This window comes from Hyla sarda, chromosome 10 (assembly GCF_029499605.1).
Source record: "Hyla sarda isolate aHylSar1 chromosome 10, aHylSar1.hap1, whole genome shotgun sequence".
Lineage (NCBI taxonomy): Eukaryota > Metazoa > Chordata > Amphibia > Anura > Hylidae > Hyla > Hyla sarda.
The window spans coordinates 54,090,633-54,378,990 of NC_079198.1; the positions used below are offsets into that span (position 1 = coordinate 54,090,633).

Genomic DNA, 288,358 nt, shown 5'->3' on the forward strand with positions numbered 1-288,358 from the left:
CAGGGGACCATAGAAGAGCAGCCTCCACATCTATACATTATACAAGAGGATCGCAAGGGAGCCCTGCGATCTGTCAATTAGTACAGGTAACTACTACTCCCATCATGGAAGAGTGTGTTCCATGCTGGGAGTAGTAGTACTACCTAAAAAATGTTTTAAAAAAAAGTGAAAAACACGCACACACTACATTTTCATTATGGTCGGCTACATTTTTAGTGCTTTACCCGCTCACATAAATTGATCCCTGTTTAAAAATGAATAAACATTTCATAATAAAAAAGATACATTTTGTTAGATACAATTTTTTCCATCAACACTGTATCTTTTTTATTATGATTTTTTTATGATACCCTGCGAAATTTTAATAAAAAAGGTATCTCATTAATTTATTAGGATCGCTAAAGTCCAAAAAAACTAAAAAGATTTACCGAATGTACCCGAATACCGAATGTATCCGAAAAAAACAACCCGAATACCCGAATACCGAATGTATCCGAAAAAAACTACCCGAATACCCGAATACCGAATGTATCCGAAAAAAACAACCCGAATACCCGAATACCGAATGTATCCGAAAAATCTAAACCGAAAATATTGCCGAACCGAAATTTTTTTCCAAAACGAAAAAACGAAACGAATTTAAACGGAAATTTTTCTAGTGCACAAGTCTAATGAGTAATATTGCCCATTGTGGTAATGTAGAAACAATCTTAGTTTTAAAGGGGTACTCTGCCCCTAGACATCTTATCCCCTATCCAAAGGATTTCTCCTGCAGCCGCCCCCCCTGTTATCAGCTGCACAGAGCGTCCGTCACGCCCCCTCTCATAGGCTTGCATTGATTGGGTGGGATGTGATGTCACAAGGGTGCGGGGCCGTGATGTCACGATCCTCTGGCCCCTGTATCGTGAGTCATTAGGCACGCAACAAACTTTGCTCCGTGCAGCTGATGACAGGGGAGGGGCTGCAGGAGAGATTGCGGAGGTCCCCAGCGGCGGGACCCCCCATGATCAGACATTTTATCCCCTATCCTTTGGCTAGAGGATAAGATGTCTAGGGGTGGAGTACTTTTGGATATTTTTAAAAATGAAATTTAGTAACATCTAATGATGACATATGTAGCATTGTGTTATCTGAGACAGTATGATGTCAATATGATGCTAGATACACCCATCAGCAAAGTATCCCCTTAACCTCATACTTTCCTTGTCCTCCTGCCTAGTTAAGCTTTGTGAGAGTTTTATTCATCTTATCTGACCTCAGGAAGAGAGGGAGGGTTTGGAATTGTTAAAACAAAGGAAACTGGACTTCAGACAGACAGCCTTTCCAGGGTTAGGATTGAAGGGAAGAGAAACTCCTGTTGAAACAGCTACAGGAACCGAAAGGAGTAGAATTTAACCAGAATATTGGTCATTATTTAGACTTTTAACTTCATTCTTTAGTTCCACTACTTTCCATAGTCTTTATTTTTTTTTTGTGTACGTTACTTGGAGTCTTTTTTTAATTTCTGTTTATTTTCAAAATGAATACCTGAATAGATTTGTATGAAATGTTTATCCCAGTGAATGGGGATACTTGTAAATGTAAGCCATGCATTCTGAAAGCAGGAATAAGATAAATAGTATTTGCTGAAGTGACATTCTGAATTGAGGAGGGAAGCGCAGCAACAGAGCAGTCTGAAAAGCATTTCTGACAACATATCACTGGTAAATATATTTGATATTCCCATCATCATTCCTCTTCATACCCTATACCTCTTTCTGATGCAACTATTTAGGTTTCGTGTATTGCTAATACAGTTGTGAAAATATTGCTATTTTGCTGTCTCACTATTCACCTGTTATTCCATGAACCTGTATAACATATTTGATTGCATTCTTGCTTACTAAAAAAAAAAAAAAAAAAAAACATAGTCTTTACCGTTTTTGCTCAATAATATTGTAAACAGCTTTCACATCAGTTAATAGGATGCTATATCTTTAGCTTGTACAATTATATTAGGTGGGGTTTACTTAAATTCTTAGTCACTCTTTCCTTCCTGTTATTTGAAACAGGTATGGCTACTGTGTTTTCACTGAATCTATAATACATTTTTTTTCAATAGTTTAATACAAATTAAAAGAGCTTTCGAAAGATTATGGTGTTTTATTAAAAGTTTTGTCAGCCGTATACTGATTTACAGCGTAGTCGAAGAGAGAGAAGGGAGAACAACAATGAACTGTATGAAGTATATTTGCTAATTATTCGTCACTTTAAAATGCTACAGAATTCTACTGTGGTACTTTTAGTTGCCCCTGGGTACAGTTTAGGTTGTACATTTATACTAAATAAATATATATTTTCACATATTTAATCTTTGTGTCATTTGTGGAATGTGTAAGTGTCATTTAAAATGAATTATTGTACTTCTTTCTTTACTATATTTTTATTTGTAATTATGTTTGCAAGCAGGTAATTCAAAGTATTCATTGACAATTTGAATTACTAATGAAATTAAAAATTTATTATTTGCAAAAAACTAAAAAATCTCCATAATATTGACATAAAAATTAGCATATGGGTGTACTTTAATAGATTAAGTACATACTTACATTTATATAACGTGAGCATCTTTACATTATATAGTACATAACACTGAATATTTAATACAAAACAACATCTTTCTGATATTTTCACCTGAGAAGTAAGAATAATATGGCATTTAACAGGTTATATGGGCTGAAATGTTACTGTAAGTTTTTAAGCATATCAGGGTTTTTCTTTAGAGCCATAGGAAACTTAATTGTTTTTTCTCTCTGCAGTTCTGAAAAGGTTATACAATGTTTCATGAAGAGAAGAAGGAAGGAAGTCCCAGATTCGGGAAACTCCATTTTCCTGTGGGCCTCTGGATTAATTCTCCAAAGAAACACTTTGCAAAGCTAGGAAGACGGTGGCCTAGTGTTGGCTCTATCAAGTAAGAATTCCCATCACTTCCTCTTTAATATGTTTTAAACTTTTCTTTTTCTAAGATCTCTGAACAAAATGGAGATTTCACGAGCATTAAAAGTCCTAAAAAGTATTTATTTATTTTATTTGTTTTCCTCAGTCAAACCTTCTATCTATCTATCTATCTATCTATCTATCTGGTATCGTAGTTTAACATTCAAACTGAACACATTTTTCCTTCTACTAGTTGTGCCACTTCTCTCCCAAAGACTGTTTTATACAATGTTTAGGACTAACTTTTGTACTGAAAATCTTAAAAATGATATAGTATATATACTATTATACTATATATGTTCTATTTTGTAGTAAGTCTAGATGAATTCTACCTTTAGAGGTCGCTTTCCCATGTAGCAGCACTGTGATTGTGAGATCCTCTCAATTTCCTTACATCCTGTAACATAGTCATATGATAGATAATGAAATGGAAGAATGGAATGACAGGAAGTTGAAGAGGTGGAGACGTTGTACTGGATCATTTCCGCAAGGCCTTGAAGTTAGAAACACTGGAGTAGGCTGGAAAGCTTTATGCCAAGTTCATTTTGTCGAGCACACCCTCTCAAAGTTTCACAATTGCTTTGATTAGTTAAGTCAGCTGTAAAGGCTTATTTTATTTAGCTTCCTTTGTACATACATTTTTGAAAGCTTCATTGCAATTATGCTTGAATAGGAATCTGGCATCTGGCACCTGATGTTTGCATTGACAGAGACTTTGTCTGCATTGCTGTTATTCTTACAATAATGTTTGTAAAATCAGTGTTTATCAGCTGCAGTGGGCACAGAGTACAATGGTCCTCTCAAAATAGTGCTTGTGCTCTGTAGACTTCTATATTTATGACCATTTGACTTTCCTTTCCACCTGACACTGACTGACATAATTTGGCCCGTGCACATGTTTCTAAGGTGAAGTGGAATTATGATGATCATTATGGTCTTTAATTGTAGGAGGTGTGCCTTAAAGGGGTATTCCAGGCCAAACCTTTTTTTTTATATATCAACTGGCTCCGGAAAGTTAAACAGATTTGTAAATTACTTCTATTAAAAAATCTTAAAGGGGTACTCCGGTGCTTACACATCTTATCCCATATCCAAAGGATAGGGGATAAGATGCCTGATCGCGGGCGTCCCGCAGCTGGGGACGCCCGCGATCATGCACGCGGCACCCCATTTGTCATCAGCGCCCGGAGCGTGTTCGCTCCGGGTCTGATTACGCTCGACGGCAGAGCCGGCGGCGTGTGACGTCACGCCCCCGCCCCCGTGTGACGTCACACTCCGCCCCTCCCGTAAGCTTGCATTGAGGGGCGGAGCGTGACGTCACGCTGGGGCGGGGGTGTGACGTCAAACGTCGCCAGCTCTGCGGTCGAGCGTAATCACGTGATTACAAACGGGGTGCCACGTGCATGATCGCGGGCGTCTCCAGCTGCGGGACTCCCGCGATCAGGCATCTTATTCCCTATTCTTTGGATAGGGGATAAGATGTGTAAGCACCGGAGTACCCCTTTAATCCTTCCAGTAGTTATTAGCTACTGAAGTTGAGTTGATGTTTTCTGTCTAACTGCTCTCTGATGACTCACGTCCCGGGAGCTGTGCAGTTCCTATGGGGATATTCTCCCATCATGCACAGCTCCTGGGACGTGACATCATCATTGAGCAGTTAGACAGAAAACTTCAGACGCTAATAACTATTGGAAGGATTAAGATTTTTTATTAGAAGTAATTTACAAATCTGTTTAACTTTCCGGACCCAGTTGATATATATAAAAAAAGGTTTTGGAAGCCTGGAATACCCCTTTAACTTGACAGACGCTGCTCTTGCAAATATTATAATCAAGGGGAGTGAATGTACTCCAAGCTTGATGGCTGCCAGTAATGTGTACAGCTGCACAGTTCTTAGTGGTTCTCATTAAAGGCACTTTATGCTTAGTGGTTGAATCACCAAAGTGCACAGTTGTAATTTAATATTTGCTGGCGGACTGTACTGTTGAGATCATTACTCACAAACCCAGTCTTTAGCCCCTACACCAGTGATCTCCAAACTGTTGCAAAACTACAACTCCCGACACTGCTGGACAGACAACAGTTACAGTTTGAGGACCACTGCTCTACACCATGGGCATACTCTCCCCAGTCTTAGTCTCTTGCGAGTGTTGTGACTACAAAGTCATTAATGGGCAGGCCCAGTTCCAGGATGCAACACTATGCAAATTTGCACTCAATCAGTGCTAATCACATAAAAGTCTCTGATGTCTCAGATACTAGGAGTCCTCTGGCCTCGCTATCTCTGTGGCTTTTTTTGCATTGTCCAATCACTCCACTGACAAATTAGGAGATTGACTCCAGGCTTCCTTAGCCATGGCTTTACTCATATTGGATTCCACTGAAACAGTTGCAGTATTTCACACAGGCCAAGAAGTGCTCACTGTCTCTTTTAGCTTTCAGCACTGTCCTTATCTTACAGTGCTTAGAAAACTCATGGAACTGCATCTTTTACTTAGAAAAAAATCTCCACTCCCAAACAAAGTTCCACCACACTCAAGTCGCCATAAATTGGGTGTTATCCTCCATGCAGTCCAGATAATTCTGTCCTTCCACATGACATTTTGGAATTGTGAGAATTAGAGATTAAAGGGGCAGAGACTCCAGAAACATCACACAGCAGGATAGTATTCCCTGAAGTCCATGGTTGTTGAAACCTAGCCGTTTATCTTATATTTTTAAATATATTTGTTATGCAGCAGGATTGAAAAGAAATAAGTGAGAAGTTTGATCAAAACTAGACACTGTGAGTAATCTATTTCATCTAGGCCCAGAATAGACTGCTCCATCACCATACTGACAAACCACACTGTAACCTCAACAAACAATACAACACCAAAACAACAGCATAAAGACACAATGGCCCTCATTTAGTCAGAGCGGAGTGTAGGTTTCTTTGTGGGTTTTAATTCCCTACAATTTATTTCCCACGGTATTTACTAAGGTTTCCCTACATTTTCCACTTTCCCTACACTTTGCTTTTTTACACATGCTCTGATCTGTAGAGTTTTCCTGAGCTGAAATCCACCACATTTTCTGTGGAAACCTTAGTAAATATGTTGGGTTTTTGTAAAAATGTCGGGAACACGCCCCTTTTCAGAGACCATGCCCCCTTTTCCTGCTGGTCACGCCCCCTTTCCGGGTTTTCTTAGCAAAATGGAGAGTTATTCGGGTTTTTTCAATTCTGGCACAAAATCTGGCGCAGACAGAATTTCTGGCGCAATGCAACAGAATCTGGTGCACAAACCAACAAAACATGTCGGGTTTGCAATAGTAAATGAGGGCCAATATGCCTTATAAATTTACTGTCAAACAGACTATAAAGGAAAAGCAGCAGAAAAAAACAGTAAGATAGCAGTAATCACTGTAAAATATAATATATCATTTGTCATAAGGTTTGTAGTCTATTAAGGAAAGTGAGGGAGGACAAAATGAAAGCTATGGTACAGGTTATATTTCACTCTTCTTACACTGTATAGGGATGCAAAATTTTAGAATGATTTTACATCTGCATTGCTGGACTAATAAAGCTATTCCAAACTACTGTACAGTATAGGGGGAAAGCTATCACTCAGTGGCAGTAGAATGTGGGAAACATGTCACTCATGAATATGAATAGAGGGAGTTTGTGGTGCTGCAGCTAATAAACAGTAATTTGATGACATAAATAGATGTTTTATAGCAAGCCCAGTGGACATATACACAGTAGCCTGGCCCAGACCATATTCACTAGTATGGGAGAGTTTTCTAGGCATGTGACCAGTGCAGAGGTCGTTCTACAGGAAGGGGAGGCTTAGCTGTAAACGCACAGCTATTGTAAATGGTGTCTTATCTGTTCTTGTGTCACCTTTTTCTTTAATTCTGTTTTTGATGATAAGTAGGACAGCGCTGGTAAGTGGACTGTGCAGAACAAGAGGTGCCTAATTAACCTCTTAAGGACTCAGGGCGTATCTGTACGCCCTGAGCCCGGTCCCGGTGTGAAAAACGGGGTCACCCCGTGACCCCGCATCACACCAGGTCAGTCCTGGCTGCTAACGATAGCCAGGACCCTGGGCTAACAGCGTGCGGCACCGATCGTTGTGCCGCACACTGTTAACCCTTCAGACGCGGCGATCAAATTTGACCGCCGCATTTGAAAACTAAAGTAAACGCTTCCCGGCAGCTCAGTCGGGCTGATCGGAACATCACGATAAAATCGCGAGGTTCCGATCAGTTGGGACGCAGGTGGAGGTCTCCTTACCTGACTTCGCGGCGTCCGATCGTCGATTGATTGCTCCAAGCCTGAGCTACAGGCTTGAGCAATCATGCCCTTATCTGACTGATCCGTGCAAAGCTATATCTTTGCAGGGATCAGCATAGGAGATCAGTGTGTGCAGTGTTATAGGTCCCTATGGGAGATATAGCACTGCATAAAAAAAGTGAAAAAAAAAAAAGTTAACAAAGGTCACTTAACCCCTTCCCTAATAAAAGTTTGAATCACCCCCCTTTTTCCCTAAAAAAAACAGTGTAAATAAAAATAAAAATTAACATATGTGGTATCGCCGCATGCGTAAATGTCCGATCTATTAAATTATATAATTAATTAAATTGCACGGTCAATGGCGTACGCGCAAAAAATTTCCAAAGTCCACAATAGCGTATTTTTGGTCACTTTTTATATCATAAAAAAAGGAATAAAAAGCGATCAAAAAGTCCGATCAATACAAAAATGGTACCAATAAAAACTTCAGAATACGGCGCAAAAAATTAGTCCTCATACCAGCCCATATATGGAAAAATATAAAAGTTACAGGGGTCAGAAAATAACAATTTTAAACGTATACATTTTCCTGCATGTAGTTTTTTTCAGAAGTACGACAAAATCAAACCGATATAAGTAGGATATCATTTTAACCGTATGGACCTACAGAATAAAGATAAGGTGTCATTTTGACCAAAAAATGCACTGCGTAGAAACGGAAGCCCCCAAAAGTTACAAAATGAAATTTTTTCTTCAATTTTGTCCCACAATGATTTTTTTTCCGTTTCGCCGTTGATGTTATGGTAAAATGACTAATGTCACTGCAAAGTAGAATAGGTGGCGCAAAAATTAAGCTATCATATGGATTTTTAGGTGCAAAATTGAAAGCGTTATGGTTTTTAGAAGGTGATGAGGAAAAAATTTTAATGCAAAAATGGAAAAACGCTGAGTCCTTAAGGGGTTAATATTAGGCCAAGTAATTGGGCCAAATGAAAACTGCAAGATTTCAAGTTATTTTGGAATGTAGATAGTAAAATGGAAAGTAAGAAAAAACATTATCAGAAATTCTTTAAAAATATGTTTAACCCCTTAAGGACCAGGTCAATTTTATTTTTTTAGGGAGGAAATTTAAATGAAAACCACAATTTTGCACATTTTGGAGGGTTTCATTTTCACACGGTACACTTTACAGTAAAAATGACATGTGTTCTTTATTCTGTGGGTCAAAACGATTAAAATGATACCCATAACTAGATACTTTTATATTTTTTGTACCACTTAAAAAAAATCTAAGACTTTTTGTACAAAATCAGTCATCTAAAATGGCCCTATTTTGACCACCTATAAAGTTTTCATTTTTCCGTATATAGTGTGGTATGGGGGCTAATGTTTTGCGCCGTCATCTGTTTTTTTTTTATCAATACCCCATTTGCATATATAAAACTTATAGATTATTTTTTATTAATTTTTGGGGGGCTAAAATGTGATAAAAAAGCATTTTTGGACTTTTTTTTTTTTTACGTTAACGACGTTCACTGTACGGGATCAGTAACATTATATTTTGATAGTTCGGACATTTACACACGCGGCAATGCCAAATATGTTTATAAAAAAAAAATACGCTTTTTGGGGGTAAAATGGGAAAAACTGCCAATTTTCATTTTTATTGGGGGAGAGGATTTTTCATTTTTTTAAAACTTTTTTTTAATACTTTTTATGTCCCCATAGGGGACTATCTATAGCAATCATTTAATTGCTAAAACTGTTCAGTGCTATGCATGGGCATAGCACTGATCAGTATTATCCGTGATCTTCTGCTCTGATCTGCTCGATCTCAGACAAGAGCAGGAGACACCGGGAGACGGACAGAGGCAGGTGAGGGGACCTTCGTCCGCCCTTACAGTCGACAGGATCGCTGCGGCAGCGCTGCAGGCGATCCCAACTTCTATTTTAACATGCGCATTGTACTGATCATGACATCTGAGGGGTTAATGGTGGACATCCGCGTGATCGTGGATGACGCGAGCTGTGTATGACGTGAGCACCGCTCCGAAGTGCACGGTCATACACAGGGCGTAAATGTATGTCCTGGTGCACTAAGTACCGCCACACCAGGACGTACATTTACATCCGTGGTCATTAAGGGGTTAATATAAAAGCATTATAAACAATAGATAATTTATATGAGACTTAGTCTCCTTAAAGGGGTTGTGCGCTGCCCTGCAGTTTGGAGCTCCGCTCACAGCGTCCGGAAGTTCATTACTCCGGATGCTGTGTGCGGGCTTCCGTGTTCGACCCCGTGTTCGCCCCCTCTACGAAAGTCTATGGGAAGGGGGTGTGACAGCGGTCGCGCCCCCTTCCCATAGACTTTCGTTGAGGGGGCGGGCGAGACGTCACGAGGCGGCGGGCGAGACATCACGAAGGGGAAGGGCGTGACGTCACGCCCGGCGGCTGCGAACACGGAATCCCGCACACAGCGTTCGGAGTAATGAACTTCCGGACGCTGTCAGAGGAGCTCCGAACTGCAGGGCAGCGCACAACCCCTTTAAGGGTCTTTTAGGAAATATATTTTTGAGCCTTACTTCCATCCTAGTTTTCAAGTTTTTCTGTTCACACTTTTTCAGCCTCTTTTGTTTTTGACTCTTCTTTTAAGCTACTTATGGCTCAAAAACTGTGTGTGAACATAGCCTAATGATGAAAGAATAATTTTACAATCCCAAAAGTAAAATGAAAATATTTGAACTATTAGTGCTTTGTTTTGACCAATCCTAGACAGTTTTACACTATATATTATGAAGCTGATGGTGAGGTGTCCTTGAGAATTTGGCTAGAATTATTGTTTCAGTTGAAATGTCTTTTCTCAGCTGGTCCTTCATAAACACAGATATGTTCAAGCAGTCTTTAATAGGATAGCTACTACCAGTGTCTGCAATACCACACCAGGTGTGGAGACAAGGAAATTCCAAAGCTCAGTAAAAACTTCTAAAGAATCTTCTAAACAAATGGCTGAGTAGAAAAGTATTCCCAATTAGCTGATGTAGGTCTCAGTAAACATAGTGGTGCAAAATGCAAAGTATTTAATCAAGTATTTACAAGATGTCCCAGTAAGCTCAAGCACCAAGCTGAAGAAGTTCATGCTGTTTGCAGATTAATTCTAAAAAACTTTACCAATCAGGACTGAGGAATATGTCTTAACCCGTCCAGGACACAGGGCGTACAGGAACGTCCTGGCATCCTGGTAGTTAACCCCTTAAAGTGTACCCGTCAAATCCACCAACATTTTTTTTTTTTAAATATATCACTCAGTACCTAATCCTGACCATGTACATCAAATTTTTGTGTCTAGCACCTTTATTTTTTTTATTACACTTTTAAATTTAGCTCACCAGTCTGGATTCCTCTCAAAGGGAGGGCGTGTGGCCTCACTGTGCAGGTCTCCGCCCCCTCCCTCAGTATGCTGTCTGCTCACATCTCCCCTAGCATTAGCAAAACTACCTCCTCCAGCTGTTAGCCCTGCACTCACAGCTGTCAATCAAGGAGGTGTGTCAATGAGGAAACACACCTCCAAGGAGGTGCATCCATAGGTGATGACTCATGGACACAGCAGGACTAGTATGTGTCCAAGCATTCAGGGGGGGGGCAGTTGTTTGACTGGCTTTTTCAGTATGAAATACCGAAAATTTTCTAATGAAAGCAGTTGAAAAACCTATTGGTTGTGCATGCTTTACAACATATCAAAAGTTTTGTATCTGACAGTGCCCATGTAAGGACCAAGCCCATTGTGGCCTTAAGGACACAGCCAATTTTATTTTTGTATTTTCGTTTTTTCCTCCTTGCTTCTAAAAATCATAACTCTAAGTCAATCACACTTCTGTGAAATCACACTGTCCACTCAGGAAACAACACTGATTGACAATCAATTTCATATGCTGTTGTGCAAATGGAACAGACAACAGGTGGAAATTATAGGCAATTAGCAAGACACCCCTAATAAAGGAGTGGTTCTGCAGGTGGTGACCACAGACCATTTCTCAGTTCCTATTTTTCCTGGCTGCTGTTTTGGTCACTTTTGAATACTGGCAGTGCTTTCACTCTAGTGGTAGCATGAGACGCAGTCTACAACCCACACAAGTGGCTCAAGTAGTGCAGCTCATCCAGGATAGCACATCAATGCAAGCTGTGGCAAGAAGGTTTGCTGTATCTGTCACCGTAGTGCCCAGAGCATGGAGACACTACCAGGAGACGTGGAGGAGGCTGTAGGAGGGCAACAATCCAGCAGCAGGACTGCTACCTCTGCCTTTGTGCAAGAAGGAGCACTGCCAGAGCCCTACAAAATTACCTCAAGCAGGCCACAGATGTTCATGTATCCACTCAAACGGTCAGAAAAAGACTCCATGGGGGTGGTATGAGGGCCCGACATCCACAGGTGGGGGTTGTGCTTACAGCCCAACACCATGTAGGATGTTTGGCATTTGCCAGAGAACACCAAGATTGGCAAATTCCCCACTGGTGCCCTGTGCTCTTCACAGATGAAAGCAGGTTCACACTGAGCACATGTGACAGAGTCTGGAGATTCCGAGGAGAACGTTCTGCTGCCTGCAACATCCTCTAGCATGACTGGTTTGGCGGTGGCTCAGTAATGGTGTGGGGTGGCATTTCTTTTGGGGGTCGCACAGCCCTCCATGTGCTTGCCAGAGGTAGCCTGACTGCCATTAGGTACCGAGATCCTCAGACCCCTTGTGAGACCACATGCTGGTGCTGTTGGCCCTGATTTCCTCCTAATGCAAGACAATGCTAGACCACATGTGGCTGGAGTGTGTCAGAAGTTCCCGCAAGAGGAAGGCATTAATGCTATGGACTGGCCCACCCGTTCCCCAGAGCTGAATCCGATTGAGCACAGCTGGGACATCATGTCTCGCTCTATTTACCAATGCCACCATACATTTTATGGTAAAATGAGTGATGTAGTTACAAAGGACAACAAAAAACACTCATCTGGGAACACTAAGATAACACATCCTAGATCTGAATGAATGAACTAATCGTATAAAATACTTTCGTCTTTACATAGTTGAATGTGCTGACAACAAAATCGCACCACAGACTGTTCAGGAGCATGCCCAGGCATTGTAGGGAGGTCATGCGGGCACGTGGAGGCCACACACACTACTGAGCCTCATTTTGACTTGTATTAAGGACATTACATCAAAGTTGGATCAGCCTGTAGTGTGGTTTTCCACTTTGATTTTCTAGTGTGACTCCATATCCAGACCTCCATGGGTTGATAAATTTGATTTCTATTGATAATTTTTGTGTGATTTTGTTGTCAGCACATTCAACTATGTTAAGACAAAAGTATTTTATATGATTAGTTCTTTCATTCAGATCTAGTGTTCCCAGATGAGTAGGAGGGCTCGATTTTTGCGCGATAAGTTGTCCTTTGTAATTACATCACTCATTTTACCATAAAATATATGGTGCAGCCAAAAAAATACTATTTGTGTGGGGAAAATGAAAAGAAAACTGCAATTAAGCAAATTTTTGAAGGTTTCGTGCTGTACAATGTATGGTACAAATAACATGTTTTCTTTATTCCGTGGGTCAATACAATTAAAATGATACCCATGATTTCATATTTTTCTATTATTGCACTGCTTTAAAAAAACTCAAACTTTCTAACCAAATTAGTACGTTTAAAATCTCTCTATTTTGATGACCTATAACTTTTTCATTTTTCCGTATAAACGGCAGTATGACGATTAATTTTTTGTGGTGTGATCTGTACTTTTTATTGATACCACATTTGCATATATGAAACTTTTAAATATTTTTATTACATTTTTGGGGAATTTGAGGCAACAAAAAAGTAGCAATTTTTGAAAAAAAATTTACGTTTGCGCCATTCACCATATGGGATCAATAACATTATATTTTGATAGTTGGGACATTTACAGATGCGGCGATACCAAATATGTTTTTAAAATTTTTTTTTACACTTTTTGGGGGTAAAATGGGAAAAAGGGCAGATTTACATTTTTATTGGGATGGGGATTTTTCAAATTTTATAACTTTTTTTTTTTTTTTAATCTTTTTTGTCCCCATAGGGGACTATATATAGGAATCATTTGATTGCTAATACTGTTCAGTGCTATGCATAGGGCATAGCACTGATCAGTGTTATCAGTGATCTTCTGCTCTGTTCTGCTCGATCTCAGACAAGAGCAGAAGAGCCCAAGAAACAGACAGAGGTAGGTGAGGGGACCTCTGTCCGTCACTATGGATGATCGGATCCCTGCGGCACTATTGCAGATGCCGTGATCTGTATTAATCACATGTGATGGGTTAATGCCGAACATCAGCGCGATCGCTGATGTCCACCATTACCGGCGGGTCCCCGACTGCTGATAGCAGCTTGGACCTGCTGTGCATGGCGCAAGCACCACTCCGGTCATGTACAGGATATAAATGTACATCCTGGTGCGTGAAGTAACACCGCTCCAGTGTCGGAGATGGATTAATGTGCGGCCTTAATCTGTGAGTGACTACCACTGTACTAATTTCCGACGTAAGAAAATTCACACCATGCCAGGTTGGTATGGGTCCTCTCCTCGGTTCCCCAGGGAGTTCTGTTTATTGCAGAAAGTAAATTTGGTTTTTACAAACGGAGAAAAAAGGGGAGGGTGAAAGGTAAAATTATGCATTGTTCTATATGCTGATTGGTCATTTGAGCATGGCGTAGCATAAATCATTATCTCGCAAGTCCTCTTAGCTTAAAATTTCAGCATCTTTCCACAAAGTCCAATGTTTGTACGTCTTGTATCCATAGTCTCCATCTCAAGGCTCTAGTCTTAATTACAGGCAAAGCGATAAGATGAAATGTTCTGCATTTAACATTCTGATGTATCTGGGTTAAAGGGTAAGGGAACAGATATTTTTCCAGCAGCAATGGCATTTTAATATTAATATATATATTAGTCATTAGAAACATAAGAGTCATCCCCATCACCAGGACGTACATTTATGTCCTGTGTCATTAAGGGGCTAAGGATCCAGGGTGTACCTGTACGTTTTGGTCCCGTTAACAGGGTTTAAACCGTTCTCACAAGCAGAGAACGGGTTAAACCTGGTGGGTCCCGGTTGCTACGGGCAGCCAGGACCCATGGGTAATACCGGGCACCACCAATCAGGCTGATGCCCTGCATTAACCCTTTAGATGCCGCAATCAAAGATGATTGTAGCATCTAAAATATGGGGTTAATGGTGCTGGTAGCTCAGCGGAACTGATCGGGACATCCACGACGAAATAGAGGGTCCTGATCTGCTGAGTGAATGGCGGGAGGGTCCTCATCTGCCTTTTTCTCGTCTGATCGGCGATCAGCTGCTCCAAGCCTGCTATGCAGGCTAGAGCAGCAGAGCGCCGATAACACTGATCAGTGCTATGCTATGGCATAGCATTGATCAGTGATTGCAATAAAAAAATTGCTTGGTATAACCCCCTATGGGGGCTAAAAAAAATATAAAGTGTAAAAAGAAAAATGAATAAAAGTGAATTAACCCCTTGCCTAATAAAAGTTAAAATCACCCCCCTTTTCCCATTTTTTTACTAAAATAATGTAATAAAAAATTTAAATAATCATATGTGGTACCACCATATGCATAAATGTCCAAACTATTAAAATATATGGTTAGCTAAACCGCATGGTCAATGGCGTACACGTAAAAAAATACCAAAGTCCAAAATTTTACATTTTTGGACACTTCATATATAAAAAATACTAATAAAAAGCGATAAATAAATAAAAATGGTACCGATAAAAACTACAGACCACGGGGCAAAAAAAATTAGCCCTCAAATAGCCTCGTATGCGGAAAAATGAAAAAGTTATAGGGGTCAGAAGACAACAATTTTAAACACACAAATTTTGGTGCATGTAGTTATAATTCTTTTAAAGTATTAAAATAAAATAAAACCTACATGAATTGTGAATTCTTGTGACCGTATGGACCTACAGAATAAAGATAAAGTGGCATTTTTAGCGAAAATTGCACTGTGTTGAAACGGAAGCCCCCAAAACTTACAAAATGGTGTTTTTCCCCCCTCAATTTCACCCCACAAATATATTTTTTGGGGGTTTTGCAGTAGATTTTGTTATTGAATGATTGATGTCATTATATGGGTCTGTAGATGCAAAATTGAAAGCTTTATATTTTGTAGACGGGGAGGAGGAAAAAACAAAGTGCAAAAATTAAAATTGGCTGGGTCCTTAACCCCTTAAGGACCGGGGGTTTTTCCGTTTTTGCATTTTCGTTTTTTGCTCCTTGCCTTTAAAAAATCATAACTCTTTCAATTTTGCACCTAAAAATTTATATGATGGCTTATTTTTTGCGCCACCAATTCTACTTTGTAATGACATCACTCATTTTGCCCAAAAATCTACGGTGAAACGGAAAAAAAATCATTGTGCGACAAAATTGAAAAAAAAAAACACGCCGTTTTGTAACTTTTGGGGGCTTCCGTTTCTACGTAGTACATTTTTCGGTAAACATGACACCTTATCTTTATTCTGTAGGTCCATACGATTAAAATGATACCCTACTTATATAGGTTTGATTTTGTCGGACTTCTGGAAAAAATCATAACTACAAGCAGGAAAATTAATACGTTTAAAATTATCATCTTCTGACCCCTATAACTTTTTTATTTTTCCGAGTATGGGGCGGTATGAGGGCTCATTTTTTGCGCCGTGATCTGAAGTTTTTAACGGTACCATTTTTGCATTGATAGGACTTATTTATTCATATTTAAATGATATAAAAAGTGACCAAAAATGCACTATTTTGGACTTTGGAATTTTTTTGTGCGCACGCCATTGACCGAGCGGTTTAATTAATGATATATTTTTATAATTAGGACATTTCCGCACTCGGTGATACCATATATCTTTATTTTTATTTTTATTTACACTGTGTTTTTTTTTTTTTTTATTGGAAAAGGGGGGTGATTCAAATTTTTAATAGGGGAGGAGTTAAACTTTATTCACTTTTTTTTTCCACTTTTTTTTTTTGCAGTGTTATAGGTCCCATAGGGACCTATAACACTGCACACACTGATCTTCATCATTGATCACTGGTTTCTCATAGGAAACCAGTGATCAACGATTCTGCCGCATGACTGCTCATGCCTGGATCTCAGGCACTGAGCAGTCATTCGGCGATCGGACAGCGTTCGGGATGCCGCGATTAGCCGCGGCTATCCCGAACAGCACGACTGAGCTAGCCGGCTACTTTCGGTTTCGCTTTTAACCGTGCGGCTCAGCTCTGAGCGCGCAGCTAAAGGGCTAATCACGATCGGCGCTGCGCGCTATTAGAGGCGGGTCCCGGCTTCACTATGACGCCGGGCCCGCCGTCATATGACGCGGGGTTACTGTGTAACCCCGCGTTATATTAGGAGAGCAGGACCAAGGGCGTACCTGTACGCCCTTGGTCCTTAACCCCTTAAGGACGCAGGACGTAAATGTACGTCCTGGTGAGGTGGTACTTAACGCACCAGGACGTACATTTACGTCCTAAGCATAACCGCGGGCATCGGAGCGATGCCCGTGTCATGCGCAGCTGATCCCGGCTGCTGATCGCAGCCAGGGACCCGCCGGCAATGGCCGACGCCCGCGATCTCGCGGGCGTCCGCCATTAACCCCTCAGGTGCCGGGATCAATACAGATCCCGGCATCTGCGGCAGTTCGCGATTAAAATGAACGATCGGATCGCCCGCAGCGCTGCTGCGGGGATCCGATCATTCATAACGCCGCACGGAGGTCCCCTCTCCTTCCTCCGTGCGGCTCCCGGCGTCTCCTGCTCTGGTCTGTGATCGAGCAGACCAGAGCAGAAGATGACCGAAAACACTGATCTGTTCTATGTCCTATACATAGAACAGATCAGTATTAGCAATCATGGTATTGCTATGAATAGTCCCCTATGGGGACTATTCAAGTGTAAAAAAAAATGTAAAAAAATGTAAAAGTAAAAGTAAAAAAAAAGTGAAAAATCCCCTCCCCCAATAAAAAAGTAAAACGTCCGTTTTTTCCTATTTTACCCCCAAAAAGCGTAAAAAACATTTTTTATAGACATATTTGGTATCGCCGCGTGCGTAAATGTCCGAACTATTAAAATAAAATGTTAATGATCCCGTACGGTGAACGGCGTGAACGAAAAAAAATTAAAAAAGTCCAAAATTCCTACTTTTTTAATTCATTTTATTAAAAAAAAATTATAAAAAATGTATTAAAAGTTTTTTATATACAAATGTGGTATCAAAAAAAAGTAAAGATCATGGCGCAAAAAATGAGCCCCCATACCGCCGCTTATACGGAAAAATAAAAAAGTTATAGGTCATCAAAATAAAGGGATTATAAACGTACTAATTTGGTTAAAAAGTTTGTGATTTTTTTTAAGCGCAACAATAATATAAAAGTATATAATAATGGGTATCATTTTAATCGTATTGACCCTCAGAATAAAGAACACACGTCATTTTTACCATAAATTGTACGGCGTGAAAACAAAACCTTCCAAAATTAGCAAAATTGCGTTTTTCGTTTTAATTTCCCCACAAAAATAGTGTTTTTTGGTTGCGCCATACATTTTATGATATAATGAGTGATGTCATTACAAAGGACAACTGGTCGCGCAAAAAACAAGCCCTCATACTAGTCTGTGGATGAAAATATAAAAGAGTTATGATTTTTAGAAGGCGAGGAGGAAAAAATGAAAACGTAAAAATTAAATTGTCTGAGTCCTTAAGGCCAAAATGGGCTGAGTCCTTAAGGGGTTAAGGGGTTAGAGGGGTACTCCGGTGGAAAACTTTTTTTCTTTTAAATCAACTGGTGACAGAAAGTTAAACAGATGTGCAAATTACTTCTATTAAAAAATCTTAATCCTTCCAGTACTTATTAGATGCTGAAAACTACAGAGGAAATTCTATTCTTTTTGGAACACAGTGCTCTCTGCTGACATCTCTGTCCATTTTAGGAACTGTCCAGAGCAGCATATGTTTGCTATGGGGATTTTCTCCTACTCTGGACAGTTCTTAAAATGGACAGAGATGTCAGCAGAGAACACTTTGCTTGTCATTCAGCAGAGAGCTCTGTGTTCCAAAAAGAAAATAATTTCCTCTGTAGTATTCAGTAGCTAATAAGTACATGAATAATTAAGATTTTTGAATAGAAGTAATTTACAAATCTGTTTAACTTTATGGCACCAGTTGATTTAACAAAAAAAAAAAGTTTTCCACCGGAGTATCCCTTTAAGGTCAAAATGGGCTTAGTCCATTAGAGGTTGTCCAAGATTAGAAGTAAATGTGGCTGAACTGCAATACCAAAACAAACACATGAACAATTTTGTCACAGTTTTTAGTAATTCTGAACAATCCCTGAAATATGACAAAGGAGAAATTGAATAATGGCAGACGGATCCAAATGCAATCACATGCTGTCAGTATACATTTAGATTTATCTGGAAAAATTCCTACAAAAGCAGCACATATCTGTGAAATGATTGACAATTACCATAGATTGTAATGTCATGCATGGCTTCTTACTACTGTTGCATTATTATGCGTTGCGAGGTTTACCTGAGTGATCAATATATCTTTCCATTTTCTCTTGTACTTAACAGGTCAACCTCCTCAGACACAGCAATGTGTAGCAGTCGTGGTAATGAGCCAGTGGAGTTACGTCAACCAACAAAAAATAAAAACAATCGGCACAAACGTCTATCTAACATCTTTCACCGTGGTACAATACTTGTGACCGGCAGTATTAGTGCTGGTAGTGCCGCAGGGCGTTGGGCTAGTGAGAAGAAATTATCAGAGATTATTGATTCAGTGCCAGAAGATCTGGTCGAACTTTCCAGCCAGAAGAATTTGCCTGGTATTCTCAAAATATTTGGAGATGACATTTCATCTGGCACCAACTACAAAAGTGTTTTGGCGACCCCACGGTCCATGGCACGGGAACTAGTAAAAGAGGCTCTGGAAAGATATGCTGTGGCTGATTCAGATGCAGAAGCCTTTGTTCTTTGCGATGTGGTTGGGCGTTTTGTAGGGCATGAGGGTGAATGGAAGATGGAGTACCTGCGCATTGTTGGGGACCATGAACGACCTCTTGTCCTGCAAGAAATGTGGAAGCCTAAGGCTGGGTTTTCTCGACGATTTGAAATCAGAAGAAAGCAAGAGGTAGAGAAGATGACTACAGCAGAAGATATTGAGACTGCAGGTGGGCATGGTGTGTAAAACATATTTTATTCATATTTGAAATGTAAATATTATTGTTTATCTCTTGAAAGAAAAAACTGAAAAGAACCGATGTGCATCTGAGTGCAATTATCCTTTTGTAAAATGTGATGTGAAATGTGGAAAGAGGTTTGCTCACCTATTGGTGTTGTACTTTGAGGACAACACCATTGAAGACTTGATACAACTGACTGTGGTCCAAAGGAGGAGTGCAGCCAGCACCGGTCCCTTTTCTCAGCTGGCAGAGGATGGTCTTGCGAAATAGTAGATCAGGGAGAAGAATTCTCCCAAAAGAAAAGGTGTCTCTGGTAGCGCTCTCCTTCGGAAGGTCAACGTCTGGATTGGGGCAATTAACTGACCAAAACGGACTTAAAAAATAAAATTATTTTATTCAGAGCATGCAAATAAATTCACGTGTTTTGAAGGGCGGGACCCCCTCTTCTTCAGGCTTTCTGATTGGAAGTTAGAGATGACGTGCATTATATATCCGGCAAGCCTGCGAAAAACACGTTTAAATGTTACATAATACATGACATAAAATCTATACAAAACAAAGTCCTAAAAGAATCATAACAATGGAAAAAACAATAACAAATGGTTTTTCCATTGTTATGATTCTTTTATGACTTTGTATTGTATAGATTTTATGTCGTGTATTATGTAACATTTAAACGTGTTTTTCGCAGGCTTGCCGGATATATAATGCATGTCATCTCTAACTTCCAAGTATTTTGGAGAAAACATCTATTGAACAAAGAGCAAAAAATAAAACTCCTATACCATAAAACGTAACATAATTCTTAGAATCAAACTGCATGATTTGGTAACAAAATGGCAACAAAAGGTAAATTATAAGCAAATACTAGGGGTATCTAGCAATATAAATTCGGTTAGAACAGACATGGTGCACATCTACAATCTTGTATAATGATCTGATTGCTTCTCAGCATAATATCAAAAACGAACAGGTTGTTAGTATACATTTTTGATCAAAAAGTACAAGCCCACTCGCCACGTCAAGGCCACCTATTTAGAGTGGGTCCCTAACGTCCCTAGCATAAAATGGCGTAGCACTGGGCGGCGACCACCACCGCCGCGACACCAGTGCCCACGGGGGGAACAACCCACTGGCAGAGCGGCCCCAATGCCACTCAAACCAGTCTATGGGTCGCACCTCCCCACAGACACGGTGCCACGGCAGCAACGGACGCCGCACAGCACCACACCAGTGTGAACAATGTGTAACAGCACACTTACCATGCTCTCCCAGTCAGACTGGGAGGCTGCTAGGAACGAAATGGCCCTTGTGTAGCTAACTACTACTTATATAGGGTTGGGATGAGGGGGTGGGGAAGAGTGCAGACACATGTTAAAAAAAAAAAAAATTGTAGTATTTAGCTACACATTGGCCTTTTCTTTCCTGGCAGCCTCCCAGTTTGACTGAAAGAGCATGGTAAGTGTGCTATAACATCCTGTTCACACTGGTGTGGTGCTGTGTGGCGTCCGTTGCTGCCGTGGCGCCGTGTCTGCGGTGAGGTGCGACCCAGTCCCGTTGGGGCCTCTCTGCCAGTGGGTCGTTCCCCCTGTGGGCACTGGTGTCGCGGCGGTGGTGGTCGCCACCAAGTGCTATGCCATTTTATGCTAGGGACGTTAGGGACCCACTCTAAATAGGGGGCCTTGAAGTGGCGAGTGGGCTTTGTACTTTTTGATCAAAACGTATATACTAACAACCTGTTAGTTTTTGAAATTATGCTGAGAAGCAATTGGATCATTGTGCAAGATTGTAGATGTGCACCATGTCTGTTTTCTACTTGAGTACACATTGTATATAGCAATATATCTGACAAGAAAATATACACTCACACAGCTACTTGTTTCTTAGCATAATTTCATTGCACAGGTCTAGGTGAGACTGCTGGTAGCTTTGTATGATCATTAACATCCATATACTATCTTGGGCTCTTGATCCAGGGTATTACAAATGGACCATGTAGATGGTCACCAAAACCCTGTGTCTCACTTATTTTAAAGTGCAACAGATATAAATTTTATTAGAAAAGACACACAAATAAAAACACAGTGCACTAATATCCCTAGTTGTACCATTTGGCAAGGTGTATTCACACCAACCTAAGGTTGGTTACAGATAAATATTGTAGCTACGTATTATTCAGCGACCATCTAGGTCAGTAGTCTTCAACCTGCGGACCTCCAGATGTTGCAAAACTACAACTCCCAGCATGCCCGGACAGCCAACGGCTGTAGTTTTGCAACATCTGGAGGTCCGCAGGTTGGAGCCCACTGATCTAAGTGGTCCATACGTAATTCTAGAAGAAGCCAAAGGTATTGCAAAAACATGGATCTTCGTATGCACACTTGCCTGATGAAGTGCCCGCTACGGGCAGGAAACGCGTTGCTTTTATGTGCTTTAAATAAATAATTAATATGGACTTGAGGACCTATTCTACCTAATTTATTGCCGTTTATGCACCAGTGAAGATCCATGTTTTTGCAATACCTTTGGCTTCTGCTGTTTGGACCAGTGAGCTAGGATTGACCGGAGGATCTTGGCTGTTAACGGACCTTCCTTGATTAATACGCTGTACGGTGTTGTGCCCTTATTGCAACACCTTTTGGTAAGTGTGACCTTTATTGCACTTACCCATCATCATAACGTAGCACACTAGGGGCACGTGTGCCTTTTTTCCTTTTTGTCTTTACATTTGTAATTCTAGTGAATTTACCCTCCAATCATTTGTCTCCTTTTGGATATCTTGTTCCAGGTTGTAGTAAAAGCTTCCGTTAGAAATTCCAAGTAATGTAATGGGAGCATTAAAATATAAAAAATGTATATCAAACGATCAGCTGATTGTATAGGACTTGTCGATTGTATTGTTCACCTAAACTATTTAAAGGGGTATTCCGGGCAAAAACATCTTATCCCCTATCAAAAGGATAGGGGATAAGATGTCTGATCGCGGGGGGGGGGGGGGGGGGGGGCGCCGCTGGGACCCCCCGCAATCTCCCTGCAGCAGCCCGCATTCTATGCGTAGCTGCATCTGCAGTTTCGGAAACCGCCGGGCTTCCGAGACGGGGACGTGATGTCACGCTACGCCCCCTCCATTCATGTCTATGGGAGGGGGCGTTGCGGCCGTTACGCCCCCTCCCATAGAAATGCATGGAGGGGGCGTGACGTCACGTCCCCGTCTCGGAAACCCGGCGGCTTCCGAAACTTCAGACGCGGCCCCCCCGCGATCAGACATCTTATCCCATATCCTTTCGATAGGGGATAAGATGTTTTTGCCCAGAATATCCCTTTAATACTAAGAATACACTTATGAGTTTGTGCCACTAAGCTGGGAACCATGCCAGCAGTTGCACGCCGGCCAGATGGGGATGGGGGGGGGCCCTCGTTTGTGACATAGATTAGGGTTCCCGAGGTGAGATCCGCATCAATCTGACCTGAATACTTCTTTTTTTAAAGTGTTCACTTTGGGACAGTAAATTTAGTATTTTGTGTTCTACTGTATATATGAACATGGGGGAAGACATCTTGCCTGAGCTGCATTTAGAGATATGCTTTACAGCAGCCACACAGACCAAATAACCTGTTGTCTGGAGATAACTTTCATGGCACAGTTTTCAGATAATTGTCAGATAATAGCCTCTCACTGTTAAAATCAACCATTTGAGATGGTCTTTATTTTAATGTTTTCTATGAGCATAACCCCATAAGGACATACAGTGAGTAACTTTGCACCTAGTGCTGAACATTTCGGCACGGCTATGAATCATAGCAGGGGAGTTCTGGCTCTTATCAACAGCCAGGGACTCACCGGTAATGGCACATTGGTGATCATGCTGATGTCAACCATTAACCCTATAGATGCAGTGATCTATGCTGAATGCATCTGTAGTGTCGTGAATATGGAGATGCTGGTGGGTTTGGGAGAACTCATTAGACCCCTGTAGTATAATCACAGAGGGGTCGAATGAGCGCAAATTGCCACCGGATGTCTCTTATGAGCCCGCCCCTGGCATGCAGGGTGGCTGATCATCATATGCAGCCTGCCGAGCCAAGCTGTACAAGGAGATCTATGAAAGTACTGACCTGTACATAGCAATCTAATGATTGCACATAATAGTCCCCTATGGAGATGTAAAAGGGGGAAATAAATATTACAAAATGTTTATAAAAATGAATCCCGCATGGTGAATGGCGCAAACATAAAAAAATACTAAGTTACCAGAATTTCTGGGTTTTGGTCACATCATATGTCAGAAAAAAGATTATAAAATAGGTAAAAATGGTTCATCAAAACAAAAAATGGTACCAATAAAAACTTCAAGTCACAGCGTAAAAAATAAGTTACAGTTATAAGGGTAAACTCAGGACAATTTTTAACAAACTTATTTTGTCAAAAAAAGTTGACTGTTTTTAAAAGTAGCACAACAATAGACAAGCATGTAAACATGGGAGAGGAGAGAAAATTTAAAAGCAAAAATGAAACCTTGCTGTGTTCTCAAGGCCAAAATGGACTGTGGTTAAAGGCTATGGACACCTTTGCACTGATTTCTTTTTATTGTTGATTTGTTTCTTGAATGCAAAATGAAGCAACTTTCTAAGGCTGTGTTCACAATTAGCACTATTGTTGCTAATTACTGCTCAATGTTACCACTATTTACTGCTATTTTCCAGTAAGAGTGTGCTAATCGCAATAAGATTGTACAATTTTACCACTGTTTTGGAAAATGGCTGTAAAATTGCAACAGTAATTGGCTACTTATCAGAGAAACATTAGATAAGCCTCACACACCTCCCACGGCTTTCTAAGTGTTATAATTAAAGCGGGAGGTTATAGAACAGATCAGATATTGGACAGAGAAAGGAACAAGGAGAAAAGGCTGGTTAGAGAGGGGAGAGCAGATAAAAGATTTGCTTAAAAAAAAAAAAAAACATATAGGCTGTATACAAATATATAGAGAAAATACATCTCATACATCACATTGATTTTCGCACCATAATAAGTACAAAGCAAGCATTAACATTTTTAAAGGTGTCCATATCCTTTAACAGTAAAGTGGTCAAACACTTAATAATTATATGTAATATATATATATATATATATATATATATATATGTGATTAGTGTTTGTTTTAATTGTTTTGGGCACAATACCAGTTTTAATAAAGAGAATATGTATGTAAACATGGCACTGAACTAAGCTTTCTAAACTTGTCCTCAAAAATATCCAGAAGTAGCTATTATCAGGGTGTCAACATTTTTTAAAGTGTGTCTATGCTGTATTTCTATAAATCTCCAATGCAATTGTCACATGATTTACACAAGGAAATGTGGGATCTTCATCCCTTTCTATGGTGTTGCAACAAGGTCAACCATTGTCCGCAAACATCCTTCTAGCAATCATTTCCTAATTCTACACTTTACACTATCAATGGAAGCAGTTTTAGTCTAAGAACTGTTTATTAGGAGCTACTTAGATTGGTTTTTAGTGATGAGCGGCATAGGCCATATTCGAATTCGCGATATTTTGCGAATATATGGACGAATATTTGTCATATATTCGCGAAATTTGCATATTCGTTATATTCGTTTTTTTCGCATATGCGAAAACAGATTCGCATATTCGCGAATATTGAGCCCTCCCTTCTTTAAATGGGCACTCTCATTAAAATAAATTTTTGCTATTGCACTCCTTACACAGGAAGTGCCGCCTGGAGTGCTGAGGGGGGGGGGGGGTCCAACCAACAGCATATGGCAGTTATGTGTGAGAGGAGCTATGATTGGATGAGGCTGGACATCCCCCCCCCCCAATCAGCACTCCAGGCGGCACTTCCTGTGTTTGGACTTTGGTCCAAAGTCTGTGTATGAGTTGGGAGGAAATGTGCTCTTGAGCTTTTTTAAGCGCAAATAAAACATAGAAAACTTAATTTTTTTTTAAACAAAGTATATTAGAAATATTTTTCATTTACCATAAGGAGTGCAATAGCAAAAATTAGTTTCAATGAGAGTTACCCTTTAATGGTATAGAGAGAGGGAGGAAGGCGCCTCATGTGCGGGATCAGTAGATCTTGTTGGTGGGGGTAGGGAACAGTAATTCCCAAGCCGCTTACCAAAGTTGGTTGTGCGCCCACACACAACAAGGTAACGTGCAGAAGAAGTAAAGAAGAAGGTCCACTGCAGCCCTCCTGGGTAAGAGTAAAATCAAAACCGAAAGACCAGGGAGTCAGGAGTTTGTCTGGCGCAGAGAGGAACCATCAGGCAGCCAAGTAAAATCAATGGATTTATTAGATGCAACGCGTTTCGCTGCGCATGCGCAGCTTCATCAGGCATGACAAGAGAAGGCTGGTAACAGATATATATATACCTCCAGGAATTAACCATTAGAGTACTTTTTGAAAGAGTTGTTACATAAAATTACAAATCCACATATGAATGTGACAATGTATGAAAAATATATAAATAGATATAAATAAATATAAATAGACAGACAAAAGTCACAAAAATAATAATAAAACAATAATGTAAAAGCACAATGGAATCATATAAACATACATATATATATAATATAATTATCGCATGTGGTGTGAATATACCACCACAAGCGACTCAAGCAATCACACCGCCTAATCACCGGTGCGGCATTCAACAACGCAAGTTGGATATTATTTTAATATATATAATATAAAAGAATAAGGACCTATAAGGTGCTATGTATGTTAGTTCAAAAGAGTAAAAAATTGATTTGTATATCACTGCATTATTAAATAAATAAATAATATTTAATAATGCAGTGATATACAAATCAATTTTTTACTCTTTTGAACTAATATACATAGCACCTTATAGGTCCTCATTCTTTTATATTATATATATTAAAATAATATCCAACTTGCGTTGTTGAATGCCGCATCGGTGATTAGGCGGTGTGATTGCTTGAGTCGCTTGTGGTGGTATATTCACACCACATGCGATAATTATATTATATATATATATATGTATGTTTATATGATTCCATTGTGCTTTTACATCATTGTTTCATTATTATTTTTGTGACTTTTGTCTGTCTATTTATATTTATTTATATCTATTTATATATTTTTCATACATTGTCACATTCATATGTGGATTTGTAATTTTATGTAACAACTCTTTCAAAAAGTACTCTAATGGTTAATTCCTGGAGGTATATATATCTGTTACCAGCCTTCTCTTGTCATGCCTGATGAAGCTGCGCATGCGCAGCGAAACGCGTTGCATCTAATAAATCCATTGATTTTACTTGGCTGCCTGATGGTTCCTCTCTGCGCCAGACAAACTCCTGACTCCCTGGTCTTTCGTTTTTGATTTTAATGGTATAGGGAACTGTGACTACTGCATTTACTCGCCCATTACATTTTTACGCCCATTAAAACCAATAGGCCCATTGTGGTCTATGGAGATCTTACAGCATTTAAAACAGTAAGCTAAGCAGGACTGTCTTGGCACCACAGTGGATGGGAGACCACCACGGATTTGAGTCCCGGGGTGGGCCAGAGTTTTACAGTGTTGTGGTTTAACTTTACTTTCCTGGAAACGCTGCTGAGTTGCCCATAGCAACCAATCAGATCGCTCCTTTCACTTTTCACAATGCCTCTGCAAAATGAAAGAAGCTATCTGATTGGTTGCTATGGCAGTTTCTGAGTTGCCAATAGCAATCAGATTGCTTCCTTCATGTTTCAGAGGCCTTTTCAAAAATGAAGGAAGCAATCTGATTGGTTGCTATGGGCAACTGCACAACTCTTCCTCTACACTGGTTTTGATGAATCTTCCCCATAGAGGGAGATTTATCAAAACCTGTCCAGAGGAAAAGTTTCTGAGTTGCCCATAGCAACCAATCAGATCGCTTCTTTCATTTTTAGAGGCCTTTTCAAAAATGAAGCAATCTGATTGGTTGCTATGGGCAACTGCACAACTCTTCCTCTACACTGGTGTTCTGCATATGCGCATATTCATGAATATTGAGTCCTCCCTTTTTAATGGTATAAGGAACTGTTACTAGTGCATTAACTCTGTGATTTTCTGCCCATAGAAACCAATAGACCCATTGTGGTCTATGGGGATCTCACGGCATGTAAAACAGTAAGTTAAGTAGGACCGTCTCGGCAGCACAGTGGATGGGAAACCACCATGGGTTCGAGTCCTGGGGTGGGACAGAGTTTTACAGTGTTGTGGTTTAACTTTACTTTCCTGCAAAAGTTGCCCATAGCAACCAATTAGATTGCTTCTTTCATTTTTCACAAGGCCTCTGCAAAATTAAAGAAGCGATCTGATTGGTTGCTATGGGCAACTCAGAAACTTTTCCTCTGGACAGGTTTTGATAAATCTCCCTCTATGGGGGAGATTCATCAAAACCAGTGTAGAGGAAGAGTTGTGCAGTTGCTCATAGCAACCAATCAGATTGCTTCTTTCATTTTTGAAAAGGCCTCTGAAAAATGAAGGAAGCAATCTGGTTGCTATGGGCAACTCAGAAACTTCCAGGAAAAGCTGCTGAGTTGCCCATAGCAACCAATCAGATCGCTTCTTTCATTTTGCAGAGGCCTTGTGAAAAATGAAAGAATGGATCTCATTGGTTGCTATGGGCAATTCAGCAGCTTTTCCAGGAAAGTAAAGTTAAACCACAACACTGTAAAACTCTGTCCCACCCCGGGACTCGAACCCATGCTGGTCTCCCATCCACTGTGCTGCCAAGACAGTCCTGTTATACATGCCGTGAGATGCCCATAGACCACAATGGGCCTATTGGTTTCAATGAGCAAAAAAATCACAGAGTAAATGCACTAGTCACAGTTCCTTATACCATTAAATAAGGGAGGACTCAATATTCGCGAATATGTGCATATATTTTCACATATGCGAAAAAAATACGAACATTCGTAATTACGAATATATAGTGCTATATTCACGAATTCGCGAATATGTGATATTCTCAAATAAAATTCGAATTGCGAATATTCGCGAGCAACACTATTGGTTTTCCATAATTTTACTGCACGGTTAGGCTTCTTTCACACTATGAAGTTCACCCATTATTAAACGTCTGTTTTCTGTGTTAAAAACAGACATTTAATAACGGATGAAATAACGGGTCCTAACGGCTGTATGGCCGAATACCTCTACAGACTACAGACTCCCACAGCCGGGACTACTACTACTCCCATCATGGACCAGACTTGTTTCCGTGATGGGAGTAGTAATTCCTTGGCTGCAGGAGTCTGCAGACAGCTGGGGAGGCTACATTAGTGTTTGTAATACTACCCCCATCATGGAACAGAGTCTGTTCCATGATGGGGGTTGTAGTACAGGGGCTGGGGGATTGATCGCACCGGGTTTCACTTCTGAGACCCGATGCGATCTGAAGTTATTAAGCAGGGGAGCGGGCGGCAAGCTCTGCAACCCTGTGATGTATGATGGGTTTTAACTTTCATTTTTGAATCCCCCGCGGGGAGCCCTGAATGGTCGGTACTGAGGAGCCATTCAGGGCACTCAGAGGCAGATTTAAAAATTAACATTGTGAGTAGCAGGGGCCATATGTATATTAAAAGCGCTGTGGGGTCAAGATCTATAGCGCTGCAGGGGGGCTGGCAGACATATAGCTTACATATCTAGCCCGCCAGCAGCGTATTAGATATGACCCCGCCGGCGCATTAATAAATATATACCCCCGGCCGGCGCATTAAATATATACCCCCCGCAGCGCATTAAATATATACCCCCCGCAGCGCATATATAATGTAGCCTCGCAGCGCTTCTATATACCTATGCCACTGCATCGCTATATGTGAAAAGCATTCTAGCAGCATTGGCCGCCCGATGCTTCCGATAGAAATACTTTTCATACATAGCGCTGCAGCGGTATATGTATATAGAATCGCTGTGGGGGGCAGATAATACTATATGTCTGCCCCCCCAGTGCTTCTATAGCTGCGCTATTAATGAAAAGTATTTCTATTAGCATTGTATAGTGCCGGCAGCCGTCTCCTGACACTATGCGCTCCTTATATAAATACTTTTCATTCATAGCGCAGTGCCGGCATATGTATATAGAAACGCTGTGGGGGGGGGGGGGGGGGGGGCAGATAACGCTATATGTCTGCACCCCTGCAGCGCTATGAATGAAAAGTATTTCTATAAGGAGCACATAGTGCCAAGAGACGGCTGCCGGCACTATGCGCTGCTAATAGAAATACTTTTCATTAATAGCGCTGCAGGGATATATGTATATAGAAGCGCTGGGGGGGCAGACATATAGCGCTATCTGCTCCCCCCCCCACAGCGCTACTATATACATATGCCGCCGCAGCGCTATGTATGAAAAGTATTTCTATCAGCAGCATCGGGCTGCCAATGCTGCTGCTAGAATGCTTTTCATATATGGCGCTGCAGTGGCATAGGTATATAGAAGCGCTGCGCTGCGAGGGTACATGCGCTGCGGGGGGTATATGTTTAATGCGCTGGCAGGGGGTATATATTTAATGCGCCAGCGGGTGGGTATATATTTATTAATGCGCCAGCGGGGGTCATATCTAATGCGCTGCTGGGGGGCTAGATATATAGGCTGTATGTCTGCCCCCCCTGCAGCGCTATATATCTTGCCCCCCACAGCGCTTTTAATATACATATGGTCCCTGCTAGTCACAATGTTCATTTTTAAATCTTCCTCTGAGAGCCCTTAATGGCTCCTCAGTACCGGCCATTTAGGGCTCCCCGTGGGGGATTTAAAAATTAAAGTTAAAACACATGATACATCGCAGGGTTGCTGAGCTTGCCGCCCGCTCCCCTGCTTAATAACTTCAGATCGCATCGGGTCTCAGAAGTGAAACCCGGTGCGATCAATCCTTCAGCCCCTGTACTACAACCCCCACCATGGAATAGACTCTGTTCCATGATGGGGGTAGTAGTACAAACACTATTGTAGCCTCCCCAGCTGTTTGCAGACTCCAGCAACCAGGGAATTACTACTCCCATCATGGAAACAAGTCTGTTCCATGATGAGAGTAGAAGTAGTCCCTCAGCACTGCAGGAGTCTGCTGATGTCACCTTTTCTGAGCATGCCCAGTAAAAATAACGTCAGTTATAATAACGGGCATTAACAGGTGTATTTACTTACCTCCGTTGGCCATAGACTTCAATGTTAAAAATAACGTCAGTTAATTTACCCGTTTTTTGTTACGGGCGAAAAATTTGTGCATGTCACGTTATTTCTCCCGTCACAACAAATGTTCATTATTCATGACAGGCTATAACGGGTGATAACGGGTAAACAAAAAAAAAAAACATTGACTTCAATGGGGTTGTTTAACAGGCGTTAATAATAATTTTTCAAATGAACTTCATAGTGTGAAAGCAGCCTAAGATGAGCTTGTGGTCCTAGATGAGGAGTGCACTGCAGTGTTCTACTATGTCAGAGCAGGAAAATATGTAAAAGCTGTAGGTGACATAAGGTATATCCTTCTTCATAGATTAACTCTAAGGTTGTGTACTGGTGGATTGCCCAGCTCTCCCTTCTTGTGCACAATAGGAAACCAAAGAAAATTGCAATGATCCAGCACGTTTGCAGTAAAACTTTTTTCATATTCATAAGCTTTTTTCATATTCCAGCAGACAACACAGGTAACAAGTGAAGGTGGTGATGTCTAGGGATGAGCAAATCGAATCTGATGAATCCGAATTCATTACGAATTTCAGGAATCCCTGAAATTTCCCTGAATCACATGCAGCCTATCAGCAGCCAGTCACCCCTGTGATGTCACAGTCCTATATAATAGGCAGCCATATTGTGGCCAGTCACTTGAGCCTTTCATTGCAGAGAGATAGATTGGGACAGACAGCACTGTGTGTTGCCCAGAAAAGCATTTTTACAGCAGCGATTCACCTCCCAGTCACTACAGCATTCTATGACAGAGAGTGACAGAGAGCAATGTGTTGCACAGAACAGCAGCAATTCAGCTCAAGCACAAATCCTGCCAAAAGCACTGATAGGGAAAGGAGTGAGATTGAGATAGAGAGAGAGAGTACAATCTTGGCTGTGTGCTGCAGCACTGGTGTGTACTGCTGGTGGTGTTCACAAATACTTTTTTCAGCATATTAGAGCGCATTGTCTTCCCCTCATGAGTGCATACCACATACATACATCTAAGTGGTGTACTATTTTGTTCCTGGTAAAATCTTAAGGGCCTAGATACTGCGAAAGGCCAGGCAAAAGTGCACACCTGCTGGTGTTGTAGACAAATACTTTTTTAAGCGTAGTGGAGCGTGTTGTACTCCCCTTATAAGCACACTAAGTATGTCAGGCAGAGAAGTGCCAGGATGTGCATAAAGGAGTGGCAGAGGCCTAAATTCATCAGGCAGAGGTCGCAGCAGACTGGGGCAAGTGGCAGCAAGAGTCACAGCGAGAGGCCTGAACTCCCGGTATCAGCCAGCAGTCATGTCTCGACCAGCAACCCTTCTGCCATCATCGCTTGATTAAAACGATCACCCACTTCATCACAAGTGACATCTGACACCCCCAGCCAACAGTTGGTGGGTTCCTCAGACACAACCCTCAGTTGCATCTGTCCTATGCTGTTCCCTCCCCCACAGAAGCAAATTATGCTGTGGGTTCAACTCCACTATTTAGTGAGGACGATCTAGAGGACAGTCAGCAGCTACTGCCCAGTCAAGAAGTGGAGGAGACATCTTCCGCTTTCTCTGCTAGGCGGGCCAGTAGTGTTGAGGAAAGTGGTGTGAGAGGTGGTTTTGCAAGCGTTCAGGCTCCTGAAGCAGACACTGTTGAGGAACCTGAGGAGGACATCAGTGACCTACAGACACAAATCGATGTTGATGAAGCTGATCGTACTTGAGAGCTGGATACAGAAGGGGCTTCATCATCATCAGGAGAAGAGGGTTGCAGGTTGCCTGTGAGGAAGCAGTCGAGCCAGCAAGGTGGTAGCATGGTTGACAGTCAGCATGATGGCAGAAGTGGAAAGTCTGGAGCTGAATGTGCCCGGAGTAGACCACCTGCTTTGCGGCAGCCTACTTTCCCAGGAGTTAGTGAAACAGGGGTTCCTGGATTCGACGGCAGTAGCAGTCAATCAGTGCGGACTGTTGGTGGGAAAATCAGCTACTCGGCGGTGTGGCAGTTTTTCATCAAGCATCCGGAGGAGGTTAACATAGCCACATGCAAGATGTGGCGGCAGAAGGTGAAGCGTGGCCAGGGTCCCAATGTTGGCACCACGCCCCTGCGTCAACATATGCCAACATAAAGCGGCCTGGGAGAACTGTGGCTCCAATGTGGTGTTCCAGCCTGATGCATCACCCAGTGGCACGCCGCTCCGTTTCAGCCAGCCAAGGCTCCACCACCTCAGCCGAAGGAAGCTGTGTGCCATACCCATCTTCTGTCGCTCCAGATGCTCCTGCTCGTCCTACTTCGAGTCAGTCATTCCGCCAGCAATCCATCCGCGAAGCCATGTCCAAGAGACAACAATATGCGCCCAATCATCCAACAGTGCAGAAGCTCAATGTGTTCCTGTCCAAGTTACTGGTGCTGCAGTACCTCCCTTTTCAAGTGGTGGACTCTGCACCTTTCAGAGAATTGATGGCTTGTGCTGAGCCAAGGTGGAGAGTCCCATTTCTTTGATAAGAAGGCTGTACCAGCCCTGCACAATTTTGTGGAACAGAAGGTGGGCCAGTCCTTGAGCCTGTCTGTGTGTACCAAAGTGCACGGCAACACCGACGTGTTGAGCTGTAACTACGGTCAGGGACAACACATATAGGTACAACACATGTCCTTTACGGTGAATGTGGTTCCTGCACAGCCACAACAGCACTTGGACAGGTCATGCTGCTTCCGTCTTCACGTTCTCAGGACGTTGGTCCTGTGACAGTGTGTGTCTCCAGTGCCCCTCCAGCATACCATTTGTGCAGGGCACGGTGGTGTCATGCTGTTCTTCACATGGTTTGCCTTGGCGAATGGAGTCACACAGGGGAGGAACTGCTAAAAGTAATTCATCAAGAAATCGTATCATGGCTTACTCCACGAAAACTGGAAATGGGAACCATGGTGACAGACAACGCGAAGAACATCCCTTCTGTGCTGCGACAAGGAAGGCTGAGCCATGCGCCCTGCATGCCACCGGTATTCAATCTAGTTGTCAGGCGGTTCCTGAAGTGTTTCCCCCCCCCCATCTGCAAGACATCCTAACAATGGGAAGGAAACTTTGCATGGACATCAACCACTCGTACACCGCAAAGTACACCCTCCTTGAGTTGCAGCGTCAGAATGGAATCTCCCAACATAGTCTGATTTACGACGTTTCCACACGTTGGAATTCCACCCTCCATATGTTGGACCGACCATACTAACAGAGAAAAGCCATCACGATTTCTTGATGATCCAAGCGGATAGGGAGACTCCCCTGTGCAACTTCAATGTCAACCAGTGGCAGCTCATACGTGACACCTCTCATTTGCTAAGGCCCTTTGAGGAAGCCACATTATTAGTCATTCGCCAGGATTACGGGATGAACAACGTCATTCCACTTCTTCATCTAATACAACACGTGTTGGAAACAATGGCTGGTCAGGGCACTGGAGACATGGCGCCTACATCTTATGGCCACATGAGCTCTGTGGGGGCTGAACTGGAAGAGGAGGAGGAGGGGGAGGCGCACAATGGAGCACAGTTTAGGTTTCAGTATGCAGTGGAGATGGAGGCAGGGAGTCCCTCTGAGTCACTTGCACAAATGGCACGATACATGGTCACTTGCTTGCGTAGTGACCGCAAAATTGTCACTATTCGGCAGCGGGATGACTTCTGGCTCTCCACCTTACTGGACCCTTGCTAATGGCACAAAATGGGGGCCTTTTTTACACCCACTGAGAGGGAGGACAAACTGACCTACTACTGAGACATCCTATGTAGACAGTTGGCCTATCTGCACCATCGTCCATCCTCTCTCAGGTCTGACTCGGGGGACCCTCTGCATTCACCTTCCATTGCCATGGCTGCTTGAGAGGGGTGGGGAGGCCGGAGCAGTACCAGCTCCATCAGCAGCAGCCTGAGTCTACAGTCGCTGATGAGTAGCTTTCTTCACCCGCATAGTGAAGCAACTCAACAGCAGCAGGTAGACCTGGAGCAGGACCTTAACCAGCAGGTGATGGCATACCTTGACATGACCATGCCAACACACCTTGAAGATCTGCTGGACTTCTGGGCAGCCAAACTTGATTTGTGGCTCCAACTAACAGAGTTTTCCCTGGAAAAGCTGTCCTGCTCGGCCAGTAGTGTGCCATCAGAACGGGTGTTTAGTGCAACGGGGGCCATAGTAACCCCAAGGAGAACTTGTCTGTCCGCAAAGAATGTGGAGAAACTGACCTTTGTGAAGATGAATCAGGCATGGATCAGCCAGGATTTCCACCCACCAATGCCTGATGCATCAGAGTAGATTGACCATGGTGCCACACCAACACTTCACAAATATGAATAGTGCCAAACAGATTTAAGGCACCGCTCCCCAGTTATAAACATTCTTTCGCATCAGACCTTTTTTCACCGGGTCCCTTTCAGGACTCCTAATGCTGCTTTTGTCACCTTCAGGCTGTCTCATTCTGCCACCATATGTTCTCCTCATGATGCCGCCGACTCCAGCTTGTGCCATTCAGCCACTATATGTTCTCCTCATGCTGCTGCCACCTCCACGCTGTGTCATTCAGCCACTATATGGTCTCCTCATGCAGTCACCACCTCCACACTGTATCATTCAGCCACTGTACGTTCTCCTCATGCTGCTTCCAACTCCAGATTGAGGCATTCAGCCACTTTATGGTCTCCTTATGCTGCTGGAACATTACATAAAAAATGTTATGGTAGCAATAGCTACCATAAATCTTTAATTTAAATTTGAAAATTAATCTTTTAATCTTAGGGATTGTGATGCCCTATGGGTCTCCTCATGCTGCTTCCAACTCCAGATTGTGTCATTCAGCCACTATATGGTCTCCTCTTGCTGCCGCCAATTCCAGGCTGTGTCATTCTGCCAGATTATGGTCTCCTCGTGCTGCTGCCACCTCTAGGCTCTGTCATTGTGCTGCCATGTGACTCCTTGTTAGATTGGGTTTTGTGTAATACAGTATTAGGTCAAAGTAAACGCCGGGACATTCAACTCTGGGATTCTAATATAAATCTTAAATTTAAATGTAAAAAAATTGATGTAATCTTTTTAAAACTAAGGCCCTGTGGTTGTCGACGTCATATTATCTGTGGAATTATCACAAGAATCCAATGAAACAGCTTGGAACGATAACAGTGAACCATAACTGATTAAATGAAACATTCGCAGTTTCACAGTCAGGGGGGCGAAGAGAGGCAGGGGCTGGAACAGGTGGTATCTCGCCTGGAGGAGGACCACCAGCTCGATGCTCATCAGAATGGGTAGTCAAAAAATGTAAATAAATTCAAATTAAACAAAATAAAAATTACATAGTGATTCTAATAGCGATGCCTGTAATCTGTATGTCATACTGAATAACAGTATTCTTTCACTAACACAGCACACTCCCTATGTGTGTTAAGACAAGGCAAAGTGTTCTACACTCCTATTGAGCCTCTCTGTAGGCCAGAAATAGCAGTTTTTAACAGCGATTCGCACAAATAAATTCAGACTGAAACAATTTTTTTTACGGAAAATTCAGCGAATCGTCCGAATCGGATTTTTCAGAAATTCGCTCATCTCTAGTCACCCCCTTCACTTGTTACCTGTGTTGTCTGCTGGAATTTTAATAAAGCTTAGTTTTACTGCAAACGTGCTGGATCATCTGGATTTTTGTTGGATTCATAAAGTCTAAGGTGCCACGCAATGTGCCTGCCATCATGTAAATCACACAGCCATTGGGGCACCAATGAAAACGCATTTACTCAGGTGATAAATACTTTACCAGTTGGCAGTCTGATAGGAAAATATCAGTTTGACGTATGCAAGGGCAGAAGTACTGCCATATCAGTTATTGGAGCTGCTATGTGGCCCAGTATATAAATCATAGTGCTGTACTCAAATGCTTGAAGTGTCATGACTCATTTCTACATTTGAGTTATAGTTACAAGTTACACATGTAACCCAAGTATTAACCCCTCTTAGACTGAACTGTTTGAGGAAGGTTAAATTGGTAATACCATTATTTGTTAACTACAGTGAAACCTCTCTAAAAGACAATTTTTTAAGGAAAACCAGCCCTTAATCAGACCAGATTTTCTTTGTTAGATTTTCAATTCCTCATTTTATATGCATTATTTGAGAAGACCACCCCCCTAGAAGACCATCTAACTTAAAAATATTATTTTCTTTTATGGTTAGACACAATAAACTGCAATTACTGAAATAAAATAAATGAATTAAGAGAAACACCTACCCCTAACCCTTGTCAGTTGTACTGTTTTTGCATTTTTGTGTTGGATCTTGTATATATTTATAAGTATTAATAGGCTAAAGCACAGTTTTTAAATATGTTTAAAACTCTTCAGCTCCTCCTTATCTTTTTGATGAGACCTTAAAGTGGTATTCCGGCTTTATACATCTTATCCCCTATCCAAAGGATAGAGATTAAGATGTATGATCGCATAGGTCCTGCCGCTGGGGACCCCAGCGATCTCGGTGCAGCCCCCAGCATTCTGTTTCGGGTGCTGCCTCTGAGACGGGGACGTGATGTCATGGCCACGTCCCCTAGTTACATCACTCTACGCCCCCTCCATGTCTATGATCGCAGGGCCGTGACGTCACGTCCCCGTCTCTGAGCCAGTGCTCTGCACAGATCATACATCTTATCCTCTATCCTTTTGGATTGGGGATAAGATTTTTAAAGCCGGGATACCCCTTTAAAAGGGATTTATAAAGAACAATGTATCTGTATCACCGGTTTTAGCGCTTATTTAGCTGGCTGTAGCATTTACTGTCTGGTGATAAATATTACTGATTAATATAATTATGAATTGTAAGCTGTTCACTGATAAAAATAGGATATACTGTATATAATGCTGAGTTCTCTCATAAGGACCTCTGGAGGGGAAATAAATGCAGAGCAAAAAGAATATATCAGACCTCAAGGGAATTTAGATAATTGGTAAGAATATGCCGCTAAATAAGTTTCATTGTAGACAGAGTTATAGCAATCTGTACCCTTGGGAGTTAATCAATAAATGTGTAATATTGGAGAGATAAATGTAATGATGATTAACACCTAGACAAGTGATCTTTACTTTATCTTACTGTAGTGCAGAAGAAAATAAATATAAAGGTGGAATATAAAATCAATATATAACAAATTAAATAGGAAATGTATTTAATAAAATAAACTACAAAAAAGTATAGAGCTAAAATAGCATATTATTCAGACCAATTAATTATTTAAGTGACAGACCACAGGGTTAGAACTCAAAATTGTCAATCATCAATTTTATATCAATAAAGATTGCAAATTTTTTTTTCAGCAAAAAAAAACAAAAAAAAAAACTTTCAATTAGAATGGAAATATTGATATTGGCACTTCCTTAAAAAAAATATAAAAAATGTGTGTGTATGTGTATACAGTATACATAAATAATCTCACACTATTTATGTATACTGTATACACACACACATTTTTTTATTTGTGTGTGTTATCAAACTGAAATAGAAACATTAAAAATATATCTTAATGATTTTGTATTATCCTTGTTGCAGACATAATTTGTAACAGTACATAAATGAGTTATTGTAATGGAGGAGGATTCCACTCCATTGGAAAAGAAAAAGTCTTGTATAGATAAGCATAAAATCTGCTTACTTAAAGGGGTATGGCGATGAAAAATTATTTTTTTCAACTGGCTCCAGAGAGTTAAACAGATTTGTAAATTACTTCTATTAGAAAATCTTAATCCTACTAGTACTTATCAGCTGCTGAAGTTGAGTTGTTCTTTTCTCTCTTACAACAGTGCTCTCTGCTGACACCTCTGTCTGTCTCAGGAACTGTCCAGAGTAAAAGCAAATCCCCTTAGCAAACCTCTCCTGCTCTAGACAGTAAAAAAAGAACAACTCAACTTCAGTAGGTCATAAGTACTGGTAGGATTAAGATTTTTTTTTATAGAAGTAATTTACAAATCTATTTAACTTTCTGGAGCCAGTTGATATGAAAAAAAAATAGCTTTTCACCGGAATACCCCTTTAAACTTTGTTATGTATATACTCTTGGGTCGGCAAACTTGTGGAGAGAATGTGGTACTGTGTACCTCTCACCCGACCATAGCTGAAGTGGGATACCTCGTCGAACTGCTATACAGTGTATAACTTTACATTTGCCAACACTGCCAACAATCTATTGCCTTCAGCAGGTAATTAGTAACAGGTTTAACCCCCAGAGGACCCATGATGTAAATCTATGCCATAGTGCCCTAGGACTTGGCAAAGCATGATGTACATATACACCATAAACCTGTGCTCGCCTCATACACGGCAGGTCCTGGACCAGCCCAACCTGGAGGAAACGAGTAGAAGTTGATGCAGAAAAAACCCTTTAGTTAGATTGCGCTGCCAGTTTCCAGAGTGGAAGAGAGGCGTCAGACCAAGTAGTTCTTTGTAAACCAAAACTAGACCAATTTATTAGTTTCCAGGATACAGGATAACAGATTTTGGAGGTCACCGCCTCCTTCTTCAGATCAGTGACAACAACATGGCATCAGAACATGGTATAAATACAGTCAAGTAAATACCCGTGGATCCTCCTCTGACTCAGATATGCTATGGTACAGGCCACTTTTGTCGCACTTATTACAACTTTAACCCGGATATGCTATACCCCTAACCACCTTTGTAAATATCTTTCTTTGATTGCATTATGAGTTTTTGTAACCTTTATGCAATATGCACACTGTATTACCATTTACTGTTCCTTTTTATGTTCATACACCTGTTTTTTGCATGTGAAAATCTGACCCCTCCTTTGAATCTTTTGGCACCTTATTTGACTGTATTTATACCATGTACTGATGCCATGTTGTTATCACTGATCTGAAGAAGGAGGCGGTGACCTCCAAAATGTGTTATCCTGTATAGCTTTGCTTGAAACTAATAAATCAGTCCAGTTTTGGTTTGCAAATAAACTGGCAGCGCAATCTAACTAAAGGGTTTTTTCTGCATCCACTTCTAATAAGTCAAGATGGTGGCAGGGGCTCTACTTACAGTTGTTTTGGTGATCGTCTTGTATGGTCTGCCGTCTGGCAGATTATACAATTAGATTGCTGATTGTACAGATCAGTGCTATGCCAATGCAATCAAAAGATTACTTAAAAATAGTCCCCTGTGGGTACATAAAAATGTAAAAAAAAAAACAACTGTTAAATCCAATGGCTGACATTGATGGAATATCCTAGCATCATACCTTCAGTGCTTTAAGTATGAAACTCCATAATTTTTTCCCCATTTTTATAGGGCTGTATACTACAGATTCCTAAACACCCTCTAGTAAAATATTCCCCGAACTCTTCTAAATACCAATCAATCCCTGCTATATCCTACTGTATAACTACTTCACCCAGCTAATGTTAACTTAGGTTTAGAATTCTCAGTCCCAGAGACAGATTATCCTGTCCAGCTGCCTAATAATAGAAACTTATTTAACCAGTGCCTGGCTGGTTGCTGTACTGCTGTGCTTTTTCTGACTAGATCAATTACACTGGGAACATTTAAACAGCACAATGTAAATCCAAGTCAATCACACTTCTATAAAATCACACTGTCCACACAGGAAGCAACACTGATTGACAATCAATTTCACATGCTGTTGTGCAAATGGAACAGACAACAGGTGGCAATTATAGGCAATTAGTAAGACAAGACACCCCAATAAAGGAGTGGTTCTGCAGGTGGTGACCACATACCACTTCTCAGTTCCTATGCTTCCTGACTGATGTTTTGGTCACTTTTGAAAGCTGGCGATGTTTTCACTCCAGTGGTAGCATGAAACGGAGTCTACCACCCACACAAGGGGCTCAGGTAGTGCAGCTCATCCAGGATAGCACATCAATGCGAGCTGTGGCAAGAAGGTTTGCTGTGTCTTTCAGCATAGTGTCCAGAACATGGAGGCGCTACCAGGAGACAGGCCAGTACATCAGGAGACGTGGAGGAGGCTGTAGGAGGGCAACAACCAAGCAGAAGGACCGGTACCTCCGCCTTTGTGCAAGCAGGAGCACTGTCAATGCCCTGCAAAATGACCTCCAGCAGGCCACAATTGTGCATGTGTCCACTCAAACGGTCAGAAACAGACTCCACGAGGGTGGTATGAGGGCCCGACATCCACAGGTGGGGGTTGTGCTTACAGCCCAACATCGTGCAGGATATTTGGCATTTGCCAGAGAACACCAAGATTGGCAAATTCGCCACCGGCACCCTGTGCTCTTCACAGATGAAAGCAGGCTCACACTGAGCACATGTGACAGACATGACAGAGTCTGGAGACACCGTGGAGAACATTTTGCTGCCTGTAACATCCTCCAGCACGACCAGTTTGGTGGTGGGTCAGTAATGGTGTGGGGTGGCATTTCTTTGGGGGGGCTGCACAGCCCTCCATGTGCTTGCCAGAAGTAGCCTGACTGCCATTAAGTACTGAGATGAGATCCTCAGACCTCTTGTGAGACCATATGCTGGTCCGGTTGGCCCTGGGTTCCTCCTAATGCAAGACAATGCTAGACCTCATGTGGCTGGAGTGTGTCAGCAGTTCCTGCAAGAGGAAGGTCCAGGAGTTGGCAGATGCTTTAGTCCAGGTCTGGAAGGACATCTCTCAGTAGACTATCTGCAACCTCATCAGGAGCATGCCCAGGCGTTGTAGGGAGGTCGTACAAGCACGTGGAGGCTACACACACTACTGAGCTTCATTTTGACTTGTTTCACGGACATTACATCAAAGTTGGATCAGCCTGTAGTGTGGTTTTCCATTTTGATTTTGAGTATGACTCCATATCCAGACCTCCATGGATTGATAAATTTAATTTCCATTTATAATTTTTGTGTGATTTTGTTGTCAGCACATTCAACTATGTAAAGATAAAGGTATTTCATACGATTAGTTAATTCAGATCTAGAATGTGTTATCTTAGTGTCCCCTCTATTTTTTTGAGCAGTGTACTATCTTTGTTGTTAGAATGCATATGCTGCTGTGGCATTGTTACCCTTGTATGTGTACAAAAATCTTAGGTGTCAAGGAAGTGTTGTCGATTTTCCTTCCTTTACCCTTCTCTGCCCTGTATGATTGCTATGAATTCAAGCATATATACATCAATCATGTAGGACAGGGAGGGGTGGGGTAGGGAGGAATAGTGCATGCTGGAGCTCAAAACTATCCTCTATGACACTTGAGCTTGGAAGGAAAATATGATTTGAAAACCTTCTAACCAGCATTCATCCAAAAGATAGGTATAATTTGTTTTATCAGCTATCTGCGCATGTCTGCAGCTCTGAGCATGATATACAGCTGACAGATTCCCTTTAAAGCCTACGTGTAAATACAAGCCATGGGCTTACAACTGCCAAAGTGCCTCCTTTAACAGCACAATTAGCATTGACCCTATTAAGGTCAGTATTCAAGCACATCGAATATTGTGTCATGGGTGAATAGCACTATTTAGCTCTGCATTGTCTGATACTGTTTATATTGCTATGATTTTTTTTTTTTTGTATTATATGTTAAATGCACTCAATAGTACCCCAGTAATTTGACTTTGAGTTCAGTTCCCACACTTTTTCTGTTCTTAGATACTATGGGGGAAATTGACTAGATTTGTTTAAGAAGGTACTAAGTCTGGTAACGTCTAAGATATTTGGCTCAAATAGTTTTTAACAACTTGGGGACGCAGCACGTACAGGTATGCCTCTGTTTCTGAGTCCTTAACCTCTTAAGGACTGACCGACCACCGGCAACCAGGAAGAGGATTGTGGCGAAGGGCGTAGCAGTTTACCGGTGGCACCAGGGGAACGGCGGCAGGTATGTATCCCTTTATTTATTTTACGGCCGGCAGTCTGAAACACAATTTTTACATCCCGGAGTACTCCTTTAAGGTTTTAAGTAAACTCTGCTTACAAATAAAAGCAATGTGCAGTGCATGGGGGAGGTTGAAGTGCCAGCTAGCTTGGTGTAGTAGTCCCTTGGGGGTAGATGGTGATGTTGAGTTGCAGGGTTGTATAACTAACTTAAAATACAGGAAGGATAACTCCAAGCACTTGTGTAACGTGGAAACTACAGGAAACCTTACCAAACCTTTTGTGCAGGTTTAATTATAACAGTCTTTTCAGTGTGGAATGTTAAATCTTTTAAGCAGATGAGTGAGTAGTTGGTCTCTGTCCCTTCAAATTTTGCATTTACAGCATCAAAACTGGAGAATCTCTGTCGTACTTGTTGGACTGTTACTAGTGTAAGTGCAGTTACAGACAGGATACAGTTTAATTAATTTAAACTCCACTGTGGAATGCCTTGATAGGTTGGCTTACTGAGGTGCACATACAGTTATGATACCTATGCACAGGACATTCTGAAACATTTTAAGCCATATAACACTAAGTGATGTATGCCAGTTTTCTGGCTTACAAAAGTCACACAGTTTTAAATAAGCCTCATTTGAAAAATAATGTTGAATATTTGCAGTTTTATTGTTTCTTGTGGCCAGGGTAGAAAATACCTGGACACAGACTTTAGTAGGAACTTTGTGTAAATGCTTGACGAAGAACAATACAATACATTTTTGGTGGCACTATCTATTAGCAGTTGGATATTAAATGTCTGTTTTAGAAGGCAGCATCAAGGTATCAGTACCAAGTATGCCTATGCATAAGTTGATATAGCTATAAGCAGATATGCCATTCAGAAGAATTTCTCACACAGCTTGTTTCATGCTCCTGAATGGCATATCTGATATTCACACTTCACAAGTCATATAAAAGTCCCTGTTAGGCTAGGTTTCCACACAGGTTTTTTCCTGGCGTTTTTGAGCCAAAGCCAGAAGTATTTTCAAAAGGTGTGGGAAATATAAATAATAGGACTTATACTTCTCCTTCCTTTTTGATTAACTTCTGACTTTGGCTCAAAAACTGCAGTGGCAGTATAAAAAAAAAAACGCCAGGAAAAAACCTGTGTGGATACCTAGCCTAATGGCAGCGAGGCTAGTAATGGTGGCCATGTGGTTGCAATATTAGCAAGCAGATAAGCCATTGAGAAGTCTAGGAAAGCTTTGTCTAATCATTATGTAAAATTGGTGTTTTTGGCTCCTTTTCCTCAGGACACGTGGACAGGAGGTCATCTTTTATATTAAAAATTAAATGAAAATGCTGTGCACACAATAACAGAGAAATAACATAAGGAATTTAATGAAGTGAAAATGAATGCAACTTCAGTGCTCACTAGGGGCCCTAGGGGCCCAAATGATATCCATCTAGTACAATGAATTGCAAATGGACATAAATGAGGCACCAAACAGAGGAAATTAATGGCATATGGGCACTAAAGAGGCATTTGATCCTTTGCCTATTTACAATTAATTTCCCTCGTCATATGCCTAGGTGCCCCTAAAAGTTTGAAGATACTTTTACACTAATTCATAAAATCTTTTTACAGGAATCAATGCTCAGGCTCGAAAACTACAAAAAAGTCGATCTCGTGCAGCTTCTGGTGGAAATGCCCCACTAAGAGAGAGAGAAGAAAGCATTTCTCTTCGTCGCAGTATAAGTGATATCAACTTAAACACCAAGAAACGTAGAGAGAGAAAAAGCATAAAGAGTATGGTGGCAAATGATGCAGACCCGAGTCAAGATGGGGGACTAAATCAAAAAGATGGCAACATGCAAAACTCAACAGAACGCAATAGCAGTGTAGATGGTCCTGAGGATTCTGCTGATCAGAATGACTTGGATTTTGAACGCCTCTCTCAGTGTCTAATTCAGCCACCTTCAGAACATCCATACTTCCTCCTTTTGCAAGGTTACAACAAAGACGTGGTAATTACTTATTATTACTATAATCCTGATTGTTATTGTGGTGCATAATATATTACATGTACTGTATATGTGACCTATGATTTTTACTTCATGAATTCATTGCAGGGAATATATAGAGCCTAATTTTTCAAAACTGTCTGAAAACTGCTCTCAGTATAGCTTTTGGTTGCTAGATGTTACTGTCCTTAAATAACAAAACTTAAAGGGGAGTTTTTTAAAAGGAGTTTTTTTTAATTTTTTTATTATACATCTTGGCCCACTTAAAAGTCTATAAATAAAACAAACCTTTAATTACCTTCATGGCTCCAGTGGTGCCTCGGGTGTTCCGCTCCGTTCACAAGCTGCGCTCCTCCTTCCACCCCAGGCAATGTGACACTCTGGGCCCTGACATCACTTCAGGCCCAGGCGTCACGATTTCTGAGCAAAAGCTAGCGCAGCTGGAGACAGGAGCAGGGCACCAGAGGCACAGTTGGAGCCCTGGAGGTGAGTAAACCTTTTTTCTTATAGACTTTTAAGTGGGGAAAGTTGTAAAACAAAAAAAAACTAAAACGTATTATACAGTCAGGGGATGTGAATGTTTTACAGGGGCATGTATGCCTAATACACACCTTCTGACTGTATAATCCCACCCATCACCTATTACTAAAATTAAGTTCACGCCCATCTGTTGATTCCGTATACTGTCATACAACCTATGAACCCTCATATTTTGTGAATGGGAAGAAGTATCTAGAAACTGTAAAAAGGTGTGTTATCAAGGCACTGTATACTATTTAATGATATTGCAATCTATTCTTTGGGGTTGATCACAAGTCCTCTTTACAGTAAGATTGTCTTTGTTGCTCTTAGCTAGGGTTAATACTGCCCATGTAATGTTGCATGATGCTACAAAACTGAGCTTCAGGCTTCTTATTGTAGGTGCCAAAAGCCAGGTGACGTACAGCACTGTGGCTCAGCCGGTTCTAGCAAATAAATATCAGCAGGAATTTGTGGTCAGGGCTGGAATTGGGATAAAAAACAGCCCAAAAAAGAAATGCATAGCAGCCCCACAGCATTGCGTCATTGAGCAAGTGGCATTTATCTTGCCAGGCTTCCATTGGAGGATTCTATGGCGTTTTATGTCACACGAGATGAATAGACAGCTGCAGCACAGTGCAAAGAAAGCCTGGCCTCAGCCTGCTCAGCAATTCTTTTATAGAAGGCTGGCAAATCAAATGCAAGGCTTCTACTCATACTGAACCTTAACATTGCTAAGACAATTTTTCTGTGTATGAATATATACTGCCATACAGTTACTAACAAAATCCGGCATACTGAGAACAATTTTACCAATAATACTTGTACAAAAAAAAAAACCAAAATTGTCTGCATATCTAGACAAAAATGAAATATGTGCTTAGAGGCACACTGCTAATTTTGTGTGTTACCAATAAGGGACAAGGGACAAATAATATTGCCACGCCTCGACCACTACCATTAACACTGACTAATGACTGATTACTACCACCATACTGTTATATGAACACACTGCTATGTAAAATCCCATCTGTATTGCTTCACACAGTAATAGCGCTCACATTGTTGCCCCATATAATTTCAGGCCTGTCTGTTCTTTCAGACAGCAGTTAGGGCCCTTCTGTGCTCCATATAGTACTTTATTTCCCTCTGTGGACACATATAGAAGTTATGTCCGATTATGACCCCATATAGTAGCTAGGCACCCTCTGTAACCTATATGGTGGATAGGGCCCTTCTGTAGTAGGCTATAGAAGGCTGTATAACATATATAGTATATAGGCTGTAGTAGTCTCTGTAGTATTAGACCCCCATGTGACACGTTCAGACCCCCCCCCCCCCAGCCCCAGGAATCAATGGTAGGGGGCGGGTGTGCGCTTGTCAGCCAATGGAGCTGTCTTAGTTCAGCACTGGAAAGTGCTGAGTCATGTAACACATTCTATGGAAAAACACAAAATATGGCACTCCTGCAGCAAGATCAGATCACGACAAGCAGTGCTCTCCGGGGACCTCGCTCTATTTGCCGGCTGTCGGGTGGTGAGTGGTGAGTGGTGCAGCGCACCAACTGTCTCATAGGTTTATGTATGCTTAACTTACCTATCTGATTACATCATAGACTGTATCCAACGAGTGACTATATATATATATATATATATATATATATATATATATATATATATATATACACATTTTTATGCAGGCAGTCTTTCAGTGGACTTACTGATTTTAATCATCTTTTTACCCTCATCATTTATTGCTAATTCATATGTCTGTATCTCATCTGTGGCAAGGGCCCTGCTATAGACGTGACTTTCAATTAATAGTTTAATAAGTATTTTAAGTAAAACTAGCCACATCAGTTATTTTTTATTTTAGTAGTACATTTAGCAGTATATGCATACTTAGAGGGCTGTATCCAGTCGTGTAAAATTCTCTGTCAGTTTTTGTCTCAGTTTTGTTAAATCTTGCCCAGTTTTCACATAAATATGCTTAAACCTTTATGTCACAAATGAGGAGATGTATTGTGCTGTCCTACAATGCATTCACACCACGCTGTATGTATACGACAACCATGTAGGGTTTTATTATAAAACCATATTGAACTGTATTTGGTGCTGCATCCATAACCAGCACTGAAAAACCATGCTGAAAAAGTCTGTTTTGTATGGTTCACCACATTTTAGTCAATTTTTTTGAAGAAAAAAAAAACTGGTTCCTTAGGTTTTGTATACTGTTTTAAACATTTATATTTACCATATACAATTTTTAAAATAGTATTGTAGTCAATAATAACTGTATAAAAACATATGTGTTTGTATGGTTTTATGTGGTTTTAGCTCATATGGTTTTAAAACGATGGTGTGAATGTATCCTTAAGTAGGATTCTCTTTGTTGCCTATAGCAACCAATCAGAGCTCAGCTTTTATTTTACCAGAGCAATATGAGAAATGAAAGCTGAGCTGTGATTGGTTGTCATGGGCAATTCAGACAGTTTTAATAAATCTGGGCCATTAAAGTCAGCATTTATGTTGACAATAAAAAATATTTTAGAATATATATAATTCAATGTAAAAGTTTTTGCTGTGATAATAAACTTTAAACCTAGAATATAACATTTCTATATTTTTTATTTAACAGCCATTTCAGGTTCTTATACCTGGTAACCTGATTGCAGGACAGGAAGTCGTTGTACATTGTAGTATTTCCTCCTAATAATGAACAAAACATAATTTTTTTTTTATTGAAGAAACAATGCCATTCTTGTCTGTGGGCTGTGTCTTAAATTGCTGCTCAGCCCCATAAACCTGAAATGGATGACCATACCCAGCAGATTGTTTGGGGAAAAATCAGCAGACCATTTTTCTCTTTAAAGGGGTATTCAGCCCTGGATATTTTATCTCCTATTGAAAGGATAGGGAATAAGTTGTCTGATCGCAGGGGTCCGGCTGCTGGGCCTCCTTGCGTTCTCTGCCCCAGCACCCTGTAATCCCCATGCACAGAGCAAACTCTGCTCCATGACGGATCACGAGCGACCACAGCCGACACTCCCCCCCCCCTCCATAAACATTAATGGAGGGGGCGTAACGACCACCTCTACCTGCAGAACATAAATGTTCAGAATCCCGGGGTGTCGGGCCAGAGATCGTCGGACCCCCAGCAATCAGACATCCTATTTTTTGAATTCATTGGTCCATAAAAAAAAAGTTAAAAAATAAGTAATTTATAAAATGCTTAATAATTTGCTTAATGCAAATAAATGTCTTAGAAGTGATTTTTGTTTTATGTGATAGGACTTCATTATATATGTGATGACCAGGAAGAAGCATCTTTTTGGAAGATCAGAAAGAACCTTAAGAGACAAAGGTCCTTATGTTGATACCTTTCTGTCTGCTCCGGATATACTTCCTCGCCACTGTTGTGTATGGCGCTTGGATTCTTCTACTCAAAAGAATATAGTCCGTGTAAGGCCTTATCGAGGTGCGCTTGTTACGCACAATGGAGGAGTCCTCCAAAGAGAAGCTGAACTGCATACTGGCGATTTGTTAGGGCTTGGAGAGCACTTTCTGTTCATGTTCAAGGACCCTAGAGTTGCCCAGACGCGCCCTGCCTGGCTTCCACAATCCTGGTCAACCTCTGGGTTAAGTGGGGCATTTTCATGCCAGATGTGTGGCAGATCACTTCAGGAGCGTCAAGAGGCTGTTCAGGCCTACATAGAAAGCAGAGATTTAATTCTACAATACCGTTCTCAAGAAGAAGATGCTGTGTTGAAGGAAATTATTGAAAAGTCTGGTAACTCGAAAAATGAATTTAAGCTGGCTCCTGCATACCTTTTTAGTCTTTGCATTGAACATTCCACTCGAGCTTTGGACCCTGGACACTTTCCTAAACTAGTAATGAAGATTGCCACTATGATAAAGGAAGTTGTTTGGGTAAGACAATTCATTTACTACATACAGTATATTAGCTTTTTGTTTTCAATGCTCCACAGTATAAATATAAAAAAAAAGGTTGAGATATATTAGAAATCTGTTGCTTTTCATTGTTATACCGTACCTTCTTTTTTGATATTTTTATGAGTTCCTTAAGAAGTTAGGTAACCATAAAACTGAAAATGTAATCTTCACAAACTGTTGAAGGTTTTCTGGTCCACTTATACTGGGGATGCATATTAAGACAACTTTATACCAGTAGTTTGCATTATTTGAGCGGATTCTTTTTATAATTAAACTTGTGACAATTAAAGGTGAATGTTAATCCCTTAAGGACACAGCCCATTTTGGCCTTGAGGACACAGCCACAATACCAAATATGTTTACTATTTTATTGTTTTACTTTTTTGTAAAACGGGAAAAGAGGGTCATTAAATTTTTATTGGAGGAGTGGCTTATTCACAATTATTAAAACTTTTTGCAATTTTGTGTCACTTTTTTTAAAAGTCCCATGGGAAATATTAATCCCTCGGGGATGAAGCCCATTTTGACCTTAAAGGGGTACTCCGGGGCCAAGACATCTTATCCCCTATCCAAAGGATAGGGGATAAGATGTCTGATCGCTGGGGTCCTGCCGCTGGGGACCCCCGTGATCTTTCACGCAGCACCCTGTTACCATCAGCTCCCGGAACATGTTCACTCCGGGTCTGATGACTGCCAATCACGGGGCCGGAGTATTGTGGCAGTCATCAGACTCGGAGCGAACATGTTCCGGAAGCTGATGGTAACAGGGCGCTGCGTGAAAGATCACAGGGGTCCCCAGCGGTGGGCCCCCCCGCGATCAGGCATCTTATCCCCTGTCCTTTATTGTTTTTTCATGACATATTCTACTTTATGTTAGTGGTACATTTTCATCGTTACTTGCATGAAAAATTGTAAAATTTTGCATTTTTCTAAGTTTGAAACTCTCTGCTTGTAAGGAAAATGGACATACCAAATAAATTATATATTGGTTTACATATACAATATGTCTACTTTATGTTGGCATCATGAAGTTGACATGTTTTTACTTTTTGAAGACATTAGAGGGCTTCAAAGTATAGCAGCAGTTTTCCAAATTTTCATGAAAAATTTTAAATCTGAATTTTTCAGGGACCAATTAAGTTTGAAGTGGATTTGAGAGGCCTTTCTGTGAGAAATACCCCCTAAGTACCCCATTATAGAAACTACAACCCTCAACGTATTCAAAATGGCATTTAAAAAGTTTGTTAACACTTTAGGTGTTTCACAGGAATAGCAGTAAAGTGGAGGAAAAAAATCAAAATCTTCATTTTTACACTAACGTTCTAATGTTCTTGTAGCCCCATTTTTATTTTATTTTACAAGGGTTATGAGGAGAAAAAGCCCACCAAATTTGTAACCCAATTTCTCTCGAGTCTGAAAATACCTCATATGTTGACGTAAAGTGCTCTGCGAGCTCCCAACATGGCTCAAGAGGGAAAGAGCAACTGTGGATTTTTGAAGAACGAATTTTGCTGCCATAGTTTTTGGGAGGCATGTTGCATTTAGGAAGCCCACATGGTGCCAGAACAGCAGAAAAACCTCCACATGGCACATTTTTGCTAAAGTGGGACGTGAAAATGAAAATTTTTATTTTTTAACACTAAAATGCAGGTGTTACCCTAAACTTTTCATTTTCACAAGGTGTAATAGGAGAATTGCCTTCCAAAATTTGTAACCTCCTTTCGAGTAAGGAATATGTGGACATAAAGTGGTCTGCGGTCTTCCAAAATGGCTCAAGAGGGAAAGAGCTACTGTGGGCTTTTGGAGAGTGAATTTTGCTGAAATGGTTTCTGGGGGGCATGTCACATTTATGAAGCCCCCATGGTGCCAGAACAGCAAAAAAAAAAAAAAAACACATGGTACACTATTTGGGAAACTACACCCCTCAAGGAACGTAACAAGGGGTACAGTGAGCCTTACTACCCGACAGGTGATTGACAAAATTTAGTTAAAATGGACATGAAAATAAAAAAAAATGTATTGTTTTCACAAATTTTTAATTTTCACAAGAGGTAATAGGAGAAAAAGACCCACAAATTTTGTAACTCCATTTCTTCTGATTTTGGAAATACCCCATATCTGGACGTAAAGTGCTCTGCGAGCGTACTACAGGGCTCAGAGGAGAGGGAACGCCATTGAGCTTTCGGAGAGAGAATTACCGTATTTATCGGGGTATACCACGCACCGGCCTATAACAAGCACCCTCATTTTACCAATGATATTTGGGTAAAAAAAGTTTTTTACCCAAATATCCATGGTAAAATGAGGGTGCGTGTGTGCGCGTGTATACCCCGATAAATCCCCAGGAAAGGCAGGGGGAGAGAGGCCGTCGCTGCCCGCTTCTCTCCCCCTGCCTTTCCTGGGGTCTAGAGCCCTGCTGCCGGCCCTTTTCTGCCCCTGGCTATCGGCGCCGCTGCCCGTTCTGTCCCCCTGACTATCGGTACTAAGCGGCGCCGACAGCCAGGGGGAGAGAAGGGGCAGCGGCACCCATTGCCGGCGCCGCTGCCCCGTTGCCTCCCCCCATCCCCGGTGGCATAATTACCTGAGTCGGGTCCGCGCTGCTACAGGCCTCCGGCGTGCGTCCCCTGCGTCGTTGCTATGCACGGTGCACTGACGTCATGCGCCGCGCCGTGCAGCGCATAGCAACCACGAAGGGAACGCACGCCGGAGGCCTGCAGCAGCGCAGACCCGACTCAGGTAATTATGCCACCGGGGATGGGGGGAGGCAACGGGGCAGCAGCACCGGCAATGGGTGCCGCTGCCCCTTCTCTCCCTCTGGCTATCGGCGTCGGCAGTGGGGCGCCGGTACCGATAGTCAGGGGGACAGAACGGGCAGCGGCGCCGATAGCCAGGGGGTGAGAAGGGCCAGCAGCAGGGCTCTAGACCCCAGGGAAGGCAGGGGGAGAGAAGCGGGCAGCGACGGCCTCTCTCCCCCTGCCTTTCCTGGGGCGGTATCGGTGTATAACACGCACATAGACAAAAATTTTTGCCTAAAAAGTGCGTGTTATACGCCGATAAATACGGTAGGTTGGAATGGAAGTCGAGGGCCTTGTGCAATTACAAAGCCCCCATGCTGCCAGAACAGTTGATCCCCCCCACATGTGACCCCATTTTGGAAACTACACTCCTCACGGAATGTAATAAGGAGTGCAGTGAGCATTTATACCCCACATGGGTTTGACGAATCTTTAGAACAGTGGGCTGTGCAAATGAAAAATTGAATTTTTCATTTTTACGGATGACTGTTCCAAAAATCTGTCAGGCGCCTGTGGGGTGTAAATGCTCACTGCACCCTTTGTTACATTCCGTGAGGGGTGTTGTTTCCAAAATGGGGTCACATGTGGGGGGGGGGGGTTACTGTTCTGGCAGCATGGGGGCTTTGTAAATGCACATAGCCTTCAATTCCAGCCAAATTCTCTCTCCAAAAAGCTAATTTTGCTCCTTCTCTTCTGAGCCTTGTAGCGCGCCTGCAGAGAACTTTACATCCACATATATGGTATTTCTTTACTCAAAGGAAATGGTGTTTTTACATCTATTACCCCTTGTGAAAATGATAAATATGGGGTAACACCAGCATTTCCAGCAAAATTGTTAAGACTCACTGTACCCCTTGTTACATTCCTTGAGGGGTATAGTTTCCAAAATGGGGTCACATGTGGGTGTTTCTTTTTTACTGTTATGTCAGAACCATCAGCCACCCCTGAGCAAATCACCAATTTAAGCCTCAAATGTACATGGGGCGCTCTCACTCCTGAGCCCTGTTGTGCACCCTCAGAGCAATTTACGTCCACATATGGGGTATTTCCATACTGACAGAAATTACTGGTGTAGCCCCTAACTTTTCCTTTTCATAAGGGACAAAAGGAGAAAAGGCCGCCTAAAATTTGTAACACAATTTCTTCCGAGTAGGGAAATACCCCATATGTGGCCCTAAACTGTTGCCTTGAAATACGACAGGGATTTGGAGTGAGAGAGCGCAATGCGCATTTGAGGCCTAAATTAGTGATTTGCATAGGGGCAGACGTGAATGCAAGCATTACACTTGCCTCCTCCACCACAAATACCCTATGGCAGCGTTTCCCAAACAGGGTGCTTCCAGCTGTTGCAAAACTCCCAGCATGCCAGGACAGTCAATGGCTCTCCAGCAATGCCTGAAGTTGTTGTTTTGCAACAGCTGGAGGATCCGTTTTTGAAACACTGCCGTACAAGACGTTTAACATTTTTTATTGGGGCAAGGGGGTAATTGTGTAAGGGTGTGTGTATATGTAGTGTTTTACTCTTAATTTAGTGTAGTGTAGTATCTTTAAGGTACATTCACATGGGCGGGGGTTGACAACGAATTTCCCGCTGTGAGTTTGAGCTGGGGTGGAAAATTTACCACAGCTCAAACTTGCAGCAGGAAACTCACTATAAATCCCAGCCCATGTGAATGTACCCTGTATCCTGAGGGGGAGGGGGGGGGGGAATTGAGCAAACCTCCAGCTGTTGCAAAACTACAACTCCCAGCATGCACAGTCTGTCAGTGCATGATGAGACTTGTAGTAATGCAACAGCTGGAGGCACACAACTACAACTCCCAGCATGCCCATACAGCCATTGTAGTTTTGTAAGATCTGGAGGGTCACAGTTTTGAGACCACCGCACAGTGATCTCCAAACTGTGGCCCTCCAGATGTTGCAAAACTACAACTCTCAGCATGCCCAGACAGCAAACAGTAGTTATGCTAGTCTTGGACAGCACCGATCACCCTTATTTTCCGGGTCACTGGGTCATCGGAAACCTAGAGTTGCTGCAAATCGCCGGTCTTGACTGACCGGCGATTTGCGGCAATCGCCGACCTGGGCGATTTAATGGAATGCCTGCTGAATGATTTCAGCAGGCATCCCGTTCCAATCACCGCCTGGTCAGTGGCGGTGATCGGAAATATGTCATTAAGTACAGGGACGCAAAGGCATACCTGTACACTCTCCGTCCCCAACAGCAATCTTTTGATTACTAATGCTAAGCAGTGCTATGCATAGGCATAGCACTGTTCAATGTTATCTGTGATCTACTTCTCTGGTCTGTTAGAAGGCAGACCAGAGGGAAAGATTGCATGAGCCATCCGGGAGCAGGGTTGCCAGGCTCAGGTGGCCGTCTTCACTTATTGGACCCCACAATCCCACTGCGGGAGGTCTGACTGAGTACCCCTGAGCCCCACAGATACTTCATATGTCGTGATTAATACTGATCACGGCATCTGAAGGGTTAATGGTGGACATCAGTGGGATTGCTGATGTCCACTGTTATCAATGAAGTCCTGGCTGTACATGCCTTATGACCTTTAAGGGTTAATAATCTTTAGTCCATGTTTACACAATGTATTTTAGCCCCTATTTTTGGCAGTGAAACAGTTTTTGAGTCCTATTGTACTCACTAGTAAAATGGCTGCCAGTAAACACAAACAATGTTACAGCTATAAGTCTTACAGCCAAAAACAAAATTATACTCTTATATACTATTTTCGGAATATTACAGTCAGAAAACATCCCTTTTTTAATTTTGCATGAAAAAATGACTGGATCTACCTCTACCGATCTTTTATAGCCTTTTTTTTATCATGAAAACCAGGCAATTTATTTTAGCAGAAAAGAACAGATGTAAACATTGTTTGAACATTGCTTTAGAAGTTTATTCTAATATGATATATATTACTCAAAGAAACCCAACAGTTTTGAATCAGGGTTCATGTTTTCTTTTTAGTCGTGAACCTGGCTTATATTCATAGGAATTCTTTAACCAGGTTCATACGTTGGTGGCAGGGCGGGACTGGGACCCAAACCCGGGCATTTTACAATAAGAAGCCCATTTTAGCCGTGGGTGTGGCTATGTGGAGGCAGGGCCACAAATGGGAGAGGCCAGATGTTAATTATAGTTGGGTATAATAGGGAACAATTTTTTTTTTTTATAAATAAATAAATACACACACACACACACACACACTATACAGGCTATGATCACACAGTGTATTTTAAGCATATTTCATTTTAAAAAATGGATACGCAAAATTGCAGAAAGATTGTGCCCCAAAAGGTAGTCAGTAGGTAATGTCCCCAGTAGGTAGTGCTCCCGCAGGTAGATAATACCCCCAGTAGGTAGTATGTAGGCCCCAAGATAGGTAATGTTCCAGTAGCTAGTGCACCTCCAGGTAGTCAATGCCCCTAGTAGGTAGTGCCCCAAAGTAGGTAATGTCCATAATAAGTAGTGCCCTCAGTAGGTAGTGCCCCAAGGTATGTAATGCCAATAATAGGTCATTCCCCCAGGTAGGTAATGCCCCCAGTAGGCAGTTTCTCTAGGCAGAATGTGCCCTCAGTAGGTAGTGTCCCTAGGTAGATAATGCCCCCAGTAGGTACTTTACCTAGGTAGGTAATGCTCCTAGTAGATAGTGCCTACACCTGGCAGCCCCTGTGCTGGCTTTAAAGTACCCGCAGCCCATCCTGCAGTCTAAGTGAATAGAGGTTTGGGGCTAGACTTGGGGTTAGGGGCTGGCAGATGACCCCTTTTCTGCTGTTTAAAGGAGAACTGTCAGCAAAGTCACCCCCATTAAGCAGTGGTACTTGCTGGTAGTGCGGGTGACACTGATTAAAATGGTGCTAACATTCCGGATCCGTCACCTCGTTCTACCGTTATATTCCGTTTTGTGATTATGGTAATGAGGACCAAGTGGCATGGGCGGGGTTAAAAGCTTGCCTTCGAGCACTGTGACATGGGCCGGGCTAATGAATATTCATTCCCTCCCTCCGCTTCTCCCCCCTCCTCTCCGCTTTCCAAACACGTTTTCTGCACATGTGCCGCTTCCTGGGCTGTAATAAAGCTGCGCTGAGGCTGCTTCCGGGTGTACCCAGGAAGCGGCACATGTGTAGAAGATGTGTTTGGAAAGCAGAGAGGAGGGGGAAAAAGGGGAGGGAGGGAATGAATATTCATTAGCCCGGTCGATATCACAGTGCCCGAAGGCAAGCTTCTAACCCTGCCCATGCTCCTTGGTCCTTATTACCATAATCACAAAACAGAATATAACATCGGAATGAGGCGACAGATGCGGGCAAGGTTAGCACCATTTTAATCAGCGTCACCCGCACTACCAGCCAGTACCACTGGTTACTGCAGATGACTTTGCTGACAGTTTTCCTTTAAGTATGCTAAGGGTAAATAAAAAAAATAAAAAAAGTGGTCCCCCTCTCAGACAATTCCCTGAATATAAGATAGATAGATATGAGATAGATTGATAGATACGAGATAGATTGATAGATATGAGATAGATAGATAGAGCATGCCTCCAGCTGTTGCAAAATTACAACTTCCAGCATGCCCACGCAGCCAAATGCAAGCTGGGAGTTGTAGTTATGAAACAGCTGGAGGCACTCCTGTTAGAAAACACTGAGATAGATAGATAGCCAGACAGATGGAAAGTAGAGAGATACATATAGAAAGTTACTTACTGAACATGGCATCTGCTGTGGCCAGGGGAAGGCTTCCTTTTCCCAGGCAGCTCAGGGTCTGTGGTGGACTGCACACAGGGGTTCATGAGGGGGGAGGAGCATTGCTCTCACTTGCTCTTTTCCTCCCAGAGAGTCAGTGCGGCACCTGCACTAATTGAAAAGGGCCTGAAAGGGGAAACTGTAAGTAAAGACTGGCAGCAGCAGTCACTGCTAATTCCTGGTCTTTTTGAAGCTCTCCACAAGTTGTCTTTGGCTCTTGGACAACTCTTCTGATTATTCTTTCCTCTGTCAGAAATCTTGCAAGGATTAAGGCAAATTTATGGTGAAATGATTGTCTTTCAACTTCCATATTATAGCTACAACAGTGCTCACTGGAACATTCAGAAGCTTAGAAATGTGCATGTAACCAACGCCATTGTTATTGTCAGGGACCAACCAGGGGACAGGGAGAGTGAGCCTTAAACTGACCCTAAAAATGCTCTCCCTGCCTACTTGCCCATCCACCCTAAACGGTGGATCGACAACTGGGCGCCGGTCCCTCCCTGAACTAAAGTACAGGGGCCTAATAAAAACACATACTAATAAATAGTCAGTCACAACTCAGAAACATCACAGGAAAATAGAACTCTATATTAAAGTTCAGAGGACACAGATAAGAGTTAGTACAGAGGACACAATATCAGTGGACATTAACAGAGGACTCTGTGGTCGTGAACAGAGGACACTATAGATAAGCGGTCTTGAAAAGAACTCCAAAGATCTGAATAAGGAACTAATAAACATATAGATTTCAAAACACCAGACAGGAAAACGGATAAGGCTGAACATACTCCAGAACAAAACAGGTATAAGCTTAATCCCCTAGAAAAACCTCAGGTAGACAAAGGAATAACAATACCCTCTGAGTCCCCACAGACCGGTAAATGGGATCTATCGCTAAACAGGAATTAACGCAGTCCCACTTAAAACCTCCAGCAGACACGGAGCCCTTATGGACAGGTAACAGGAATGCCTAAATACACAGGATATAATTATAGGACACTGTTCACACTGAACACAAGACGGGAATAGCTATCCCTCCAAACACCTCCAGTAGACAAGGAGTCCCCATGGAGCAGTAACAGGGATCTAACAAAGGACACTGTTCACACTGGACACACATACTGGACACTCCACTCCACTAATAAAGTAGCCATTAATAATAAATCCAAATAGACTACTGGCCAGCGACACACTCCACAGTTTGGTCAGAAGCTTACCCAGTAGGAAAACAGAAATATAAAACAAAAAACTTCATATAAACAGATACAAGAGAAAACACAGTGTGATCAGACACATAGCAAAAAGAACATACAATCCTAAAACCAACTAAACAAACACAGCTTAAAATCTACTAAGAGCATGCCACATAGCATTGGCTAAAACTAATAAATACAAAGTGCACGCTAAAACAGAAATAGTAGATTAAAAGCTCAAACAAAGAGTGTTTCACCAAGAGCTCCATGCAGCATGTCCAGCATCTTAGCAAGTCAGGATATAATGAAGTATCACCAGCCCTGAGGCTAGGCTTAGCTGATCCTTATCTAGACACACCCTATGAGCAATTTATAGCGAGCCAGAGACATGAACTATTCCCTGGCCAGGGAACATAAAACTGTTCACACACAAGCAATCCAATAGCTGAGTGTGAACACAGACCAAGGCAGATAAAACAGTTATGTTTTGCAACAATTAGGTTGCCATGATCTTGAGACAGCTCTTTGCTTTTACCCATCATGAGATGTAGAGTTAAGGGAACTTTAAATTAAATTGGCTCGTATCGAACCTCGCAGCTCGGCCGTTGAATACTTTAGTCTGCATAAATTAGTTCAGCTTTCCAACTGCTCTGGTTCCCTGAAAAAGGTGGATACAGTCCTAGGACACCTAAGACTGTCATCTCAAAATTTTCTAGGCAACCGGAGACCTTGGAAAGCTGACATTATTTATGCAGACGAAAGTAATCAACAGCCGTGCTGTGAGGTACATTATCATCCAATTTAATGTAAGTTCGCTCAACTCTAATGAGATGTGTCTTGTGCGACACCTTGTAGGCCTTTTGTAAGCCATCAGTTAGGACTGAACCAGCTGATATTAGTTTTTACACGTAATTTAATGGCTTATTTGTTTTGGTTTTTGTATATATGGATTACTTAGGTTGTTAACAACACCCAGTAAATATTTCATGTCATGGAAATATATTTAGTGAGAAAAATGATAGTTTGTAACTGATGTTTATGTATGTATGCTATATGTATATGATTTTTTTTAAATCTTAGGACAGATTTATGTATATCCCAGGCATGTTTACATTCACTTGCTATGGATTAACCTACCACATCTGCTGGATTGTTGTTCCAAGCATTTATTACTCTTTGATTAAATATTTTCTGACATTGCATATGATCTTCCCCCAAGTTACCTCATATTGTGCTTTTTCTTCTTGTGTTTAGTTGCTTATTAATTAATTGAGGGAATCTACAAAAAGCTAACTCTATAAGAACCCTTCCATAATTGAAATGGGAGAGGTTTTATATGGAACTGGTGAACAAGTGGCAAACTGTATGACAGTAAGATTATGTTTATACTCAACAAATTTGTTGCAAAAATACCTTTAATATCTAAAAGTTATCAGGCAATTAAAATGTTGTATATATATATGGCCAGGCTGTCTAATAAAATAAAATTTAAAAAAGCCTATACTTACTTCTCTCGCCTCCCTTTAGCATCAGTATCAGGGTGCTTGGTCTCGGCTGACATTGCTGCTTCACCAATCACTGGCTGAAGTCCCGCCTTAGTGATTTTGTGGAACGATTTAACATAGCATCTGCAGCTCCAGGATGCAAAGTATCAGCAGAGTTCAGCAGAGACAGGGTGCCCTGATATCAGATGCTACAGGGGAGTGAGAGAGGCAAGTATAGGTATTTTTTTTTTCTTATTACACAGCCTGGGCATATATATATATATATATATATATATATATATATATATATACAGCAACAGGAGAATACAGCAGCACACTGCTAGCACAAAGATATAGATAAAACATGAGTATATAGATAGAACATGAAAAGCTATACAGCTGTAATGCAATAAATGAAAATATGAAATTATGAGGTACTTAGCTTGCAAATTTGGCGGCCAAATAGCTTGGACCGTCCCACCATGGTAAGGTGACCTCATTCTGGGACGGACCCTACACTAGGAATATGCCTCTGTGTGGACAGCTCAGCAGGCATTGCAAGATCAGAAACATCCAAGGCACCTTATATACACCTAATAGAGGTGGGTGGCGTGCAAGAGCTGCCAAATTTGCAAGCTATGTACTTCATTTCATATTTTCATTTATTGCATTACAGCTGTATAGCTTTTCATGTTCTATCTATAAACTCATGTATACTCATGTTTTATCTATATCTTTGTGCTAGCAGTGTGCTGCTGTATTCTCCTGTTGCTGTATATTTAGCCCAGCAGCCTGCACCTGTAAGCCAGGTCTTTATAATAGTTTGGAATCAATAGTGCTGGCCAACTTATTCTTTGGATATATATATATATATATATATATATATATATATATATATATATATATATATATTTCTACTGAGGTGATATGGCCTGCAAATGCAAACAACCATAAAAATGGCTTAAAGGTAATCTATCAGCAAGATTTCCTGCTATAACACTGCATAGCTGTTTGGGTATAAAAGCAAACTGTACATTTCCTGGAGCTGATGGTGGTTGCCAAACATAAAAAAAATCCCCTTTTTTTTATTTCTCAGGATGTGTGCAGGATGAGGCACTTAAGCAGGTCAGCCGTGCCTGCTGAGAAATAAAAAGAAGATTTAATATATTTGGAAACCACCAACAGCACCAGAAAAGGGGCAGTTTGCTTTTATACCCTAACACAGAGATCACACTGATGCTAGCCATTAACCCTTCAGATGCCGTAATCACAGCAACCAAAGCATAAAGGGGACTTTTTCACACTCATCCGACCACCTGTGGCATAATCGCGGAGATCTGAAGAGTCAACATGGTGGCCGGATGTCCTCTCAACTGCCTTCTGTCTCAGCTGTGTTCCGACAAACCAGAGAAGTAGATCACAGATCGTACTGATCAATGCTATGCCAATGCATAGCTTTTGAACAGTATTATTACTATAAATAGTCCCTTCTGGGACATAAAAATGTAAAGTTTGTAAATGTATACGTATATATATATATATATATATATATATATATATATCTATATATATATATGCCTTCCCCCCAAAAAAATGAATTGAATTTAAAATTAAAATCCCACTTTTCATTTTCTTTTTTTTTTACATAAAAAAAAAACAAGGCAAAAATATTTGGCATCACTGCATGCATATATGTTTAGACCATTGAAATGTAATGTCTAAAATCCCATACAGTGAACAGCATAAATGTAAAAAAGGCAAAAATTGCTGCTTTTTAGTCACATCACATCAAAGAATTTTTTTTATATAAATAAAGAACAAAAAGGAATATGTATATGCAAAAGTAGTACCTATTAAACCTATGGATCACAAGCCCTTATACAACCCTGTATAAAGAAAAAATGAGAAAGTTCTAGTGGTCAGAATAGGTCAATTTAAAGCATACTTATTTTGTTTCAGATTTCTTTTAACCCGTTCAAGATGCAGGGCATATGGGTATGCACTTGCATCTTGGTAGTTAAGGATGCAGGGTGTATTTGAATGCCCTGGTCCCGTTACCGTTGTTTGAAGCACGCTCAAGTGGTGGGTCCTGACTGCTATGAGGACCCAGGGTTAATGCCAAACATCAGCGATCAGGCTGATGCCTGGCATTAACCCTTTAGATGCCACGATAAGTTGATTGCGGTATCTGAAATAGTGAGCTGAACTGTTCTGGACCATCGCGGTGAAATCGCAATGTCCCAGTCAGCTAAGAGGACGGCAGGAGGACCAAAAAACAAGCTCTTATATGGGTCTGTAGGTGCAAAAGTGTTATGATTTTTAGAAGGGGAGGAGGAAAAAATAAAAGTGCAAAAAAGAAAATTGGCCTTGTCCTTAACCCATTAAGCACTCAGCGTTTTTCAGTTTTTGCATTTTCGTTTTTTCCTCTTTACCTTTTAAAAATAATAACCCTTTCAGTTCAGCAGGCATCGCGGCATATCGCCCAGGGGGCTCATTATGATGGCCGCAGATCGCTGGACAATTCAACCCAGCGATCTGCGGCGGATTCCGGGTCAATCGGGTCTCCAATCGTAATTACAGTCTCTGACGGCCCCGAACAGCCATAGCCAGCAGGGGTGAGGTGGCACTGGTTTACCGGCCGACCAATCAGGGCACCTGCTGCGGGTGTCACTCCCACAACCCGCTCCGTCCCTCTTCCGTGAGCGGATGCGGAAAGTTGACCCCGGCAGCTGGGGACCCCAATCCCCAGCGTCCCTGTTGGGATCGGGGCCCCAGGAGCCACGGCGGCGGTGAGGGACTGACCTGAAGCGGCAGCTTGCAGCAGTAGGAGGTGAGGGAGAGCCTCCTGCTGTTGCTTAGCAACAGCTCCCAGCATGCAAAAAGGGCATGCTGGGAGCTGTAGTTATGCAACAGCAGGAGGCAGACCACCACAACTCCCAGCATTCCCTTATGGGCATGCTGGGACTTATAGTTTTGCAACAGCTGGAGGCACATTTATTTCCAATGGAAAAGTGTACCTTCAGCTGTTGTATAACTACAACTCCCAGCTTGCACAAACAACAGAAGTGCATGCTGGGAGTTGTAGTGGTGCATCTGCTGGTTGCATAACTACAACTCCCAGCATGCCCGTTGGCTGTCGGTGACTGCTGAGAGTTGTAGTTTTGCAACAGCTGAAGGCACACTGGTTGTGAAACTTTTTTTTTACCTAACTCAGTGTTTCACGACCTGTGTGCCTCCAGCTGTTGCAAACTACAACTCCCAGCATGCACCGTGCATGCTGGGAGTTGTAGTTTTGCAATAGCTGGAGGCACACTGGTTGTGAAACACTGAGTTAGGTCACAAACACATAACCAGTGTGTCTACAGCTGTTGCAAAACTAAAACTCTCAGCACGTACAGTCTGTCATCACATGCTGGGAGTTGTAGTTTTGCAACAGTTGGATGCCCCCCCAATGTGAACGTACAGGGTACACTCACATGGGCGCAGGTTTACAGTAAGTATCCTGCTGCAAGTTTGAGCTGCGGCAAATTTTCTGCCGCAGCTCAAACTGCCAGCGAGAAGCTACTGTGAACCCCTTCCCGTGCGACTGTACCCTAAAAACACTACACTACACTAACACAAAATAAAATAAAAAGTAAAAAACACTACATATGCACATACCCCTACACAGCCCCCCTCCCCTCCCCAATAAAAATGAAAAATGTCTGGTAAGCCACTGTTTCCAAAACGGAGCCTCCAGCTGTTGCAAAACAACTACTCCCAGTATTACCAGACAGCCACTGACTGTCCAGGCATGCTGGGAGTTTTACAACAGCTGGAGGCACCCTGTTTGGGAATCACTGGCGTAGAATACCCCTATGTCCACCCCTATGCAAGTCCCTAATTTAGGCCCCAAATGCGCATGGCGCTCTCACTTTGGAGCCCTGTCGTATTTCAAGGCAACAGTTTAGGGCCAAATATGGGATATCGCCGTACTCGGGAGAAATTGTATTACAAATTTTGGGGGGTATTTTCTGCTATTACCCTTTTTAAAAATGTAAAATTTTTGGGAAAACAAGCATTTTAGGTAAAAAAATATATATTTTTTTTACATATGCAAAAGTCGTGAAACACCTGTGGGGTATAAAGGTTCACATTACCCCTTGTTCCGTTCCCCGAGGGGTCTAGTTTCCAAAATGGTATGCCATGTGTGTTTTTTTTTGCTGTTCTGTCACCATAGGGGCTTCCTAAATGTGGCATGCCCCCAGAGCAAAATTTGCTTTCAAAAAGCCAAATGTGACTCCTTCTCTTCTGAGACCTGTAGTGCGCCAGCAGAGCACTTTTCACCCCCATATGGGGTGTTTTCTGAATCGGGAGAAATTGGGCTTGAAATTTTGGGGGGTATTTTCTGATATTACCCTTTTTAAAAATGTAAAACTTTTGGGAAACCAAGCAATTTAGAAAATAAAAAAGTCGTGAATCACCTGTGGGGTATTAAGGATCACTTTACCCCTTGTTATGTTCCCCGAGGGGTCTAGTTTCCAAAATGGTATGCCATGTGTTTTTGTTTTGCTCTTCTGGCACCATAGGGGCTTCCTAAAGGTGACATGCCCCCCAAAAACCATTTGTCGCTCCTTCTCTTCTGAGCCCTCTACTGCGCCCGCCGAACACTTTACAAATTGGGTTTCAAATAGAAGTAAAAATTTTCTCCTTTTTACCCCTTGCAAAAATTCAAAAATTGGGTTTACAAGAACATGCAAGTGTAAAAAATAAAAAAATGAATTTTCTCCTTCACTTTGCTGCTATTCCTGTGAAACAACTAAAGGGTTAAAACGCTGATTGAATGTCATTTTGAATACTTTGGGGGTGCAGTTTTTATAATGGGGTCATTTGTGGGGTATTTCTAATATGAAGACCCTTCAAATCCACTTCAAAACTGAACTGGTCACTGAAAAATAGTGAGTTTGAAAATTTTGTGAAAAATGTGAAAATTGCTGCTGAATTTTGAAGCCCTCTGGTGTCTTCCAAAAGTAAAAACTCATAAATTTTATGATGCAAACATAAAGTAGACATATTGTATATGTGAATAATTTTTTTTATTTTGAATATCCATTTTCCTTACAAGCAGAGAGCTTCAAAGTTAGCAAAATGCAAAATTTTCAATTTTTTCATCAAATTTTGGGATTTTTCAAGTTACTGCAAGTTACCACAAACATTTACCACTATGTTAAAGTAGAATATGTCGCGAAAAAACAATCTTGGAATCGGAATGATAACTAAAAGCATCCCAGAGTTATTAATGTTTAAAGTGACAGTGGTCAGAATTGCAAAAAATGGCCGAGTCATTAAAGGGATACTCCGCCCCATGACATAACGATGCTCCGGCCCCTGTACTGCCCGTCATTACGCACAGAGCGAACTCGCTCTGTGCTGTAATGATAGCACGGTGCCGCAGCGGGGATCCCGGGGCTCCCCAGCAGCGGGACCGCAGCGATCTGACATCTCATCCCCTATCCTTTGGATATGGGATAAGATGTCTAGGGGCAGAGTACCCCTTTAAGGTGAAAAAGGGCTAAGTCCTTAAGGGGTTAAAAATGTCCTCTTCTGACCCTTATAACTTCTTAATTTTTCTGCATATGGGGATGTATGGGGCTAATTTTTGCACTGTGATCTGAAGTTTTTATTGGTACCATTTTTGTTTTGCTCGGACTTTTTGATCACTTTTCATAAATTTTTTAATGGAATAAAAAGTGACCAAAAATACGCTATTTTGGACTTTGGAATTTTTTTTATGTTTACGGCATTGACCATGTGGTTTAATTAATTATATACTTTTAGAGTTTGGACATTTACGCACGTGGTGATACCACATATGTTTATATTTATTTTTATTTACATAGTTTTTTTTTTATGGGAAAAGGGAGGTTATTCTGCCTTTTATTAGGGAAGGGGTTAAATCACATTTATTAACACTTTTTTTCCACTTTTTTTTTGCAATGTTATAGCCCCCATAGGGGACTATAAAATTGCACACACTAACTTCTTACACTGATCACTGCCATGCTAATGCATGGCAGTGATCAGTGTAAGAAATCAGTGTGGCATTGATCAGTGTTATCGCTGCTCGACTGCTCCTGCCTGGATCTCAGGCACGGAGCAGTCATTCAGCGATCGGACACGCAGGAGGCAAGGTAGGGATCCCCCTGATGTCCTGCAAGCTGTTGGGGATGCCGCGATTTCAAAGCAGCAGTCCTGAACAGCCCGACTGAGCTGCCTGGACTTCAGATGCGGCAGTCAACTTTGATCGCCATGTCTGAAGGGTTAATACCGGGCATCACCACGACCGTTGATGGCCGCCAGGACCGACCCGATATGGCGCGAGGTCACCGCGTGACTCCACGTTATATCGCGAGAGCCGGCGCAGGGCGTAAATATACGTCCTGTGTTGTTAAGAAGTTAAAGGGGTACTCAGCCCCTAGACATCTTATCCCTTATCCAAATGAAGTTCCTGCCACTGGGAACCCCCACGATCTCTCCTGCAGCACCCTGTTTCATCTGCTGCACGGAGCAAACTTCGCTCGGTGCCTGACGACGGGCAATACAGGGGCCGGAATACTGTGATATCATGGCCCCGCCCCTCATTACAAGTCAGTGGGAGGGGCCCATCACGCCCACTCCTATAGACTTGTATTGAGGGGGCGGGGCATGACATCACGAGGGGGCTGGGCCCTCGGATAGGGGATAAAATGTCTAGGGGCAGAGTACCCCTAGAAAATGAAAGATGTCATTACAAAGTACAATTGGTCATGCAAGAAACAGGCTCCATATGGGTCTGAAGATGGAAAATCAAAAGGGTTATGGCGCTTAGAAGACAAGGAGGAAAAACAAAAATGAAAAAAGGAAGCCAAAATGGACTGTGTCCCTAAGGCTATGTTCACACCATGGAATGCGGAATTCCACACGGATTCCCACTAATTTCAATGGGATTCTACTGCGCTGTTCACATACCAGAATTTGGTGCAGAAATTCTAACTCCGCGGCTGCATGGAAATGCATTGCCGTCTGTGAGACGGTGCATTTCCGAGCAGTCCTAGTGCCAGAGGTTTTCCGTGTGAACATAGCCTATGGGGTTGAAGAACTACTTTTTTTGATGTTCCTTCCCATATATAATTTATTTTGGAGAAGCTGCAGTTTTCAATGCAGTTTATAGAAACAAAGCTGGTGGTGAATTACAAAGTAATGGGACATAAAAAAGAAAGGGCTTCTACTTCTCGTTTTATCCACTTCTGGCTTCAGCTCAAAAACTGTATCAAAAATTGCAGTGGGGTTTTCCACAGAATGCTGTTGTAAAAATACTGCAAAACAATGAACATGGATAATGTTTTATAGGCACTGCAGTACATTGTAGAGTTTAGCTTTCTTGTACATTGCATTTGTTTTTCTCAAAATTGCACTGAATTAAAGGTGGATTTTATGCATTTTACAGGAAAAGATTAAAGAGATTGGAGACAAACAACCAGAAAAGTAAGTTACTTACCTATTTTGTTGGACGAACAAGAATTGATTAAGAAAAGGACATTTTTAAGAACCTTTTATTAAAAATGCATGCTTATTTTATTAGGGCTCACAATTTCAGCCGTAATTTTGTCTGCCATTTTTCATCATTACTGGTTTGTTGACAATTATGACAAAAAACTAAACGGCTGAAAATGTGATTATAAATAAAATATGCCGGCATTTTTTTTGTGTGAACCCGACCTTATGCTGGCATATTAATGAAAAAACTCTGCTCATCCATAATTATTTATACATTAAGAAACAGTCAATATTACATTGCGAGAATGCTGGACTACTTTTCTTACTTAAAGGGATATTCCTGGCCAAAACTTTTTTTTTATATATCAACTGGCTCCGGAAAGTTAAACAGATTTGTAAATTACTTCTATTAAAAAATCTTAATCCTTCCGATAGTTATTAGCTTCTGAAGTTGAGTTGTTGTTTTCTGTCTAACTGCTCTCTGATGACTCACGTCTCGGGAGCTGTGCAGTTCCTATGGGGAAATTTTCTTATCATGCACAGCTCTCAGGACGTGACATCATCATTGAGCAGTTAGACAGAAAACTTCAGAAGCTAATAACTATTGGAAGGATTAAGATTTTTCAATAGAAGTAATTTACAAATCTGTTTAACTTTCCGGAGCCAGTTGATATATATAAAAAAAGGTTTTGCCTAGAATACCCCTTTAATATTAGGCGGGGATCACATACTTAAAGGGGTTATCCAGGAAAAAACTTTTTTTTATATATATATCAACTGGCTCCAGAAAGTTAAATAGATTTGTAAATTACTTTTATTAAGAAATCTTAATGCTTTCAGAACTTATGAGCTGCTGAAGTTGAGTTGTTCTTTGCTGTCTAAGTGCTTTCTGATGACATCTGTCTCGGGAAGTGTCCAGAGTAGAAGTAAATCCCCATAGCAAACCTCTTCTACTCTGTGCAGTCCCCGAGACAAGCAGAGATGTCCGCAGAGAGCACTGTGGCAGACAGAAAAGAACAACTCAACTTCAGCAGCTGATAATTATTGGAAGGATTAAGATTTTTTAATAGAAGTAATTGACAAATCTGCTTAACTTTCTCGAGCCAGTTGATATATATATATATAAAAAAAAAAGTTTTTTCCTGGAATACCCCTTTAATATTAGGCCGTGATCATTAAATGTATCTTTATGACTCCATGCATGAGTTAAAATGCATAGGCGTACATTTAATTTGCTACTGTATAGAAAAGTGTAGCTGCGCATTCCTGTACAGAGAAATACACAATATATACTGTATACTGTGCTGTTAAATAGTTGTCAATAGGTGCTACTATATACAGGTGTCAAGTCCTGGGAAAAAGAGCGTGGGAAAATTTCTGCTCAAGGGCTGGCTAGTTCCCATGTGTCTCTGTAGGGCCTGCGTCCTGGCTATATACCTTTGTACCTGTACACCTATATATCTACAAAATCGAATAATAAGCTGACACATTTTCAAGTGTAAATGGGCAAAAGCCTTTCCTGACACCAAAAACAACCAAACAGGATTATTTACCCATTAGAAAAATGTGTGCAGCTCACAACCAGGTATTCGAGGTTATTGTGGTTAAAGGATTGATCCCCACCAATCCAAATGGGTAAAAACTAAAACAAAGATTAACCACACCTCAAGAATACTACCCTAGGGTACACAGTGAATAATTGTTTGAGACATAAAGTTTTGAAAAAAATGCAGATTTTATTAGAACAATAAAAACCTAAATGGTTAAAAATATCAGAGCAATGTCAATGTTATCTTAAACTGTCATTGGGCCCTAATGACAGATTTAGAAAATATGAATATATATATAGCAACCACCTAATATAGAATAATCTATAGATGTTAAAAACAAATGCAATTTTTCAACAGCATATAATGATCCGGAGTGATGAATGAAAAAGGGCTGAATGATGAATTAAAAAGGGCTGATAGTCCGGCACTTGTAATGGAAAAGGCAAAGTCACTTGATGGACTGATGTATAGGTGTATAAAAAGCTGCCCACAGATGTTAAACAAATGCAAAGTTCAACCTCACCCTGGCTGCTGGTCCCGTACTGCGACGGGCCGATAGTTGAAATTCTTGTGTTGGCTGCAGCAATCCCGGCGTGAGAGCCTAGATGGATATGGGCTCCGGCAGGAGACTCTCTCGGGAGCGGTCTGTGGTATCGGCAAATACCTGGATGTGTATCGGACCTTCGCTGGAGAGATCGTGGCTGGGTTCTGGTATTGCAGGCAGCAGGTTGGTAATGCGCTCAGTGGGAGAGGATGTTTGATGAATGCAGCAAGTGGTGCACAAGGTTCTGGGCCGGCTTCAGTCTAGGTGGTGCGTGCGAATTGTGCTCTGTTCAGATTAGATATCAGCCTAGACGCGTTTCAGGGTGCTAAAAATGACCCCTTCCTCTATAGATTATTCTATATTAGGTGGTTCCTATATATATATTCATATTTTCTAAATCTGTTATTAGGGCCCAATGACCGTTTAAGATAACATTGACATTGCTCTGACATTTTTAACCATTTAGGTTTTTATTGTTTTAATAAAATCTGCATTTTTTTCTCAAACAATTATTCACTGTGTACCCTAGGGTAGTATTCTTGAGGTGTGGTTAATCTTTGTTTTAGGATTATTTACCCACTTGATAGCAATCTAATACAGCTAACATGTTATACCATGTTATAAGAAACACATCAATCTGTTCTTGAAATCAAATTATTGGATGAACCATCACAAGATTAAACAGCAGAGAATTCAATAGTCTTGTAATGAAAATTAAAATACATTTTTTGTAAGATAAAATGTTTATTGAACTTTTTTTTAATCTTGTTTTCTTTTATTTATCTTGTTTACTCACTTTTCTATATTTTAAAGGATGGAAGGTGGAAAACAAATGTTTTAAAATCAACTAAATCAAGAAAGTTGAACAGATTTGTAAATTACTTCTATTTAAAAATCTTTAGCCTTCCAGTACTTATCAGCTGCTGTATACTACAGAAAAAGTTGTGTATTTTTTTTCAGTCTGACCACAGTGCTCTCTGCTGACACCTCTGTCCATATCAGGAATTGTCCAGAGCATGAGAAATTCTCCATAGCAAACCTATCCTGCTCTGAAGAGTTCCTCACGTGGACAGAGGTGTCAGCAGAGAGCAAAGAACTACACAACTTCCTCTGGGGCATACAGAATCTGATAAGTACTGGAAGGGTTAAGATTTTTTAAATAGAAGTAATTTACAAATCGGAGTACCCCTTTTATCTCATTTTTGTGTGTGTTTTAGAATATGACCTAGTTTGGTACTCAAAGGGAACAGATAATCCGAAAACTATTCTATTCTGTGTGTGTGATAAGGAGGGTGCTGCTGGATAGTGATCTGTACAGCATTACAGTGAAATAAAGAAAGGGAAGACAATAGGAGCTCTGCCTCCCCTACCCTGAAGAATGACCTTTGCACAGGTCACAGAGCATACTTAGAAATTTGTCCCACACAAACAATAGGATCTGGAGGTGTTCATTGGCCAGCATTTATCATTTTCTGTCTATGACAATAATTTTTTTGCACCTTTTATTTTCATGGGCTTTTCCCGTCATTGCACCTAATTTATCAAAAAGGCGCATGCGAAATGATGTATTTAGCCAAATCATGATTTCCTCCCAAAACTCTACCTCACACTTTTCTGGTAGACACCTGTGTGAGAGAGCGGCAAGCACTGTTCAGTCACAGTGAATTTGATGGTATCTTCACAAGGAGTGCAGTAATGGTGTCTCACACAGGGCCAGAGAGAAACGAGCTAACGCCTTCTACCCCGTCTCGTCCAGTTACAGAGATACTGTGGGGACTATTTCATGCACCTAATGCAATGACAAAATAGGGTGATTGCCCATGCTGACCAGTTTAAAGCTCCTGCATAGCAAACACCTGGTGAGTTGATGGAGATCCATTTCAGTAATTTTTTTGGCGGGAGAAAATCCCTAGACTGACATTATGGCAGTGCTTTGTCAGTTTGGTTAATGAGGAGCGAAAACTCTTATTGGTCTGTGAGTGAAGCATAGGTATAGGCTGGCATGCTTATGCTTCCATATAGTATGTTGGTTATATAAAAAAGAGAGGAGACACAAGAAAAAACCGAAGCGCAGCCTGTGCCGCTACCCAAGGAGAAGACAAGATCAGTTAGTGACAGCGGATTGCTCACCTTATGGTATAGCGCTCAGAGCACAACACCGATAGTTGCTTACAGGGATAAGTTTCTGCTCAGGAGTCGCCTGCATCTGCCTGTAGCCAGGATCCTGGAACAGTGTAGAGTTGAAAGCTTGTGCAGGATCCCCTTAGCAAAAGGGAAAAAACAATGCTTGCTTGTTGGCACTCACTGATGTAAAGGGAAGTCTTACAAATAACCGATTCAAACAGAAAAGAATAAAGGATACCGGCTTTATTTGCCAATGGGACAACGCGTTTGAAGGTGACTGCTCACCTCTTCGTCAGGTTGCCCCTGACCTAGGGTGAGAGATGTCATGAGCATACAATGATAAAATACAATTATACAGTGTTAAACATAGAAAATTTAATTGATATACAATGTATGTATGGGCACATATAAATACTCCCTAATTGCAGTGTGAAAGAGCAGAAATGCAGTAATAATTATGTGCATGCAGAAGTGTAAGCGGGTGGCTGCTCCCCAAAGCACTCCGTGTCTGTATGAAGCTGCGTTCTCTGGTCCTAGCGCTGGACAGGATGTGCAGGAAGCCGGCTTGTCATAGCGAGGTCTGCAGGCTTCACGGAGCTCAGGACACGCTGCACAATTGTACTACTGCATGCTATTGGATAGAGAGGCAGATGGTAATGGAAAAGAGGGTTTATTTAGTCAGTAGTGGCCGCAGGGATGCAGGGAAATACTGGGAATATACCGGTTATGACTTAATCCAATCATGACTCACTTTATGCAATCATTATATTGTAGTGAAGGATTATATATTTTGGTGATATTCATTATCCCAAACCCTGCCATTACTACCACTTTTCCAAGATCCACAAAAAACACCCATTCACCTGGACATCCAAATATCTCCTGAATAAACAGCAGTACTTGCAATATGTCACAGTATTTGGATCTACACCCAGTTCCAAATTATTATGCAAATTCTATTTAACTGTCACAAACATTAAAAGTGAAAAACTTTCTTTTTTAAATCAACTGGTGCCAGAAAGTTAAACAGATTTGTAAATTAAATGAATTGTTTGCAAGAGCAAGTATGACACCCAGCACTGCTGTATCCTATTAGCCAACTATAGTATACGGGATAGGTATGCTGCGGTGACCTCGGAGTGGACAATACCTGCTGCGTGGAGGTGCAGACCACTAGGTGAAAGTAACTTGTATCAGCTAGTTGAATGAAGTAGAAAGAAGTCGCACTCACCAACCAGGAGCAGTATACAAAGTCTTGTCCTTTATTCACACCGACAGAGTGGAACAATAAAACACGGTCACTCACGTGGGGAGCGAGAGCAGCCGGTCTCAGGATGCGGGGGCACACCACCAGAGGCAACTAGTTTCGCGTCACGGCTTGACGCTTCTTCCGGCCAATAGGGTGTACGCCTACCTGCACAGGTGGGTAAGTATTTATACAGCTTAAAACAGAGGGGGGGGCATGGTGACCGTAACACATTACTATAGTGTGTAAAAAGAAAACCACATACCATTTTAAAATCATGACATAGCATGAACAATACTTAAAACAAAACCACCTAACAGAGGTAACCGATTCACAGAAAAGCTGACAGATCTTGTTTGTCATTCATCCCCGTCGGTCCCATGGCTTTTAGCCTAATAATCCAGGAGGAAGGCATGTTTATCTATGCCGACGGGGACGTTCTCTATTCTCTTGAGTCCGGCAAATTTGAGCCCCTCGCTCACACCGCCATGACATTCATTCATATGAGCGATGAAGCGAGGGGACCCCTTACCCCATGGAAGAGAGTAGAGGTGCTCTCTCACACGTGCATTCAATTTTCGCTTAGTTTTGCCAACATAGTACCTTCTGCATGGGCATATCAAGCAATACACTATGTGAGTTGATTGGCAGGTGATCAACTGGTTAAAAAAACACATTGACACCTCCAACGGAAAAGTTCCTTTTTGACAGGTTAAATTTGCAGAATTTGCAATTCCTGCAAGGGAAGTTTCCCTTAGGTGTCATTTTGTTCAACCAGTGATCTCCTCCATCTTGAGACTTTTTTTTGTGTTTTTTGATTACATCTCCTATGGTGGTGGATTTTCTGAATGTAATGATAGGCTTTTCCTTTGCTTCCTCCTCTAATTCTTCATCATTATCAAAATGGAACCAGTTATCAAAAATACTTTTCTTTATCAAATGATTAATAGGTGAGTTTGCAAAGGAAATGACAACGCGTTTATTATTTTTATGAAGCTTGTTAATTTTCCCCTTGTTTTTTGGGGCCAATAGTTCTTCCCTATCTCTCATTTCTGCTTTTTTGTATGCCCGTTCAATGGTCTCTAGGGGATAACCCCTTTCTATTAGTCTTTCATTTAAATCTTCTGCCTGTTTTCTGAAGGTATCGTTGTTGCTGTTAACTCTTTTTATTCTAAGAAATTGGCTGCAGGGAGGTACAGTGGGACGTAAAATGATAAAATAGGTTATGTTCCCAGAATGATGACCCAGAGCATGGCCAAAACAAAAAATATGCCCACCTCAAACCCTATGCTCTGAATCATCATCCTGGGAATGTGATGTGTGTGGCCGTCGCTAACCTGTTGCTTCAAATGCGCTCCCCGCTCAGGTGGAGAGAGAGCACTGCGCATTTGAGGCAACATAAAAAAGTCCCTGATGATAGTGACTTATGACCCATTTTTGGAAAAAATACCCCCAGAGGTCATTATCAGTTTTTTTTTTTTTCAATTTTTTTGGGGCAATTTAGTGGTTTAGGGGGTTAAAACTTGGAATGTACTCTGGACTTTGTATATTTGGGATCAAATTATGGGAAATTGAAATGATTAGGGAAAATTCAGTATTGCATGGAAGTGTGATACTCCCTGAAGCAGTTTTTAATGCAGAGGCCCGGATGATCGGTGTCCTTCCGTATCCCCCTCCTGTGACACACGCTGCATTTTTTCTAGGATCGTCCCTTCTTTCCTGTGTGGGGGACTTCACCTGAAAAGTTCTGGCCTGGGACGATCCTGGCACCTTTAACTTCAGTTCCTTGGGAAGTCCGGCCTGCTTTTTCCCGGTTGCCAAAGATCAGGGCCCTTAGGACTTCTTTTTGGATCTGGAGGAATGTCACTGTGTTGCCAGCATACTGGTACTGTACAAAAGAGTTGTACATGGCAACCTGTACCAAGTAAACCGCAACTTTTTTGTACCATATCCGTATTTTACGCATGGTAATGTATGGCTTGAGGGCTTGATCAGAGAGATCAACTCCCCCCATATACTAAGTGTAACGCAGAATACAATCAGGCTTGAGGACCGTTGTTGTGGTACCTTGCACAAGGACAGGTAAGCTGCCGTTACCATGAATTGTGGTCAGCATAAGGACATCCCTCTTATCCTTATACCTGACCAGCAACAGGTTTTCATGGGTAAGGGTACAGGACTTACCCTTGGGCATAGGTGTCTGCAGAAAATTTAGAGGGAGGCCTTTCTGGTTCTTCCGCATGGTCCCACAAGTGGATGTGGATCTGGCAAAAAGGGATGTGAACACAGGGATGCTGGTACAAAAGTTGTCCATGTACACATGGTTACCCTTATCCAGCAATGGGTGCTCAAGGTTCTAAACGAGTTTCCCGCCAATACCCAGAGTGGGGGGAAATTCTGGGGGTTCAAAACGGGAATCCCGTCCCTCATGTACTCTGAACTTATAAGTGTACCTGGAGGTAAGGAGAAACGGAAATGACGGCTCACCTCCGCTGAACACCACCACCTGAGCCCGGATTAGCCGGCAGAGCTCCTGGTCCATGTAGAAATATAGGAAGAAAGTAAATATAATAAGGATAAAGTACCTGTTGCACTTTATCCTGCACTGGAAATTCTTCTTCCTATGTACCTGGAGGTACTCTCACAAAGTTTGTAGAGTTTCACGCCATACCACGCCCGCTTCGAGGGAATATACTGGCAGAAGATTAGACTCCCCTTAAAATTAATAAGAGACTCATCTACCGAGAGCTCCCTGAGCTGTACGTAGGCCTCCAAAAATTTGGCCCCAAAATGATCTACGACTGGCCTCACTTTGTAAATACGGTCATAGGTGGGATCACTTCGGGGGGGGGGGGGGGACGCCACATTATCAGTATAATGTAGGCATTTCCGAATTTCATCGCACTGCTTCCGTGTCATGGCCATACTGTAAAGCGGGGTCTGATAGAGGACGTCCCAGCTCCAGTACTGCCTGACACTTGGTTTTTAAACCAGGCCCATGTGCAGCACGAGGCCCCAAAATGTCCTCATTTTGTCTGCATTAACAGCGTACCATTCACTGGACCTAGCCACAAATGAATCAGGGTGGTGGGCGATGAACTGTTTGGCATACAGATTTGTCTGCTCCACCATTAAATTGACAAAGTCGTCACTGAAATAATAACTAAAATAGTCTATTTCAGTGTATCCGGCAATCCGGATTCCTGAGTTGCCAACAAACTCAGGAATCTGTGGCTGATAACCCTCTGGGGGTCTCCAGACAGTTTCACCGGAAGGGAGCTCCGGTAAAATTGTCTGGGGGGGTTGGACTCCTACCACAAGCGGCATGGACGTGTGTGTGGGGGGGGGGGGGGGGGGGGCGGGGAAGTGTGTAATGTATGTTTTTGGTGTAACTCATGTATAACGGTGTGATTATAAATCACACACCGTTATAAAAAGAAAAAAAAAAACGCTGGGGCCCAAAAAATAAAAAAAAAAGTGAGGGGGGCAGAATGCAGCGCCCTGAAACCCTTCGCGCTGCAAATAATGCGGTGGACCCTTGAGGACCAATTTTTTTTTTTTACTTTTATTTTTTTTTCAACCTCCTACCTGTCCCTGCATACAAACTTACCCTGCGCTATACAGCACTTCTTCAGCCCTTAGGGGCACAGATCTCAGCAGAGGGGGGGGGGGGGGGGTCCCTGGCTCTTTCTCTCAGCTCTGCCCCAGACTGAACTTGGTGGGCTAGCAGAGCAAGGGGACATTAACCCCTCCTCTGCCGGCTGCTATCGTTCGACCAATAGCAGTGCTTCTGGGGGGGGATCGCCCTACAGGAGGTGATTGGCGGTGAATAATACACCGCTGATCACCATCTAACTCTGGGTCATCAGGTCACACGGCCGGAATCACCGCATATCACCGGTGTGAATTCACCGGCGATCTGTGGGATCGCCGACATGGGGGGTATCAGGACCCCCTGGGCATTGTCACGGGATGCCTGCTGAATGATTTACATCTAGAGACACATCACTTCTGGCTGCCTACTCTATCAAGAAAGGTAGATCTATATAATTTTAATTTTTTTTTAGCCTACTAGGTGCCACACTATTTCTAAGGGTGCGTTTTCTCCTAAAGGTTAAACCCGATTTTGGAGGTAGAGATTGGCTAAGATAGGGGTCCTGCAATAAAATATGCCAATGTCTGTTAACCCCTTAAGGACGCAGGACGTAAATGTACGTCCTGGTGCGGTGGTACTTAACGCACCAGGACGTACATTTACGTCCTGTGCATAACCGCGGGCATCGGAGCGATGCCCGTGTCATGCGCAGCTGATCGCAGCCAGGGACCCGCCGGCAATGGCCGACGCCCGCGATCTCGCGGGCGTCCGCCATTAACCCCTCAGGTGCCGGGATCAATACAGATCCTGGCATCTGCGGCAGTGCGCGATTTAAATGAATGATCGGATCGCCCGCAGTGCTGCTGCGGGGATCCGATCATTCATAACTCCGCACGGAGGTCCCCTCTCCTGCCTCCGTCCGGCTCCCGGCGTCTCCTGCTCTGGTCTGTGATCGAGCAGACCAGAGCAGAAGATAGCCGATAACACTGATCTGTTCTATGTCCTATACATAGAACAGATCAGTATTAGCAATCATGGTATTCCAATGGGGACTATTCAAGTGTAAAAAAAACTGTAAAAAAAAAGTAAAAGTAAAAAAAACGTGAAAAATCCCCTCCCCCAATAAAAAAGTAAAACGTCAGTTTTTTCCTATTTTACCCCCAAAAAGCGTAAAAAATAAATTTTATAGACATATTTGGTATCGCCGCATGCGTAAATGTCCGAACTTTTAAAATAAAATGTTAATGATCCCGTACGGTGAACGGCGTGAACGAAAAAATTTTAAAAAAGTCCAAAATTGCTACTTTTTTAATACATTTTATAAAAAAAAAATTATAAAAAATGTATTAAAAGTTTTGTATATGCAAATGTGGTATTAAAAAAATTACAGATCATGGCGCAAAAAATGAGCCCCCATACTGCCGCTTATACGGAAAAATAAAAAAGTTAGAGGTCATCAAAATAAAGGGATTATAAACGTACTAATTTGGTTAAAAAGTTTGTGATTTTTTTTAAGCGCAACAATAATAGAAAAGTATGTAATAATGGGTATCATTTTAATCGTATTGACCCTCAGAATAAAGAGAACACATCATTTTTACCATAAATGGTACGGCGTGAAAACGAAACCTTCCAAAATTAGCAAAATTGCGTTTTTCGTTTTAATTTCCCCACAAAAATAGTGTTTTTTGGTTGCGCCATACATTTTATGATATAATGAGTGATGTCATTACAAAGGACAACTGGTCTTGCAAAAAACAAGCCCTCATACTAGTCTGTGGATGAAAATATAAAAGAGTTATGATTTTTAGAAAGCGAGGAGGAAAAAATGAAAACGTAAAAATTAAATTGTCTGAGTCCTTAAGGCCAAAATGGGCTGAGTCCTTAAGGGGTTAAGGATCTTTCTAATGACCTTATTTTCCCTACAGAAGTTGGTAATGAAGTCAATCGACCACTCAGTGTCAGACTAAGTCGCTGGAGATAGGGTATTTTTTATCTTATTGGTATGCTTGCGAGGTAGTGGACAATCTTGTAGGAGAAATCAATAAATTTTTAGGGTAGTTTTTGGCACGAAATCTGGCTTTCAGGATATTACTTTGTTCCTGGAAGTCAGTCGTAGAGGTGCAGATGCGCCTACAGCGTTTAAATTTACCAAAAGGTATGTTAGTGATCCATTTCTTATAATGTGCACTCGTGAATTCTAGATAGCTGTTATCAACTGCTTTAAAATATGTTTTGACTTACACTTTGTCTGAATTGTCAAACTACTACATCTAAAAACTCTGCATAATTGTTAAAAACTGATTGTGTAAAATTAAATGGGCACTGTCACCAACTTAATTTTTTGATATGTTGTAGTACTTATGTACTACAACATATCTCTAATCTACTTTTATTATTTTTTTTTTCATTAAAAGGTTTTAAAAGGTTTAATTTACATTTAAAAACCGGCCACTGAAAAAGAACTGATTTTGGAGTGGCAATCAGTCCTTTTTCAGTTAGGCTGCACTCGCTCCCTGATTGTAAATCAGACAGGCGGGAGCGAGTGCATTGGCTCCCCAGCCACTGGCTGGGAGGCCACTCCTCCCGCACATCGCCGCCGCCGCCTCGTTGCCGCCGCTGTCCCTGCAAGCCTGCTGCCGGACTCTGCAGTAACTGCAAGTGTAATGAGGGAACGGGGTATGTGGCTAGCAAAAAAAATAATAGGATGGTGGGAGCTACCCTTTAAGACCCCAATCGTTATTATTAAGAGATGTTAAAAATGCACTCAGTTCCAGAGGACTCCCACTCCAGACAAAGAAAATATCATCAATAAAACGTTTGTAAAAGCGACAGTGTCTAAAAAGGGGATGGGGCTATACAATCAGTTTCTCGAAGAGGCCCACAAATAAATTAGCAAAGCTAGGTGCCACCTTTGACCCCATCGCTGTACCCATGTGCTGAGAATATATTTGCCGCTGAAATTCAAATTAGTTATGTGTAAGTATAAACCTTAAACCTTTTATAAAAGGATCTTCTTTTGATCTTTATGAACCTTAGGAAGAAAGTAAAAGAGAGGTAGGGCTGGTTCAGTTAACATTATATAATCCCTTTCTGCTTTTTCAAGTACACCATTTGCATATCCATCAGATACTAGAGTATTCAGTTCCTCCTTATATTTGTCAGTAGGATTGAATGTTAAGGGTACATAATACACGCTGTCCGATAATAATCTTGGAGCCTCCTAAACATAATTGTCATAGTCCAGAATCACAATTCCGCCCCCTTTGTCTGAGGGACGGATTACGATGTTGGTGTTCTTAGAAAGTTTTTTTAGAGCAATATTTTTCTTTATGGACATATTAGAGGTGTAGGATGATTTGGCTTTGGTCATATTCTCTATGTCTGTAGCTACCAGTGATGAAAATGTTTCTGTGACGTTACCTTTAGACTGGATAGGAAGGAAGGAGGATCTGGGGCGTAAATTGGTATGGATAGGCGGTGGATCTAAAGTTTCAAAATGGGTATCATCATCATGTGCCCCTCCTCCACTATTAGTGTCTTTAATGGCAAAGAACCATTTAATAGTTAGTTTACTAACATACTTATTGAGATCCATGAATATCAAAACTGTCCGCCTTGGATGTGGGGCAGAATGAAAGCCCCCTCTCAAGAACGTTTTTCTCAAGACATATGTCATCCAAGACATATGTGGACAGGTTGAATACCTTGACCGTATTTATACCCTCTTTAGATTGTTTAACTTTTTCCTTTCTTTCTCTATGTCTCCCTCCTCTACATCCTTGTTTTCTCAGCTTTTTCGTTTCCCCCCTAGAGGATGAGAAATGTGGATCATCTCCAGAGGTGGAATGTCTAGAGATATTGGGGGTGGGTTGTTTACATTCGGGGATAACACTAAAAAAAGCAGTGAAGTTATGAGTGTGTAGACTGTCTGATAGAAGGTCTTCAGTATCCGATGTGGGGGTAATGTGAATTGATAGCTCAATATTTGTGGAATCTGTATTGGGTGTGAAGAAGAGTTGTTGTTATGGTAAACGTCTATCCACCGTAGGAGTAATGTGGTGTACAGTTACAATAGAGTCATCAGAAAATGCTACGCAGTTGTTGGTAAAGCGGGAGGTTTTTCTTGTTAGTGGCATTCTGGGTAACTAAATCTAGAATGTCCTGTGGTATATCAGAGTTCACAGAAGAATGGTTGGGTAATGACTTGTGTACACAGCTATGGTTATGTACAGTGGCATTCAGTAACTTGGTGGTGGTTGGGTGGATAGTGTGGGCAGAATGATCATGATTATTGATTTTTTTTCTGACTGGGTGACTAAAATAATAGATGGCAGAATGATTATTGATTTTTTTGACTGGGTGACTAAAATAATAGATGGCGGAGGGGCAGTAGACATCCCATATCTAGATTTTAGTAAGGCTTTTGACACTGTCCCACATAGAAGACTTATCAATAAACTACAGCCATTGAGCTTAGACTCCCATATTGTTGAGTGGATTAGACAGTGGCTGAATGACAGACAACAGAGGCTTGTAGTCAATGGAGTATATTCAGAGCAAGGTCTCTACACCAGCACAGACGGGGGTTCTTTACTGTAAGAGCAGGAATTCTCTCCCGGAGATGGTGGTCATGGTGAACTCTGTAAAAGAATTTAAAAGGGGTCTGGATGCATTTTTGGAGAATAATAACATCACTGGTTATGTATGTTAGATTTATAGGGGCAGAACGTTGATCCAGGGATTTATTCTGACTGCCATATTTGGAGTCGGGAAGGAATTTTTACTTCTATTATGAGGGATTTTTGCCTTCCTCTGATCAACTCTGTAGGGACTCATTAGGGTTATAGGTTGAACTTGATGGACTCTGGTCTTTTTTCAACCTTGTGAACTATGTTACTATGTTACTAGGTCTTGTTACCAGTGGGGTACCTCAGGGATCTGTACTGGGACCAATATTGTTTAATATCTTCATTAGTGATATCGCAAAAGGTCTCGATGGTAAGGTGTGTTTTTTTTTGCTGATGACACAAAGATATGTAACAGGGTTGATGTTCCTGGAGAGATATGCTAAATGGAAAATAATTTAGGAAAACTAGAAGAATGGTCAGAACTCTGGCAACTGAAATTTAATGTGGACAAGTGAGAGATAATGCACCTGGGGCGTAAAAAATCCTTGGGCAGAGTATTTTGACACAGTTCAGTATCTGAGGAAAGGGATTTAGGAGTAATTATTTCAGAATACTTAAAGGTAGAAAGACAATGTAATAGAGCAGCAGGAAACGCTAGCAGAATGCTTGGATGTATAGGGAGAGGTATAAGCAATAGAAAAAAAGAAGTGCTTATGCCGCTGTACAGAACACTGGTGAGACCTCACTTGGAGTATTGTGCGCAGTACTGGAGGCCATATCTCCAAAAGGATATAGATACTCTAGAGAGAGTTCAGAGAAGAGCTATTAAACTAGAAAATGGATTGCAGGATAAAACTTACCAGGAAAGGTTTAAGGACCTTAACATGTATAGCTTGGAAGAAAGAAGAGACAGAGGGGATATGATAGAGACTTTTAAATACATAATGGGAATCAACATGGTAAAGGAGGAGAGCATATTTAAAAGAAGAAACACTTCCACAAGAGGACTTAGTTTTAAATTAGAGGGGCAAAGGTTTAAAAGTAATACCAGGAAGTATTATTTTACTGAGAAAGTAGTGGATGCATGGAATAGCCTTCCTTCAGAAGTGGTCGCTGCAAATACAGTGAAGGAGTTTAAACATGCATGGGATAAGCATAAGGCTATCCTTCATATAAAATAGGGCCAGGAACTACTGATAGGATTAAGATTATTGGGCAGACTAGATGGGCCAAATGGTTCTTATCTGCTGACACATTCTATGTTTCTATGAGCAAAATTTTTCTCAGTGGTACCATCTAGATTGGAACTGGATATGTGTTTGGTGGTACCAGTGGTATTACGTTTTGATGGTATTGTACTGGATAATTGTGCACTAGTATTGTGGTCACCCTGAACTTGTGTTGGTACATGATGTTTGGTTTTGCAACCTGTAGCTATGATAGGGTGAAGGATGATCGTTATGTTGTTTAGTGTAGTTACCACTTTTCTTATAGTTGTTACGAGCATTATTATTGTTATAATTATTTTTATTTCCATTTTTAAATTGATGTGCACCAGGTTTATATGTATTAGAGTTATCTCTGGTGGAGGATCTTTGTGTGTCGGAATCAGGTGTCTCATGGGCAGATTTCAACCCAATCTTTTATGCATGATATCATTTTCCATCCTGCTCACCTTATCCTTATAATTCTTAAACCATCTCTGATACTCTGGCAAGTGTTCAAACAATTGCAAGGATTGTATACAGGAGTCTATTTTGGACGCCAGGGTATCCACAACTTTGTTGCGTTTTATCAAGAGAAGGTTCAAAAGTTTAAAGGAACAAAAATTCAAAGCATCATCCCAGTTACTACAAAATTCGGAGTCATCATTAAAAGATGGTAGCGGTCTCAATCTTAGACCCCTAGGAATTAATTGTTCCGCAATATATACACCATCCGGAGAAAGTTTTCAAGTTCATAAAAGATACTTTTATATGATTAAAATCTTTTAAACAGTTCCTATGTAAAGTGTTTACAGTCACCTGTGTAATGGTAGGTTTTTCCTTAGAGACCAAGGAGTTGAATAAAGTGGTTCTTCGATCATGAAGAATGTCTCTAAGATCCATTCTCTGAAGTCCAGTGAAGTCTTCTGTAGTCAGGTGTGTAGTCCTTAGGTAAAGTAGAGTCAAGATTCCCAGCTTAACTGTGCTGGCACACTATAAGCAAGTGGCCAGAGATACCGAACCTGTAGAAAAAAGAGAAAAAATGGAGGACAGCGCCTCGTGCCTTACCCAAGACACCAGATGGGTGGAAAGGGGCCCCAATGTACTATTATCTGGAAAGAACGGGAAACAGCGCTCCGTAGTGTATTAAAAGAGGATAATTTTTTTTTAAAAGGCATGTAAACTGCTCACCTGGTAGGGTTGTGTAAGCACATACACAACAATGGTGAGCACATGATAAGGTGTCCGCAACCCTCCGGCACAAAAATATGTATACGAGTAAGCAGCTTCAATGGAGACGCCGGCTCAACGTGGCGCAGGACACAGATCAGCGCCAGCGCCACGTTGAGCCGGCGTCTCCATTGAAGCTGCTTACTCGTATACCAATGTACCATATTGTCTGTATGATGCATAGTTACTCTGAAAACAAAACCCAAACTCTTCAGAAAAACACAGGGACAGTTGTATAGGTAAGTTTGGAATACACTTTAATCGGTTGGCCACTTCACTGTAGAACTTGCAGAAATTGACATGAAGATCATGCTCTTCCTACGAAAAATCATGTAAAAAAAGAACACCTTCACATGGGTAGTGAGCTGGCATCTTGTTATGTGGAAAATAAAACATTTTCATAAGTGCATCCACTGGTTTCGCAAGTACATTTGTAAGACACTAGCCCCCTGATAACATATGTAAAGATTGCCAAATGCGGGGCAAACAGACCCTAGGGAAACAAGAGAACGCATGGCGGCTGGATTCAGCAGCGAGCCTGGATGTAGAAATTTCTCTCACAGGGCATGTTGTTGATTTTCCCCGGACCGAAGCAAAATTTTTTTTTTATTACGTAAATAAGTTACATTACAAAAGAGGAAGAGAAAAAAAATAATAATAAATAAATAAATAACTCCCCTTTAAATACCATTTGACACCTGGCTTATTACTCCCAATGAAGCCAAGTATTGCTGAACCATTTATCCCTTGTTTTAGATTCTCTACTCCTCCAGGATTCATAGCACTTAACCTTATAGACCAAGTTACACCAGGCTTTTTTTTTTTTTTTTTTTACCAGGGGGTCTGGATTGATCCACTTTCTCAATATCATTATTTTTGCCAAAAAAGGAACAAGTTGATTAACCCCTTAAGGACTCAGCCCATTTTGGCCTTAACCCCTTAAGGACCGGGGTTTTTTCCGTTTTTTGCTCCTTGCCTTTAAAAAATCATAACTCTTTCAAATTTATACCTAAAAATCCATATGATGGCTTATTTTTTGTGCCACCAATTCTACTTTGTAATGACATCATTCATTTTGGCCAAAAATCTATGGTGAAGCGGGAAAAAAAATCATTGTGCGACAAAATTGAAAAAAAAAACGCTGTTTTGTAACTTTTGGGGGCTTCCGTTTCTACGTAGTACATTTTTCGGTAAAAATGACACCTGATATGTATTCTGTAGGTCCATACGATTAAAATGATACCCTACTTATATAGGTTTGATTTTGTCGGACTTCTGGAAAAAATCATAACTACATGCAGGAAAATTAATACGTTTAAAATTGTCATCTTCTGACCCCTATAACTTTTTTATTTTTCCGTGTATGGGGCGGTATGAGGGCTAATTTTTTGGGCCGTGATCTGAAGTTTTTAACGGTACCATTTTTGCATTGATAGGACTTATTGATCACTTTTTATTCATTTTTAAATGATATAAAAAGTGACCAAAAATGCACCATTTTGGACTTTGGAATTTTTTTGCGCGCACGCCATTGACCGAGCAGTTTAATTAATGATATATTTTTATAATTCGGACATTTCCGCACGCGGTGATACCACATATGTTTATTTTAATTTTTATTTACAGTGTTTTTTTTTTTATTGGAAAAGGGGGGTTATTCAAACTTTTAATAGGGGAGGAGTTAAATTATCTTTATTCACTTTTTTTTTTCACTTTTTTTTTGCAGTGTTATAGGTCCCATAGGGACCTATAACACTGCACACACTGATCTTCTATGTTGATCACTGGTTTCTCATAAGAAACCAGTGATCAACGATTCTGCCGCATGACTGCTCATGCCTGGATCTCAGGCACTGAGCAGTCATTCGGCGATCAGACAGCGAGGAGGCAGGAAGGGGCCCTCCCGCTGTCCTGTCAGCTGTTCGGGATGCCGCGATTAGCCGCGGCTATCCCGAACAGCTCGACTGAGCTAGTCGGGAACTTTCACTTTTAGCCGCGCGGCTCAGCTCTGAGCGCGCGGCTAAAGGGTTAATAGCGCACAGCGCCGTGATCGGCGCTGCACGCTATTAGAGGCGGGTCCCGGCTTCACTATGAAGCCGGGCCTGCCGTGATATGAAGCGGGGTTACTGTGTAACCCCGCGTTATATCAGAAGAGCAGGACCAAGGACGTACCGGTACGTCCTTGGTCCTTAAGGGGTTAACGTTAACGTTTTCATTTTTTCCTCCTCGCCTTCTAAAAATCATAACTCTTTTATATTTTCATCCACAGACTAGTATGAGGGCTTGATTTTTGTGCGACCAGTTGTCCTTTGTAATGACATCACTCATTATATCATAAAATGTATGGCGCAACCAAAAAACACTATTTTTGTGGGGAAATTAAAACGAAAAACGCAATTTTGCTCATTTTGAAAGCTTTCGTTTTCACGCCGTACAATTTATGGTAAAAATGACGTGTGTTCTTTATTCTGAGGGTCAATACGATTAAAATGATACCCATTATTACATACTTTTATATTATTGTTGCGCTTAAAAAAAATCACAAACTTTTTAACCAAATTAGTACGTTTATAATCCCTTTATTTTGATGACCTCTAACTTTTTTATTTTTCCGTATAAGCGGCGGTATGGGGGCTCATTTTTTGCGCCATGATCTGTACTTTTTTTTGATACCACATTTGCATATGAAAAACTTTTAATTAATTTTTTATAATTTTTTTTTAAATAAAATGCATTACAAAAGTAGGAATTTTGGACTTTTATATTTTTTTTTCGTTCACGCCGTTAACCGTACGGGATCATTAACATTTTATTTTAATAGTTCGGACATTTACACACGCGGCGATGTTTTTGTTCGGACATTTACACACGCGTAAAATGTTTTTTACGCTTTTTGGGGGTAAAATAGGAAAAAACGGACGTTTTACTTTTTTATTGGGGGAGGGGATTTTTCACTTTTTTTTTACTTTTACTTTTACATTTTTTTACATTTTTTTTTACACTTGAATAGTCCCCATAGGGGACTATTCATAGCAATACCATGATTGCTAATACTGATCTGTTCTATGTATAGGACATAGAACAGATCAGTATTATCGGTCATCTCCTGCTCTGGTCTGCTCGATCACAGACCAGAGCAGGAGACGCCGGGAGCCGCACGGAGGAAGGAGAGGGGACCTCCGTGCGGCGTTATGAATGATCGGATCCCCGCAGCAGCGCTGCGGGCGATCCGATCATTCATTCAAATCGCGAACTGCCGCAGATGCCGGGATCTGTATTGATCCCGGCACCTGAGGGGTTAATGGGGGACGCCCGCGAGATCGCGGGCATCGGCCATTGCCGGCGGGTCCCTGGCTGCGATCAGCAGCCGGGATCAGCCGCGCATGACACGGGCATCGCTCCGATGCCCGCGGTTATGCATAGGACGTAAATGTACGTCCTGGTGCGTTAAGTACCACCTCACCAGGACGTACATTTACGTCCTGCGTCCTTAAGGGGTTAATATACCTCCATACTTCTGTTGTCTTCCAATATCACCTAATATTACATTCAACTGGGGAATACAGGCCATAATATCTGACCAAAATGTCTTAATTTTAACACACTCCCACATTAAAGGGGTATTCCAGGAAAAAACTTTTTTTTATATACACTGGCTCCAGAAAGTTAAACAGATTTGTAAATTACGGTACTTCAATTAAAAAATCTTAATCCTTTCAATAATTATCAGCTGCTAAAGTTGAGTTGTTGTTTTCTGTCTGGCAACAGTGCTCTCTGCTGACACCTCTGCTTGTCTCGGGAACTGCACAGAGTAGAAGAGGTTTGCTAAGGGGATTTGCTTCTAAACTGGGCGGTTCCCGAGACACGTGTTATCAGACAGCACTTAGACAGAAAAGAACAACTCTACTTCAGCAGCTCATAAGTACTGAAAGGGTTAAGATTTTTTAATAGAAGTAATTTTCAAATCTGTTTAACTTTCTGGAGCCAGTTGATATATATATATATATATATATATATATATAAATGTTTTTTCCTGGATAATCCCTTTAAGTGTGACAAATTAACATCCCTTTCCCCACAACCTCAGACAACCGGTGCCTTTCTCATACTCCATTTTCTTGAATTGTTTAGGTGTGTAATATAATCTATATAATATCCTTAATTGAGTAAACTGATATTGTTTATTCAACATGCAATATACTGTGTTCCTAAGTATACCTGTCCAAACATCCTCATCTACATTACCTAACTCATGACCCCACGTCCCTTTTACCTTCTCTAAGTGAAATAATAACTTGTATAAGACATTACTTATTCCTTTCTTATCTTCCAGTGCAATATATCAACACGTGTGTCTATCTGAATTTTTCCCCTTTGTGTGTATAACGCTGCTTGTGAGAGTTGAATATAAAACAATTTGTGCTTCTCTAATATACCGAAATCCCTACACATTGCTTCAAAGGATTTAAATTTGTTATTCTCAACTACTTGATGCACACATTCTACACCGTACTTAAGCCAAAAATATTTACCTGTGCCACTTAAAAAGTGCTCTAAATTTAAATTGTCCCATAAATTTGTATAGCAAGTGCTCCCACAAATATTGCACCTATTCTTTACTTCACTTCGAACTTCATGGAACATTTTAACTATTGAGTTATTCATCAACTTCTCCTGAAGCGGTAAACTGGCTTCCACCCATTCCAAAATATTTTACAACTCCCCACCTGTTGTGCCAAAGATTCTTCAAAAAATAACTATAATTACCTAACTTAAAGTTCTGAAGTTTAATTGCCAAAAACTATGTTTTAAAATAGAGTAAACCCCATCCAGTTAAATCATATTATATGTCAAACAAACATGAGCTCTGCCCCACACCAACCTACTCAACATTGCTTCAATAGCACAGAACCATTTATCTGTGATCCATCCATACCAGTGAAGCAGTCATCACATATAACAATTGGGGGAGTACTATCATTTTTCTATCGGCCAACAAAAGAGGGAGGTTCAAGTGACAGGATGGAGTGGAGAGAGTCACCAGCCAGCTGTAAATTTGCAAAAATATTAAACAAATTCATCTGAACAGTGTGGATGAATACTGACTGTTCCATACCTATCAAACCTGATATCACTGAGGTCAGTCTACTGGCCAAAACTTTGGCCAGGGTCTTGGCTTCCGTGTTAATAAAGAAATTGGCCAATACGACTCAACCTCTAATGGATCCTTCTCTTTTTTGGCAATCAAGAATATTGTTGCTTCCGACATAGACTGTGGGAGTTCCCCAGCTATCTGGGCTTCCTTCAAGATCCAATAGAAAATTGGTAACAACACCTCTCCAAACTCGTGATTGATCTGAAAAGGGAGCCCATCCAGTCCAGGAGCTGAGGAGGAACTACATGCCCTAACTGCCCCTTGGATCTCATCTACTGTAATTTCTTTATCCAAGAGCGTCCCAGTTTCCTCAGTGATTCGAGGAAGGTCACAAGACTGCAAAAATGTCTCAATTCCCTCAGTCTCTGGAGTTCCCTCTGAGCCATATAGCCTAGAATAATATTCCACTATAACTTCCTGAATCCTATCGGGGTTGGTAATTATACCTTCGGTTTGAGTTTTAATAGACAGGATTTCCATTTCGCTCGTTGGACTCTAGTCATATTTATTAACAACTTCCCAGGGCATCCCTCTTAACAAATTTAGTTTGACCTGAATTTTTTTTTGTTGGGCTTTATTCGTTATCCAGTTTGCTAAATTCTGTTGATCGGTTTTAAGCTGATTGTAGTTCTCCTCTTTTAGGCCCCTAGAAAGGACCTCCTCTGCCTCCCTTACTGCTTTCCATGCCTCCTCCCCTTTTCATTTAAATTCCCTTTTCAGGCCTTGAATTGATTTGTATAATAGCCCTCTTAGTACCGCCTTCAAAGTGTCCCATACAATCTTATATAAAGCAGAGTCCCGATTAATTTCCAATACCTCCCTCAGCGTATCTATTCTTTCCTGCTTATTTTGCAACAATTTAAGCCAGTGAGGGTTCAGTCTAAAAATCATACCCTGCTCCTGGATCGATCTGCTCACCCCTAATTCAAAAATGAATGGCGTATGATTCGAAATTGATCTTGATTCATATTTAACTGAATTAATAAGTCTAAGGCCAGGATCATTGCATAGACGAAGATAGATTGGGGAAGCTGTGTTATATGTAGATGAACAACAAGGAAAAATTATTTTTTTTAGGGTTAAGAAGCCTCCAAGGGTCGTTCCATCCCAATTCCTTTACCAATTTAGCAAGTGGCGTCTGCCCCCCCTCCCCCGCCTTCCTTCTGTCTTCCATACCAAACTTAATTTGATCAATTACAGGATTCATTGTGCAATTAAAATCACCAAAAATATACAAAGGGAGGTGCTCTCTCTTTTTCAAAAAATTAATCAAGATCTTTAATTGGACGTTAGTTGAAAGGGAGGCCCGCTAATAGCAATTCCAATGTTTCCATAAACATATGCAAGAATACATATTGTGCCCTTTTATTTATCTTATGATCTTCTTATGATCTTAATTGTAATACTTCTATGAATATATAGGGATACACTTGCTGAATATGTAGAGAAAGTACAGGGTGGGCAATTTATATGGATACACCTTAATAAAATGGGAATGGTTGGGGATATTAACTTCCTGTTTGTGCCACATTAGTATATGTGAGGGGGGAAACTTTTCAAGATGGGTGGTGACCATGGCGGCCATTTTGAATTTGGCCATTTTGAATCCAACTTTTGTTTTTTCAATAGGAAGAGGATCATGTGACACATCAAACTTATTGGGAATTTCACAAGAAAAACAATGATGTGCTTGGTTTTAACGTAACTTTATTATATCATGAGTTATTTACAAGTTTCTGACCACTTATAAAATGTGTTCAATGTGCTGCCCATTGTGTTGGATTGTCAATGCAACCCTCTTCTCCCACTCTTTACACACTGATAGCAACACCATAGGAGAAATGCTAGCACAGGCTTCCAGTGTCCGTAGTTTTAAGTGCTGCACATCTCGTATGTTCACAGCATAGACAATTGCCTTCAGATGACCCCCAAAGATAAAAGTCTAAGGGGGTCAGATCGGGAGACCTTGGGGACCATTCAATTGGTCCACGACGACCAGTTGAACACATTTTATAAGTGGTCAGAAACCTGTAAATAACTCATGAAAGAATAAAGTTACGTTAAAACCAAGCACATCATTGTTGTACTTGTGAAATTCCCAATAAGTTTGATGTGTCACATGACCTTCTTCCTATTGAATCAAAATGGCTGCCATGGTCACCATCCATCTTGAAAAGTTTCCCCCCCTCACATATACTAATGTGCCACAAACAGGAAGTTAATATCACCAACCATTCCCATTTTATTAAGGTGTATCCATATAAATGGCCAACCCTGTAGAATGTAATTCAACTTGAGCCCCCACCTCCTTGCAATTCTCCCTTTAGTTTCCTCTGTCACATAAGATTCCAATAGACAGACAATCGCCGGCAGATGCCTTCTAACCCGGTCGAATATAGCGAGCCTCTTCCCCACTTCCGCCAGACCTCTCATGTTCCACAACAAAATCTTAACAGCCATATTCTAGAGAGAGAGAAAAAAAAGTATAAAGGAAAAACCTCATTGGGCATTCCCCTTCCTGCGAATGATCCTCACCTCTCATACCGATCTCTAAAAATGTCATGTAGATAACTCCCCCGTCCCCCCTCCCCTACACACATATACAATATTATAAAAATAGACTAAACAAAATTCTGCTGCATCATTCACAATCCTCCTTGATCCAACCAGTGCTGTGCTTCATTGTAATCCTTAAGAAAGAAAATTATATCTGTGCCTCAAACAATCTTCTCTTCACCGCTTTTAATGCTTGGCTTTAGCAAAGTCTGGATAAAGTGAAATCCTAGTGCCCTGGTATTGAAAAGGGGCAAATTCCTTCGCTTTCCTTAAAATGATATCCCGTTCATGGGAGGAAATTATTTTAATCAACACCGTCTTAGGAGGGCTACCTGGAAGGGTTTTGTTTGCAGGAATTCTGTGAACTCGTTTCAAGGCAAAAAGAGGGGAGAGTATTCCTGGAGCCACAACCTCTTGGAGCCAGCTCACACAGAAGGATTTTGTGGGTATGTTCACACTGAGGAATTGGAAAGGAATTTACACAAGTAATTCCACTTGCTTATTACTCTCCAATTCAGTCAGCAGTGAAAAACCCAATAGATTTTAACTGTATGTCCACTCCTCAGTTCACTGTGACGAATTTCCGCAAGCGGAATTCCGATGCTGAATTCCGTTCCGCATGAAGAATGAAAATGTTCTTTCTTCATGTGGAATCGGCGTCTTTGTCCCATTGAAATCAATGACATTTTTTTTCAGCCTTACACCGTTCCGTGCGGAATTTGCGCGGAAATTCCAGAAAAAAAAAAGGGGGGAAATTCTAATTGGTGCTTGTCGTCCAGCAAAAAAAAACAACTGTTTCTTCCTGTATTCCACGCGAACTCTGCGCGAATTCCGGAATTTTTTTTTTTTTATTCCTCGGCAGAATTTTTAAGCGAGAATTCCTTGCCAATTCCTCAGTGTGAACATACCCTAAATCAGTATTGCCTGCATCTTCAGGGAGGCCAACAATCCTAATGTTGTTTCTGCGTGATCTGTCCTCCATGTCTTTTTACTCTTTATTTTCTGTACCATCGGAAAAGCTTTTTCTATTTCTCTTGTTTTCTCACATATTTTATTAATCTCATCTCTTATTATCATTACTTCAGATGAGAGAGATCTCATTTGGGTATTTAGATCTATAAGAGAATGGTTACAGGCTCTGACCTCTTTAAGGATAGCTTCCATAGTTATATTTTCACCAACAAGCTCCTCCTCCTCACCATTATTATTTAGATCTTGTAGCACCATCACTCTGGATCCGCTATTCATGCCCCTATCTTTAATACTAGGTGATATCTTGTTGTTACTTCTGGTCTTAACCCACGCAGGGGATGTCCTCATGTATTTTAAAATTTTCACTGCTCCAACCATGTCCTTTGGGGATCCCAATCTTCTCGGGCCTGCTTTGGGGGACATTATTCCCCAGTATTCTTAGTCTACTGCTTTATTGGCCCCAACTCTCAAGAACCCTCACTATTGATGTCAGGCAAACAAAAAGAGTATATCAGCACTTGTCCTGGATCTTAGTCTCCCCAAAACAGTAGTTTTGGCTCTTGAGTTGCATATCACAGGGTCTTTTCCTCAGATTAAGGAGTCCTCCAACAAAGCACAAATTCCCAGCTTTACAGCATCACGGGGAGTGAGGCGTTACGTCCGCACGCCTACGCCATGACGTCACCCACCAATTTACAAACCTGCCGGACCAAAGCTCTTAGCGCCTTAAGTAGTGCCTTTTAACAAAAATTGCAGTAAATAAATTCACTACCACTGCATGGTCAGAAGTGAAAAAAGTGTACTTCAACTCAAAAACATCTGGAATGTTTATTTTTTTGCACCTACAAAAGGCGCAAAGAAAGCAGGGTTGCGCCCAAATAGTGCATTTTGTAGACAGAAAAAAGGTGTAAAGAGAATGATAAATGATAAGAGAATGTGTATATGTCCATGGGACTTGCTGTAAATCGTATCAGTAAATGCTGTTATAAACAGCTTAGGCAAGATGGCCGCCACCATAATAATGTACTAAAAATTTAAGATTATAATCAGAAAATAAAAAAAATTACAAAGAAAGACATGTTTCATTATTTGGCTGTAATCCGTTAAAAAAAAAAGTCTAGGTGACTCATTCACTATAACAATGCCTGATTTTTTTTGGGTTTTGTTTATATAGCATTCACCAAATTTATCCCGTGGGTCATTATAATTATAGTGATACCAATTTTTTTAACCTTTTTCTTTTCAATAAGCCCCCAGCTGCCATAGCAACCTATCAGTACCCCGTGCTTCAGCACTGATGTGGTGACGGAAATTTTACTAAAATATATATTTCTAGTTACTAAAATGTATTCACAGAAGTTTGTATTCGTGTATGATATTAACTGGTTATACTTTTTATGTGTGTGTAATAAAAACATTTCGTTTTATTTTTCTAGTCAGCAAGACAAAAATTTAGGGAGTACTTTAGGGATTGAGGAGGTGGCCTTTGATCTTCGACCATTAATGTTGTGGATGGCTAATTCTATGGAGCTTCTCAATTTTGTACAGAGAAAAATCCTAGACATGGAAAAGGAATGGGAGTCAGAAGGTAAGAACTGTTTCATTCAGATTTTTTCTTCAGATACAGTGAAAAATTTTACATATTACAAGTATTTAAAAGTGTTATACTGTACTGTGCCTTTAATGTGTATGTTCAGGCATTGTTATGGCTAAAGCAGGTTGCCTATCTTAAAAACTGAGCACCTTCCAGAAGGGAGCTGGTGCTTAACCTCTTAGCCTATCCTCCTGTTAAAGGAGTATTTCAGCCTTAGACATCCCAAGACGTGGCATGACGCCATGAGGGGGCATGGCGTGATGTCACGTCTCCATCTCGGTAGCAGCGCCCGGCACAGGATGCGGGGAGGTGCACTGAGATTGTGGGGGTCTCAGCAGCAGGTCTCCCGCTATCAGAAATCTTATCCCCTTTCCTTTGGATAGGGGATCACATGTCTAAGGCTTGAACATCCTGTTAAGTTCAGGGTAGTCAGGGGAGCTTAAGCTAAACTTGTGGAAAGGAGACAAATCTGCCAGTCAGCCAGAACAGTTAGGGACCATTCCCGCTGTGAAGTTTTCGAGCGTACAAATTTTGCTCAGAAATGGCATTTGCACACAAGGAACTGTCTGGAAAGGGATTGCCACTTAAAACTTGCATGTTTTGTACCTGGAGAACCTAACTACTGAACCATTGGAGAGAAAATTAAGTTGAGAACTGAGTTGTAACAGCCTGCTCAACAAGCCTGGGTGTAGAACTGTGTTATGATAGGATTTTGTATTTAAAGTGTTCTTCCAATTACTGGCAAGTAAAGAAACAGTGAGTTATTTAATTTGTTTTACTTAAACCCAAGTCTCCTCAACATAACTGTAGTACTTAAAATATCCAGATAATAAGAGAGTCCATCACAGTGTTAGCAGTCTTTAAGGGGGTACTCCAGCCCTAAGACATTTTATCCCCTATTCAAAGGATAGGGGATAAGATGCCTGATCACGGGGGTCCCGCCACTGGGGACCCCTACAATCTTTCATGCAGCACCCCGCTATCATTAGCCTCCGGAGCGAACATCACTCCGGGTCTAATGAATCATGATCACAGGGATGGAGTATCGTGCTGTCACGGCTCCACCCCCGTGTGATGTCATGCTCCACCCCCTCAATGCAAACCCATGGGAGGGGGCATGGTGGCTGTTACAACCCCTCTCATAGGCTTGCATTGGGGAGGCGAATAATGACGTCACACGAAGGCGGAGCTGTGACGTCACAATACTCTGGCCTCGTGATCGTGATTCATCAGACTCAAAGCGATGTTCACTCCGGAGGCTGATGATAGCTGGGTGCTGCATGGAAGATTGTGGGAGTCCCCAGCGGCGGGACCCCTGCAATCAGGCATCTTATCCCCTATCCTTTGGATAGGGCATAAAATGTCTTAGGGCCGGAGTACCTCTTTAAAATGTGCTCCTTTATTCTTCCAACAACATTAACACATGGATCTCACAGATTGGCTGATGCATTTGAGAATTAACTCTTATTGATACAACATCCTACCTTACACTAGCCAGGAGATAAAACACAGAGAATTCCCTGGGGGACCTACTACCTTCATCATCTCTAGTGCAGCTCGCTTGTCACAGTACCAATCCAAGGAGCATGGGAGATCTGTTGGAAAAGACTCCAGCCACCATAAAAACTGTGATCAGACCATCAAAGGGGACTACGACCCCCATGATTCCAGCCAGACGGCCATCTTACTGGGCTTCTATCCCTTATATGTACTTCCCCTGAGTCCTTGAACAGCTGCACAAAGTTGCATGTATGTATGCTTCAGAATTGTTTTTTTTATGGCATAGGGGATACATTTTTCTAAAGCGGGGTATCCATTTAATGTTAAGACGCTTAGACACTTATTGGTCCTAAAATGCATATCATGTTCCATGAATGCAATGTGAATATCATTACACTCGTCTTCATGCTCTACATGAGGATGCTTATCTTGTAGCCAGAGCTCCTGGTAACATGCCTTACATGCCACGGCAGCATAGATACACGCAGGACTCCCACAACCAGCAACCGTGAACTGAGCACAATCAACCTCTGGGAACTATGGGGGGTATTTATCATGCATTTTACTCCGGTTTTTCGGCGGTTCTTTGGCGCATATGTCTTGTGTCTTTGTGTTTTTGCGACTTTGCTTGCAACAATCGTGGTCAGTAAAAAATCATGTTGAACCGTAATGTAGCGTGGCATAGCTACTTTGGCTGCAGTGGACGCAAATTTATTAACTGCGACAATGCTGGTTTGGCGCAACATGATTCACTTTTCCCGCAACTTAGTCGCATCTGGCCGCCATGAAATTACATGTTCAGAAAATTGGCTAAATCTGCCCTCTCCACATAACCCTTAGTTATCTTAAACTGGCAACCCGTAAACCTCTCTAGGTACCCTATTAAGCAAGAGTCAATGACAAAGGTTAGCGTTTTCGCATGACTTACTTTTGGGAAATGTGTAACATATATATATATATATATATATATATATGGACGTTAGGGTAGAACAGTTAAAAGCCCAATTAGTGAGTGACATGTTTAACATCACTAAAATTACATGTTTCAAACCAACAAGCTTCATTAACAAACTAATACCTACTGAAACTCACGATTAAAAGCAGCAGAGAAAGTAGTTTTGAAGCGCGGGAGTTCTGGCGGCCGTTCCTGCCTGGAAAACGCGGTCTAATGTGGTTTTCGGAACTTGCGTCAATGTTATTAACGGACGTGCGACAATTGATAAATTTGGCGCACGTCCGTGAAAAACAACGCGAAAAAAAGAAGGGGAAAAAATGACAAGGCACAGCAACTATTGATAAATACCCCCCTATAAGTGGACCTGAGGAAGGCATTAGGCTATGCCGAAACACACTGTCCCCAACTATACCAATAAAAGTTTTATTGTCCTGTGCTGCTCGAGTCTTCTCTTCAAGACCACAGTTGTGCAGCGCCTCAGCTAACCGGTTTCTTTACCATATTTCGCCTTACACTATTCTCTATCGGTCACCATTACTGGGGTCCGATACCACCAAGAGCGCATCAGCCAACAAAAGCGATCACCTTCACTTACGCCATTTGCTGCAAATTTCAGTGCAGGTATATCACCAGGGTGTGGTGAAGGGTACACACCAGTGGATACACCTCATCAGGGTGCGCCCCCTGTGTTTTTATCCCTTCCTTGAAGCTACAATAAAGGGGGCATTTTATGGGGCGCTGACCATTGGATCATATTTGCTATCTATATTATAAATCAATCCTGAAATCTTCATAATAGTTTTTTTTTCAATGCAATTATTTACTCTTATACATATGCATGGAAAACAGATATGTCATGCTCGACAAAGACCAAACAATATAAAGGGTTGAAACATTGCCAAATTTTGTATATATAGAAAAGGATACAACAAAGAAGATTTGTAAATTTTTTATTTTTTTTATTTTTTATAGAAGAGATTACATTTCCTTTTTAATGTATTTAAGATGCTTAGACATGTTCTGGGTCCTAAAATGGATCATAGATTCAATATTAACATAATGGCAATTTTCTTTATGCCCTACATGAGGATGACTATATAGTTGCCATAGCTGCTGGTAAAATGCCTTATCAAGTGAGCACACAATAACATTGCTCATGCTTTTGGTTAAATGCTGTAAAAATTTTACAGAGATAGAAATATCAAAGGATACTCTGCAATAAAATGTCTTAAAAATTTGAAAAATATGATGTAGCATGGCTATGGCTACATAGTACAGTCATTTGCACACATCTAGGTCATAAACATGGCATGTCACCAGACATATGCATGGTCATACATTATTCTTCTACATCAGTATTCTGCAATATGTATATAACAGGTATTGACAGCTTCTCTGTGAACCTGGTAGCTTGATAATATAGTTCGTCTATGATATCAATAGAGGATGTTCTATTTACATGACTTCCATAAACTTCAGTAGAGAGCTATACACAAATGCAATTAGGTGCACACTTCATATATCAAGCGTCAGATGGGAACACCCTTTAATCCTTTTCAATTAATTAATATTTCAGGTACTTCACAAGATGCCTTGCTATCAAGTGACCTAGAAGCCTGTGAGGAGTCCATGGCACTTCTTGATGAGGTCATTATGTACACATTCCAGCAGTGTGTGTATTACTTAACCAAGGTAAGAAAAAAAGCATAAGAACAAACATGGAATTATATGCAGTTTGGCTGACTTCACATGTAGTATTTTGGTCAGTATTTGTAGCCCAAACCAGGAGTGGGCCAAAAACATAGACAAAGGTGCAAGTCTTTCCAATATAGCTTTTCTCTGTGTCAATTATACTTCTGGGTTTTGCCTAAAAATACTGACCAAAATATTGTGTATATACCCAGCCTTAGGGTATGTCCTCACTAGAGATGAGCGAACTTTTGAAAAATTGGATTCGGCCGATTCGCCAAATTTTTTGAAAAAATTTGGTTCAATCCAAATTTATTTAATGCAAATCTATATTAAAAACGTCTATTTCTGGTCTACAGAAAGCCTCAATATGGGTGTAGAACACTTTGCTGTGTTTTAACACGCATATGGAGTGTGCTGGGGTAGTGAAATAATACTGTCATTCAATATGACATGCAGATTACAGGTATCACTTTTAGAATCACTGCCACAAAGCGGCACAATGACAGGGCCTGGAGGTGGCATCAGTATGAGGAGACCATATAGTGGCTGAATGACACAGCGTGAAGGTGTTGGCAGCATGAGGACACCATATAGTGGCTGAATGACACAGCGTGGAGGTGTTGGCGGCATGAGGACGCCATATAGTGGCTGAATGACACAGCGTGTAGGTGTTGGCAGCATGAAGAGACCATATAGTGGCTGAATGACACAGCGTGGAGGTGTTGGCAGCATGAGGAGACCATATAGTGGCTGAATGACACAGTGTAGAGGTGTTGGCAGCATGAGGAGACAATAAAGTGGCTGAATGACACAGCGCGTAGGTGTTGGCAGCATGAAGAGACCCTATGGTGGCTGAATGACACAGCGTGGAGGTGTTGGCAGCATGAGGACGCCATATAGTGGCTGAATGACACAGCGTGTAGGTGTTGGCAGCATGAAGAGACCATATAGTGGCTGAATGACACAGCGTGGAGGTGTTGGCAGCATGAGGAGACCATATAGTGGCTGAATGACACAGTGTAGATGTGTTGGCAGCATGAGGAGACCATAAAGTGGCTGAATGACACAGCCTGGAGCTGGCAGCAGCATGAGTAGAAGCTAGTGCTACCATAAAAATGCATCAGTAAAACATATATTGCCTGAATGACACAACCTGGAGTTGGCTGAAGGATGAAGAGACCATACAGTGTCTGAAAGGCACAGCCTGGAGTTGGCAACAGCATGAGTAGACACTAGGGCTTCCCAATCCCTAATATAAAAAAATGAATTCTGATATTTAAACTGAAGATTTTGGGTAGCTAGTGCTACCATAACAAAAATGTTATTCCCAGACCCAGCAGTATCAGTAAACCATATATTGCCTGAATGACACAGCCTGGAGTTGGCTGAAGGATGAGGAGACCATACAGTGTCTGAAAGGCACAGCCAGGAGTTTGCAGAAGCATGAGTAGGCACCAGGGTTTCACAATCCCTAAGATTAAAAGATACATTCTGAAATTTAAACTGAAGATTTTGGGTAGCTAGTGCTACCAAAACAACATTTTTATTCCCAGACCAAGGCCCAGCAGAATCAGTAAACCATATATTGCCTGAATGACACATCCTGGAGTTTTCTGAAGCATGAGGAGACCATATAATGTCTGAATGGCACAGCCTGGAGTTGGCAGCAGCATGAGTAGACACTAGAGCTTCACAATCCCTAAGATTAAAAGATGAATTCTGAAATTTGAATGCAAGATTTTGGGCAGCTAGTGCTACCATAACAAAAATGTATTCCAAGACCCAGGTCCATCAGCATCAGTAAACCATATATTGCCTGAATGACACAGCCTGGAGTTGGCTGAAGCATGAGGAGACCATATAGTGTCTGAATGGCACAGCCTGGAGTTGGCAGCAGCATGAAGAGACCATTAAAATTTATGATTTTAAATTAAAATTTAAGATTTAGAAATTGAAATTAAGGATTTTGAAATTGAAATTTCACTACTCTGCCTGACATACTTATTGAGTATATGAGGGGAGTACAAAACACTTCACTTTGCTTAAAACAGTATTTGTCTAGAACAGCAGCAGGTGTGTACTATTTTGTCCTTTCACAGTATATAGACCCTTGACAGATTAACAGGTACAAAATAGTACACTATGTAGATGTAGGTATGTGGTGTGCACTTATGAGGGCAGAAAAATGTGCTACAGTACGCTTGAAAATACTTATTTTTACCTGTGTCCCAGATTCCAAAATTCCTTTATAATCAGAAATTGTCAGAATACCACCTGACATTCAAACTAATAAAATTATACATACGTTCTCTGAAGAAAAGGATCCTTCATTAGATGACAATATGAGCATTGTGTGTTCCAGTGACATTAGCTCATCGGAGGAACAGGAAAACATGATACAACTTAATTCTGCAACTGAAGAACCACAACAAAGAATGAACGACTTAAAGCCTACTGGAACTGAGGAACTTTAAAATGGTAAATCTACCACCTGGGATAGTCAGTCAAATCTAACAGCCGGTGGTCGGTATCCACAGTTGCCTGTTTCTGCTAATCCTTGGCAATATTCCTTTTGTTACTGGTCTGGTATCAACATGGCAATAATGCTGGGAGAATAACTCAAGGATACCCACATGTTTCCTACAATACACAGTCAATATATGGAGACCATATAGTGACTAAATGATTAACTCCCAAGTTTTAGTGTCAAGGCCCTGGCGTGTGGGTACAAAAGGACCAAACCTAACAAGAAGTCACATGTCACATGGCAGCACAATGACAGAACCTGGAGGTGGCATCAGTATGAGGAGACGATATAGTGGCTGAATGACTGCCTGGAGTTTGTGGCAGCATAGGGAGACCATATGGTGTCTGAATGGCACAGCCTGGAGGTGGCTGAAGCATGAAGTTACCATATAGTGGCTGAATGGCACAGCCTGGAGGTGGCATCAGGAGTCCTGAAAGTGACCCTAATGCAAGGAATTTCTGAAACTGGGGACCAGCACCTTAATTATGTTTTGCAGTATCCATGGCAGCACAATGAGAGAGCCTGGCGGTTGTAGTATCAGCATGAGGAGACCATAGAGCAGCACAACGAGAGAGCCTGGAGGTGGCAGCATCAGCATGAGGAGACCATAGAGCAGCACAATTAGAGAGCCTGGAGGTGGCAGCATCAGCATGAGGAGACCATATGGCGGCACAATGACAGAGCCTGGAGGTGGTAGCATTAGCATGAGGAGACCATAGAGCAGCACAATGACAGAGCCTGGAGGCGGCAACAGCAGCATGAGGGCCATGCCAACTGAGTCTGAGGATGAGTCTGAAGAACCCACCGACTGTTGACTGGGGGTGTCAGATGTCACTTGGGATGAAGTGGATGACCGAGTGAACCAATCAATCACGGCTGCTGGGTTGCTGGTCGCGACACTACTGCTAGCTGACATAGGGAGCCCAGACCTCTCACTGCGACAAAATATCATAACCCTTTCAATTTTGCACCAAAAAATTCAGATGAGGGATTATTTTTTGCAACACCAATTCTACTTTGTAATGACATCACTCATTTTACCCAAAAATCTGCGGTGAAATGGAAAAAAAAATCATAATCAATCTCATTTTTGTTTTGATCAGACTTTTTGATTGCTTTTTATTCCTTTTTTTAATGGTATAACAAGTGACCAAAAATACGCTATTTTGGACTTTGGGATATTTTTTGCGTGTACGCCATTGACCGTGCGGTTTAATTAACAATATGTTTTTATAGTTTGGTCATTTACGCACGTGACGATACCACATATGTTTATTTTTATTATGTTTATATATTTTCTATATGTAATTTGGGAAAAGGGGGGTGATTTAAACTTTTAATAAGGAAGGGGTTAATGTGTGTGTTTTTAAAGGAGAACTCCGGTAAGGATGGGAAAAAAACAACTTATCCCCTATCCTAAGCATAGGGGATAAGTGTTAGATCGCGGGGGGTCCGAAAACTGGGGCCCCCCGCGATCTCCTGTACGGGGACCCGGCTCGCTCCTGCTAAATGCAGGAGCCGAGCGTTTTCGACCACAGCCGAAGCTGCGGCCGACACGCCCCCTCCATACACTTTTATGGCAGGGCTGGAGTGCTGCCTTCGGCAATCTCTGGCCCTGACATAGAAGTGAATGGAGGGGGTGTGTCGGCCGCAGCTTCGGCTGTGGTCAAAAACGCTCGGCTCCTGCATTGAGCAGGAGCAAGCCGGGTCCCCGTACAGGAGATCGCAGGGGGCCCCAGTTGTCGGACCCCCCGCGATCTAACACTTATCCCCTATGCTTAGGATAGGGGATAAGTTGTTTTTTCCCACCCATAACAGAGTTCTCCTTTAAACTTTTTTTAAACTCTTTTTTTTTTTTTTTACACTTTTAGTCCCTCTTAGGGAATCATTTGATTCCTCATACAGATCAATGTGGTTGTATAAAACCACATTGATGTGTGTGCTCTGCGCTCGATTGATAAAGCCTGGCCCTAGCAGGCTTTATCATTCTGAGCGCCGGAACCAACACAGGATATGAGGTGAGCCCTCAGGCTACCTTAGCAGTGGATCACCACCCCACACACGCGATTTCGCTGCTTTGACAGCGGCGATCTAAAGGGTTAATAGCTGGCCACGGCGATCGCCACACGTCGGCTATTAACGCCGTTCCCCAGCTACAAGAATCAGCTGAGGGCCGGCCGATATGACGCGGGCTCGGGTAGGGAGCCGGCGCCATACCATCTTAACGGCACATGGAGGAGTATACACGTCCATGGTCGTTAAGGAGTTAAAAAGTACAAAATAGTACACTACTTAGATGTAGGTATGTGTTATGCACTTATGAGGGCAGAAAAATGCGCTACAGTAAACTTAAAAAAAGTATCTGAGTACACCACCAGCCGGTGAGTACTTTTTCCTGGACTTTCACAGTATCTAGGCCCTTGACAGATTAATGAGTTTAAAATAGTACACTATGTAGATATAGGTATCTGTTATGCACTTATGAGGGCAGAAAAATGCACTACCGTACGCCTAAAAACTCAATATTTTTGTAAAACATCAGCCGGTGATTACTTTTGTCTGTCCTTTCACAGTATGTAGGTCCTTGACAGATTAACAGGTACAAAATAGTACACTACTTAGATGTACGTATGCGGTGGTATGCACTAATAACTGCAGAAAAATGCACAACAGTACGCCTAAAAACTCAGTATTTTTGTAAAACACCAGCCGGTGATTACTTTTGTCCGTCCTTTCACAGTATGCAGGCCCTTGGCAGATTACCAAGTAAAAATTAGTACACTACTTAGATGTACATAGGCGGTATGCACTGATGAGGGAAGAAAAATGCGCTACAGTACCCTTAAAAAAAACGTAGTTTTGTAAAACACCGGCAGTACATAACAGTGCTGCAGCCAAAAAAAGCTGTGTACTAAACACAAAATTGCACTCTGTCAAAGACTATTAGGAATGGACTGCAGGGTATTATATCGTCTACAGACTAGTATAAACAGCAGATGATTTTTTGTGGAGCAAAAAAAGGCCGCTTGTTGAAATGTGTGAGGGAACACACAGCTATGTGCCCCTCTCTGTAATACTATGCCGAAGAAAGAGACTGGGAGGTTAATACCTGCAGCTGCAGTAAAAATCCTTTTCAGTGAAAAAAACACTGCTCTCTGTCTACCAGAACGCTTATGTGACTAGGATGTGAAACACTGCTGGAATGAGCTTTTCTGTGTAACACACACACACAGGGATGTCTGGCCTATCTCTTTGCAGTGTCATGAATGAAGTGTCTGGTCGCAATATGGCTGCCCATTATATAGGGCTGTGACTTCACAGGGTTGAATGGCTGCTGATAGGCTGCATCCTGCATGTGATTCAGGGTCATCCCGCCTACTTCCCTTCCCGCCTTGCCTTCCTGCCTTCCCAGCGTTCCTTGCCCCATGTACTGACATGTGGATCCGCCATTTTAGATGCCCTGGAGCCTGGACCGCAGTAAATGGAGTTTAATGAAGCGATAGAATCGCGGCAATATTCGCATTCATTGCGAATCGAATATTTCATGAAATCCGTAACGAATTCGGGTTTGTCAGCTTTTATTGGCTCATCTCTACTCAGTACCTAATCCTTATCATATACATACAATTATGTATGTCTAGCACCTATTTTCTCACAAATACCTTCTTTTCAGTGCTCACTTTTTTTATTATTCTGTGCTCTGGAGGGGGCATGTCCTCTGTCTGCATGACTTAACTTTCTCCCTGAGTTTGCTGTGCTGGGCTTGGTCTTTTCATCCTATCACTGCAGTCTGTTCTGTAACCCCCTCCTCTCTGTTTTCAGGCAGGAGTCTAATAAAACAGGAGTGAGGGAAGAGGAGTACTAGTTCCACCCCCTCACTTACTGGACTTTGCTTATGCTTTGGCTTGGACAAAGATGATGTTGCAGCTGGACAGGATTATGTTCTGGATGGTATAAGGACCCCTAATGGTCTTTTTTATAAGCTAAAATTTCTAAAAAAATAAATAAAAAAAATATATTTTTTTATGAAGTATATTGGAAAGGTTAATGTTTTGCCAAGATGTACAATTTTTGGTTAATTTTACATAAGCTTTTTATGGATTTTTGTACACTCACTGAACTGATTTGCTGAACATTTGTGCATGGAAATTCACATTGCAAATCTGCAGCAGATTACAGCAGTGGCAAAATAAAATGTGATTTTAGAAATCTCGCCTACACACAGCTACATTTTTCCTGAAAAAAAATTCAATTCAATGGGAAAATCCGCAACATAAATTGTCATGCTGCCAATTTTAAAATCCTCATTGCAGGTCCACAACAAAAATCCACACCAAATCACTGTGGATTGTTCTGAGGATTTTCTGTGATTTTTTCTGCAGCAAATCAGTATTTTGCGTGGTTACTTTAATGAACCCAAATATTTTGGCCTAACTGGTGGTTTAGTGACCTGAAGTCACAGCATGATACAGTATATAACCTAGGATGGTATATAGTGCATTTGTGTTAAGCTGGCCTTTATCTGCGAGGAAACCTGGTAAGTGTCATCAGTTGTTCAATTACCATGCAGCACTATATAAAGCATTATAAATCATCAGGGTGCAATGTCTGAATATAAGCTGTTGTTTATGCTGGAGTTCTGATGACTTATTTTCTTCCTACAGACATTATATGCAGCTTTGCCTGCTCTGCTGGAAAGCAATCCCTTCACTGATCCAGGCAGTCTGTCAGATGTGGGCGAGTTGAATAACATGCCTGAAGGCACCCGTGGCACCCTTGCCATTTACCAGGCTACACTAGATTTAACTCGGGAGTGTGAACTACATCCAGATCTTGTGTCTCAGACTTTTGGATATCTATTTTTTTTCTCCAATGCTTCACTTTTTAATACTCTTATGGAAAAAGGTAAAGTTGTGTCATAAATAAAATTAAATACATTTTGCAACCTACATAAAATAAAATAGTAATCCTAAAATTTTTTTTTTTACAAATAATTCAACAACAAAATATGTACCGTATATTGACTTCTAAATTGTTTTGTAAGTTTATGGATTTCTTCACCCCAGGAATTTTGTTTTCATTTAATTTGGCATGTTCGAGTCAGGCCCTTTGTATTTCATGAAACTACAAGTTTATGTTACCTATATGTTTTTTTATTATTATATGATGGAAGCCATAGGCAGACTGGTCTAAAGCTTTGAGTTTATGCTTCTGCACTTGTTTGCAAGATGTACATTTAGATTAGGTGTATACTGTTTTCATTCACACAAAAAAGTACTGTATAGGTTTGTATAAGATTTAAAAAAATTGAACATTAGTGAAAAACACAGAGGGAGATAAAATGTATTCAAACTGCCTAAGAATGTATCAGATTTATAAAACAGGCTTAGGTTGTTTGAAAATCTGGCACATTTTAAGACTGCCTAGTTTAAGTTTGCACTTTCTATTTAATTTGTGCTGCATTTTAGATCCATCCTCTTTTTACAGAAGACACACATTCCCCCAGATTTTTGGAACAGTTAGTTTTATTTATCCACCCCACTATGTAAAAAGAAAATAAATACTGTATATACTTGAGTATAAGCCGACCCGAATATAAGCCGAGGCCCCTAATTTTACCCCAAAAACCCAGGAAAAGTTATTGACTCGACTGTAAGCCTAGGGTGGGAAATACATCATCCCCCCATGTCATCATCCAGACCCCCGTCATCATCCCCCCCTTCATCATTACCGCCTGTCAATCCCTTCATCAGTGATCTTCAATCTGCAAACCTCCAGATGTTGCAAAACTACAACTCCCAGCATGCCCGGACAGCCATCGGCTGTCCGGGCATGCTGGGAGTTGAAGTTTTGAAACCTCTGGAGGTCCGCAGGTTGAAGACCATTGCGGCCTTTATCATCATCCCCTCCCCCCCTTCATCATCACCGCCTGCCAATCCCTTCATCAGTGGTCTTCAACCTGCAGACCTCCAGATGTTGCAAAACTACAACTTCCAGCATGCCCGGACAGCCATCGTCATCATCACCGCCTGTCAATCCCTTCATCAGTGGTCTTCAACCTGCAGACCTCCAGATGTTGCAAAACTACAACTTCCAGCATGCCCGGACAGCCATCGTCATCATCACCGCCTGTCAATCCCTTCATCAGTGGTCTTCAACCTGCAGACCTCCAGATGTTGCAAAACTACAACTTCCAGCATGCCGGACAGCCATCGTCATCATCACCGCCTGTCAATCCCTTCATCAGTGGTCTTCAACCTGCGGACCTCCAGATGTTGCAAAACTACAACTCCCAGCATGCCTGGACAGCCATCGGTTTTGAAACCTCTGGAGGTCCACAGGTTTAAGACCACTGCAGCCTTCGTCATCATCCAGCCCCCCCCCTCCTTTGTTTTGTACTCCCCTCGGCGGGAAGTTAGGGTGAGCTGGTCAGGGCCATCTATGCTGCAGGGACCGTCTGGTGGGGATGGTTATTCGTTGCGGGCTGTCCATTTTCACCGGGGGGGGGGGGGGGGGGGGGGCCTCTTCCCCGCGCTTCGGGCCCGTACTAGTGACATTGCCTTGACGACGACGCACAGGGACATTGCGCATGAACGTCCCTGTGCGTCGTCGTCAAGGCAACGTCACTACTCCGAAGTGTGGAGAAGAGGCCCCCCGGTGAAAATGGACAGCCCGCAACGACTAACCATCCCCACCGGACGGTCCCTGCAGCATAGATGGCCCGGACCAGCTCACCCTAACTTCACGCCGAGGGGAGGTGAGTACAAAACAAAGGGGGGGGGGGGGTCTGGATGATGACGAAGGCTGCAGTGGTCTTCAACCTGCGGACCTCCAGAGGTTTCAAAACTACAACACAAAGCATGCCCGGACAGCCGATGGCTGTCCGAGCTTGCTGGGAGTTGTAGTTTTGCAACATCTGGAGGTCCGCAGGTTGAAGACTACTGATGAAGGGATTGACAGGCGGAGAGTTCACTCGAGTATAAGCCGAGGGGGGCGTTTTCAGCACGAGAAATCGTGCTGAAAAACTCGGCTTATACTCGAGTATAAATGGTATCTTTATTCTGTAGGTCCAAACACTTAAAATGATACCCTACTTTTATAGGTTTGCATTTGTCGTACTGCTGGAAAAAAAACATAACTACATGCAGGAAAATGTATACATTTACACAGGTCATTTTTTGTGCCGTGATCTGAAGTTTTTAGCTGTATCATTTTTGTATTGATAGGACTTTTTAATCGCTTTTTATAAATGTTTTCATGATATAAAAAGTGACCAAAAATACGCCATTTTGGACCTTGGAATTTTCTTGCACGTAAGCCATTGACCATGCAGTTTAATTAACAATATATTTTTATAATTCTGACATTTCTGCACATGGCGATACCACATATGTTCATTTTTATTTACACAATTTTTTTTTTCCTATGGGAAAAGGGGGGTGATTGAAACTTTTATTAGGGAAGGGGGTTAAATGATCTTTAACTTTTTTTCCACTTTTTTTTTTTTTTTGCAGTGTTATAGCTCCCATAGGGTGCTATAACACTGCACACACTGATCTTTTACATTGATCAATGGTTTTTCATAGGAAACCATTGATCTATGATTCTGCCGCTTGACTGCTCATGCCTGGATCTCAGGCACTGAGCAGTCATTTGGTGATCAGACACCAGGAGGCAGGTAAGGGGACCCTCCTCGTGTCCTACAGCTGTTTGGGATGCCGAGATTTCACTGCGGTGGTGCCGGACAGCTACCTGAGCAAGCCGGGGGGTCGTTTAGTTTCACTTTAGATGTGGCAATCAACTTTGAACGCCACATCTAAAGGGTTAATAGCATGCAGCACCGTGATCAGTGCCGCGTACTATTAGCCACGGGTCCCGGCCATTGTTAGAGGCCAGGCCCGACCCGCTATGACACAGGGCCACACAGTGGCCCACGTTATAGAAAGGGAAAGGACCCAGGACGTACAGGTACAACCTTGGTCCTTAACAGGTTAAAGGAAAACTGTCAGCCTTTTCACCCACACTAAACCCAATATACTGGGTTATAGTGTGCAGGAGTCACTAGGATGTGGAGTCACAGACAATGAATATGTACATTAAGCTGGTGAAGCCCTGCCCCTGCACATGATTCACTGAATTTAGCAGAGGATCTTCTGGGGGACATATCTCAGGACCTACTGGACATATTTAAGAAGGTGACCCCTTGTTGGACTCTTGTTCGCCCACACTATAACCCAGTGTATTGGGTTTAGTGTGGGTGAACAGGCTGACAGTTGTTGTTTTAAGGGTTCCTCCTATCTCATAAAGTATTATCTATGTCCGGTAAATGGCTTCTATACAAGAGACCTTCTTACTTATATCACTCTTTTACTCTTGAAGCCTACGTACACAGTTAATTGATGTAATTTGATCCCTGTGTATCCAATCTTTCCCTCCAATGCATACAATTTCCTATATCTATGGAATGCTGCGAAATATGGGAAATGCTTATGCATTTAGTATAATGAGACTATGGGACTTGGATATGTCATCAATATCTTTAAATGGGCAATGGCATTTTGGGCAATACTATTTCTTTGGCTGGGCTAAGCAAGATATACATGCTCACCCGTAAAGTTTTTATTTCCTGCTGCATTCAAGAACTTAATTTTAAAATCTTTACAAGAAAGTGCAGGTGTCCTGAACGTCTCCATGAAATGTTCCCTTCCTTTTGTACATCAGGAGGTTACGCCATTACTTCATGATTGGTGGGGTTAAAGTGCTGGGATCCCATGGATCCTGAGAATAAAGGGGCCACAGTACTGTTTTTAAGTGCTCTGCTCCTTAAGAGCAGGTTAACACAACGGGGCCTCTGGACAGAAAATTTTTGACCAGAGGTTCCTATGGTGGCCAGTTTGTGCTAGGACTGTGCAGAATACATCGGCCCTCATTTACTATTCTAAACCCGACTTGTTTCGTCGGGTTTTTTTGTCACATCTTTGTCTGCGACATGTTGCAGACATCGTGCGCCAGTCTGCGACACGATGCTAAATTTTTTCCCGACGGACCTGATGTGGATTCTCCCAAACCCGAAAAAGGGGCGTAACCCGACATTTCTGAGCTTTCCCACATATTTATAAAGCTTTCCAACCCGAATTTGTTCAATTGTTGTGGATTTTTTCCCGACAACTCAGAGGAGTTGGAAACCAAGCCAAAAAGACGCACATGCGACAAACAGGATGCAACATAATAATAAATACCAGGGGGAAAAAGCTATCTGGTAAGAAAGCAACATAGACTTACAACCCGATTTTCTAAGTAAATGAGGGCCATTGTCTTCCCTATATATGGCAATACATGTCTGAGTGGATTCCCCCAAAGGAATTAACATGTTCAGTCTATGAGATGGAATTTCCATTGCAGAATGTCCTCCATTGGAATTCTGCAATGTGGAGGGAGCACCAGGGTCCAATTACAAACAATGGGTGGCTGCTGCACCGAAATTTCGGAGCAGAATCCAACTCACAAATTCTATCTTGTACCCGGCCTTACTGTTTTTCCTTACTTGGCAGCTTTCTGTAGTGAATGGGGCTGCACTGTAGTACCCTTAACAGAGAAGGGAACAGGGGATCCTCTCTGCAGAGAAACTGTAAAGGGAAAGACGTAGTACATCCTCCATTCCCACAACAGGTGTGTGTGTGTTAGGTCTAAAAGATTGGAACCGCTACTAAATATCAAGTCCTAGGAATCACTTTATTAGATGGATATAACCATTTCAGAGCCATGCTTTTTCTTGTCTTTTTTCTTTTTCTAAACTCTTGTTTTTATTTATAAGGTACACTTAGTCATGTTAACATAGTAGTGATGAAAAAAGACACATTTTTATCAAGATTAACCAAGAGAGCAAGGTGTAAATGAAGGGGAGGGTTATGGGTAACTTAAGAATTTGTTTCCCCTCTGTTGATCCAGAGTAAGGTAAGGAGCCAGTTAGCACTTCTATATCATTATTGTTAGTATTCCTACTATCATTATGATTAGTAACAGAATGCTTGGGTTCAAAATGGTTTTTACAGATCTCCTGTATGAAGCCTGACAAGCTCTATCATTCTGCTTAAAAGAATCTTTGACAAATTCTTTCACTCATCTTGCCTGTTGAAGGAGGGGTTGGTCCTATGACTGCATCCATGCGTTAGCAGTTCCTCTAATTGTCCTGGCAGATTATCTGCAGGAAGTTGTGTGCTTCCTCCTTGCATTGCTCTCACTGCTGGGATCATTTTTTTTCCTTCACAGCAGGAAGCAGAAGGTTGCCTGAACTGAAAAAAGAGAATGACGTCTTTTTATTTTTCCATAACAGCATCTAAGCTTAACTCTTTGCTTGTTCCTATTGGATTGTACACCATTTTAATGTATATATTGTATAAATTGTGTAGGGCCTCTATTAGATTTACATGTATGTATGTACACCAATCAGCCATACAATTAATGCATTACTATCATTAAAATAAACTTTGGCCATGTTGCACAGACATGTCAAAAGTTTAGATCAGTCAGGATCTCATTCCTGAGCCCCCATTTGATCATTAGATATAACCGGGTGAAACACGGTCCTCCTTATTTCAGAAGGGCTTCATAGACTTATCATGTAATCAGTAGGACTGAGCGCCAAGTCAGGGATATCTAACAATCCGAGGAGGGGGTCTCAACATTGAGACCTGGAATGATCAACATTTTTGACATGTCTTTGCAACATGTAAAGTTTATTTAAATGACAGTAATGCCTTAAATGGGAATTGCAATGGTTATCAAGTTACAATTACACTTGTCAATGAGTGGTTATATATATATCAGACAGCAAATAAACAGTCAGTTTTTATGTTGTGTTAGAAGTGGGAAGAATGGGCAACTGTAGGGAATTGATAAACTATTACAGGAGCCAAATTGTAATTTACAGACTGTCAGTGATAATAACCTATTAACCTACCTCATTGTCCACGAGCCTTTCTTACTGCCATGGCATGTAACAGGATGACATGCTATTGCTGACAACCTGTAATCAAAGAGGGGATTGGTGGGGAATAGAAGAAGTGAATGCTGTTATTTTTTTGCAGCCAAGTGCAGACATGGTTTTTACATAGGATGATTATCGGTTGAATGAGTGTTCCTATACTCCTCATTGCAGATTGCTGGCCAGTGAAAAAGGCATCGATCAGCAGACAAACGGGTTAACTGTCTTTTGCCAGCGAATTGCATCTTTTACATGACCAGTAAAAACATCATCATTGGCCACACATTGCCTTGTGTAAACAGGTGATATGCGGCCAACAATGATGATTTTTAATGGCTGCACAACTGATCAAGACTGATGAAAGCTCTGTAAACAACCACCAAGATTGGCACTCATTTACTGATGCATGTCAACCTGTTTACAAAGTCCCATAGTGATCATCTGATCACACTGTGACATCCTTGGCTGCTCCTTACTCTTTGAAGCAGCCAGCGTCTTACAGGACAGGGACAGACAGCGGGACAGACAGCTTATGGCTCTCTATTTCATCAAAGTAAAGCACCACTTGCACAGGGAACTGGGGCATGTAGTACCAAATTCCTGGGACGGGGGTTGCAGCAGAATATAGGCATTTTGGGTGGTTGTCCAGGGCCTATGGTCCCCTAACCACCCACATTCTGATGCAGACACTGCTCTGGGAATCTAGGGCTATGTGGCCCTGTTGCCCAGGCCACTTTTTGTGATAGAGCAGAGAGCTATAGGCTTCCTGCCCTGCCACTCTCCCTTGAAATCTGCTGGTTGCTTCAAACATGAGGTCTACAAAGAGTCAGGAGCAGCCAAAGTCTGTTACTGATCGTGGCTGACAAGAACACCCTTTTAGGGCAATGTTATTCCCTAATCTCAGTTGCCCCTTTCAATAGACAAAAGTGCCCTGCTACATGAAGAGGAACATAGAGTTCAAGGTGTTTAACTTCCAAATTTGCCACATATTAGTCCGAAGGAACACCTGGATGGTATGTTGGAAAACAAGTTTGACCTATGGAGGCCCTGCTCCACCTCTCAATTTGGAGGACTTAAAGAGGTATTCCAGGATTTTATTTCCTTTAGCTGTTGAACCCATGATGCCAAGTTAAAATACTGTGTGATCTGCTTTTATTGCCTCTGAGCGCCACTTTGCTATTGTATAAAACAATAATATATTGCATTGTCTTTTACTATGTTTTGCAGGCAATGGAGAACCATTTTACCAGTGGTCAAAGGCCGTACAGATCCGAACAAACCTTGACCTTGTACTTGATTGGCTTCAAGGTATAGGCCTTGGTGACATAGCTGCTGAATTTTTCAGAAAGTTGTCATCAACTGTGAACCTGCTGTGTATTCCTAAAACCAGTCTTTTAAAGGTATTATAGTCACACACATGTTCTGCTCTTATTGTCTGTGCACAAAACTCTTTTTTTTTGCAAAAAGTAAATCTAATCTATAGCAATTGTTAAAGCAGAACTTGGAACTGCTAGAGTATCCAAAGTGGCTTTGGATACTCCAGCGGTTTCCAGTTCTGCGCATAGAATCCTTCCTTTGGTCGGATCCAGGTTAGAGGCTGCCCTGTTGTAATTTACATTACAATGCACAGATAGATGTTGAGCTCTTAGCCCAACATCACAAGATACGTGCACATTTACTGGTTTATATCCAGCATTGTTGCTTGTGGAAACGGCACCAGGCAGCACCATCTTTCTTCAGTTTTTCTTTTACATATCTACTACAATTGTTATAGCAGGATACATGTGGGTGAACATTTTATAGAAACAACCCCTACAACTGCTACCGGGGTCTTCCACATTTGGTCTCACTCTCTTGGCTACTGTGTGTCCAGTACTTATGCTGGAGTGTCACAGAGAGGAACCATCAAACATCAGACCCTTTAGTCCTGAGTAGCAAAATCTTTTATCATAATAGAAAGCTCAGTTTGGTGATTATCATAGGGTTCCATGTCTTCTAAGTCTGCCATTGAGATATAGGAAGAGATTTATTAAAACCTGTCCAGAGGAAAAGTTGAAGAGTTGCCCATAGCAACCAATCAGATCTCTTCTTTCATTTTTCACAGGTCTTTTAAAAAATGAAAGAAGAAATCTGATTGGTTGCTATGGGCAACTCAGCAACTTTTCCTCTGGACAGGTTTTGATAAATCTCCCCCATAGATTTCACAGCAGCTTCAAATCATTCCAACACCACTAAACATTTTCCTACTATGCCTTAGCCACAAAAAAGTCATTAAGTAGACAAACTGTGACTTTTTAAAATACATAGTGTTTTCTTGGTATTAATTGTATACTATATTAATTGTTTAATATGCTAAGACATTGATGTGTTAACTAAAAATACATTTTGTATCAGATTTCCTGGAGCAGTCTTCGAAATGAATACCCTGTACTTAGCAGTGCTCAGCTCAACCACTTGTTAAGGAACTATCATCTGGGAGTGGGACGCTCACATCCAGCTGCTTGGGACCCCCCAGAGGAGGAAAAGGATGAGATCACAAACAGTGAGTGCAGTCTCAGCTTGCTCTTTTCCCTAACCTCTTAGATTCAATTAATGTTAAGGTTACTGGAAATATTTAATACAAAGTGCATCTTGTAGCCGAGATGCCGAAAAGATGTCATACTTAGTTTCCAGTTTATTTTCATCAGTAAGTTGTTTAAAAAATGGATAAATAAATTGTGAAGGCAATTTGTTGCAAGAGAGTTCTGCCCATTTTGTACCTAACCTAAATTACAAAATAAATAAATCATACTTACTCCGATCTCCCCCCCCCCCCATACCCTTATGTTTTCAGCATGTAGACAACTGGCACATTGTTAAAATGCCCTTCATACACATAGACACCTTCATGCAATTTTGTGTTGAAAAAGTATAAACAAGTAATAGAATATGGCACTCTTGATCAGTGTAGGTGCACAAGTAGGATCCCACTCCTTAAATTTATAAGACAAGAAACTTGGCACTCAAAGGTTGCAGTATAGGTGATTTATTTCATATGCAATCCACAAGGCAAATGGATAACGTTTCGGTCAAATATTGATCTTCATCAGATCAGGGATTGCTGCGGAGATTGAAGACGTCGGCCCAAAGCCGTGGAACTTGATGCTATCAAGTTCCACGGCTTTAGGCCGACGTCTTCAATCTCCGCAGCAATCCCTGATCTGATGAAGGTCAATATTTGACCGAAACGTTATCCATTTACCTTATGGATTGCATATGAAATAAATCACCTATACTGCAACCTTTGAGTGCCAAGTTTCTTGTCTTATGAAAAAGTATAAACATTAATAGTCGTGGATAAATATGTGACACAAGCCGAAAGTTATATGAACCATAACTTCTAAAAACATAAGTTTAGGTAATATATACCAATTAATCTATATGCACAAATCTTCATGAAGCCATCAGAACTGGCAAGACTGAAAAATCGATTTTCTAAGATGAACATTTCTAAAATAAGTATTAACCTATAACTATAAACTATGGGTATTACACACCCTAAAAAGTAAGTGAACCCTTAAACCCTATATATTTCCGGAAAGTAGACAATCTGAGGACTCCAGTTGTCTTGATGGACTTTGACTTCCATCTCTACCTTCACATAACTGTGTGACAAATGGGATTTGTTAAAGGGGTTATCCAGGAATAGAGAAAACGGAATAGATGTCTAACTAACACCATAACGAACACCATGCCTGTCCTCAGGTTGTGTGTGCTATTACAGCCCAGTTACATTAAGGTGAATGGAGCCAAATTGTAATACCACACACAATGTGAAGAGAGGTGTGCTGCTGTTTTTGGAAGAAAAAAATCTTAGTTTTTCTAATCCTGGACAACCCCTTTAAAAATGCATTACAACATAAGTTGTTCCTAAAACTCACAACCAAGCATAGGTTTACACATATGTTAACATAATAGACCAAGGTATACCACAATCATCACGAGCTTCGGCTCTCAAAAAAATAAAATAAGTAAAGACCATGTAATATTTAGGTGTCAGCCACAAGTGTGTTTATGGGAATCTGTCAGCTGCAATACACGTTCCAAGCTGCTGACACAACTTGTCTGTGCTTCAACAACGTAGAAAATGCTTTTATTCTCTGGTGTTAAGCGTCAGAGGCCTTCCCAAGCCTCTGAAGTGCTGAGGTCTGGAACACCTCCTCTTTCACCCTCTCATGCCTGTCCTTGATTGATTGACAGTTAACTGGAGGTTCAGCCATTTCCAAAGCTCACACATGGTACACAATTTTGTATGCATAGTGAATGAACGAGATTTGGAAACAGGGCTTAGTGATTCAAGCGGAGCCCTGACTGTCAATCAAGCAGGGACACAGATGTGAGATGGGAACAAGGAGGTACTTTTCCCTCAGCACCCTCTTTTACACTTTGCTCCCAAAAATAGAAGCACTTTTCTACATTAAACCAGGTACAGAGCTGCAGATCCAGACAGATGGCTGCTAGGGGCATAACATTAACCATACCTTTAACTCCTTAAATGGGCACTGTCAGATTAAAAAACTTTTTATATGTTGTACATCTTGGCAAAACATTAACTTTTCTAATATAATTCATAAGAAAATGTTTTTACTTTATATAGAAATCATGGCTTTGTCCACGCTGAAGCACAGGGATAGACAAAGTCCAGTAAGTGAGGGTGGGCTAGCACTCCTCTGTGCTCTCTCCAGTCTGATAGCACTCCTCTGTGCTCTCTCCTTTCTGATATCACTCCACTGTGCTCTCTCCAGTCTGATAGCACTCCTCTGTGGTCTCTCCTTTCTGATATCACTCCACTGTGCTCTCTCCTGTCTGATAGCACTCCTCTGTGCTCTCTCCTGTCTGATATTACTCCTATGTGCTCTCTCCTGTCTGATAGTACTCCCCTGTGCTCTCTCCTGTCTGATAGCACTCCTCTGTGCTCTCTCCTGTCTGATAGCACTCCTCTGTGCTCTCTCCTGTCTGATAGAACTCCTCTGTGCTCTCTCCTGTCTGATAGAACTCCTTTGTGCTCTCTCCTGTCTGATAGCACTCCTCAGTGCTCTTTCCTGTCTGATAGCACTCCTCTGTGCTCTCTCCTGTCTGATAGCACTCCTCTGTGCTCTCTCCTGTCTGATAGCACTCCTCTGTGCTAGCTTACCGTTACTTACTGGACTTTCTCCATGCCTGTGCTTAAGCTTGGACAAAGCCATGCTTTTGTAATGCATGATTTCTATAAAAAGGAAACATTTTCTTAGGAAGTATATTAGAAAGGTTAATGTTTTACCAAGATGTACAACACATAAAAAGTTTTTGTATTTGACAGTGCCCATTTTAGGACTCAGGAAATTTAAATTTTTGCATTTATATTTTTTTATCTTTTCCTTTTAAAATCCATAATTTTTTTTCTACCTACAAATGAGGGTTTGTTTTTTACGCAACCCTTTGTACTTTGTAATGACACCTTACATTTTAACATAAAATGTACCACAAAACCCAAAAAATATTATTTGGGGATGGAAATTTATAGGAAAACTGCAATTTTGCAACTTTTGGGGGGTTTGGTTTTTACACAGTGCGATTTATGGTAAAAATGACACATTATCTTTATTCTGTCGGTGAATTCATTTAAAACGATACCCAGTTTATATCGTTTTTTCTATTATTGTACTGCTTTAAAAAAAATTTGCAAACATTTCTTAACAAAATTGTGATTCATAAAATCGTCCTTTCCTGAGTCCTGCAACCTTTTTTTTTATTTTTCCGTATACATGGATGTATGAGGGCTCATTTTTTGTGCAGTGATCTTTTGTTTTTATTGGTACCCAGCGGCGTAGCGTGGGTTGTCAGCACCCGGGGCAAGGCAAGTAATTTGCGCCCCCTAACCCGGGAATATTAGCACTCTAGTCTCTTCCACTAGATTAGTTAAAGAAACCCTTATCCCCTAAGCACATGTATTGTTTGTTATGAAAATACTGATAAATAAATTAAAGGTTGCTAGACCCACTGGCTTACATCAACTTATGTTGAGCTGGAGCAGCTACATATGGATCGAAATCTGTCTCGTCACTGTTGAACCAACCAAACTTCAATCCATCTGGTCAGCTCAAAATGCCAGTCTTGACCTGCAGACCGGGAACATCCCAAAGAAACTTCAGTTTTGGAGATGCTCTGCTAGCACTAAACAGCCAGCCCACTGAGCCCAGTACTACTCCAGTCAGTTCTGACTCCTGTCACTCGTGACTCTTACCCTTTTTTTCACCGGTTGTCCCGGACCCGATCACAGCAGTCAGCAGGCTAGGTTTTCTCCTCCAGGTCCTCCTAGGTTTTCCTCCTGCAGCATCTGTCACCACTGGCTCCCTCTCTCCTCTCTGGCCTGTGTCACCTGCCTGCCACCGCTGCCAGCTTCTTCTTGCTGCTGCCTGGGCTGGTGTGGTGTGCTTCTCTCCCGCCCTCAGCGCTGCGCTGGGCGGCCGCTGCACTGTCCCTCCCCCAGATAGTCCCTCGCTCTCTCTTCGCACCCACTGCACCGCACGCCTGGCACCCCCTCCCCCTCCACATTGGGCGGCGACCCGGCGGCTCAGATCGGATTTGCACAGCCAGCACTGCAGAGAGAGTGAGTGAGCCAGGCAGGGGCATAGAGCTGCGAGTGCGAGCGCACCCCCCCAGATGTTGCGCCCGGTGCGGCCGCCCCCCCCTGCACCCCCCACGCTACGCCACAGTTGGAACCATTTTTTATTTTTTTATGGAACTTTTTGATTGCTTTTTATATTTTTTTTCTGATATATGAAGGGATTAAAAATCTGTATTTTTTTTTATGTTTACACCATTTACTTTGCAATATTTAATATAGTTTTATTGACTTTTTTATGTATTTTTTTACTCTTTTTAAGACCCCATATAGAACTTTTATAAGAAATCATTATATTGCATTCACTGTATAATGCTATGCCCATTTTCATTTTGCACAAGTAGCCGACACTCACTGCTCTGAAGCAAGCGCAGCTCCTGCACTCGCTTCAAAGCCTCTTAAAGGGGTAGTCCAGTGGTGAAAAACTTATCCCCTATCCTAAGGATAGGGGATAAGTTTGAGATCGCGGGGGGTCCGACCGCTGGGGCCCCCTGCGATCACTTTGTACGGGGCCCCGGCTCTCCGCCGAGATAGCGGGTGTCGACCCCCGCACGAGGCGGCGGCCGACACGCCCCCTCAATACATCTCTATGGCAGAGGCTCTGCCATAGACTTGTATTGAGGGGGCGTGTCGGCCGCCGCCTCGTGCGGAGGTCGACACGCCCCCTTCCAGCGGGCTGTCGGGGCTCCGTACAGGAGATCGCGGGGGGCCCCAGGGGTCGGACCCCCCACGATCTGCAACTTATCCCCTATCCTTAGGATAGGGGATAAGTTGCTCACCACTGAATCACCACTGGACTACTCCTTTAAGGTGTCAGGGCGTACAGGTACGCCTTGTGTCCTTAAGTACCAGGAGATGAGGGTGTACCTGTACGCTCTGCATCAATGGGTTATTTTTGCTGATCACAGTTTGTAAAGTTATAGAAGTACCGTTTATGTTTAACAGTTGTTGTCTCATGAAGCTAAGTACGGTAGGTTTAAACAGATGTACAGTATTATGTGAAATTAAACATGTTTTACATGTACAATCATTTCAGAAAATATACGGTTTCAGAAATATATACAAATCTCCTGTGTACCTGCTTTGTTTTGATAACCTGCTGTACTTGGTTATGACTTATAATAGTGGGCCAGACATGCTTAGTTCAACTGAAAACTCTTGGCTTGTCTAGGAAGTACTGACTTACTGTAGTCTCTACTGCACATGCAAGCAAGTTGGAACGTATGTGCTTTGCTGCATGGAAACTGCATGGTCACAGTCTAGAGAGGAAACCAGGAAATGATCATGGGAAGAAAATGCAACTTTATTAATAATACACACAACAACCTTCATGCAATTCTAAATAAAATTGAAGAAAAATCTAATTAGCAACAAAAATAAAGTATACTCCTTAAAGGGGTACTTCTCTGGAAAACATTATTTTTAAAATCAACTGGTGCCAGAAAGTTAAACAGATTTGTAAATTACTTCTATTTAAAAATCTTAATCATTCCAGTACTTATCAGCTGCTATATGTTGCACAGGAAGTTCTATCCTTTTTGAATTTCCTTTTTATCTGACCCCAGTGCTCTCTGCTGACACCTGTCCATGTCAGGAACTGTCCCGAGCAGGAGAGGTTTGCTATGGGGATTTGCTCCTACTCTGGACAGTACCTAAAATGGAGAGAGGTGTCAGCAGAGAGCACTGTGCTCAGACAGAAAGGAAATTCAAAAAGAAAAGAACTTCCTCTGGAGCATACGGCAGCTGATAAGTACTGGAGGGATTAAGATTTCTAAATGGAAGTAACTGACAAATTTGTTTAACTTTCTGGTACCAGTTCATTTAAAGAAAAATGTTTTCCAGTGGAGTACCCCTTTAACCTGTTGGGGACGGAGGGCATATGGATACACCCTCACATGCTGGTACTTAAGGATGGAGGGCTTACCTTTACGCCCTCCGCATTTCTGATCACTGCCGCTCGCCGGGCGATGATCGGACCGGGATGACTGCTGATATTGGACTGGGATGACTGCTGATATCTGAATTGATCAGCGATTTGCGGCGATTCCGGGCTGATCGGGTCTCCGATGACTTGATAGCCCGGAAAATAGGGATGATCGGAGCTGTCTGAGACAGCCCCAATCATTCTAAAGGATAGGAGCGAGGTGACAGGAATGCCACCTCCTCCTAACCCTTGCCATTGGTCAGTCAGGACTGACTGACTGACCAATGGCGGGAGGGGGGGGGTTAAAGTTTAGATCCCCTGCACTGCCCACCCATAGTCCAAACAGAGCTGGGGGGGTACTGGAACGGGGCACGGGGGTCTTACCCGGCAGGGGCAGCAGAGGCAGCCTGGTCAGGAGCAGCGGCCGGCATATGAAGAGCTGCGGCAGCGGCGGAAGAGGACACTGCGGGCGACAGTGAGGATCCTTTTTATTGAGTGATCTTCACTGTGGCCTGCTAGAAGTTACAAAACTACAACTCCCAGCATGCCCAGACAGCCTTTGACTGTCTGGGCATACTGGGAGTTGTAGTTTTGCAACATCTGGAGGGGCACAGTTTGGAGACCACTATACAGTGGTTTCCAAACTGTAGACCTCCAGAGGATGCAAAACTACAATTCCCAGCATTCCCAGACAGTCAAGCATGCTGGGCGATGTAGTGCTGCATCTGGCCCTTCAGATGTTGCCAAACTACAACTCCCAGCATGCCAGGATAGTCTGGGCATGCTTGGAGTTTTAGTTTTGCAACATCTGGAAGTCTACAGTTTGGAGACCACCACTCAGCGGTCTCCAAACTGTTCTTCCCCAGTTGTTGCATAACTACAACTCCTAGCATGCCTTTCAGCTGTCAGTGCATGCTGGGAGTTGTAGTTTTGCAACAGCTGTAGGCACACTGGCTGGGAAACACTGAGCTAGAGTCTGTTTCCTAACTCAGTGATTCCAATCCGTGTGCCTCAAGCTGTTGCAAAACAACAACTCCCAGAATGCATTGACAGACCGTACATGCTGGGAGTTGTAGTTTTGCAACACCTGGAGGCACACGGGTTGGAATCACTGAGCTAGAGTCTGTTTCCTAACTCAGTGGTTCCCCACCAGTGTGCCTACAGCTGTTGGAAAACTACAACTCCCAGCATGTACGGTCCGTCAGTGCATTCTGGGAGTTGTAGTTTTGCAACAGTTGAAGGTTAGCCATCCCCCCCCCCCCCCATGTGAATGTACAGGTTACATTCACACGGGCAAGTTTACAGTTGGTTTCCTTCTACAAGTTTGAGCAGCGGAAAATTTTTCGCCGCAGCTCAAACTCCAAGCGGAAAACTCACTGTGAACCCCCGCCTGTGTGAATGTATCCTAAATACACTACACTACACTACACTAACACAAAATAAAAACTAAAACACTACATATACCCTTACACGTCCCCCTCCCAATAAAAATTAAAAACGTCTCATACGGCAGTGTTTCCTTAATGGAGCCTCCAGCTGTTGCAAAACAACAACTCTCAGTATTGCCGGACAGCCATCGACTGTCCTGGCAGGCTGGGAGTTTTGCTGGAGGCACCCTGTTTGGGAAACGCTGCCGTAGGATTTTGGTGGAGACAAGCGCCAATCTGCGTCTGCCCCTATTGCAAATTCCTAATTTAATCCTCAAATGTGCATGGTGCTCTCTCACTTCAGAGCCCTGTTATATTTCAAGGCAACAGTTTAGGGCCAAATATGGTGTATTTCCATACTTGGGAGGAATTGCGTAACAAATTTTGGGGGGCTTTTTCTCCTTTTACCCCTTATGAAAAAGAAAAGTTAGGGGCTACACCAGCATGTTAGTGTAAAAAATGTTTTAAAAATCCACTAACATGCTGGTGCTGCCTCATAATTTTCATATTCACAAGAGGTAAAAGGAGAAAAAGACCCCCAAAATTTGTAGCGCAATTTCTTCCGAGTACGGAAATACCCCATAAGTGGGTGTAAAATGCTCTGCAGGCGCACAGGGCTCAGGGGTGTGAGTGCGCCATGTACATTTGAGGTCTAAATTGGTGATTTGTGCAGAGGTGGCTGATAGTTACAGCAGTTCTGACAAACACACACAAAAAAAAAAAACACATGTGACCCCATTTTGGAAACAACACCCCTCAAGGAAGGTAACAAGGGGTATATTGAGACTTAACACCCCACAGGTCTTTGACGAATTTTCATTAAAGTTGGACGTGAAAATTTAAAATTTGTTTTTGTTTCCTGAAATGCTGATGTTACCCCAAATTTTTCATTTTCACAAGGGGTAATAGGAAAAAAGCCCCCCCAATTTGTAACCCCATTTCTTCTGAGTAAGGAAATACCACATATGTGGATGTTAAGTGCTCTGTAGGTGAACTACAATGCTTAGAAGAGAAGGAGCGCCATTGGGCTTTATGAGAGAGAATTAGGCTGGAATTGAAGGCCATGTGTGTTTACAAAGCCCCCATGGTGGCAGAACAGTGGACCCCCATCCACATGTGACCCCATTTTGGAAACTACACCCCTCACGTAATGTATCAAGGAGTGCAGTGAGCATTTACACCCCACTGGTGTCTGACAAATTTTTTGAACAGTCGTCCGAAAAATTGAAAAATTTAATTTTTCATTTGCACAGACCACTGTTCCAAAGATCTGTCAAATGCCAGTGGGGTGTAAATGCTCATTGCACACCTTATTACATTCTGTGGGGGGTGTAGTTTCCAAAATGGGGTCACATGTGGGGGGTCCACTGTTCTGGCACCATGGGGGGCTTTGTAAACACACATGGCCCCCGACTTCTACTCCAACCAAATTCTCTCACTTAAAGCCCAATGACGCTCCTTCTCTTCTGAGCATTGTAATTCGCTTGCAGAGCACTTTATATCCACATATGAGGTATTTCCATACTCAGATGAGATCGGGTTACACATTTTTGGGGGCTTTTCTCCTATTACCCCTTGTGAAAATGAAAAATTTGGGGTAACACCAGCATTTTAATGAAAAAATATTTTTTTATTTTTGCGTCCCACTTTAACGAAAGTTCGTCAATAACCTGTGGGGTGTTAAGGCTCACTTTACCCCTTGTTACATTTCTTGAGGGGTGCGGTTTCCAAAATAGAGTGCCATTTTTTTTTCCGCTTTTTTACTGTTCTGGCATCATGGGGGCTTTCTAAATGGGACATGCCCCCCAAAAACCATTTCAGCAAAATTCGCTCTCCAAAAGCCCAATGTCGCTCCTTCCCTTCTGAGCCCTCTAGTGCACCCACAGAGCACTTTACATCCACATGAGGTATTTCCTTACCCGAGAGAAATGGAGTTACACATTTTGCAGGGCATTTTCTCTTATTACCCCTTGAGAAAATGAAAAGTTTGGGGTAACACGAGCATTTTAGTGTTAAAAAAATTAATTTGCATTTTCACGTCCCACTTTAACGAAAGTTCGTCAATCACCTGTGGGGTATAAAGACTCACTTTACCCCTTGTTACACTCCTTGAGGGGTGTAGTTTCCAAAATAGGGTGCCTATACCCCCAAAAACCATTTCAGCAAAATTTGCTGAATAAATTTGCAATAAAGTGCATACACATACAAGATAAGTCCTTGACATAGAAAGGGTTAACCTTAAAAAACAGTCTTTTTTCTATTTTGTTCTTCCTTACCTCTGAAAGCCAATTTTTTTTATTTTTCCATTGACAATTTTAATGGCACCAATGGCACCCTTTGTTTTACTATTTGATTTAATGCAGAACAAAACATATATTTATATATTTTTGATGTGGAATAAAAAAACAAAAAACTAAGCAAAAATCACAATGTAACATAACAGGGGTAAAATTTGTATGTACGTCTGTTAAAGGGTATCATGAGTATTAAAGATTATATATATATATATATATATATATATATATATATATATATATAAATAAATAAAAAGTATTAAAGATATCATAAATATCATGAGATTTGACCATGTACAACGCGTTACATATGGAAAAATCTTCTTCACCATCCCCAGAAGATGTTTAGGCCCACAGGGATGGTGAGAATATGAAGTTAGAAAGTCTTCCCCGCTGGCCCTGTAAGTAGTCACCTGTGAGGGAAGCTATACTTACCTAGTCCTGTCTTCTACAGCTGTAATCACGCCCCTCAGTGTGATTGACATCCCAGGCATGGTCCGTGTTATCACTCTGCTCTGTCTGCTTAGGGAGAAGTGCAGTAACAAGGGCTGTCAGTCACACTGAGGGGGCGTGATTACAGCTGGAGAAGACGAGATTAGGTAAGTATAGCTCCTCGCCCTGGGAACTATTTACAGAGCCGGTGGGCAACACTTTCTAATTTCATATCTTCAACATCCCTGCAGGTAGGAACATCTCCCATGAATGGTGAGAAAGAAGATTTTCCCATACAAAACGCATTGCCTTATGTAATATATGGTTATAAAATGTAACTTATTACATTTTGTGAGGGGTGTAGTTTCCAAAATGGGGTCACATGTGGGGGGTCCACTGTTCTGGCACCATGGGGGGCTTTGTAAATGGCCCCTGACTTCCATTCCAAACAAATTCTCTCTCTAAAAGCTCAATGGCACTCCTCCTCTTCTGAGCATTGTAGTGCGCCAATTACCCCTTGTAAAAATGTAAAATTTGGGGAAAAAACTGCATTTTAGTGAAATTTTTTCTTTCCATTTACACATCCAACTATAACAAAAAGTTGTCAAACACCTGTGAGGTGTTAAGGCTCACTGTACCCCTTGTCACGTTCCTTGAGGGGTGTAGTTTCCAAAATAGTATGCCATGTGTTTTTTTTTGTTTTTTGCTGTTCTGGCACCATAGGGGCTTCCTAAATGTGACATGCCCCCCAAAAACCAATTCATCAAAATTTGCTTTCCAAAAGCCAAATGTGACTCCTTCTCTTCTGAGCATTATAGTTCGCCCGCAGAGCATTTTACTTCCTAACATGGGGTATTTCCATACTCAAAAGAGATGGAGTTACAAATTTTCAGGGGCATTTTCTCTTTTTTTTTTTTCATTTACACATCTGACTTTAACGAAAAGACGTCAAACACCTGTGGGGTGTTAAGGCTCACTGGACTCCTTGTTACGTTCCTTGAGCGGTGTAGTTTTCAAAATGGTATGCCATGTGGGTTTTTTTCATGCACCATACGGGCTTCCTAAATGTGACATACCCCCAAAAACCATTTCAGCAAAATTCACTCTCCAAAATCCCATTGTTGCTCCTTCCCTTCTGAGCCCTCTTTTGCGCCCGCCGAACACTTGACATACACATATGAGGTATTTCCTTTCTCGAGAGAAATTGGGTTACAAATTTTGTGGGCTTTTTCTCCTATTACCCCTTGTGAAAATTAAAAATTTGGGGTAACACTAGCATTTTAGTGTTAAAAATAAAATTTTTAATTTTAACGTCCCACTTTAGCAAAAGTTAACAAGAACATGCGAGTGTAAAAATGAAGATTTTGAAAATTTTGTGGAAAATTGCTACTAAACTTTGAAGCCCTCTGATGTATTCCAAAAGTAAAAACATGTCAACTTTATGATGCAAACATAAAGTAGACATATTGTATATGTGAATCAATATATAATTTATTTGGAATGTCTATTTTACTTACAAGCAGAGAGCTCCAAAGTTAGAAAAATGCTAAATTTTAAATTTTTTCATAAAATTTTGGAGTTTTTCACCAAGAAATGATGCAAGTATCAACAAAAATTTACCACTAACATAAAGTAGAATATGTCACGAAAAAACTATTTCGGAATCAGAACTAAAAGTAAAAGCATCCCAAAGTTATTAATGCTTAAAGTGACAGTGGCCAGATGTGCAAAAAACGCTCTGGTCCGTAAGGCCAAAATGGGCCTGGTCCTTAAGGGGTTAATGTTTCAGAGGAAGGGGTCAGAATGACATTATCACCAATCAGATCGCTACTATTCTTATCCTAGGAGAAAATAAATCCCTCCCCCCCCTGACTCATAATCAGATTGACTTCCTGGATCAAAGATATAAAGTCAACAAATATTTTAAACTATTATGCTGGAAATATTGAAAATAAAGCACAACAAAATATAGTTTAGTTTCATTATAGTAGTCTACATTTTATGATATCAAAGAAAATGTAAAGTAAATGTTGACATTGAGCAGTTGCTCTGCATATTATGCCTCCATGTTTTTCCATATTGTATTGAGTGCGATCTTGTTTATTGTAACTACTAGACCCACAAAGAACTTGACACTAAAGCCTTGCTACATATAATGGCATTTAGCATTGCACTGTGATGCTGCTGGAAGCAGAGGTTACTAAAAAGAGTAAGAGAAAGAGTTTCAGTCAGTTTGGAGAATGCAGAGGAGATTTTGGGTGCCAGAAGGGACTGGTGAGTTTGTTCTTACCGTATAAGCCTAAGTGCAGCCACTGTAAGATGCATCATTGGACTTCTGACAGTAGAAAAGAGATGTGGCGAGTATAGGTGTAGCTGTGCAGCAAGGACTGAGTAGAACTACTGTAAGCCAAGTAAATGCCAAGCTCATACAGTCAGGCCTGAAAATAGCTTATGAGCAGGTACAGAGAACCTTTTCAGAAGGGCTTTAACTGAAAATGTGTTAGCCACCTAGTGGTGGAGACCATACTCATTCACATATTCTATACTCATAGAATTATACAACATGCTTGCTGCACATTTGCATCTATGGGTAGTAAGGCATCTGCAAAAGGTGTCTGTGTAGTGGCCATAAAGACCTGCATTAGTGCAGAGTAGCAGCCATTCTAAGTGAGTGGTATACAGGGGCATATGTATAACTGGCAGGACAACATTCATGCTATGAGTCCTATATCTAAGGGGGCTTAGATGGAAGGCTAGAAGTAATGACAGAACAAAAAGGCATAAAACCTCATTGTAACCTCACAATTGTTTGCTGTGTCTGTGATGTATCAATAATTTCTTCACTGCGATACCACCCTGGCGTCACGAATAGCAAGGGTTAACAAGCACGCGGTGTGCGTCCCCTGCGTCATTGCTATGCAATGCGAGACGCAATGACGTCACTCGTCATTGCGCCGCGCCGTGCAGTGCATAGCATGGGACGCACACTGGAGGCCTGAAGCAGCGTGGACCCGACCCCGGCAACAGGTAATTATACAACCGGGGATGGGGGAGGCAACGGGGCAGCGGCACCGGCAATGGGTGCCGCTGCCCCTTCTCTCCCCCTGGCTATCGGCTCCGGCAATGGGGCGCCGGCACCGATAGTCAGGGGGAGAGAACGGGCAGCGGCGCAGATAGCCAGCGGGAAAGAAGCGGCGGCAGCAGGGCTCTAGACCGCAGGAAAGGCAGGGGGAGAGAAGCGGGCAGCGATGGCCTCTCTACCCCTGCCTTTCCTGGGGGTGTATCGGGGTATACACATGCACACACACGCACCCTCATTTTACCAAGGATATTTGGGTAAAAAACTTTTTTTACCCAAATATCCTTGGTAAAATGAGGGTGCGTGTTATAGGCCGGTGCGTGGTATACCCCGATAAATACGGTATGTTTAACTTTGTGGCAACAGTTGATTTAAAAAAATAATAATAATTTCCCCTTTAACTGTATAAAAATTTAGTTATTAAACTGTAATGCAAGTTTTTTTTTTTAGTCTGCACAACCTGCATGGTAGTTTAAAGAACTTCTGAGTAGAACCTACACATTGCAGTTTCTGAAAACATAAGGATATGCTAAATTTTTACCTCCTGCCTATTCTGTAGCTTATTAAATGCTTCCAACAGGAAATAAGAGAGCAACTGGCTCAAGGTCACAAACCATCTGTCCTCTTAGGAAACCATTAAAGTAGCAATCTAAAAGGAGTATATTCCCACTTTTTTTTATGTTTTCCTAACTAGAATATAGAAATTAACATGTATGCTATAGTTATGCTTCAATTTTTTTTAAAATAATTTTTGGACACAAATAGTAAAAATCAGATGCTTTTTAGAAGTAAATGTTGACCCTTTTTACTTTTGAAAACAGGTGGCTTTATTCCCCCAATCCATGTTGCAAGGACAATGTTTGAGTTTCACATTCAAGACCTTTTTCAAGCTGTCTCAATGTGTGACAGGGGGAATAAAGCCCCTTATTTGGGATTTTGAAGTGCCAACTCTCTACTTGGATTCAGTGTAACTATAAGGTGAGAAGTTTAGCTTTGGGATCCAAGCATCCCCCTTGAAGGCACAGTGCTGGTTTTGTTAAGTTATGTATTAACTCTTGCTATATTTTACATCATATATTTGTGTGGTGGAAACTGTTTACATGCACCACATTTATGAAATGGTGCAGGGCATGTGATAAATATGGTGCTGGCCATTTTCTCACTTCAGTACTCCACTTTGTATGGTGCCCTCTCTGAGAATGTTTGTGCAACTTTTTAACCCATGCAACAAAATGTGCAATTTTTTGCTAATGCTTTCCAATGCCAAGTCAGGCCTGGTATAGATATGAGCCTCAGTTATCGCATTTGCACCAAAAAATGCACCAAACTGAAAAGTCTCACATCATAAATTTGTAATCACTGCATGATATCAACTGAAATCACAATTTGCTGTGTTCTTTTTGAAAAACTTTCTAAATGAAAAGTCAGAAAAATCAAAGAACAGCAAGAAAAAGACGGAGTAAAACAACTCATAAATTCCCTCCAAAGTTTGTAAGGTTGAAAAAAAACAGAGTCTATTGAGGTAAACCTAAAACCCTACTGTTTTGAACCAGAGGAAGGCAAAAAAAATAAAAAAAATAAACTACAATATGGCGATCAGAATAAATCCCAGGATCAACATTCTATCCACATAAATATAGTATCCATAACTTGTAATACATTTTTCCAGATAAAAATTCAGGCCCCCTTGAATTTGTTTGAGTCAGACATCACAAAATCATAAGGCAGAGTTTCATAGTTTCACTGCTTTTACAGTAAAGAATCCCCATCTGTGATGATGGTGAAACCTTCTTTCCCCTAGGCGTAGAGGATGCCCTCCTTGTCATGGTTACCTGCCTAGGTATAAACAGATCACTAAAAAGATCTCTGTTCTGTCCATTCATATACTGTATTTATCGGCGTATAACACGCACTTTTTAGGCAAAAATTTTTAGCCTAAAGTCTATGTGCGTGTTAAACGCCGATAAGCCGCTGCAGTTCAATGATTTAAAGCGGGCGCATTAAATCAATGAACTGCAGCGGCTTTGCAGGTGCAAAGACCTGCCGTTACTGCCGGCTTCTCTGCCCCTGCCTGTCCTGGGGTCTAGAGCCCTGCTGCCGGCCCTTCTCTCCCACTGGCTATCGGTGCCGCTGCCCGCTCTCTCCCCCTGGCTATGGGTGCCGCTGCCCGTTCTCTCCCCCCTGGATGTCGGTGCCGCTGCCCCATTGCCGGCGCCGATAACCAGTGGGAGAGAAGTGGCGCCGACAGACAGGGGAGAGAAGGGGCAGCGGCACCCATTGCCGGCGCCGCTGCCCCGTTGCCTCCCCCATCCCCGGTTGTATAATTACCTGTTGCCGGGGTCGGGTCCGCGCTGCTTCAGGCCTCTGGTGTGCGTCCCCTGCGTCGTTGCTATGCGCTGCGAGACGCAATGACGTCACTCATCATTGCGCCGCGCCGTGCAGTGCATAGCAACGACGCAGGGGACGCACACCGGAGGCCTGAAGCAGCGCGGACCCGACCCCGGCAACAGGTAATTATACAACTGGGGTTGGGGGAGGCAGTGGCGCCAGCAATGGGTGCCGTTGCCCCTTCTCTCCCCCGGGCTATCGGCGACGCTGCCCCATTGCCGGTGCTGCTTCTCTCCCCCTGGCTATTGGTGCCGGCAATGGGGCGCCGGCACCGATAGTCAGGGGGAGATAATGGGCAGCGGCGCAGATAGCAAGCGGTAGAGAACGGGCAGTGGCACCGATAGCCAGGGGGCGAGAAGCGGCGGCAGCAGGGCTCTAGACCCCAGGAAAGGCAGGGGGAGAGAAGCGGGCAGTGACGACCTCTCTCCCCCTGCCTTTCCTGGGGGCTTCTGCGGGGTCAGAAACAGTGTATCGGGGTATACGCATGCACACACACGCACCTTCATTTTACCAAGGATATTTGGGTAAAAAACTTTTTGTACCCAAATATCCTTGGTAAAATGAGGGTGCGTGTTATAGGCTGGTGCGTGGTATACCCCGATAAATACGGTATTTAAACATTGTGATCAAATTGCCCCTAAGTTTTTTTTTCTCCAACTTAAACAACCCCAAGCTTGATAACCTGTCTTGGTCCTCTGCATCCTTTCCAAATGAAACATGTCCTTCTTGTGGTGTCCCGGTACCGTTTTGTATACCGTACCTTGTGTGGTGGTCCCCAAAATCAGAGTTATTACATTCCAGTAGCATCCTCCTGGTGGGATAGCCCCTAGTCGCCTCTTTCTTATGCAATTCTGTGATGTTTACATGCATAAATAATTGTATATTTGATTAGCTATATAGTGTCGCAGGACCTTAGGTCACGTGACTCATGTTAATTCTAGTAAGATGTGTTGAAGGACCTTTGGAGGTCTCTTGTGGGGTCACGTGGTTAGACCATAATTCCTTGTAAAGTGAATGACAGATGGTATGGACCAGTGAGCTTAAAGGAGAACTACGGGATTGAAAAATGTATCCCCTATCCTAAGGATAGGGGATAAGTTTCAGATCGCGGGGGGTCCGACCACTGGGGCCCCCTGCGATCTCCCATACGGGGCCCCGGCTCTCTGGTTAGAGAGGGCGTGTTGACCACCGCACGAAGCAGTGGCCGACACGCCCCCTCCATACACTGCTATGGGAGAGCCGGAAATTGCCGAAGGCAGTGCTTCGGCTCTCCCATAGCAGTAAATGGAGGGCGCGTATGAGCCGTCGACTCGTGCGGTGGTCGACACGCGCTCTCTATGCAGAGAGCTGCGGCCCCATATGGGAGATCGTGGGAGGCCCCAGCGGTCGGACCCCCCGCGATCTGAAACTTATCCCCTATCTTTAGGATAGGGGATAACATTTTCAATCCCGTAGTTCTCCTTTAAGGCCAGCCCCTGCCCAATGATCGCTCTCTTGTGATCCTCTCTTGCTCCTGAGCTGCAAAGCAAGCAGCATATCTCTTGGGTGCCGGACAATTAGAGGGAGAGAAGTGATCCGTGGAACTTACAAAGACAAGCTTAGGCCTGAAGCTTGCCAACCTCAGCCTGAATCTAATTGTGAGTTACGATATCAATCCCTGCTAAAGTTAGTGTGGCTGCTGGAGCTAAACTCAATCTCCTAAATCCAGCGGAACAGCACTTATTCCTTTTCTAAGCTCAGAACTCACGAGGTCCCAACCAACTGTCAGGATCATAATAGACTCTTGTACCAAGACTGTTCCTGTTTAATGTTGCATAAAAGCTGCAGTAAAAGTTCCCTGAAAACCTCTGGTTGTGGACAATCATTTATTAAACCTCCCTATCGTTCTTCGGACGGGTGGCGATAGGTCAGGCATATACAGAGGATCCCTCACCCTGGCATCACGAGTGATAAGGGTTAAACAAGCACCCTTTAGTTACCGCACAGCTATACCCCATATACCCTACAACCCCAGGCTACCACATTTTTATATACAGGCACCCAAAAATGGATACAATACTCCATGTGTGGTCTGACCAAAGATTTATACAGAGGCAAAACTATGGCCCAGATTTATCAAACTGTGTGAGAGAAAAAAAGGAGAGATTTTCCCACAGCAGCCAATCACCAGAGTTTGTTGGCTGAGCTGTAATTGGTTGCTGGGGGAAAATCTCACAATTTTTTCTCTCACACAGTTTGATAAATCTGGGCCTGTGTCATGAGCCTCTATGTCCCCTTTACACATCCCATGACTTTGTTGGCCTTGGCCGGAGCTGCCTGGCACTGGCCACTAAAGTTGAGTTTACTGTCCACCTGTACCTCCAGGTCCTTTTCAGTAGTAGTTTTACCTAATGTCGTATTATTTAGCGCATAATTGTACATGTTGTTTTCACAGCCCAAGTGCATAAACTTACATTTATCCACATCAAACTTAATTTGCCACTTGCCACTGTTCTGGGCTGAGTGGCCAGACCCCCACTGACTTCTGAACCTCCTGCCGCCACCAAGGGCTAATCAGTGCACTCACCACTGATTAGGTAAACAGTTTTTTGGGGTGCAGGGCTTTTTGCACTAGAAGTCCTTTTTAAAAAAAACAACATTTATTTTTTATTTTTTTTAGTTTAGTTTCATTTTATATTTTTATGTTTTTGTTCTTAGGGCTGGTTAGATGGTAGGTTAGGAGGGGTTAGGGTTGGAAGTCAAGCAGCACACTACATGCAGCACACAACATGCAGCACATACATTAATAAAGTTTTCCCCACACTAATAAAGTTTTGCCGCTTGGTGGTGCCAGGCACCTCTGGAACTGTGGGCCCCCCTGGATCCCAGGCCAACACTTTCCAGGTGAGGTCCCCCACACTGGAACGAAGGGACGATCCCAGAAAAAATGCAGAGTGTGTCACAGGAGGGCGAATTGGAAGGACCCCTCCACTCAATGTGACACTTGCCCCAATCATCCAGGCCTCTGCATTATAGATTGCTTCCTGGAATATCACACTTCCATGGAGCACTCCATTTTTATAATTTTCCCTCATTTTAATTCCCCAGAATTCTATTACTATGTACCAATCCAGAGTACATTGTAGTCTTAATTTTAAACCCAACCCCCCCCCCCCCACAAAAATAAAGAAAATAAAACTCTTTCCCAATACCCCTGATAATATCTTTTTTTTTCTCCCCCAAAAATGGGTCATGGGTCACAGAGTCAATAGAATTGAGGATTTTCAGTTGCCTCAAATGCACAGCGCTCTCTCCCCACCTGAGTAGTGTGTGCATTTGAGGTAACAGAATAGGGACAGCCACACACATCACATTCCCAGAATGATGATTCGGAGCATAGGGTTTAGGGCAGGCATAATTGTAACTTTTGGCTATACTCTGGGTCATCATTCTGGGAAAATAATTGGCATATCAGTATTAAAATTGCAATTTCCATTTTCCACAAACTACACTTCATCCATTCCTGGAAAATAAATTTAGGAAACACCCGTCTGTTCCAAATCTCCACTTCACCCCTATTCACCTTCCCTAGGGGGTGTACTGTTTGTAATAGGCTCACATGTGAGTGTTCCTTTCTTGTATTTTCCTCTGAATGTATGTAACTGTTAGGTCCTTAAGAAATATCGGCCTCAAATGTGAAGAGTTCTCCCTTATTTCCAGGCGACAATTCGGAGTCACATGTTAGTTGTTCACAGAATGATGAAGCAAAGCATAGGTTGAAAATTTAAATTTTCTAAACCTACCCTTCATCCATTCCTGGAAAAAAAAAAATTGGAAGCACCCGTACGTTCAAAATGTCCTCTTTACCCCCATACCCATTCTTCAGGGGGGTACTTTCTGTAATGGTATCTCATGTGGGTGTTTATTTTTTGTATTTTCCTCTGAATGTATGTAACCATCAGCTACTGATATGCCATAGGCCTCAGATACAAATAGACCTCTATGACTTCTGAGTCTTGTAATTTCTGCCCTTGTAAAAATTTTTAAAATTGAGTAACCCTTGGAATTTTAGTGTAAAAATTAAATGTTTCATTTTACGGCCAACTGTTCAAAAAACCTATGAGGAAGCACTCACTGTACCCCTTGTTACCTTCCTTGAAGGGTGTAGTTTCAATTGTGGTCACTTTCCAGGTTTTTATATTTTTTTATTTTATGTCAGAACCTCAGGCATTCCAGTGCAATCCACCACTTTAGGCCTCAAATCTCATTGGTGCTGTCTGGAGAAATTGGGCTACAAATTTTGTGGAGCTTTTTTTCTATAACTACCATATTTATCGGGGTATACCACGCACCAGCCTATAACAAGCACCCTCATTTTACCAAGGATATTTGGGTAAAAAAAGTTTTTTACCCAAATATCCATGATAAAATGAGGGTGCGTGTGTGCGCGTGTATACCCCGATATACCCCCAGGAAAGGCAGGGGGAGAGAGGCCGTCGCTGCCCGCTTCTCTCCCCCTGCCTTTCCTGGGGCCTAGAGCGCTGCTGTCGGCCCTTCTCACCCCCTGGTTATCGGCGCCGCTGCCCGTTCTGTCCCCCTGACTATCAGTGCCGGCGCCGATAGACAGGGGGAGAGAAGCGGCGCCGACAGCCAGGGGGAGAGAAGGGGCAGCGGCACCCATTGCCGGCGCCGCTGCCCCGTTGCCTCCCCCCATCCCCGGTGGCATAATTACCTGAGTCGGGTCCGCGCTGCTCCAGGCCTCCGTCGTGCGTCCCCAGCGTTGTTGCTATGCACGGCGCGGCTCTCTGACGTCATGCGCCGCGCCGTTCAGCGCATAGCAATGACGCCGGGGACGCACGACGGAGGCCTGGAGCAGCGCGGACCCGACTCAGGTAATTATGCCACCGGGGATGGGGGGAGGCAACGGGGCAGCGGCGCCGGCTATGGGTGCCGCTGCCCCTTCTCTCCCTCTGGCTGTCGGCGCCGCTTCTCTCCCCCTGGCTGTCGGCGCCGCTTCTCTCCCCCTGTCTATCGGCGCCGGCACTGATAGTCAGGGGGACAGAACGGGCAGCGGCGCCGATAACCAGGGGGTGAGAAGGGCCGAAAGCAGCGCTCTAGACCCCAGGAAAGGCAGGGGGAGAGAAGCGGGCAGCGACGGCCTCTCTCCCCCTGCCTTTCCTGGGGGTGTATCGGCATATAACACGCACACAGACTTTAGGCTAAAAATTTTAGCCTAAAAAGTGCGTGTTATACGCCGATAAATACGGTACTTGTGAAACAAAAACAAAAAAACTTGGGGTAATACCAGCAATTCAGTGGTAAAAATAAAATGTTTTACTTTTACGGCCCAATGTTCAAAAATGCTGTGAGATGTAAGTACTCACTGTAACCCTTGGAGGGATGTAGTTTCTAAAATGATGTCACATCTGGGGCGGTTTCTGCGGTTCTTGCACAATGGAAGCTTTGTAAATGCACATGGCCCCCGACTTCAATTCCAACAAACTTCTCTCCAAAAGCCCAATGGCGCACCTTCTATTCTGAACATTGAAGTGTGCCCGCAGAGCACTTTACATTCATAATATTGGGCATTTACTTTCTCAGGCGCAATTGCACTACAAATTTTGGGGTCCTTTTCCCCTATTACCCCTTGTGAAAATGAAACATTTGGGGTACCACTATCATTATAGTGTTTAAAAACACATTTGGCCCACTGTTCATAAAACCTGAGGTGTAACTACTCACTGTAACTCTTGTTACGTTCCTCGAGGGGTGTAGTTTCCAAAATGGTGTCACATGTGCTGTTCTGGCACCATGGGGGCTTTATAAACGCACATGGCCCCCGAATTCAATTCCAGCAGAATTCTCTCTCTAAAAGCCCAATGGCACTTCTTCTGTTCTGAGACCAGCAGTGCTCCAGCAGAGCACTTTACGTCCACATATGGGGATTTTCCTTAAAGGGGTGGAAAACTTTTTTTTTTTTTTTTTTAAATCAACTGGTGCCAGAAAGATGAACAGATATGTAAATTACTTCTATTAAAAAAAATCATAATCCTTCCAGTACCTATTAGCTGCTGAATACTACAGAGGAAATTCTTTTCTTTTTGGAACAAAGAGCTCTCTGCTGACATCACAAGCACAGTGGTCTCTGCTGACATCTCTGTCCATTTTAGGAACTGTCCAGAGAAGCATATGTTTGCTTTGGGGATTTTATCCTACTCTGGACAGTTCTTAAAATGGACAGAGATGTCAGCAGAGAGCACTGTGCTTTTGATTCAGCAGAGAGCTCTGTGTTCCAAAAAGAAAATAATTTCCCCTGTAGTATTCAGCAGCTAATAAGTACTGGAAGGATTAAGATTTTTTAATAGAAGTAATTTACAAATCTAAAACAAAAATTAACCACACCTCAAGAATACTACCCTAGGGTACATAGTGAATAATTGTTTGACACATAAAGTTTTGAAAAAAATGCAGATTTTATTAAAACAGTATTGTGTAAAAAACCTAAATGGTTAAAAGTATCAGAGCAATGTCAAGGTTATCTTAAACTGTCATTGGGCCCTAATGACAGAATTAGAATATATATATATATAGCAACCACCTAATATAGAATATTCTATAGATGTTAAAAATAAATGCAATTTCTCAACGGCATATAATGATCCGGAGTTGACAATTAGTCCGGCAACTGTGATGAACAAAAAAGGGTCTGATAGTGCGGCACTTGTAATGGAAAAGGCAAAGTCACTTCATGGACTGATGTATAGATGTATAGAAAGCTGACCACAGTTGTTAAACAAATGCAAAGTTCAACCTCACCCTGGCTGCTGGTACAGGGCCGATAGTTGAAATTCTTGTGTTGGCTGCAGCAATCTCGGCGTGAGAGCCTAGATGGATAAAGGGCTCCGGCAGGAGACTCTCTCGTGAGCGGTCCGTGGTATCGGCAAATACCTGGATGTGTATCGGACCCTCGCTGGAGAGATCGTGGCTGGGTTCTGGTATTGCAGGCAGCAGGTTGGTAATGCGCTCGGTGGGAGAGGATGTTTGGTGAATGCAGCAAGTGGTGCACAAAGTTCTGAGCCGGCTTCTGTCTAGGTGGTGCGTGCAAATTGTGCTCTGTTCAGATTAGGTATCAGCTTAGACGCATTTCAGGGTGCTAAAAACAACCCCTTCCTCAGTAGGCGAATCATAATAGTCAACTCCGGATCATTATATGCCGTTGAAAAATTGCATTTATTTTTAACATCTATAGAATATTCTATATTAGGTGGTTGCTATATCTATATTTTCTAATTCTGTCATTAAGGCCCAATGACAGTTTAAGATAACATTGACATTGCTCTGATACTTTTAACCATATAGGTTTTTTACACAATACTGTTTTAATAAAATCTGCATTTTTTTCAAAACTTTATGTCTCAAACAATTAATCACTGTGTACCCTAGAGTAGTATTCTTGAGGTGTGGTTAATTTTTGTTTTAGTTTTTACCCATTTAGATTGGTGGGGATCAATCCTTTAACCACAATAACCTCGAATACCTGGTTGTGAGCTGCACACATTTTGCCTGCTGAAATGCTTCAGGATCCCGGCGATGAAGACGGCGGCGGCGGCGACAGGTGAGTGGATCTTCATCCGCGGTCGGGCCCTTTACAGCAATGCACGTCGCCGTAAAGCGACATGCATTGCTGTTTTGGGACCTTGTATACTACAACTCCCAGCATGCCCAGACAGCCCTTGGCGTCTGGGCATGCTGGGAGTTGTAGTTTTGCAACATCTAGAGGTCCACAGTTTGGAGACCACTGTGCCCTTCCAGATGTTGCAAAACTACATATTCTCAGCATGCCCTTACTGTCCAGGCATGCTGGGAGTTGTAGTTCTGTAACATCTGGTCCTTCAGATGTTGCAGAACTACAACTCCCAGCATGCCTGGACAGTTTTGGCATACTGGGAGTTGTAGTTTTGCAACATCTGGAAGGGCACAGATTGGGAACCACTGTATTAATGGTCTGCAAACTGTAGTCCTCCAGATGTTGCAAAACTACAACTCCAAGCATGCTGGGAGTTGTAGTTCGGCAATATCTGGCTCTAAAGATGTTGCCGAACTACTACTTCCAGCATGCCTGAGAATGTTTGGGAGTTGTGGTTTTGCAACAACTGGAGACACACTGGTTGGGAAACATTGTGTGTTTCCTAACTCAGTGTTTCCCAACCCGTGTGCCTCCAGCTTTTGCAAAACTATAACTACCAGCATGCACTGATAGACTGTGCATGCTGGGAGTTGTAGTTTTGCAACAGCTGTAGGTTCCCCCCCTGTGAATGTACAGGGTACATTCACATGGGCAGGGGGCTTACAGTAAGTATCAGGTTGCAAGTTTGCAATGCAGCAAATTTTGCGCGGCAGCTCAAACTCGCAGTGGGAAACTCGCTGTAATCCCCCGCCCGTCTGACTGTACCCTAAAAACACTACACTACACTAACACAAAATAAAATAAAAAGTAAAAAACACTACATATACACATACCCCTACACAGCCCCCCTCCCCTCCCCAATAAAAATGAAAAACGTCTGGTACGCCACTGTTTTCAAAATGGAACCTCCAGCTGTTGCAAAACAACAACTCCCAGTATTGCCGGACAACCGTTGACTGTCCAGGCATGCTGGGAGTTTTGCAACAGCTGGAGGCACCCTGTTTGGGAATCACTGGCATAGAATACCTCTATGCAAATCCCTAATTCAGGCCTCAAATGCACAGGGCGCTCTCACTTCGGAGCCCTGTCGTATTTCAAGGCAACAGTTTAGGGTCACATATGGGGTATCGACGTACTCGGAAGAAATTGCCTAACAAATTTTGGGGGGCTTTTTCTCCTTTCACCCCTTATGAAAAGGTGAAGTTGGGGTCTACACCAGCATGTTAGTGTAAAAAAAATTTTTTTTACACTAACATGCTGGTGTTGCCCTATACTTTTCATTTAGACAAGAGGTAAAAGGGAAAAAAGCCCCCCAAAATTTGTAATGCAATTTCTCCCGACTACAGAGATACCCCATATGTGGGCGCAAAGTGCTCTGGGGGTGCACAACAAGGCCCAGAAGGGAGAGTGCACCATGTACATTTGAGGTGATTTGCACAGGGGTGGCTGATTGTTACAGCGGTTTTGACAAACGCAAAAAAAACAAAACCCCACATGGGACCCCATTTCGGAAACTACACCCCTCACGGAATGTAATGAGGGGTGCAGTGAGAATTTACACCCCACTGGTGTCTGACAGATCTTTGGAACAGTGGCTGTGCAAATTAAAAATTTTGTACAGCCCACTGTTCTAAAGATCTGACAGACACCAGTGGGGGTAAATAATCACTGTACCCCTTGTTACGTTCCTCAACGGGTCTAGTTTCCAAAATGGTATGCCATGTGGGGGTTATTTTGCTGTCCTGGCAAAATGTGAAATTTGGGGGGGAAACACACATTTTAGTGAAATTATTATTATTTTTTTTTTACGTATGCAAAAGTCGTGAAACCCCTGTGGGGTATTAAGGCTCACTTTATTCGTTGTTATGTTCCTCAAGGGGTCTAGTTTCCAAAATGGTATGCCATGTGGGTATTTTTTGCTATCCTGGCACCATAGGGGCTTCCTAAATGCGACATGCCCCCGAGCAAAATTTGCTCTCAAAAAGCCAAATATGACTCCTTCTCTTCTGAGCATTGTAGTTCGCCCATAGTGCACTTCAGGTCAACTTATGGGGTACCTCCATACTCAGAAGAGATGGGGTTACAAATTTTTGGGGGTATTTTCTGCTATTAACCCTTGCATAAATGTGAAATTTGGGGGGAAACACACATTTTAGTGACATTTTATTTTTATTTTTTTACATATGAAAAAGTCGTGAAACACCTGTGGGGTATTAAGGCTCACTTTATTCCTTGTTACCTTCCTCAAGGGGTCTAGTTTCCAAAATGGTATGCCATGTGTTTTTTTTCCTGTTCTGGCACCATAGGGGCTTTCTAAATGCAACGTGCCCCCCAAAAACCATTTCAGAAAAACGTACTCTCCAAGATCCCCTTGTCGCTCCTTCGCTTCTGAGCCCTCTACTGTGCCCGCCGAACAATTTACATAGACATATGAGGTATGTGCTTACTCGAGAGACATTGGGCTACAAATATAAGTATACATTTTCTCCTTTTACCCCTTGTAAAAATTCAAAAATTGGGTCTACAAGAACATGCAAGTGTAAAAAATGAAGATTGTGAATTTTCTCCTTCACTTTGCTGCTATTCCTGTGAAACACCTAAAGGGTTAAAATGCTGACTGAATGTCATTTTGAATACTTTGGGGGCTGTAGTTTTTATAATGGGGTCATTTGTGGGGTATTTCTAATATGAAGACCCTTCAAATCCACTTCAAACCTGAACTGGCCCCTGAAAAATTGTGATTTTGGAAATTTTGTGAAAAATTGGAAAATTGCTTCTGAACTTTGAAGCCCTCTGGTGTCTTCCAAAAGTAAAAACACGTCAATTTTATAATGCAAACATAAAGTGGACATGTTGTATATGTGAAAAAAAAAATGATTTGGAATATCAATTTTCCTTACAAGCAGAGAGCTTCAAAGTTAGAAAAATGCTACATTTTAAATTTTTTCATCAAATTTTGGAATTTTTCACTAAGAAACGATGCAAGTATCGACAAAATTTTACCAATAACATAAAGTAGAATATGTCACGAAAAAACAATCTCGGAATCAGAATGATGGGTAAAAGCATTCCAGAGTTATTAATGTTTAAAGTGACAGTGGTCAGATGTTCAAAAAACGCTCTGGTCCTAAGGTGTAAAATGGCCTGTAAGGGGTTAAAGGGGTACTCCGGTGAAAACCTTTTTTCTTTTAAATCAACTGGTGCCAGAAAGTTTAACATATTTGTAAATTACTTCTATTAAAAAATCTTAATCCTTCCTGTACTTATTAGCTGCTGAATGCTACAGAGGAAATTCCTTTCTTTTTGGAACACTGATGACATCACGAACACAGTGCTCTCTGCTGACATCTCTGTCCATTTTAGCAACCGTGCATAGCAGATGTATGCTAAGGGCAGCATGGTGGCTCGGTGGTTAGCAGTACTGCCTTGCAGTGCTAGGGCCTTACGTTCAAATCCCACTAAAAGGTTTTCACCGGAGTACCCCTTTAATTGGGGAAAAATGGGCTTAAAATTTTGGGGTCGATTTTCTCTTAATACACAATATTAAAATGAAAACTTTGGAGTAACATTATTTTAGTATTAACAATCAAATTTTTCACTTTTATGGCCCACTGTTCAAAAAACCTGTGAGTTGTAAGTACTCACTGTAACCCTTGTAACATTCCCTGAGGGGTTTAGTTTCCAAAATGGTGTCAGATGTGTGGGGTTCCTGCTGTTCTGGCAACATGGGAGGTTTATAAACGCACATGGCCCCCAAATTCAATTCCAGCAGAATTCTCTCTCCAAAAGCCCAATGGCGCTCCTTCTGTTCTGAGACCTGTAGTTCCCCAGCAGTGCACTTTTCGTCCACATTGGGCTTCAAATTTGGGGTCCATTTTCTCCTAACACACCATGTGAAAATGAAAAATTTGGGATAACAACAGCAATTTTTCATTTTCACGTCCAAGTTTAACGAACATCAAACATTTGTGAGGTGTTAAGGCTCACTATACCCCTTGTTACGTTCCTTGAGGGGTGTAGTTTCCCAAATAGTGTGCCGTGTTTTTGTGCCGTGAGACTTGCTAAATGCAACATACCCCCAAAAACCATTTCAGCAAAATTCTCTTTCAAAAGCCAAATTTTGCTCCTTATCTTCTGAGCATTGTAGTGCACCAGCAGAGCACTTTACATCCACATATGGGGTATTTCCATACTCAGAAGAGATGGGGTTTTACATTTTGGGGGGCATTTTCTCCTATTACCACTTGTGAAAAAGAAAAAGTTGGGGTTAACACCAGCATTTTAGTGTTAAAAATCTAATTTTTCATTTTCCTGTCCAACTTCAACACAAGATCGCCAAACACCTGTGAGGTGTTAAGGCTCACTATACCTCTTGTTACGTTCCTTGAGGGGTGTAATCTCCAAAATAGCTGCCATGTGGAGTTATTTTTGCAGTTCTGGCACCATCGGGGCTTCCTAAATGCAACATGGCCCCCAAAAACCATGACAGAAAAATTTGCGCTCCAAAATCCCACAGTTGTTCTTTCCCTCTTGAGCCTGCAGAGCCCTTTACGCCAACATATGAGGTATTTCCATACTCAAGAGAAATTGGGCTACAAAAAAAAGGGCTACAAGAACATGTTTGTGTAAAAAATGCAGATTTTTATTTTTCTACTCTACCTTGCTGCTATTCCTATGAAACACCTAAAGGGTTAACAATGTTTCTGAATGTCATTTTGAAAACTTTCAGGGGTGTAGTTTCTATAATGGGGTCATTTATGTTTTTTTTTTTTTTTTTTTTTTTTTTTTTACAGAAAGGCCCCTCAAATTAACTTCAAACGTAACTGGTCCCTAAAAAATTCAGATTTAGAATTTTTAGTGAAAATTTTGAAAATTGCTGCTATATTTTGAAGCCCTCTAATGTCTTTAAAAAAGCAAAAACATGTCAACTTTATGATGCCAACATAAAGTAGACGTATATGTGAATCAATATATAATTTATTTGAAATGTCCATTTTCCTTACAAGCAGAGAGTTTGAGAAAAATGCTAAATTTTCAAAATTTTCATGAAATTTGGGGACTTTTCACCTAGAAATGATGCAAGTTCTGTCAAAAATTTACCGCTATGTTAAAGTGGAATATGAATAGAATGAAAAGTAAAAGAATCCCAGAGTTATTTATGCATAAAGTGACAGTGGTCAGATTTGCAAAAAAGAGTCCTTAACCCCTTAACAACAATGGACGTAAATGTATATCATGGTGCCGTGATGCTTAACGCACCGTGACGTACCTTTATGCGCTGCCATGACTGCGAGCATCATGCGCTGCAGGTCCCGGCTGCTATCAGCAGCCAGAGACCCCCCGGTAATGGTGGACATCCATGATCGGACGCTGCCGCGGGGATCCGATCATCCAGCATGGCAGCCGGAGGTCCCCTCACCTGGCTCTAGCTGTCTCCCGGGGTCTTCTGCTCTGGTCTGAGATCGAGCAGACCAGAGCAGAAGATCACCGATAATAATGATCAGTGCTATGTCCTAAGCATGGCACTGAACAGTATTAGCAGTCAACTGATTGCTATATATAGTCCCCTATGGGAACTATTAAAGTGTAAAAAAAAAAAAAGTAAAAAAATGTAAAATAAAAAAGTAAAAAAAATGGAAAAATCCCCTCCCCCAATAAAAAAGTTTAATGTCAGTTTTTCCCAATTTACCCCCAAAAAAGCGTTAAAAAAATTACACATATTTGGAATCACTGCATGCGTACAAGTCTGAACAATGAAAATATATTATTAATTATCCCTTATGGTTAGCGGTGTAAACGTAAAAAAAAAATTTTTAAAGTCCAAAATTGCTGTTTTTTTGTAAAAAAAAAGTTAGTTAAAAATTTATAAAAAGTAAAACCTAAGCAAACGTGGTACTGATAAAAACTACATAACTATCATGGCAAAAGAAAAAAAAAAGCTCTCATACCGCCCCATATACGGAAAAATTTTAAAGTTATAGGTGGTCAGAATAGGGCAATTTCAAACATACTAATTTTGTTAAAATGGCTTGAGATTTTTTTAAGCGGTACAATTATAGAAAAGCATATAACATGGGTATCATTTTAATCGTATTGACCCACAAAATAAAGAAAACATGTTATGTTTACCGGAATGTGTACAGCGTGAAAACAAAACCTTCCAAAATTTGCTAAATTGCGGCTTTCTTTTCAATTTTCCCACATAAATAATATTTGTTTGGTTGTGCCGTACATTTTATTCTAAAATACTTGATGTAATTACAAAGTACCATTGGTGACGCAAAAAAGAAAGCCCTCATATGGGTCTGTGGATGGAAATATAAAAGAGTTAGGTGAGGAGGAAAAAAACGAAAATGCAAAAATAAAAATGGTCTAGTCCTTAAGGCCAAAATGGGTCTGGTCCTTAACCCCTTAAGGACCAGGCCAATTTTCACTGTAGTTCCAGAGCGTTTTTTGCACATCTGACCATTGTCACTTCAAGCATTAATAACTCTGGGATGCTTTTACCTTTTATTCTGATTCCGAGATAATTTTTTCGTGACATATTCTCCTTTATGTTAGTGGTAAAATTTTGTCGATACTTGCAAAATTTCTTGGTGAAAAATAAAAAAAAATAGACATTCTGAAAATAGACATTCCAAATAAATTATATTTTGATTCACAAATACAATGGCCCTCATTTACTATTGCAAACCAGACATGTTTTTGTCGGGTTGTGCGCCAGATTCTGTTGCATTGCGCCAGAAATTCTGTCTGCACCAGATTTTGCGCCAGAATTAGCGCCAGAATTGAAAAAACCCTGATTAACTCTCCATTTCGCTAAGAAAAACCGAAAAGGGGGTGTGACCTTGGGGGAAAGGGGGCGTGGTATCCGAAAAGGGGCGTGTTCCCGACATTTTCACAAAAACCCAACATATTTACTAAGGTTTCCACATAAAATGTGGTGGATTTGAGCTGAGGAAAACCCCTCAGATCAGAGCATGTGTAAAAAAGCAAAATGTAGGGAAAAGAGCAAAATGTAGGGAAACGTTAGTAAATACCGTGGAAAATAAATTGTAGGGAATTAAAACCCACGAAGAAACCTACACTCCACTCTTAGTAAATAAGGGCCAATGTCTTACTTACAGAAATTGGTGAAGGCATTCGCAAGATATTCAAAACTCCATATCGTGTGAATTGACACCAACCCACTTATGAGCCTCAGCTCTTTAGTTGCTGGAGTCTAGCCAGGTTATTAGGTTGATCTAATTTGGTCAGTTAACCCCTTGGGGACGGAGCCCATTATAAGGACGGGAAAATTTTTTGCAAATCTGACCTCTATCACTTTAAGCATTAATAACTCTGGGATGCTTTTACCTTTCATTCTGATTCTGAGATTGTTTTTTCGTGACATATTCTCCTTTATGTTAGTGGTAAAATTTTGTCGATACTTGCAACATTTCTTGGTGAAAAATGCAAAAATTGTATGCAAAAATTTTGAATTTTTCTTAATTTGAAGCTCTCTGAAAATAGACATTCCAAATAAATTATATTTTAATTCACAAATACAATGGCCCTCATTTACTATTGCAAAACCAACATGTTTTTGTCAGATTGGATGCCAGATTCTGTAGCATTGCGCCAGAAATTCTGTCTGCGCAAGATTTTGCGCCAGAATTAGCGCCAGAATTGAAAAAACCCTGATTAACTCTCCATTTTGCTAAGAAAACCCAAAAAAGGGGCATGACCGCGGGGGAAAGGGGCCGTGGTCTCCGAAAAGGGGCATGTTCCTGACATTTTCACAAAAACCCAACATATTTACTGAGGTTTCCACATAAAATGTGGTGGATTTGAGCTGAGGAAAACCCTACAGATCAGAGCAGGTGTAAAAAAGAAGCAAAATGTAGGGAAAAGTGCATAATGTAGGGAAACCTTAGTAAATACAGTGGAAATTTTTTTTAGGGAATTAAAACCCACAAAGAAACATACACTCCACTCTTAGTAAATAAGTTTACTTTTGGAAGACATCAGAGGGCTTCAAAGTTCAGCAGCAATTTTCCAATTTTTCACAAAATTTTCAAAATCTGAATTTTTCATGGACCAGTTCAGGTTTGAAGTGGATTTGAAGGGCTTTCTTATTAGAAATACCCCAAAAATGACCACATTATAAAAACTGCACCCCTCAAAGTATTCAAAATGACATTAAGTAAGTGGGGGTGGAGCGGAGGGAGGGGTTAGAATAGTTAATAGGGATAGGCATCATAGGAAAAAAAAACATACACCATTGAAGTGCATGTTGATTAATGCCAGAAGTCTGTCCAATAAAACTGATGAACTGGAGTTGAAAATTTCTGAGGAGGATTATGACATAGGTATGACAGAGACTTGGTTGGACAATAGCTGTGACTGGGCAGTTCAGGAAGGATCGGACAAAACGGAAAGGGGGAGGAGTATGTCTTTATGTAAAGTCCAATTTGAAGGCCGCACTGCTGGAGGATATTTGGGAGGGAAACGATAATGTGGAGTCATTATAGGTAGAAATATATGGAGATAAAAACAAAAAAATTCTTATAGGGGTTTGCTTTAAGCCACCAAACATAATGGAAGAGCCAGAAGATCAATTATTGAGGCAAATAAACAAGGCAGCAAATCAAAATGATGTGATAATAATGGGGGACTTTAACTATCCTGATATAAACTGGGAGACTGAGTCCTGTGAATCTCATAAAGGAAACAGGTTTCTGATTATAACTAAAGACAATTATCTGTCCCAAATGGTGCAGGGCCCTACCAGAGGGGGTTCCTTACTAGACTTAATATTAACCAATGTACCTGACAGAGTAATTAAAGGGGCACTCCGGTGCTTACACATCTTATCCCCGTGACGTCACACGCCGCCGACCCTGCGGTCGCCGGTAATCAGCGTGTTCGCTCCGGGCACTGATTACAAACAGGGTGCCGCGTGCATGATCGCGGGGGTCCCCAGCGGCGGGACTCTCGCGATCAGGCATCTTATCCCCTATCCTTTGGATAGGGGATAAGATGTGTAAGCACCGGAGTACCCCTTTAATGTGCAAGTAGATGGACACCTAGGAAATAGTGATCATAATATAATACATTATAACTTGTCCTTCAATAAGGGAATCTCTCGAGGGGCCACAAAAACAATGAACTTTAGGAAGGCAAAGTTCGATCAACTCAGGGAAGCCCTTAACAATAAAAAATGGGATAATGTCCTCAAAAAGAACAATACTGACACTAAATGGGAGACTTAAAAATATCTTACATTTTCACTGTAAGATGTATATACCTTATGGGAATAAAAGGGTCAGAAATAAAAGAAAACCAATATGGATGAATAAAAATGTTAAGAGGGCAATAAATGACAAAAATAAAGCATTTAAATTACTATAACAGGACAGCAGTGAAGAAGCATTAAAAAGATATAGAGAAAAATGTAAAATATGTAAAAAAAAAAAAGATAAAAGCCGCAAAAATAGAGACAGAAAGACTCATTACCAAAGAGAGTAAAACTAACCCCAAAATGTTCTTTAACTATATAAATAACAAAAAGGTCAAAAACGAAAGTGTTGGCCCTTTAAAAAATGATGAGGAAGAAATTATAAACGGGGATCAGGAAAAAGCAAATATATTAAACAAATTCTTCTCCACTGAGGAAAATGAAATGCCAGGTGAAATACAGTGTGATAAGGTAAACTCCTCAGGACAGGTCACCTGTCTAACCCAGGAAGAAGTACAGTGCCGCCTACAAAAAATCTAAATAGACAAATCACCAGGTCCAGATGGCATTCACCCCCGTGTTCTAAAGGAATTAAGTAATGTAATAGTGTTGAGCGGCATAGGCCATATTCGAATTCGCGACATTTCGCGAATATATGAACGAATATTCGTAATATATTCACTAAATTTGCATATGCGTAATATTCACGTTTTATTTTCACATATGCGATAATTTGCTTACGCGAAAATTTGCATATGCAAAAATTTGCATATACAAAAATTTGCATATGCGCAAATTCGCACATGCGAAAATATGCATATGCAAATTTCCGCATATGAGAAAATCCGCACACCAGTCTCGCACAGTAGTCTTAGAGCCTTCTTTACACCACACAAGCTGGAAGCAGAGAGGGATGATCACTGTGAAAAAAAAACAAAAAAAAAAAAGAATATTCATAATTGCGAATATATAGTGCTATATTCTAGGTGCATAAAATGAGAAGGTTTGGGCTGGGGGAGAATGTGTGCAAGTGGGTAAGTAACTGGCTCAATGATAGGAAACAGAGGGTGATTATTAATGGTACTTATTCTGATTGGGTGACTGTTACTAGTGGGGTACCACAGGGGTCCGTCTTGGGTCCTGTCCTATTTAATATATTCATTAATGACCTTGTAGAGGGGTTGAATAGTAAAGTAGCAATCTATGCAGATGACACTAAACTCTGTAAAGCGGTAAACACTATAGAGGACAGTGCACTGTTACAAATGGATCTGGATAGGTTGGAGGTTTGGGCTGGGAAGTGGCAGATGAGGTTCAACACTGATAAATGTAAGGTAATGCACATGGGGAAGAAAAATCTGGGCTGGGATTATGTATTAAATGGGAGAACACTTGGGACGACTGACATGGAAAAGGACTTAGGAGTCTTAGTTAACAGTAAATTTAGCTGTAGTGACCAGTGTCGGGCAACTGCTGCCAAGGCAAATAAAATCATGGGGTGCATTAATAGGGGCATAGATGCCCACGACAGGGAAATTATTCTACCGCTGTAAAAATCACTAGTCAGACCACACATGGAATACTGTGTACAGTACTGGGCACCAGTGTACAAGAAAGATATAGTGGAGCTGGAGAGGGTTCAAAGACGGGCAACCAGAGTAATACGGGGAATGGGAGGACTACAGTACCCAGAAAGATTATCAGAATTAGGGTTATTAAGTTTAGAAAAAAGAAGGCTTAGGGGAGACCTAATAACTATGTATACATATATCAGGGGGCAGTACAGAGATCTCTCCCATGATCTATTTATACCCAGGACTGTATCAATAACAAGGGGGCATCCCAGCACAGACGGGGGGTTCTTTACTGTAAGAGCAGTGAGACTGTGGAATTCTCTGCCAGAGGAGGTGGTCACGGTGAACTCTGTAATAGAGTTCAAAAAGGGTCTGGATGCATTTTTGGAGAGTAATAACATTACTGGTTATGTATACTAGATTTATAGGGACAGAAGGTTTATCCAGGGATTTATTCTGAGGCCATATTGGAGTCGGGAAGGAATTTTTACCTCTAGTATGAGGGTTTTTTGCCTTCCTCTGGATCAACTCAACTCAATAGGGACTTATCAGGGTTATAGGTTGAACTTGATGGACTCTGGTCTTTTTTCAACCTAATGAACTATGTTACTATGTTACTATGTATTAACTCTTTAGGTGTTTCACAGGAATAGCAGCAAAGTAAAGGAGAAAATTCAAAATCTTCATTTTTTACACTCACATGTTCTTGTAGACCCAGTTTTTGAATTTTTGAAGGGGTAAAAGGAGAATAATCCTTCCAAAATTTGTAACCCAATTTCTCTCGAGTATTCGAATAACTCATATATATATGGCACGTGTTCAGCGGGCGCAGTAGAGGGCTCAGAAGGGAAGGGGTGACAATGGGATTTTGGATAGTGAGTTTTTCTGAAATAGTTTTTTTGGAGGGGCATGTCACATTAAGGAAGCCCCTATGGTGCCAGAACAGCAGAAAAACCCCCACATGGCATGCCATTTTGGAAACTACACGCCTCAAGGCACGTAACAAGGGGTCCAGTGAGCCTTAAAACCCAACAGGTGTTTGATGACTTTTCATTAAAGTCGGATGTGTAAATGAAAAAAAAAATTTTTCACTAAAGTACAGTTTTTTTCCCCAAATTAACCATTTTTATAAAGGGTAATGGGAGAAAATGCCCCCCAAAATGTATAACCCCATCTCTTCTGATTATGGAAATACCCCATGTTAGGACGTAAAATGCTCTGCGGGCGAACTACAATGCTCAGAAGAGGAGGAGTCACATTTGGCTTTTGGAAAGCAAATTTTGCTGAAATGATTTTTGGGGGTATGTCGCATTTAGGTAGCCCCTATGGTGTCAGAACAGCAAAAAACCCATATGGCATACTATTTTGGAAACTTCACCCCACAAGGAATGTAACAAGGGGTACAGGGAGCCTTAACAACTAACAGGTATTTCACAACTTTTTGTTAAATGAAAAAAACTAAAAATTTTCACTAAAATGCAGTTTTTTCCATAAATTTTCCATAATTTTACATAATAGGAGAAAATGACCCCCAAAATTTGTAACCTCATTTCTTCTGAGTATGGAAATACCCCATGTGTGGACGTCAAGTGCTCTGCAGGCGAACTACAATGCTCAGAAGAGGAGGAGCACCATTGAGCTTTTGGAAAGAGAATTTGTTTGGAATGGAAGCCACAAGTGACCCCATTTTGAAATCTACACCCCTCACAGAATTTAATAAGGGGTGCAGTGAGCATTTACACCTTACAGGTGTTTGACAGATCTTTGGAACAGTGGGCTGAGCAAATGAAAAATTAAATTTTTCATTTTGACGGACCACTGTTCCAAACATCTGTCAGACACCTGTGGGGCATAAATGCTCACTGTACCCCTTAATACATTGCATGAGGGGTGTAGTTTTCAAAATGGGTCACATGTGGGGGGGTCCATTGTTCTGGCACTATGGGGGTTTTGTAAACACACGTGGCCTTCAATTCCGGACAAATTTTCTCTTCAAATGCCCAATGGTGCTCCTTCTCTTCTGAGCATTGTAGTTCGCCCACAGAGCACTTTACATCCACATATGGGGTATTTTCTTACTCAGAAAAAATGGGGCTACAGATTTTGAGGGGCTTTTTTCCTATTTTCCCTTGTGAAAATGAAAAATTTAGGGTAACACCAACATTTTAGTGAAAAAATATATTTTTTTTCATTTTCCCATCCAACTTTAACTAAAATTCGTCAAACACCTGTGGGGTGTTAAGGCTCACTATATACCTTGTTACATTCCATGAGGGGTGTAGTTTCCAAAATGAGGTCACATGTGGGTATTTATTTTTTTGCGTTTATGTCAGAACCGCTGTAAAATCAGCCACCCCTGTGCAAATCACCAATTTTGGTCTCAAATGTACATAGTGCGCTCTCACTTCGGAGCCTTGTTGTGCGCCCGCAGAGAATTTAACGCCCACACATGGGGTATTTCCGTACTCAGGAGAAATTGCGTTACAAATTTTGGGGGTCATTTTTTACTTTTACCTCTTGTGAAAATTAAAAGTACGGGGCAACACCAGTATGTTAGTGTAAAATGTTTTATTTTTTTACACTAACAGGCTGGTGTAGACCCCATCTTTTCCTTTCCATAAGGGGTAAAAGGAGAAAGTGCAATTTCTCCCGAGTATGGAAATACCCCTTATGTGGCCCTAAACTGTTACATTAAAATATGACAGGGCTCTGAAGTGAGAGAGCGTCATGCTTATTTGAGGACTAAATTATGGATTGCATAGGGGTGGACATAGGGGTATTCTATGCCAGTGATTCCCAAACAGGGTGCCTCCAGCTGTTGTTAAACTCCCAGCATGCCTGGACAGTCAGTTGCTGTCCGGAAATGCTGAGAGTTGTTGTTTTGCAACAGCTGGAGGCTCTGTTTTGGAAACACTGCCATACAACATGTATTTCATTTTTATTGGGGGGGGGACAGTGTAAGGGGGTGTATTTGTAGTGTTTTGCCCTTTATTATGTGTTACTGTAGTGTAGTGTTTTTAGGGTAAATTCACATGGGCGGAGGTTTACAGTGAGTTTCCCACAAGGAGTTTGCGCTGCGTAGAAAAATTTGCCGCAGCTCATACTTGAAGCAGGAAACTTACTGTAAACCTGCCCGTGTGAATGTACCCTGTACATTCACATGGGGGGCAAACCTGCAGCAGTTTAAAAACTACAGCTCCCAGCATGTACTGACGGACTGTGTATGCTGGGAGTTGTACTTTTGCAACAGCTGGAGGCCCACTGGTTGGAAAACCTTCAGGTTCTGTTACCCAACTCAGTATTTTCAAACCAGTGTGCCTCCAGCTGTTGCAAAACTACAACTTCCAGCATGTACTGATCGCCAAAGGGATCATGATGTAGTTATGCAACAGCTGGAGGTACGCAACTACAACTCCCAGTATGCCGAGACAGCTGTTTGCTGTTTGGGCATGCTGGGATTTGCAGTTTTGCAATATCTGGAGGGCTACAGTTTAGAGACCACTGCACAGTGATCTCCAAACTGTGGCCCTCCAGATGTTGCAAAACTACAAATCTCAGCATGCCAAAACAGCAAACTGCTGTGTGGGCATGCTGGGATTTGTAGTTTTGCAAGATCTAGAGGGCCACAGTTTAGAGATCACTGCACAGTGATCTCCAAACTGTAGCCCTCCAGCTGTTGCAAAACTACAAATCTCAGCATGCCCAAACAGCTGTATAGTGCTCTCAAACTGTAGCCCTCCAGAAGTTGCTAGGCAACTAACCGGCTTCCGTAGGATCCAGGAAGCCAGTCGCACGACATCGCCGTCGGCCGATCAGCCTCGCCCACTTGGGCCCTTCCTCGCCCAAGTGGATCTTCGGCGCCGGTCCTCTGTCAGTTTCCTCATTCTGCCCTGCCTATTGTGGGTGGGCAGAACGGGGAAACTGAAAGTTAAACCCCCGCCCCTGATCTGCTATTGGTCATCGCTTCTATATGACCAATAGCAGGGATAGGAGGCATGGCACCCCTGCCACCTCACTCCCATCCCTTTAGGGGGATCGTGGGTGTCTTGATCGATAACAGCAGTCATCCCGGTTCAGTCCCCGCCTGGCGCACGACAGGGACCAATTTCCCATGGATGAACGTGTACGTCCTTGGTCCTTAACTATCAGGGAGCTTAGACTTACGCGTACGTCGATGGTCCTTAATAGAGATGAGCGAACTTACAGTAAATTCGATTCGTCACGAACTTCTCGGCTCGGCAGTTGATGACTTCCTGCATAAATTAGTTCAGCTTTCAGGTGCTCCCGTGGGCTGGAAAAGGTGGATACAGTCCTAGGAGACTCTTTCCTAGGAATTTATCCACCTTTTCCAGCCCACCGGAGCACCTGAAGGCTGAACTCATTTACACAGGATAAGTCATCAATTGCCGAGCCGAGAAGTTCGTGACGAATCGAATTTATATGACCAATAGCAGGGATAGGAGGCATGGCACCCCTGCCACCTCACTCCCATCCCTTTAGGGGGATCGTGGGTGTCTTGATCGATAACAGCAGTCATCCCGGTTCAGTCCCCGCCTGGCGCACGACAGGGACCAATTTCCCATGGATGAACGTGTACGTCCTTGGTCCTTAACTATCAGGGAGCTTAGACTTACGCGTACGTCGATGGTCCTTAATAGAGATGAGCGAACTTACAGTAAATTCGATTCGTCACGAACTTCTCGGCTCGGCAGTTGATGACTTCCTGCATAAATTAGTTCAGCTTTCAGGTGCTCCCGTGGGCTGGAAAAGGTGGATACAGTCCTAGGAGACTCTTTCCTAGGAATTTATCCACCTTTTCCAGCCCACCGGAGCACCTGAAGGCTGAACTCATTTACACAGGATAAGTCATCAATTGCCGAGCCGAGAAGTTCGTGACGAATCGAATTTACTGTAAGTTCGCTCATCTCTAGTCCTTAACCTCTTAAGGACCCGGGGTTTTTCCGCTTTTGCATTTTCCTTTTTTCCTCCTTACCTTTAAAAAAATCATAACTTTTTCAATTTTGTACCTAAAAATCCATATTATGGCTTATTTTTTGCGCCACCAATTCTACTTTTTAATGAATTCAGTAATTTTACCAGAAAATCTACGGCAAAACAGGAAAAAAAAAAAAACCATTGTGAGACAAAATTGAAAAAAAAAAAAACGCAACTTTGTAACTTTTAGGGGCTTCCGTTTCTACACAGTACATTCTTCGGTAAAAATGACAACTTCTCTTTATTCTATAGGTCCAAACGATTAAAATGATATCCTACTTATATAGGTTTGATTTTGTCGTACTTCTGGAAAAAATCATAACTACATGCAGGAAAATGTATACGTTCAAAATTGTCATTTTCTGACCCCTATAACTTTTTTATTTTTCAGCGTATTGGGTGGTATGAGGGCTAATTTTTGGCGCCATAATCTGAGGTTTTTAGCGGTACCATATTTGCATTGACCGGACTTTTTGATTGCTTTTTATAAATTTTTTCGTGATATAAAAAGTGACCAAAAATACAGCAGATGTCAGCAGAGAGCACTGTGTTCCAAAAATTATTTCCTCTGCAGTATTCAGCAGCTAATAAGTAATGGAAGGATTAATATTTTTTAATAGAGTAATTTGCAAATCTGTTTTAACTTTCTGGCACCAGATGATAAAAAAAAAAAAAAGTTTTCCACCGGAGTATCCCATTTAAGGTGAAAATGGGCTGAGTTCTTACGGGGTTAAATACAGTTTTAATGGATACACAATTTGGGCAGGTAAACAGTAGTTTTACAAACTAAACCACATAACCATCAGCCCCTTCCTGCTCAGTGCCATATTGTTACAGGGCAGTGGGAAGGTACCTAACACTTAGCACTGTACAATAACAGCACTGGCATTTTGAGGGCTGAGATGCTGATCCCATGGAATTGGCAACAGAATTCAACTGTCACATATGGCTTGGCTCCTGCTGCAACTGCCGAGACCAGCGTCGTTATTATTAGGGGAATAAAAATGAGCCTCCTGACTACAGGGTTATTCCAGAATTACAATGAATGATATATATCTAGAACAGTGATTCTTAACCTGGATTCGATCTAACCCCAGGTGTTCGGTGAGTCATTCCCGGGGGTTCGGCGGGGGAGTTCGCACAGGACAGGCAAACCAAGCAATTGCTTGGGGCTTCGAGCTGGCCCAGGGCCCCGAACAGAGCCGGTGTTTGCCCGTCCTGTAGCGATTCCCCCCATCACTATTTACTCCCTGAGGCCCCGCGTTAAGTTTAAAAACGCAGGGCCGCCGGGACATAGCGCACGCCGGGACGTCACTGACGTCCCGTTCGTGCGCCCATGGAAATGAAGGCGCCGAGGACCAGAGGATAGAGAAGGAGGAAGACGCGCGCTGGCCAGCTTGATAAGTGACCAGCAGCACATCATCTTCGGTGCTCCGAGCTTCGGAGCACTGAAGTGGGCAGTACACAGGCATACAGCCTCCAGCCATACACTGTATATGGCTTGAGGCTGTATGTCTGTGGGGGAACACTGCCTACATCAGTGGTCTTCAACCTATGGATCTCCAGATGTTGCAAAACTAAACTCCCAGCATGCCCGGACAGCCGTTGGCTGTCCAGGCATGCTGGGAGTTGAAGTTTTGCAACATCTGGAGGTCCGCAGGTTGAAGACCACTGGCCTACATAATGTGGGGAAAAACTGCCTACCTAATGTGGGGGAACACTGCCTGCCTAACGTAGGGGAACACTGCCTGCCTAATGTGGGGGAACACTGCCTGCCTAATGTGGGGGAACCCTGCCTGCCTAATGTGGGGGAACACTGCCTGCCTAATGTGGGGTAACTGTCTGCCTAATGTGGGGGAACACTACCTGCCTAATGTGGGGGAACACTGCCTGCCTAATGTGGGGGAAGACTGCCTGCCTAATGTGGGGGAACACTGCTTGCCTAATGTGGGGGAACACTGCCTGCCTAATGTGGGGGAACACTGCCTGCCTAATGTGGGGAACATTGCCTGCCTAATGTGGGGGGACTCTGTCTGCCTAATGTGGGGGAACTGTGTGCCTAATGTGGGGGAACTGTGTGCCTAATGTGGGGGAACACTGCCTGCCTAATGTGGGGGAACACTGCCTGCCTAGTGTGGGGGAACACTGCCATTGATGTGAAAATGACATGAGAGTGGCACTTGCCAAGGTAAAGCCGCACATTTCTGAACTGGTCTCTGAAAGACAACAGCAGATGTCACACTGATTTGCAGTAAATATTCATTATGTTTTTGTTTTTGTGTGAAAATAATGTTTTCATGGTTTTGTTCTTTGTTCTTAATGGTTTTGTTCATTTTGTGCACCTATGTATAAATATATACTTAAATATATTTTCAGAAAGAAATTCAGAAAAATTATGGAGCACTCACCCCGATTATTAAACTTCAACAGATCAGATGCGTTTATTTCATGCTTGACATCACACGATACAGTACGGAGCAGGACATACAGGGGCGGACACGAGGCAGGGGCTGACAGACGAGCGGAGGAGCAACAACTGTTTCATGCCATCTCGGCGCTTCCTCTGGCTCCAGAATGACGTCACTACGTTGATTCACGTCTTTTATGCAAGAGGTAGATGTCACTAGTGGTGGTCATACACAGGTGAGTAAAAAATTTTTTTCATTAAAGACAATATTTCACAAAGTGACAAGTGCAAAACATAAGATGTTAAAAACAAGTTTCAGTTCAGCTATTTCATATGAAGACTCCTATTTTGTTCTTATCATTAAAGCCTAGAGGTCCCATAGTGTCCAGACGAATTATCCACCTGACTTCCACCTGCATTAACGCTTTGTGTCTATTGCCTCCTCTATTGGATATATCCACCCGTTCGATGTCGGCGAATTTTATACAGGATGGATCGCCTGCATGTACAAGTCTGATGTGTTGAATCAGTTTTTGTACTCCGGTCCCTGTTTGGACAGAATGAAGGTGTTCTTTAACTCGGACAATCATCTGTCTTTTTGTCTTGCCAACATAGAAAAAGCCGCAAGGGCAAGTAAGGCAGTAAACTACATTAGTGGTTTTGCATGTTATAAACTGTTTTACTCTTACATATTCTCCTCCCAATTTTAGGATATTGTTAGAGATATTAGCTTGGCAAAGAGAGCAGTTTCAACATTTAAAATTACCTATAGGCCGTGAGTCAGTTAACCAATGACTTTTAGGTTTGTGTGTTCTTTTAGTACTGTTAATAAAATTGTGGATTGTTTTATTCCTGCGGTACGTGACAATTGGTGTCTGGGAGAAAATATTCTTTAGATCCTCATCTTGTTCTAATATAAACCAATTCCTTTTTCTTTTGTTTCTAATAATGTATTTCATGGGTGAATTATTGAAAGAGAATGTAAGTCATCATGTGCGGGTGTACAGGCTGTCCAGGAATAGCTTGGTTTCTCAGATAAATTCCCTGAATACATTTCATTTATTGGTGAAGCCCTTCTTTTCGTTCTCAAAAAAAAAAAACTTTTCAATGTGATGGTAACTGGTATGCCCAAACAAACGGTACCACGATGGGTACTCCGGTATCTTGTACCTACGTAAATATCTTCCTATCTGTGTTTGAAAGAAGATTTGTCTTCACTCCCTCCAACTCCTTTATAGGGAAAATTTAAATGTTCCTGCGCTTTGTAGATGATATCTTTGTCATCTGGGACGGGAGTGAGGATGAATTTTCCAGATTTGTATCACATTAAATACAATTAATGACGTAAATATGATTTTTACACATGTCTTTGGCAACCAATCCCTAGATTTTCTTGACGTCAACATTAACATTGTAAATAATAACATCATAACCTCTTCTTATAGAAAATCCATATCTAAAAATGCGTTGCTCCACTTTAAAAGTTCCCATCCAATCCATATTAAAAAAAGCATCCCCTACGGACAATTCGTTAGAATCAAAAGGATTAACAATGACAGGGAAACATTTCTAAAACAAGCACAAGAACTATATATCCGCTTTCTAGAACGGGGGTATCCCCCAACTAAAATTGATAATGCCTTTAGCAAAGTAGAACTTAAAACAAGGGAAGAATTACTACAAAACTACAATAAAAAGAAAAATCTAAACGGACAAGATGAAAGATTTACATTCTCTTTCAATAATTCACCCATGAAATACATTATTAGAAACACCATAAAAAGGAATTGGTTTATATTTGAACAAGATGAGGATCTAAAGAATATGTTCTCCAAGACACCAATTGTCACGTACCGCAGGAATAAAACAATCTGCAATTTTATTAACAGTACTAAAAGAACACACAAACCTAAAAGTCATTGGTTAACTGACTCACGGCCTATAGGTAATTTTAAATGTGGAAACTGCTCTCTTTGCCAAGCTAATATCTCTAACAATATCCTAAAATTGGGCGGAGAATATGTAAGAGTAAAACAGTTTATAACATGCAAAACTGCTAATGTAGTTTACTGCCTTACTTGCCCTTGCGGCTTTTTCTATGTTGGCAAGACAAAAAGACAGATGATTGTCCGAGTTAAAGAACACCTTCATTCTGTCCAAACAGGGACCGGAGTACAAAAACTGATTCAACACATCAGACTTGTACATGCAGGCGATCCATCCTGTATAAAATTCGCCGGCATCAAACGGGTGGATATATCCAATCGAAGAGGCGATAGACACAAAGCGTTAATGCAGGCGGAAGCCAGGTGGATAATTCGCCTGGACGCTATGGGACCTCTAGGCTTTAATGATAAGATGAATTAGGAGTCTTCATATGAAATAGCTGAATTGAAACTTGTTTTTAACATCTTATGTTTTGCACTTGTCACTTTGTGAAATATTGTCTTTAACGAAAATAATTTTTTACTTACCTGTGTATGTCCACCACGAGTGACGTCTACCTCTTGCATAAAAGACGCGATTCAACGTAGTGACGTCAGTCTGGAGCCAGAGGAAGCGCCGAGATGGTGTGAAACAATTGTTGCTCCTCCGTTTGTCTGTCAGCCCCTGCCTCGTGTCCGCCCCTGTATGTCCTGCTCCGTACTGTATTGTGTGATGTCAAGCATGAAATAAACGCATCTGTTAAAGTTTAATAATCGGGGTGAGTGCTCCATAATTTTTCTGACTTTCTTGCCGGAAATTTATTGCTACATGAACTGTACCTGCATTATCTGTGAGCACCCCCTGTACTCTGGACTTTGGTGCCAGTGTACACTTCGTAAGAATATATACTTAAATATATACCGCCTATGTTTTGAATTTGAAAAATGTTTTATTTTTCCAATTAAGAGGGGGTCTGTGAATGCGCATATGAAACTGGTGGAGTTCAGTACCTCCAACAAGGTTAAGAACCACTGATCTAGAATAAATGAACATAATAGATGATACAGTGGGGAAAAAAATAATTTAGTTGGCCACCAATTGTGCAAGTTCTCCCACTATGAGAGACATAATGAGAAAAAAAATCCATAAAATCACATTGTCTGATTTTTAAAGAATTTATTTGCAAATTATGGTGGAAAATAAGTATTTGGTCAATAACAAAAGTTGATCTCAATACTTTGTTATATACCCTTTGTTGGCAATGACAGAGGTCAAATGTTTTCTGTAAGTCTTCACAAGGTTTTCACACACTGTTGCTGGAATTTATGCCCATTCCTTCATGCAAATCTCCTCTAGAGCAGTGATGTTTTGGGGCTGTCTCTGAGAAACACAAAATTTTATCTCCCTCCAAAGGTTTTCTATGGGGTTGAGATCTGGAGACTGGCTAGGCCACTCCAGAACCTTGAAATGCTTCTTACGAATCCACTCCTTCAATGCCCGGTTGGTGTGTTTGGGATCATTGTCATGCTGAAAGACCCAACCACATTTCATCTTCAATGCCCTTGCTGATGGAAGGAGGTTTTCACTCAAAATCATTCTTTCCTTTACACGGATCAGTCGTCCTGGTCCCTTAGCTGAAAAACAGCCCCATAGCATGATGTTTCTACCCACATGCTTCACAGTAGGTATGGTGTTCTTTGGATGCAACTCGGCATTCTTTCTCCTCCAAACACGACAAGTTAAATTTTTACCAAAAAGTTCAACTTTGGTTTTATCTGACTGACCATATAACATTCTCCCAATACTCTTCTGGATCATCCAAATGCTATCTAGCAAACTTCAGACAGGCCCAGACATGCACTGCATGGTTTGAGTCCCTGGCGGCTTAGTGTGTTACTGATGATAGCCTTTGTTACTTTGGTCCCAGCTCTCTGCAGGTCATTCACTAGGTCCCCCCGTGTGGTTTGGTGATTATTTGAGATAACAAGGTTCTGTATTCCATTATTTGCCAGCCAAAGGCTAAGTTTCCAATAGGTTTTTTTTCTGTCAGTTTTTGGAAAAATGCCACTGCAGTTTTTGAGCCAAAGCCAGAAGTGTATTCAAAAGGAATAGGACAGATAAAGTAAGGACTTACACTTCTCCTCCCTTATGGATCCACTCCTGACTTTGGCTCAAAAACTGCAGTGGCAGTTTTCCAAAAACTGCCAGAAAAAATAATAATAAAGTAAAACAATAGGAAACTTAGCCTCATAGAGTTTGAGTGGGGTGACACATACACAGACTGATGTGCACATACACCACTGCTCCTCACGGATTGCTAGATAGATGATAAGTTGTAGTCTTGGTATAACCATTTTAGGTATATTTATTGTGCAAAAGTAGTTACACACTAAACAAAAAAAGTTGTAAATTTATAGAAAACCACATAAACCACTGGCACACTACACCACTACTCCAATAGAACCTAGCCAAAAAGTCAACCTTTTGCTTTGGTTTCTTGCTTTAGACTACTCAGGTGTATGGCTACTTCTGTCTATGTTTTCATTTGGTCCTTCATTTTTCATGACTCAGGTGCAAGTTTCCACCTTTCTATATTCCCTCCCCCCTTTTTTCATATGCACACATTTGTATGCATATTCTGTATGTTTTGTTTTGGTACATACTGTTTTATATACTTTATATGACCTTAAAGAAAACATTATTACCAGAGGCTGTTTGTTCATAGAAATTGGTTTGGCAACACAATTGGGTTTAATAAATAAAAAAGATTGAAGTGAAGAAAGTGAATATATGTCTTAATTTTGAGAAAAAGATTGATGTTACCTGTAAATTGTATTCTAAATAACCAGTTTTTTTCCTTATCAGATATTTTTGAGAGCTTCACCGATCATCCTCCATTGATTCTACCTTGTGACAACTTCCGCATGCAACTCTCCCAACACATACCTAATGACGCCTTTCACAAGCAGTTGTGTCAGCTTAGACGATTTGTTTGGGACCTTGAACAGAAATCACTGCCTGTCAACCAAAGATCTTTATACCGGGTGGAGAACAGCCAGTAGGAAAGTGTAACTAATGTAATGTTCCCAAGGATACAAATCGGAAAATAAAAGTTTCAATATAGGACTTGAATTGTATCCATCTTGATTGAAAAGTATTATATAACCCATTCAGGCAATACATTGTGATGGTGATGACTATATATATTGTGTCATTTACATTTAAGACTGGACAGCATGGATTAAGAACCACATTCTTTTCATTCCATTTTCCAACTATATATATATATATATATATATATATATATATATATATATATATAATGTCAAACAAGACACTTTTTAAAATTACTGAATGCTAGTTCTCTGACATTAATTTATAGCTTTATATATAAATGCTCTTTGCCATAATACAACTACAACCATTTTATATTCTTTTGTACCTGCTCAGAATGGACTGTTTAAGATGTTACTGGATAAATATGTCATATGTATACTCTAGATACAGTAAACTACACTCTAGATACAGTAAACTACCACTTGTCTTGAAATTGTTTTCTGTATAAGTTCAAAAACTATTACTGAAATCTATCTATATATATAAAACTCAACGTGTGTGTGTGTGTGTGTGTATGTATGTATGTATGTGTGTATGTTCCAGCATCACGTCCAAACGGCTAAAGATATTTACATGAAACTTGGCACACATGTTACTTATATGTCAACAACAAACATAGGATAGGTGATTTATCCCTTACTTCCCCCGTTAACTTCCCCCATTTGTGAGGGTTGGTTTTTTTTTTTAAAGTCCCATACAAGTCAACGGGAAATATATGTTACTGCATAACATCCAAACGGCAGGAGATATTTCGATAATAGTTCGTCACATGTTACTTATATGTCCACTTAAAATATAGGATCGTTAATTTAACCCTTAGCTACCCCCATTTGTGAGTGTCAGGGTTTTCGTTTAAAGTCCCATGCAAATCAATGAAAAATGTATGTTCCCACATAACTTCCGTAGGGCTGGATATATTTCAATACCTGGTACACATATTAAAGGTCGGGATAGGAGATCGGGATAGGAGGACGGGATAGGAGGACCGGGATAGGAGGACAGGGATAGGAGGATCGGGATAGGAGGCCGGGATAGGAGGCCGGGATAGGAGGTCGGGATAGGAGGTCGGGATAGTAGGTCGAGATAGGAGGACGGGATAGGAGGACGGTATAGGAGGTCAGGATAGGAGGTCGAGATAGGAGGATGGGATAGGAGGACTGGATAGGAGGTCGGGATATGAGGTCAGGATAGGAGGACGGGATGGGAGGTCGGGATAGGAGGTCGGGATATGAGGACGGGATATGAGGTTGAGATATGATGTCGGGATAGGAGGTCTGGATATGAGGACGGGATATGGGGTTGGGATATGACAACAATATATGAGGACGGGATATAAAGTCAAAAGCTTCCTCCTTTGCTTATTTTCCTCCCCAACAAGGATTAGGAAGGAAAAACCGGGCAACGACGGGTATTCAGCTTGTATATATATAAAACTCAATGTATGTGTGTATGTTCCAGCATCACGTCCAAACGGATGAAGATATTAACATGAAACTTGGCACACGTTACTTATATGTCAACAACAAACAGGATAGGTAATTTACCCTATTTGCCAGGGTCGGGGTTTTTGCTTAACCCCTTAAGAACCAAGCTAATTAAGCCTGTACGTCCCTCAAAGACCAGGCCTATGTTTTCAAATCTGGGATGAATGTCTTTATTTGAGAATAACTCTGGTAATGTTTTGCCAATGAAAACAATTCTGACATTATTTTTTTGCCACAAGTTGTACTACATGAAAATAGTAAAAGTTAATCGATATGATTTGTATTTTTTATTTACAATGCAAGAAACCGTGAAATTTTTGAAAAAAATAAGATTTTTTGTTATTTTGACGTTAATATGTTGCATATATTTATACATAATGTTTATTTTTTTATCAAAAATTATTATTTCATATGTCTACTTTATTTTCTCAACTTTTTTTTATTATTATTCACATTTTAGATGTATTAGAAGCCTAACAAATTTACTTGACATTTTGAAAATTTGAAAAGTACATCTTATTTTTATGTGCTAAGCAAGGTTTGCAGCAAGAAGTAGTAGAACATGGGAACCCCCCCCCCCCCGAATGACACAATTATAAAAACTAGACCGCTCAAGGTACTCCCTAGGGGGTACAGTGAGTATTCTAATACCATAATTTTTTGGCAGGAATTATTACAAAGTCAGTGTTAAAAAATCGAAACTAGCTTTTTTTCACAAATGCATCATTTGTGGGACATATTTTTTGTACATCACTTCTAATATTGAAAGAAATGCACCCTATATTTTATTTAGCTGCTTGTCCCATGTTCGGAAATACCCCCGCTTAGGCCATATATGGTTCCTTGGCCGCATGGTAGGACTCTGAAGGAGAGGAGCGCCATTTGGCTTTCAGGGCAGCACAGTAACCCCATCCCCACAAGTGACCCCATTTATATACTGCACCCTTACAAGTTATTGGCTGGACCAGGGACCTATCTGATTGGTCCTTGGTCGGCTAGCAGTATAACGCGTCTGTCTGTGACAGCTAAGGCTCCTGATGGATATATCTGCCATGTTGTGGGAATAAGCACCCGCTCATGGCTAATATATCCATCACTGCTGCGGCTGGGCTGGCGGGAAATCCACCGCTATGAGTGGACACACAAAGCTACCCAGCCGCAGCAGGAAGCTTATTACCGTGACTGCTGCATAATGTGTAGGATCATATGGTGGGCATCTGCAGCATATTACATGCTGCGGATGTCCGCCAATGCGATCCTACACATTATGCTTTTTTTTTTTTTATTAGATTCATTTAATAAATGTATTTTTAATATTTTTTTTCTTTCTTTTTTTTTTACACTTTTATTACATTTTTATTTATTTTTACACTTTTATTTTATTTATTTTTACACTTTTTAATGCTTTGGAATACTTAGTATTCTAAAGCTGTCACGATGCCGGCTGGCAGGTAGTGGATCCTCTGTGCCAGAGAGGGATTGGCGTGGACCGTGCTAGTGGACCGGTTCTAAGCCACTACTGGTTTTCACCAGAGCCCGCCGCAAAGCGGGATGGTCTTGCTGCGGCGGTAGTGACCAGGTCGTATCCACTAGCAACGGCACACCTCTCTGGCTGCTGAAGATAGGCGCGGTACAAGGGAGTAGGCAGAAGCAAGGTCGGACGTAGCAGAAGGTCGGGGCAGGCAGCAAGGATCGTAGTCAGGGGCAACGGCAAAAGGTCTGGAAACACAGGCAAGGAACACACAAGGAACGCTTTCACTGGCACTAAGGCAACAAGATCCGGCAAGGGAGTGCAAGGGAAAGGAGGTAATATAGGGAAGTGCACAGGTGATTACCCTAATTGGAACCACTGCGCCAATCAGCGGCGCAGTGGCCCTTTAAATCGCAGAGACCCGGCGCGCGCGCGCCCTAGGGAGCGGGGCCGCGCGCGCCGGGACAGAACAGACGGGGAGCGAGTCAGGTAGGGGAGCCGGGGTGCGCATCGCGAGCGGGCGCTACCCGCATCGCGAATCGCATCCCGGCTGGCAGCGGGATTGCAGCGCCCCGGGTCAGAGGACGTGACCGGAGCGCTGCAACGGAGAGAGTGAAGCGAGCGCTCCGGGGAGGAGCGGGGACCCGGAGCGCTCGGCGTAACAGTACCCCCCCCCTTGGGTCTCCCCCTCTTCTTGGAGCCTGAGAACCTGAGGAGCAGACTTTTGTCAAGGATGTTGTCCTCAGGTTCCCAGGATCTCTCTTCAGGACCACAACCCTCCCAGTCTACTAAAAAAAAATTTTTCCCTCTGACCTTTTTGGCAGCCAAAATTTCCTTGACCGAGAAGACGTCCGAGGAGCCGGAAACAGGAGTGGGAGGAACAGATTTGGGAGAAAAACGGTTGAGGATGAGTGGTTTGAGAAGAGAGACGTGAAAGGCATTAGGGATACGAAGAGAAGGAGGAAGAAGAAGTTTATAAGAGACAGGATTAATTTGACACAAAATTTTGAAAGGACCAAGATAGCGTGGTCCCAACTTGTAGCTAGGGACACGGAAGCGGACATATTTAGCGGAGAGCCATACCTTGTCTCCAGGGGAAAAAACGGGGGGAGCTCTTCTTTTCTTATCCGCGAACCTCTTCATGCGTGAAGAAGCCTGTAAGAGAGAATTTTGGGTCTCTCTCCATATAATGGAAAGGTCACGAGAAATTTCATCCACAGCGGGCAGACCAGAGGGCAAGGGGGTAGGGAGGGGGGGAAGAGGGTGACGGCCGTACACCACGAAAAATGGGGATTTGGAGGAAGATTCAGAGACCCTGAAGTTATACGAGAATTCGGCCCATGGAAGGAGATCTGCCCAGTCATCCTGGCGGGAGGAAACAAAATGTCGCAAATAATCACCCAAGATCTGGTTAATTCTTTCTACTTGTCCATTGGACTGGGGATGATATGCAGAGGAAAAATTTAATTTAATCTTGAGTTGTTTACAGAGAGCCCTCCAGAATTTAGACACGAATTGGACACCTCTATCCGAGACAATCTGCGTAGGCAACCCGTGAAGACGAAAAATGTGTACAAAAAATTGTTTAGCCAACTGAGGCGCAGAAGGAAGACCAGGAAGAGGGATGAAATGTGCCATTTTGGAGAATCGATCAACGACCACCCAAATAACAGTGTTGCCACGGGAAGGGGGTAAATCAGTAATAAAATCCATACCAATCAGAGACCAAGGCTGTTCGGGGACAGGCAGAGGATGAAGAAAACCAGCGGGCTTCTGGCGAGGAGTCTTATCCCGGGCACAGATAGTGCAGGCTCGCACAAAGTCCCCAACATCCGTCTCCAGAGTCGGCCACCAATAGAAGCGGGAGATGAGTTGCACAGATTTCTTGATGCCCGCATGACCTGCGAGATGGGAGGAGTGACCCCATTTGAGGATTCCGAGGCGTTGGCGTGGAGAAACAAAGGTCTTCCCTGGAGGAGTCTGCCTGATGGAGGCAGGAGAAGTGGAGATCAGGCAGTCAGGTGGAATGATGTGTTGCGGAGGGAGATCAACTTCTGAGGCATCCGAGGAACGAGAGAGAGCATCGGCCCTAATGTTCTTATCGGCAGGACGAAAGTGAATCTCAAAATTAAATCGGGCAAAGAACAGAGACCACCGGGCCTGGCGAGGATTCAGCCGTTGGGCAGACTGGAGGTAGGAGAGGTTCTTGTGGTCGGTGTAGATAATAACAGGAGAACTTGATCCCTCCAGCAGATGCCTCCATTCCTCAAGTGCTAATTTAATGGCTAGAAGCTCTCGATCCCCGATGGAGTAGTTCCTCTCCGCTGGAGAGAAGGTCCTAGAGAAAAAACCACAAGTGACAGCATGCCCGGAAGAATTTTTTTGTAGAAGAACAGCTCCAGCTCCCACTGAGGAGGCATCAACCTCCAATAGGAAGGGTTTGGAAGGGTCAGGTCTGGAGAGGACGGGAGCCGAAGAAAAGGCAGACTTGAGTCGTTTAAAGGCGTCTTCTGCTTGAGGAGGCCAGGACTTGGGATCAGCACTTTTTTTGGTTAAAGCCACGATAGGAGCCACAATGGTAGAAAAATGTGGAATAAATTGCCTGTAATAATTGGCGAACCCCAAAAAGCGTTGGATAGCACGGAGTCCGGAGGGGCGTGGCCAATCTAAGACGGCAGAGAGTTTGTCTGGATCCATCTGTAGTCCCTGGCCAGAGACCAAATATCCTAGAAAAGGAAGAGATTGGCATTCAAACAGACATTTCTCAATTTTGGCATAGAGTTGGTTGTCACGAAGTCTCTGAAGAACCATACGGACATGCTGGCGGTGTTCTTCTAGATTGGCAGAAAAAATTAGGATATCGTCCAGATATACAACAACACAGGAGTATAACAGATCACGAAAAATTTCATTGACAAAGTCTTGGAAGACGGCAGGGGCGTTGCAGAGTCCAAAGGGCATGACCAGATACTCAAAGTGTCCATCTCTGGTGTTAAATGCCGTTTTCCACTCGTCCCCCTCTCTGATGCGGATGAGGTTATAGGCGCCTCTTAAGTCCAATTTAGTGAAGATGTGGGCACCTTGGAGGCGATCAAAGAGTTCAGAGATGAGGGGTAAGGGGTAGCGGTTCTTAACCGTGATTTTATTAAGACCGCGGTAGTCAATGCAAGGACGTAGGGAGCCATCTTTTTTGGACACAAAGAAAAATCCGGCTCCGGCAGGAGAGGAGGATTTACGGATAAAGCCCTTCTTTAGATTCTCCTGAACGTATTCGGACATGGCAAGAGTCTCTGGGGCAGAGAGAGGATAAATTCTGCCCCGGGGTGGAGTAGTGCCCGGGAGGAGGTCGATAGGGCAATCATAAGGCCTGTGAGGAGGTAGTGTCTCAGCTTGTTTTTTGCAGAAAACATCCGCGAAGTCCATATAGGCCTTAGGGAGACCGGTTACTGGAGGAACCACAGAGTTACGGCAAGGGTTACTGGGAACCGGTTTTAGACAGTTCTTGGAACAAGAGGACCCCCAACTCTTGATCTCCCCAGTGGACCAATCCAGGGTAGGGGAATGAAGTTGAAGCCAGGGAAGTCCAAGGAGAATTTCCGAGGTGCAATTGGGGAGGACCAAAAGTTCAATCCTCTCATGATGAGATCCGATGCTCATAAGAAGGGGCTCCGTGCGGAAACGTATGGTACAGTCCAATCTTTCATTATTTACACAATTGATGTAGAGGGGTCTGGCGAGACTGGTCACCGGGATGTTGAACCTGTTGACGAGAGAGGCCAAAATAAAATTTCCTGCAGATCCAGAGTCCAAGAAGGCCACAGCAGGGAAGGAGAAGGCAGAGGCAGACATCCGCACAGGCACAGTAAGACGTGGAGAAGCAGAGTAGACATCAAGGACTGTCTCACTTTTGTGCGGAGTCAGCGTACGTCTTTCCAGGCGGGGAGGACGGATAGGACAATCCCTCAGGAAGTGTTCGGTACTAGCACAGTACAGGCAGAGGTTCTCCATACGGCGTCGTGTCCTCTCTTGAGGTGTCAGGCGAGACCGGTCGACCTGCATAGCCTCCACGGCGGGAGGCACAGGAACAGATTGCAGGGGACCAGAGGAGAGAGGAGCCGAGGAGACGAAACGCCTCGTGCGAACAGAGTCCATATCTTGGCGGAGTTCCTGGCGCCTTTCAGAAAAACGCATGTCAATGCGAGTGGCTAGGTGAATGAGTTCATGTAGATTAGCAGGGATTTCTCGTGCGGCCAGAACATCTTTAATGTTGCTGGATAGGCCTTTTTTGAAGGTCGCGCAGAGGGCCTCATTATTCCAGGACAATTCTGAAGCAAGTGTACGGAATTGTACGGCATACTCGCCAACGGAAGAATTACCCTGGACCAGGTTCAACAGGGCAGTCTCAGCAGAAGAGGCTCGGGCAGGTTCCTCAAAGACACTTCGGATTTCCGAGAAGAAGGAGTGTACAGAGGCAGTGACGGGGTCATTGCAGTCCCAGAGCGGTGTGGCCCATGACAGGGCTTTTCCGGACAGAAGACTGACTACGAAAGCCACCTTAGACCTTTCAGTGGGAAACAGGTCCGACATCATCTCCAGATGCAGGGAACATTGGGAAAGAAAGCCACGGCAAAACTTAGAGTCCCCATCAAATTTATCCGGCAAGGATAGGCGTAGCCCAGGAGCGGCCACTCGCTGCGGAGGAGGTGCAGGAGCTGGCGGCGGAGATGACTGCTGAAGCTGTGGTAGTAACTGTTGTAGCATAACGGTCAGTTGAGACAGCTGTTGGCCTTGTTGCGCTATCTGTTGTGACTGCTGGGCGACCACCGTGGTGAGGTCAGCGACAACTGGCAGAGGAACTTCAGCGGGATCCATGGCCGGATCTACTGTCACGATGCCGGCTGGCAGGTAGTGGATCCTCTGTGCCAGAGAGGGATTGGCGTGGACCGTGCTAGTGGACCGGTTCTAAGCCACTACTGGTTTTCACCAGAGCCCGCCGCAAAGCGGGATGGTCTTGCTGCGGCGGTAGTGACCAGGTCGTATCCACTAGCAACGGCACACCTCTCTGGCTGCTGAAGATAGGCGCGGTACAAGGGAGTAGGCAGAAGCAAGGTCGGACGTAGCAGAAGGTCGGGGCAGGCAGCAAGGATCGTAGTCAGGGGCAACGGCAGAAGGTCTGGAAACACAGGCAAGGAACACACAAGGAACGCTTTCACTGGCACTAAGGCAACAAGATCCGGCAAGGGAGTGCAAGGGAAGTGAGGTAATATAGGGAAGTGCACAGGTGATTACCCTAATTGGAACCACTGCGCCAATCAGCGGCGCAGTGGCCCTTTAAATCGCAGAGACCCGGCGCGCGCGCGCCCTAGGGAGCGGGGCCGCGCGCGCCGGGACAGAACAGACGGGGAGCGAGTCAGGTAGGGGAGCCGGGGTGCGCATCGCGAGCGGGCGCTACCCGCATCGCGAATCGCATCCCGGCTGGCAGCGGGATCGCAGCGCCCCGGGTCAGAGGACGTGACCGGAGCGCTGCAACGGAGAGAGTGAAGCGAGCGCTCCGGGGAGGAGCGGGGACCCGGAGCGCTCGGCGTAACAAAAGCATTGCAGTTATATGCTGCCTACCAGTTTTCACTAGCAGGCAGCATATCAGGACGTGCACGTCCTGACAGGCAATACCTAGGGCAGACCTGTGGGTCTTTTTAGGACCCCCGGCTGCCCAGGTATGCAGCAGCTCCGGGGTGCTGCAGGAGAGACAGAGGGAGCCCCCTCCCTCTGTCAGAACTCCTTACAGCGCGCGGTCACTTCAGACTGCGGCTGTAAGGGTTAAACTGTCGGGAGTGAAGTGAACTTCACTCCCGGCAGTGCGGCAGGCTCCGGCCAGCCGCGGCCACACACGGCACCCCGCGATCGCGATGCGGGGTGCTGCAGAGGAGACAGAGGGAGCCCCTTCCGACCGCGGCTATAAGGGTTAAAACTGCCGGGACCAAAGTTTACTTTAGTCCCGGCAGTGCAGCAGGATCCCGGCTGTGTGATACAGCCGAGTCCCTGCCGCGATCTCATGGGTGCTGCCCAGTGCAATAATGGACGAGTATAGACGTCCATTTGCGGGAACGGCCACCAAACTGGACGTCTATACTCGTCCATGGTCGTTAACAGGCTAAAGTCCCATACAAGTCTATGGGAAATATATGTTACTACATAACTTCCAAACGGCTGGAGATATTTCGATAATACTTGGTCACATGTTACTTATATGCCCACTTAAAATATAGGATAGTTAATTTAACCCTAAACTACCCCCATTTGTGAGGGTCAGGGTTTTTGTTTAAAGTCCCATGCAAATCAATGGGAAATGTATGTTCCCACATAACTTCCGTACGGCTGGAGATATTTCAATAATACCTGGTACACATATTACTTATATGTCAAATAAAAAGATATGATAGTTAAATTAACCCTTACCTACACCCTTACATAAAAGATGGGTTTTTGTTTCAAGTCCCATGCGAGTATATGGGACTTCCAGTACTTTACTCCACAAGCTCCGGGGGACAGGATATGGGGTCGGGATATGAGGATGGGATATGAGGTCGAGATATGAGGATGGGATATGAGGTTGGGATATGAGGAAGGGATATGAGGTCGGGATAGGAGGATGGGATATGGGGACGGGATATGGGGTCGGGCTATGAGGTCGGGCTATGAGGATGGAATATGAGGTTGGGATAGGAGGACGGGATAGGAGGACGGGATAGGAGGACGGGATAGGAGGATGGGATAGGAGGACAGGATAGGAGGTCAAGATAGGAGGACGGGATAGGAGGACGGGATATGAGGTCGGCATATGAGGACGGGATATGGGGTCGGCTATGAGGTCGGGCTATGAGGACGGGATATGAGGTTGAGATATGAGGACGGGATAGGAAGTTGTGATATGAGGACGGGATAGGAGGACAAGATAGGAGGTTGGGATAGGAGGATGGGATATGAGGTCGAGATATGAGGATGAGATAGGAGGGAGTGATAGGAGGATGGGATAGGAGGTCGGGATAGGAGGACGGGATAGGGGGTTGGGATATGAAGTCGTGAGAGGAGGTCAGGATAGGAGGTTGGGATATGAGGTCAAGATATGAGGACAGGATATGGGGTTGGAATATGACAACAATATATAAGGATGGGATATGAAGTCAAAAGCTTCCTCCTTTGATGATTTTCCTCCCGAACAAGGATTAGGAAGGAAAAACCTGGCAACACTACGTACTCAGCTAGTATATATAAAACTCAATGAGGGAGATTTATCAAAACCTGTGCAGAGGAAAACTTTCCCAGTTGCCCATAGCAACCAATCAGCTTGCTTCTTTCATTTTCATGATGGCCTGTGAAAAATGAAAGAAGCGATCTGACTGGTTGCTATGGGCAACTGGACAACTTTTCCTCTGCACAGGTTTTGATAAATCTCCCCAAATGTATGTATGTATGTATGTTCCAGCATCACGTCCAAACGGCTAAAAATATTAACATGAAACTTGATACACATGTTACTTATATGTCAACAACAAACATAGGATAGGTAACTTAATGCTTACCCACCCCCATTTTCCAGGGTCTGGGTTTTTGTTTAAAGTCCCATACAAGTATATGGGACTTCCAGTACCTTACTCAACAAGCTCCGCTCTACATTTTATATGGGAAATATATGTTGTTGCATAACTTCCAAATGGCTGGAGATATTTCGATATTACTTCGTCACATGTTACTTATATGTCCACTTAAAATATAGGATAGTTAATATAACCGTTAACTTCCCCCATTTGTGAGGGTTGTTTTTTTTTGTTTAAAGTCCCATGCAAATCAATGGGAAATGTATGTTCCCACAATAACTTCCGTATGGCTGTAGATATTTCAATAATACCTGGTATACATATTACTCATATGTCAAATACCTTATCTACACCCTTATATAAAAGATGGGTTTTTGGTTCAAGTCCCATGCAAGTATATGGGACTTCCAGTACCTTACTCAACAAGCTCCTGGTGAATGTGTCAATCCAGCTTGCAAGTCACCCCCCATCTCACAAAGACACGCCCACATTTTAAGCCCCATCCCTTTTATTATCTACCCTTTTTGTGCATCAGTTTTGTTTTGCTTGCAAATCACGCCCAGTCCAACAAAGCCACGTCCCCTTCTATTTTCAGCTTACAATATCTTCATCACAAATCAGTTCTATCTGTAGACAGTATATGAGGATGGGACGAAAGGTTTGGATATGAGGACGGGATGTGAGGATGGGGACTGGATAAGAGGTCGGGATATAAGGACGGGATATGAGGTTGTGATAGGAGGACGGGAAATTAGGTTGAGATAGGAGGTCGGGATATGAGGATGGGATATGAGGCTGAGATATGAGGATGGGATAGGAGGCTGGGATAGGAGGTCGAGATATGAGGATAAGTTATGAGGATGGGATATGAGGTTGGGATAGGAGGTCGACATATGTGTTCAGGATATGAGGACGGGAAATGAGGACAGGATATGAGGTCGGGATATGAGGTTGAGATAGGAGGATGGAATATGAGGTCGCGATATAAGGACGAGATAGAAGGTGTGAGGATTCCTCCTTGGGGATAGCTCCGGAATCGTCTTGGACACTGCCACGGGACACATTTCCTCTCAATAAACCGGCAGACAACAGTTTTAATGCAAGTCTGGCACCTTGCCAGCTTTATTCAGACAGGTTGCAGGAAAAAAATAAACATAAAGCAGGAACAAAATAAAATCCTAGACCATCTGGTCACTAACTACACAGATCAGCATGCCCTGACTAATAACTGGGTATCTACCCTCAGCCAGTTAAACATATGCCTCCTGCAACCTTCTATTCACAGTTCACACCACTCTTTGGGCCACTCACAGCTCGGGCTGTGTGTTCCTCAGCAAGGACCCGTGTCTCTCCCCTACAGCCAGCCTGCTGGCAAAGACTACACTGTTTCTCTCCCTTATAAACACACCTCCCTTCTCTGCTGCCTCATTAACTCCAGGGTGAGCCAAGTAAATACACCCTTTCCTTGCCACAGTATCACAAAATTCAGAATATGAGGTTGAGATATGATGACGGGATATGAGGACAGGATATGAGGTGGAGATTTGAGGAGGGGATATGAAGTCAAAAGCTTCCTCCTTTGTTGATTTTGCTTCCCAACAAGGATTAGGAAGGAAAAACCGGGCAACGCCAGGTACTCAGCTAGTCTATATATATAAAACTCAATGTGTGTATGTATGTGTGTATGTTCCAGCATCATGTCCAAACGGCTAAAGATGTTAACATGAAACTTGGCACACATGTTACTTATATGTCAACAACAAATATAGAATAGGTGATTTAACCCTTACTCACCCCCATTTGTCAGGTTCGGGGTTTATGTTTAAAGTCCCATACAAGTCTATGGGAAATATGTGATACTGCATTACTTCCAAATGGCCAGAGATATTTTGATAATACTTGGTCATATGTTACTTATATGTCCACTTAAAATATAGGATAGTTAATTTAACCCTTAACTACCCCCATTTGTGAGGGTCAGAGTTTTTGTTTAAAGTCCCATGCAAATCAATGGGATCAGCAGAAAGACAGGAAGTGGAAGCTGGTAATCGCGCTGTCGAAATCAGAAGGTAAATCCAGAATATTTTTCATAGATTTCTTAAGGTTATATGTACACGCAACGCATTTCAAAACCAGACAATATTTCAATAATACCTGTGTGAGAAGGTGAAGGACATGGTGGTTGATGGGCGATATGTGTCACCAAGGCTCCTGGCCTTGGTGAAGTAAGAGCCAATATTTATTCAGTGTCTGTGCTGCAATGCAGACTGACACTGTGGCCATAGTATGGCTGGAAGGCCATTCCGGGACGGCTCTTACTGGGAATGGTCAAGTGTAGGGTGGGGGCCATTCCCAACAATCCAGGCCACCTTTTGTTGGCCTTAAAGGCAGCTTGCTTCCCCCGCTGCAGGGGATTTGCATGTTGGAGCTCACTCTGCCAGAAAGGTGAGGTGGAATCTTCCCTGCGTTTGCTCCAAGTTTGGAAGCCTACCTGGAGGCCTGGAAAAGACTTGCTTACTGCCATGCGGCATGGACTTAGGTGTGAACTAACACCTAAGGAACGCAGGTGGACTTTGTTACTTTTTCTTTGAACTGCATCTAAGACTGTTTTTGCTGTTTACCAAGTGTGAATAAAACACTGAACTTTAATTTGAAAAATACTGTTTCCGTGCCTCTATACTGCAACCGCACCTATCTGCAAGAGCGAGTCATCATATTTGATGGAGGATGCGGGCAACACAGTGAGGTCAATGGTTGAATTGCAGTACGCTGTTGCCAAGAACAAAGCCTGGGAGAACACATTGAAGTTGTTGCTAGGGGCCGCTACAAAAAATCAAAATAGACAAATCACCAGGTCCAGATGGCATTCACCCCCGTGTTCTAAAGGAATGAAGTAATGTACTAGACAGACCCCTATTTTTAATAGTCAGGGACTCTATAGTGACAGGGACTGTTCCCTAGGACTGGCGCATGGCAAATGTGGTGCCAATATTTCAGAAGGGGTCAAAAGGTGACTCTGGGAACTATAGACCTGTTAGCTTAACCTCGGTTGTATGTAAATTGTTTGAGGGTTTCCTAAGAGATGCTATTTTGGAATATCTTGATAATAATAAATGTATGACCCCGTATCAGCATGGATTTATGAGGGATCGGTCCTGTCAAAATAACCTGATCAGCTTTTACGAAGAGGTGAGCTCCAGACTGGACATGGGGCAATCGCTGGATGTTGCATATCTGGATATTTCCAAAGCATTTGATACGGTTCCACATAAAAGGTTGGTGTATAAAATAAGAAGGTTTGGGCTGGGGGAGAATGTGTGCAAGTGGGTAAGTAAATGGCTCAATGATAGGAAACAGAGGGTGGTTATTGATGGTACTTATTCTGATTGGGTGACTGTTACTAATGGGGTACCACAGGGGGTCCGTCTTGGGTCCTGTCCTATTTAATATATTCGTTAATGACCTTGCAGAGGGGTTGAATAGTAAAGTAGCAATCTTTGCAGATGACAGTAAACTCTGTAAAGCAGTAAACACTATAGAAGACAGTGAACTGTTACAAATGGATCTGGATAGGTTGGAGGTTTGGGCTGGGAAGTGGCAGATGAGGTTCAACACTGATAAATGTAAAGTAATGCACATGGGGAAGAAAAATCCGGGCTGGGATTAGTTATTAAATGGGAGAACACTTGGGACGACTGACATGGAAAAGGACTTAGGAGTCTTAGTTAACAGTAAATTTAGCTGTAGTGACCAGTGTCGGGCAAGGACAAGGAAATAATTCGACCACTGTACAAATCACTAGTCAGACCACACATGGAATACTGTGTACAGTACTGGGCACCAGTGTACAAGAAAGCTATAGTGGAGCTGGAGAGGGTTCAAAGACGGGCAACCTGAGTAATACGGGGAATAGGAGGACTACAGTACCCAGAAAGATTATCAGAATTAGGGTTAATTAGTTTAACTTAGGCTTAGGGACGACCTAATAACTATTTTTCTAAGTTGTCGACAGCACCGCCACGTCACTGGGTGCTGCCTGGCAACGAGGGACGCCCGGTGTCTAAAGACGCTCCCCTGGATATGACGAGCAATCAGTGGGAGGAGCGCGAGACACCGTTGCACGCCCTGTTTACGAGCGATGCCTGGAGTCTTATGACACGCCCCCGGAAGTGGCGTGTGACGCCGGAGCTCGCACGCGCACAAGCTTGAACTGGATACATATAAATAACCCGGCAGTTCCTGGCATATTAGCCTAGGACACCCGAGGCAGCGCGTCACCACCACTGTGGTGGACGCACGCAGGGAAACCGCCATTGCGGCTCAGTGGGACTTGTATGTGAGTATACACCTGGGGATGGACAACTACCCCCAGGTATACGGCATAGATAGATAGCATCACTCACCGGACCAGGTATGTGCTATATGCCAATACTCACTAGTCCATGGTTCACTTTATGTTGTTTAATACACCGTGTGTGATTTATTTCCTTATGCACTCCTGTATTTAAAGGTGATACCACTTTTTGTTTTCCTTGTGTAATTTTAAACTACTGTTGTTATTTGCCTGGTTAACCCCTGAGGAAGCCACCGATGTGGGAGAAACGGTGATACCAGTGCAAGGAAGTTATTCATATCACCTAGGGACTTCTAGGGTGTAATCCAAGGGGTAGTTCGGGGCAGGGGTCGCTCTTTTTAGGGCGAGTGCCCCGACAGTCCTTGTGGGAGTAGGGGTAGACCTCACCACATCTCCCCATTAGGGTCAACTAGGGACTTCTTACCTGTCCTGGCCTTACTCTCCCTTACAACCCTTATACAGACGTATATCATCTCAATAGTCTGATATTCCCTGTGACACGGCACTATTCCTCAGTGCCCCTTTTTAAGGGTGTCCTTACACTAAGTATAAGTGTTTTGTGTTTTTTTTTGTTTTAAAGTATCCAATAAAAGCTATATTTTATTATTGTGTACCCCTCTGTGATACACAGACCTAATAACTATGTATAAATATATCAGGGGACAGTACAGAGATCTCTCCCATGATCTATATATACCCAGGACTGTATAAATAACAAGGGGGCATCCTCTACGTCTAGAGGAAAGAAGGTTTATACACCAGCACAGACGGGGGTTCTTTACTGTAAGAGTAGTGAGACTGTGGAATTCTCTCCTGGAGGAGGTGGTCATGGTGAACTCTGTAATAGAGTTCAAAAAGGGGCTGGATGCATTTTTGGAGAGTAATAACATTGCTGGTTATGTATACTAGATTTGTAGGGACAGAAGGTTGATCCAGGGATTTATTCTGACTGCCATATTGGAGTCGGGAGGGAATTTTTACCTCTAGTATGAGGGTTTTTTGCCTTCCACTGGATCAACTCAACTCAATAGGGACTTATTAGGGTTATAGGTTGAACTTCATGGGCTCTGGTCTTTTTTCAACCTTATGAACTATGTTACTATGTTACTGTCGACAAGTGACTGTCAGTACGCCGGGTGTGTTTCCCCAGTGAGTCAAGGCAAAGCAGTGCTCCAGTGTCTGCAGTGATTCAGTGTCTGCAGTCTTGCCAAGATGGAGGCTGTCATAAAAGCATTCATGGAGGCCAACTTGCAACAGTGGGAGTACAGCAAGCACCAGCAGGAAACCATCCAGCTGCTGTTACAGCACGTGATGGCGCTACAAACTGTGGTGACAACCCGGGCCACCCCTGATGCCCGGAAAGCCATGTGGACGGCGATCCCCAAGATGACCCCCTCGGATGATGCCGAGACCTACCTGGAGGTCTTTGTGAAAGTGGCCACGAGGGAAAAGTTACCTCGAGATCAGTGGGCTAAGGTCATCACTCCATTCCTGACATCTAGGTCCAGTATTTTGACTTGCCGACAACCAGGATGCTGACTATAACGTCATCAAGGGTGAGATCCTGGCAAGATTGGGGTAAATGTGTGGGTCCTGGCCCAGCGGGTACGTCAGTGGGAATATAAACCGGCTGAGCCTACCAGGCCGCAGTATTACGACCTGTTGCAACGCCTGCAAAAATGGCTGCAGCCGGAGGTATTGAGTCCCACTGCCATGCTGGAATGTCTCCTGGCTGATATGTTCTGGAGGGCTCTGCCTTACTCCCTCCAGAGCTGGATTGGCCAGGTGTCCCCTAGCAACGCACTTGGGATGGTAGACCTGGTAAAAAGGTACGTGGCCATCATGAAACTGCGGGAGGGGGCGGTTAAACCCAGAAGGTCCCCACCCTTGCCCAGGTGGCTGGAAAGCCTTAAAGGTCCCCAGGAGGTGTTCCCCCAAAGGCTCCGCTCCGTTGCTGTGTTGGTGGTGTCAGGAACCGGGACATGTTAGGGCTAATTGTCCCCAGTGGGAAGAACCTATGGACACCAACTATGCACTCTGCCCATCCCTGTATGCCCAGAGACTGTGTGCCACTGGTGTTCCCAGGGCAGGGGACTCTTGTCACCTCTGCCAAGCAAAGGTGGGAGATAGTGTCTTGGTGGCATTAATAGACTGAGGTAGCATCGTGAGGTCCAACCTGGTGCCGCCTACTGAGTATACAGGCGGACAAGCGGGAGTCTTGTGCATACACGGGGTCTTAAAAGACTAACCCACTGGTGACTTTGTCAACAACGACCGACCACTGGACTCATGAGGTGGCCGTTGCCACGAAGTTACCCTATGAACTCATATTTGGGAGAGACTTTCCAGGGTTCGAATCTTTGTGGCCCCAGACAAGAGTTCCCCAGACCTGTGAGGCAGGGGTATCCCCAATAGACTGGCTCTATTCAGGGGAGACCCTGGAACCCTGGGAACCTGAGTCAGAAGCAAGAGCAGTTAGGGTGACCACCACTACAGTGGAAGAGAAGGAGTCATCTCCACTAAATGTAATGTGGGAGATGTGGAGGAGCTGCCGTCAGGTCCAGAGTTGGCAGACCTCAATGTCTCTGGAGAAAATTTCGGTACAGCACAGCATCAGGACCCGACCCTATCTCGGGCCTGGGAAAATGTCCTAATTGTAGAAGGTGCACCACAACAACCGGGGGCAGAGACTGTATACCCCCACTTTGTGGTCCACCAGGGGATGCTGTACTGGGTAAATCAGGTACGGGGGTGAGAGTGTGGAACAATTGGTGGTGCCTAAAGAATATCGGAGGCTCGTGTTAGAGTTAGCCCATCAACATGTTCTAGGGGGGCACATGGGCCAGCAGAAGACGCAGAACTGAATTTTGCACTGTTTTTACTGGCCCAGCGTGTATAAGGAGGTTGAAAAGTATTGTGAATCTTGCCCAACATGCCAAATAATGAGCCCCTAGCCACATTACCGTAGTCCCCTGGTCCCCCTTCCGATTATCGAGGTCCCGTTTGAATGGATCGCTATGGATCTTGTAGGACCGTTGCCAAAATCCGCTAGGGGGCACCAACACATCCTGGTAGTTCTGGACTATGCGACTCGGTATCCCGAGGCGCTACCTCTGCGACATACCTCAGAAAAAACTCATAGTTAAGGAGCTAATGGAGATGATTTCCAGATTGGGGTTACGTAAAGAGGTGTTGACTGATCAGGGCACCCCGTTTATATCAAAGGTAATGAAAGATCTCAGTAAGTTACTGCAGGTAAAACAGCTATGGACCTTTGTGTACCACCTGCAGACAGATGGCCTCATAGAAAGGTTTAATCAAACATTAAAAAAATATGTTAAAGCGGGTGGTGGCTAGAGATGGGAAGAATTGTGATCTTTTGCTGCCCTATGTCATATTAGCAGTGAGAGAAATGACCCAGGCCTCTACTGGGTTCTCGCCCTTTGAACTGCTCTACGGCAGACATCCATGTGGTCTGTTAGACATAGCCAAAGAGGCATGGGAACAACAGCCCACGCCGCACAAAACTGTAGATGAGTATGTCATTCAGTTGCAAGAATGGATGGAAACAGTGTTGCCCTTGGTTAGGGAACATATGGAGGCAGCTCAGCGAGCCCAGAGTAGAATCTATAATCGCCAGGCTAAGGTATGGAATTTTAACCTGGGAGATCAGGTTCGGGTTCTGGCATCAATGGTTGATAGTACGTTTTTCGTTAGGTGGCAAGGTCCCTACGAAGTGATGGAAAAAGTAGGGGAGGTGACGTACAGGGTACACCAGCCCGTTGCGGAGGAGTCCGGAGCAAGTATACCATGTAAACTTGTTGAAACCCTGGAGAGATAGGGAGACTAGTGTGGATAACAGCCCCCGGCCAGGTTTGTTGGTTTGAGGTAGAGTTTCCCATCCCTCAGTCTGGGGCGAGGAAAGCAGTTGATACAGTAAAGAATGCTGACAGCCTTTCCTCTGCACAGACTCAGGAGGCTAGGGAATTCGTCAATAGAAAAACCGATGTGTTGTCAGACCTTCCTGGGCGTACTTATACCATGACATTGTCACTGAACTCCAGGTGAAAAATACGGTTGAAACCATACCAGGTACCCAAGTCATGGAGACCAGCCATTTCAGAGGAAGTGCAACAGATGTTAAAACTGGATGTCATCGAAGAATCGAAAAGTGAGTGGGCCAGTCCGATAGTTTTAATATCCAAACAAGACGGTACTTTACGGTTCTGTAATGATTTCCGGAAACTAAATGAGGTTTCCAAGTTTGACGCATATTCAATGCCCAGAGTTGATGAGCTTATTGAGAAGCTAGGACAAACTCGGTACTTTTCTGTTTTGGACCTCACAAAAGGGTACTGGCAGGTACCCTTGATGGAGGCTGCCAAAGAGAAAACAGCCTTTGTCACACCAGAAGGTTTATTCCAGTACAAGGTGTTGCCCTTTGGTTTACATGGCGCTCCCGCTACGTTTCAAAGGCTAATGGATATTGTACTCCGGCCACATCATCGGTATGCCTCAGCTTATCTGCACGATATCATCATCCACAGTACAGACTGGGAAAGTCACTTTCCAAAAGTACAGGCAGTGGTAGACTCCCTTAGGAAGGCCGGGTTAACCGATAACCCCAAAAAATTTACCATAGGGTTAGAAGAAACCAAATACCTTGGGTATGTCAAGGGGCGTGGAGTTGTCAAACGCCAGGTAAACAAAAAAGAGGCCATCCGGAATTGGCCCGAACTGTCACTACCCAAGAGGTGAAATCGTTTCTAGGAATGGTGGGTTGCTATATGAGGTTCATCTTCCATTTTGCTATGGTGGCTGCGCCCTTAACAGACCTCCTGAAGGGACGCAAGTCCGTAATGGTACGTTGGAACGAACAGGCAGAGCAGGCGTTTTCAGCTTTGAAGTCGGCCCTATGTGGGTCTCCGGTGTTGGTGATATCCGACTTCAAAAGAGAATTGTGGTACAGACCAATGCCTCTGAGGTAGGTCTCGGTGCTGTACTCTCCCAGGAAGTCAACGGGGAAGAGCATTCTTTTGTATTTCTCAGCCGTAAACTGCTTCCGGACAAGACCAGGTATAGTATAGTGGAGAGAGAGTGCCTGACCATTAATTGGGCACTCAAGTCTCTCCGCTATTATCTGTTGGGGAGAAAGTTTTGTCTTGAGACGGATCATTCCCCCCTTAAGTAGATGTGCCAAGCCAAGGACAAACATGCCAGGGTCACCAGGTGGTTTCTGTCATTACAGAATTTTAAGTTTAGGGTTGAACACAGGGCGGGTCGTTTGCTAGGCAATGCCGATGCCCTATCACGAGTACACTGTTGCACAAGTGCTCAACTCCTCAGGCTTGAACAAAGGGGGGGGGGGGGTATGTGAGAAGGTGAAGGGCATGGTGGTTGATGGGCGATATGTGTCACCAAGGTTGCAGACTGACACTGTGGCCGTAGTATGGCTGGAAGGCCAATCCGGGACGGCTCTTACTGGAAATGGTAAAGTGTAGGGTCGGGACCATTTCCCTCATTCCAGGCCGCCTTTTGTTGGCCTTAAAGGCAGCTTGCTTCACCAGCTGCTGGGGATTTGCATGTTGGAGCTTACTCTGCCAAAGTGGTGAGGTAAAATCTTCCCTGCGTTTGCTCCAAGTTTGGAAGCTGGTGAGCAGCCTGCCTGGAGGCCTGGAAAAGACTTGCTTACTGCCGTGCGTCATGGACTCCGGTGTGAACTAACACCTAAGGAACGCAGGTGGATTTTGTTACTTTTTCTTTGAACTGCATCTAAGACTGTTTTTGCTGTTTGCCAAGGGAGAATAAAACACTGAACTTTGATTTGAAAAGTGCTGTTTCCTTTCCTCTATACTGCAACTGCACCTATCTGCAAGAGCGAGTACACCTGGTACACATATTACTTATATGTCAAATAAAAAGATATGATAGTTAAATTAACCCTTACGTACACCCTTATATAAAATATGGGTTTTTGTTTCAAGTCCCATGCAAGTATATGGGACTTCCAGTACCTTACTCCACAAGCTCCGCTCTGCATCTCTTGGTGAATGTGTCAATCCAGCTTGCAAGCCACACCCCATCTCACAAGGACATGCCCACATTTTAAGTCCCACCCATTTTATTATCTTCCTTTTTAGTGCATCGTTCTGGCTTGCAAATCACGCCCTGTCCCATACAGCCACGTCCCCTTCTATTTTCAGCTTACGATTGTTACGCCGAGCGCTCCGGGTCCCTGCTCCCCCCGGAGTGCTCATGGCGTCTCTCTCCCTGCAGCGCCCCGGTCAGACCCGCTGACCGGGAGCGCTGCACTGACATTGCTGGCGGGGATGCGATTCGCATAGCGGGACGCGCCCGCTCGCGAATCGCATCCCAAGTCACTTACCCGTCCCGGTCCCCGGCTGTCATGTGCTTCCGCGCGCGGCTCCGCTCTCTAGGGCGCACGCGCGCCAGCTCTCTGGGACTTAAAGGGCCAGTGCACCAATGATTGGTGCCTGGCCCAATTAGCCTAATTAGCTTCCACCTGCTCCCTGGCTATATCACCTCACTTCCCCTGCACTTCCTTGCCGGATCTTGTTGCCTTTTGCCAGTGAAAGCGTTTAGTGTTGTCCAAGCCTGTGTTACCTGATCTCCTGCTATCCATTTTGACTACGAACCTTGCCGCCTGCCCCGACCTTCTGCTACGTCTGACCTTGCCTCTGCCTAGTCCTTTTGTCCCATGCCTTCTCAGCAGTCAGCGAGGTTGAGCCGTTGCTAGTGGATACGACCTGGTTGCTACCGCCGCAGCAAGACCATCCCGCTTTGCGGCGGGCTCTGGTGAACACCAGTAGCCTCTTAGAACCGGTCCACCGGCACGGTCCACGCCAATCCCTCGCTGACACAGTGGATCCACAACCAGCTAGCCGAATCGTGACAGTAGATCCGGCCATGGATCCCGCTGAGGTGCCGCTGCAAAGTCTCGCTGACCTTACCACGGTGGTCGCTCAGCAATCGCAGCAAATTGCCCAACAAGGACAGCAGCTGTCGCAGTTGACCGCCACGTTACAGCAACTTCTGCCTCTGCTACAGCAGCAACCATCTCCTCCGCCAGCTCCTGCACCTCCTCCGCAGCGAGTGGCCGCTCCTAGCCTCCGCTTGTCCCTGCCGGACAAATTTGATGGGGACTCTAGACTCTGCCGTGAATTTTTGTCTCAATGTTCCCTGCATATGGAGATGTTGTCGGACCTATTTCCTACAGAACGGTCTAAGGTGGCGTTCGTAGTGAGCCTTCTTTCTGGAAAGGCCTTGTCTTGGGCCACACCGCTCTGATACCGCAATGATCCTCAGCCACAGTCCAGTCCTTCTTCGCTGAAGTCCGTAGTGTCTTCGAGGAACCAGCCCGAGCTTCTTCTGCCGAGACTGCCCTGCTGAACCTGGTCCAGGGTAATTCTTCAGTAGGAGAGTACGCCATCCAATTTCGTACTCTCGCTTCCGAATTATCTTGGAATAACGAGGCTCTCTGCGCGACCTTTAAAAAAGGCCTATCCAGTAACATCAAGGATGTGCTGGCCGCACAAGAGATTCCTGCCAACCTGCAAGAACTTATCCATTTGGCCACCCGCATTGACATGCGTTTTTCTGAGAGACACCCGGAGCTCCGCCAGGAAAAAGACCTAGATCTCTGGGCACCTCTCCCACAGTATCCTTTGCAATCTACGCCTGTGCCTCCCGCCGAGGAGGCCATGCAAGTGGATCGGTCTCGTCTGACCCAGGAAGAGAGGAATCGCCGTAGGGAAGAAAATCTTTGTCTGTACTGTGCCAGTACCGAACATTTCTTGGTGGATTGCCCTATTCGTCCTCCACGTCTAGGAAACGCACGCACGCACCCAGCTCACGTGGGTGTGGCGTCTCTTGGTTCGAAGTCTGCTTCTCCACGTCTCACGGTGCCCGTGCGGATTTCTCCTTCTGCCAACTCCTCCCTCTCAGCCGTGGCCTGCTTGGACTCTGGTGCCTCTGGGAATTTTATTCTGGATTCTTTGGTGAATAAGTTCTGCATCCCGGTGACCCGTCTCGTCAAGCCGCTCTACATTTTCGCGGTCAACGGAGTTAGATTGGATTGCACCGTGCGTTACCGCACAAAACCCCTCTTAATGTGCATTGGACCCCATCACGAAATGATTGAATTTTTCGTCCTTCCCAACTGCACCTCCGGAGTCCTCCTCGGTCTGCCATGGCTCCAGTTTCATTCTCCCACCCTTGACTGGACCACCGTGGAGATCAAGAATTGGGGCTCTGCTTGCCACAAATGCCTCTCCTCTCCTCCCAGTCCCGTCAGGCAAGCCTCAGTGCCTCCTCCTACACCTGGTCTCCCCAAGGCTTATCAGGACTGTGCCTTGCCTTCTCTTGGCCCCCGTCCTGGTGACACCCTGCCCTGTGCCAAGCTTCACCCTCTGCCCTCCCTCCCCATTCCCACTCCTGCTGTACTGCCTGCCTTTGAGGAAACCCTACTATCACTCCCGGTGTCCTCGTCCCATGTGAAGCAGTTGCCGGACAAAAAAAGGGGGAGACCTAAGGGGGGGGGGTACTGTTACGCCGAGCGCTCCGGGTCCCTGCTCCCCCCCCAGAGTGCTCACGGCATCTCTCTCCCTGCAGCGCCACGGTCAGACCCGCTGACCGGGAGCGCTGCACTGACATTGCCGGCGGGGATGCGATTCGCATAGCGGGACGCGCCTGCTCGCGAATCGCATCCCAAGTCACTTACCCGTCCCGGTCCCCGGCTGTCATGTGCTGGCGCGCGCGGCTCCGCTCCCTAGGGTGCGCGCGCGCCAGCTCTCTGAGACTTAAAGGGCCAGTGCACCAATGATTGGTGCCTGGCCCAATTAGCCTAATTAGCTTCCACCTGCTCCCTGGCTATATCACCTCACTTCCCCTGCACTTCCTTGCCGGATCTTGTTGCCTTGTGCCAGTGAAAGCGTTTAGTGTTGTCCAAGCCTGTGTTACCTGATCTCCTGTTATCCATTTTGACTACGAACCTTGCCGCCTGCCCCGACCTTCTGCTACGTCTGACCTTGCCTCTGCCTAGTCCTTCTGTCCCACGCCTTCTCAGCAGTCAGCGAGGTTGAGCCGTTGCTAGTGGATACGACCTGGTTGCTACCGCCGCAGCAAGACCATCACGCATTGCGGCGGGCTCTGGTGAACACCAGTAGCCTCTTAGAACCGGTCCACCGGCACGGTCCACGCCAATCCCTCGCTGACACAGTGGATCCACAACCAGCTAGCCGAATCGTGACAACGATATCTTCATCACAAATCAGTCCTACCTGAGGTGATGATATGAGGATGGTAAGAACAGCATATGAGGACGGGATGAGAGGACGGGATATGAGGACGAGATATGAGGATGGGATATGAGGTTGAGATAGGAGAATGGGAAATGAGGTCGAGATAGGAAGTCGGAATATGAGGACGGGATATGTGGATGGGATATGAGGTTGAGATATGAGGATGGAATATGAGGACGAGATAGGAGGATGGGATATGAGGTTGGGATGTGAGGACGGGATATAATGACTGGACATGAGGTTGAGATAGGAGGACAGGATAGGAGGTCAGGATATGAGGAAGGGATAGGAGGTCGGGATAGGAGGTTGGGATATGAGGACGGGATAGGAGGTCGGGATCGGATGACGAGATATGAGGTCGAGATAGGAGGTCGGGATAGGAGGTCAGGATATGAGGTCGAGAAATAAAGACGGGATATGAGGTTGACATATGAGGACAGGATATGAAGTCAAAAGTTTACTCCTTTGTTGATTTTACTCTCCATCAAGGATTAGGAAGGAAAAACTGGGCAACGTCGGGTAAATCATGCCCAGTCCCATAAAGCCATGCTCCCTTCTATTTTCAGCTTACAATATCTTCATCAAAAATCAGTCCCAGCTGAGGAGAGGATATGAGGATGGTAAGAACGGTATATGAGGATGAGATATGAGGACGGGATATGAGGACGGGATATGAGGATGGGATATAAGGATGGTATATGAGGTCGGGATGTGATGACGGGATATGAGGAAGGGATATGAGTTTGAGATAGGAGGATGGGAAATGAGGTTGAGATAGGAAGTCGGGATATGAGGTTGAGATATGAGGACAGGATAGGAGGTCAGGATAAGAGATCGGGATATGAGGACGGGATATGAGGTCAAGATAGGAGAACGGAATAGAAGGTCAGGATATGAGGATGGGATATGAGGTCGGGATAGGAGTACGGGATATAAGGACGAGATAGGAGGTCAGGAAATTTGGTCAAGATGTGATGACGGGATATGAGGACGGGATATGAGGTCGGGATATGAGGACGGGATATGAGGTTGAGATATGGGGTTGGGATATGAAGTCAAAAGCTTCCTCCTTTGTTGATTTTCCTCCCCAACAAGGATTAGGAAGGAAAAACTGGGAAACGCTGGGTACTCAGCTAGTGTTGTTAATAAAAATGTTGATTTTTTTCTTCTAATCTGTGATTTAGGAAACTTTCATTTTCATTGAAAACATTATAACACATTGTTAAGATTCTACCACTATTGCTTTTAACTGATGTTTAAAATATCTAAGTTCAACAGATGTAATGAAGAGATGACCACACATCTGGCCTATCAGATTCTTATAAGAGTTTGGTAAATTATATGCATTACGTATTGGTTATTAGTGTTGAGCGGCATATGCCATATTCGAATTTGTGATATTTCGCGAATATGAGGATGAGTATTCGGCCCATATTCGTGAAATTCGAATATTTGTGCCGTTTTTTTTATTGCAAAATTTCACCATTGCGAAAATGATTACGAAAATATTATTGCGAAATTTCGCTAGTCTGGGAATGCGCGCATCATGCGAGAACGGAGATCATTTCCTGGATCTTTGCCAGGTGCTTTTCGCATCGCGATTTTCTGCTGCCCTGCGAAGATGGTGGGGAGTAACTTTTCAACAAGTGAGGAAAAACTGCTGATTTGTGTAAGTAATTTCACCACTGTAATTTCATTATATTTAACTGCATTTTAGAGTAGTTTAAAAGTTATGATATAAGATCAGATAGCAGTCTTTCTCAAACAGTGTGTCTCCAGCTGTTGCAAAACTACAACTCCCAGCATGCCTGGACAGCTGGAGGCACCCTGTTTGGTAAACGTGTGTTCAGGCACTTTCCATGCTATTTAGCATAATTAACATGTTGGGGACATAGGACGTATGCAAACATCCTGACTTCAGGGCCATCTATATGTTGCAGACCTACAACTTCCAGCATGCCTGGCCATGCTTGGACTTGTAGTTTTGCAACATCTGCAGGGCCACAGTTTTCAGACCTCTATACAGGGGTCTCTAAACTGTGGCCCTCCAGATGCTGCAAAACTACAAATCTCAGCATGCACTGACAGACCATGCCTGCTGGGAGTTGCAGTTTTGCAACAGCTGGAGGTGCACTGGTTGTGAAACACTGAGTTAGGTAACAAACTCTCAGTGTTTTGCAACCATTGTGCCTCCAGCTGTTGCAAAACTACAACTCCCTGCATGCAACTCGCTGCATCCCCCCTCTCCCCCAATGAGAATGTATAGGGTACACTCACATGGGCAGGAGCTTACAGTGTGCTTCTAGCTGAAGCAAATTTTGCGCTGCAGCTCAAACTCTCAGCGGGAAACTACTGTGAACCCCCGCCCGTGTGACTGTACCCTAAAAACACTACACCACACTAAATAAAAAGTAAAAACACTACATATACACATACCCCTACACAGCCCCCCTCCCAGCCAGCTGTTGCAAAACAACTCCCCAGTATTACCGGACAGCCATTGACTGTCCAGGCATGCTGGGAGTTTTGCAACAGTTGGAGGCACCCTGTTTGGGAATCACTGGCGTAGAACACCCCTATGTCCACCCCTATGCAATTCCCCAATCTAGGCCTCAAATACATGGCACTCTCACTTTGGAGCCCTGTAGTATTTCAAATCAACAGTTTAGGGTCACATATGGGGTATCGCCGTACTCGGTAAAATTTGCCTAGGAAAAGGTGAAGTTGGGGTCTACACCAGCATGTTAGTGTAAAAAATTTTTTTTTACACTAACATGCTGGTGTTGCACTATACTTTTCATTTTCACAAGCGGTAAAAGGGAAAAATAACCCCCAAAATTTGTAATGCAATTTCTCCTGAGTCCGGAGATACCCCATATGTGGATGCAAAGTGCTCTTGGGGTGTGGTGTTACATAGGACTGCGGGTCACATCTATACATTATCTGTACTCAGAGAGTTATCACTGTTCTCTGTGGTGTTACATAGGACCGCAGGTCACATCAACTACAATATCTGTACTCATAGAGTTACCACTGTGTTATCTGTGGTGTTACATAGGACTGCAGGTCACATCTACTACATTATCTGTACATAGAGAGTTATCACTGTTATCTGTGGTGTTACATAGGACTGCAGGTTACATCTATACATTATCTGTACTCAGAGAGTTGTCACTGTGTTATCTGTGCTGTTACATAGGACTGCAGATCACATCAACTACATTATCTGTATATCTGTGCTGTTACATAGGACTGCAGGTCACACCAATCACATTATCTGTACTCACAGAGAGTTATCAGTGTATTATCTGTGGTGTTACATAGGACTGCAGGTCACATCTACTACATTATCTGTAGTGATTGAGTTATCACGGTGTTATAGATTGGGGTCCGGAGTTGGCTAAAACTACAAAGGGGCGACAATTCCTAAATTTATTGCAGGATAATTTTATGGGCCAGTTTGTAGAGGACCCAACAAGAAATGATGCCTTGTTGGATCTGATCATTTCCAACAACGCAGAGCTGGTTGGTAATGTAACTGTGCGGGAAAACCTTGGTAATAGCGACCACAATATAGTTACTTTTGACTTAAAATGTAGAAAACAAAGACAGGCGGGGAAGGCAAAAACATATAACTTTAAAAAGGCAAACTTCCCTGGGCTGAGGGCTGCACTACAGGACATAGACTGGGGGGAGGTGTTCTCAAATACTGATACAGAAGGTAAATGAGACATCTTTAAATCAACTCTAAATAACTATACAGCTAAATATATACCAAAGGGGAACAAATATAAACAATTAAAACTAAATCCTACATGGCTGACAAATGATGTTAAAAGAGCAATAAACAACAAAAAAATAGCTTTCAAAAAATTCAAATCTGATGGGTCAGCTATAACATTTAAACAGTACAAAGAGCTTAATAAAATCTGTAAAAATGTAATAAAAACAGCAAAAATTCTAAATGAGAGACAGGTGGCCAAAGAAAGCAAAACTAATCCTAAATATTTTTTTAGATATATAAATGCAAAAAAACCAAGGACAGAGCATGTAGGACCCCTTAATAATGATAATGGGGAGGTTGTCACGGGCGATCAAGAGAAGGCGGAGCTACTGAATGGGTTCTTTAGTTCTGGATACACTATGGAAGAAGGAGCTGACATTGGCCAGGTCAGTGCTGGTAACACATCATGTAATGTACTGAACTGGCTTAATGTAGAGATGATACAAGGTAGGTTAAGTAAAGTAAATGTAAGCAAATCTCCAGGGCCAGATGGATTGCACCCAAGAGTTCTTAGAGAGGTAAGTTCAGAAATATCTGTACCCCTGTTCATGATATTTAGAGATTCACTGTTGTCTGGTATTGTGCCAAGGGACTGGCGCAAGGCGAATATGGTGCCAATCTTCAAAAAGGGCTCTAGGTCTTCCCCAGGAAACTATAGACCGGTAAGTTTAACGTGCATTGTGGGTAAATTGTTTGAAGGACTTATACGGGATTACATACAGGAATACATAGGGGATAATAGTATTATAAGTGATAGCCAGCATGGGTTTACTAAGGATAGAAGTTGTCAAACCAATCTAATTTGCATTTATGAAGAGGTGAGTAGAAGCCTTGACAGAGGAATGGCTGTGGATATAGTGTTTCTGGATTTTGCTAAAGCATTTGATACTGTCCCTCATAGACGTCTGACAGGTAAGTTAAGGTATTTGGGTTTGGAAATTTTAGTTTGTAACTGGATTGAACACTGGCTCATGGATCGTACCCAGAGAGTGGTGGTCAATGATTCGTACTCTGATTGGTCCCCGGTTATTAGTGGTGTACCCCAAGGTTCAGTACTGGGCCCGCTGTTGTTTAATTTATTTATCAATGATATAGAGGATGGTATTAACAGCTCTGTTTCTATCTATCTTTGCAGATGACACCAAGCTTTGTAGCACGGTACAGTCTATAGAGGATGTGTATAGGTTACAAGATAACTTGGATAGACTAAGTGTCTGGGCATCCACTTGGCAAATGAGGTTCAATGTGGATAAATGTAAAGTTATGCATCTGGGTACTAATAACCTGCATGTGTCGTATGTCTTAGGGGGGATTAAACTGGCAGAGTCACTGGTAGAGTAGGATCTGGGTGTACTTGTAGATCACAGACTACAGAATAGCATGCAATGTCAGGCTGCTGCTTCCAAAGCCGGCAGGATATTGTCATGTATAAAAAGAGGCATGTACTCGAGGGACAGGGACATAATACTCCCCCTTTATAAAACATTGGAAAAGTTATAGGGGTCAGAATAGGACAATTTTAAACGTATACATTTTCCTGCATGTAGTTATGATTTTTTTCAGAAGTACCGTATTTATCGGCGTATAACACGCATTTTTTAGGCAAAAATGTTTAGCCTAAAGTCTATCTGCGTGTTATAAGCCGATAAGCCGCTGCAGTTCAATGATTTAAAGCGGGCGTTTTAAATCAATGAACTGCAGCGGCTTTTGCAGGTCCAGAGACCTGCCGTCATTGCCGGCTTCTCTGCCCCTGCCTATCCTGGGGTCCAGAGACTGCCGGCGCCGCTGCCCCATTGCCTACCCGTCCCCGGTTTTTCTGACCCCGCAGAAGCCCCCAGGAAAGGCAGGGGGAGAGAGGCCGTCGCTGCCCGCTTCTCTCCCCCTGCCTTTCCTGGGGTCTAGAGCCCTGCTGCCGCCGCTTCTCTCCTCCTAGATATCGGCGCCGCTGCCCCATTGCCTCCCCCCATCCCCGGTTTTATAATTACCTGTTGCCGGGGTTGGGTCCGCGCTGCTTCTGGCTTCGGTGTCGGTCTCCTGTGTCGTTGCTATGCGCTGCGAGGCGCAATGACGAGTGACGTCGCATTGAAGACGTTACTCGTCATTGCGCCTTGCAGCGCATAGCAACGACGCAGGAGACCAGCACCGTAGCCAGAAGCAGCGCGGACCCGACCCTGGCAACAGATAATTATAAAATCGGGGATGGGGGGAGGCAATAGGGCAGCGGCGCCAGCAATGGGGCAGCGGCACCGATATCCAGGGGGAGAGAAGTGGCGGCAGCAGGGCTCTAGACCCAGGAAAGGCAGGGGGAGAGAAGCGGGCAGCGACGGCCTCTCTCCCCCTGCCTTTCCTGGGGGCTTCTACGGGGGCAGAAACAGTGTATCGGGGTATACACATGCACACACACGCACCCTCATTTTACCAAGGACATCTGGGTAAAAACTATCCAAATATCCTTGGTAAAATGAGGGTGCGTGTTATAGGCCAGTGCGTGGTATACCCCGATAAATACGGTAATACAAAATCAAACCTATATGAGTAGGATATCATTTTAACCATATGGACCTACAGAATAAAGATAAGGTATAATTTTTACCGAAAAATGTACTGTCTAGAAACGGAAGCCCCTAAAAGTTACTAAAGGGCGTTTTATCTTTCATTTTGTCACACAATTATTTTTTTTTCATTTTTTTTTATGTTTCGCCTTAGATTTTGGGGGAAAATGACTGATGTGATTACAGAGTAGAATTGGTGGTGCAAAAAATAAGCCATCATATGGATTTTTAGGTGCAAAATTTTAAGTGTTATTATTTTTTGAAGGTGATGAGGAAAAATAAAAATGTGAACCGTGTGTGTAGACTAAGTGGGGGAGGAGATGGTAAAAGATTTAGCCTAAAATACCCAAAAGCAAAGTTATTGTTAGGATTCGGCAGGCTGGATGTGGATCCTCTGTGTCAGCGAGGGATTGGCGTGGACCGTGTCGGTGGACCGGTTCTAGGTTGCTACTGGTATTCACCAGAGCCCGCTGCAAAGCGGGATGGTCTTGCTGCGGCGGTAGCAACCAGGTCGTATCCACTGGCAACGGCTCAACTTCGCTGACTGCTGAGAAGGCGTGGGACAGAAGGACTAGACAGAGGCAAGGTCAGACGTAGCAGAAGGTCGGGGCAGGCGGCAAGGTTCATAGTCAATGGAGATAGCAAGAGGTCAGGAACACAGTTATGGCAAACACAGTAAACGCTTTCTCAAGGCACAATGGCAACAAGATCCGGCAAGGAAGGGAAGGGGAAGTGAGGTTATATGGAAGTGGAGCAGGTGGAAGCTAATTAGCCTGATTGGGCCAGGCACCAATCATTGGTGCACTGGCCCTTTAAATCTTAGAGAGCTGGAGCGTGCGCGCCCTATGGAGCGGAGCCGCGCGCGCCAGGACGTGACAGCCGGGGACCGAGACAGGTGAGTGACTTGGGATGCGATTCGCGAACAGACGCGTACCGCTATGCGAATCGCATCCCCGCCGGCAATGTCAGTGCAGCGCTCCCGGTCAGCGACCTGGAGCGCTAGGCGTAACAGTACCCCCCCCCCTTAGGTCTCCCCCTCTTTTTGTCCGGTTGTCGCTTCCCATGGGACGAGGACATTGGGAGCGATTGTAGAGTCTCCTACTGGGGGACAGTGGGTATACTCATCAACGACAGGCAGTTCAGAAGGAGTGGGAATAGGGAGGGGGGGCAGAGGGTGAAGCTTGGCACGGGGCAGAGTGTTACCAGGACGGGGGCTATGAGGAGGCACGGCATAGTCCTGATAGGCCTTGGGGAGACCAGGTATTGGACTAGACACTGAGGTTTGACTGACGGGACTGGGAGCAGACGTGAGGCATTTTTTGTGGCAAGAAGCACCTCAGCTCTTGATCTCCCCGGTGGTCCAGTCAAGGGTAGGAGAGTGGCGTTGGAGCCATGGCAGACCGAAGAGGATTTCAGAGGTGCAGTTGGGCAAAACAAAAAGTTCAATTTTTTCGTGATGCAGTCCAATGCTCATGAGCAGGGGTTCTGTGCTGTAACGCATAGTGCAGTCCAATTTTACTCCGTTGACCGAGGAAATGTAGAGCGGCTTGACGAGACGGGTCACAGGGATGTTGAACTTATTAACAAAAGAGGCCAAAATGAAATTTCCCGCAGAACCAGAGTCCAAGAAGGCCATAGCTGAGAAGGAAGAGTTGGCAGAAGGAGAAATCCGCACGGGCACAGTGAGACGTGGAGAAGCAGACTTCATACCAAGAGACGCCACACCCACGTGTGCTGGGTGCGTGCGTGCGTTTCCCAGACGTGGAGGACGAATAGGGCAATCCACTAGGAAATGTTCGGTGCTAGCGCAGTACAGACATAAATTTTTATCCCTGCGGCGAGTCCTCTCTTCATGGGTCAGGCGATACCGATCCACTTGCATAGCCTCTTTGGCGGGAGGCACAGGGGTAGTTTGCAAAGGATATTGGGACAGAGGTGCCCAGAGATCAAGGTCTTTTTCCTGGCGGAGCTCCTGGTGTCTTTCAGAAAAACGCATGTCAATGCGGGTGGCCAAATGGATAAGTTCATGCAGGTTGGCAGGAATTTCTCGTGCGGCCAGCACATCTGTTACGCCTAGCGCTCCGGGTCCCCGCTCCTCCCCGGAGCGCTCACGGCGTCTTTTTCCCTGCAGCTCCCCGGTCAGTCCCGCTGACCGGGAACGCTGCTCTGTCACGGCCGTTGGGGATGCGATTCGCACTGCGGGACGCGCCCGCTCGCGAATCGCATCCCAGGTCACTTACCCGTTCCCGTCTCCTGCGGTCATGTGCTGGCGCGCGCGGCTCCGCTCTCTAGGGCGCGCGCGCGCCAGCTCCCTGAGACTTAAAGGGCCAGTGCACCAATGATTGGTGCCTGGCCCAATTAGCTTAATTGGTTCCCACCTGTTCCCTGGCTATATCTAGTCTCCTCCCTTGCACTCCCTTGCCGGATCTTGTTGCCCTTGTGCCTAGTGAAAGCGTTTTGTGTGTCTAAAGCCTGTGTACCAGAACTTCTGCTATCCACCCTGACTACGAACCTTGCCGCCTGCCCCCGACCTTCTGCTACGTCCGACCTTGCTTCTGTCTACTCCCTTGTACCGCGCCTGTCATCAGCAGTCAGAGAGGTGAGCCGTTGCTAGTGGATACGACCTGGTCACTACCGCCGCAGCAAGACCATCCCGCTTTGCGGCGGGCTCTGGTGAAAACCTGTAGTGGCTTAGAACCGGTCCACTAGCGCGGTCCTCCAATCCCTCTCTGGCACAGAGGATCCACTACCTGCCAGCCGGCATCGTGACAGTAGATCCGGCCATGGATCCCGCTGAGGTCCCTCTGCCTTATATCTCGGATATCACCACGGTGATCGCCCAGCAATCCCGACAGATCGCCCATCTAACCCACCAGCTGTCGGAAATGTCCACCATTGTGCGCCAACTTCAGTCGCAACTTCAGCAGCAATCATCTCCTCCGCCAGCTCCTGCACCCCCTCCGCAGCGAGTGGCCACTCCTAGCCTCCGCCTGTCCTTGCCGGACAAATTTAATGGGGACTCTAAGTTTTGCCGTGGCTTTCTTTCGCAATGTTCCCTGCACATGGAGATGATGTCGGACCAGTTTCCTACTGAAAGGTCTAAGGTGGCTTTCGTAGTCAGCCTTCTGTCTGGAAAAGCCCTGTCATGGGCCACACCGCTCTGGGACCGCAATGACCCCGTCACTGCCTCTGTACACTCCTTCTTCTCGGAAATTCGAAGTGTCTTTGAGGAACCTGCCCGAGCCTCTTCTGCTGAGACTGCCCTGCTGAACCTGGTCCAGGGTAATTCCTCCGTTGGCGAGTACGCCATACAATTCCGTACCCTTGCTTCTGAACTTTCCTGGAATAATGAGGCCCTCTGCGCGACCTTTAAAAAAGGCCTATCCAGCAACATTAAAGATGTTCTGGCCGCACGAGAGACTCCTGCTAACCTGCATGAACTCATTCATCTAGCCACTCGCATTGACATGCGTTTTTCTGAGAGGCATCAAGAGCTCCGCCAGGAAAAAGACTTAGATTTCTGGACACCTCTCCCACAGTCTCCATTGCAATCTGCGCCTAGGCCTCCCGCCGAGGAGGCCATGCAAGTGGATCGGTCTCGCCTGACCCTGGAAGAGAGGAATCGCCGTAAGGAAGAGAATCTTTGTCTGTACTGTGCCAGTACCGAGCATTTCTTGGTGGATTGCCCTATCCGTCCTCCACGCCTGGGAAACGCACGCACGCACCCAGCTCACGTGGGTGTGGCGTCTCTTGGTTCCAAGTCTGCTCCTCCACGTCTCGCAGTACCCGTGCGGATTTCTACTTCTACCTCTCAGCCGTGGCCTGCCTGGACTCTGGTGCCTCTGGGAATTTTGTTCGGGAGTCCTTAGTGAATAAATTCCGCATTCCGGTGACCCGTCTTGTCAAGCCACTCCACATTTCCGCGGTCAACGGAGCCAGGTTGGATTGCACCGTGCGTTTCCGCACGCAGCCCCTCCTAATGTGCATCGGACCTCATCAGGAGAAAATCGAATTTTTGGTCCTTCCCAATTGCACTTCCGAAATTCTCCTTGGACTACCCTGGCTTCTACACCATTCCCCAACCCTGGACTGGTCCACTGGGGAGATCAAGAGTTGGGGTCCCTCTTGTTCCAAGGACTGCCTTCAACCGGTTCCCAGTAATCCCTGCCGTGACCCTGTGGTTCCTCCTGTATCCGCTCCTCCTAAGGTCATTAAGGACTCTGCCTGCCACAGGAAATGCCTCTCCCCCCTCCCAGTCCCATCAGGCAAGCCTCTGTGTCCCCTCATGGCTCCCGTCCTTGTGTCTTCCTGCCCCGTGCCAAGCTTCACCCTCTACCCTCCCTCCCCATTCCTACTCCTGCTGTACTGCCTGCCATTGAGGAAACCATCCATTCCTTCCCGGTGTCCTCATCCCAGGGGAGGCAGCCACCGGACAAAAAAAAGGGGAGACCTAAGGGGGGGGGTACTGTTACGCCTAGCGCTCCGGGTCCCCGCTCCTCCCCGGAGCGCTCACGGCGTCTTTTTCCCTGCAGCTCCCCGGTCAGTCCCGCTGACCGGGAGCGCTGCTCTGTCACGGCCGTTGGGGATGCGATTCGCACTGCGGGACGCGCCCGCTCGCGAATCGCATCCCAGGTCACTTACCCGTTCCCGTCTCCTGCGGTCATGTGCTGGCGCGCGCGGCTCCGCTCTCTAGGGCGCGCGCGCGCCAGCTCCCTGAGACTTAAAGGGCCAGTGCACCAATGATTGGTGCCTGGCCCAATTAGCTTAATTGGTTCCCACCTGTTCCCTGGCTATATCTAGTCTCCTCCCTTGCACTCCCTTGCCGGATCTTGTTGCCCTTGTGCCTAGTGAAAGCGTTTTGTGTGTCTAAAGCCTGTGTACCAGAACTTCTGCTATCCACCCTGACTACGAACCTTGCCGCCTGCCCCCGACCTTCTGCTACGTCCGACCTTGCTTCTGTCTACTCCCTTGTACCGCGCCTGTCATCAGCAGTCAGAGAGGTGAGCCGTTGCTAGTGGATACGACCTGGTCACTACCGCCGCAGCAAGACCATCCCGCTTTGCGGCGGGCTCTGGTGAAAACCTGTAGTGGCTTAGAACCGGTCCACTAGCGCGGTCCTCCAATCCCTCTCTGGCACAGAGGATCCACTACCTGCCAGCCGGCATCGTGACAACATCCTTAACGTTACTGGATAGGCCTTTTTAAAAGGTCGCGCAGAGGACCTCGTTGTTCCAAGATAATTAAGAGGCGAGGGTATGAAATTGGATGGCGTATTCGCCTACAGAAGAATTTCCCTGGACCAGGATCAGCAAGGCAGTTTCGGCAGAAGAAGCTCAGGCTGGTTCCTCGAAGACACTACGAACCTCAGCGAAGAAGGACTGTACAGTGGCAGTGACAGGATCATTGCGGTCCCAGAGCGGTGTGGCCCATGACAGGGCCTTCCCAGACAGGAGACTAACCGCGAAAGCCACCTTCGACCGTTCTGTAGGAAATTGGTCCGACACCCTCTCCAAATGTAGGGAACATTGAGACAGGAAACCACGGCAGAGTCTAGAGTCCCCATCATATTTGTCCGGCAGGGACAAGCGGAGGTTAGGAGCGGCCACTCGCTGCGGAGGAGGGCAGGAGCTGGTGGAGGAGATGGTTGCTGCTGTAGCTGTGACTGAAGTTGCTGAAGCATGGCGGTCAACTGCAACAGCTGGTGACCTTGTTGGGCGATCTGTCGGAATTGCTGGGTGACCACCGAGGATATGTCAGCGAGACTTGGCAGCGGCACCTAAGCGGGATCCATGGCCGGATCTACTGTTAGGATTCGGCAGGCTGGATGTGGATCCTCTGTGTCAGCGAGGGATTGGCGTGGACCGTGTCAGTGGACTGGTTCAAGGTTGCTACTGGTATTCACCAGAGCCCGCCGCAAAGCGGGATGGTCTTGCTGCGGCGGTAGCAACCAGGTCGTATGCATCGGCTCAACCTCGCTGACTGCTGAGAAGGCGTGGGACAGAAGGACTAGACAGAGGCAAGGTCAAACGTAGCAGAAGGTCGGGGCAGGCGGCAAGGTTCGTAGTCAATGGAGATAGCAAGAGGTCAGGAACACAGTTATGGCAAACACAGTAAACGCTTTCTCAAGGCACAATGGCAACAAGATCCGGCAAGGAAGGGAAGGGGAAGTGAGGTTATATGGAAGTGGAGCAGGTGGAAGCTAATTAGCCTGATTGGGCCAGGCACCAATCATTGGTGCACTGGCCCTTTAAATCTTAGAGAGCTGGCCCTAAGGAGCGGAGCCGCGCGCGCCAGGACGTGACAGCCGGGGACCGAGACAGGTGAGTGACTTGGGATGCGATTCGCGAGCGGGCGCGTCCCGCTATGTGAATCGCATCCCCGCCGGCAATGTCAGTGCAGCGCTCCCGGTCAGCGGGTCCGACCGGGGCGCTGCAGAGAGAGGAACGCCGCGAGCGCTCTGGGGAGGAGCAGGGACCCGGAGCGCTCGGCGTAACAGTTATGCAGAGTTATAAAAATACATTTATTTGCAAACATTTGAACATTTTAAATATCCCCTCCCCCATTTCCTCTACACATAGGGTTCACCTATTTACAGTCCTTGAGAACCAGAACTATTTTATTTGTCATTTTAAGCTTTTTTGCACATTTGGATGTAACCATTAGGGGTGTACATTGCACTAGAATTCTCGGACGAGTACACCGAAAAACTTTGTAAACTTTGTAAAAAATGCCCTCTTTACCCCTATACCCATTCCTTGGGGGTTGCTTTCTTTAATGGTGTCACATGTGGGTGTTTAATTTTTGTATCTTCCTCTGAATGTATGTAACCGTCAGCTACTGATCTGCCATAGGCCTCAAATGTAAACAGACCTCTATGACTTCTGAACCTTTTTGTGCGCCCGCCCAGCACGTTACCCCATATGTGGATGTTGGGGATCGACCGATTATCGGTTTGGACGATATTATCGGCCGATAATCATGATTTGGGGCATTATCGGTATTGGCAAATACCTTGCCGATAAGCTGACAATGCCCCGCCCCTGCACCACCCCCATCGCACCGCGACAACCCCCCGATCCGCCGCACCGCGACCGTCCCCCCCCCCCCCCGACCCGCCGCAGCGCACCGTGTCGCACCCCCCACCGCACCGCCCCCATTGCCTCCCCCATCCCCGGTTTTATAATTACCTGTTCCCGGGGCCCACGCTACTTCTGGCTCTTGCTGCGTCCTGCGTTACGCTGTGCGCAATGACGAGTGACTTGACGTGCGCGATGTGACGTCACCCTCAGTGCGCACAGTGACAGCTCAGGAGGACGCCACTGGAGCCAGATGTAGAGTGGACCCCGGGAACAGGTAATTATAAAACCGGGGATGGGGGAGGCAATGAGGCCGGGGCGGTGTGGTGGGGGGTGCGATGCGACACGGTGCGACGGGTCGGGGGGGCGGTCGCGGTGTGGTTTGGCGGGTCGGGGGTGGCGGTCACGGTGTGGCGGTGGGGGGAGCGGTGGCGGTGATAGGACTCAAAACCCCCGGACAGGCAGGGGGAGAGAAGTGGGTGGCGGCGGCCTATGGCACCGCAAAAGCCACTGCAGTGCATTGATTTAAAGCGCCCGCTTTAAATCAATGATCTGCAGCGGTGTCACGGGGGGATAAATAGCCAATAACTAATACCGGAATATCTGTGTAAGTTATCGGCTATCTGCCCTAACCTCCACCGATTATCGGTATCGGCCCTAAAAAAACGATATTGGTCGATCCCTAGTGGATGTATTTCCATAGTCAGTAGAAAAAGCCCTCCAAAAGTTGTAACCCAATTTTTCCCATTGCCCCATGTTAAAATGAAACCTTCCGGGTAACACTATCATTATAGTTTTAAAATTCAAATTTTTCAATTTTACAGCCCACTGTTCAAAAAAAGACGGTGAGGTGTAAGTACTTACTTGTTATGTTTCCTGAGGAGTGTAGTTTCAAAAATGATGTCACATGTCGGGGGTTTCCACGGTTCTGACACAATGGGGGCTTTGTAAATGCACATGGCTCCCGACTTCAATTGCAGCAAAATTCTCTCTCCAAAAGCCCAATGGCGCTCTTTCTGTTCTGAGATCAGTAGTGTGCCAGCACAGCACTTTACGTCCACATGTGGGGCATTTCCTTAATTGGGAGAAATAGGGCTTCAAATTTGGGTCCATTTTCTCCTATTATACCATGTGAAAATTAAAAAGTTGGAGTAACACCATCATTTTAGTGTTAAAAAAATCTAATTTTTCATCTTACGGCCCACTGTTCAAAAAACCTGAGGTGTAAGTACTCACTGTAACCCTTGTTACATTCCTTGAGGGGTGTCGTTTCTAAAATGTGGGGGGTTTATGCTGTTCTTGCTCCATGGGGGCTTTGTAAATGCATATGGCCCCCAACCACTATACAGTGGTCTCTAAACTGTATCCCTCCAGATCTAGCAAAACTACAACTCCTAGCATGCCCAAAAAGCTGTTTCCTGTCTGGGCATGCTGGGATTTGTAGTTTTGCAACATCTGAAGGGTCACAGTTTGGAGATCACTGTGCAGTGGTTTCTAAACTGTAGCCTTCCAGATGTTGCAAAACTGCAAATCCCAGCAAGCCCAAACAGCAAACAGCTGTCTCTGCAAGCTGGGAGTTGTTAAGTACCTCCAGCTATTGCATAACTACATCTCCCAGCATGCCCTTCGGCGATCAGTACATGCTGGGAGTTGTAGTTTTGCAACAGCTGGAGGCACACTGGTTGGAAAATACTGAGTTAGGTAACAGAACCTAACTGAAGGTTTTCCAACCAGTGTGCCTCCAGCTGTTGCAAAAGTACAACTCCCAGCATGCACAGTCTGTCAGTACATGCTGGGAGTTGTAGTTTTGAAACAGCTGGAGGTTTGCCCCCCATGTGAATGTACAGGGTACATTCACACAGGCAGGTTTACAGTAAGTTTCCTGCTTCAAGTTTGGGCTGCAACAAATTTTTCGCCACAGCGTAAACTCCTGGTGGGAAACTCGCCGTAACACGCCAATGCGAATGTACCCTAAGAAGACTCCACTCCACTAACACAAAAAAAAGGGTAAAACATTACACATACACCCACTTACATTGTCCCCCCAATAAAAAAGAAAAACATATTGTACGGCAGTGTTTCCAAAAAGGAGCCTCCAGCTGTTGCAAAACAACTTTTCCCAGCATTTCTGGACAGAGACTCACTGTCCAGGCATGCTGGGAGTTTAGCAACAGCTGGAGGCACCCTGTTTGGGAATCACTGGCGTAGAATACCCCTATGTCCACCCCTATGCAAACCCTAATTTAGTCCTCAAATGCGCATGGCGCTCTCTCATTTTGGAGCCCTGTCGTATCTCAAGGAAACCGTATAGGGCCACATATGGGGTATTTCCGTACTCGGGAGAAATTGCACTACAAATTTTGGGGGGCTTTTTCTCCTTTTACCCCTTGTGAAAAGGAAAAGTTGGGGGCTACACCAGCCTGTTAGTGTAAAAAAATAAAAATGTTTACACTTACATGCTGGTGTTGCCCCATACTTTTTATTTTCACAAGAAGGATAAGGAAAAAAAAAAATAATAATTTGTAACACAATTTCTACTGAGTACGAAAATACCCCATATGTGGGTGTAAAATGCTCTGCGGGCGCACCATGAACATTTGAGGCCTAAATTGGTGATTTGCACAGGGGGGGGGGGGGGGGGGGGGCTGATTTTACTGCAGTTCTGGTATGAACGCAAAAAAATAAATACCCCCATTTTGGAAACTACACCCCTCATGGAACGTGACAAGGGGTATAGTGAGCTTTAACACCCCACAGGTGTTTGACGAATTTTCATAAAATTTGGATGGGAAAATGAAAAAAAAAATGTTTTCACTAAAATGCTGGTATTACCCTAAATTTTTCATTGTCACAAGGGAAAATAGGAAAAAAGCCCCCCAAAATTTGTAACTCAATTTCTTCTGAGTAAGAAAATACCCCATATGTGGATGTAAAGTGCTCTGCGGGCGAACTACAATGCTCAGAAGAGAAGGAGCGCCATCGGGATTTTGTAGAGAAAATTTGTCCGGAATTGAAGGCCACGTGTGTTTACAAAGCCCCCATAGTGCCAGAACAATGGACCCCCCACATGTGATCCCATGCTGGAAACTATACCCCTCATATAATGTATTAAGGGGTGCAGTGAGCATTTACGCAACACAGGTGTCTGACAGATTTTTGGAACAGTGGTCCGTGAAAATGAAAAATTAAATTTTTCATTTGCACAGCACACTGTTCCAAAGATCTGTCAAACGCCAGTGGGGTGTCAATACTCACTGCACCCCTTATTAAATTCTGTGAGGGGTGAAGTTTCCAAAATGGGGTCACATGTGGGGGGTTGGGATCCACTGTTCTGGCACCACGGGGGGCTTTGTAAATGCACATGGCCCCTGACTACCATTCCAAACAAACTCTCTTTCCAAAAGCTCAATGGCGCTCCTTCTCTTCTGAGCATTGTAGTTTGCCCGCAGAGCATTTTACGTCCTAACATGAGGTATTTCCATACACAGAAGAGATGGGGTTACAAATTTTGGGGGGAATTTTCTCCCATTACCCTTTGTAAAAATGGTAAATTTGGGGAAAAAACTTCACTTTAGTGAACTCATTTTTTTTTTCATTTACACATCCGATTTTAACGAAAAGTCATCAAACACCTGTGGAGTGTTAAGGCTAACTGGACCCCTTGTTATGTGCCTTGAGGGGTGTAGTTTCCAAAATAGTATGCCATGTGGGGTTTTCTGCTGTTCTTGCACCATAGGGGCTTTCTAAATGTGACATGTCCCCCAAAAGCCATTTCAGCAAAATTCACTTTCCAAAATGCCATTGTTCCTCCTTCCCTTCTGAGCCCTCTACTGCGCCCGCCCAACACTTGACATACACATATGAGGTATTTCCTTACTCGAGAGAAATTGGGTAACAAATTTATGGGGGCTTTTCTCCTATTACCACTTGTAAAAATTCAAAAACAGGGTCTACAAGAACATGCGAGTGTAAAAATTGAAGATTTTGAATTTTCTCCTTCACTTTGCTACTATTCCTGTGAAACACCTAAAGGGTTAACACACCTACTGAATGTCCTTTTGGATACTTTGAGGGGTGCAGTTTTTATAATTGGGTCATTTGTTTGGTATTTCTAATATGAAGGCCCTTCAAATCCACTTAAAAAAAGAACTGGTCCATGAAAAATTCCGATTTTGAAAATTTTGTGAAAAATTGGAAAATTGCTGCGGAAATTTGAAGCCCTCTGATGTCTTCCAAAAGTAAAAATATGTCAACTTTATGATGTAAATATAAAGTAGACATATTGTATATGTGAATCAATATATAATTTATTTGGAATGTCTATTTTCCTTACAAGCAGAGAGCTTCAAAGATAGAACAATGCAAAAATTTCAAATTTTTCATAAAATTTTCAAATTTTTCAGCAAGAAATGATGCAAGTATCGACAAAAATTTACCACTATCAAAAAGTAGAATATGTCACGAAAAAACAGTCCCGGAATCAAATTTATAAGTAAAAGCATCCCAGAGTTACTAATGCTTAAAGTGACAGTGGTCAGATTTGCAAAAAATGCTCCCGCCCTTAGGGTCATAATGGGCTCCGTCCCCAAGGGGTTAAGGTGAAAATTGAATGCGTTGTTAAGGGGTTAAATGAGAAGATACCCACACAGGAAAACACATACAGACACCTAAACACAAACACTGACACATACATACAAACACACATATATACATAGCCACTGTGCAGTAAGTCTTCAGAGGTGGAAGTTTCTGGCCAGGACAGACTGTGGGCGGAGCTTCTCTCTGTTTCCTCTTCTCCTGTCTACTCCATGTGGAGAGGAACAGAGAAAAAGCACACAATGACAGGCTAGGCCAAGTGGTGCCCCCTTCCTACTGGGAGGGCATAGTGCCCTGTTAGGGCAGTCCCTGAATATAGCCCTTAGGAGGCATGGGCACCCCACACTGCGGGGGCTGCGGGGGCCTCCCACTAGGTCCCTTGATGGACATATGTCCTTTTTTCAGCCTTACAAACTATTATTAAAACTTTTAAGTGATTGGAACAGGATGACTTGTCAACATCCGCCGTGATTGGCTGGTCAATTGTGACCTGCAAATCACAGCTTTTCTGGGCCAACCAGGTCTCTGGTGACCCGGTGACCTGGAAAAAGGGTGATTGGTGCTGTCCAAGACAGCACCAATCATCCTTGACCAGCAGGAGTGAAGTGCCACCTCGCAATCTCCGTGATTGGTCAGCCGAGACCGGACAACAAATCGCGGCTCCTGTAGGGAGGTGTGTGACTGCACCCGTTCTGTCTCTAGTCCGGAGGGTAGAGCAGATGCATGTCGGGGGTGGTGGTCACCTGTAAGTGGCGAGTCCAGGCCAGAGCATTGTTGTCTTCGGGATCCCGAGGCAGCAGCTTGAGGTGAGGGCTGTGTGCTTCCTGCTGTTGTATTAGTATAACTCCCAGCATGCACAGCCAAATGGTATACTGGGAGTTGTAGTTATTAAAAAGCTGGTGGAACATAACTACAATTCCCAGCATGCCCTTTGACTGTCTGTGCATGCTGGGAGTTATAGTTATGCAACAGCTGAAGGCACTTTTTTTTCTATCAAAAAAGTGGCTCCAGCTTTTGCATAACTATAACTCCCAGCATGCAGGGACAGCCAAAGGACATGCTGGGAGTTGTAGTTATGTGCCTCCAGCTGTTGCATAACTGCAACTTCCAGCATGCATGGAAAGTCAAAGAGCAAGCGTGGAGTTGTAGTTTGTTACCGCCAGCTACTGCATAACTACAACTCCAAACATGCTCTTAGGCTCTCAGGGCATGCTGGGAGTTGTAGTCATGCAACAGCTAGAACATACAGGCAGTTTCACAGTAGGTTTACCACTCAGAGTTTGAGTTATGGAAAATCTGCCATGGCTCAAACTTGTAGCTGGAAACTCATAAACCTGACCATAAGTACTTACAGTAAAAACACCTACACTACACCACACTTACACAAAATAAAGGGTGACACACTACATATACATATATACATACACCAATACACAGTTACTCACCTTCCAACCCCCCCCCCCCCTTCAAATTTGAAACTACTTGTATTGACTGTCCATTGACTGTCCAGGCATGCTGGGAGTTGTAGTTCTGCGACAGCTGGAGGCACCCTGTTTGGGAAATATTGCAGTAGGGTATTTTTGGTGGAGAAGGCAATCGCCATGCTTGCATCAGGGTCCGCCCCTATGCAAATCCTAAATTTAGGCCTCAAATGCGCATAGCGTTCTCTCGCTGGTAAAATAAGTGATGTCATTACAAAGTACAATTGGTCGCACAAAGAACAAGACTTCATATGGGTGTGTAGCTGTTAGAAGGCGAGAAGGAAAAAATGAAAATGCAAAAATGGACCAAATAGGCTGTGCCCTTAAGGGGTTAATCAAAACTTTATTCTTCAAATTGTTAGTAAAACCCCCAGTATATAACTCTGCATAGTGTAAGGAAAGTCCAGTACACAGCCAATACCATGGATGCACATACACGTGATGTCATCTGCTGTGACATCATACATCTAGGAGACTTTCCCCAGGGTACAATCCAATCCCTAACACTTATTTCCTCGGTTCGGCGGTGAACTTGTTTTCCCACTAGACCTGCGCATTTTTGCAAATTTAAAGAAGATTTTGTCTTTCTAAGGCAAAAGGATCCTGTAGGGCCAGCCACAATGAAGCTAAGAGGTAGGAATAATGAATACTTCCAAAATGACAGTTTAATAATGGATTTAACATGAAGTAAATGTGACGTTAATATAGTAGAGTGCAGTAAAGTTAGTGATGTTCTCTTGTACAGTCTATCCTGGTGGCTTTAAGTCTCTTACAGACATTGGGTAAAGGTTTACTTGTGTGATAAGAAATGATTTTAGTCTGTGAATCGATGTTATAAATATTTTACCTTCTGCAAACATGGGAAACTATTCTGATATTAGAGGAATAATAGTTCTAGTCACACATGAGTTTACAAAAAGCTTCCTACAATGTTCAATGACCAAACTGTGATCCAGGACATCTGATCATCTAGCAAATAACCTATTAAATATTGATAGTTTGCTTTGTACATTACAGTTTAATAAGAAAAAAATAAATATCCATTTAATAATTTCCTATATTGTATATTTTGCAGATATTCCAGTTCTCTCGGTGCCTGTGATTTGTCTCTCACATTACGTGACAAGTTTCCTATGGAGGTACACCAGCTTCTACCATTATAAAGACACTGCTCCTTACTATCAGATCAGGATTAAAAGGCAGACATTACCTGGGAGGGAGAAAAGGCAAAGTGGACACCTCGCTGATGTGGACATTGACATGCCTTTAGGTGACTATTCCCACCTGCATGAATCCAAGCAGAGTGAACATGTGATAGTCACCATCCCAGAAGACCAGAAGGATATAACATCAGCCTCTGAAGATGCCTTGGAGCCTAAAGTGTCTTGGCTGCAGCAGACATGGATGTATGCTAAGAGCAAACTGTGGGGGGCCAATTCTGTATTGGATATGTGGGCAGGAGCATGGACTATGGCCAACAGATCAGTATCCAGCATGATGGCCGCTTTCAAGATGCCCTTTTACTATTTGTATAGACATCTAGGAAGTATAAGACCAGAAGCTGATGATGATCAATAAGGGCCAATTTACTACCATCTCTCCTGCTGAAGAGTTGGATTAGGCCACATAAGCTCTACATATGGTTGGGGGTGGGGGTGGGGAGGAGCCCGAAATGCAGCCACCTCCACGTGGTGGGCTCTGGGTCACTTGATACACTACATTATCAAGTGGGCGAGGAGCTGCATGAGAATGATTTTCTGCACCATTCAGGGAACATTTCCCATGTTAAACATGAAGCTCGTACTGGAGACAGAAGATATTGTCCATTCACAACTAAATTTTGCACATGAGTTGTCCTAATGGGTAGACATCTTTTCCCAGGTATTAGGGTTCAGTCAGAGAAAAAAGTGTAAAAATGAACCATCCTATTGGATGTCTGAGGAGCAAGAGATAGAGGAATGGATGTGTAGGGAGAGGTATAAACAGTAGAAAGAGAGAAGTGCTCATGCCACACAGAACACTGGTGAGACCTCACTTGGAGTATTGTGCACAGTACTGGAGGCCGTGTCTACAAAAGGATATAGATATTGTAGAGAAAGTTCAGAGAAGATACTAAACTAGTATATAGATTGCAGGATAAAACTCACCAGGAAAGGTTAAAGGACCTTAACATGTATAGAAGAAAGAAGAGACAGAGGGGATATGAAAGAGACTTTTAAATACATACCAATTCTACTTTGCTGTGACATTAGTCATTTTACCCAAAAATCCATGGCGAAAAGGAAAAAAAAATCATTATGCGACAAAATTGAAGAAAAAATGCAATTTTGTAACTTTTGGGGGCTTCTGTTTCTACACACTTAAATTGATACCCTACTTATGTAGGTTTGATTTTGTCATACTTCTGGAAAAAATCCTAACTACCTGCGGGAAAATGTATATGTTTAAAATTGTCCTCTTCTGACTCATAACTTTTTTATTTTTGCGCCTATGGTGATGTATGAGGACTCATTTTTTGTGCCGTGATTCGTCGTTTTTATCGGTATCATTTTTGTTTTGATTGGACTTTTTGATTGCTTTTCATTCCCTTTTTTATGGTGTAAAAAGTGACCAAAAATATGCTATTTTGGACTTTGGAATTTTTTTTTACATCTATATACATATAGACCGTGTAGTTTAATTAACGATATATTTTTATAGTTCGGACATTTACACATGCGGCGATACCACATATGCTTATTTTTATTTTTTATTTACATTGTTTTTTTTTTTATTGGGAAAAGGGGGGTGATTCTGACTAATATGGAAGGGGTTAAATGATCTTTATTAACACTTTATTTTTGCAGTGTTATAGCTCCCATAGGGGGCAATAACACTGCACACACTGATCTTCTACACTGATCACTGCCAGGCAATAGCCCGGCATTGATCACTGTTATCGCCGCTCAACTGCTCCTACCTGGATCTCAGGCACGGAGCAGTCATTCGGCGATCAGACAGCGAGGAGGCAGGTTGGGACCCTCCAGCTGTCCTGCAAGCTGTTCGGGACACTCTGATTTCATTGCGGCGGTCCCGAACAGCTCCACTGAGTTAACCGGCAAAGTTTGCTTTCACTTTAGACACAGCAATCAACGTTGATCGCCGCGTCTGAAGGGTTAATACCGGGCATTACCGCGATCGGTGATGTCCGGTATTAGCCGCGGGTCCCGGCCGTTGATGGCCACTGGGACCGTCGAGTTATGACGTGGGGTCAGGGCCGGACCCCGCGTTCTATCGCGTGAGCCCGCTCATGACGTATGCATACGTCATGTAGTGGGAAGGGGTTAAAAGAAGAAAAACTACCACAAGAGGACATTGTTTTAAACTAGAGGGGCAAAGGTTTAAAAGTAATATCAGGAAGTATTACTTTACTGAGAGAGTAGTGGATGCATGGACAGAGGCGGCTCTAGACTTTTTGAGGCCTTAGGCAAAAATATATCTGAGGTCCCCCAAGCGCGATAAAAATGAAGAAAAAAAAAAGTTAAAAAAATACTTTAAAATTATTTTTTTACACGGGGCTCCCCTACCGAGGTTGACGAGCAAAAAAAAAAAAAAAAAGGATAAAATGATAAAGAAAAAAAAAAAAAAAAAACGCAATGCACTATATCTGTTTATCAGTGGGTATGTAGTTTATACAGCAACTCACCAATGACGTTTTCTCTAATTTGCATCGTTCCCTTCTCTTCTCCATCTGGTCCGGGCCATCATGGCGATTTCTTCCACCCACAATTTTTCACCGTTAAACCTGCAAAACAAACCTATTAGACTCCGCACTTTTTTTTTTCCATGGGTGACAGAGGGGTGTAGAAGAGTGTACATGGGTGACAGAGGGGTGTAGAGGAGTGTACATGGGTGACAGAGGGGTGTAGAGGAGTGTACATGGGTGACAGAGGGGTATACAGAGGGGTGTAGATGAATGTACATGGGTGACAGAGGGGTGTAGAGGAGTGTACATGGATGAAAGAGGGGTGTAGAGGAGTGTACATGGGTGACAGAGGGGTATAGAGGAGTGTACATGGGTGACAGAGGGGTGTAGAGGAGTGTACATGGATGAAAGAGGGGTGTAGAGGAGTGTACATGGGTGACAGAGGGGTATAGAGGAGTGTACATGGGTGACAGAGGGGTGTAGAGGAGTGTACATGGATGAAAGAGGGGTGTAGAGGAGTGTACATGGGTGACAGAGGGGTATAGAGGAGTGTATATGGGTGACAGAGGGGTATAGAGGAGTGTATATGGGTGACAGAGGGGTATAGAGGAGTGTACATGAGTGACAGAGGGGCAGGGACGTGCACAGACATTTTGAAGGGCAGGGGCTCAAGTAAAAAAGAGGGCACTTCTCATAATTTAAAAAACGTCTGCCAGACTTAATGGGCAGATGTACTGCGGCCCAGGGATACAGTGGACTCCCGCCGGGCCTCCTCAACATTCCTCTCCCCCATAAAAGTTGGTGCTTTTGTAAAATAAAGTCAAGAACAGTTTCTCTGAGGTCTGTCATGTGTATATACACTTTGGCTGTGCTGTCAGTCTTATTTACAGAAAACATGTGACAGCTGCCCTATAATATACTGTATTATAGAGGAGATTTATACAAAACCTGTGCAGAGATAGAGCGGTGCAGTCGCCCATAGCAACCAATCAGATGGTTTTGCAGAAGGATTTTCCTCTGCAAAGGTTTTAATAAATCTCCCCCTATATGCACCGGTCTGAGCTCTATATGAGAGAACGTGCACTGTACCCGGCCTCACCTATCCCCAATCACCCAGCACCCATCACCCATCCCCAATCCCCCAGCACCCATCACCAATCACCCATCCCCAATCCCCCCATCACCCAGCACCAATCACCCAGCACCCATCCCCAATCCCCCCATCCTCAATCCCCCAGCACCAATCACCCATCACCCACCTTATGCAGGAATCTCCACACAGCTCTTGTTCTTACACTGAAGAGATGGACACCACACTAATATATGCTTACATGCTGCAATATACAAGTCGGCAAAAAAAAGAATTAGAAATATACGAAGACGGCCAGGCATAGCACAGCATACAGGATGGAGGCAGGGAAGCTCCGCCTCCATTGCGCACAAGACTGACTTCGCATACTAGCAATGTGGGGCAATACCTAGAAAATGGAAAGACCAATTTTTGTATACTGCACTGTAACCTAGTGTATTGGGTTTAGTGCGAGTAAACAGCCTGTCAGTTTCCCTTTAAATTATATACCGTACCCCCCTTAATTCCCTATATACTGTACCACCATTCATCTATTAATTCCCTATATACTGTGCCACCATTAATTCCCTATATACTGTGCCACCATTCATCTATTAATTCCCTATATACTGTGCCACCATTCATCTATTAATTCCCTATATACTGTGCCACCATTAATGAACTATATACTGTGCCACCATTCATCTATTAATTCCCTATATACTGTGCCACCATTAATGAACTATATACTGTGCCACCATTAATGAACTATATACTGTGCCACCATTAATGAACTATATACTGTGCCACCATTCATCTATTAATTCCCTATATACTGTGCCACCATTAATGAACTATATACTGTGCCACCATTAATGAACTATATACTGTGCCACCATTAATGAACTATATACTGTGCCACCATTAATGAACTATATACTGTGCCACCATTAATGAACTATATACTGTGCCACCATTCATCTATTAATTCCCTATATACTGTGCCACCATTAATGAACTATATACTGTGCCACCATTCATCTATTAATTCCCTATATACTGTGCCACCATTAATGAACTATATACTGTGCCACCATTAATGAACTATATACCGTGCCACTATTATTTAACTATACTGTGCCACCACTAAGGGTGCGTTCACACGTGCGTATTTTCTGCTGCAGATTTGCTTTAGCAGATTTCTCTTCCCATTGTCAATGGAAAGCAAAATCTGCAGCAGATCTGCAGCAAAAATAGGCACATGTGAACGCACCCTAAAGATCTATACACAGTGCCAGCATACATAACAATATAATGTTCCAATATAATGAAATATATACTGTGCTTCCATAAATTCCCTATATACTGTGCTTATATTCCTCCAATAATTCCCTAATAATGTGCTTCATACAATACATACAAGCACATAACATAAAGGCACATACAGTACATAGGTAATATACACACATACAGTACATAGGTAATATACACACATACAGTACATAGGAAATATACTCACATACAGTACATAGGTAATATACACACATACACAGAGACACTGACACATACATACAGGTACAAATATACATTAAGAAACATAAATACACAGACACACATATAACATGGAATATATACTAAAATATATAGCCAATAAGCACATCATACATACAGGTACACACATACAATCACTCACAGATATATACACATACAGAGATTCACTTGCTCATATATATATATATATATATATATATATATATATACACACACACACACACACACACACACACACATACATAGATAGATAGATTCACTTGCTCATATATATACACACATACATACACATATACACACACACATATATACACACACACACACACAGATACACACACACACACATACATAGATTCACTTGCTCACATATATAGGCACATACATAGAGCTAGACACACACATACACACATATATACACCTCACACTGACATACAGTCACACTAAGGCCCCAGTCACCCTTCTCTGCACAAGCATATACATAGAGATACACACACACATATACACACACACACACACACACACACACACACACACACATCTATACATACATACACACACACACACACACTGACAGTCACTCACTTATATTTTCAGTTACTTACAGTAAATAAGGGCACCAACCCCCTCTGCACAGGCTGGAGTTTCTGGCCGGGACATGCTGTGGGCGGGGCTTCTCTCTGCCTCTTTTGCTCCTGTCTCCTCCGTGTGGAGAGAAGTAGAGAAATGGCAGATAATGACAGGGTGAGTGTCGCCCCCTTGCTGCAGGGAGGGCACAGCACCCTCCATTAAACCACATACAAATCTCCCCAGCAACGGATCCTTTTTACTGCATCACCCTGAGTCTGCAGCTCCTTTTGTGAGGGCACTAGAGGGGCAGGTGAGGAAAAGGGTAGGGGCTCCAGCCCCCTTTCACTCCTATGTGTGCACGTCCCTGCAGAGGGGTATAGAGGCGTGTACATGGGTGACAGAGGGGTGCAAGGATGTGGAAATCCTAGCGCCCGACGCCCGGGATAAGTAGTTTTGGGTGCCAGGCAGGTCATTTTTTTTTTATAGATTTAGCCCTGTATCGGGCTAGCAGGGACAGACAGACTTCTCTCTTATTTTTCTTTATGCCACGGTGAGGTGCAGGAGCCGATGCAAGTCTGCACCTCACACTGCCGCTCAGAGTGTATGGAGGGGGCGGTGGCGGCCCCCAGCTGATTTCAGTAGCCGGAGGCCGCTGCTCAGAGCCCCCCAGCCGGTGTGAGGGGATCTCAGGCGGTTGCACGTCTGCAGGAGACGATTAAGCCACGCCCCCTCATCCCCCCTTCCGGAGGATGGAGAGCGAAACTCTGCATAATACAAGAAGACAGGGGGAGAATGAGGACGTACGCAGCTCCTCCCTCCCCACACACAGCTCCTCCCTCCCCCACACACAGTTTCTCCCTCCCCCACACACACAGCCTCTCCCTTCCCTCTGCTCTGTCTACACAGGACCTAATTTATCACGGGGAGGTTTCAAGCATTCACGGCGGAATATACAGAGCGGGGAGAGGACATGTCAGGTGAGGAGGCCGAGCATGCGGTGGTTGTATATGTATGTAATGTATGATTGGGGGGGGTATCAGCGGCGGGTGTATGTATGATGTGTGCATATGTATGGTGTATGTGTCATGAGTGTGTATGATGTGTGCATATGTATGGTGTATGTGTCATGTGTATATATGAATTGTATATGTGTATGGTGTCCGTGTATGTGTGATGGGTGTATGATGTAGGGTGTATCAGCGGCGGGTGTATGTATAATGTGTGCATATGTATGGTGTCTGTGTATGTTTGATGTGTGTATGTAATGTATGATATAGGGGGCAGTGGCAGGGGTATATATGATGTGTGTATAATGTATGTGTGATGTGTGTATGTAATGTATGATATAGGGGCAGCAGCAGGTGTATGTATGATGTGTGCATATGTATGGTGTATATTTATGGTGTGAGTGTGTGTATATATGATGTGTGTATATATGATGTGTGACCAAGAGCCCCACGGATGCACGCAAACCGCCCGAACCAAAACTACAACTTCCAGCATGTTGCACCGTAACCTAAACTGTAGAACTATAAAGTGTAACATGCTGGGAGTTGTAGTTTTGGTTCGGGTCAGCTGCAGAGCCATAGGCTGTATCAGGGCATGCTGGGTATTGTAGTTACTAACTGCAATTCCCTGTATTCTTTGACACATCCTATGGCTCTGCAGCTGACACGGACCAAAACTACAACTCCCAGCATGTTACTCAATAACCTTAACTGTACCACTATACAGTGCAACATGCTGCAGAACCACAGGCTGTATCAGGGCATGCTGGGTGTTGTAGTTATCTAATAACTAAATGCAACTTCCAGCATTTTCTGACACATAAATTAGAGTAAATAAAATGCACCACATAAACTGAAGAAGCAGAACCCCCCCCAGGAACACAACGTTGTTCAGTGTTTTCCAAGCAAAAGACTCCATATATAAGTCCCTATGAAGACTGAAAAATAGTGATTAAAATATTTTAAGAAGTGCGTATATATGTGAATAAGCCCCTTTCCTAATAAAAGTTCTGATAAAAACTACAGATCATGTCACACAAGATTACCCTCATCCCTACATATGGAAAAATTGGCGCTATAGGGGTGAGATGGGGGGGGGGGGGGGGACTTGCTTTGGGTGTAAAAGGAGCTAGCTACAGCTCTCCCGCCGCTAATAGCCTGGCATGCTGCGATCACCATGGCCGGCTATGAAACCATTAGACCATCGCTGTTAAAGTTGACAGCAGTGTCTAAAGGAATCTTATAACCATCCCTGGTGGTCTAGTGGGGAAGATCAGACTATTTTGGTTGAAATTATTTTATCTACCAGGACAAGTGGATTTTCTTGAGGGACAAATAGATTGTGTTCCGCTTTAGTCCCTTGGACAAGTAGTTTTTTTTTTTTTAATTTCCACATCCCTGGGGGTGTAGAGGATTGTACATGGGTGACAGAGGGGAATAGAGGAGTGTACATGGGTGACAGAGGGGAATAGAGGAGTGTACATGGGTGACAGAGGGGTGTAGAGGAGTGTACATGGGTGACAGAGGGGTGTAGAGGAGTGTACATGGGTGACAGAGGGGTGTAGAGGAGTGTACATGGATGAAAGAGGGGTGTAGAGGAGTGTGCAAGGGTGACAGAGGGGTGTACATGTGTGCTAGAGGGTGTAGAGGAGTGCACATGGGTGACAGAGGGGTGTAGAGGAGTGTACATGGGTGACAGAGGGGTGTACATGGGTGACAGAGGGGTGTCCATGGGTGATAGAGGGTGTGGAGGAGTGTACATGGGTGACAGAGGGGTGTACAGGAGTGTACATGGATGAAAGAGGGGTGTAGAGGAGTGTGCATGGATGACAGAGGGGTGTACATGGGTGATAGAGGGTGTAGAGGAGTCTACATGGGTGACAGAGGGGTGTAGAGGAGTGTACATGGGTGACAGAGGGGTGTAGAGGAGTGTACATGGGTGACAGAGGGGTATAGAGAAGTGTATATGGGTGACAGAGGGGTATAGATGAGTGTACATGAGTGACAGAGGGGTATAGAGGAGTGTACATGGGTGACAGAGGGATGTAGAGGAGTGTACATGGGTGACAGAGGGGTGTAGAGGAGTGTATATGGGTGACAGAGGGGTATAGATGAGTGTACATGAGTGACAGAGGGGTATAGAGGAGTGTACATGGGTGACAGAGGGGTGTAGAGGAGTGTACATGGGTGAAAGAGGGGTGTAGAGGAGTGTACATGGGTGACAGAGGGGTGTAGTGTAGTGTACATGGGTGACAGAGGGGTATAGAGGAGTGTACATGGATGAAAGAGGGGTGTAGAGGAGTGTACATGGGTGACAGAGGGGTGTGGAGGAGTGTACATGGATGAAAGAGGGGTGTAGAGGAGTGTACATGGGTGACAGAGGGGTATAGAGGAGTGTATATGGGTGACAGAGGGGTATAGATGAGTGTACATGGGTGACAGAGGGGTGTAGAGGAGTGTACATGGGTGACAGAGGGGTGTAGAGGAGTGTACATGGGTGACAGAGGGGTGTAGAGGAGTGTACATGGGTGACAGAGGGGTGTAGAGGAGTGTACATGGGTGACAGAGGGGTGTAGAGGAGTGTATATGGATGAAAGAGGGGTGTAAAGGAGTGTGCAAGGGTGACAGAGGGGTGTACATGGGTGCTAGAGGGTGTAGAGGAGTGCACATGGGTGACAGAGGGGTGTAGAGGAGTGTACATGGGTGACAGAGGGGTGTAGAGGAGTGTACATGGGTGACAGAGGGGTGTAGAGGAGTGTGCATGGGTGACAGAGGGGTGTCCATGGGTGATAGAGGGTGTGGAGGAGTGTACATGGGTGACAGAGGGGTGTACAGGAGTGTACATGGATGAAAGAGGGGTGTAGAGGAGTGTGCATGGATGACAGAGGGGTGTACATGGGTGATAGAGGGTGTAGAGGAGTCTACATGGGTGACAGAGGGGTGTAGAGGAGTGTACATGGGTGACAGAGGGGTGTAGAGGAGTGTACATGGGTGACAGAGGGGTGTAGAGGAGTGTACATGGGTGACAGAGGGGTGTAGAGGAGTGTACATGGGTGACAGAGGGGTATAGAGAAGTGTATATGGGTGACAGAGGGGTATAGATGAGTGTACATGAGTGACAGAGGGGTATAGAGGAGTGTACATGGGTGACAGAGGGATGTAGAGGAGTGTACATGGGTGACAGAGGGGTGTGGAGGAGTGTATATGGGTGACAGAGGGGTATAGATGAGTGTACATGAGTGACAGAGGGGTATAGAGGAGTGTACATGGGTGACAGAGGGGTGTAGAGGAGTGTACATGGGTGACAGAGGGGTGTAGAGGAGTGTACATGGGTGACAGAGGGGTGTAGTGTAGTGTACATGGGTGACAGAGGGGTGTAGAGGAGTGTACATGGATGAAAGAGGGGTGTAGAGGAGTGTACATGGGTGACAGAGGGGTGTGGAGGAGTGTACATGGATGAAAGAGGGGTGTAGAGGAGTGTACATGGGTGACAGAGGGGTATAGAGGAGTGTATATGGGTGACAGAGGGGTATAGATGAGTGTACATGGGTGACAGAGGGGTGTAGAGGAGTGTACATGGGTGACAGAGGGGTGTAGAGGAGTGTACAGGGGTGACAGAGGGGTATAGAGAAGTGTATATGGGTGACAGAGGGGTATAGATGAGTGTATATGGGTGACAGAGGGGTATAGATGAGTGTACATGAGTGACAGAGGGGTATAGAGGAGTGTACATGAGTGACAGAGGGGTATAGAGGAGTGTACATGTATGAAAGAGGGGTGTAGAGGAGTGTACATGGGTGACAGAGGGGTGTGGAGGAGTGTACATGGATGAAAGAGGGGTGTAGAGGAGTGTACATGGGTGACAGAGGGGTATAGAGGAGTGTATATGGGTGACAGAGGGGTATAGATGAGTGTACATGAGTGACAGAGGGGTATAGAGGAGTGTACATGAGTGACAAAGGGGTATAGAGGAGTGTACATGGGTGACAGTGGGGTGTAGAGGAGTGCACATGGGTGACAGAGGGGTGTAGAGGAGTGTACATGGGTGACAGAGGGGTGTAGTGTAGTGTACATGGGTGACAGAGGGGTATAGAGGAGTGTACATGTATGAAAGAGGGGTGTAGAGGAGTGTACATGGGTGACAGAGGGGTGTGGAGGAGTGTACATGGATGAAAGAGGGGTGTAGAGGAGTGTACATGGGTGACAGAGGGGTATAGAGGAGTGTATATGGGTGACAGAGGGGTATAGATGAGTGTACATGAGTGACAGAGAGGTATAGAGGAGTGTACATGGGTGACAGAGGGGTGCAAGGATGTGGAAATCCTAGCACCCGATGCCCGGGACAAGTAGTTTTGGACGCCGGGCAGGTGAATTGTTTATAGATTTAGCCCTGTATCGGGCTAGCAGGGACAGGCAGACTTCTCCCTTATTTTTCTTTAATGCCGGTGTGAGGTGCCGGAGCCAATGCAAGTCTGCACCTCACATCGGCACTCAGAGTGTATGGAGGGGGCAGTGGTGGCCCCCAGCTGATTTCAGTAGCCGGGGGCCGCTGCTCAGAGCCCCCCAGCCGGTGTGAGGGGATCTCAGGAGCGAGGGCAGAGCCCGAGGTTGCACGTCTGCAGGAGATGATTAAGCCACGCCCCCTCATCCCCCCTCCCGGAGGATGGAGAGCGCAACTCTGCATAATACAAGAAGACAGGGGGAGAATGAGGATGTACGCAGCTCCTCCCTCCCCCACACACAGCCTATCCCTTCTCCACACACAGCTCCTCCCTCCCCCACACACAGCCTCTCCCTTCCCTCTGCTCTGTCTACACAGGACCTAATTTATCACGGGGAGGTTTCAAGTATTCAGGGCAGAAAATACAGAGCGGCGAGAGGACGTGAAAGAGGAGACTGCACTGCACGGGCTGGGGATTTCACCTCACACCGGCTCAGGTGAGGAGGCCGAGCATGCGGTGGTTGTATATGTATGTAATGTATGATTAGGGGGGGGGGGTATCAGCGGCGGGTGTATGTCTGATGTGTGCATATGTGTGGTGTATGTGTCATGAGTGTGTATGATGTGTGCATATGTATGGTGTATGTGTCATGTGTATATATGAAGTGTATATGTGTATGGTGTCCGTGTATGTTTGATGGGTGTATGATGTGGGGTGTATCAGCGGCGGGTGTATGTATAATGTGTGCATATGTATGGTGTCTGTGTATGTGTGAGGTGTGTATGTAATGTATGATATAGGGGGCAGTGGTAGGGGTATATATGATGTGTGTATGGTGTATGTGTGATGTATGTATGTAATGTATGATATAGGGGCAGCGGCATGTGTATTTATGATGTGTGCATATGTATGGTGTATATTTATGGTGTGAGCGTGTGTATATATGATGTGTGTATTGTGTATGTGTGATGTGTGCATGTAATGTATGATGGGGGGAAGCAGCGGCGGAAAATACAGAGCGGGGAGAGGACGTGTCAGGTGAGGAGGCCGAGCATGCGGTGGTTGTATATGTATGTAATGTATGATTGGGGGGGGGGGTATCAGCGGCGGGTGTATGTATGATGTGTGCGTATGTATGGTGTATGTGTCATGAGTGTGTATGATGTGTGCATATGTATGGTGTATGTGTCATGTGTATATATGAAGTGTATATGTGTATGGTGTCCGTGTATGTGTGATGGGTGTATGATGTAGGGTGTATCAGCAGCGGGTGTATGTATAATGTGTGCATATGTATGGTGTCTGTGTATGTGTGATGTGTGTATGTAATGTATGATATAGGGGGCAGTGGCAGGGGTATATATGATGTGTGTATGATGTATGTGTGATGTGTGTATGTAATGTATGATATAGGGGCAGCAGCAGGTGTATGTATGATGTGTGCATATGTATGGTGTATATTTATGGTGTGAGTGTGTGTATATATGATGTGTGTATATATGATGTGTGACCAAGAGCCCCACGGATGCACGCAAACCGCCCAAACCAAAACTACAACTTCCAGCATGTTGCACCGTAACCTAAACTGTAGAACTATAAAGTGTAACATGCTGGGAGTTGTAGTTTTGGTTTGGGTCAGCTGCAGAGCCATAGGCTGTATCAGGGCATGCTGGGTATTGTAGTTACTAACTGTAATTCCCTGTATTCCTTGTCACATCCTATGGCTCTGCAGCTGACACGGACCAAAACTACAACTCCCAGCATGTTACTCAATAACCTTAACTGTACCACTATACAGTGCAACATGCTGCAGAGCCATAGGCTGTATCAGGGCATGCTGGGTGTTGTAGTTATCTAATAACTAAATGCAACTTCCAGCATTTTCTGACACATAAATTAGAGTAAATAAAATGCACCACATAAACTGAAGAAGCAGAACCCCCCCCCCCAGTAACACAGCGTTGTTCAGTGTTTTCCAAGCAAAAGACTCCATATATTAGTCCCTATGAAGACTGAAAAATAGTGATTAAAATATTTTAAGAAGTGCGTATATATGTGAATAAGCCCCTTTCCTAATAAAAGTTCTGATAAAAACTACAAATCATGTCACACAAGATTACCCTCATCCCTACATATGGAAAAATTGGCGCTATAGGGGTGAGATGGGGGGGGGGACTTGCTTTGGGTGTAAAAGGAGCTAGCTACAGCTCTCCCGCCGCTAATAGCCTGGCATGCTGCGATCACCATGGCCGGCTATGAAACCATTAGACCATCGCTGTTAAAGTTGACAGCAGTGTCTAAAGGAATCTTATAACCATCCCTGGTGGTCTAGTGGGGATGATCAGACTATTTTGGTTGAAATTATTTTATCTACCAGGACAAGTGGATTTTCTTGAGGGACAAATAGATTGTGTTCCGCTTTAGTCCCTTGGACAAGTAGTTTTTTTATTTTTTTTATTTCCACACCCCTGGGGGTGTAGAGGATTGTACATGGGTGACAGAGGGGAATAGAGGAGTGTACATGGGTGACAGAGGGGAATAGAGGAGTGTACATGGGTGACAGAGGGGTGTAGAGGAGTGTACATGGGTGACAGAGGGGTGTAGAGGAGTGTACATGGGTGACAGAGGGGTGTAGAGGAGTGTACATGGATGAAAGAGGGGTGTAGAGGAGTGTGCAAGGGTGACAGAGGGGTGTACATGGGTGCTAGAGGGTGTAGAGGAGTGCACATGGGTGACAGAGGGGTGTAGAGGAGTGTACATGGGTGACAGAGGGGTGTAGAGGAGTGTACATGGGTGACAGAGGGGTGTAGAGGAGTGTGCATGGGTGACAGAGGGGTGTCCATGGGTGATAGAGGGTGTGGAGGAGTGTACATGGGTGACAGAGGGGTGTACAGGAGTGTACATGGATGAAAGAGGGGTGTGGAGGAGTGTGCATGGATGACAGAGGGGTGCACATGGGTGATAGAGGGTGTAGAGGAGTCTACATGGGTGACAGAGGGGTGTAGAGGAGTGTAAATGGGTGACAGAGGGGTGTAGAGGAGTGTACATGGGTGACAGAGGGGTGTAGAGGAGTGTACATGGGTGACAGAGGGGTGTAGAGGAGTGTACATGGGTGACAGAGGGGTATAGAGAAGTGTATATGGGTGACAGAGGGGTATAGATGAGTGTACATGAGTGGCAGAGGGGTGTAGAGGAGTGTACATGGGTGACAGAGGGATGTAGAGGAGTGTACATGGGTGACAGAGAGGTGTAGAGGAGTGTATATGGGTGACAGAGGGGTATAGATGAGTGTACATGGGTGACAGAGGGGTGTAGAGGAGTGTACATGGGTGACAGAGGGGTGTAGAGGAGTGTACATGGGTGACAGAGGGGTATAGAGAAGTGTATATGGGTGACAGAGGGGTATAGATGAGTGTATATGGGTGACAGAGGGGTATAGATGAGTGTACATGAGTGACAGAGGGGTATAGAGGAGTGTACATGAGTGACAGAGGGGTATAGAGGAGTGTACATGGGTGACAGAGGGGTGTAGAGGAGTGTACATGGGTGACAGAGGGGTATAGAGAAGTGTATATGGGTGACAGAGGGGTATAGATGAGTGTACATGAGTGGCAGAGGGGTGTAGAGGAGTGTACATGGGTGACAGAGGGATGTAGAGGAGTGTACATGGGTGACAGAGGGGTGTAGAGGAGTGTATATGGGTGACAGAGGGGTATAGTTGAGTGTACATGAGTGACAGAGGGGTATAGAGGAGTGTACATGGGTGACAGAGGGGTGTAGAGGAGTGTACATGGGTGACAGAGGGGTGTAGAGGAGTGTACATGGGTGACAGAGGGGTGTAGTGTAGTGTACATGGGTGACAAAGGGGTATAGAGGAGTGTACATGGATGAAAGAGGGGTGTAGAGGAGTGTACATGGGTGACAGAGGGGTATAGAGGAGTGTATATGGGTGACAGAGGGGTATAGATGAGTGTACATGGGTGACAGAGGGGTGTAGAGGAGTGTACATGGGTGACAGAGGGGTGTAGAGGAGTGTACATGGGTGACAGAGGGGTATAGAGAAGTGTATATGGGTGACAGAGGGGTATAGATGAGTGTATATGGGTGACAGAGGGGTATAGATGAGTGTACATGAGTGACAGAGGGGTATAGAGGAGTGTACATGAGTGACAGAGGGGTATAGAGGAGTGTACATGGGTGACAGAGGGGTGTAGAGGAGTGTATATGGGTGACAGAGGGGTATAGATGAGTGTACATGAGTGACAGAGGGGTATAGAGGAGTGTACATGGGTGACAGAGGGGTGTAGAGGAGTGTACATGGGTGACAGAGGGGTGTAGAGGAGTGTACATGGGTGACAGAGGGGTGTAGTGTAGTGTACATGGGTGACAGAGGGGTATAGAGGAGTGTACATGTATGAAAGAGTGGTGTAGAGGAGTGTACATGGGTGACAGAGGGGTGTGGAGGAGTGTACATGGATGAAAGAGGGGTGTAGAGGAGTGTACATGGGTGACAGAGGGGTATAGAGAAGTGTATATGGGTGACAGAGGGGTATAGATGAGTGTACATGGGTGACAGAGGGGTGTAGAGGAGTGTACATGGGTGACAGAGGGGTATAGATGAGTGTACATGAGTGACAGAGGGGTATAGAGGAGTGTACATGAGTGACAGAGGGGTATAGAGGAGTGTACATGGGTGACAGAGGGGTGTAGAGGAGTGTATATGGGTGACAGAGGGGTATAGATGAGTGTACATGAGTGACAGAGGGGTATAGAGGAGTGTACATGGGTGACAGAGGGGTGTAGAGGAGTGTACATGGGTGACAGAGGGGTGTAGAGGAGTGTACATTGGTGACAGAGGGGTGTAGTGTAGTGTACATGGGTGACAGGGGTATAGAGGAGTGTACATGTATGAAAGAGGGGTGTAGAGGAGTGTACATGGGTGACAGAGGGGTGTGGAGGAGTGTACATGGATGAAAGAGGGGTGTAGAGGAGTGTACATGGGTGACAGAGGGGTATAGAGGAGTGTATATGGGTGACAGAGGGGTATAGATGAGTGTACATGAGTGACAGAGGGGTATAGAGGAGTGTACATCGGTGACAGAGGGGTGCAAGGATGTGGAAATCCTAGCAACCGATGCCCGGGACAAGTAGTTTTGGGCACCGGGCAGGTGAATTGTTTATAGATTTAGCCCTGTATCGGGCTAGCAGGGACAGGCAGACTTCTCCCTTATTTTTCTTTAATGCCGGTGTGAGGTGCCGGAGCCAATGCAAGTCTGCACCTCACATCGGCACTCAGAGTGTATGGAGGGGGCAGTGGTGGCCCCCAGCTGATTTCAGTAGCCGGGGGCCGCTGCTCAGAGCACCCCAGTCGGTGTGAAGGGATCTCAGGAGCGAGGGCAGAGCCCGAGGTTGCACGTCTGCAGGAGATTATTAAGCCACGCCCCCTCATCCCCCCTCCCGGAGGATGGAGAGCGCAACTCTGCATAATACAAGAAGACAGGGGGAGAATGAGGATGTACGCAGCTCCTCCCTCCCCCACACACAGCCTATCCCTTCTCCACACACAGCTCCTCCCTCCCCCACACACAGCCTCTCCCTTCCCTCTGCTCTGTCTACACAGGACCTAATTTATCACGGGGAGGTTTCAAGTATTCAGGGCAGAAAATACAGAGCGGCGAGAGGACGTGTAAGAGGAGACTGCACTGCACGGGCTGGGGATTTCACCTCACACCGGCTCAGGTGAGGAGGCCGAGCATGCGGTGGTTGTATATGTATGTAATGTATGATTAGGGGGGGGGGGTATCAGCGGCGGGTGTATGTCTGATGTGTGCATATGTGTGGTGTATGTGTCATGAGTGTGTATGATGTGTGCATATGTATGGTGTATGTGTCATGTGTATATATGAAGTGTATATGTGTATGGTGTCCGTGTATGTGTGATGGGTGTATTATGTGGGGTGTATCAGCGGCGGGTGTATGTATAATGTGTGCATATGTATGGTGTCTGTGTATGTGTGAGGTGTGTATGTAATGTATGATATAGGGGGCAGTGGTAGGGGTATATATGATGTGTGTATGGTGTATGTGTGATGTGTGTATGTAATGTATGATATAGGGGCAGCGGCAGGTGTATGTATGATGTGTGCATATGTATGGTGTATATTTATGGTGTGAGCGTGTGTATATATGATGTGTGTATTGTGGATGTGTGATGTGTGCATGTAATGTATGATGGGGGGAAGCAGCGGCGGGTGTATGTATGATGTGTGTTTATGTATGGTGTATATTTATGGTGTGAGTGTGTGTATATATGATGTGTATATGGTGTAGGTGTGATGTGTATGTAATGTATGATGGGGGCAGCGGCAGGTGTCTGTATGTATGATGTATGTATGTAATGTATAATATAAGGGGCAGTGTCCGGTGTATGTATGATGTGTCTATGTATGATGTATGTATGTAATGTATAATATATGGGGCAGTGGCCGGTGTATGTATGATGTATGTATATAATATATGATATAGGGGGCAGTGGCAGGTGTATGTATAATGTGTGCATATGTATGGTGTCTGTGTATGTGTGATGTGTGTATGTAATATATGATATAGGGGGCAGTGGTAGGGGTATATATGATGTGTGTATGGTGTATGTGTATGTGTGATGTGTGTATGTAATGTATGATATAGGGGCAGTGGCAGGTGTATGTCTGATGTGTCTGTATGTATGGTGTATATATGTAATGTATAATATAGGGGGCAGTGGCCGGTGTATGTATATGTGTATGTATGATATGTGTATACATATGTTTTGTACAGGGGCGAACTGACAAGTGCTGCTGCCAGTTGTGCCATCTAATTTTATTTATTTTCAGTGGCTTCTGGCCACCCGCACTAAATTGCACCCCCAGAATCCCACCCCCTTCATACTCGCCCGCCGACCAAGAGCCCCACGGATGCACGCAAACAGGCCCGAACCAAAACTACAACTTCCAGCATGTTGCACCGTAACCTAAACTGTAGAACTATAAAGTGTAACATGCTGGGAGTTGTAGTTTTGGCTCGGGTCAGCTGCAGAGCCATAGGCTGTATCAGGGCATGCTGGGTATTGTAGTTACTAACTGCAATTCCCTGTATTCCTTGACACATCCTATGGCTCTGCAGCTGACACCAACCAAAACTACAACTCCCAGCATGTTACACAATAACCTTAACTGTACCACTATACAGTGCAACATACTGCAAAACCCACAGGACCATAGGCTGTATCAGGGCATGCTGGGTATTGTAGTTATCTAGTAACTAAATGCAACTTCCAGCATTTTCTGACACATAAATTAGAGTAAATAAAATGCACCACATAAACTGAAGAAGCAGAACCCCCCCCCCCCCCAGTAACACAGCGTTGTTCAGTGTTTTCCAAGCAAAAGACTCCATATATAAGTCCCTATGAAGACTGAAAAATAGTGATTAAAATATTTTAAGAAGTGCGTATATATGTGAATAAGCCCCTTTCCTAATAAAAGTTCTGATAAAAACTACAGATCATGTCACACAAGATTACCCTCATCCCTATATATGGAAAAATTGGCGTTATAGGGGTGAGATGGGGGGGGGGGGGGGGGGCTTGCCTCGGATGTAAAAGGAGCTAGCTACAGCTCTCCCGCCGCTAATAGCCTGGCATGCTGCGATCACCGTGGCCGCTATTAAACCATTAGACCACCGCTGTTAAAGTTGACAGCAGTGTCTAAAGGAATCTTATAACCATCCCTAGTGGTCTAGTGGGGTGGATCAGACTATTTTGGTTGAAATTATTTTATCTACCAGGACAAGTGGATTTTCTACCAGGACAAGTGGATTTTCTTGAGGGACAAGTAGATTGTGTTCCGCTTTAGTCCCTTGGACAAGTAGTTGTTTTTTTTACATTTCCACACCCCTGGGGGTGTAGAGGATTGTACATGGGTGACATATGGAAATAGAGGAGTGTACAAGGGTGACAGAGGGGAATAGAGGAGTGTACATGGGTGACAGAGGGGAATAGAGGAGTGTACATGGGTGACAGAGGGGTGTAGAGGAGTGTACATGGGTGACAGAGGGATGTGGAGGAGTGTACATGGATGAAAGAGGGGTGTAGAGGAGTGTGCATGGGTGACAGAGGGGTGTAGAGGAGTGTGCATGGGTGACAGAGGGGTGTAGAGGAGTGTGCATGGGCGACAGAGGGGTGTACATGGGTGATAGAGGGTGTAGAGGAGTGTACATGGGTGACAGAGGGGTGTAAATGTGTGTACATGGGTGACAGAGGGGTGTACATGGGTGATAGAGGGGTGTAGAGGAATGTACATGGGTGACAGGGGTATAGAGGAGTGTACATGGGTGACAGAGGGGTGTAGAGGAGTGTACATGGGTGACAGAGGGGTCTAGAGGAGTGTACATGGGTGACAGAGGGGTGTAGAGGAGTGTACATGGGTGACAGAGGGGTATAGAGGAGTTTACATGGGTGACAGAGGGGTGTAGAGGAGTGTACATGGATGAAAGAGGGGTGTAGAGGAGTGTACATGGGTGACAGAGGGGTATAGAGGAGTGTACATGGGTGACAGTGGGGTGTAGAGCAGTGTACATGAGTGACAGAGGGGTATAGAGGAGTGTACATGGGTGACAGAGGGGTGTAGAGGAGTGTGCATGGGTGACAGAGGGGTGTAGAGGAGTGTGCATGGGCGACAGAGGGGTGTACATGGGTGATAGAGGGTGTAGAGGAGTGTACATGGGTGACAGAGGGGTGTAGAGGAGTGTACATGGGTGACAGAGGGGTGTACATGGGTGATAGAGGGGTGTAGAGGAATGTACATGGGTGACAGGGGTATAGAGGAGTGTACATGGGTGACAGAGGGGTGTAGAGGAGTGTACATGGGTGACAGAGGGGTCTAGAGGAGTGTACATGGGTGACAGAGGGGTGTAGAGGAGTGTACATGGGTGACAGAGGGGTGTAGTGAAGTGTACATGGGTGACAGAGGGGTATAGAGGAGTTTACATGGGTGACAGAGGGGTGTAGAGGAGTGTACATGGATGAAAGAGGGGTGTAGAATAGTGTACATGGGTGACAGAGGGGTATAGAGGAGTGTACATGGGTGACAGTGGGGTGTAGAGGAGTGTACATGAGTGACAGAGGGGTATAGAGGAGTGTACATGGGTGACAGAGGGGTGTAGAGGAGTGTACATGGGTGACAGAGGGGTGTAGAGGAGTGTGCATGGGTGACAGAGGGGTGTACATGGGTGAAATAGGGTGTAGATGAGTGTACATGGGTGATAGAGGGTGTAGAGGAGTGTACATGGGTGACAGGGGTGTAGAGAAGTGTACATGGGTGACAGAGGGATGTAGAGGAGTGTGCATGGGTGACAGAGGGGTATAAAGGAGTGTACATGGGTGACAGAGGGGTGTAGAGGAGTGTACATGGGTGACAGAAGGGTGTAGAGGAGTGTACATGGGTGACAGAGGGGTGTAGAGGAGTGTACATGGGTGACATAGGGGTGTAGAGGGGTATAGAGGAGTGTACATGGGGGGCAGAGGGGTATAGAGGAGTGTACATGGGTGACAGAGGGGTATAGAGGAGTGTACATGGGTGTCAGAGGGGTATAGAGGAGTGTGCATGGGTGACAGAGGGGTATAGAGGAGTGTACATGGGTGACAGAGGAGTGTACAGAGGGGTGTAGAGTAGTGTACATGGGTGGCAGAGGGCTGTAGAGGGGTATAGAGGAGTGTACATGGGTGACAGAGGGGTATAGAGGAGTGTACATGGGTGACAGAGGGGTATAGAGGAGTGTACATGGGTGACAGAAGGGTGTAGAGGGGTATAGAGGAGTGTATGTACATGGGTGACGGAGGGGTGTAGAGGGGTATAGAGGAATGTACATGGGTGACAGAGGGGTATAGAGGAGTGTACATGGGTGACAGAGGGGTATAGAGGAGTGTACATGGGTGACAGAGGGGTATAGAGGAGTGTACATGGGTGACGAAGGGGTGTAGAGGGGTATAGAGGAATGTACATGGGTGACAGAGGGGTATAGAGGAGTGTACATGGGTAACAGAGGGATGTAGAGGAGTGTACATGGGTGACAGATTGGTGTAGAGGGGTATAGAGGAGTGTACATGGGTGACAGAGGGGTGTAGAGGAGTTTACATGGGTGACAGAGGGGTGTAGAGGAGTGTACATGGATGAAAGAGGGGTGTAGAGGAGTGTACATGGGTGACAGAGGGGTATAGAGGAGTGTACATGGATGACAGTGGGGTGTAGAGGAGTGTACATGAGTGACAGAGGGGTATAGAGGAGTGTACATGGGTGACAGAGGGGTGTAGAGGAGTGTGCATGGGTGACAGAGGGGTGTAGAGGAGTGTGCATGGGCGACAGAGGGGTGTACATGGGTGATAGAGGGTGTAGAGGAGTGTACATGGGTGACAGAGGGGTGTAGAGGAGTGTGCATGGGTGACAGACGGGTGTAGAGGAGTGTGCATGGGCGACAGAGGGGTGTACATGGGTGATAGAGGGGTGTAGAGGAATGTACATGGGTGACAGGGGTATAGAGGAGTGTACATGGGTGACAGAGGGGTGTAGAGGAGTGTACATGGGTGACAGAGGGGTCTAGAGGAGTGTATATGGGTGACAGAGGGGTGTAGAGGAGTGTACATGGGTGACAGAGGGGTGTAGAGGAGTGTGCATGGGTGACAGAGGGGTGTAGAGGAGTGTGCATGGGCGACAGAGGGGTGTACATGGGTGATAGAGGGTGTAGAGGAGTGTACATGGGTGACAGAGGGGCGTAGAGGAGTGTGCATGGGTGACAGAGGGGTGTACATGGGTGATAGAGGGGTGTAGAGGAATGTACATGGGTGACAGGGGTATAGAGGAGTGTACATGGGTGACAGAGGGGTGTAGAGGAGTGTACATGGGTGACAGAGGGGTCTAGAGGAGTGTATATGGGTGACAGAGGGGTGTAGAGGAGTGTACATGGGTGACAGAGGGGTGTAGTGAAGTGTACATGGGTGACAGAGGGGTATAGAGGAGTTTACATGGGTGACAGAGGGGTGTAGAGGAGTGTACATGGATGAAAGAGGGGTGTAGAGGAGTGTACATGGGTGACAGAGGGGTATAGAGGAGTGTACATGGGTGACAGTGGGGTGTAGAGGAGTGTACATGAGTGACAGAGGGGTATAGAGGAGTGTACATGGGTGACAGAGGGGTGTAGAGGAGTGTACATGGGTGACAGAGGGGTGTAGAGGAGTGTGCATGGGTGACAGAGGGGTGTACATGGGTGAAATAGGGTGTAGATGAGTGTACATGGGTGATAGAGGGTGTAGAGGAGTGTACATGGGTGACAGGGGTGTAGAGAAGTGTACATGGGTGACAGAGGGATGTAGAGGAGTGTGCATGGGTGACAGAGGGGTATAAAGGAGTGTACATGGGTGACAGAGGGGTGTAGAGGAGTGTACATGGGTGACAGAAGGGTGTAGAGGAGTTTACATGGGTGACAGAGGGGTGTAGAGGAGTGTACATGGGTGACATAGGGGTGTAGAGGGGTATAGAGGAGTGTACATGGGGGGCAGAGGGGTATAGAGGAGTGTACATGGGTGACAGAGGGGTATAGAGGAGTGTACATGGGTGTCAGAGGGGTATAGAGGAGTGTGCATGGGTGACAGAGGGGTATAGAGGAGTGTACATGGGTGACAGAGGAGTGTACAGAGGGGTGTAGAGTAGTGTACATGGGTGGCAGAGGGCTGTAGAGGGGTATAGAGGAGTGTACATGGGTGACAGAGGGGTATAGAGGAGTGTACATGGGTGACAGAGGGGTATAGAGGAGTGTACATGGGTGACAGAAGGGTGTAGAGGGGTATAGAGGAGTGTATGTACATGGGTGACGGAGGGGTGTAGAGGGGTATAGAGGAATGTACATGGGTGACAGGGGTATAGAGGAGTGTACATGGGTGACAGAGGGGTATAGAGGAGTGTACATGGGTGACAGAGGGGTATAGAGGAGTGTACATGGGTGACAGAAGGGTGTAGAGGGGTATAGAGGAGTGTATGTACATGGGTGACGGAGGGGTGTAGAGGGGTATAGAGGAATGTACATGGGTGACAGAGGGGTATAGAGGAGTGTACATGGGTGACAGAGGGGTATAGAGGAGTGTACATGGGTGACAGAGGGGTATAGAGGAGTGTACATGGGTGACAGAGGGGTATAGAGGAGTGTACATGGGTGACGGAGGGGTGTAGAGGGGTATAGAGGAATGTACATGGGTGACAGAGGGGTATAGAGGAGTGTACATGGGTAACAGAGGGGTATAGAGGAGTGTACATGGGTGACAGAGGGGTGTAGAGGGGTATAGAGGAGTGTACATGGGTGACAGAGGGGTGTAGAGGGGTATAGAGAAATGTACATGGGTGACAGAGGGGTATAGAGGAGTGTGCATGGGTGACAGAGGGGTATAGAGGAGTGTACATGGGTGACAGAGGAGTGTACAGAAGGGTGTAGAGGAGTGTACATGGGTGGCAGAGGGGTGTAGAGGGGTATAGAGGAGTGTACATGGGTGACAGAGGGGTATAGAGGAGTGTACATGGGTGACAGAGGGTTATAGAGGAGTGTACTTGGGTGACAGAGGGGTGGAGAGGGGTATAGAGGAGTGTACATGGGTGACAGAGGGGTATAGACAGGGCCGGACTGGGTGTGAAAATCAGCCCTGGAAAAAATTACATACCAGCCCCATAGTGTTGCGTCATTATACCAGCACGTCGTAATTTTCTTGTTCATAAAAGGTAAAATCATGCATTTTAAAGCATATTAGTTTTTCCCACATTAGGCGCAGTATAGTTCCCCCCACATTAGGTGCTGTATAGTTCCCCCCACATTAGGTGCAGTATAGTTCCCCCCACATTAGGTGCAGTATAGTTCCCCCCACATTAGGTGCAGTATAGCTCCCCCACATTAGGTGCAGTATAGTTCCCCCCACATTAGGTGCAGTATAGTTCCCCCCACATTAGGTGCAGTATAGTTCCCCCACATTAGGTGCAGTATAGTTCCCCCACATTAGGTGCAGTATAGTTCCCCCACATTAGGTGCAGTATAGTTCCCCCACATTAGGTGCAGTATAGTTCCCCCACATTAGGTGCAGTATAGATCCCCCACATTAGGTGCAGTATAGTTCCCCCACATTAGGTGCAGTATAGTTCCCCCACATTAGGTGCAGTATAGTTCCCCCACATTAGGTGCAGTATAGTTCCCCCACATTAGGTGCAGTATAGTTCCCCCACATTAGGTGCAGTATAGTTCCCCCCACATTAGGTGCAGTACAGTTCCCCCCACATTAGGTGCAGTACAGTTCCCCCCACATTAGGTGCAGTACAGTTCCCCCCACATTAGGTGCAGTACAGTCCCCCCACATTAGGTGCAGTACAGTTCCCCTCACATTAGGTGCTGTACAGTTCCCCCCCACATTAGGTGCTGTACAGTTCCCCACTTTAGGTTCAGTACAGTCCCCATATTAGGTGCAGTATAGTTCCCCACATTAGGTGCAGTCACTAAGGACAAGCAGTGCTCTGTAGACTGAGGACAAGCAGGGCTCTGTACACTGAGGACAAGCGGGGCTCTGTACACTGAGGACAAGCAGGGCTCTGTACACTGAGGACAAGCAGGGATCTGTACACTGAGGACAAGCAGGGCTCTGTACACTGAGGACAAGCAGGGCTCTGTACACTGAGGACAAGCAGGGCTCTGTACACTGAGGACAAGCAGGGCTCTGCACACTGAGGACAAGCAGGGCTCTGTACGCTGAGGACAAGCAGGGCTCTGTACACTGAGGACAAGCAGGGCTCTGTACACTGAGGACAAGCAGGGCTCTGTACACTGAGGACAGCCCCCCCAATCCTCAAGTACAAAAACAAAGACACCCCCCCCCCCACCCCCGCCCGCACTCCCACCTGCCAGCTAGCTGTTGGAAGACTAAACTCCCAGCATGCTCTTTTAGTGAGGACATGCTAGAAGTTGTAGTTCTACCAGCTAGCCAGTGGGAGGTAGATGCGGGCAGATAGCCGGGGAGCGGAGCTTCACAAAAAGTTGTACAAAAAGTAGCAGTTTGCGACTTTTTGTGCACCTTTTTTTTTTAAATGCTACAGCACGTTTTGTAAGCCAGGTCTGACCTGGCTTAACCCCTTCCCGCAGAATGTCATATATAAACGCCGGGTTGTGCAGTGCGTTCGCGCATCCCGGCGTTTATAAATGACATTCAGTTAACCCGGCGATGCGCAGCATCGCACGGGTTAACTGGCAGAAGTCCCGCTGTTTCCAGCAGGGGACAACTTCTGCTTCACCCCCAGGACCATCAATTGATGGTCCTGGTCAGCGATCACTGTGATTGGTCCCTGTGGACCAATCACAGTGATCTGGGGTGAAAGTTCAGATTGCCCGCCCCTGGAAGTCGGGCAGAACGGGGGACGAAGGCTGCAGGGGCTCGCGGGGACCTGCGGCATTCGGGGGGGAACACGTGGGGACCGGCGGACTTACCTGATCCAGCGGCGGGACCGAGGAGCAGCGCGGGACCGGCCACGTGGACGAGCAGCGACGGGTAAGTATGTAGTCCTCAGAGGCAGCAGTGAAGATCTTCACTGCTGCTTCTAGGAGTCTGAAAACTACAACTCCCAGCATGCCTAGACAGCCTTTGGCTGTCTGGGCATGCTGGGAGTTGTAGTTTTGCAACATCTGGAGGGCCCCAGTTTGGAGACCATTGTATAATGGTCTCCAATCTGTGCTCTTCCAGCTGTTGCAAAACTACAACTCCCAGCATGCACTGACTGTCCAGGCTCAGGCATGCTGGGAGTTTTAGTTCAGCAACATCTGGCCCTTCAGATGTTGCCGAACTACAACTCCCAGCATGCCCTTCAGCTGTCGGGGCATGCTGGGAGTTGTAGTTTTGCAACAGCTGGAGACACACTGGTTGGGAAACATTGTTTCTAACTCAGTGTTTCCTAACCTGTGTGCCTCCAGCTGTTGCAAAACTATAACTCCCAGCATGCACTAAAAGACCATGCATGCTGGGAGTTGTAGTTTTGCAACATCTGGAGGGCCCCAGTTTGGAGACCATTGTATAATGGTCTCCAATCTGTGCTCTTCCAGCTGTTGCAAAACTACAACTCCCAGTATGCACTGACTGTCCAGGCATGCTGGGAGTTTTAGTTCAGCAACATCTGGCCCTTCAGATGTTGCCGAACTACAACTCCCAGCATGCCCTTCAGGAAGGGCATGCTGGGAGTTGTAGTTTTGCAACAACTGGAGACACACTGGTTGGGAAACATTGTCTGTTTCTAACTCAGTGTTCCCTAACCTGTGTGCCTCCAGCTGTTGCAAAACTATGACTCCCAGCATGCACTAACAGACCATGCATGCTGAGAGTTGTGGTTTTGCAACAGCTGATGCAAGACCCCCCCCTCTTCCCCCCCCCCCCCCGCCACGCCACCCCCGTGAATGTACAGGGTACATTCACATGGGCGAGGCTTTTACAGTGGGTTTCTCGCATCTTGAGATGCAGCAAATTTTGCGCTGGGAAACTCGCTGTAATCCCCCGCCCATGTGACTGTACCCTAAAAACACTACACTACACTAACACAAAATAAAATAAAAAGTTAAAAACACTACATATACACATACCCTTACACAGCCCCCCTCCCCCAATAAGAACGTCCGGTACACCACTGTTTCCAAAGCAGAGCCTCCAGCTGTTGAAAAACAACAACTCCCAGTATTGTCGGACAACCGTTGACTGTCCAGGCATGCTGGGAGTTTTGCAACAGCTGGAGGCACCCTGTTTGGGAATCACTGGCGTAGAATACCCCTATGTCCACCCCTATGCAAATCCCTAATTTAGGCCTCAAATGCACATGGCGCTCTCACTTTGGAGCCCTGTCGTATTTCAGGGCAACAGTTTAGGGCGACATATGGGGTATCGCTGTACTCGGGAGAAATTGCGTTACAAGGTTTGGGGGGCTTTTTCTTCTTTAACCCTTCATGAAAAGGAAATGTTGGGGTCTACACCAGAATGTTAGTGTAAAATTTTTTTTATTTTTTACACTAACATGCTGATGTTGCCCTATACTTTACATTTTCACAAGAGGTAAAAGGGAAAAAAGCCCCCCAAAATTTGTAACGCAATTTCTCCCGACTACAGAGATACCCCATATGTGAGCGCAAAGTGCTCTGGGGGCGCACAACAAGGCCCAGAAGGGAGAGCGCACCATGTACATTTGAGGTGATTTGCACAGGGGTGGCTGATTGTTACAGCGGTTTTGACAAACGAAAAAAAAAAAAAAACCCACATGTGACCCCATTTCGGAAACGACACCCCTCACGGAATGTAATGAGGGGTGCAGTGAGAATTTACACCCCACAGGTGTCTGACGGATCTTTGGAACAGTGGTCCATGAAAATGAAAACTTGTACAGCCCACTGTTCCAAAGATCTGTCAGACACCAGTGGGGGGCAAATGCTCACTGTACCCCTTGTTACGTTCCTCAAGGGGTCTAGTTTCCAAAATGGTATGCCATGTGGGGGTTATTTTGCTGTTCTGGCACCTTAGGGGCTTCCTAAATGCGACATGCCCCCCGAGCAAAATTTGCTCTCAAAAAGCCAAATATGACTCCTTCTCTTCTGAGCATTGTAGTTCACCCATAGTGCACTTCAGGTCAACTACTTCAGGTCAACTTATGGGGTACCTCCATACTCAGAAGAGAAGGGGTTACAAATATTGGGGGGTATTTCCTGCTATTGACCCTTGGAAAAATGTGAAATTTGGGGGGAAACACACATTTTAATGAAAAATGCAAAAGTCGTGAAACACCTGTGGGGTATTAAGGCTCACTTTATTCCTTGTTACGTACCTCAAGGGGTCTAGTTTCCAAAATGGTATGCCATGTGAGGGTTTTTTGCTGTTCTGGCACCATAAGGGCTTCCTAAATGCAACATGCCCCCAAAAACCATTTCAGAAAAACGTACTCTCCAAAATCCCCTTATCGCTCTTTCCCTTCTAAGCCCTCTACTGCGCCCGCCGAACACTTTACATAGACATATGAGGCATGTGCTTACTCGAGAGAAATTGGGCTACAAATATAAGTATACATTTTCTCCTTTTACCCCTTGTAAAAATTTAAAAATTGGGTCTACAAGAACATGCGAGTGTAAAAAATGAAGATTGTGAATTTTCTCCTTCACTTTGCTTCTATTCCTGTGAAACACCTAAAGGGTTAAAATGATGACTGAATGTCATTTTGAATACTTTGGGGTGTGCAGTTTTTATAATGGGGTCTTTTGTGGGGTATTTCTAATAAGAAGACCCTTCAAATCCACTTCAAACCTGAACTGGTCCCTGAAAAATAGTAAGTTTGAAAATTTTGTGAAAAATTGGAAAATTGCTGCTGAACTTTGAAGCCCTCTGGTATCTTCCAAAAGTAAAAACTCGTCACTTTTATGATGCAGACATAAAGTAGACATATTGTATATGTGAATAAAAAAATTTTTTATTTGTAATATACATTTTCCTTACAAGCAGAGAGCTTCAAAGTTAGAAAAATGCAAAATTTTCAAATTTTTCATCAAATTATAGGATTTTTCACAAGGAAAGGATGCAAGTTACCACAAAAATTTACCACCATGTTAAAGTAGAATATGTCACGAAAAAACAATCTCAGAATCAGAATGATAACTAAAAGCATTCCAGAGTTATTAATGTTTAAAGTGACAGTGGTCAGATGTGCAAAAAACGCTCTGGTCCTTAAGGCCAAAATGGGCTTGGTCCTGAAGGGGTTAAATTTGCGACTTTTTTTTAAGGGGGTTTGGACTGGGACCAAAAATACACCCTGACATTTAAGAATAAGCAGTCCATTTTTTTTTTTTTGGCGGGGTCTGAATGCTGGGACCTCCACCAATCACCTCGCTTCAAGTTGCTCTCCAGCTGTTGCAAAGCTACAACTCCCATCATGTCTGGAGCCTCAGGCATTATGGTAAGCAGTTTTGTAACAGCTGAAGGCCACAGATTGGAGTACAGTGTCCCCATCATCACTGCAGAACTTACAAATTGCAGCAGTGATGGGACAGTCAGGAGAATACACAATGATATCACTGACCTGAGTGACGTCGTCTCTATTGTCGTTCCTTTTCCTCTGGTCCAGAGGCCAGGTCTTCTTCCAGCTCCATCTTCTCTGCAGAGTCTGAGGCCCAAACTTCATTGTCTCCTTACTATGTCAGCAGATCCTCATCCTCTGTATGACGACAATAATCATTATAATACTGCCAGATACTGTGCCCTAAATAAAATACTGCCACACACTGCACCCACTGAATGTAATATTGCCACACACTGTACCCACTGAATATAATACAGCCATACACTGAGCCCTGAATATAATACTGCCATACACTGCGCCCCAAATATAATACTGCCATACACTGAGCCCTGAATATAATACTGGCATACACTGCGCCCTGAATATAATACTGCCATACACTGCGCCCTGAATATAATACTGCCATACACTGCGCCCCAAATATATTGCCATACACTGAGCCCTGAATATAATACTGCCATACACTGCGCCCTGAATATAATACTGCCATACACTGCGCCCTGAATATAATACTGGCATACACTGAGCCCTGAATATAATACTGGCATACACTGCGCCCTGAATATAATACTGCCATACACTGAGCCCCAAATATAATACTGCCATACACTGTGCCCCGAATATAATACTGCCATACACTGCGCCCTGAATATAATACTGCCATACACTGCGCCCTGAATATAATACTGCCATGCACTACGCCCTGAATATAATACTGCCATACACTGCGCCCTGAATATAATACTGCCATACACTGCACCCTGAATATAATACTGCCATACACTGTACCCTGAATATAATACTGCCATACACTGTGCCCTGAATAAAATACTGCCATACACTGCGCCCTGAATATAATACTGCCATGCACTGTGCCCTAAACATAATACTGCCATTAGCCTTTGGATAGGGGATAAGTTATAGATTGCGGGGGGTCCAAGCATTGAGACCCCCCCACGATCTCCTGCACGGGCCCAGTCAGTATGCCAGAAGCCGATGTCTGACCCCTCAGGAAGCCGTGGTCGGCACGCTCCCTCCATGTATCTCTATGGAGTATACGGAGGGGTGTGTCGGCCGGCACTTCGTGCGGGGTCGGCATACCTCTTTTCCAGCTGACTGCCAAGGCCCGTATTGGAGATCGCGGGGGTCCCAGCGCTTGGACCCCCCCACAATCTATAACTTATCCCATATTCTTTGGACCCCGCATCTATCAATCATGCATATACATCTCCCCCCCTTATCCTTGGTTTCCTCAGCCTCACACCTCCCCAAACCCCCCATCCTTGTTATCCTCACCAACACCCCCCAGCCTCCCCCCCCATCAATCATAAATATATACCCCTCCCCTCATCCTTGGTCCTAACCCCTCGGCCTCCCCCCCTTCAATCATAAATATACACCCCCCCCCCCCCCTCATCCTTGGTCCTAACCCCCCAGCCTCCCCCCCCCCATCAATCATAAATATACACCCCCCCCTCATTCTTGGTCCTAACCCCCAAGCCTCCCCCCCATCAATCATAAATATACACCCCCCCCTCATCCTTGGTTCTAACCCCCCAGCCTCCCCCCCCATCAATCATAAATATACACCCCCCCTCATCCTTGGTCCTAACAACCCAGCCTCCCCCCCCCCCTCATCCTTGGTCCTAATACCCCAGCCTCCCCCCCATCAATCATAAATATACACCCCCCCTCATTCTTGGTCCTAACCCCTCCAGCCTCCCACCCATCAATCATAAATATACACCCCCCCCATCCTTGGTACTAACCCCCCAACCCCCTCATCCTTGGTCCTAACCCCCCAGCCTCCCCCCATCTATCATAATTATACACCCCTTCCTCCTTGTTCGTCACCCCCAGCATCCCCCCCCAATATCAATAATACATATACAACACCTCCCCCCCCCTCTCCTCAGTCTTACCTTATTCACACGCAGATCCGTCCCGCGCTCAGCAGCAGTTCCGGGCTCCCCGCTTTACGGCGGCGTGAAGATGCAGGGGGGAATGACGCCGCACGTGACTCCCCTGTTCTCCCTGGGCTGGACAGGGTGGCAGACAGAGCGGGCGGACACAGACCGGAGCGGGCAGCAAATTTTCAGCCCCTCCCCCCCGGACTGCGGACCTGGCCGCCCCTGGCGCTTGGTCCACCTAGTTATAGAGCCGGGCCTGCAGGCGGCCTAGAGGTATAGAGGAGTGTACATGGGTGACAGAGGGGTGTAGAGGAGTGTACATGGGTGACAGAGGGGTGTAGAGGAGTGTATATGGGTGAAAGAGGGGTGTAGAGGAGTATGCATGGGTGACAGAGGGGTGTAGAGGAGTGTACATGGGTGACAGAGGGGTGTAGAGGAGTGTACATGGATGAAAGAGGGGTGGAGAGGAGTGTGCATGGGTGACAGAGGGGTGTACATGGGTGCTAGAGGGTGTAGAGGAGTGCACATGGGTGACAGAGGGGTGTAGAGGAGTGTACATGGGTGACAGAGGGGTGTAGAGGAGTGTACATGGGTGACAGAGGGTGTGTAGAGGAGTGTACATGGGTGACAGAGGGGTGTAGAGGAGTGTACATGGGGTGTAGAGGAGTGTACAGAGGGTGTGTAGAGGAGTGCACATGGGTGGCAGAGGGGTGTAGAGGAGTGTACATGGGTGACAGAGGAGTGTACAGAGGAGTGTAGAGGAGTATATGGGTGGCAGATGGGTTTAGAGGAGTGTACTTGGGTACAGAGGGGTATAGAGGAGTGTACATGGGTGGCAGAGGGGTGTAGGAGGGGTGTACATGGGTGACAGAGGGGTGTAGAGGAGTGTACAGAGGGGTGTAAGAGGTGTACAAGGGTGACAGATGGGTGTAGAAGAGTGAACATGGGTGACGGGGGCATAGGGGGTGACAGAGGGGGTGGACAGGAATGTCAAGGATGTGGTCAAGGGGGTGGACAATGGAGGGTGAACATGGGTGACAGGGATGGACAGGGGTGACAGAGGGTTGGATGGGGGGGTGGACATGGATGACAGGTGGGTGACATGGGAGACAGGGGGTCAGAGGGGTGGACAAGGGTTACAAGGGGGTAAAAGAGGGACAGGAGTGACAGAGGGGTGGACTGGGGTAACAAAGGGACAGATGGGTGAAGAGGAGGGTGGACATGGGTGACAGGGTTAGACTACGGGGGTAAAACATGGGTGACAGGGATGGACAGCGGAGTGGACAAGGCGGGCATGGATGACTGAGGGGTGTACATGAGTGATGGGATGATAGGAGGGTGGACATAGGTGAGAGGGGGGGGTGGACATGGGTGGACAGGGGGGTGGACATGGGTGACAGGGGATGGACATGGGTGACAGGGGGGTGGACATGGGGTGACAGGAGGCTGGACAGGGGTGACAGGAGGGTGGACAGGGGGGTGAACAGGGGTGACAGGGGTGTGAACAGGGGTGACGGTGGGTGAACAGGGGTGACGGGGGGTGGACAGGGTGACAGGAGGGTGAACAGGGGTGGACAGGAGGGTGAACAGGGGTGACAGGGGTGTGGACATGTTATTATGACATTATTACGGACAGTGTACACACCCTGACATACTAACTGGCCATGGTGTGGGATGAGTATGGACTCGATCGGTGTTTCCCAACCAGGGTGCCTCCAGCTGTTGCAAAACTATAACTCCCAGCATGCCTGGACAAACTTAGGCTGTCCGGCATGCTGGAGTTGTAGTTTTGCAACAGCTGGAGCACCCTGGTTGGGGAAACACTGGACTGGATACTTATATCAGAGTATATTGCTATATTTTCATCCAGAGCTACCAGAGTAACACCACTTAAAGGGCCCCTGATCCTCGATGAGCCAGCAGGTCTCCAAGGGGTTTCCCAATACCACAAAATTAATGGCCATGGGTGACTGGGGGGGGGGGGGGGGGGGGGGGGGGATAGGACATGGGTGACAGGGGGTTGACATGGGTAACGGGGGGGTGGACATGGGTGACAGGGGGTGGACATGGGTGACAGGGATGACAGGGGGTGGACATGGGTGACAGGGGGGTGGACCATGGGTGACATGGGGGTGGACATGGGTGACAGGGGGGAGGACATGGGTGACAGGGGGGAGGACATGGGTGACAGGGGGGTGGACATGGGTGACAGGGGGAGTGGACATGGGTGACAGGGGGAGGACATGGGTGACAGGGGTGACAGGAGGGTGAACATGGGTGACAGGGGGATGGACATGGGTGACAGGGGGGTGGACATGGGTGACAGGGGGGGTGAACAGGGGTGACAGGGGGGGTGGACATGGGTGACAGACAGGGGAGTGGACATGGGTAACGGGGGGGTGGACAGGGGTGACGGGGGTGAACAGGGGTGGCAGGGGGGTGAACAGGGGGTGGCAGGGGGGTGAACAGGGGTGTGGACATGTTATTATAACATTATTACGGACAGTGTACACACCTGACATCCTAACTGGCCATGGTGTGGGATGAGTATGGACCTGTCCGGGCATGCTGGGAGTTGTAGTTTTGCAACAGCTGGAGGCACCCTGGTTGGGAAACACTGGACTGGCAGGGGTTTGAGGGGGGCTAGACATGGGTGACAGGGGGGGGGTGGACATGGGTGACAGGGCGGGTAGGACATGGGTGACAGGGATGGACAGGGAGGTAGACAAGGCGGACATGGATGACAGGGGGGGGTGGACATGTGTGACGGGGGGGTGCAGAGGGTGGACCTGGGTGACGGTGGGGGGGGTGGGATTTTGGACAGGGTTGAGAAGGGGTAACGGGGGTGGAAAGGGTACGGTACCTTAAGCAAGCCGGCCCGCGCCGCTTGCAGTTCCACGGCAGTCCGGCGCAAATGCAGCTCGCTCCACCGTCGGGCACCATTTTCGGCTCACTGCGCAGCAAGGGGGAGGGGGGGTCACGCAGGGGACGCAGGAGGATGCTGTGTGCGCAGTGCGCACGCAGGCTTCCCTTCCTCCCTGCCCGCAGGCTGCGGTAGGACATTTGAAAAAAAAAATGTCGCCAAAATCACTGCTCTAACTACACGATTTAGACGGCCGCGAGGCCCCTTTTAGCGCGAGGCCTTAGGCGGCCGCCTAAATCGCCTAATTAGAGAACCGCCTCTGTGCATGGAATAGCCTTCCTTCAGAAGTGTTTGCTGCAAATACAGTGAAGGAGTTTAACCCCTTAAGGACTCAGCCCATTTTGGCCTTAAGGACTCAGACAATTTAATTTTTACGTTTTCATTTTTTCCTCCTCGCCTTCTAAAAATCATAACTCTTTTATATTTTCATCCACAGACTAGTATGAGGGCTTGTTTTTTGCGCGACCAGTTGTCCTTTGTAATGACATAACTCATTATATCATAAAATGTATGGCGCAACCAAAAAACACTATTTTTGTGGGGAAATGAAAACGAAAAACGCAATTTTGCTAATTTTGGAAGGTTTTGTTTTCACGCCGTACAATTTACGGTAAAAATGATGTATGTTCTTTATTCTGAGGGTCAATACGATTAAAATGATACCAATTATTATATACTTTTATATTATTGTTGCGCTTAAAAAAAATCACAAACTTTTTAACCAAATTAGTACGTTTATAATCCCTTTATTTTGATGACCTCTAACTTTTTTATTTTTCCGTATAAGTGGCGGTATGGGGGCTCATTTTTTGCGCCATGATCTGTACTTTTTTTTGATACCACATTTGCATATAAAAAACTTTTAATACATTTTTTATAATTTTTTTTTTAAATAAAATGTATTAAAAAAGTAGGAATTTTGGACTTTTTTTTATTTTTTTTCGTTCACGCCGTTCACCGTAAGGGATCATTAACATTTTATTTTAATAGTTCGGACATTTACGCACGCGGCGATACCAAATATGTCTATAAAAAATGTTTTTTACGCTTTTTGGGGGTAAAATAGGAAAAAACGGACGTTTTACTTTTTTATTGGGGGAGGGGATTTTTCACTTTTTTTTTACTTTTACATTTTTTTACATTTTTTTTTACACTTGAATAGTCCCCATAGGGGACTATTCATAGCAATACCATGATTGCTAATACTGATCTGTTCTATGTATAGGACATAGAACAGATCAGTATTATCGGTCATCTCCTGCTCTGGTCTGCTCGATCACAGACCAGAGCAGGAGACGCCGGGAGCCGCACGGAGGAAGGAGAGGGGACCTCCGTGCGGCGTTATGAATGATCGGATCCCCGCAGCAGCGCTGCGGGCGATCCGATCGTTCATTTAAATCGCGAACTGCCGCAGATGCCGGGATCTGTATTGATCCCGGCACCTGAGGGGTTAATGGCGGACGCCCGCGAGATCGCGGGCGTCGGCCATTGCCGGCGGGTCCCTGGCTCCGATGCCCGCGGTTATGCTTAGGACGTAAATGTACGTCCTGGTGCGTTAAGTACCACCTCACCAGGACGTACATTTACGTCCTGCGTCCTTAAGGGGTTAAAGGGGTACTCCGGCGCTTGATAGGGGATAAGATGCCTGATCGCGGGGGTCCCGCCGCTGAGGACCCCAGTGATCTTGCACGCCACACCCTGTTTAAAATAAGTCCCCGGAGCGTGTTCGCGCCGGGTCTGATTACAATGCAAGCCTATGGGACTGGGCGTGATACACTGTCACGCCCCCTCTCATAGGCTTGCGAGGGCGGAGCGTGATGTCACAATGCTCCAGCCCCGTGATCAACAGTAATCAGACTCAGGGATAAGATGTCTAATTGCCGGAGTACCCCTTTAACCCCTTGGGGACGGAGCCCATTATGACCCTAAGGAGGGGAGCATTTTTTGCAAATCTGACCACTGTCACTTTAAACATTAATAACTCTGAGATGCTTTCACTTATAAATTTGATTCCGAGACTCTTTTTTCATGACATATTCTACATTATGGTAGTGGTAAATTTTTGGCGATATTTGCATCATTTCTTGGTGAAAAATTTAAAAATTTTATGACAAATTAGAACATTTTGTATTTTTATAACTTTGAAGCTCTCTGCTTGTAAGGGAAATAGACATTCCAAATAAATTATATATTGATTCACATATACAATATGTCTTCTTTATGTTGGCATCATAAAGTTGACATGTTTTTACTTTTGGAAGACATCAGAGGGCTTCAAAGTATAGCAGCAATTTTCCAATTTTTTACAAAATTTTCAAAATCAGAATTTTTCAGGGTCCAGTTCAGTTCTGAAATGGATATGAAGGGCCTTCATATTAGAAATACCCCATAATTGACCCCATTATAAAAACTGCACCCCTCAAAGTATCCAAAATGACATTCAGTAAGTGTGTTAACCCTTTTGGTGTTTCACAGGAATAGCAGTAAAGTGAAGGAGAAAATTGAATTTGCATGTTCTTGTAGACCCAGTTTTCGAATTCTTACAAGTGGTGATAGGAGAAAAAGCCCCCCAAAATTTGTTACCCAATTTCTCTCGAGTAATTAAATACCTCATATGTTAATGTCAAGTGTTTGGCTGGGCGCAGTAGAGGGCTCAGAATGGAAGGAGCAACAATGGGATTTTGGAGAATGAATTTTGCTGAAATGGTTTTTTGGGGGCATGTCACATTTAGAAAGCCCCTATGGTGCCAGAACAGCAGAAAACCCGAAATGGCATACTATTTTGGAAATTACACCCCTCAAGGCATGTAACAAGGGGTCCAGTGAACCTTAAAACCCACAGGTGTTTGACGACTTTTCGTTAAAATCAGATGTGTAAATGAAAAAAAAATGTTTGCACTAAAGTGCAGTTTTTTCCCCAAATTTACCATTTTTACAAAGGGTAATGGGAGAAAATGCCCCCCAAAATTTGTAACCCCATCTCTTCTGAGTATGGAAATACCCCATGTTAGGACGTAAAATGCTCTACGGGCGAACTACAATGCTCAGAAGAGAAAGAGCGCCATTGAGCTTTTGGAAAGAGAATTAGTTTGGAATGGTAGTCAGGGGCCATGTGCATTTACAAAGCCCCCCGGTGCCAGAACAGTGGACCCCACATATATGACCCCATTTTGGAAACTACACCCCTCACAGAATTTAATAAGGGGTTCAGTGAGCATTTACACCCCACTTGCGTCTGACAGATCTTTGGAACAGTGGGCTGTGCAAATGAAAAATTAAACGCAGGAGGAGTGGCCGGAAAGTGCGGTGTGCAGAAGGCTGCAGTCAAGATCGCGGTAAGTGATCTTCTCTGTGGCCTTCTAAAAGCTGCAAAACTACAACTACTGGCATGCCCACACAGCCAAAGGCTGTGTGGGCATGCTGGGAGTTGTAGTTTTGCAACATCTGGAGGGTCACAGTTTGGAGACCACTGTGTAGTGGTCGCTAAACTGTGGTCCTCCAGATGTTGCAAAACTACAACTTTCAGCATGCACTGACTGTCTGGGCATGCTGGGAGTTGTAGTTTTGCAACATCTGAAGTGGCACAGTTTGGAGACCATTATACGGTTATACAAATTGTAGCCGATCTAGATGTTGCAAAAGTACAATTCCCAGCATGGCCAGACAGTCAGGGATGCTGGGCGTGTACTTTTGCAATATCTGGCCCTTCATATTTTGCAGAACTACAACTCCCAGCATACCTGGACAGTCTGGGCATGCTTGGAGTTGTAGTTTTACAACATCTGGAGGGCTACAGTTTGGAGACTACTACTTAGCGATCTCCAAACTGTTCTTCCCCAGTTGTTGCATTACTACAACTCCTAGCATGCCCAGACTGTCCAGGCATGCTGGGAGTTGTAGTTCTGCAACATGTGAAGGGCCAGATATTGCAGAACTACATGCCCAGCATCCCTGACTGTCTGGCCATGCTGGGAATTGTAGTTTTGCAACAGCTGTAGGCACACTGGTTGGGAAACACTGAGCTAGAGTCTGTTTCCTAACTCAGGGATTCCAACCCGTGTGCCTCCAGCTGTTGTAAAACTACAACTCCCAGAATTCATTGACTGACCGTACATGCTGGGATTTGTAGTTTTGCAACAGCTGGAGGCACACGGTTGGAATCACTGAGCTAGAGTCTGTTTTCTAACTCAGTGGTTCCCCACCAGTGTGCCTACAGCTGTTGTAAAACTACAACTCCCAGCATGTACGGTCTGTCAGTGCATTCTGGGAGTTGTCATTTTGCCACAGCTGAAGGTTTGGGGCGCCCCCCCACCATGTGAATGTACAGGGTACATTCACACGGGTGGGTTTACAGTGGGTTTCCTTCTACAAGTTTGAGCTGCGGGGAAAGCTTACTGTGAGCCCTTGCCCATGTGAATGTACCCTAAAAACACTACACTACACTAACACATAATAAAAAGTAAAACACTACATATACACCCCCTTACACGTCCCCCCCCCCCCCCCAATAAAAATGAAAAACACCTCATACTGCAGTGTTTCCTAAACATAGCCTCCAGCTGTTGCAAAACCACAACTCCCAGTATTGCCAGACAGCCATAGACTTGCAACAGCTGGAGGCACCCTGTTTGGGAAACACTGCTGTAGGGTTTTGGTGGAGACAAGCCCCATCGTTGTTACCGGGTCCACCCCTATTGCAAATTCCTTATTTAGGCCTCAAATGTGCATGGCGCTCTCGCACTTCAGAGCCCTGTCGTATTTCAAGGCAACAGTTTAGGGCCACATATGGGGTATTTCTGTACTCGGGAGAAATTGTGTTACAAATTTTTGGGTGGATTTTTCTCCTTTTACCCCTTATGAAAAGGTAAAGTTGGGGGCTACACTAGCATGTTAGTGTGTAAAAAATTTAAATTTTTACACTAACATGCTGGTGTTGCCCCATACTTTTCATTTTCAAAAGAGGTAAAAGGAGAAAAAGACACCCAAAAATTCTATCACAATTTCTTTTGAGTACGAAAATATCCCATATGTGTACGTAAAATGCTCTATGGACAAACTACATGGCTCAGGAGTGAGAGCGCACCATGTACATTTGAGGCCTAAATTGGTGATTTGTACAGGGGTGGCTGATCGTTACAAGGGTTCTGACATGAACGCATGACCTGAAAGGAAAAAAACACACCCATATGTGACCCCATTTTGGAAACTACAGCCCTCACGGAATGTAACAAGGGGTATAGTGAGCCTAGAGGTCTTTGACAAATTTTTGTTAAAGTTGGATATGAAAATTAAAAATTTGTTTTTTTTCCCTGAAATGCTGGTGTTACACCAAATTTTTCATTTTCACAAGGGGTAATAGGAAAAAAGCCCCCAAAATGTATAACCCCATTTCTTCTGAGTACAGTATATAAATACAGCATATGTGGATGTAACGTGCTCTGAGGGCGAACTACAATGCTCAGAAGAGAAGGGATGCCATTGGGCTTTTTGAGAGAGAATTAGGCTGGAATTGAAGGCAATGTGTGTTTACAAAGCCCCCATGGTGCCAGAACAGTGGACCCCCTCCACATGTGACCCCATTTTGGAAACAACACCCCTCAAGGAATTTAACAAGGGGTGCAGTGAGCATTTAGGCCCCACAGGTGTCTGACAGATTTTTTGAGCAGTCGTCTCTAAAAATGAAAACTTTACTTTTTCATTTGCACAGCCCACTGTTCCAAAGATCCAAAAGACAACTCCCTGGCAACTTCGGTCCTTGTGGGACCCTCTTGAGGACTCGAAACAGGAGTCATATCTTCTGAAGGACTGGCGTGACCCATAAGGCTTGGTGAGGGTAGTCCTGGAATACTTGGAGCAGACACAGGAGTACTTGGAATTGTCACTGTAGTGCACTCAGTGCCAGGCGAAGAGATCAAAGTCGGTTGGGCTGCGGCCGGACACTGTGTCTCAAAGAACATTGTAGGGTGGTGAGAGGAGAACAGTGGAATGTCCATTTTAGGGTGGATTCCTTCTCCTGGAACATACTCTCTTGTTAGCCTTGCCTCTGAGGGAGCTGGAGGAGGTGGCTCGGGCATAAGGTAGAGACCCCTGGACAGAACCCTCTGCGACAACCCCCTTACCGTATCCCTGAAGCAGTCCGAGAAGAAATGCGGAAGTAGATAAAGGAAATGACCCAGCTTGGGGTCATAAAACCCTCTGATAGCCCGTGGGCTTCGCCAGTAGTCCTGGTGCCTAGGAAGGATGGGACCACCCGGTTCTGTGTGGACTACAGGTGACTCAACGAGCGGACCACCACTGACACCTACCCGATGCCCCGATTAGATGAATTATTAGACCGCATTGCCACGGGGCGCTATCTGACCACCATAGACCTGTGTAAAGGCTACTGGCAGATTCCTCTGGCCGAGGATGCTATCCTTAAGTCGACCTTCGTCACCCCATTTGGCTTGTACCAATTCAAGGTCATGCCATTTGGGATGAAGAATGTCCCAGCTACCTTCCAGCGCATGGTGGATAGACTTCTCGATAGATACCAGGAATTTGCTTGTGCATACCTGGATGACATTGCGATCTACAGTGGGTCCTGGGAGGAACACCTGGTGCATGTAGGGGTAGTCCTGGACAAAATTTGAGCCGCTGGCCTGACATTGAAGCCAGAAAAGTGCCATTTATGCATGGCTGAAGTGCAAAACCTGGGTCACAGAGTGGGGTGTGGGAGCCAGAGACCCGAGCCAGCCAAGATAGAGGCAGTAGCTAACTGGCCCACACCTATCACTAAGACCCAGGTGCTAGACTTCCTAGGGACAGCAGGGTACTATAGACGCTTTGTCCCCGACTACAGCACTATTGCTAAACCCCTGACTGACCTGACCAAGAAAAATCTCCCTAAGCAGGTCCTGTGCTCTACAGCTTGTGAAGCTGCGTTTCAAGCCCTTAAACAAGCTCTTGTGAGTGCCCCTGTCCTGGCTGCCCCAGTCCCTAACAAACAGTTTCTCGTCCACACAGATGCTTCCATGTTTGGACTGGGGGCTGTGCTGAGCCAGGTCGGGGAAGATGGAGAACACCCTGTCGCATATCTCAGTAGAAAGCTGTTACCCTGAGAAGTGAGTTATGCGGCAGTGGAGAAGGAGTGCTTGGCCCTGGTCTGGGCATTGAAAAAATTAAGCCCTTATTTGTATGGACAGGAATTTTCCCTTGTGACGGACCACAATCCCCTAGTCTGGCTTAACCGGGTTTCAGGAGACAATGGAAGACTGCTGCGGTGGAGTTTGGCCTTACAACCATATAACTTCACCATCAGCTACCGACCCGGTAAGTAGAACGGGAATGCAGATGGATTGTCTCGGCAAACCGACTTTCTTACCACCTCCTAGTCCGGTCATCCCCAAGTTGACCCGCCAAAAGGGTCAAGCCGGGTCTGTCGGAGTGTCCCACAAGGGGGGAGCTGTGTGACGGATCCATCTGCTGGTTACCCTCTTGGTCCCAATTAGAAGGTTGTGGTTAACCGCAGACACCTCTCCATTCCACTCGTACGGGTGGTCGTCGTTCGCCGACCACGAGGCGGCGGACGTTTTTGGGACCCGAAGAAAAATCAGCAGTGTTCGGTACAAATCCTATGGAACTAAAAACTGACCCTTTATCTACCAAACCCCGCTGGAAGCTACCGCCCGTCTTCTATTTCGTCCTTTATATGTTTCAATGTGTTTTCTTGTTGTGTTCTGGGATGGCGATTGTCTCTGTCCTAGGAGATAATTTAATTTATTTGTCCTGGGAGATAATTGGATTTCTTTGTCCTGGGAGATAATTGGATTTCTTCCCAGTTGTCTGGGGATAGAGAGGAGGGAGGTATGGGTAAAGTGGGAAGGGCTTATGTTGAAACCACTGCGATTGGCTACTGTCCACTATGTTTTACAGTCTTCCATCAGGTCCTCTAGGGGAGTATTCACCTGGTGGAGGCCTGCATAAATACCGGGCAGGTAGCCCCATTAAATTCATTCCTGTTTGACCCTCAAGATGGAGCTGGTCTCGTTTGTGGGGGGAACTACTATTGGGACAGCACTTTTGCTATTTCTAGCTATGGAAGGAGTTCGACTGATTTGCTGATCGGGAGCGGCCTCGTTCGTATCCTCCGGTCGGGAGTTGGACGGTCGGCTGGAACCAACCTGCGTTCCTGGAGAAGGGGATCATTCCAAGCGGCGGCTTCCTCCACCTGTCGGGGAGTGTCGTAGCAGCCGGGTTAACTGAATGCAGTCTATAGACGGCGGAATGCGCGAAGGACCTGCGCAATTCGCCATCTATAGACGGGATTCTGCGGGAAGGGGTTAAAGTTTGAATTGTGGAAGGTAGAAATTATTCTCACGTCTACTGGTAGGTGGTGCAGCTTCACACCTAAAAATGTACATTGCGCACAAAATAGGTTCTTTTGACAAAAGTCACAAATGATAAATACGTGACCACTGCATGGTCAAAAAGAAAAGTTCTATGGGTAGGCAAAAAGAGTAAAACTGTCTATATCAAAAGGCGCATAAAAGTCTCAAAATATGCTGCTTGCGCCTAAACTGCGCCTAAACATAGACCAAAAAAATGCTCTAAAAGCAATGATAAATCTCCCCCATAATGTCTAGCAAGGTGTATTTGGGGGACACATTGTGTGGCAGGGTTATATTTAGGAGGCGCAGTGTGTGACAGGGTTATTATGATTATTTTTGTCATACAAAGAAAGAGGATCTGCTGACAAAGTGAGGACCCAATAATTTCCGGACATCACTTAGCAAAGGAAGATGTAGCTGAACAAAGACCTGGCTTGTGGGACAGATGAAGAAGAAAAGGAAAGACAACGAAGAAGACATCTCCTGTGAGTCAAATCATTGTTTAGTCCGTCTGTTTCCCATCATTGCTGTAGACACTTGAAAGATTAGCAGGGGTTATTGGTGAAACTGTGCCCCAATATGCGGCTATTCAGCTGTTAAAAAAGGACAACTCCCATAATGTCCCATAACCCTAATTCCCTTAAGAACCCTTCCTTTAAAAATTGTATACTTTATTAAATCCCTTTAAAAAGTGTTGGAAAAACCAAAATGTGGCCTGCTAATGTTCCAGGATTGCTTAACTCCTTGGGGACGGAGCCCATTATAACCCTAGGGAAGGGAGCATTTTTTGCACATCTGACCACTGTCATTTTAAGCATTAATAACTCTGGGATGCTTTTACTTTTCATTCTGATTCTGAGATAGTTTTTTCGTGACATATTCTACTTCATGTAAGTGGTAAATTTTTGTCGATACTTGCATAATTTCTTGGTGAAAAATTCCCAAATTTTATGAAAAAATAGAAAATTTAGCATTTTTCTAATTTTGAAGCTTTCTGCTTGTAAGGAAAACAGATATTCCAAATAAATGATATATTGATTCACAAATACAATATGTCTACTTTATATTTACATTATAAAGTTGACATGTTTTTACTTTTGGAACATCAGAGGGCTTCAAAGTTCAGCAGCAATTTTCCAATTTTTCACAAAATTTTCAAAATCAGAATTTTTCAGGGACCAATTCAGATTTGAAGTGTATTTGAAGGGCCTTCATATTAGAAATACCCCATAAATGACCCCATTATAAAACTGCAACCCTTAAAGTATTCAAAATGACATTCAGAAAGTTTGTTAACCCTTTAGGTGTTTCACAGGAATAGCAGCAAAGTAAAGAAGAAAATTCAAAATCTTAATTTTTTACACTCGCATGTTCTTGTAGACCCAGTTTTTGAATTTTTACAAGGGGTAATATGAGAAAAAGCCCTCCAAAATTTGTAACCCAATTTCTCTCGAGTAAGGAAATACCTCATATGTGTATGTAAAGTGTTCGGTGGGCGCAGTAGAGGGCACAGAAGGGAAGGAGCGACTTTTGGAGAGTGAATTCTTCTGAAATGGTTTTTGGGGGGCATGTCACATTTAGGAAGCCTTTATGGTGCAAAAAAACAGCAAAAAAAACAAACAAAAAAAAACACATGGCATACTATTTTGGAAACTACACCCCTCAAGGCATGTAACAAGGGGTCCAGTTAGCCTTAACACCCCACAGGTGTTTGACGACTTTTCGTTAAATTCGGATGTGTAAATGAAAAAAAAAAATTCACTAAAGTGCAGTTTTTTCCCCAAATTTACCATTTTTACAAAGGGTAATGGGAGAAAATGCCCCCCAAAATTTGTAACCCCATCTCTTCTGAGTATGGAAATACCCCATGTTAGGGCATAAAATGCTCTGCGGGCAAACTACAATGGTCAGAAGAGAAGGAGTCACATTTGGCTTTAGGAAAGCAAATTTAGCTGAAATGGTTTTTGGGGGGCATGTCACATTTAGGAAGCACCAATGGTGCCATAATAGCACAAAAACACTCACATGGCATACTATTTTGGAAACTACACCCCTCAAGGCACGTAACAAGGGGTACAGTGAGCCTTAACACCCCACAGGTGATTGACAAACTTTCATTAAAGTGGGACGTGAAAATAAAAAATTAGATTTTTAACATTGAAATGTTGGTGTTACCCCAAACTTTTCATTTTCACAAGGAGTAATAGGAGAAAATGCCCCACAAAATTTGTAACCCCATTTCAAGTAAGGAAATACCTCATATGTAAATTGCTCTGTGGATGCACTAGAGGGCTCAGAAGGGAAGGAGCAACATTGGGCTTTTGGAGAGCAAATTTTGCTGAAATGGTTTTTGGGGGCATGTCGCATTTAGGAAGCCCCCATGATGCCAGAACAGTAAAAATAAAAAATAAACACATTGCATACTATTTTGGAAACGACACCCCTCACAGAACTTAATAAGGGGTGCAGTGAGCATTTATACCCCAATGGCATTTGACAGATCTTTGGAACAGTGGGATGTGCAAATAAAAAATAAAATTTTTCATTTTTACGGACGACTGTTAAAAAAAATCTGTCAGACACCTGTGGGGCGTAAATGCTCACTGTACCCCTTGTTACATTCCGTGAGGGGTGTAGTTTCCAAAATGGGGTCACGTGTGGAGGGGGTCCACTGTTCTGGCACCATGGGGGCTTTGTAAACACACATAGCCGTCAATTCCTGCCTAATTCTCTCAGAAAGCCCAATGGCACGCCTTCTCTTCTGGGCATTGTAGTTCGCCCGCAGAGCACTTTACTTACACAAAAGGGGTATTTATATACTCAGAAGAAATGGGGTTACAAATTTTGGGGGGCTTTTTTACTATTACCCCTTGTGAAAATGAAAAATTTGGGGCAATGCCAGCATTTCAGGGAAAAAAAAAATGTTTTAATTTTCATGTCCAACTTTAACCCCTTGGGGACGGAGCCCATTATGACCTAAGGACAGGAGCATTTTTTGCAATTCTGACCACTGTCACTTTAAGCATTAATAACTCTGGGATGCTTTTACTTATAAATTTGATTCTGGATTGTTTTTTCGTGACATATTCTACTTTATGGTAGTTGTAAATTTTCGTTAAAATTTGATGAAGAATTTTGCATTTTTCTAACTTTGAAACTCTCTGCTTGTAAGGAAAATAGACATTCCAAATAAATTATATATTGATTCGCATATACAATATATCTACTTTATATTTGCATCATAAAGTTGACATGTTTATACTTTTGGAAGATATCAGAGGGCTTCAAAGTTCAGCAGCAATTTTCCAATTTTTCACAAAATATTCAAAATCGGAATTTTTTTAAGTGGATTTGAAGGGTCTTCATATTAGAAATACACCATAAATGACCCAATTTTAAAAACTGCACTCCTCAAAGTATCCAAAATGACATTCAGCAAGTGTGTTAAAGGGGTACTTCGGTGAAAACCTTTTTTTTTTTTTTAAATCAACTGGTGGCAGAAAGTTAAACATATTTGTAAATTACTTCTATTAAAAAATCTTAAACCTTCCTGTACTTATTAGCTGCTGAATACTACAGAGGAAATTCTTTTCTTTTTGGAATGCTCTCTGATGACATCACAAGCACAGTTCTCTCTGCTGACGTTATTATAAGAATAATAACGCTTTATTTATTGTTGTCCTTAGTGGGATTTGAACCCAAGTCCCCAGCACTACAAGGCAGTAGTGCTAACCACTGAGCCACCATGCTGCCCTTAGCATACATCTGCTATGCATGGTTGCTAAAATGGACAGAGATGTCAGCAGAGAGCATTGTGCTCGTGATGTCATCAGTGTTCCAAAAAGAAAGGAATTTCCTCTGTAGCATTCAGCAGCTAATAAGTACTGGAAGGATTAAGATTTTTTAATAGAAGTAATCTACAAATATGTTTAACTTTCTGGCACCAGTTGATTTCAAAGAAAAAGGTTTTCACCGGAGTACCCCTTTAACCCTTTAGGTGTTTCACAGGAATACCAGCAAAGTGAAGGAGAAAATACAAAATGGTCATTTTTTACACTTGCATGTTCTTGTAGACTCAGTTTTTGAATTTTTATAAGTGGTAATAGGAGAAAAAGCTCTCCAAAATCTGTAACCCAATTTCTCTCAAGTAAGGAAATACCTCACATGTGTATGTCAAGTGTTCGGCGGGCACAATAGAGGGCTCAGAAGTGAAGGAGCGACAATGGGATTTTGGAAAGTGAATTTTGCTGAAATGGTTTTTGGGGGGGCATGTCACATTTAACCCCTTAAGGACTCAGCCCATTTTTGCCTTCTAAAAATCATAACTCTTTTATATTTTCATCCACAGACTAGTATGAGGGCTTTTTTTTTGCGCGACCAGTTGTCCTTTGTAATGACATAACTCATTATATCATAAAATGTATTGTGCAACCAAAAAACACTATTTTTGTGGGGAAATTAAAAAGAAAAACGCAATTTTGCTAATTTTGGAAGGTTTTGTTTTCACGCAGTACAATTTACAGTAAAAATGACGTGTGTTTTTTATGCCGAGGGTCAATAAGATTAAAATGATACCCATTATTACATACTTTTCTATTATTATTGCACTTAAAAAAAATCACAAACTTTTTAACCTAATTAATACGTTTATAATCCCTTTATTTTGATGACCTCTAACTTTTTTATTTTTCCGTATAAGCGGCGGTATGAGGGCTCATTTTTTGCACCATTATCTGTAAAAATTTTTGATACCACATTTGCATATAAAAAACTTTTTATACATTTTTTATAATTTTTTTTTTATAAAATGTATTAAAAAAGCAGCAATGTTGGACTTTTTTTTTTTCTTACCTTACGTTCACGCCGTTCACCGTACGGGATCATTAACATTTTATTTTAATAGTTTGGACATTTACGCACACGGCGTTACCAAATATGTCTATTAAATTAATTTTTTACGCTTTTTGGGGGTAAAATAGGAAAAAACGGACGTTTTACTCTTTTATTGGGGGAGGGGATTATTCATAGCAATACCATGATTGCTAATACTGGTCTGTATAGGACATAGAACAGATCAGTGTTATCGTCTATTTTCTGTTCTGGTCTGCTCGATCTCAGACTAGAGCAGAAGACGCCGGGAGCTGGAAGGAGGAAGGTGAGGGGACCTCTGTTTTGCGTTCTGAATGATCAGATCCCCGCAGCAGCGCTGCAGGCGATCCGATCATTCATTGAAATCGCGCACTGCCGCAGATGCCAGGATCTGTATTGATCCCGGCACCTGAGGGGTTAATGGCGGACGCCCGCGAGATCGCGGGCGTCGGCCATTGCCGGCGGGTCCCTGGCTGCGATCAGCAGCCGGGATCAGCCGCGCATGACACGGGCATCGCTCCGATGCCCGCGGTTATGCACAGGACGTAAATGTACGTCCTGGTGCGTTAAGTACCACCGCACCAGGACGTACATTTACGTCCTGCATCCTTAAGGGGTTAAAAAGCCCCTATGGTGCCAGAACAGCAGAAAACCCCACATGGCATACCATTTTGGAATCTTCACCCCTCAAAGCACGTAACAAGGGGTCCAGTTAGCCTTTAAACCCCACAGGTGTTTGACGACTTTTCGTTAAAATTGGATGTGTAAATGAAAAAAACATTTTTTTTTACTAAAGTTCAGATTTTTCCCCAAATTTACAATTTTTACAAAGGGTAATGGGAGAAAATGCCCCCCAAAATTTGTAACCCCATCTCTTCTGAGTATGGAAATACCCCATGTTAGGACGTAAAATGCTCTGCGGGCGAACTACAATGCTCAGAAGAGAAGGAGCGCCATTGAGCTTTTGGAAAGAGAGTTCGCTTGGAATGGTAGTCAGGGGCCATGTGCGTTTACAAAGCCCACTGTGGTACCAGAACAATGGACCCCCCCACATGTGTCCCCATTTTGGAAACTACACCCCTCACAGAATTTATTAAGGGGTGCAGTGAGTATTTACACCCCACTGGTGTTTGACAGATCTTTGGAACAGTGGGCTGTGCAAATGAAAAATAAAATTTTTCATTTTCACGGACCACTGTTTCAAAAATCTGTCAGACACCTGTGGGGCGTAAATGCTCACTGCACCCCTTAATACATTATGTGAGGGTTGTAGTTTCCAAAATGGGGTCACATGTGGGGGGGTCCATTGTTCTGGCACTATGGGGGCTTTGTAAACACACGTGGCCTTCAATTCCAGACAAATTTTCTCTTCAAAATCCCAATGGCGCTCCTTCTCTTCTGAGCATTGTAATGCACCCGCAGAGCACTTTACATCCACATAAGGGGTATTTTCTTACTCAGAAGAAGTGGGGTTACAAATTTTGGGGGGCTTTTTTCCTATTTTCCCTTGTGAACATAAAAAATTTAGGGTAACACCAGCATTTTAGTGAAATTTTTTTTTTTCATTTTCCCATCCAATTTTAATGAAAATTCGTCAAACACTTGTGGGGTGTTAAGGCTCACTATACCCCTTGTCACGTTCCGTGAGGGGTGTAGTTTCCAAAATTGTTCACATGTGGGTATTAATTTTTTTTGTGTTTATGTCAGAACCGCTGTAAAATCAACCACCCCTGTGCAAATCACCAATTTATTCCTCAAATGTACATGGTGCGCTCTCAATACTGAGCCTTTTTGGGGTCCCCAGAGCATTCTACGCCCACATATGGGGTATTTCCGTACTCAGGAGAAATTTTTTTCCATTTACTGCTTGTGAAAATTAAAAGTATGGGGCAACACCAGCATGTTAGTGTAAAATGTTTTTTTTTTTTTTACACTAACAGGCTGATGTAACCCCCAACTTTTCCTTTTCATAAGGGGTAAAAGGAGAAAAGCATTTGTAGTGCAATTTCTCTTGAGTACGGAAATACCCCATATGTGGCCCTCAACTGTTGCCTTGAAATACAACAGGGCTCTGAAGTGAGAGAGCACCATGCACATTTCAGGCCTAAATAAGGAATTTGCAATAGGGGCAGACCCGGTTACCTACAGTAAAACCCTTCAGCAGTATTTGCCAAACTGGATGCCTCCAGCTGTTGCAAGACTCCAGCCTGCCAGGACAGTCTATGGCTGTCCGGCAATACTGGGAGTTGTTGTTTTGCAACAGCTGGAGGCTCCATTCAGGAAACACTGCCGTATGAGACGTTTTTCACTTTTATTGGGGGGGGGGGGGGACGTGTAAGGGGGTGTGTATGTAGTGTTTTACTTTTTATTATTTGTTAGTGTAGTGTAGTGTTTTTAGGGTACATTCACGAAGGCGGGGGTTCACAGTAAGTTTTCCGCTGGGAGTTTGAGCTGAGTTAGAAAACAGACTCTAGCTCTGTGATTCCAACCAATGTGCCTCCAGCTGTTGCAAAGCTACAACTCCCAGCATGTAACTCTGTCAGTGCTTTCTGGAAGTTGTAGTTTTGCAACAGCTGGAGGCACATTGGTTGGAAACACTGAGTTAGGAAACAGACTCTAGCTCAGTGTTTCCCAACCAGTGTGCCTACAGCTGTTGTAAAACTACAATTCCCAGCATGGCCAGACAGTCAGGGATGCTGGGCATGTAGTTCTGCAATATCTGGCCCTTCACATGTTGCAGAACTACAACTCCCAGCATGCCTGGACAGTCTGGGCATGCTTGGAGTTGTAGTTATGCAACAACTGGGGAAGAACAGTTTGGAGACCGCTAAGTAGTGGTCTCCAAACTGTGGCCCTCCAGATGTTGCAAAACTACAACTCCAAGCATGCGAAGACTGTCCAGACATGCTGGGAGTTGTAGTTCTGCAACATATGAAGGGCTAGATATTGCAGAACTACACGCCCAGCATCCCTGACTGTCTGGCCATGCTGGGAGTTGTAGTTTTGCAACATCTGGACGGCTACAGTTTGGAGACCACCGTATAGTGGTCTCCAAACTGTGCCACTTTAGATGTTGAAAAACTACAACTCCCAGCATGCCCAGTCAGGGCATGCTGAAAGTTGTAGTTTTGCAACATCTGGAGGACCACAGTTTAGAGACCACTATACAGTGGTCTCCAAACTGTGACCCTCCAGATGTTGCAAAACTACAACTCCCAGCATGCCCAGGCAGCCTTTGGCTTTGTGGGCATGCTGGGAGTTGTAGTTTTGCAGCTTTTAGAAGGCCACAGAGAAGATCATTTACCGCGAACTTCCCTGCAGCCTTCTGCACGCCGCACTTTCCATCCGCTCCAACTGCTTTCGATTCCGTCACCACTGCCGCTGGTTCAGGATGCCTCCACCGGTCCGGGTAAGCCGGGCCATGCTCCCCCCTTGCCGCACGTGTTCCCCCCTGCTCGACCTGACTTCGATCGGTGTGCAGAGCGGGGGGAAATTAACTTTAACCCCCCCACCCCCCTCCTGCCATTGGTGGTCAGCCTGACCGACCAATGGCAGGGAATAGAAGGGGGTGGCAACACTGCCACCTCGCTCCTATCCTTTAGGATGGTCAGAGCTGTCTCTGACAGCTCCGATCATGCATATTTTCCGAGGTCTGAATTGACCAACGATTTGCCGCGATCGCTGACATGGGGGGGTGGCAGAACCCCCCTAGGCATTGCCACGGGATTCCTGTTGATAGATATCAGCAGTCATTCCAGTCCGATCACCGCCCATCCTTAGGTGACGGGACGCGAGGGCGTATGCATACACCCTTCGTCCCCAAGGAGTTAAAATCTCAGCTGTTGTGTGCAGTGACCCTGTGTTGGTTTAGGATATAAGCAGCTAGCTGCTGATACAATATCTTCATGTGGGGCTATGACTGACTGGTCAGACACATTGCGGTTAAATGGATTACTTTAAACCTCCCCAACATTTTACTGGACCACCGACTTTGTCAAGTACTAAGGTGATACCAGGCTACCTACCTGGCTACCTACCAACTTACCTTCCTAAGCTTCCTTGTTACATGTTATTATTTATATTTGAGAAAAAACATGTGGGGTTCCCCTATTTTTATTATCAGTGAGATACCAATCAAGCAGCAGCAGCCTGACATTACCATGGTGGGCAAGGAACATTGTTTTAGACCCTCCCCAGCCAAAATAATGCCAGCTTGTTACTACCTAGGTCCAGGAGCACCATTTTTGACCCTCGGGGCCTGTTAGTACTAGTGTTGAGCGGCATAGGTCATATTCGAATTTGCGATATTTCGCAAATATATGGACGAATATTCGTCATATGGTCGATAAATTCGCGAAAATTAGCATATAAAAAATTAGCATATGCGAATTTTCGCATGTGGGAAAATTAGCATATGCAAATTTTCGCACATGCACGCCAGTCTCACACAGTAGTATTAGAGCCTTCTTTACACCACACAAGCTAGAAGCAGAGAGGGGTGATCACTGTGATGTGTACTCTGAAAAAAAAAAAACGAATATTCGTAATTACGAATATATAGTGCTGTATTCGCGAATATACGTGAATTCGCGAATATGCGATATTCACGAATAAAATTTGCATTGTGAATATTTGCGAGCAACACTAGTTAGTACTGGCTTTTTCAGATTCCCCTGTGGTAGTGGGTACTGGGGTAATAATTGGCAGGGGGGGGGGGGGGGTGATGACGTCTATAAGATGGCTTTTACTACAAAGTCTGAAAATTTAATTTTAAAGACAAAACACACATAAAAATAGATTATTTCAAAAAATTATTCCGTTGCACAGTGAACAGTACGGAATTTAAGTGACAAATATTCCGCCACTGAAATACGGCCACCAAATGAATGAACTTGGGGATGGCAATGTTCGTACGGTCCTGGCCACTTTTGAAAGCTTCAGACTTCCATCTAATGCTTTGGGAACCCGACCTTAATGTGAGCTAGCTCCAACATACAGAACTTGCACTAATATCTCCATGTTTTTATCTTGTAAATTTGACATGACAGACAAAAACTTTACCGCTTCTGTCTACAGAAAACTGTGAGCAAAAGGTCACTTAATACTGCATAAATATGTGATTTCATAACATTTGTTATAGAATCATGATCAAGCTGGTACTTGTACAGGTTACACCAAAGCCCTTATTAATGTTATCCAGAAAAATTGAAAGAAGTGTCATTTTTTTTTTTTTTTTTTTATAGTGGAGGGCTCGGTAAATGTTATGGGCAGAGTTGGCAGCAAGGAACTGCTCTTTGCCCTTTGATTTAATCCAGCCTTTGCTATACGAACATTACTGTGTTAATTTTTTTTCTCTGTTTTTCCTGGAACAGGTGTCACCTGCTGCTACCAATCCTGAAAGTACGAGCAGGATTTCACTGACGCTGCGGTGTCAAATTCAGCTCGGAGTATTTAAAGATATGCACACTCATTTTTTTTCTTCCCTTTTCCCATCCCCTTTCTGTATACCCCTCAGCTCACAAACTAATCTTTTATTTCTCACAGAGTAAAGTGTCTACCTAACAGGGGAGGAAAGAAATATATAGCTAGCTGTGCACAGTAGTGTTCTCCATACAGTACACACACACACACATATATATATATATATATATATATATATATATATATATACATACATGACAGTATACCCCTACAACAATACTTCTGTACAGCCTAATATACAACTTCCAATGGAGCATAGTAAGCTTTATTCAGCATAAAAATGTTTAATGTTTAATAAGGCAGTTTTCAAGCTCCAATGAACACATTTTCACTATATTTGGGATCCTTGGGGGAAATTTATCAAGCTGTTCCCGTGATTTTTTATTTTATTTTTTTGCTGTAAAAAGGCGCAATTTAGTGAAATTTTGTGATTTTGCACAATTTTTTCTGCCTTTCTGAAATAGATATTTTTGGAAAAACTGGCTGTGGGTTGCAGGGCAAAATTTTAGCGCAAACGTTAAAAAAAATGCAAGTATAGACAGACCACAGTGAAAAGACTTTCAAGCATGGGGAACCACTTATTTAGAAAGAAGTCCTCTTTTAGAATAGAGTAATCCAAATTAGTTAACAACTAAGCACCAAGCAGGGTAGTGTGACAGAATTGTTTTTTGAAAAAGAGCAATACATCATTATGAAGAGCAATATATTTGGACGGATTAGTACATACAATTTGGACATGCCAGACAAACTACTATTGTCATACTGTATTAGATTTTCCATTTCGTAACAGCTGGAGACACAACTGCTGTCATTGTATTTTCTAACAACCAGCTGGAGAGAGTATTCTAGCATTTGCTCCATGAGCCAAATCGCCTTGAATTCCCTCACCTAATAAACTGGAGAGCGTAAAGTGAGAGCCCCAAGCTTTGAGACCAAAGAGTGGTTTCAATCCTAGTCACAATGGCCTAGTCGTTGAAAACACTGTAGGGGAGACAGCTTGGTAAAAGGTAAGATTGGTGTATGTGTCTTAAAGGGGAACTTCGCCCCTAGACATCTTATCTAGAGATGAGCGAACTTACAGTAAATTCGATTTGTCACAAACTTCTCGGCTCGGCAGTTGATGACTTATCCTGCATAAATTAGTTCAGCTTTCTGGTGCTCCGGTGGGCTGGAAAAGGTGGATACAGTCCTAGGAGACTCTTTCTTGGAATGTATCCACCTTTTCCAGCCCACCGGAGCACCTGAAGGCGGAACTAATTTACGCAGGAAAAGTCATCAACTGCCGAGCCGAGAAGTTTGTGACGAATCGAATTTACTGTAAGTTCGCTCATCTCTAATCTTATCCCCCATCCAAAAGATAGGGGATAAGATGTCTGATCAGAGGGATCCCTCTGCTGGGAACCCCCATGATCTCTCCTACAGCACCCCCTGCTGCATGGAGCAAACTTTGCTCCGTGCCTGATGACTGGCTAAACAGGGGCTGGAGTATCATAACGTCATGGCCTCACCCCTTGTTATGTCACAGCACGCCCCCTCAATGCAAGTCTATGGGAGGGGGTGTGGTGACTGTCACGACCCCTCCCATAGACTAGTATTGAGACAGGCAGAAACAGTTTTTTTTTACATTAAACACTTACTAGTAAGGCAACCTGTTATGACAGCACCTTCTGTATCGAGCAAACAGGTCAACTGAGCACAAGCAACTTAGTTTGAGGGAAAACAAAAGCAAACTTCCAATTTGGTGGCTCACAGCCGTTTGTGAGGTGAATTTTAATTTGCACAAAGGGGGAGATTTATCACAAAACCTGTCCAGAGGAAAATTTGCTGAGTTGTTCATAGCAACCAATCAGATCGCTTCTTAAATTTTTCAGAGTCTTTGTTAAAAATTAAAGAAGCAATTTTATTGGCTGCTATGGGCAACTCAGCAACTTTTCCTCTGGACAGGTTTTGATAAATCTCCCCCGATATTAATTAAAATCTGTGGGCCTTTTGATAAATTTGGTGCACAACAGCAAAAAACTGTGCAAAAAAAAAATAAAAATACACAAAAAAGGACTTTGCACAGCAAAACAATGATAAATCTCTCCCCATAAGGGTACGTACACATGCTAGTAGCTAGCAGCGGCTTTCCAGCTGCGGGAAATCCGCTGCGAGTTACTCTACCATTCATTTGAATGGGTCTGCCGACAGTCCGCAAATCTGACACTTTTGCGCACTGTCTGTGGACCTATTCAAATCAATGGTAGCGTAACTCGCAGCAGGTTTCCCACAGCAGGAAACCCGATGCTAGCAATAGCCTCACACCCTTAGACTAGGTTTTCACATAGCTTCTTACTGGTGTTTTCTTTGGAAAACTGACACTGCAGTTTTTGAGCTAAAGTCACAAGTGGATCCAGAAGGAAAGAGAAGTATAAGTCCTTGCTTTATATTTCCCATTCCTTTTGAATACACTTCCAGCTTTGGCTATGTTCACACAGCACTGTCTGTATTTGATCTGATATTCATTTGACCAGTGGGTCAAGCTCATTTACCTCTTAGGCTAAGTCTCCACTTGTTTTTTTTTATTTTTTTCCAAAACGCAAAGAAAAATGCCAATTCTGCCGCATGGCGTTTTTTTTTGTCAAAAAACGCTACGGCCAGATGTTAGTTGTGAATCAATGATAAATCGCAAATTTCAAATTCTACTTGCCGTTTTTTCACTTTGGCGTTTTTTTAATCCTTTTGGCGTTATTGCACTTTTTCTGCTTTTTTTCCGCTCTTTGGCGTTTTGAAAAAAACGCTGTAGTTCCCTCAACCCAGCGTTTTTTGTCAAAATCGTGGCGTTTTGCACCAATAGAAGTCTATGGGAGTGCGAAAACACCCAGAAAAACGCTGTTAGTTTTGCATTTGGCATTTTTAATGGCGTTTTTTAACCAGAGAAAAAAAAGGGGCTGTTCCCAGGAAGAGGAACAGCAGCCATTTTCTCTTTAGTCAGCCAAAAGTTTTATTCAGAGGCTGGACATTGTTGGTTGGGTGTATATTTATGAGCAGCATGCCACCCCGCATCTCATTTAATGTAGACAAGCTTATTCTGCTTGTAAGTATACTTATTTCTGTATGTGTGAGTTTATTTACGACCATTAGTATATTAAGTGTGTGTTATTATGTGGGGTGTTTTTTTTTTTGGTTTGTATGTGTGTAAGGTAAAGTGGTTTCTTATATATTGTTGAAAATGTTTACGTAGCAAAATAGTTACCTTAATGTATATTGATTTACCCAGCGCTTTTGTGGTAACTTTTACTAAAAGCAAAGCTACAAAGGCTCATCCCAATGTGTTTTTCTTCTTGGTTTGTAAAGTACACACATGACAATATTCTTTCACATAATGTTATGTGCATTGGTCTTATTTTGAGACTGTGTGAACATTACAGTTAGGTATATTTGTGTGTGCTCATTCCCAAAGCAATGTTGCTAATGTGTGTTTTACTTCTCATAATTCTTGCGTTATTTCAGAAATTTTAAAATGGATTACTTACACAAATTACAGGTGGAAGCACATTCCATTTTATGGGACAAGTCCCTTGAGTCACACAAGGATCGTTTTTTGAAGGAGGAGACATGGACCGAGGTATTCAAGGGTCTTTTTGCCACATGGGACAGCAAAACTTCCAGGGAGCAAGGGGCAATCGGTTCGTGTTGTATACTTTAATATTTTAACATCATATTTATTCCAACATTGTTAAAAGTCAAGTAGACTGTTGCCCATAGCAACCAATTAGCTTGAATTTTTATGGGAGAATATTGTCTCTACATAATGAATTAAACAATCTGATTGTGTCTGACATCAGTCCATTAGTTATGTTCTATACATACACATATTATTTTAGTAAATTGTAATATTTCAGACACTATTTTGAATAGTGAATGTGATCCTGAAATCTACAAATTGCAATACGTCTAGAAATTAATGATGTAGCAAAAATCTAATTTGGTTTGTGATTTTTACACATTGAATCCCAAAAATATTACAGAAAAAAGTTGAACATTGCATATGACATTGTTCCTACTTTATACAATGTTAAAAGGTAGTAACATATCTGGTGTCTTGAGTGTGAGTAATGTGAATACAGTTTGTTGTGGCCCCATTAACCAACACTGTCCCAGGATGATGTACCTTATGGTGGTCCTGGCATGTGTGTAATGATGACATAGCATTCCAAATCTGAAGTAGACCTTATTAGTCATTATAAAATCCAGAGCCTTGTATTTTGTTTTCCTCACTTGATATGCAATAGATAATTCATTAAATATTGCAAACATGTGTCCAATTAGTTTGTACTTTTATCTTTGTAGAGGAAACTGTCATTAAAAGATGGCAGTCCCTGCGTGATCGATTCCGTAAGGAATATAACAAGCATGTAGCTAGTGGGAGTAGAGCACACACGGCCGCAAATTACAAATATTTCCAGCAGCAGATGTTTCTCGCCCCGGCCAGAGAGCTCAGACAGTAAGTAACTGTCAATACAAGGTTAATCATCCATGAAAGAAAAAATTAATAACCAAAAAAAGAAGTGTGTCAGTGTTCTGAAAAATTTAAATAATTGCTAATCCTTTTTATTTTACATTGTAGAACAGAGAGCAACATGGATTTTGTGTCCGAGGAAGAGGGTTTGCCAGACACACAAGAAACCCATGATGAACAGGGCACACAAACCACTACCGATGAGGGCCACTAAACTCCTGAGGAATAAGAACCATCCCTCATTTTGGAAGAAAATGAGCCCATGTCACTTCCAGTGTTGTTGGATTCAACAGATGTAGGGGAAGACGGTGAGGTTGCAGGGCACAGTGAAAGCCAAGTCCCCTATTGTGCGTGTTACTTTACCTGCAACAAGAAAGCCATACCAACGCACAAGTATGCGTCGCAGACTCCATCCTGATCAGGAGTTAAATAATGAAATCATATCTCTGGTACACCGTCAGCGGACAGAGGATGATAGTGACACATTTGATAGGGCGCTAGCACAGAGATTGCGGGCAATGGATTTAACTACTAGAACACGATGCATGACCTTTATACTAGGCTGCACCGAGTATTTTGTGCCACCATACCATCCCCCTTATGCACCAAACGTACTGCTTCACATGATGACCAAGTGCACTCCATCAGCTTAAAATACCAGAGGTGAAGAACCTGCTCGCAGGGACTGTGGTACGCAAACATTGTCGCATCACGTGGAGCACACTATGTTACCCCCTACAAGACCTCCGTTTTATTATTCATCAGATGCTTCACAGTATGGTATTAGGAATGAAGCTCAGATGTATGGGTCATATCCTCAGAGCCGTCCACCACCACAATACCAGCAAACAAACACTCCAGTTCCACCTCCTCACCAGCAACATAGTCAAGTTTACTCTGACTTCACCGCTTCCCTTCGGTCCACACAGGACTAGTTTTTATTTATTTATTACAATGTTCACATTGTTATGTTGTGTAGAATGTTAAACACACTTTATGTTATGTTTTTCTTAATTTATTTAAGACCCTGAGGGTCTTTTTCGCTTAATTCTAGCCCTTATTTGGCTATTTCTTGACCAGTATGGTGTTAATTTTATTTGAAAAAAATATTTCAACAAACTCCTGTGTTTCTTTTTTTTTCTCCTGGCAATCCCTATTAAAAAAAAAAAATTGTATTGCTTCATACCAACCAAAAAAATAAATAAAAATAAAAATACATTAAGATTAACTTCCAGAAAGACACGTCTGTTGCCAGGGCACCAAACCTTCAGGAGACAAGAAATAATCTGCAAAACGATCTCGCACACGTAAACCACTTAAATATGGCCTAGATGTATTCCAGCTGAACAAGGTGGGAAAGGATGCAAGATTTTCTTCAAAATCTATCTCCAAACCATCATGGTCTCGGACATAGTTATGAAGAACACAGCATGCTTTCACCACTTGATCAATGGTCAAACATTTAAGCAGATTACAGTGTGAAGAACTCTCCACTTGTTTGCCATTATGCCGAAAGCACATTCTACACACTTTCATGCTCGGCTTAAACGGTAATTAAAGATCCCCCTCCTGGAATCTAAGACTCGCTTTGGAAATGGTCTCAAGAGATTGGTGGAGAGCCGAAAAGCCTCATCAGACACCATTACAAAAGGAGCTGGATCCGAGGTTCCAGGAAGAGGTCTGGGAGGGGGCAAAGAAATCTGGTTCAAGAGAAGTTGACGGACAATCTTTGAGGCCTGCAACACCCTTGAGTCTGATGAGCTCCCATATCCACCTACATCCACCACCACAAATTTATAGTTTATGTCGGCCACAGCCGTCAGAATAATCGAAAAATATTTTTTATAATTAAAATATAAAGACCCAGAATGTGGCGGCTTCTGGACGCGGATATGTTTACCATCCACTGCACCTAGACAGTTGGGAAAATTCGCTACTTGTTCAAAACCAGCAGCTATTTGGAGCCATGTTTCAACAGTAGGTGCAGGCATCACTAATGCGCCCAACTTCTCCCAAATCACAGTACATGTCTCCTTTACTATATAGGCTATTGTACTTTTGCCCACAAAAAAACTGGTACTGCAGAGATGAAAAAGCTTCTCAAGTTGCCAGTAATCTGAAAGAGAAAACTAATTTTAACCTAAATAGTCTCATATATAGATGTAACAAAAAATACACAAACTACTTTTGCCCGAAAATTGGTCAAATTGGGATACATTATGAATATCAATTATATCACATTATGTATAATCCACAAGAAGTTTGTTATTTTAGTACACTCAGACCACAATGCTCTGTGCTGCCCCCTGTGTCTGTGTGGCAAAATGTAGATAGCAAGAAATAATAAAACATAACCAAACGTTCCTGCAACAAAGAGTTCCAGACACACACAGAGGTGTCAGTAAAGAGCAATAGATTATGAATGTTAACAACTATACAAATTCCGGGGGAGACTACAACAGTTGCCAATTACTGGCTGTATTATGAGTTTAACATCTAAGTTAGGTAGAAATATGGTTAACTTTCGGGCAACAGTTGATTTGTGAAATATTTTTAACAGTGGAGAAAACATTTAAGCAAACACCATACAAAGGGTTAGAATACATACCTTAATGTGATCAGGAGCCTAAACACAGGTGGAATTGGCTTCCTCATGTAGGTCTCCTGAAGAGTCAACGATGGCCTCAAGATGCTGAGCAAATTGTCAAAAGCAGAAATGGACATTCTGGTAAAATGAAAAAATTTAGCAGGGTACCAAAAAAAAACATATGTATATATATATATATATATATATATATATATATTGCAATTTAAAAAACACTTAAAATAAACATAGGTTAAGATGAACACAAAAAGGGAAATGCCTTCTCATAGTCCGGTACCAAAAGTACAAGGTGCCATCAGAACACATACGCCAATGGAGAGGATGGACCCAGTATCTGTGTCTCCTACAAGATATTGGCTAACCAAAAAAAAAAAGAAACTAAAAAATCTAATTTGACAGTTTAAAAACATTTCACAAAAAAATATTAAAAAAAAAATACACAAACCCAACGCATCAACTGGATCCTGCGTGCCAAAAGCAACAGCAAACAATTTGCAGCATCAAAGGGGGCCAATCTTCCAGGGGGATCAGACATTCTGAATCAACAATGCCTTCTAAACCACTAAAAGACCAGAAATGCATCCGCCGGGGTGGATTTAAGTAGAACTCTACAGAGGAAATTACATCAGGAGGGGGCAGATACCTTCCATTAACCCCTTAAGGACTCAGGGTTTTTCCGTTTTTGCACTTTCGTTTTTTCCTCCTTACCTTTTAAAAATCATAACCCTTTCAATTTTCCACCTAAAAATCCATATTATGGCTTATTTTTTGCGTCGCCAATTCTACTTTGCAGTGACATTAGTCATTTTACCCAAAAATGCACGGCGAAACGGAAAAAAAAATCATTGTGCGACAAAATCGAAAAAAAAACGCCATTTTGTAAATTTTGGGGGCTTCCGTTTCTATGCAGTGCATATTTCGGTAAAAATTACACCATATCATTATTCTGTAGGTCCATACGGTTAAAATGATACCCTACTTATATAGGTTTGATTTTGTCGCACTTCTGGAAAAAATCATAACTACATGCAGGAAAATTCATATGTTTAAAAATGTCATCTTCTGACCCCTATGACTTTTTTATTTTTCCACGTACGGGGCGGTATGAGGACTCATTTTTTGCGCCGTGATCTGAAGTTTTTATCGGTATGATTTTTGTTTTGATCAGACTTTTTGATCACTTTTTATTTATTTTTTAATGTTATAAAAAGTGACCAAAATACGCTTTTTTGGACTTTGGAATTTTTTTGCGCGTACGCCATTGACCGTACGGCTTAATTAATGATATATTTTTATAGTTCGGACATTTACGCACGCGGCGATACCACATATGTTTATTTATTTATTTTTTTACACTGTTTTATTTTTTTTATGGGAAAAGGGGGGTGATTCAAACTTTTATTAGGGAAGGGGTTAAATTACCTTTATTAACACTTTTTTTTTACTTTTTTTTTTGCAGTGTTATAGGTCCCATAGGGACCTATAACACTGCACACTCTGATCGCTCATCCTGATCACAGGCGTGTATTAACACGCCTGTGATCAGTGTTATCGGCGCTTGACTGCTCCTGCCTGGATCTCAGGCACGGAGCAGTCATTCGTCGATCGGACACCGAGGAGGCAGGTAAGAGCTCTCCCGGTGTCCGATCAGCTGTTCGGGACGCCGCGATTTCACCGCGGCGGTCCCGAACAGCCCGACTGAGCAGCCGGGATACTTTCAGTTTCACTTTAGAAGCGGCGGTCAGCTTTGACCGCCGCTTCTAAAGGGTTAATACCGCACATCGCCGCGATCGGCGATGTGTGGTATTAGCCGCGGGTCCCGGCCGTTGATTAGCGCCGGGACCGACGCGATATGATGCGGGATCGCGGCGCGATCCCGCTTCATATCGCGGGAGCCGGCGCAGGACGTAAATATACGTCCTGCGTCGTTAAGGGGTTAATATTAATCCCTTTTAGCTGTGCACGAAATAGAACTTGGAAAAGCAGGCAAAACTGCCATGTTCAAAAAAATGCTATTTCCACACAAATGAAAAAAACACCGGAAAAAATGCCAGAAAAAACTCAATAAAAAACGCAATAAAAAACGCATGATGACGTCACTTGAACTGGCGATTTTTCAGGCCTTTTTTTAATCCCTAAAAAAGTAGTGCAAAAAACCAAGTGGAGACTTAGCCTTAAGGACTTAGGGCGTACCTGTACGCCCTGAGCCCGGTCCCGGTGTGAAAACGCCGTGACCCCGCATCACACCAGGTCGGTCCTGGCTGCTAACGATAGCCGAGACCCTGGGCTAACAGTGTGCATCACCGATCATTGTGCAGCGTGATGTTAACCCTTCAGACGCGGCGATCAAAGTTGACCGCCGCGTCTGAAAATGAAAGTAAACGCTTCCCGGCAGCTCAGTCAGGCTGATCGGGACATTGCGATAAAATCACGATGTTCAAATCAGCTGGGACGCAGGCGGAGGTCTCCTTACCTGACTCCGCGGCGTTCGATCGTCGATTGATTGCTCCAAGCCTGAGCTACAGGCTTGAGCAGTCAAGCCCCTATCTGACTGATCCGTGCAAAGCTATGGCTTTGCAGGGATCAGCATAGGAGATCAGTGTGTGCAGTGCTATAGCTCCCTATGGGAGCTATAGCACTGCAAAAAAAAAGTGAAAAAAAAGTTAACAAAGGTCATTTAACCCCTTCCCTAATAAAAGTTTGAATCACCCCCCTTTTCCCATAAAAAAAAAAAAAAACGGGTAAATGAAAATAAAAATTAACATATGTTGTATCGCCGCGTGTGTAAATGTCCGAACTATAAAAATATATCATTAATTAAACCGCATAGTCAATGGCGTACGCGCAAAAAAAATCCAAAGTCCAAAATTGCAAATTTTTGGTCACTTTTTATATCATAAAAAAATGAATAAAAAGCGATCAAAAAGGTCTATCAACACAAAAATGGTACCTTTAAAAACTTCAGAACACGGCACAAAAAATTAGCCCTCATACCGGCCCGTAAGCGGAAAAATAAAAAAGTAATAGGGGTCAGAAGATGACAATTTTAAATGTATACATTTTCCTGCATGTAGTTATGATTTTTTTCAGAAGTGCGACAAAATCCAACCTATATAAGTAGGATATCATTTTAACCGTATGGACCTACAGAATAAAGATAAGGTGTCATTTTGACCAAAATATGCACTGTGTAGAAGCAAAAGCCCCCAAAAGTTACAAAATGAATTTTTTGCTTCAATTTTGTCGCACAATGATTTTTTTTTCCGTGTCGCCGTGGATGTTTTGGTAAAATGACTAATGTCACTGCCAAGTAGAATTGATGGCGCAAAAAATAAGCCATCATATGGATTTTTAGGTGCAAAATTGAAAGCGTTATGATTATTAGAAGGTGATGAGGAAAAAATGAAAATGCAAAAATGGAAAAACGCTGAGTCCTTAAAGTGGTATTCCGGGAATTTTTTCTATTTGACTATGCTACAGGGGTAGACTTGTGCACTAGAAAAAAATGTTTTCCTTTCGGTTCATTTTTTCGTTTTGGAAAATATTTTCGATTCGGAAATATTTTCGGGTTTGATTTTTTGGATACATTCAGTATTTGGGTACATTCGGTAAATCATTTTATTCTTTTTTGGACTTTAGCGATCCTAAAAAATTATGGAGATACCTTTTTTATTCAGATTTCGTAGGGTACCACAAAAAAATAATGAAAGAAAAGATACAGTAGTGATGGAAAAAAATGTATCTATGAAATGTATCTTTTTTATTATGAAATGTTTATTAATTTTGAAACAGGTATCAATTTATGTGAGCGGGTAAAGCACTAAAAATGTAGCCGACAATAATAAAAATGTAGTGTGTGCGTGTTTTTCACTTTTTTTAAAAACATTTTTTAGGTAGTACTACTACTCCCAGCATGGAACACACTGTTCCATGATGGGAGTAGCAGTTACCTGTACTAATTGACAGATCGCCTGGGTCCCTTGCGATCCTCTTGTATAATGTATAGATGCGGCGGACGCTCTTCTATGGTCCCCTGCACTCACGTATATATACACATATTTATATTTCCCGCAGAGCTGTGATTGGCCAGATGGTTCCAGCCAATCACAGCTCTCTTTGAGAAATAGGAATATGTGTATATATACGGCCCTGCAGGGGACCATAGGAGAGCGGCCGCCGCATCCATGCATTATACAAGAGCATCACAGCGGGTGTCAGGAGTGATACCTGCAGTGATCTTCCCTTTACTACAAGTACTACTACTCCCAACATGGAGTACACTCTGCTCCATGCTGGGAGCTGTAGTACCTGCATTAATAGACAGATCGCAGCGGGTGTCAGAAGTTAGACTCGCTGCGATATGTCTACAGGTACTACAGCTCCCAGCATGGAGCAGAGTGTGCTCCATGTTGGGAGTATTAGTACCTGCAGTACGGGACAGATCCCAGCGGATGTCACTCCTCCTGACACCGCTGCGATCGTCCTTATGTGAATGTCGGGATCAGCTGTTCTCAGGGCTACAGAGTCGGGAGAACAGCTGAAGCTGAGCCGTAGGTATACATCGTATATCTACTGCCCAGCAAGAACTTACAGTGAGCCTGCAATGTGTATACAGTATACACATTGCTGGCTCACTTAACTCCTTGCTGAGCTGGGCGCTATGCGCAAGCTCAGCAAGGAAAGAGTTAACTTACACTGCTGGACAGTATAGGTTAACCCTTTGGGCGGTATACACTATATACAGCTATCTATAGATAGCTGTATATAGTGTATACAGAAGACGAAGTCCGCTTACTTCCCTCGAGTACCGGGCAGGTCCGTGTAGCTCCGCCCCCTAGTGATGACGTCATTAGGGGCAGAGCTAAAAAGGGAACTAGGCTAGTTAATCTAAAGCTCTGTTCACATTGTACGTTTTGTATAATGTGAACAGAGCCAGACAGGGAGACTCCAGCTGTTGCTAAACTACAACTCCCAGCATGCCCAGACAGCCAAAGGCTGTCTGGGTATGCTGGGAGTTATAGTTTTGCACCAATTGGTGGCTCCCTGTTTAGGTAGACATTACATCATGGGTGCTCTTCCAAGTGGACAGCGCCAAAAATGTCATAACCAATTTTTTGTGTTTTTTTTTCTTCTCGTTTCAGATCCGTGTATGCAGAGGATTACTGCAGATTTGATGGATTACGGCGGATTATTATTTTTTTCTTTTAATAAAATGGTTAACGAGGGCTGTGGGGGAGTGTTTTTTTAAATAAAAAATTTTTCCAATGTGTTGTGTTTTTTATTGAATTTTCAGGCTTAGTAGTGGAAGTCGGTCTTATTGACTGAATCCATTATTAAGCCAGGGCTTAGTGCTAGCCCCAAAAACAGCTAGCGCGAACCCTCAATTATTACCAGGTACCCACCGCCACAGGGGTGCCGGGAAGAGCCGGTACCAACAGGCCTGGAGCGTCAAAAATGGCGCTCCTGGGCCTAGGCGGTAACAGGCTGGCGTTATTTAGGCTGGGGAGGGCCAGTAACAATGGTCCTCGCCCACCCTGGTAATGTCAGGCTGTTGCTGTTTGGTTGGTATTGTGCTGAGAATGAAAATACGGGGAACCCTATGCGTTAAAAAAAAACGCATAGGGTTCCCCGTATTTTCATCGAATCCGCAGTAATCCTCTGTATACACGGATCTGAAACGAGAAGAAAAAAAAACACAAACATTTGGTTATGATATTTTTGGCGCTGTCCGCTGGGGAGAGCACCCATGATGCAATGACTACCCAAACAGGGAGCCACCAATTGGTGCAAAACTACAACTCCCAGCCAGGGGCTTACCTAGGGCATTTGGCACCCGGGGCGGACCCTTTGTTTGGCACCCCCCCCCCCCGCCCACCACACACACGCACCCCCCTTAATTACACCCCCTCCCTCCCCTCCCCCCAGGGGGGGACTGACAACACTCGGGGCCCCCGGACCCCCCCAAAAAAGGCAAGGGCCCCTACTAGGCTCTGCAGCTCGTCAATCTTCTGCCACGCTCCTATTCCACCCAAATCCCACACACAATAAATAAAAATTTATATATGTAAGATACACTTTAACGTAAGTAAATTTCCATGACCAATAATACTGGTACACAAGGAGTAAATATATACCACCACACAATAACTGGATAATACCACCATACTGTACTGAATAAAACCACTATATACAGACCAGTATACTATAAGGAATCTGTATACAATATAAGTGATTATATACAGGACCATATGGCGGTAGATATCAGCTGTACACAGGATGTGTACACCATATAAGCAATTACAGTTACATTTTGGGACTCACAATTACGTCTTTTCTGATCAGCGGCGTCCTCTTTCCTTTTCTTCTCCGTCCGGATAAGACCGCCATGTGGATCTCTTAACATCTGGAGGAAAACATGTCAGACTCTGCATGTATTCAGTGCCCTCCCCTCCTCTACAATCTTCCCATCTATAGGCCCACAAACTGTAATAATGCCCTCCTTGGTGTCCTGCACAGTAAAAGGGCAGGTAGGTAGCCAGGAAACCCCCTCTTTCCCATAGGTAAATGCAGAGTTACGCTCCCCCTCTTTCCCATAGGAATATGCATAGGTATATGCAGAGTTACACTCCCCCCCTCTTTCCCATAGGTATATGCAGAGCTACCCCCCCTCTTTCCCATAGGTATATGCAGAGCTACCCCCCCCCTCTTTCCCATAGGTATATGCAGAGTTACACTATATACCTATGGGGAAGGGGGGTGTAGCTTTGCATATACATATTGGAAAGAGGGGGGTGTAGCTCTGCATATACTTATGGGAAAGAGGGGGGGTAGCTCTGCATATACCTATGGGGAAGAGGGGGGGGGTGTAGCTCTGCATATACCTATACAGAGCTACACCCCACCCTCTATACATCTATATAATGATACAATAATCAATGTAAAAAAAGTGGTTCTGTTTCACAGTGATCTTACCAGCAGAATAGTGAGTACAGCTCTGGAGTATAATACAATACTCTGGGTCCTAAGGCAGTGTTTGCCAACCCAGGCGCCTCCAGCTATTGCAAAACTACAACTCCCAGCATGCCTAGACAGCCAAAGGCTCTCGAGGCATGCTGGCAGTTGTAGTGTTGCAACAGCTGGAGGCTCCCTGGTTGGGAAACACTGGGTTAGGCCTTAAGGCAGTGTTTGCCAACCCGGGCGCCTCCAGCTATTGCAAAACTACAACTGCCAGCATGCCCGGAGAGCATTAATTTTGCAGCGGCGGGTCAGTCCGCCCCTGGCACCCCCTTGAGAGTGGCACCCGGGGCAGGCCGCCCCCCGCGCCCCCCAACCCCCCCCAGGTACGCCACTGCTCCCAGCATGCCCAGACAGCCTTTGGCTGTCTGGGCATGCTGGGAGTTGTAGTTTAGCAACAGCTGGAGTCTCCCTGTCTGGATAGACACTGCCAGAAGGGTCTGTTCACATTATACAAAACGGACAATGTGAACAGAGCTTCAGATTAACTAGCCTAGTTCCCTTTTTAGCTCCGCCCCCTAATGGCATCATCAATAGGGCAGAGCTACACGGACCTGCCCGGTACTCGAGGGAAGTAAGCGGACTTCGTCTTCTGTATACACTATATACAGCTATCTATAGATAGCTGTATATAGTGTATACTGCCCAAAGGGTTAGCCTACACTGTCCAGCAGTGTAAGTTAACTCTTTCCTTGCTGGGCTTGCGCATAGCACCCAGCTCAGCAAGGAGTTAAGTGAGCCAGCAATGTGTATACTGTATACACATTGCAGGCTTACTGTAAGTTCTTGTTGGGCAGTAGATATACGATGTATACCTACGGCTCAGTGTCAGCTGTTCTCCCGGCTCTGTAGCCCTGAGAACAGCTCATCCCGACATTCACATAAGGACGATTGCAGCGGGTGTCAGGAGGAGTGACATCCACTGGGATCTGTCCCTTACTGCAGGTACTAATACTCCCAACATGGAGCACACTCTGCTCCATGCTGGGAGCTGTAGTACCTGCATTAATAGACATATCGCAGCGAGTCTAACTTCTGACACCTGCTGCGATCTGTCTATTAATGCAGGTACTACAGCTCCCAGCATGGAGCAGAGTGTACTCCATGTTGGGAGTAGTAGTACTTGTAGTAAAGGAAAGATCACTGCGGGTATCACTCACAAATGGATGCGGCGACCTTTCTCCTATGGTCACCTGCACGGCCGTATATATACACATATTCCTATTTCTCACAGAGAGCTGTGATTGGCTGGAACTAGAGATGAGCGAACTTGCAGTAAATTTGATTTGTCACGAACTTCTCGGCTCGGCAGTTGATGACTTATCCTGCGTAAATTAGTTCAGCCTTCAGGTGCTCCGGTGGGCTGGAAAAGGTGGATACATTCCTAGGAAAGAGTCTCCTAGGACTGTATCCACCTTTTCCAGCCCACCGGAGCACCTGAAGGCTGAACTAATTTATGCAGGAAAAGCCATCAACTGCCGAGTCGAGAAGTTCGTGACGAATCGAATTTACTGTAAGTTCGCTCATCTCTAGTTGGAACCATCTGGCCAATCACAGCTCTGCGGGAAATATGAATATGTGTATATATACGTGAGTGCAGGGGACCATAGAAGAGTGGCCGCCGCATCTATACATTATACAAGAGTATCGCAAGGGACCCCGACGATCTGTCAATTAGTACAGGTAACTACTACTCCCATCATGGAACAGTGTGTTCCATGCTGGGAGTAGAAGTACTACCTAAAAAAAAAATTTTTAAAGTGAAAAACACGCACACACTACATTTTTATTTTTGTCGGCTACATTTTTAGTGCTTTACCAGCTCACATAAATTGATCCCTTTTTAAAAATTAACAAACATTTCATACTAAAAAAGATACATTTCGTTAGATACAACTTTTTCCACCACTACTGTATCTTTTTTATTTTTTTTTGTTATTAGAATGAATTCTTTACGTTCGTTTACGAATAACGAATGCATTCTTATTTACCGCATGCATTCGGTAAATAACGAATGCATTCGTTACTTTGCTATTCGTATTATCGTGGCTATTCGGGAATGTTCAAAATATGTTTTCGTGCATTCAGATCGGTCCGAATGCCCGAAAACAGTAAAATTCGGTAAATTAGACATTCGTGCCCAACCGAATTGCACATGTCTATACAGGGCCTGTAAAGTTAGTGTAGTTCCTAATATAGTGTCTGTACCTGTGTGTGACGGTTTTCTCCCAATTCTTATGTGATTTTCACCCCAATATTTATTTTTAACAGCATACAAAATGACTGCTGTCTCGTAATTTTTCCCAGCTTGCAATGCGGTCGAGACCTGACTCACTAGTCAGCTGATGACAGGGAGCCTATCTGCTTCAATGGGTGGAAGGATCAATCTGCAACTAATGCAACAGCTGTAGGCATCCTGATTGAAGACCACAGGTCTGCAGCTCATTTAGTTTCAATGGGTGGGGTAGCTGATGTGTGGGAAGGAGGAAAATTGTATCATGGGATTTGTAGGCAAACAAGAAAACTGAAAACAGGAAATTCAAGTTCACAGAAAGCTAGCCACACTGTTATGGTAATCTCACAGCATAGCCATTTAGCCAAAGACAAGCGCAGATCCTTCCTAAGCATGTCCATTACTGCCTGCCAGGTACGTACTAAAATCACCTTATGCTGGATAACCACTTTAAGGGGTTAAATGGTGTTTCACAGGAATAGCAGCAATGTGAAAAAGAAAATTCACAATCTTCATTTTTTACACTCGCATGTTCTTGTAGACCCAATTTTTGACTTTTTACAAGGGGTAAAAGGAGAAAATTTACACTTGTATTTGTAGCCCGATTTCTCTCGAGTAAGCACATACCTCATATGTGAATTCAGGTAGAAAAAACAGGCATGGTCGCACATCTACAATCTTGTATAATGATCTAATTGCTTCTCAGCATAATATCAAAAACTAATAGGTAGTTAGTATACATTTTTGATCAAAAAGTACAAGCCCACTCGCCACGTCAAGGCCACCTATTTAGAGTGGGTCCCTAACATCCCTAGCATAAAATGGCGTAGCACCGGGCGGCGACCACCACCGCCGCGGCACCAGTGCCCAGGGGGGGGGGAGGAACGACCCACTGGCAGAGCGGCCCCAATGCCACTCAAACCAGTCTATGGGCCGCACCTGGTGTGGTGCTGTGCGGCGTCCGTTGCTGCCGTGGTGCCATGTCTGCGGGGAGGTGCGACCCATGGACTGGTTTGAGTGGCATTGGGGCCGCTCTGCCAGTGGGTCGTTCCCCCTGTGGGCACTGGTGTCGCGGCGGTGGTGGTCACCGCCCAGTGCTACGCCATTTTATGCTAGGGACGTTAGGAACCCACTCTAAATAGGTGGCCTTGACGTGGTGAGTGGGCTTTGTACTTTTTGATCAAAACGTATATATTTACTGTGTGTGTGCTTGGTGTATACTATATATAACAGTGTGTGATTAGAAATCACACACCGTTATATGGGGGGGGAAAATGCTGCAGCCCCCCAAAAAAATGGGGGGGCTAATGCAGCACCCTGAACCCCTAATAGGGCCCGGGTCACACTGAAAAACCGCAGAAGACCCTTGGGGACCTATTAGGGGGCCAGGGGGGATTTTTTTTTTTTTTACTTTTATTAACTTTATTTTTTACTATTTACCCTACCTTTCCCTGGGCTGTATGCTTTCCCTGATCAATGGGGGTTTCTTTTCTTCTCTGGGGGCTCCGATCTCAGCAGAGAGGAGGTCCCCGGCTTCCTCCAGCAGCTCTGACCGCTGACTGAACCCAGCCAGCCGCGGGAGCTGCAGGAGGATGCTGTTAACTCCTCCCCTGCCGGCTGCTATTGGCTGGACGATCGTCCAGCCAATAGCAGCGATCCTGGGGGGGGTGGCGAAATCACCACCTCCCCATAGATACAGTGGGTGATAGGGGGTGTATCATACACCCCTGATCACCTTGTATCTCCGGGTCAGCATCGCCGGAGTAGCCGCAAATCGCATGTGTGAATTCACATGCGATTTGCGGCGATCGCCGACATGGGGGGGTCTAATGACCCCCCTGGGCATTTGCATGGGATGCCTGCTGAATGATTTCAGCAGGCATCCCGGTCCGATCCCCGGCCGGAGGGGACCAGAACTGCCCATGACGTAACTGTACGTCCTTGGTCCTTAAGACCCAGGGTGTCAGGACGTAACGTTACGTCATGGGTCCTGTAGGGGTTAAGGCCTAACCGCCAGCTAACCTTGACAAAAACACCCTTACTTGTGTTTCTTTAAAAATATGTTTTGGTTTTACACCGATTATTTCTATTTTGCGTCTAAATTTTACATTTTTCAGTTCAGGTGAATAAATGCAAATCATATGTTATAAAATTGTTAAATATTATTGCATTCTTCACAGATCTCTTACAGGTTTATGGTTTAAACATCACTTAGGGTTTGTGAAACTTTATTAGCAGTACTCTATAACGTCCATTTTGCTGCCTTTTATATGAAAAATAACTGAAATCATGGTACAAATTGCATTTTTTACCGCAAATTGCATAATTGCTATAACATTGCACAATTTTTACAGCCATTTCAGAAAAAGACAGAATTAACATGTCATACAGAGACAATACTGCTGATAAAACCCACATGTGAACACAGCCTTAAAGAGGTGACATTATAAAAAAAAAAAAAAAAAAAAAAAAAAAAAAAAAAAAAAAAAAAAAAGTACCGTATATACTCGAGTATAAGCCGACCCGAGTATAAGCCGAGACCCCTAATTTCAACCCAAAATCCCAGGAAAAGTTATTGACTCGAGTATAAGCCTAGGGTGGGAAATACCTCATCCCCCCCTGTCATCATCCAGACCCGTCATTAACATCCTCATCATCATCCCCTTGTCATCATCCCACACATCCCCCCTTCATCATCCTCTTATCCCACACATCCCCCCTTCATCATCCCCTTATCATCCCACACATCCCCCCTTCATCATCCCCTTGTCATCATCCCACACATCCCCCCTTCATCATCCCCTTATCATCCCGCACATCCCCCCTTCATCATCCCCTTATCATCCCGCACATCCCCCCTTCATCATCCCCTTATCATCCCACACCCCCCCCCTTCATCATCCCCACCCCCCTTCATCATCCCCACACCCCCCCTTCATCATCCTCTTCTCATCATTCGCCCTCAGTGGTCTTCAACCTGCGGACCTCCAGAGGTTTCAAAACTACAACTCCCAGCAAGCCCGGGCAGCCATCGGCTGTCCGGGCTTGCTGGGAGTTGTAGTTTTGAAACCTCCGGAGGTCCGCAGGTTGAAGACCACTGCGGCCTTCAACATCATCCAGCCCCCTCTCACCCCCTTTAGTTCTGAGTACTCACCTCCGCTCGGCGCTGGTCCGGTCCTGCAGGGCTGTCCGGTGAGGAGGTGGTCCGGTGAGGAGGTGGTCCGGGCTGCTATCTTCACCGGGGGCGCCTCTTCTCCGCGCTTCCGGCCCGGAATAGAGGCGTTGCCTTGACAATGACGCACGAGTACGTTGGCAATGAACGCACCTATGCGTCGTTGTCACGGCAACGTGACTATTCTGAGGCCGGGCCCGAAGCGCTTAGAAGAGGCCTCTCCGGTGAAGATAGCAGCCCGGAACCAGTATCCCACCGGACCACCTCCTCACCGGACAGTCCTGCAGGACCGGACCAGCGCCGAGCGGAGGTGAGTACTCAGAACTAAAGGGGGTGAGAGGGGGCTGGATGATGTTGAAGGCCGCAGTGGTCTTCAACCTGCGGACCTCCGGAGGTTTCAAAACTACAACTCCCAGCAAGCCCGGACAGCCGATGGCTGCCCGGGCTTGCTGGGAGTTGTAGTTTTGAAACCTCTGGAGGTCCGCAGGTTGAAGACCACTGTGGGTGGGGGAGTTCACTCGAGTATAAGCCGAGGGGGGTGTTTTCAGCACGAAAAATCGTGCTGAAAAACTCGGCCTATACTCGAGTATATACGGTAATTGGTATTTCCTGCTTTAATGGAAGGAATGCTAAAAATCTTGAAGCTGTAACCAATAAAAAAAAAAATTGCATAAACTTCTACCAGTGTACCATCTACAAAAACTGCAAATGTAGATATGTAAAAAATATAATAATAATAATAATAATAATAATAGTCAAATAGAAAGAAAAGTCCACAAATTAGATTTCCCTAAACATCAGAATTTGAGATGAGCGAAATTTTCAAAAATTCTGTTCTGTCGATTCGCCGAATTTTTCTGAAAAGTTTGTTTCAGGTTGAATAAATTTGCAGAGAAACGATATTAAAAACCACTATTTCTGGCCTACAGAGAGCCCCAATAGGGATGTAGAAAATTTTACCTTGCTGTAACACGCATAGGGAGTGTGCTAGGTTAGTGAAATCACTGTTATTCACTTTAGCATGCAGATTACAGGCATTCCCATTAGAATCACCGTTGAAGAGCGTCTATGTGGCAGCAGGGAGACCATAAGGTGTCAAAATTGAAGAGGATAAAGAGATCATTTGTCATATTTAATGTAATTTGATGTGAAAATTAAATTTTTACATTACCCAATCTGGCGAATTACAACCCCTAAGATTAAAAGATGAATGTGGAAATCTCTATTGAAGATGTATGTTAGCTAGTGCTACCATCAAAACATTTTATGGCAAAGGCCCAGCAGCAATAGTAAGCCAAGTAGTTCCTGAAACACAAAGAGTGGAGCAGGGAGCAGCATGAGTAAACAAGAGGGGTTCACAACCCCTAACATTAAAAGGTGAATGTTTAAATCTCTATTGAAGATGCATGTTAACTTGTGCTACCATGCAAAAATTCAAGGCCCAAGCCCAGAAGCATCAGTAAGCCAAGTAGTTCCTGAAAGACACAGGAGCAGTCAGGAGCAGGCATCAGCAGTACACCGAGTATTTAATAACCCGTTATATTGAAAGATCAATGTTGACATTTCTATTAAGCACATATTTAGCTAGTGCTAAACATCAAAAAATGTAAGTCCCAGGCCCAGAAGCATCAATAAGCCAGGTAATGAACATCTTAAAGCCTACTGGAACTGAGGAACTTCACAATGGTAAATTTACCACCTGGGATAGTCAGTCAATTCCAACAGCGAGTGGTCGGTATCCACAGTTCCCTGTTTCTGCTAGTCCTTGGCAATATTCCTTTTATTACTGGTGTGGCAATAATGCTGGGAGAGTAACTCAAGGATAGCCACATGTTTCCTACAATACACAGTCAATATATGGAGACCATATAGTGTCTGAATGGCACAGCCTAGAGTTGGCAGCAGATGAGGAGACAATAGGGCCTCACAATCTGCACACAACATGGAGGTGTTGGCAGCAGGAGGAGACCATATTGTGGCTGAATGACACAGCGTGTAGGTGTTGGCAGCATGAGGTGACCATAATGTGGCTGGATAACACAGCTTGGATGAGGATGAAACATGAGGAGACCATATAGTGGCTGAATGACACAGCGTGGAGGTGTTGGCAGCATGAAGAGACCTTATATATTGTGAGTAGAAACTAGGCCTTCACAATCCCTAATATTATAAGAAGAATTCTGAATTTTAAACCGAAGATTTTGGGTAGCTAGTGCTACCATAACAAAATTTTTATTCCCAAACCCAGGCCCAGCAGCATCAGTAAACCATATATTGCCTGAATGGCATAGCCTGGAGTTGGCTGAAGCATGAGGAGACCATATAGTGTCTGAATGGCACAGTCTTAGACAATAGGGCCTCACAACCTCTAATAATAAAAGATGAATTTTGAAATCTCCATTGAAGATATATGGTACCTTGTGCTGCCATAAACATATATAAGTAATCCAAGGCCCAGGAGCATCACTAAACCATGTAGTTGCTGAATGCCACAGACAGTCTGCAGCAGGAGTGCAAAAGAGGGTTTTATAACCCCTAAGATTGAAAGATCAATGTGGAAATCTCAATTCAGAATGTATGTAAACTAGTGCTAACATCCAGAAATATAAGGCCCAAGCCCATCAGCATCACTAAGCCAAGTAGTGAGTTTACAAGAGGGCTTCACAGCCCCTAACATTAAAGTGTTAATGTTGAAATCAGTATACAAGATGTATGTTAGCTAGTATTAACCTAAACATTTTTTAGGCACAGGTCCAGTGTTACGCCGAGCGCTCCGGGTCCCTGCTCCTCCCCGGAGCGCTCGCGGCGTCTCTCTCTCTGCAGCGCCCCGGTCAGACCCGCTGACCGGGAGCGCTGCACTGACATTGCCGGCGGGGATGCGAATCGCATAGCGGGACGCGCCCGCTCGCGAATCGCATCCCAAGTCACTTACCCGTCTCCGGCTGTCATGTTCTGGCGAGCGCGGCTCCGCTCTCTAGGGCGCGCGCGCGCACGCCAGCTCTCTGAGATTTAAAGGGCCAGTGCACCAATGATTGGTGCCTGGCCCAATCAGCCTAATTAGCTTCCACCTGCTCCCTGGCTATATTACCTCCCTTCCCCTGCACTTCCTTGCCGGATCTTGTTGCCTTGTGCCAGTGAAAGCGTTTAGTGTTGTCCAAAGCCTGTTTTCCAGACCTTCTGCTATTCCTATTTGACTACGAACCTTGCCGCCTGCCCCGACCTTCTGCTACGTCTGACCTTGCCTCTGCCTAGTCCCTCTGTCCCACGCCTTCTCAGCAGTCAGCGAGGTTGAGCCGTTGCCGGTGGATACGACCTGGTTGCTACCGCCGCAGCAAGACCATCCCGCTTTGTGGCGGGCTCTGGTGAATACCAGTAGCAACTTAGAACCGGTTCACCGACACGGTCCACGCCAATCCCTCGCTGACACAGAGGATCCACATCCAGCCTGCCGAATCGTAACATCCAGCAGCATCACTAAACCATACTGTTGTTGAAACACACAGCCTGGAGCAGGCAGCAGGATGCGTACATAAGAGGGCTTCACAACCCTTAACTTTAAAAGATAAATGTTGAAATCTCGATTGGGCATGTATGTTTGCTAGTGCTAACTAGTGTTACTCGCGAATATTCTCAATTACGAATATTTGTGTTTTTTTTTTCACAGTACACATCACAGTGATCATCCCTCTCTGCTTCCAGCTTGTGTGGTGTAAAGAAGGCTCCAATGCTACTGTGTGAGACTGGGGTGCGAATTTTCGCATATTCGAATTTTCGCACATGCAAATTTTTGTATATGCTAATTTACAAATATGCGAATTTTCACATATGCAAACTTTGGTATATGCTAGTTTTCACATACGCAAATTTTCGCATATGCGAAAATAAAACACGAATATTACGAATATGCAAATGTAGTGAATATATAACGTATATTCGTCCAAATATTCATGAAATATCACGAATTCGAATATGGCCTATGCCTCTCAACACTAGTGCTAACATAAAAAAATTGTACTATCCAAGACAGTACCAGCACCATCAGAAATCAATATATTGGCAGAATGACACAGCCTGGAGGTGGGGAAAGCATAAGAAGCCCATATAGTGTCTGAATGGTACAGCCTGGAGTTGGCCGAAGCATGAGGAGACCATTTAGTGGCGGAATGGCACAGCCTGGAGTTGGCAGAAGCATAAGGAGACAAAATAGTGGCTGAATGAAACAGCCTGGAGGTGGCAGCAGCAGCATCAGGAGACCCTAAAGTGACCCGGTGACAGAGTGGTGCGGTGGGTGGCAATACCAGTACCCAGTGATGAAGGTGGCGGGAATGTTTGTAACTGGGGAACAGTGACTTAAATCTGTTAGGCATTATCCATATTTGTGCTGTGTTGGTGTAGCACCATGGTCAATCTACTCTGATGCATCTGACATTGGTGGGTGGAAATCCTGGCTGATCCCTTCTTGATTCATCTTCACAAAGGTCAGTCTCTCCACATTTTTCGTGGACAGACGAGTTCTCCTTGGGGTGACTATGGCCCCTGCCACACTAAACACCCGCTCTGATGCCACACTACTCGCCGGGCAGGACAGCTTTTCCAGGGCAAACTCTGCAAGTTGTGGCGACAAATCAAGTTTGGCTGCCCAGAAGTCCAGCGGATCTTCAAGGTGTGTTGGCATGGGCATGTCAAGGTATGCCACCACTTGCTGGTTCAGGTCCTGCTCCATGTCTACCTGCTGCTGATGAGTTGCTTCACTATGCGGCTGAAGGAAGCTACTCATCAGCGACTGTAGACTCATGCTGCTGCTGATGGAGCTGGTACTGCTCCTGCCACCCCACCCCTCCCCAGCAGCCATGGCAGTGGAAGGTGAGTGCAGAGGGCACCTCGAGTAAGACCTGCTAGTGGATGGACGATGGCGCCGATAGGCATCAGCCAACTGACTACGTAGGATCTCTCTGTAGTAGGTCAGTTTGTCCTCCCTCTCAGTGGGTGTAAAAAAGGCATCCATTTTGTGGTGGTAGCAAGGGCCCAATAAGGTGGAGACTCAGAAGTCATCCCGCTGCAGAATTGTGACAATTCGGCTGTCACTATGCAAGCAAGTGAGCATGCATCATGCCATTTGTGCAAGTAACTAGGAGTGACTCCCTGCCTCCATCTCCACTGCATACTGCCACGGTGTGTCTGGGTCCTTTGTCTCGCCTTCCTCATATCCCTTTACCTCCTCTAGTTCATTATGCTCCTCTTCTCCTGTCAGATGACTAGAAAAAACGCCCATCTCATCAAACCTCGACTGTGCTCCATTGTGCCCCTCATCCTCCTCCTCCTCCCCCAGTTCAGCCCCCACAGGGATCATGGGACCTTGAGATGTAGGCACAACATCTACATTGCCCTGACCAGCTATCATTTCCAACACTTGTTGTATGAAATGAAACAGTGGAATGACATTGTTCATCCTGTAATCCTGGCGACTTACGTATAATGTGGCTTCCTCAAATGGCCTGAGAAAACGGCAGGTGTAACGTATGAGCTGCCACTGGTTCACATTGAAGTTACACACAAGATTACCCCTATCCTATATTAAATGGGAGAACACTTGGGACGACTGACGTTGAAAAGGACTTAGGGGTCTTAGTCAATAGTAAACTTAGCTGTAGAGACCAGTGCCTGGCAGCTGCTGCCAAGGCAAATAAAATCATGGGGTGCATCAATAGGGGCATAGATGCCCACGACAAGGAAATAATTCTACCGCTGTACAAATCACTAGTCAGACCACACATAGAATACTGTGTACAGTACTGGGCACCAGTGTACAAGAAAGATATAGTGGAGCTGGAGAGGGTTCAAAGACAGGCAACCAGAGTAATACGGTGAATGGGAGGACAACAGTACCCAGAAAGATTATCAGAATTAGGGTTATTTAGTTTAGAAAAAAGAAGGCTTAGGGGAGACCTAATAACTATGTATAAATATATCAGGGGACCGTACAGAGATCTCTCCCATGATCTATTTATACCAAGAACTGTATCTATAACAAGGGGGCATCCTCTATGTTTAGAGGAAAGAAGATTTCTACACCAGCACAGATGGGAGTTCTTTACTGTAAGAGCAGTGAGACTGTGGAATTCTCTCCCGGAGGAGGTGGTCATGCTGAACTCTGTAAAAGAGTTCAAAAGGGGTCTGGATGCATTTTGGAGAATAATAACATTAATGGTTATGTACTGGATACTAGATATTTAGGGACAGCAGGTTGATCCAGAGATTCATTCTGAGTGCCATATTTGGAGTCAACTGAAATAAAAAGGAACTGAAATAAAAATTGCGATTCCTCTGTGCGCATCGGTCGTGTCTTTCGCAACGGGGGAAACCTTCAACTTAAAAGAAAAATTTGATTGTTCATCTAAGTATATTATATATCTTTTAACCTGTAAATGTGGCCTACAGTACGTGGGTCGTACTGTTCAATCAGCTCGATCCCGTATGAACAAACATAGACATAATATTAAAAAGAATTTTGCTTTACACAGCATTTCTAGGCACATTATGACCATGCATAATAGTGACCCTACCTGCCTGAAACTTTCTATTTTAGAAAGTATTCCCTCTGACCAATCTGACCGCTTTAGAAAATTTGTGAATAGAGAATCCTTTTGGATTTTCGCACTTAACATGTTATGGCCGAGAGGGCTTAATGAAACAATTGAAAAAACATGTTAAATATAAGAGAATATATTCTTATGGGGGATTTTTTGAAAAAAAAAATTTTTTCAAGATTTTTTTGAAAAGATTTTTTAAAAAAGAAAAGAATTTTGGTCATATACTGGTGATTTGGAAACAATTAATTTACCTTTTATAAATGTTCCTTTATGTTTTTCTTTATGTCTTTTTATGTAAATGCTATGTTAATTTTATGCAAATGTCCTATGATGTCATCACTGATCATGTGATCAGCTGTATATATTGCCGTACTTTTAGTTCTATGCATGTCTAAGGAAGAGGATGGAGCGTCCTTGAAACGCGTTACATGTAATAAATACTTTTATCTTTTACCTTGGTTGTGGACAGCGCTGAAATATCCCTATTACCTGTGCACCACAAAAAGTGCACATTTTTCACATATTTGGAGTCAGGAAGGAATTTTTACTTCTAGTATGAGGGTTTTTGCCTTCCCCTGGATCAACTCAGTAGTGACTCATTAGGGATATTGGTGGAACTAGATGGACTCTAGTCTTTTTTCAACCTTATGAACTATGGGAGAGATTTATCAAAACTTGTGCAGAGGAAAAGTTGTCCAGTTGCCCATAACAACCAATCAGATAGCTTGTTTCATTTTTAACAGGCCTTCCTAAAAATGAAAGAAACAAGCTTTGTTTGTTATGGGTAACTGGGCAAGTTTTCCTCTGCACAGGTTTTGATAAATCTCCCCCTATGTAACTATGTTACAATGTTACTATCCGCTTGGATCATCAGGAAATCGGTGATGGTTTATCTCTGTTCGTACAGTGGGTCCAACATTTGCATGGTGGAATTCCAACTTGTGGCAACGTCACAAATCAGATTATGTTGGGGGATACCATTCTGACGCTGCAGCTCAAGGAGGGTGTGCTTTGCAGTGTAAAAGTGGCAAAAGTTTCCTTCCCATTCTTAGGATGTCTTGCAAATGGGGGGGAACACTTCAGGAGCTGCTTGACAACCAGATTTAACACGTGTGCAATGCAGGGAGCATGGGTCACCCTTCGTTGTCGCAGCATGGTCATGATGTTCTTCCCGATGTTGGTCACCATGGTTCCCATTTCCAGTTTTCGTGGAGTAAGCCAAGCTCTGATTTCTTTAAGAATGACTTTTAGCAGTTCATCCCCTGTGTGACTCTTTTTGCCAAGGCAAACCATGTGAAGAACAGCCTGACACCGCCGTGCCCTGCACACATGGTATGCTGAAGGGCCACTGAGACTTGTCCAGGCAGTGGAGGCTGAGTACATGGTTGAAGATGAGGAGGCGGAGTCGCACACTGTCACAGGACCAAGGGGCTGACAGTGTGGAGCAGAAAGCAGCATAACCTGTCCAAGTTGCTGTTGTGGCTGTGCAGGAACCACATTCACCAGTGAGCCGTAAAGGACATGTATTGTCCCTGACCATAGTTACAGATCCAGACGTCGGCGCTGCCACTTTGATACACACCTACAGGCTCAAGGACTGGCCCACCTTCCCTTCCACAAAATTAAGCAGGGCTGGTACTGCCTTCTTCACAAAGAAATTACGGCTTTGTACTCTCCACCTCTGCTCGGCACAAGCCATCAGTTCTCTGAAAGGTGCAGAGTCCACAACTTGAAAAGGGAGGGACAGCAGCACCAGCAACTTAGACAGGAGCACATTCAGCTTCTGCGCCGTTGGATGAGTGGGCGCATACTGTTGTCTCCTGGACATGGCTTCATGGATGGATTGTTGGCAGAATGGCTGACTAAAGGTGGGAGAAGCAGGAGCATCTGGAGCGATAGAAGGAGGGTATGACACACAGCTCTCTTTGGCTGAGGTGGTGGAGCCTTGGCTGACTGAAGGAGGGAGCGGCTGGCCGCTGGGTGATGCAGCAGGATGGACTACTACATCAGAGACACGGTTCTCCCAGGCCGCTTTATGGTGGTGAAGCATGTGTTGCTACAGGGCTGTGGTGCCAACATTGGGACCCTGGCCATGCTTCACCTTCTGCCAATATATCTTGCATATAGCTATGTGAACCTCCTCCGGATTCTTGATGAAAAACTGCCACACCTCTGAATAGCTGATTTTCCCACCAACAGTCTGCACTAATTGACTGCTACTGCCGCCGTCTCCAGGAACCCCTGTTCCACTACCTTCCAGAAAGGTAGGCTGCGGCGAAGCAGGTGGTCACCCCCTGGGCTTGCTTGGCTCCAGAATTTCCACTTCTGCCACCATGCTGACTGCCGACCATGCTACTGCCTTGTTGGCTCAGCTGCAGCCTCATGGGCAACCTGCAACTCTCTTCTCCTGATGATGATGAAGCCCCTTCTGCACCCGGATCCCAATTGTGATCGGGTTCATCATCATCGAGTTGTGTCTGCACGTCACTGATGTCCTCCTCAGGTTCCTTAATTGTGTCTGCTTCAGGACCCTGAACCCTGGCAAGACCTTATCACTACTTGCCCGCCTAGCGGGGGAAGCGGCGCATGTCTCCTCCCCTTCTTGGCTGCGCAGTAGCTGCTGACTGTCCTCAATTAGATCGTCCTCAGTGAATAGTGGAGCTGAACCCACAGCATAAGATACTTCTGTAGGAGAGGGAACAGCATAGGACAGAGACAATGGGAGGACAGAGACTGCTCCAGGGCCATGTCAACTGAGGGTTGTGTCTGAGGAACCCAATGAATGTTGCCTGAGGGTGTCAGATGTCACTTGTGATGAAGGGGATGGCCATGTTAACGAATCGACGATGGCAGATGGGTTGCTGGTCGAGACACGACCATTAGCTGATATCGGGAGCTCAGGCCTCTCATTGCGACTCCTGCTGCCACTCACCCCTAGTCTGCTGCGACCTCTGCCTCAAGGATTTGGGCCTCTGCCACTCCCCTGTGCACGTCCAGGCACTTCTCTGACTGACATACTTAAAGGGGTACTCAGGTGCTAAGACATCTTATCCCCTATCCAAAGGATAGGGGATAAGATGCCTGATCGCGGGGGTCCCGCCGCTAAGAACCCCTGTGATCTTGCACACAGCACCCCATTATAATCAGTCCCTGGAGCATGTTCGCTCCGGGTCTGATTACTAGCGATCACGGGGGCAGGAGCATTGTGAAGTCACGGCGCCGCCCCCGTGTGACGTCACGCTCTGCCCCCTCGATGCAAGCCTATTGGAGGGGACGTGACAGCTGTCATGCACCCTCCCATAGGTTTGCATTGAGGGGGCGGAGCGTGGCGTCACACGAGGGTGGGGCCGTGACATCACAATGCTCCGGCCCCCATGATCGCTAGTAATCAGACCCGGAGCGAACATGCTCTGGGGACTGATTATAATGGGTTGCTGCGTGCAAGATCACGGGGGTCCCCAGCAGCGGGAGCCCCGCGATCAGACATCTTATCCCCTATCCTTTGGATATGGGATAAGATGTCTTAGCACCGGAGTACCCCTTTAATGCATATATGAGGGAAGTACAATAGGCTTCACTACTCTTCAGACAGTATTTTTCTAGAACAGCAGCAGGTGATTTTTGCTTGGACTTTCACAGTATGTAGGCTTTGACAGATTAACAGGTACTAAATGGTACGCAACTTAGATGAACGTATGCGGTATGCAATGATGTGGGCAGACAAATGCGCTACAATATGCCTAAAAACTCAGTATTTTTGTAAAACACCAGCCGGTGGGTACTGTTGCTTGGACTTTCCCATTATGTAGGCCCTTGACATATAAACAGGTACAAAATGGTACAATACTTAGATGTAGGTATGTGGTATGCACGTATGAGGGCAAAACAATGCGCTACGGTACACTTGGAAAACATATTTACGTAAAACACCAGCTGGTGATTACTTTTGCTTGGACTTTGACAGTATGTAGGCCCTTGACAGATTAACAGGTACTAAATGGTTCACTACTTATATTTATGTATTTGGTATGCACTGATTAAGACAGAAAAATTAGCTACAATATGCCAAAAAAAGCTCTGTATTTTTGTAAAACACCAGCCGGTGAGTACTGTAGCTTGGCCTTTCACAGTATGTAGGCCCTTGACAGATTAACAAGTACAAAATGGTACACTACTTAGATGTAGGTATGTGGTATGCACGTATGAGGGAAAAAAATGCACTACAGTACACTTGGAAAACTTATTTAGTAAAACACCAGCTGGTGATTATTTTTGCTTGAACTTTCACAGTATGTAGGCCCTTGACAGATTAATAGGTACAAAATGGTACACTACTTAGATGTAGGTATGTTGTTTGCACCTATAAGGGCAGAAAAACTGCACTACAGTCTGCTGAAAAAACACATTTTTGCACAGCAGCAGGACACAACAGTGCAGCACCACAAAAAAAAGAAAAATGTGTATTGCACCCAAAATTGCACTCTGTCACAGATTATTAAAAATGGTGTGCACTGCTGGCTATTATACCATCTACAGACTAGTATAAGC

The 288,358-nt window shown here is 43.9% G+C and overlaps 1 protein-coding gene across 2 annotated transcripts; it reads left to right on the top strand.

Moving 5' to 3' along the window:
- The first annotated feature begins 1,341 nt into the window (after positions 1-1,341).
- Positions 1,342-160,379, top strand: RASIP1 (Ras interacting protein 1). 2 transcript variants are annotated; one of them, XM_056543470.1, is made up of 12 exons: positions 1,342-1,703; positions 2,799-2,950; positions 18,926-19,533; positions 44,209-44,588; positions 48,395-49,033; positions 66,759-66,796; positions 93,053-93,204; positions 97,242-97,357; positions 104,549-104,789; positions 112,096-112,268; positions 113,263-113,410; positions 159,709-160,379. In XM_056543470.1, the coding sequence occupies exons 2-12, from the start codon at positions 2,817-2,819 to the stop codon at positions 159,903-159,905; spliced, it is 2,826 nt and encodes a 941-aa protein (XP_056399445.1). In that variant the 5' UTR covers positions 1,342-1,703; positions 2,799-2,816; the 3' UTR covers positions 159,906-160,379. The 2 variants fall into 2 exon arrangements, with proteins under 2 accessions (XP_056399445.1, XP_056399446.1); XM_056543471.1 differs by having other exon boundaries at positions 18,926-19,524.
- Positions 160,380-288,358: the final 127,979 nt, after the last annotated feature.

What these genes read in the sequence shown, in the direction of transcription:
- RASIP1 (XM_056543470.1), top strand. Translation starts at nt 2,817, where the DNA reads ATGTTTCATGAAGAGAAGAAGGAAGGAAGTCCCAGATTCGGGAAACTC. An exon ending in GTGTGTATTACTTAACCAAG is followed by an intron (nt 97,358 to 104,548) that starts GTAAGAAAAAAA and finishes TTCTTCCTACAG; the next exon opens with ACATTATATGCAGCTTTGCC. An exon ending in TAATACTCTTATGGAAAAAG is followed by an intron (nt 104,790 to 112,095) that starts GTAAAGTTGTGT and finishes TATGTTTTGCAG; the next exon opens with GCAATGGAGAACCATTTTAC.